This window comes from Lampetra planeri, chromosome 2, assembly GCF_965212315.1.
Source record: "Lampetra planeri chromosome 2, kcLamPlan1.2.h2, whole genome shotgun sequence".
Lineage (NCBI taxonomy): Eukaryota > Metazoa > Chordata > Hyperoartia > Petromyzontiformes > Petromyzontidae > Lampetra > Lampetra planeri.
Window position 1 is genome coordinate 20,295,777 of NC_136108.1, and position 223,773 is coordinate 20,519,549.

At 45.5% G+C, this 223,773-nt stretch overlaps 3 protein-coding genes and 1 long non-coding RNA gene across 9 annotated transcripts; 2 read left to right on the plus strand and 2 right to left on the minus strand.

Moving 5' to 3' along the window:
• Positions 1-14,792: 14,792 nt before the first annotated feature.
• SLX9 (SLX9 ribosome biogenesis factor) lies at positions 14,793-23,582 on the minus strand. Its single transcript, XM_078609892.1, has 6 exons — positions 23,357-23,582; positions 22,280-22,400; positions 19,570-19,632; positions 18,151-18,307; positions 16,898-16,957; positions 14,793-15,914 (listed from the first exon to the last, which is right to left on the minus strand). The coding sequence occupies exons 1-6, from the start codon at positions 23,444-23,446 to the stop codon at positions 15,782-15,784; spliced, it is 624 nt and encodes a 207-aa protein (XP_078466018.1). The 5' UTR covers positions 23,447-23,582; the 3' UTR covers positions 14,793-15,781.
• A 9,101-nt stretch (positions 23,583-32,683) lies between these two features.
• LOC144729564 (integrin beta-1-B-like) lies at positions 32,684-67,398 on the plus strand. Of its 2 annotated transcripts, none has more exons than XM_078609915.1 (16): positions 32,684-32,719; positions 33,669-33,730; positions 34,292-34,383; positions 35,979-36,183; positions 37,274-37,444; positions 38,964-39,205; positions 40,282-40,440; positions 49,544-49,639; positions 50,923-51,012; positions 52,591-52,725; positions 54,624-54,820; positions 55,386-55,624; positions 56,267-56,486; positions 58,449-58,654; positions 60,885-61,051; positions 66,648-67,398. In XM_078609915.1, exons 2-16 carry the CDS (start codon positions 33,673-33,675, stop codon positions 66,711-66,713), a joined length of 2,343 nt encoding a protein of 780 aa, XP_078466041.1. In that variant the 5' UTR covers positions 32,684-32,719; positions 33,669-33,672; the 3' UTR covers positions 66,714-67,398. The 2 variants fall into 2 exon arrangements, with proteins under 2 accessions (XP_078466041.1, XP_078466031.1); XM_078609905.1 differs by lacking the exon at positions 32,684-32,719 and adding an exon at positions 32,726-32,864.
• Positions 67,399-94,131: 26,733 nt separating this feature from the next.
• LOC144729575 (la-related protein 4-like) lies at positions 94,132-186,664 on the minus strand. 5 transcript variants are annotated; one of them, XM_078609958.1, is made up of 17 exons: positions 186,409-186,664; positions 128,729-128,816; positions 123,617-123,718; positions 120,738-120,828; positions 115,608-115,744; positions 113,509-113,612; positions 110,800-110,910; positions 109,362-109,415; positions 107,501-107,719; positions 106,058-106,164; positions 105,534-105,572; positions 103,504-103,737; positions 102,161-102,206; positions 100,815-101,042; positions 99,389-99,501; positions 97,673-97,826; positions 94,132-96,462 (listed from the first exon to the last, which is right to left on the minus strand). In XM_078609958.1, exons 1-17 carry the CDS (start codon positions 186,424-186,426, stop codon positions 96,151-96,153), a joined length of 2,157 nt encoding a protein of 718 aa, XP_078466084.1. In that variant the 5' UTR covers positions 186,427-186,664; the 3' UTR covers positions 94,132-96,150. The 5 variants fall into 5 exon arrangements, with proteins under 5 accessions (XP_078466084.1, XP_078466076.1, XP_078466068.1 ...); XM_078609950.1 differs by having other exon boundaries at positions 120,738-120,831; XM_078609942.1 differs by having other exon boundaries at positions 128,654-128,816.
• Positions 185,310-208,800, plus strand: LOC144729598 (uncharacterized). Its single transcript, XR_013587731.1, has 3 exons — positions 185,310-185,856; positions 206,937-207,052; positions 208,203-208,800. It is a non-coding gene; the product is annotated as an uncharacterized LOC144729598 (long non-coding RNA).
• Positions 208,801-223,773: the final 14,973 nt, after the last annotated feature.

Here is a 223,773-nt window from a genome sequence, read left to right on the forward strand (position 1 = left end):
TAAAGGAGAGCCCATTTCTGCTCCTTCCTTTTGTTCATAAAAATCACCTTTCCACAATAATTAAGTGTTCTTTAGACAGTGTTCAGCGGGTCGTGGGATATATTTGGCTAAACCTGTGTTTTATACCAGAGTCTTGACTTAAAGCTTTCGTGACTGCAGGAATTCATATTCTTTGGGTCTTTCGGTAAAGTCACGTAGATAAGTTCAAAGAAAATAACAAAAAACTATAACGCTTCGATCGCAACACAAGCGGTCATCATCAGGAAAAGGGGGTAATCCTCTAAAGGCAAACTGTTTATAAAGGTTTGAAATAGGCGTAACCCAAGTGTCATCAGCATGGGCGGGGCAGCTAATGTTAATGTAAGTGATGGTACTCATAGATAGGCCTCGGCAAGGTAAGGTAAATTACCTTTTTACCGGGTAAAAGGGTAAAGGTAAAGGGTAAAGATTTCAACATGCCAAGGGGTAAGGTAAAGGGTAGGGTAGAGGTAGCTCAGAAGAATTACCCGGTAGGGTAAAGGTAGCGCGAATAATTACCCGGTAAATACAGTACCTTGTTTTCCGCTAAAAGCTCCGTGGCGCAGTCCGTGGCCTCCATTTAAAATTGCGATAATTGATGTCGGACCAGATGGAGATGGTCCACGTTCTTGAAGTAGAGGTACTAGAGGACGAGGTCAAGGATGCCAGCAACAGCATTTTTAGGGTTGCTGTCAAACAGCAATCGAAAGGGGCAGCGGCATGCGTTCCCGTGGGAGCACACGCACGATTGGATGGAGGGTGATCCCCATGTACAGCAAGGGAAGTGGCAGTGCGTGCACTGCCGCAAGTGGTTTACCTCCTACACAAACGTGTTGGGGTGGAAAGCCCACCTCAAGAAGCACAACGTGCTCGCCCCAGGCAGCGAGGTCGGGACGTCGGCGTCGGCAAGCTGCCTATTACAACAAACGCTGAGCCGGCCAGCAATCCCAGATCGCCTCCTGGTAAAGTTTGAGAACGTGGTGGTTGATTTTGTTATCCAAGGTGAAATCTCTTTGCGAGCCGCTGGCAGCGACAAGTTCAAGACCTTGGTCCACATATTGACGCAGGGATATAAGGGCCTGTCGACCCGCACTATTGTTGATGAGATCGCCATCGACCAAGATGACTGGGACAAGGAGGTTATGGAAGACGGTGTCGTCGACCGCCTCAATGCCTAATTCGAGAGTATTCTATATGAATAAAGTGCTCTACCTCGCATTTACCGTTATAACCCTTTTTCATGTGTTGTACCCCAGTAATTTCCCTGTAATGGGATAATTTGTATGGGATGAGGGTAAAAGGCAGGGTAAAGGTAGGCTCGTTGCTTTTTACCTTTTACCTTACCTGCTAAAGGGTAAAAGGTAGGGTAGACCGATTGCATTGTGGTAAGGTAAAAGGTAGGGTAAAGGTAGTCCTGTTTTTTTTACTGTTTAACTTTTACCTTACCTTGCCGAGGGCTACTCATAGAGGGCAACCACGGTGCTGGTGGTGGGTTTCCACCAATTAAAGGGCTGCCAAGTAATCATTGCACCTCGCTTTACACACTCACACTGTTGACGGTGGAGGTTGCTGCTAGAGGTGATGGTACTCGTAGAGGGCCACGACGGCACTGGTAGTGGGCTTCCACCAATAAAGAACTTCTGCTAGTGGTGATGGCAGTAGTGAGCATTGATAGTCCTGGTGGTGGGCTTCCATCAATTAAAGGGCTGCCAGGTCTAAAATGGAAACATTATAGCTAGTTATGACTTAAACTGTTTGATAACGTCCTTACAGTGATTGCTGAGTTTGTACTCATCTTCTCGGTTGCATGTGATCAGGCAATTTGGATTTCCCCTCTCCCTGAGAAAACCCAATTGAGCGTCCATAGAAGGTACGTTTTCCCTCCCATACATGAGATAAAATGGCAAAAATCCCGTAGAAGAATGGGGGGCCATCCTGTACGCAGATAATACATTTGGAACATGCAAATCCCAATCCGTTTGCGTGCGTCAACCGCATGAAAGAGCATTAATCGCTCCACCATCCCATCCGTCTGGGGATGGTATGACGACGTTCTAATTTTCTTAGTGCTCAAAGCATCGCAGACCTCGCGCAGCAGCTTCGACGAGAAATTCCGCCCCTGGTCAGTAAGCAACTACTCAGGGGCCCCCTTGTTCATTACGAATCCATACAAAAACGCCTCAGCAATCAAAGCCGCCTGCTGATCAGGCAGCGGCCAAGCCATAGGCCATCGTGAGAAATACTTAATGCCCACCAAGAGAAATTTATTCCATCTTTGAGTGGCCAGGAAGGGCCCAAGGATATCGAGCGCCACCAACTCGTTAATCCGTGAAACCGAAATGGATTGCAGCGGAGGCTGAGATTTAGTCAGTGGCGTTTTTTTACGCGCACACTCCGTACACCATTGGATCAAGTGGTACACATCGCTCGACATACCCGGCCAATAATAATCACGCTGGCTGGCGGTGTGACGATGATGGCGATGGAGCCTATGCAGGAGATCTTCCACGTGGCCGGACGACGGAGAGAGATGTCGGTGAACAGCGACACAGCCAGGACCCAGGACCCACCCGAGCCCTGAGCTCCGGGTCCACTCCCCTCTATATCCCCCCAGGCGTGGCTAAGCCCCACCTCTGTCCACGTCCTCTTGTGGAACCTTCGAGCAGGTTCCCGGAGCATCTCGGCTGTCCCCACCTGTTATCTTTGCTCAGATACGCCTCCTTCCCTGATTCGCTGTTGCCTCTGTGGCTGTACCCATGAAACCCTTCCCAGGCCAGCAGGTGTCACTCTGTCATGTCAGCAGGTGTAACCCTGTCATTACACGAGTAACCACTTGGCATGTTCTGTTTACGTAACAGACCTTACTAATTGGCTGTTTCCGGTGGTGGCGGGTTAAACGACACATTTATATTTACGCGATCTAACCCAAAAAAACTATATTACTTATGATATTGTTAAACAAACGTGCTTATCATGCATAACTGCTGTAGTTATTTATCCTCTGGAATATACAGTATAGATTCGTTATTCCCTCAATATTACACCAAAGATGCAAGTGCATAGCCCATTCCACAATAATTTTGAGAACGCTGATCCTTGTGGACTGCTTTAATGTCACGTGTACATAATTAACAAAGATATGACATTTTATATAATTACAAATGAGAACACGTGTGCGTTATACAGCATATTACGACATTTTGCGGGTGCCGGTTAAATGATCAGTGGTAAGCTGCTTTAGTAATGAATTGGAAGTGCACACCAGAAAGAAGCATTCATGAAAACCTTTGGTAATTTCCGCTGGCTTGCACATATGCACGTCCAATTTATAGACTGTCCAGTCGTGTGATGTATGTGTTTTGCATAGCACGTGGTTAAATTTAATATAACGATACGAAAGGCTCGCTACGACACGGTGTGATAAACATGCACCACCAAGTGTTTTTTAAACACCATATACTACAATACGGTTTGAATTTATGTGGTGGTAAAATGCAAATTAGGTGAAAGAAAAACAAAATTTCTAGAATATGTAGACACGCAAACATCCTTTCCAAATAATAATTATCCCCATCAGTATGGGAGTTGCTGCCCATCTCAGAGTGGGGGCACGAAGTTTTAGGATTTTTGGAATATTATGGCCTGGGGGGAAGTATGTGGAATTAAACGTGACATATCAAATTAATTAAAAACTCAACGCGTTCGTCAATACAACTGTGGCCTTAAAGAAAGTAATGTTTTGGGTCAATGGCCTTTCTTCTTTCTGGCACGTGTCATGATCCGACCATATCCGTTCAGTGCTCGCTTCCAATCGCCGAACGAATACATTTTAATGTTGCACTCATTACACACAAAGTGCTTGCCACAAAAAAACCACAACACCTTGCTGATCTCGTCAAGGCGCATAAACCATCATGCGAACTCTGGTTATCCTCGCAGCGGTTTTTGGCTAGCCATCAAACAAAGACTGTTACTACATTGCATGCTTTCAATAATGCGCTTCTGCGGCCGTCTGGAACGCTCTTCCTTCCGATATTAGTAATCCATTGGAGCTATGCACTTTTAAATTTAGATTGAAAACTAATTTCTTTAGAAGTGCTTTTGTGTTTACTTTGTTATCCTTCCCCTGCACCTCCGATTATCATCGTGGGCTATATACAGTGCGAAATAAGTTCAACATACATGCTTTAATATGGTATTCACCTCATTATTATAGCGTAAGACTGTTTCACACACGTATCCTGGAGTAGTTTGCAATGGGGGGGTGATGATAACTATATGATCTCCAAATTGATTAATTTGCGGGTAATATTTAAATTTTAGACCATGACGTTATTTGACATCATGGGATCTTAAATGACCACCCTGAAGCAAATGGCTTTCATCTTTGATAAAATATTGACAAATATGAGTTATCTGGCAATAAAAGAGTCCGGTAGACATTTCCGTGTGGCAGCTGTCTTGTAACTCTGCACGTATATCACGAGCACAATGATGAAATCACAATAATTCACCTATACAATACTCACACGATCCCCAGTGACACTCAAGAAAAACTTTTACAGCTGCCACAGGCTACCTTGGCCTGCAGTGTTGAATCATTCGCCTTCCAGACACGTTGTAAAATTAGAGATCCAATTGTGAAAATGCTCTAATTCATTCCCACAACAGTACATTGATTTGTGTTAATAATTCAGGTTCCATTTTGGCCCTTATATGACATACACTATTTAAAACTTGTGTAAAGCTATAACCGTATCAAGTAATGAAACCTACAATATGAATATCGTTATAAATAATTCACACCAGCGGGGATGTGACCAAATTATCAAAGGACAAATGTTGACAAAATTATGGAAGTATTAAATATCATTACAATTTTTGTAATAAAAGGGTAGTGATCAATCATAACTCGAATATTGAGACTTTGACCCCAAGTGAACTCATCATCCGTGACTGGAAAGACTATCGGCCACCATGATGTCCAGGGCTGCTGCGTCCAGACGCAGGAAGGCGGCTTGGGCTAGGGCCATTATATTAATAGAGCATGTTTTGTTTGCATGTTCACCACAAGTACGTGTGGTTAATGCAGACATAATTACTTGCAAAACGTTTCTATTTAGTGTTTGAACACCTTACCACCTGTTTCATTGCCAGAAAGGTTAAAACCTATTCTTATTCTTTTTATACCAAAGTGAATTTGTAGTTTCGCACCTACGTTGATTCCTGCCGCTGGTGTCATGAAATTTGTATTAAAAAATTCGCCCGTTTTCAATGAGAAAACGGGCGAATTTATGTCTTTTCATTCACATAAAGTCAGAAAAAAACAACATATGAATCAAAATTTACATGTATTTCCACTAAAGTAATTCAAAAATGACTACAAAATATTTAGAAATGAGTAGTTTTTCGAGATTTACGATGATACTGTAAATCACTTTCACGAATCAGCCCCCAAATGTAGTCTCCCATCATGTTCTTGTCATACTGTCCTTGGTAGCGGCGTTTAAAATCCAGTATATCCTGGTGGAACCACTCGCCTTGCTCCTCCAAGTCCCCATGTTCTCCTTGAATTTATCAAAATGAGTATCAAGGATATGGACTTTGAGGTATATCCTACAGCCCATTGTGCCGTAGTTCTTCACCAGAGTCTCAAACAGCTCCACATAGTTTTCGACCTTGTGATTGCCCAGGAAGCCACGAACCACTGCTATAAAGCTGTTCCAAGCCGCTTTCTCCTTACTAGTGAGCTTCTTGAGGAATTAATTGCACTCTGGTTACAGGCGATTCCGATTGCCTCGAAAAGACTGGTCACATTGTGGCAGATCTTGATGGGTGAAGCTGCAAAAAGATTGGTGACGCTTGCTCTGATCTGCGACTTGCACTTTCATCCAACAAGTTCCACTGCTTGAGCCTAGACGTCAAAAGCTCGGCATTGGACGAAGATCTCTGATCAAGTCGTTGAGGTCTTTTTGGTTTGGGTAGTATGGGTTTCTCTCCTCAGCTCCATCTCTGAAATTGTCATCTGAATCTAGGTCTTCCTCGCCCTCTGACTTGCTGCTCTCTTCAAAAGACGGCTGCTCTCTCGCCAGAGGAGTGGGTACGTGGAGCTCATGGCAGTGTGGCACCAGGGCGATGGATGAAGGAAGATCCGGATAAGTGATAGCAGGTGCATTCTTGCCAGTCCAACATTTGGAAGGGTTCACCATGCAGAAGTAGCAGTTGCTTGAGTGGTCAGTGGGTTCCCACCAAATTCTCTGTACCATCCTACAAAATATCATTGCCCTGGTCACAAAAACAAAGTTTGTGGGGAATAATAGCCATTTTCTGTACTTTTGAGGCATAAGCAATTAGTAAGTAATACTACTCAGGAACAAAACATTTTTCTCACGCAGTGTTATACATTTGTAGTGGATTCTATTGAGGCACACACTTGCACTTGGAGGCAACACGTTTTAGTAATTAACACAACAGGTACTCTACGTCAATGGGATAACTACATAGGGTGGTGACCACCGCTCCTAACTAGCTAACACTCGCAGGGATCTATATAGTTCGACCAGGACAGATAACAGGCTGCCTGAAGATCGGAGACCGAGGATCGTAGGTGGCGGCTTCATTCCCAGGGTGAACAGCCCAGATCTCTCTTGGGACTTGGCTTATATCCACTCCGGCATGGCCGGCTCTGCCCTTGGCCACGCCCCCCTCCAGATCCTTCGGGAGGGTCCGAGTTCCACATCACGTGACCCGACCTCAGTGACGCCTGAACCCTGCCCTCCAGTGAGTCATGCCGTGCCATGCTCACACCGGTGCCATAGAGAGGCCACGCATACAGTACCCGTCATCGCTCGGTACTGTCGCTACACAGTAGTGACACCATTTATGTCAATACAAATTGCATTCATCACAACCTGTTAACCAGGTAATGCATGCGTGAGGATGTTCACTTGTGATTTTAGCTCAATTCTCACATTTGAATACAACACAACAGGTGCAGTCATGAGCTCAAATATCTGCATTCTACCCTTCAACGAATCACAAGTCTACTGACGGAAATTAGATTGATGTTGAATTGGTTTAAGTAAAACACGAATCATAAAACAAAGATAAAGGGTGAGTAAAAAGCTGCATATGTTAAGACCTCAATTTTATGGAAAGCATAAACCTATATGGCTGTCTTTGCGTGTTTTTGTGACTAAAAAGCCTATAGCCCAACAAAAGAAGAATATCCAGCAGTTTATAAAATACAGAGTTATATAATGTACTTCACGTAACGCTCTATGGAGGACACCAGAGTCGTATAAACGCGAATACTCCAGTGAAAGAGTATCTGTCAACATGACAAAAATATGCGCTGGGTTACAAACTATCAGCAAAACACGCCGAGATAGAAAAGCAGGTGACTGCAAAGCTATATAGGAAATGCATCAACAATGTCTGTCCTGTCGGCATGATTGTACGTAAGTTATGTTCTTGTCAGTCACTGATAGGCTGCACCACGTGCCATTTGTTCCCTTGTAAACCAACTTCGTAGTTGTAAACCGTTCACCTTTATATTCATATCGCATCACGACTACAGAACTGTTCTACTACCCTTCTACAATGTAAGTCGGCTGTTACAAAGGAAAGTGCTTCACACACAGTGACCGACTGACAGCATCCTGCAAATCAAAGCTAAGCTGCTTATATCAAACCGCATTAGGCCAATGAAGACCGCAGTCACATTGTGGATTATACTTGTTTTTCTGCTATCATGTTGCTAACAAAGCATCTGGTACTCCTCAGTCAATTGTGAGGTGCCAAGGTGATGACGATGATGTCACAGCCAATGCTTAAAGTCTATGGGGGGGGGGGGGGAAACATTCCACTGCGGAAAACACTGCCAACTAAAAAAGCATTCGAACAGTCATTGACAAACACCGCCAAAGACATCAACAGAAACATGCAGTATTGTTCAAAGTCATAAAAAACACGTTTAAAATATTACAACTTGCCAAACACAATAACCCTCGAAATATTTTTTGGAGAAATTTTTTTTAAAACGAAAAGCTAACAATGCAGAAACCTACTCAAAGCAAATCACACGCTTAAACATATTACAATATTACCAAACATAATAACCCTCAAAATATGTTTGGAGAAATTATTTTAAACATAAACCTAACAATGCAGAAACCTACTCAAAGCAAATCAGCGTAACCTGTTCAAATGGACATAATCTTACAGCCCTGTTCTCCAAGTGAAGCTCTTAACTTATCTCTTCTTGGCAAGGAATCAGGTCACACAAAGTAATCCCAGAACACGCCATATGGGGTCTCTTATCAAATCATTTCAGGCACCTTTTTTGGTCATCCCAATGTGATGGTATCACACCGCTGCATCCAATGAACACACCACTGCATCCAACAATCTGCCATCTTCTTTCCTAGAATCAGAAATCGTGTTTAAAGTGAGGTGAACATGTATAGTATATTGAAGGCGCCAAATATGTAACTGTTCATCCACTTGATTTGTAAAATATCACATTCACTCTTCTCTGCCTTCAGGGCTCAAATCATGTTTTCTGTTAACACTCTAAACTCTAAAGTACACAGGTGAACACATGCCTGCCTGTAATATCACACCGCAAGCAAGGGCAGTGCAGGATACAAAAGCATCACTCCCAACTCTTGCCCTGTACCACGTGTCCAATTATGTTGTGTGCAAGCGCCACACCATAAGCGGATATCCTCAAAAGCTGCCACGTATCCTTCTCACACGTGTCCACAGCGGAAACGACACCACTGTCTTTCTGAGCCTCCACAACTCACTGCAGCAACCTGGCACGCAACAACCTGGAGTTAACATAACACTCACTTAAAAACTGCCAAATGACGACAAATCACAAATACAATTGGTTACTAGACTAAATGTGGCACCGGTGAAATTCAAGCACTAAAGGGTGATGAAAATGGATCAAAGGGAGCTTGTTAAACGCTGCGTTGTTTCGCTATGTTGCCTAACTATATATACTACTAATATAGTGTATCTGAAAAACTGCAAAGGAGCCCAAACTTAACACATGTTCAAATATCTGCCGTCTTTTTGTTTTTACTAAATACAGCATTGCAGATTAGTGAATTCATCATCTTCAAAAGACCTTCTGAAATCCTCAGTGCCAAGGGTTTTTTTTCTCTCTCAAACTTCTGAAGTTCCGATTATCCGAAAAACATGCTAAACCCATAACTGGCATTTCTGTCACATGCGAATGAAACTGCTGGGCTTTCGTGTCCAGAAAGGCAGCGGCGATTCGTGAGCGTTGCCACCATCTACTGGCCTTCCTGTGTTGCTGCAGAAGTCAACGGCACACTCGTTTTGTACACAGTCCTCGTAGGAGGGTCATCTCAATGAAGTTACTACAATAACGCATCACTCACCCTCTGTAGACCTTTGAATTTTTTTGGTCTCAGGGACGGCCAGTCCATACAGGCGAACTAGCGCGCCAAGTGAAGTGGGGGGGACGTCCAAATTCAAGGAGAAAAATACAAATTAAAAAAATACAAAATAACGAAAATGTCATTATTGCAATTCCTGTGTGCGTACGGAGGGAATATTAATTATAATTAATTTATCAACATTTCTGAGAATGTATTGGTTGGACGGACGGACGGACAAACCGAATAATTATACCTCTGATGAAAAAAAATACGCTGAAAAAACATTTAACGGAAAATAGGGGCAAAATGTTACCCACTTTACCAAAAAACCTCAGCCCAGATATACACTTGGGGTGGGGGCGCTGATTGCATGGTTTGTCTTGGGCGCCAGCTGCTGGCGCTGCTTGTTCTATACGTCAGACGATTATAAACAGATTGCATGAAAGGTCTACTTGCACTTATCTATGCGTATACCAGTTATCGGCTCACACAATACTATACGCGTGTACTGCAATGGGACAGTGCTTTAAGCATTTTTTTAAATGTACATTTACAAAAATATGTTTTGTTCACACACACACAAGCACTTATAAAATGACTTGGTTAAGACGTTCCTGATGAAGATGTAGACCATACTCTTTGGTTCTTTCGGTAAAGTCACGTAGATAGAAAATTAATAGATCACGACGTTTCGATCTATTAATTTTCTACCTACGTGACTTTACCGAAAGAACCAAAGAGTATGGATTCCTGCAGTCACGAAAGCTTCAAATCAAGATGTAGACCAACACATGTACAGCAATACCACGTAAATCGTAAGGTTTATCTACAAATGCGTAACCTTAAACGTTAACATCATGAGTTTCAAGCGCTTTATAATCGTTCAATTTATGTCGTTGTAAGACGACACGAGAAATTTATAATCACGTGTGAAAGAGCACGTGGTTATGCAGGCAGTAGCTCATCAAACTTAAAAAAAGCATGCATGTAGATGTTTTTGCTGATAGAAAATTACCACATAAGCCACTTTGTTGCGCTATTATTTGTGGCCAGGTCGCTTCTGGGCAATACCTGGTAAGATACATTAAAGTTTCGTTTTATTTGCATATTTTCTAAAAGTGATATTTACCTTTCCAATACTTTTTGTAGTATTTGTTGTTACGTTCTGACCCTCCCCTACTGTAATCTGTTATAAAGAGCTTCATAGCTCATCACATTCCTCCAGTATATAAATACATATTCTGATTCTGAAACTCTACCAAGGGCCCCCAATAATCTGCATGGTTCCCCTTGGCTATTCGAGATTCATCCCCAAGGCTACTTACTCGACATTCGACTCACACACCAGCCAGTCATTCATTTTACACGGTAGGTTATAAACAACAGGGGGGAAACTCCAAACAACACGTGGTCCTTGAAGCAACACAAAACATGAACCAATAAAACACAAAAGGGTTGTGTACGCGTGTATTGAACTGCGCAATACTGCTACGAATGTCATCAAAGTACGGATTTAAAGTCAAAGCTGAAAGTATATACGGTACTAAAGTATATACTATATGTTGTCAAAATTAATGTGATAACATTATTAACCCAAAAAAACCTATTATGGAGTACTGGTAACTTCAAACATTTAAAATGAAAACTCAAAGCAGGTTCTTGTCACAACACTGTATTGGAATGGAATTATAACAAACAGTGGAATCACCTTATAGACTTGGCTCAGCAAAAAAATCTGGCATATCCTGGAATGAGCGAAATTCATCTTCGTATGGTGAAGAATGACTTCCATACTGCAAGTGAATAAATTAACTACCTCTGCACTGTGAAAAAGAGAAATCGGCTTCGCCAGCCAGAACCACGTCTGACTCCATTGGACGAGTTTGAGTGAGTGTGTGTGTAATCTAGAGAAGCTGGCACCAGCCTGGCGTAACTAAAAGATTTATGCAGACTTCAGCAGAGCAGCTTCCATAACAATGTGGGTGTTTTGTCTCGAGCTTCCAGTCTGGGAATTTAACTCCAACAGTATATAATAGATGGAAATGTGCAAGCGTGTGATCTTGAGCATATGAAAGAGAAAAGACAGCAATGGTGAGTATAATATTTCTTCTGGGTGCCACAAGTAATGCGTTAAAACTGTGAGCATATGGAAGATATCAGGAAAGTGACACTTTAGCTGGGTTCACATCTCCAGGTCAGTGCAAATGTTTCACTTTGGCCCATTGGGAGTCAGAAATGTAGTCTTACTTACTTAAGTGCGAAAAGGCTGCCATTTGCCCTTTAAATATTCTTAGAAAACAATCACGCAAAACGCAAGACGCTTAAAAAAAAGAGGCCTGCACTGCGCTGTGGTGCGATGCGAATTTTTTGTTTGCCATTTGCAAGAAATCCAGTGCTTGGAAAACATACGTGAGACAGGATAACAAACATCTCTACGGATAGGTCAAGTAGGTCAGCAAATTATATGCTGACTACAGCAAAGATCTGTGATCCAACGATCCGTGAATTCCTGTCGTTGGCCAGCTTTACTTGAAAAAAAAACCCATAAAAAAACACGGACATTTTACATACGTTTGATTCACTTGTGAGAAATATAATTATTTGAAATGGTGAATATTCTCCTGATGGAAAAGACCTCTATCCGCAGGCGTCAAAACATTTAAATGCAACAATTGTAAACTCCCCAGGCAGAATAAAACACGCAGCGTTGTCTTACAGAATGAAATATCATAGGATCTGGCCTGGCGTGCAATGGCATAATCACAATTGCAGGTGAGGAATAGAGTATTACCTCCAGTCGTACATATGACAGTAATGTTCCCCTAATGGGCATCAGGATCGATGTTGTTTAAACTTTACTGGCAATCCCAGGCTCAGCCTGGATCTGGTCGTGATATTCATCTCCGGCTGTGACCCTGATAAGCCAATTTGTAAACACGGTTAAGCTCCTCCTGTGCATTCACAGGATAATTTATTTTTACAAGTAATGTCTGTAAAGATGTAGCCTAGTACCCAATACCATTTCAGTCCAGTTTCTGTGGATGTCCAGTATTTGCACTAGTACAAAAACTGAATAGTTAAGATAATTAACAAAGATTAACCGTTTGTTTTTAATGAGACGTGCCATTGTGGAGGGCACGCAATTTCGCAATGACCGTCACACGTGTATACACAGTAATCTGGCTTTCTGATGTACAGCACGTGACTTTTGTGTATGTTGACATCCCATAATCACTTTACTGTAGTTGCTGTATTCTTACAACTCATTCTGTACAAATACGAGTTACAGAATGTCCAATGGTTGTCTGCAAAACGCTGTTGGTGTCGGTGTCAAGGAGAGTAAACCCTCTTCTATCCGCGACGGTTACGTTCTTAAAAACGCTCGCTAATGGAGAATTCGCGAATGCAGAAACCTTGTCGCAATGGGAAAAACGGGGTTACAGTCCTGTATGAGTGAACATGGTGGTGGTGGAGGGGTGGTAAATGTTGAATAACAATGACTACAATAAATAAAGCATAAAGCGCAATTCTTTTTTTTTTGTTTAACTTTGAAGATGATGATTTGATGAGATAGGTGGTGGTGAAAATGCATGACTCCTTACGAGATGCAGGTGTTTGATAACGCAGCTATCATTTTAGAACTCTGGGCAGCGTTATTTTAAGACTTCGCAGTCGACTCGTATATACCAAAATGTCGGCCGAGCGCAGACACACTCTCACCACTATCTAGCCGGTAGACGGATACATTTCCGACGTGAATACGGCATCATGTCCAACTTCTGTGAGCTTCTCCAGTTCCTTAAGAAGCCCCCAGCACGTGGAGTGATGACAGGTCAGACTTCGTGCCGAACAAAACGCGCTACAATCCGAACGCACACGCCAGAGCCGTACAGGAACAACCGCGCACACCTTTGCAGTCGGTGTGAAAATTGTCGTTCCAAATGGGGAAAAAAACGCCAAAAATGTGTCCTCATTATTAAAGGCAATTGTTTCAGACACTGCGAGGTTGTTATGATGCTGCAATGGGAAGACTGTTTTCACAGCTTGGTGCTTTATCAACAAAAATGGGCGCAGTGTCTATATCCTGGATCGTGCTGCCGAAGCAAACGTTATCCGAGGCAAATGTTTTGCACCGTTCTAAATCCCACTCGATACATCTTCATTTTTAAATCCAACGTCACTTCGAACTTGAAACGCACATTCACCACGCGGCGCTCAGAAGCGCCGGGGAACCAGATAAGCCGGAAGGCGACAACCGGGGCAGCGTGCTGGAGCTACCAACACCTTTCCGAGCTCTGTGGTCCTCTACGTAATCATGTTTCTGGCCAATTAACGAGTGTTTATACTGGTAGGAACCTCCTGGTTACACCAGCCCACAGGGGATTATTGTGTCCGTCCGTCGTGCAGGGAGGGGCTGGGTGGGGAGGGAGGGGCTTGGTGGGGAAGGGAGGGTGGGGAGGGGCTGGGTGGGGAGGGTGGGGCTGGGTGGGGAGGGGCTTGGTAGGGAGGGTGGGGAAGGGCTGGGTGGGGAGGGGCTGGGTGGGGAGGGTGGGGGGTGGGGCTGGGTGGGGAGGGGCTGGTCACCCCGTGGTGCCCTTATAAAACTCAACGTTTAATCTACTCACGCCGGCTTGTGCCCGCCCTCAGTCGGCCATATTTGCGGAATACACCACGCCGCCGTTGACCCTGGCCATTGACCGAGCAACCCAACGTTCCTACCAGCTCCCTCCGCAGGAATGTGTTACGCGTGGGAGGAAACCGGGGCGCCCGGAGATAATTCACGCATGTGAGGGGGCAACACTCTATCCCATACAAAAAAAAACTTCTTTCACATCGTACGTAGCTAACCGTGCTAATCAGAGGTGGGGGGGGAGAACAAAACACAAAATGCATTAGCGCTTTCAATCTAGATTTAGAACTGCATAGCTCCATTGGCTTCCTAATATCGGAATGACATTCCAGACGGCCGCAGCAGCGCATATGAAAGCGCGCGATGCAGTGACCGTCTTTGTCCGATGGCTAGCTAAAATGTTCTGCGAGGATGAACGGAGTTCACGTGATGGTGGATGCTCCTTGACGAGATCAGAAAGGCATTTGCTGTACTGCCTTCTCCTGGCGAGCCAGGGTATGGCACCTCGAAACCCACGAGGGGGGGGGGGGTCTGATAAAACAGGTGATCCACCAACCCTTGCCTCCGGTTTTGGATTACAGGCGTGCGCCGCCGCCACCACCCAACGGAAGATGCAGCAGACCTCTTCAGTTAAAAAAGAAAAACTAGGCGGGCCATTGATCTACTTGGAAATTGCACTTGCCTCGCCAATTACAGCTAATGCACCATCACGAAAATATTGAGCCTCATCAGCATGCAAGCACATTTCATTTTAACGCGTGGGTTGGGTACATTACCTTAACAATCGTGTACATTATATAATGAGTAACACGTCTCCTATGTAGTGGCGCAAATTGTACAATACATTTCATAAAATAAAACAAATGTAGCATACAATGCAATGAGCAACGTTGATTCCAACACATTGATGTTGCCAGATAACCGAAGGCATAAAAACGTAATCTAGTATTACTCCAAGTTTAGTCTCATCAGATGACAACATGAAACACTTTGACTAATTTTAATTTGAAGTAAAATCGAAATAAAAAGGGAAATACCTCCTCCTGGCTGTACAATCCAACTACACCGACCTTCTGTTATGGTCCAGACACGAGTCCTTCCTTTTCGCCTATCTGTAACTCTATTTCCACTGCGTTGCAGCTCTAGAGTGCCTTTATTATTCATAGGCCAAAATGTTATCCTTCTTTGCTTGAATCCCCCGATGGATTTGTGAGCAACCTTGGGCCATGCAACCAGGCAAGATGGCAGGGTAAGGGAGTCGAGAAAGCATCGGGCCTCATGGCCTGGAATGTAGTGACATAAGGCGGGTTGAAATTTACGATAATGGCTCGGTAATGTGCAACTATGTTGCCAAAGAGAAGTGTTTCAGCATGGGCTGTTGCACCACAATGGAAGCAACGTTGTATGCAAAAATGAGGTGGTTAACATTCCAGCTTGACAAACAGAGAGCGTTTGACATTTGCGTATCAGTATTTAATAACAATTGTCACTTCAGCTGTACACAACAACAGATGTCCAAAGATACAATCACCTTCTGAAATAGACATTAAGTTCTACAGCTGCATTATTTGGAGAGCCATTGCCAAACAAAGAATGGACTGGGCCATCCTCCACGGCTACGTTTACATTAACTCCACAGCAAGTACGATTTATTTTGGAAGCAGAGGTTTGCAAATCGTCAAGCTGCGTTAAAATGTAACGGGCGTTCACACACGCATCAGGACTGCTGCATGTGCTCCAGATCTTCTTGCTTCATCTTGTTCCGCAGGTGTTCACTAATTGCTGCTAAAGGATCAGCCTTAAAAGCTGGGTGACTCAGCACCTGGGCATGGCGTGACAGTTCATCTTCCCTGGTGGAATCACAAAAAGTAGAAGGGAAAGGTAAACGGCAAGACTCGAAACAATGATACACAACTGCTGGTGGCCAAAAAGAAAATTGTGACCGTTGTATAATCACAGGAAGTCTAACGAGCACGCTTGAACCGGACTTGACCCAAGATAGCCACCCCTATAACATGGCATCTACCCATGAAGTAACAGTCTTATAATAATAGTGCTTGTAGTGGCATGAATCAGTTACAGTATTAACTACTATAATGAGCCAAGAATGTCTGTGTGTCCCGCACGTGACGTCACTCCACGTCGGCCAGCCCCCCTCATTAATAATCATGAACAGGTGATGTCCTCCACATGGACCCCCCCTCATTAATAATCATGAGCGGGTGACGTGACTCCACATGTAGCACCCCCCCCCCCCCCATTAATAATAATGAAGAGGTAACGTCTTCCAAATGAACACCCCCATTCATAATAATTAGCGGTGACGTCACTCAATATGGGGGGCTGAGGGGCCTCCTCCCCCCTCCTCAGCGTCAACTTACAACCCTCACTACCGGCAGAACCCTCACGTCACGTAACGCTATTGAGACATAAGTAAAAAAGGATGTCCTGATGAACAAGGCATTATAATCTTTAAATTAAATAAGTCTGTCACCGTGCCCTTACAAATTTCACACGCATTAATGCAATTAATATATCACGTCGCGGTCTGCTTTTCGCTTGCAAGTTTTAGAATGACTGAAATACACCCGTCCTTGGACGGGCAAAAGGCTAGTATTTAAGACTTTCCCTCAAAACTACAATATTTTATGGAGTCCTCTTGGCCATATTTCTTCCATATCAAATGGTAGATAAAGGAGATAGTATTGTTTGGGAGCTTATTTTAATAAATTTGAGTGCCGTTGCAGAATTACACTGAGTAATGATTTCCACTGCTGTGGATTATTTATATGTTTAGGCTTTAACTTAGGCAGTGTGGTGTTAGCATACTTACAACATCTTCTTTCGCTTGCTTTTTGTTATCTTGCTTGGATTACTTCTTTGGAGTGTGTCACTAGCAATGGCGGGAAAAAATTAAGAGTTACTATCACAATCAGAATCTTCGGAAATTTATATCAGCCAAATACTCTAAACGCAGGTTTCTAAATGTGGAGGGGAAACCGGAGGAATCTGAAGAAAAATCCACACGACCACGGGACGAACATGCAAACTCTAAATAAACAGGTGTCAGGGTCGGGATTGAACCCACAACCTCCTGTATACCAGGCGAGATAGTTAACATCTAGCCACTGTGGCGCCCAATAATGAACAAAAAAAAGTTAAACTTGTATCGTGCCATGCAGGGTCCGCTCCCCCGCACAGAGAGAGGACGACTCATGGGCGCAGGGAACCACAGAGGATCTGGGCAGGCTGAGAGCTGGTGCCAAATCTCCCCCCACCCATCGCCCCCCCCCCCCACCAAGTTCGACAATGCAGGTTCCACTGAACCGGAATGCTAAAATTTGTATTTTTGTAAGTCGTGGAAATAAATATTTAAAATTATATCCTGAAAATATTAACTTTTTAATAAAACCTTTTTAATCGCTTTTTAATAAAACTGCACACAATTGACAAACCATGTCTATTCGAAGACTATCAATGATATTTGTACAAATTATGCAGTTATTAGTTACAACTGAAAGAATAACCATTGTACATTGTGGCAAATCTCACAAACACACGAACAAAATATATCATTTACAGCCCCTTTGTCAGCCCACAGCAGGATAAAGGCCTCCCTATACCGTGTTGGCTGTGCGGGCTGTTTGACCATACTTCCCCACATTGGACAATCAGGGTTGGTGAAGAGGGGGCAGAGATTGGAAGAATCAGTTCGGATATCACGTGCCACAGATGTTAGCTGTGGACAGGAATAGGTCGCTGGGTTCATAGGGCAGTGCAGCAGCAACAACTATGCCACCGTTTTTTTTCGTCAAACCATACTATTTACATTACTTGAAATAGCTGTTCATTTGTTACAATGATTCACAAACAATATGAACGAAAAGCTTTCTTTGAAAAAATTTGTTTACAACTATAGTAGTATTATATATTTTTTTTATCCAATACCATCCATCTATATTTAGCCATTTTTCCTTTTGTAATATCAGGCAACTCTTCCATAGATCGGTTATGTGCAAAACATGGCTGAAGTGCAAAATAAAGTGAAGTATATACTAACAAATCACCAATTCCCCAACACCATACCTTGTGCATTTGCTTGTATTTTGTGCAATGGTGGCACTCAGCTGGTCAAGTTCTGGCAGGGCATTTGCCAGTGTGTGCATGTCTCCCACCACGGCCGTTTTGCTGCGCTTAATCCTCTCAAGCTGCTTCTGCCGGGCAATTTTTATCGCCTCAATTTCTGAATGCAAACGATGGGAGGGGATGGGAGGGATGGGAGGGGATGGGAGAGATGGGAGAGCATGTGAATGGGTTGACACCAAAAAAAACCTTCAGCTACATAAATTGCATAAATGTAAGACAATTAGCTATTGCTACCTGGGACATGAATATACGTTCTAAAATGTGGACTGAAATTATGACCATTATCATTCATAACAATTACATGATAACGGAGTGATCCAAAGTAATTTTAAGTAACGCATTTACCATATTAGTTATACAATGACCTGCAATACTTGCACCGCAAAGCCTTATTACAGACAAGAGAGATATAAAGATGGGGTTAAATTAAGCTGCTTTAAAAAGCAGGTACACACATGTAATACATTTAAAATATCTATTTACGGATAAAAGCAATTTTCAAAACCAGTGGATCACAGGAAGCAGGTCCAACAGTGCAATTGACCAGTTACAACTGTGGCCATTTCAAACAAACTGATTAACGGATGACTGGGTCTTGAAAATAACTATAATTCACAGCTAAGAGAGGCATCTCACTGCATGTCTATTTTGGCATAAGCTGTGTTTTTTTGGAAGCCCATACACCCATCAAAAACTTGAAACAATTTTGGTAGATTGATTCGAAATACTGTAGGCCGCAGTTGAGTGACGATGGCTGTGTGTGCAAGTATGTATGTATGTATGCGGTGTCAAGATTGGCCTCTGTGGAGGAGCCATGTGAAGGACGCTGCTGGACAGTTGGAGGCAGCCCCGCTTCAACAACAACGGACAGCAGAGTGACGCTCACAACAACGAGCGGAGCGCCAGGTGGCTAAAATCCAGCAAGTTGGCAAAGTAGGGGGCCACAGCTGATGCATCTGCCAGTCAGCCAATGCATGGCACCTGGGTCTGTCCCGTGACCTCCTGTCAGCGAGCCTTCGACACTTCACGTGGCCTCAAGGTGCACCTGGCCTGGCACAGGCGCCTTGGTGACGTCACCGCCGCTTAGTGGCGAGTGGTGGGTGTTTTTGTTGTGCGTATGTTGACCTTCTTTCACAGCATATGTGGCCAATCGTGCTATAATCGGAGGTGCAAGGGGGCAACCAGAGACAGAGCATCTCAATGAAGGCTATCTGACCATCGCAAAATACAATCTTCGTGAACTCCCTTATCAAGAGAATATTCGCCTCCCTGTGATACTGTTACACAATTTTAACGAAGCCTTCCTTTCCGTCACCGTTGACTGAAGGAGCAATGAACAAAAATGCAACATGATCTTACTTTCTAAAAATCTATCATGTCTCATTTTCCTCTTGTCCTTCTTGGAAATCTGAAGCTTTTCACCTGAAACAGATGACATCATATAACGAAGCACAAAGGTCAACTGCTTACGTAATTTAATACAATCATCATATGCACAATTACACAAACCCCCCAAAACACATGTGCGCGTTTTATATAGTATATCCAGATTAATTTGAAATGTCTTACACGGAATTACATATGTTATGTGACATATATTATAAGCACTTAACAAAAAACCCTCCAAAGTCACACTTTTATTAGATTTTTTTAATGTTTGAAATATAAATCCCGTAGTAATACAGTAATAAGAAATCTCCACAGTGACATGTCATTTAAATCTGATTTTATGAATAGGTTATTAAAATTCATTGATTCGATTAAGTTGTGCAACATTTCACTTCATCCTAATTTCTGCTGTTGAACTCAATTTAAAGTGTTCACACAGTCTTCCCATACATGAGTGTCGCAAGTATATTGTCACAATTTTACAGCACTTTTCAAGGTGACAAATACGCTCAACCACGTATTAAAAACGCTAATAAACATAAAATAACAAATCATCAAAGTTGTGAAGATTAACTTGAAGCCAACATCTCGGGAAAGTGCCACTCTCTCCATGCAATTTCACAAATACAATACTAAACTGATCACAGCTATGTTTTAGGTTAACTGAATGAGTTTGCCTTATTTCTCCACACGACTGGCAGGTAGGATACCAACATTGAAACATTACACGTGGTGCATTGCTTTCCCAAGCAATGTAACATCAAGGTCTATAAAATGACAATTAAGCGATAAAAAAACATTAACCATAACATGCTATCAACAATGCAAGAACATTGTCATGAATATGCATGCAATGGCACACATCAGCATGGGAAAGCTTACTCCAGGTTTAGCTATATGTCTTATCTTTATCTGGACTACAATGATAATTTGTATCGTGCATGGTGTGCGACTAATATATTGCAAGTTAAATGTGGACTATGTATCATGACAACTCTGCAGAGGTGTGCAAATATAAATGTGATGGGTCTACTCTCTGTTTGGTTCTGAAACAGATTACATCTGATTTATGCAACAAAAAGGAATTGGATTGGAAGATTGCATCAATCCTGCATGGACCAAAATGTGACCCAAAAAACACGAGGTCATGTCCTGAACATCAGATCATATTTGTTTCATTTTCGAGCTGGTACAATATAAAATAGTTGCAGGAGATGCAATTTGATTCACTAATTATTTTAAAATTGTGGTGTAACGCTCAAATGTTTGCACTTTTGAGATCTAGTAAACTGTATTATGAATGTACATACTTATGTACTGTACAGGAAATCCTCCAGTGGGTCGAGCTAGCAATCACAAAAAACTGCATTGTCCAATGGTGTCAAGGTGGCCTTCACACCAATTTCAAAATGACTTTGCACTCCTCTCCCCAGTTGCAAGTGCTAAGTGAAAGCTGTTCCACAGTCAGCACCGAAGACGACCCTGACACTCCAATTGCACGTTTCTCTGGACGTATGCCGAGCAATGACAACCCGCTAATGAAAATACACTTCGAGTCAGAGGTCATCGTGCCTTTAGAAGTAGGAGCACTCCTACAGACACGTAATTGTCACCCAATTATGGTTTGCTATGGCTTAAACACACAACCGTTGCTGTTTAAGTAGGCATTACGTGTCAAAATCCGATGCAAAATTATTGTTTACACTGCATACCATTGTGGGTATATGCTTTATATATTATTTGGGTACAGCGGAGGTGCACTAGTTCGCAGGCCCAAATTCAATTTCCAGCCACTGTTAACATCAGTGGAGAGTGATATCTGAACTGGCACTGGGCACCCCGCCCTCGCTACCAAACCGCAACTCACTCGTGACGTGAAATACCGTGTGGTCAAACAACACCCATGACCAACGGTTTGGGGAGGCCTTCATCCAGCAGTGCACTGATGATGCCTGATATTAACCATATAATCTCTACACAGCTAGCACCACGTGGCCACGGGGCATTATGGCCTTGTAAAGCTCACAATTTAAAGTTTACTATGGTAGTTCCTTGTCACGGGGTCAAATCAGGTCATCATCCCTCGAGGATCAACAAAACAAGCAACACTTTATGGGGTGTGCAATCGTTTGATAAATGAACAGGAGCAATGTGCAATTGTGATCACTAGATCAGAACCACCAAGGTGGAGCACTGACCCAAACTCATTTGCGTGTTAACAATCTTGTATTTGACTTTCTATAATATATACTGTATACTGGACTGAATAAGGGTTTCCTCCCACGCCATTGAAAAATCAACCCCGAGCAAAAAGTCCCACGAATTGTCACACAATGACCAAATGTGGAACAGGGCATGCCAGCCACGTGACCATAAACCCATTTATTTGGTCACTAGACCACCACTAAATGTCAGAATGTTATTTATACTGGAGGAATCCCATGAGCTATTAAGCTCTTTTTAACAGAGGTCCAGTAATGTAAAATGGCAGAGGGCTGCAACTCATAAATGTGATACGGTAAGATATCAACCCATATATTAAGACTTTACCGTAATTCAAGTCGGTAAAAGATCAAATAAGAGTTGGAAAATGAGAAGATGCCATTTTGCTTAACTTAGGTCTTGCAAACATCGTTGAGAACATCGCTAACAGAACAATAAGGCAACTGCGGTCACGGACCCGTTCTGCTGGAGACAACGCTCTTGCTGTCATCTTTGGTATCTTGCTGCTTGCTGCCATCATCTGTGTCAGTCACCGAGAAGAGCGAGCTAATCTGGGCCAGCACCGACACAGGCGTCAGCTGAACACACGGGAACACAGTAGCATTGTATTATTATTGAACTTCTTTCGCACCGTACGTCGCCATCCGTGCTAATCGGATGTATTAAAGACACACACGCACACTGTTCAAGTATTGTCTTGTCCATAAGATGTTTTTGGGGGGGGCGATTAGATTGCGTAAATATAAATGTTGTCGTTAAACCCGCCACCACCCGACACAGCCAATTAGTAAGGTTTGTCACGTAAACGGAGCATGTTAATGCATTCACTTTATCGCCCCTGGACGGATGATGGGTTGAATTTAGGCCACTCGCGATCACCTCGCGAGTCTCGCGCTCCGATGTTTAAACCATTGACAAGAGAGTACTCTACAGTGATAGATTTCAGAGCGCATTTATCAACAAATGTACTTTCTCGTCGACACCGCCCTCCCCCTCCTTCAGGACGTGGAGAAAATATAGCGTCATAGGTCATCGGATTCTCCAGGGTAAGTACAGATTCTGATTCGAGAACCCGCACTGGGAGCAGCGTTCGTTACGTCTGGCCAAATAACTCCCACATGACCAAGATGTGGGAAGATGTATTTTGTTGACATACATTTCCACGCGATAAGCCACTTCGTTGAGCTATGATTTGTGGCCAAGTCGCTTCTGATAATTAAGAAAATATAGCTCAGTGGGCTTTACCTGGCAAGACGAAAATAAATGTTTGTTTAGATTTGTTTTTACCTTTCCCCCATCGTGTTGTTGCATTGATTGTTGCTGTAACGTTCTGAACCCACCTCTACAGGGCATCTGCGGATTCCCCCAGCATAAACAAAGACTCCGATTCTGGAAGGGCCACCCCCTCCAGCAGTGGATTATCTCAAGGGCTGTTACATAGGCCCACGCTATAAGGGGGAGATTGTTGGTGGTGGTAGTAACAGCAACATCATGGTTACTTGCGCGATGGCGGTGCGTGTCGTGGCTGCTGTACCGATGAGTCTTCGTCACCGCCGCCGCCACCACCGCCATCCTTTCCGGCCGCCCGGTGGAACTTCTGCCGCGCCCTTTTCACTTTGCCCATCGCCGCAGACGAGTGTCGACAGCCGCCGCCACTCGCCGTTCACCGCCGGGGGATCCTTGACGAGCTCCGAAACTCACGAAGCACGCCCGGCCTCGCGAAACACGTGGCGCGCATGGGGCCCCGGAACGCGCATAGTAAGGGGCGGGGAGTGGTTCCGGTGCCATGTCAGAGGTTTTTTTGTTTGTAAATTAATCTCCTCCAGTCTAATCAATCGGAATCTTTTTACTGGTAGGAACCTTGTTACACCACCCCACAGGGGATTATTATGATTTATTATTTTATTTCTATTATTTTATTTCTATAATTTTTTCTTTACGTGACTTTACCGAAAAAAACCTAAGTATGATTATTATCTTCTTGGTTCTTTCGGTAAAGTCACGTAAAATAAAATAATTATCACGACGTATCGGCCACAACGCAAGCAGCCGTCTTCAGGCGAAGAATTTCTTCGCCTGAAGACGGCTGCTTGCCTGAAGACGGCTGCTTGCGTTGTGGCCGAAACGTCGTGAGAATTATTTTATTTTATTATGTTTTATTTTTATTATTTTATTACTTCCCTTCTACGTGACTTTACCGAAAGAACCAAGAAGATGAATCCCTGCAGTCACGAAAGCTTTAAATCGAAATATGATTATTATGTCCATCCGTCCGTCGTGCAGGGAGGGGAGGGGCTGGGTGGGGAGGGTGGGACTGGGCGAGGAGGGGAGGGTGGGGAGGGGCTGGGTGGTGGGCTATACTCAACGTTTAACCTACTCACGCCGGCTTGTGCCCGCCCTCACAGTCGGCCATATTTGCGGAATACACCACGCCGCCGTTGACCCTGGCCATTGACTGAGCAACCGAACGTTCCTACCAGCTCCCTCCGCAGGAATGTGTTTTGTACTTTGAGAAATCCGATGAGCTATGAAGCTCGTTACAGCAAACAAACGATACAAAACGCAATAGGAGTGCAAAGTATAGGACGGGTAAACACATCACTTAAACAGGATATGCTGATAAAAACTAAACTATATTTTATCTTACCACGTCAAAATATTTATTTATAGTGGAGAAATCCGATGAGCTATTAAGCTCTTTTTCACGAATGTTCAGTAGGGGAGGGTCAGTACGTAACAAACAATTCAAAAAAGTATAGGAAAGGTAAACACATCACTTAAAAAAATATACAAATAAAACTAAACTTATATCTTACCAATTAAAGCCCATTGAGTTATTAACTTCTTTTTCAGAAACAACCTGGCCACACATGATAGTGCAACAAAGTGGCTCATGTGGAAATCTATAGCAGCAAAATACTAGAAATACATGAGGTTTATTTACATGTTTAGGTTGTATTCATAGAAGACTTCTCAACAGTCGGTGGGTGGTGACTGGACGCTACCGCTGCAAATTGTTTAGACCAGAAGGAGGCAGTGACTGTACCGGTCGGGTCATTAGTTACAATCCATTCATAGATACCCCACAATTCTGTTTGTGCTCGTCATGGCAATATGGTTCACGAGCTAAATGTCAATGTCGAGGTCTGCTGGCCACGAGGAGACGGCTTCGGGAGATATTTCGTGTGGTTTTTCCATTTATCCTCCTCCGTTGAAGCACCGACTACATAGGTGTTCTATCTGGTCCATAGTCTTGGTTTTATGGCCATATTTGCACTGCTGTGGCCTCGCTTTACCTGATTTTTAAAAAATACCACTTGTTGGGAAGTCAACGGTTGTGATCTGACCCCTAGAATGGGAAAGTTAAATTTTGACCACTGACTAAGGGTGCTCAACATAATCTCAGAATCTGTATTCATTCTGGAGTAATCCTAGGATGAATCCACTCTGTTGTTTGTTTAGAGCCGGTTAATGGAAAAAAAATTCTACAACTGGCCAATGGCTTTGAACACAAGACCTAGATACGACTCCTGCTAGGGTTATATCGTTGGCTGTCATCAGCATTGACATTCAACGACACACACACCAAAAGGTGTTTGAGCCTATTCTATCACACACACACGCAAGGCAAATATGAGATCAGCAGCATGCCTGGCCATGTTCATCTCGGATATGCTGATCTTGAAAAATGTATACGGTAGAGAGGTACACACATGTCTAAAGACGACTGTGTAAGAGCCATAAGACAGAAAGTGAATGTATTATTTATGTGTATACATTTGATGTACATCTGTCACATTTGTTGAAGATTGGGCATACTTGACTTGGAATATTACAACTTTGTTTAGTATCCCCCTTGGTTAAACGCTCCGTTGGTTGAACCCATGACGTCACTTCCGGTCTGGCAGTATAAAATGTAAGCCAGGAGTAAAACTCGATGGAGTGAGTGAACAGTCTTTGACCGTGTGATAACGTGATAAAGTAAAAGACGACACAACGTTGGAAATATTTTGTGCTCCTAAGAAATAAAGAAACTGTTTTTTTTTTATTTAAGACACGTCAAACACGCGTCAGACTTATTGCTCCATTTAAGTTAAGGCGTAGCTTATTTGGGGCCGTCCATAAATTACGTCATGCACCTGGGGGGGAGGGGGGTCAGACATTTGTGACGATGTGTGACAAGGGGGGGAGGGGGGGTTGAGAAATGTGACGTCACATCAAAATGCGAAACTTTAAATAAACAACACGTTCTACCTAATTAGAATTGTGAAAAAAAAGATAAATTTTCATTATCAACTTTTTGATTATTTTAATTTATTAAGCTCACTATTTATAGTATAGATTATATTATGTTAAACATTAAAACCGGAAGTCAAACTACGTCAGTATTTTTATAGAAAATAATACCTCGTCAGGAAGAGGAAGTGCAAATACAATTTTAATGCAGTCGTTATATTTAAAACGCTTCATAGTTTCGAATAAGAATTTTTAAAGCGTAAGTACTATTATTCCTGTCATATCAATCGACAGAATTTTAAATCACATTTTATTAAATATACATTTATAATTTCAGTATTACATTTTTATTATGTTAGGATAACATTTATAATAATATAGAGAGAAAAGTTTTTGGGTACAAAGATCTCAAACAGCCATTTTTGAGCATGGAGGGATAATTAATAATGGAGTACCTACTAAATATATGTAATGAACCCAGAAAATGGCGTCATGCTTCTTTTTGCCATTGTACTGCTATGAACCATGAGTGACTGAATTTAACCATTTATGATCTTTTAATTTTAACTATGGAGTCCCCATATGTCTTTACAATCAGTAGAAGTGGGCTCTACCTTCGTCTTTGGCTGAAGCGCAGTTCATCTCTTGAAGGGCAGCGTCATATGTCAACGGTCCCTGTGAAACTCATTAGAGCACCATGCCAAACATATCGACGGTTTGTTTTGGTAGGCAACAATAAGGCACTTTGAAGAGTTGACGTCCATGCTAGGACCGAACGATGTGTGCTTTGTGAGTCAAGACGACAAAGCTCATGTTACAATAGGGTTGACCGTTGCTAACAAGCAAAGTCCATTGCGGATGCACGTCAAGTACAGAGTCTGTCTACCTGACCATGACTGGGTTGTGGCCGCAGGACACAAGCTAATTCCTTCGGTCTATGCCGTAATCCAAATTCAGTCTCATGGTCTAGGAAACCGAGAAGCTGTTGGTCATACTGGAAGGAAACCTCCTGGTTACACCAGCCCACAGGGGATTATTGTGTCCGTCCATCCGTCGTGCATCCAAAAATGGGACGGGTGGGGCTGGGTGGAGAGGGGAGGGTGGAGAGGGGCTGGGTGGGGAGGGGAGGGTGGGGAGGGGCTGGGTGGGGAGGGTGGGGCTGGGTAGGGTTGGGAGGGGTGGGGCTGGGTGGGGAGGGGCTGGTCACCCCGTGGTGCCCTTATAAAACTCAACGTTTAACCTACTCACGCCGGCTTGTGCCCGCCCTCACAGTCGGCCATATTTGCGGAATACACCACGCCGCCTTTGACCCTGGCCATTGACCGAGCAACCCAGCGTTCCTACCAGCTCCCTCCCCAAGAATGTGTTTTGGGACCGACCTACATAGCAATCAGATCTGGAAAACACTCGTCATCAACATCATTCAGCCATGGATTTGATTTCGAAAAATTGCTCACTCTCGAGCAGTTTTACGTCATTACAAGGAGTGGTCTTGATCGATTGGTCAAACCAATTTTAGTGTCGACAGTTGATGGTGGCCCGGACGAGAACCCGAGATACCAAAAAGTGAGGTTGCAGTCCACCACTTTCTCAAGCACGATTTCGACACTTTATTCCTCGCTACCAACGCTCCAGGAAGAAACGCATTTAATAGGGTCGAGAGAAAAGTGGCGCCACTCAGTAAGGAACTTACTGGATTGATATTACCACATGACCACTACGGTAGTCATTTGAACGAAAGAGGTATTAACATCGACGCTGATTTAGAGAAGAAGAATTTTAAGTTTACAGGAAACAGTCTCGCCGAAATTTGATCACAGTTGATTGTCGATAATTTTCCGACAGTGGCTGAATACATCGAGCCAACAGTCTGAGCTCCAGGATCTGAAACCTCTTGTCCAGAGATCAGAAATGGTACAACATCTACGTACGAACAAGCCAATACTTGACACCGATTGTAAAATACACTGACAACAAGTGCTGTTTGAAACCAAGAAGTTCCTATTTTAGTGTGGTAACAGAGATTTTTTCCTATCCTTTAAAAGTTGTTCAAACAAGCAAAGGTCTTAAAATTCCAGAACGGACACCAGACGGGGCATCTCATAGATTCCCATCTCTGTTTGCAGCACAAAGTTTGAAAGTGGATGACATCCTTTCTCGCTCTTCAAATCCTCATCGGTCGATTCCATATGACTTGTACTGTCCGTCAATACAATCCGTGCTTAGTGATAGGATTTGCAAGAAATGTCACACATACTTTGCCTTGTTAGTCATGCTGCGCAGCCACTCTGTAACACACAAGCAGGAATCAATTATTATTCTGCCCAGACGCATCAGGCCACAGAGAGTTGCTGCACGTCGGCAACGTGAACTAATGGTTGTAATCGCGAACGAAGAAAATGGAGAGAGCGCAGATTGGATAGACGAAGAAGAGCTTGATCTGAATGGAATATCCATTCCACAGGATGAAGAGATCTATGCTCTCCCTATTTATTCCATGAAGGAGCATTTTGCTGCTCCATGGGAGAATGGAGAAGCATACATTTGGTACATTTTTTAAATGATTGTTATTAAACATTTTGATTCTAGTGATTCTACCAGGGCTTTTCATTCTGTGGAATGAATATGTGATTGTTATAATTGTACTCTCCATTTTGCTTCGTTCTACTACAAAGTTTCAAGTATTTTTTTATAGTTATAATTACTTTTAATATTTGATCATTATAAGATAATTTCAATATAATATTCTGAACATCTGCAGTTTTAGTTAGACGATGAATATTTTTAAGTACATTTTATGCTAAATTTCAGCTTTCCAACGCCTCCTTTTTAATAAATGTTTTCTCCTACAACATCAGAGTACAGCGCCACATTAAATACGCACTACAATGACAATAGTTTAAAGTGATTTGAAACATGTTTTATTTTCAAAATGGAAATATGGTTTTGGGGGCGGGGCAGAGCTTTGTGACGTCATATTTGAAGTGGGTCTGACTTTTTGTGACGCCCTGTGACGAGGGGGGAAAGGGGTGGTCAAAAATCGGCCAAAATTGCGTGACGTCATTTATGGACGGCCCCTTTTTGGTACAAGAAAGCTGCGCCTACAGACTGTACTCTTGGTACAATTTGGAATACAGGAATACTCTTCTTATTCGTGGCCTATTACTCGTGACTCCAGCCGTATGGTCCACGAAAACTCCTGTATGGTAATCCACAGCCCTATGTTTCCTATTCGTGGATTTTCACTCCACAGATAACAAGAGTAAAATCACGATATTGCTCCCCGAGATATCACCACGGATATGAGTTCTGTGACCTATGAAGTGTATGGACAGAATAGTGCCAAGGTGTCTGCTCGTGACTCCAGCCGTATGGTCCACGAAAACTCCTGTATGGTAATCCACAGCCCTATTTTTCCTATTCGTGGATTTTCACTCCACAGATAACAAGAGTAAAATCACGATATTGCTCCCCGAGATATCACCACGGATATGAGTTATGTGACCTATGAAGTGTATGGACAGAATAGTGCCAAGGTGTCTGCAGTCGATGACATATTGGCCCACCACATTTTGTAATAATAAAGACCAAAGTAAATGCAATTATTTGTCATTGCGCCCTTATTAATTTTAACTTAATTTTTTACCTACGTGACTTTACCGAAATAACTAAGAGTATGAATCCTTGCAGTCACGAAAGCTTCAAATCTAGAATGAAATATAAAATATTGTACGACTGAATGTGCATGTTGCTGTATTACGTCTTGCTCCATGCTGTTCCCACCAGTGGCTGGCGCTCGTGAGTCATTGTTTTATTTAATGTTTACTGCAATACACGTATTCTTGTGGAACTCTCATACCGGTCAACCCATACGGTTTACCTACATTCTTGTACAGGGAAATTGAGTTTTCAGGTGCATACGGCATACAGCCGTTTCAATAGGGCTTTGTAGGAAGGGCACGGGATGGCCAGTAAGGTCTGAATTGGTCTGTAATAAGGTCGGCGCTGATAAGGGGTTAACAGGTATGAAGTCGTCAAAGAACAGATATTTAAATAGAATAGCAACAGGGAACATTACACACACATACTACCACAATTTCGAAAATAGGAACTACTGTATGTGTTAAGTGACACACTGACAAAATATTTGTAAACGTTTACAGGACAGACACATGATCTCATCTTTAATTGATATATTGCCCTGAATAAGGCGCTGAACAATTTTACAGGAAAAGGGTGTTATCAGATGAGACGAGTTAATGGTCGTACACGAACATGATGATGCGTGATATATAAATGATGACGAGAGTGACGATGAGTGGTTGATGATGAGTAATGATTAATGGGTAGGGAAGGTGGGTAGAGGAGCACGGTGCAATATAAACCAATGTTTTAATCTCCATACTCAAATATGCTCAACTGCCATAAATGCAGCTTTGGTTCCCCGTATTGAGTGCGTTGTGATCTGACCAACAATAGAATGAATACTCTTTGGTTCTACCTACGTGACTTTACCGAAAGAACCAAGAGTATGGATTCCTGCAGTCACGAAAGCTTCAAATCAATATAATGCATGCCTTTGCTTCAAATGCACATTGCGACGAATATTTTCCAAAATTACACGTAATTTAAGTTGAGAGACAGTTTCTTTATATTTCAAAACAAATAAAACAGTTATATTATAAACTTTGCAGATTTATACAAATGGAAAAATATATTATGGCTGTTTCTCCAATTATGCTTAGGTCAACTAAGCATTATTTTTCTCACGCTCAAGAGGAAATAAAATTTACATATTTGACCAAATGGCAGTTCCTGGAAGCAAACAAAATCACATTTGAAATGTAATTTCTGAAAACAAGCAGAAATGCTTACAAGTGATTTATTTACGTTTTTTTCTAAGGCGCAGCAGACCCAACAAACTAGCAAATGTAACAATTGTTGACTATTATACGTTGAGCCTCACATTGTCGGATGCAGGATGTATCGTCATGGAAATGAATTTTGTTATAAAATGTCCCATATGCACAGGTTTCAAGAGTGAGAATTGTATGTACAGTATACTAATACGTGTGTAGTGACATAGATCGGTCACTTAGCAGCATAGCGCTTGTTGCTGGCAGAGAAGGGGATGTGCAGTTACAACAGCCCTGACTGACAGCAGGTCACGTGGTAGACCAGAGAGAGGGATGTAGGGGAAAGGTTACAGAAGGGGCACGTGAGGGAAGCCCGGGAACCCGCTAGTAGGTTCTAGAAAGGGGGCGTGGCCGGGGCAAAGCGAGGCCATGCTGGGAGGATAAAAGGGCCCAGGCAGGAGCTCGGGGCTGTTGTTTGGAGTGGGATCCCATCGTGATGCTGGAGTCTTTGTCACCATCTACGTCTTAACCATCTTGGCGTCGTCAGTCTGGTAGTCTGCCAGCTGTCCTGACTGGGAGCTGTAGTTAATAAGTGTGAACTGTTAAGGCTGTTAATAAACAGAGTGCTTCCTACTCTTAGTGTCTCTTAGTCAGTCACTACACATGTACAAATTCCCTGCCGTTTGTTGATGATGTTCAACACAAGCCATGATCTGTGTATGAGCCCCGTATTATAGTCCTGATGGTATCACACTATATATATAACAAATTATGGATGGTAATCCTGGGCGGATTCCTGTCTGCCTGGATGCCATGCACGCAACTGCAGGCTGGCCGTGAAGGATTGCCAGTCACGTCCAAAGGACACGCGGGTTGTGATTCCGATTAAAAACAACAAAGTTACTCATGACAGAAGTTTCAAACAACGCATATGAAATGTGTTAATAAAAACATACCCTCTGTGCATACATAAAAAAACCCATCAGCGTTTCCTGAAGAAGTGCATTGTGGTCCTCTTGACTTCGTTCACCGTCAAAATAAATGCGAGCAAATTTGACCGATAACAGCAGCAGTGATGCAGAGATCGACAACCCTGGACGGGTTTCATACCCATTGCGGCTTATCAGCACAGAGTTGCTCACTGCTGCCACATCTGCCATTGGGGACTAGAGACAGATTGTGAAGTTCCTACATCCACACCATGAGGCTCATTCGCTTGGCTAATGCCAACAACAATCATATCTGTAAAGGAGGGATGGAGATGTGGGCGGTAGAGATATCAATAAGTTGTGTGTTCACAGTTAAAAGTATTAAATTAGTAAAAAGCACGACAGTATATGCTTTAAAATCAGTGTTGTGATTGTATCGGGCTGTGGGTGTAATGCAGAGGGAATTTACCATGGTGATTTTTTGGCCAAACAAGCCACTGCTTTAAAAAAAAGTGGCCTTTACTCGGGAAAGCATCACCAAATCTCGAGATGTATTTTTTCCCCCAAGCGTACCACATTGAAACGCTTGGCAAATTCCCTTTTGAGGAATGATTTTAATTTAATCGTAACGTCGGATAAATACGTTTTAAGTTAGAGTGCAAACCAATAAACAAACACTGCAAAATATGTCCACCATATTTCTGCCGTGCCCAAACACCGCACTTTCCTGTTGATAATGCATAGTATACCGCAATTTCTGTAGTGACGCAGACTTCCCGTTGCATGCTTTTTTTTGTTACAAAGTTGTTGCTCAGAAATTTCTTCCGCAATCCTGTGGTGCCTCATCGTGCCTCCGAGTCGTTCTGCCTCTTGCGAGTAAGCGGACACTTGTGGTGGTGTGTTACAAGTTGCCATTTTTCAAATCATCGTTCCTGCCAACCACTTGATTTTGTGTTGGCTGTGCCTCATACGGTAGTTCGTCGCAACGTTCAGAAACTTACGGCAAGGCGTTTAACCAAAGGTAGGTGTACCGAATTAACTTAATTAAGATTGTTTAAAACGCAGCAGTAAATGCATCTTTCGGAAATAGACATTTGGAGTGTTGTATTGCAATAATATTTCTCCTTTACATATTGTATAACTTGTTCACATTTTTTTGCCTTAAGAAATAAGCAATGTACATATTTTTGTTCCTTTAAATTGAAACTCTTAACTTCCTCTTATTTCAAATACGTATTGCAATATACTTTACAAATCCATTGTGATTAAAGCAGGAATAAGCTATGTACTCTGCACAACATATACAATTTACACACACTACTGAATTCGCATGCAAATCAAACATTCACTTTGAATTACGTTTGGCATGTTTCATATTATGGCTGTTGAAATGCACCTCCGATGAGCACGCTTGGGCTACGTACGGTGCGAAAAAAAAGTTCGACATACAATAACAGTTTAATAGAGTACATGTTCACACCTTTGTGAATTCCTAATTGGATGATGGTCTCCCTGCCAAGTACCGCCATTTATTATGGAACTAGTGTCGTGGCAAAACAGATGTATGTGGAACTTCTTTCGCACCGTCCGTAGCCAACCGTGCTAATCGGAGGTGCAGGGAAAGGACAGAATCAGAATTTGTATTTGTCCTGGAGAAATCCGATGAGCTAGTAAGAATTTTTTTTCTCACATATGTCCATATTGAACACATACGATGTTTGAACTAATTGTTTCAAGCATAACCTAATCCCTTACACCCATTTAAAAAAACACGTTTCAATTTCTTATGTATGTTTTTTTTATTTTTCACTTGGTTGACGACCAGGAGGATGTGGCTGCGGGTAGCTTGGGTGGCAGTACTGTGTCTGGCCAGTTCTGCAGATGCAAGTAAGTGGCACTTAAATTGTAAAACCAACGTTATATACTCCTGTACAATACGGTGCTTATTGTGTATTTGCGAGCCGTTTATATGTGGTTCTTCCTCTTTCGTATGGCTGCTGATGTAGACGCAGAGCAACAATAACAATTTCACATTCAGGTGGTCAAGCCAGATAATAACCGGAGTGATTCGCTGTGATGGTCTCCTTCGTATTTGTGGATCGGGCATTGCGTCGTTATATTTTGTACAGTCTGTTCTGTATGACCACAGTCACGCAATGGCGAGTTTTTATTTAGTTTCCTTTGATCCATCATGAATCCGCATCTGCCATGGTGTATGTCGATGTGGTTTGTACATATATGTGGAACGAAAGTGCAATGCTTGTAAGCACCAAAATACTATGTGAACTATTTACACAACCGCATATTCTGGAGGCTGCTATAGTGTGGGCGGATTATATTTAGAATTATTATAAATGTGACGTGCAATAATATTATGATTTACTTAATTTACACAATTGGATTATTTGTATTATTTACTGTTCTTGTTTGAATCACATGTGTGTGCAGATGTACCGGCAGGAAAATGTGTTCCCAAAAATGTGGTCACATGTAGTGATTGTCTCGCCAGTGGTGGATATTGTGCCTGGTGCAAGACACTGGTATGCATAACTCACAGAAACACTAATCCCATTCACTATTAACTGGTAACGGCACAAATATACAGTCGGCTGACGTTTTTTGAAAATGGCCCTTGTATTGAGAATAGAGACAGAGGGCAGAGGGATTGACTGACTTGTAACTGTAGTTCACATTTTTAAGAGCGTTGAATATGAACAGCTTTGAATTTACGTGAGCAGTTTTTTATTCGCGGACAGTGATTGCTGAACAAACTGTGAAATATATCGATACGTACATTTGTAGTGACGTATATTGCATCACCAAGTCACATGGCTGTTTGTCCATTGATCAGCGGCGGGCTGGTCCGTGTGGAGCATTGGGAGTGGTGCCCCACCTGAACGTTTTCTTTAAAAAAATATGCTTGTAAATTAAAAAGTATGTTTTCATATATATGAACAATTTAAAACCATGTTTAATTTTTAGCAAAGGAAGTGGTGAATAGAACGGGATGCTCAGTTTGTCTACTCCAATGAGTTGCTTATTTCCACAACCCCCACTGAGTGCCACATGTAAAATAAATATATATTACTGCATGAAAAAGGGGCACAGATAATTCCATCCCAGACCAATAAGGGGCCATCCATTGAGTAGGTACGCAAAAATCTGTCAAAAACTTAACCCCTCCCCCCCCCTCCCTGTACGCACGCGTACTTTTTACACCCCCACCCCCCACCTGCGTACGTACGCTTGACGCACCCCCGCCTCCGAATCCTATAAAACGGCCGATATTTAATCGACGCAGAAACGATCAAGGATTAATAATATTAACGTGTTTAAGCAAACAGATAGTCCACCGCTGGACTATCTAACTCACTTGAAGGCCAATGTAGACAAATCATTATCGAGGCTTCACCCCCTCCACCCATTTCCTATGCGTACGTACATTGTGAGTAGACCCCCCATACGCAAGCGTACGCATTTGGGTCAACCCCCCTCTCCCCTCCATGCGTACGTACTAAATGGAAGGCCCCTAAGAATCTGCCCATCCATTGTTAATTTCATACGGATAACCCCATGCAAATGGCCTCCTCCAATCCTCAACCCCCTCCTGCAGCTGAGGTGCCGGAACCACCACCCACTCACCAAAACATTTACCAAAAGCCACTGCCACTGACCTATCTCACTTAAATCTGGGTCCAATTTATGGTCACGAACAACATCAGACGCATGGAGTTCTCACCCGGTCAAACGCATAAATGTTTTATTTGCGGTATATGCACCCATCCTGGTTGTTTTCCTCGGTCACCTCAGCCTTAAACTAGTACGCAGTGCTGTGTATGAACATCAGCGCTGTGAGACTAAGAAAACCAAGTGCTGTAGCCACGTGGTTGCTAGCCTGTGTGCCGTGCCGACCTTAATCCTGTCTTAAAAGCATCAACATCATATTCCCCTAAGGTCTTTAAAGTTACACAAATTATATTTACGTAGCGAATACTGTATACCACTTCTAACCCTCCATGTTTCACAATATTTAGTAGAATAATTCCACCTTAATGTGGCCTAAAACCTTTTAGGGTACTACATAACTGTAAACTCTTATGGATATTGTATATTTATATTTTTTCGTTTTGGACAGAATTTTACTCGTGATGGCGAGCTGGATTCTGTGCGCTGTGCATCAGTGGAAGCTCTGAAGGCCCGGGGCTGTGAGGCGAATGATATCACGAACCCCAAGGGATCGTTTTCTGTATTACAAAATGAACCTCTCACAAGCACTGGTATGGAATCCAAGACGGTGGTGCAGCTGTCCCCACAGAAGGTGCACGTAAAGCTGAGACCAGGTGAGACATCAAAGCCTTGCCATAACAACCACCACAAAGGGAATCTCACTCGCACTCACAAAATAACCTTCCCATCTGCAACCCACGGAGTATTTTCTACTTTAATGCCAATCATCTCATGAGCCTCTCACAGTAAACGTGCACTGCTGACCCAACGTTCCACGTTTACTGCAGTCTTTACCTTCAACGGGTAGGAGTCTGGTGCTTCCTACGTTCACACACGAATGGCCGCTGATAACATTCGTGAAAATGATGTTAAAACTCTAGAAGAATCGTTGCAATGAAATTGTAACAAGCGTGACATTTGAAATACTCTCTGCCGTGGTGTGACTAAACCATCGAGGCAGTCATCATCGGCGCTCGTCACTTGCAAAACTGCAGCAAAATCCTGGTGGTACCCCTAACATTATAATGGTAATGAATTTTGATAAGTGGATAAACTCAGTAACCACAAACCACTCACCCGCCTTCATTGATATTATCTTCCACGATGTCCGCTATTTATTGAAAATATCACTCTTTGCCCATCTAAAATGTTCGATTATAATCTATTGTACTGTACGGTATATCTACAGCAGTCACCATGAAAAGTACCCGAGCCTTTGTGTGGACGAGAAAAAGTGAACCGGAAATTGAGTTCGTGTCCCAACTTGAGGGCCCTTTCTCCGTGGAGTTCTGTATTCTCTCCCCTTGTCCAGCATGGGTTCCCTCTGGATTCTCTAGTTCCCACCCCCCCCCCCCCCCCTCATAGCCAAACAAAAAAAACACATACCCTTACAATGTAACTGGTATTGGCCAAACATCCCAATGCTGAAAAATAACCTGCGAATTACTCAATTGGGATTGCACACGGCATCAGCAACATGAACCCCAACTGAGATAACTTGGCAGGACCCTCCTATGACTGGACATCAGCGAAAAATAGCTTTATAGCTCATCGGATTCCTCCAAGGAAAAATAAAGATTCTGAGAGGTGTTCGCTAAAAAAAAGAGTCTTGAGACACAGTGAGTCTCTCCTGAGTTAACAAGTGTAACAACAATAATAATCCGTATTCATGCAGAGGGTCACGACTTGCTGTTCCTTGCGCAGGCATTCCCACGAAGTTTGATATTAAGTTCAAACGTGCAGAAGGATATCCCATTGATCTGTACTACCTCATGGACCTGTCGTACTCCATGAATGACGATCTCGAGAACGTGAAGAAGCTGGGGAGTCAACTGCTGCAGTCTTTGGGGAAAATTACGAAAGGCGTCAAAATAGGTACGTGTGTGTATGTGTGCACTGTGAGTTTAACTTCTTTCGCGCCATACGTAACCATACCGTGCTAATCGGAGGTGCAGGATACAAAAATTAGGTGCATCGCGCACCCCCACACTTTACCATGTGGTGTGCGAGTTGTAGGGTTAATGTTGAGTTGAATATATATTTTTTACAAAACGCTTTCAACTGTATGTTTGCAAGAATGTTTTCGTCAAAAGTCGATCGGAAAACTAAATCGCATTTTAATTTACAAGCCTTTTGCCTACGTTAACAAATTCACAAAGGTTTGTATTGAATAAGGACACGTGTGTTTATTTATTCACTGCATGAATTGATTTACTGAGTAACACAGTGGAAAATAGTCTAATAATATAGTAATTACTTTTAAAAATCTAAAAGGCTTTTGTACATTGATAATACAGGGAAACTCCATTGTTATCGTCTCTCTTTAGCGTTTTCCAACTTCTGTTATCTGTTTTAGCTCCAAAAATATCACCATGACCACAATGTAAAATTTCCCTGGAAGAGCTCTACCCCAAATATATTGCTACACATATAAATAATTCCATCTCCATCACATACTATATATATTTTAAATACAGTACCTGTTCCATCTCTTTTCTATGCTCGGGATGTTTTCCAAACATTAGTGTTTGTTGCGACATGAATCGTGACCTGTAGCGATGTACTGAATCCTTGCATTGCCTCCACTTCTCTCTCTCTCTCTGACACTCCATGTACCTCCCTGCTGTGTCCCCTCTTCTCTCTCTCTCTGACACTCCATGTACCTCGCTGCTGTGACCCCTCTTCTCTCTCTCTGCTACTCCATGTACCTCCCTGCTGTGTCCCCTCTTCTCTCTCTGCTACTCCATGTATCTGTGCCCACCTCTCACTCCACATATGTCCAGTGGTCTGTGTGTGCCGCTCCCATTTCAATCATTGTCCCCACACTGTCCTTGTGTCCACTTTTTCACCACGTCGTCCCACACGCGGTAATGGCACGGACACCATCTGAAGTGGGCTATAAACGCTCTCTAATGAGATCCGATGAAATTTCTCATTCCTACGTAAACATTACTCTTAATACTCCACTGCTCCCCAAGGTCGATGTTCTGAGTTATTGTAAGTTCCAAAGCTCCAAGGGCAATAGTGACGTTACATCTTTTATTGCACCTACTCATACATCACGGACCTCAATATTTTAAAAGGTACAGAGAGCAGTCACTTTGGACTAATATTACAATTTTCAGAGATTCGCTTATTTTTGTTTCCACAAGGATTATGTCTAGTGTTCTGGTCACTCTTTGTGTCACTTAAAAAAAAGATTTCCAATAATGCTTCACACCAAGCAATAAAATGTCACACTTGCTCTGACTAAATTGACCTGCATTTTCTAGTGTCTCTAGCAGCCAAGAGCCATATAGTCCAATAAAATGTTGTACACATTTACATATGTTTTCCTGTTTACAATGTTTAAATGAATAACCAATTGCATGTGGTTTGCGATCTTCACACCCAGGATTTGGAGCATTTGTGGATAAAACGGTGCTGCCATATGTCAGCACCAGCCCTGAGCATTTGGAGCACCCGTGTACGGAGAAGAATGTACGCTGCAGTCGGCCATTTGCCTACAAGCATGTGCTGACTCTTACTGACAAATCTGACATTTTTGAAAAAAAGGTCGGAGACCAGATCATCTCTGGTAATCTGGACACGCCAGAGGGAGGATTTGATGCAATGCTCCAGGCAGCTGTGTGTGGGGTAAGAGAGTGCAATGATGGGGAGCAATTGGGAATAGCCTTTCGTGAAACTCAACTGCAAGCCACATTTCACTGGCTTTAATAAAACAAATATTGTGTTTTAATTGTGTAAAACAACAATTAAACAACAATACAACATTGGTCTTGAATCCATACAGTTACATTTAAAATCATGGCTGCTTTTTGGTTACAACTCGGTAGAAAGTATTCCAACTTGATTTGGCGCTTTTGTGACTGCAGGAATTACCCTTTGGTTCTTTCGGTAAAGTCACGTAGAAAGAGAAAATAATAATAAAGTGAATAATGAATGTATTATTCTCTCTTTCTACGTGACTTTACCGAAATAACCAAAAAGAAAGTATTCCATCATTCTATAAAATTTTGGGCTCAAGGAAATTTATTCCAAAGTCTAATCTCACATTTTTAGTTATCATAGCCAACAGCTATCAAATACGATGGCTATTGGCTGGAACTTGTGCCCAGTTTTCATCACAATGAGAGTCTTTGCCATTTTCTTTTTCAAAATTACATTATTTGTACTTTATTGCAATCGCAAATTATTGTTCTTTTCCTTGTAGATTATATTCACATATCTTGAGTAAATACCCTTTTTGATTCAGAAAATATGTATGGACATTCTAGCACTTTCCTAAAGTGATAATGTTCAAACGAATCATGCATGCCGTTTGAAGTTAATTCTTATCTTTGGGGTCAAATTTAGATTTACACCAAAGAATTGACATTCTAAATGCAGCATATGGCAACAAATATTTGTTTTCAGATGAGGGATTTGTTACATCAATGAATCAAAAGCAAAGCTTAATATTGTATATTTGAACAATTGACCAGGATCTTTTTGCCAAATTTAATTCATTTTAAAATACTTAAATGTACAATTGGCCTAAATTAATCAGTGTGTTGTGTTGGTCGTTTAACGTGTAACACATAACTTGAGAGAGATTAGACGTTTGTGTGAGATGTAAAATTGTAAATAGTTAACATGAGAATATCCCTGGACGTCTCCAAATGCAGCGAGACCCAATCAAATGTTGCTAATCCACTCTTGATGATTCACAGGACAAAATCGGATGGAGAAACAACACAAGACTGCTGGTGTTCACGTCGGATGCTGGATTCCACTTTGCTGGAGATGGCAAACTGGCTGGGATTGTCACTCCCAATGATGGCAATTGCCATCTGGATCCCGATGGAGAATATAAAGACAATATCCATTACGTGAGTAGAACAGATGAAGACAATTGGTGGCTACAGAAGGAAGGAATCTAGCCTGGGTCATTCACATGATCTCATTCATGTCATCAATTTGGGGTCGGCAGTGGTAACCCTTGTGCCTCACAGCAAAAAGGACCTGGATTCGATTACCGACTCGGTTGGCTCTCTGTGTGGAGTCTGCATGCTAACTCTTCCTGCTCTGCATGGGTTCCTCATGGTTCTCCGGTTTCCTCCTATAGCAAAAATAAACACTCAGTGTAACTGGTATTGGCCAAACATCCCAATACTGAAAAATTGCCTGCACATTACTCAATTGGAATTACACAGCAGCAACAGCAATATCGCCCCTGACTGTAAACACTCGGCAGGACCCTCTTGAAGAAGAGTTGAGACTCAGTATAGCATTCCTGGGTAATTCACGCACCACCGCTTCATCTGCCCAAGGATAAAGATCCCCCCCCCATATTCTCAACATACTGTAGGGGCAAGTGCTGTTAGTGAGCACCTATGAAGGCCGGCACAGCACACGCCGAGGTGGGTGGCCAGCACCACGCCCGGGGGCCGCCTTTGTCTTCCTCGTGGTGATGTTTACACATCGCATCAGGTACTCATTTGAGGCTGAGTCGACCTAGGGAAGGCCCGGGACCGATTCAGATAATCGTCACCGGTGTTGGCCGTGAATGGGAATCGAACTCGGGTGGCCGGGTTCGTAGCGCAGCGTGTTCACCGGTGCGCCACCGCTCCACCTGCCCACACACCCCGCCACACACCAGAGGGTAAGTGCCCGACATCACTGCTGAGTCGTCGATGCACATACGGCCCACTTACCTGGGTACTCGTTTGTGTTGGGGGGGGGGGCATCTGTGCCATGCCAACCTACCACACGGTACTTATCTCTTTTCCCAACATTGTACAGCACACTCATAACAATGTCTGAATTGTGAGCGAGCGCTACATAATAATGTATACTAATAAAACACAAGACATACATCAATAACACCGCCTTAAAATAAAAAAATATATAAAATACGACGTCATACTGTACGTGTTGCCTATTATATATATTTTGCCTTTAAAGGAAATGTTATTGGCGAATGTGTTGAGTGTTTATTATTTGTACTTATGCGTCACTACCAACGCAGCATTATTACCGAATGATTTGTTTAATACAGAAAAATCTGTGCTCTTTCGTTCAAAAAACCCCAGCCCAGCCCTATATTAGAATGGTAGTGAAACATTAACTTCTAGATCGGGTGTAGATTCACTTCACCCTCCTTTCACGAACAAATACAATGAGTATCTCACTCAGTTGAAAGACAACTCAGTGTTCTAAGTATCTCGGCCTCGCCGTGCGCTGCGTTGCACCGCTAGTCGAGTAGATAACCATGTGTTCAATAAACCCTCGGAGCCAGGATGACCGTCCAACTCCGATCGTCATTTATTGATTGTAACAGGTAAAACTGGTGAGAAAACACAGATACAGCATCTGTTATAATTCGGAAACACCCACACAATGAACACCACAGCATCAGAACATTGTCTCAGATAACAATAGATCCTGGAAGGACCAGGCCCCCACATTACCCCTGAACAACTAGACAAAGGCACAAGCTGGTGCGTTGCATACAGGCACATAGTGTATTCATCCCACTGCACCCCAAATGTACAGCATTACACTTAACACTAAACTGTGGATGAGATACTTCGTCATCACTCTCAGGATCGCAACATAGGCACAAGTCTGACTCGACCTACTAAATCACAAGTAACATCCACAATAAGGAAAGTCACAGGCTTCGTTACTAACTAGGCCTCGTATTTACTACAACAACTTAACGGCACCATAAAGGCATTTACATTGCTATAACGGTCATTCCAACATTACAACAGCATTTCCAATATTATAGGAATATAAACAACTTACAGATAATGCTTCTTAAACTCCCACAATGGACAAGTGCGGCTGTGGTCTCACTGAGATGCGATGCGTGCCGCCATCTTGACTTATCTGTGTAATGGCTGACGCCCGCGTGGTACAGTGGAAATCTAACATCGTCACTTCCTGGTCACGTGACCAACATTAGCCTCAAAAAACAGGAACTTCCTGTGAACGTACGCTCCCCATCTGCCGTGAGGCAAGACACTCCCCGTCTGGTATCTAGGAGATACCACCATTTATTTCCTATCTCATAAACAAGTGTATAACAACTTCAACGGGTCGACTTATTTGTCCATATCTTTGCGAGAGAGAAGTAGTACTATCTCGACTATGGGCCTGATGAAAGTTCTTGCGACTCCTTGCTTCGCAATCATAACCTCGACCTTTCGAACTTTTCCATCAGCACTTGGAATCGACTTGAGGATGCGGCCCATTGGCCACTCATTCCGTTTGGCTTGGTTGTCCTTCAGTAGGACGAGGTCGCCTGCTTGGATGTCTGGTCTATTAGACTGCCACTTGTTGCGCACTTGGAGTGTCGTAAGGTACTCGTTTTTCCAGCGACGCCAGAACGTGTTCGCGAAGCTCTGCACTTGTCTCCATTGACGTCTGTAGAGGTCTGCAGTGCTGGCCTCCTCGGTAGGTGCTGTGAGCACATCTGTCTTCTGGGTAAGAAGTGTAGCAGGAGTCAAGATGAATGGTGACTCCGGGTCGGTTGAGACGGGGATCAGGGGTCTTGAGTTAATTATGGCTGAGACCTCGGCCATGAGAGTGGTCAAGACCTCGTGAGAGAGCCGTGTGGACCCGACATCACATAGCATGGAGTCGAGAATGCGTCGAGCAATCCCGATCATGCGTTCCCAAGCTCCACCCATGTGCGAAGAGTGGGGAGGATTGAAGATCCATGTGCAGCCTTGGTCACTAAGGTATTTCCTGACATAATAATCTTCGACATTCTCCGTATTGATCTTAAGCTCTTTACATGCTCCTATGAAATTGGTTCCACAATCAGAACGGAGTTGCTTGGCTGGCCCTCTGATGGCGAAGAACCTCCGGAGTGCATTTATAAAGCTCGAAGAGTCCATGGACTCGATGACTTCGATGTGCACTGCTCGTGTACTCATACAGGTGAACAGCACTGCCCAACGTTTGCTGTTCGCGAGCCCTCCTCTGGTGCGGCGGGAGATGACTGTCCACGGTCCGAACACGTCAATCCCTACAGAGGTGAAGGGAGGTTCCACACTGAGTCGATTGGCTGGGAGGTCTGCCATTTTCTGTTCTTCCTGTTTTCCACGTAGCTTGCGACACCGGATACACTTGTGGATTGTGCTGGCGATGCACCTCTTTGCTCCAACGATCCACAGCCCTGCAGATCGGATTGCTCCTTCTGTGAAGTGCCGACCTTGGTGCTTGACCTTCTCGTGGTAGTGGCGCACGAGTAAGATTGCGATGTGGCTCTGGCTTGGGATTATGAGAGGGTTTCGTTCATTCTCATCTAATTTTGCATTCCCTAGCCGACCACCGATCCTGAGCAAGTCGTCTTTGTCCATCCTGGGGTTTAGCTTCCTGAGGGTGCTGACCCTAGGAAGGTCTTCTCCCTTGTTGGACTCGGGCTCTAAGAGTCCAAAGGTCTCCTTGGTAGTACATGGGCCAACGTCACGTCGTAACAGGAACGCTGGACCCGTCAGCCAGATGGTTTGATTCAGCAGAGATGCAGGGACGGACCTAGTTGCGAGATCTGCTGGATTCTGGTCAGTTGGAACGTAATTCCATTGCTCCGGCTGCGTCGATCTCCTGATGCGCTCCACCCGGTTGCTGATGTAGGTGTAGAACCTTCTGGTTTGGTTGTTTATGTAGCCTAGTACGACCTTACTGTCCGTGTAGAACTTGACCGCGTCCAGTTTAACGTCAAATTCGTCTAAGATCAGTTCCGCCACCTCTGTAGCAAGAATGGCTCCACACAGCTCGAGCCTTGAGATGGTATGTTCCGGTTGTGGGGCCTTGCCGTGGAACTCCTTCCAGAATTCCCACTCGGATGATAGCTCCGAGTCGAGGAACGGAGAGGCCACGGTCACAGCGACCACCGCCACGACCACCAGCAGAGCGACGAGCAGCGGCTTCACCTTAGTCTTCTTCCCGTCAGTCAGGACTGGCTTGGAGAAACGTGGAGGAACAAACTCCAACGAAGATGGTGGATGCACAAGCGAAGTCATGGTGGTTTCTTCGTAAGTCTGCACGGTACAGCCTTGACTTCTCTCGCCGAGTTCCTCTTTCAGCGTGAAGTGGTTGGGGCACGGTTTGAAGAGCGACGTGCGTCCATTCGTGAGCACACTCGTTCTGAATGTGCTAATGTGGTTTGGTTTGTGTATTCCCTTCAGACAAACGTCACCTACGATGACCCATCCTAGGTCGAGTCTCTGGGCATAGGGAGCGTCGTGAGGTCCATTGGTCCATTGCGTTGGTTACGAACCTTGTGGACTCTCAGCATGTCCCTGCCGAGCAGAAGTAAAATCTGTGCCGCGTGATCCAATGGCGGGATGAACTCTGCTATGGGTTTCAGGTGTGGGTGGTGATGTGCAACTTCGGGCGTGGGAATCTCACTCCTGTCGTCCGGTATCTCGTTGCACTCTGTCACCGTAGGAAGGGCTAGCTTCATGGTGCTATCTATGGTTTCCACCATGAGGCCGCTCGCTCTTCTTCCCGCTGTCTCCATCAGTCCTGAGCATGTTCTGAGCGTGTATGGAAAGAAATTCCCACCTACACTTAGCTGATCAAAGAACTCTGACCTTGCCAAAAACCTGTTGCTCTGGTCGTCCATTATGGCGTACATCCTTACTGCCCTTTCAGGATGTCCTTTGGGATAGACTCGGGCGAGGCATATCTTTGAGCAAGATCTTCCTTTGAAGCCTTCTCCACAGACTTCTGTGCATTTGGTTGTGATTGACGAAGTGAGTGCGGTGGTCTCGCCTTGCTCCCCGCCGTGCTCTGCTTCGGGATCGGAAGCCTTAGTGCTACTGGGTTTCGAGTAAAATGTGTGCAGAGCAGTTGCGTGTTTGTCGCTGCCACATTCCTCGCACTTGATATCTGCCTTGCAATTCCTTGCAAGGTGGTTAGTAGAAGCACAGCATTTGAAGCACACTCCAAATTCTTTCAGCATGTTCTTCCGCTCTTCCAATGGCTTCTTCCTGAACTCACGGCATTTCTGGAGGGAGTGAGGTTTATCATGCAATGGGCATTGCTTCTCTGGATCCTCTATCTTTTTCTTTGTGGTGGTTGCCTGGACGGAGTTTGTGAATGTCGCAGGAGAGACCTCAGTCTTGTGTACGGAAATTGGCACTCTCGCTGTTCCTCGTTTCGCCGTTGTCCTTTCCATTTTTGGGAGATCTGGACTGGAAATCCCCGTGGTGCCAAACATGAAACTCGGGTCATTTCTAGTCTTAGCCAGGTTGCGGATAAACTTTGAGAAAAAAGAGAATGGGGGGAATGCAACCTGATGCTCTGACTTGTATCTTGAACCCGCTGTTCTCCATTTTTCCTGCACGTCAAATGGCAATTTCTCTACGATGGGGTTCACGCCATGGTAGGTATTCAAGAAAATGAGACCTGGTAAGTAGGGATCAGCCTGGGCTGATTCAAGCTCCATCAAAAGATCTCCAAGCTCCCGTAACCTTTTATTGTCTCGACCAGAGATTTTTGGAAAGTTCTGCAACTTCTTGAAGAGAGCCTTCTCAATGGTTTCTGGGCTACCATAGCACTCCTCGAGCCTCTCCCACACCGCATGCAGGCTTGAGGCGGGGTCGTCAATGTTTTGCTGACCGGATCCTCTTTGCGTACTCTGCAGATTCATTTCCTAACCATTTCACCAACAGGTTGAGTTCTTCACTTGCAGAGATGTCTGCATTTCGGATTGCATTCCTGAAGGTAGATCTCCAGGCTCGATAGTTCTCAGAGTGGTCATCAAACTTAACGAGTCCTGTGTTGATTAGTTCGCGGTGAGCCAGGTACCTAGCAAAGTCTCCTAGTCCTGCTGATCCAGGGTGTGTCCATACTGGCGCTTGTTAGGCGGCATTATTGGCTGTATTGCCTAGCATGCCGTCATTTGCAATGGCGTTGGACTGTGGGCCCAAAGGGTTTCGATCACGTTGGTTGGATCCCCTTAGGTGCTGTCTGGAATGTGGGTCTGACTTGGTGCATCCACGTCTGACCCCACGTGCGCGACGCTGAGTTGGCGACTAACTGCCAGGGCAGGATATGCATTTCCACCATTCCTGTAGACAGCATTCATGTTCATTCGGTGTGGAGATGGCGATGCCTGAATGTCCACCCTTTGTTCAGTATGGTTTGGTGGAGGAGCATTGATGCATTGTTCAGACCAGTCCAAAATATTTTTTCTGGTGAGTTGATCACGGTCCTTGACAGGTATCTGAGTGCCAAACTCACTCCAATTCTCGTCCTTATCCAGGTTGGCTGCTGCCTCGAGCACCTCTGCCTGGGCCATTGCAGCAGCTGCTTCCCTTTTGAGTTGTAGGGTGCTTAACTTAGCATCCAGCTCAATGTTCTTCCGCGTGGCGGTAGCCACTAATATACTCTCTTGCTCTCGTGCGGCAGCAGTTGCTAATATACTTTCTTGCTCTGCTTTCCTCCGTGCGGCAGCAGTTGCTAATATACTTTCTTGCTCTGCAAGCTCTGCTTTCCTCCGTGCGGCAGCAGTTGCTATGCTTGCTTCTTCTTGTATGTGGGCCTTTTCAATTAGCATGGCTTCCTCTTCAGCCATGTAGGCAATACGGGCGTTTGCTGCTTCTGCTGCTGCGCGTGCCTGAGCTGCTGCCATACTAGTAGATGATGTCTTTGAGTGTGCTGAGGCTTTAGATTTTGTGGTGGACCTGGATGAGACAGAGTGCTGAGATCGTGTCTCTCTTAAGCCCTCCACACGGTCCATTGCATCTTGTATCACTGCCTGCACATTATCATCGAGCAGTTCGAGGAAGTGCTCTTGTCTGCGCACTCCCTCAATGCCCTCATCTGTTTTCACCTTCATCAGGAGCGAGATGTATTTATTTGCCAGGAGCTTGTAGCTTGAGCTGCTCACATTCACTCGCAGGATGGCCCGCTGAATTGAGGCCACTGTGTCTGAGGCATTTGAAGCTTCAGATGAATCTGCTTCAACCCGGTTCCATGCCCGTTGTATCCTGGCATCAAGGTCCTGTTTCTCAGCCTCATAGCTTTCCAAGGCCCGTTGCGTCAACCTGACCTCCCTCTGGGGCCTTGAACTCCCTTGGTCCTCTTGAGGCAGGATGGGAGATCCTGGATTGCTTGGTTCACCTTCTTCAGCATCTCTCCCTGCTGAACTGTGGCTTTCCATGCTGCGATGCTTGCAGCACGATTTTAATGTAGACTCGTTGCAGAGCTCCTTGCTTGTTGCAGGCTGACTGCAGGGCTGGCTGCAGAGCTGGCTGCAGAGTTGACTGCAGGGCTGGCTGCAGAGCTGGCTGCAGGGCTGGCTGCAGGGCTGGCTGCAGAGCTGGCTGCAGAGCTGACTGCAGAGCTGGCTGCAGGGCTGGCTGCAGAGCTGGTTGCAGGGCTGGCTGCAGAGCTGGCTGCAGGGCTGGCTGCAGAGCTGCCTGCAGAGCTGACTGCAGAGCTGGCTGCAGAGCTGGCTGCAGGGCTGGCTGCAGAGCTGGCTGCAGGGCTGGCTGCAGAGCTGGCTGCAGAGCTGGCTGCAGAGCTGACTGCAGAGCTGGCTGCAGGGCTGTGCAGAGCTGGCTGCAGAGCTGGCTGCAGGACTTCTTGGGAGCTTTAAGAAGAGTATCTTTTTACTATCTCGACCTCGCCGTGCGCTGCGTTGCACCGCTAGTCGAGTAGATAACCATGTGTTCAATAAACCCTCGGAGCCAGGATGACCGTCCAACTCCGATCGTCATTTATTGATTGTAACAGGTAAAACTGGTGAGAAAACACAGATACAGCATCTGTTATAATTCGGAAACACCCACACAATGAACACCACAGCATCAGAACATTGTCTCAGATAACAATAGATCCTGGAAGGACCAGGCCCCCACATTACCCCTGAACAACTAGACAAAGGCACAAGCTGGTGCGTTGCATACAGGCACATAGTGTATTCATCCCACTGCACCCCAAATGTACAGCATTACACTTAACACTAAACTGTGGATAAGATACTTCGTCATCACTCTCAGGATCGCAACATAGGCACAAGTCTGACTCGACCTACTAAATCACAAGTAACATCCACAATAAGGAAAGTCACAGGCTTCGTTACTAACTAGGCCTCGTATTTACTACAACAACTTAACGGCACCATAAAGGCATTTACATTGCTATAACGGTCATTCCAACATTACAACAGCATTTCCAATATTATAGGAATATAAACAACTTACAGATAATGCTTCTTAAGCTCCCACAATGGACAAGTGCGGCTGTGGTCTCACTGAGATGCGATGCGTGCCGCCATCTTGACTTATCTGTGTAATGGCTGACGCCCGCGTGGTACAGTGGAAATCTAACATCGTCACTTCCTGGTCACGTGACCAACATTAGCATAAAAAAACAGGAACTTCCTGTGAACGTACGCTCCCCATCTGCCGTGAGGCAAGACACTAAGGCTGCCAATAGTTGCACTCACACGCGCATTTAAGCAGAGGGACACTTTGACCTGACCGCTGATTCAACGAAAGCGTTCTCCTGCTTTCAATAGACACACAATCACACACCAAATCTATCACTATGCCATATACTGTATAGAATCATAATGTGCTGTATTTCGGATAAAGGCATATGTGGATTCTGATTAAAAGCTTTCGTGACTACACTGATTCATATTCTTGGTTCTTTCGGTAAAGTCACGTAGAAGAGAAAAAATCAAATGATAAAAATATTTAACAATCAAATTCTCACGACGTTTCGACTGCAACACAAGCAATCATCATCATTCGAAACATCGTGAGAATTTAATTGTTTTATATTTTTATTATTTTATTATTTCCCTTATACGTGACTTTACCGAAAGAACCAAGAATATATATGTGGATTCCTTAAATCTACATTTTTTAGAATGTGTGCAGATATATATTGTCATACGATGTGCAAACATTTAACTCAAAATAAGACACGTAATGCCCTGTTTGTGTTTTCCCTGTGCAGGATTATCCCTCCATTGGGCAGCTGGCTCAGAAATTATCAGAGAATAATATTCAGCCGATCTTTGCCGTAACAAAAAGTGTGGTGAACATCTATCGGGTGAGTGGACTCACAAATTTGAGTTTTACATTTGGAATCTAGTGTTGCATTTCTTCCGTCTTGTTAAATCACTAATCTGTCAATAGCCATCTCCGTATTACGTTCTTGTGAGTTATACCTAATTGCATACAGCCAATAGCATCTCAAATCTATAATATGTTTTGGATATTCTTAGATCATTATATCATCCCTGGTTTGGTGCGATCATAGATCACTGTGCATTGCTCTAATGTGTGCTATCTCGTCCAGCAAATAAATCTCCCTAATTCAGTTGACTTATATTAATGTCGTGTGATGTCTTGTAGATTTTTCTCTGATGAATGTGCACCTCCCTTTGTAAAGGATGAAAAAAAAACTTGCTTCAAATCCATTCACTCGTGTGTAGTATTCATCTTTGTAGTAAATCTCAATTAAAAACAGCGGATCTGAGATCGCCAAACAAGAAAAGTTTCACCACTGCCTGTCAGACCCACAACAATTCACAAAGCAGCTTATATTTTTCACACATCTCTCCTGGATTATACCTAAACATACAGCATTTGAGATTAATCGGTTCAGCGATCGGATGGTATGTGTGTATGTTGAACTTATTTTTCACCGCACGTAGCTAACCATGCTTATCAGAGGTGCGGGGGAAGGACAAGAAATCTAAACACAATAAGCAGTTTTAAAGAAATTAGTTTTAAATTTAGATTTAAATGCGCAATGCTCCAGTGGCTTCCTAATATCTAAAGGAAGAGCGTTCCAGATGGCCGCAGAAGCGCATCTGAAAGCTCGCGATGCAGTGGCCATCTTTGTTTGATGGTTAGCCAAAAGCTGCTGTGAGGATGACCGGAGTTTGCGTGATAGTGACCACTATGCATGTCAGTTGGGCGTAGGTGGCTCCGGGGTTGAGCTACGTGATGGACAGCAGAAGGCAGTGCAGCAAAATCCGATGTTGTACTGTACTTCGATGCTCCTGTGTCTATGCTCCTGGCCTTCACCAACCCTCACTAACCAGAGTAGTAAATTATGGTCAAATAACACCCATGACTTTCGTGGCGAGGGGTGCCCTCATCTAGTAGTGGATTGAGAAACGTTACGTACATGTATATTCACTTCCATGAAACAAATTTTGTAGGTTACTTTTACATTTTATAAAATCATTGGAAAAATGTAACATTTAATGCAGGAAAATAGTCCACAAGTCCACACAGCTTCATCAACATAAAAACAAAGCCCTTCCACTTTTAAATGTCAATTTAAATGCAAACTGCGTGTATAAAGACATGTGTGCTCTGCAGGAACTCAGCCAACTCATTCCCAAGTCAGCTGTCGGGGAGCTCTCCGGAGATTCAAGTAATGTTATACAGCTCATCACTTCGGCTTACAACGTATGGTTTGCTACAATTACACTTTACAATGTACCGAAACGTTGAATACATTTGGCACGTATATATTCCAATCACGTATGACCTTCAACCTCCAGCTGTGATACATCTCATACATCTGCCACTTACTTGACCCATTCGCTGCTGAGACCTTATCCATGCATAACATCACCTCTTGCCTTGACAACTGCAATTATTTTCTCTGTGGAATCTCCAAATCCCTCTTCTACAAGCAATCCAGAACGCCGCTGCAAGACTTCTCACCAGCATTCACAAACCCGGCATCACCCCAATGGAAAAATCTATCCGCTGTCTCCGAACACAATCCCTCACCATAGTAATAGGTTTTTACCCTTTCAACTGGTACAAAAACTGACACCTTTATACAAGGCATCATGTTTGCAATAACCACAACACAAGCAGTCCAAATGCAAACAAAAAGAAACAACTCTGATGATGATAATGATATGCACTGTCATTGAAGTTGATTGGTCCACACCCGAGACAGCTTTTCTTAGAGCCTAGTCTCCATTGGTGTTGGACCAGATGACGCCAAAAGGCGTACAACTCAAAGACAGCGCACTATCAGAGTATTGAGAGCTCGGGGTAAGCATTTACACGATGAGACCTCCTTTACCAGTGGCAAAATATAGTAATAGGTTTTTACCTTTTCAACTGGTACAAAAACTGACACCTTTATACAAGGTGTCAGTTTTGACATCTGGTCCAACACCAATGGAGACTAGGCTCTGAGAAAAGCTGGCTCGGGTGTGGACCAATCAACTTCAATGACAGTGCATATCATTATCATCATCAGAGTTGTTTCTTTTTGTTTGCATTTTGACTGCTTGTGTTGTGATTATTGCAAACAGAATGCCTTGTATAAAGGTGCCAGTGTTTGTACCAGTTGAAAGGGTAAAAACCTATTACTATATTTTGCCACTGGTAAAGGAGATGTCTCATAGTGAATCCCTCACCATCTTCAAGATCCTCCGTGGAGTCATCCCTGCCGACCTCTTCCCTCTCAAATCACTCGACTACTCTACATGCTATTCACTCTGGCGATTGAGCCTTCTTTCGAAGCCTTCGGTCAACCTTCGCTCAATGGGAGTTTGCTCCTTCTGTGTTGCTGTTCCCACAGCCTGCAGTTTCTTCCTCATGGCTATCCTCGACCATGTTTAATTTTAGGCCCAAGGCTTTATCATCTCCTCGGCCTACGACATGTTTACGAGGGCATACATCTCACGTTGTGTTCCGTGGCTTGCCGTGCTAATTTGCACGGTTGGCTACGTACGGTGTGAAAGAAGTTCAAAATACATACGTACTTATGTCGAGTGTCTTGAGCCGCTGCAGCTGCGTGTAAATGCTCTCCAAACTTGCTGTGTAAGAATATATTAAGAAAAACTCTCAAGGACAAAATAATGATTATGTTTAAAAAAAAATGGTATGTCCCATGCTTTCATTATATTTCTGTGAAATTCACCTATTTGATATACAATACTGTACAACAAAATTGCCCCAGTTAAAATTACACCATCTGCCTGGTGTGGCTTATAACGAGAACATTTCACTTCCCAACAGAACCTGTCCTCCAAGATCATCTTAGAGCCATCCAGAGTGCCAGAAGGAGTGAGTGTGTCCTTTGTGTCGCACTGCAATAACAAGGAAAAGGAAACACAGAAAGGAGAGTGTTCAGAAGTCAAGATTGGAACAGAGGTACAAGTTGACACCGTCACTCAACACATTCAACACATTGCTACTTCTGTCTCAGACCTGCTCATTTTCCAGCACCTCCGATTAGCACGGTTGGCTATGTACGGTGCGAAAGAAGTTCAACATACGTGCACACATTTTTGTGTTATACGCAACGTTACTTTTTTATTTTATTTTTTGCATACTTTTAATATCCAGTGTTAAGCTTAGGCAGGAACAAAGTGACTTACTATTGTTTGTTTTCACATGGTTATTATCTTTAGATGTCTTAATCCCCCTGTGGAAAAACAGGTTTGTAGTTCGTGCCTTCTCGTGTCCCAGATAATCACAGCAATAGATACTGCAGAGGATGGGGTGCCAATGAAATTTGCATACAAAATAACTTTGTCAAAGTGAGTATGGGCCAGTGTTCATTTTTTCTGAAATTTTGAGCCAAGCAATGGTGGTAGTTTCATAATTCTACTGTGGGGTGAAACTAGCCACTGGACAGCCACTGTTAATAAACCCTGATGTGAATATGGATAGTGTCCACTGCTGGACCATCAACTGACAAAGGGTTGTTAGTTCAAATCTGGAATGACCACCGCTGCAAGAACATAGGATATATGGGCACCAGAGAAACAGGAACGGGCGACACGGTGGCAAGGTCTTAACTGCCTCGCCTGGTATACAGGAGGTCGTGGGTTCGATCCCGACCCTGATGAAGCCTGTATATTTGGGGTTTGCATGTTCACCCCGTGGTCGCATGGATTTTTCTCAGGGTCCTCTAATCTTTCCCTCCACATTTAGGAACGTGTACTTAGAGTATTTGGCTGCTATGCATTACCATATGATAAACCCATAGGTTGAGCTATCATTTGTGGTCAGGTCACTTCTGAAAACGAACTATATATTCAGTGGGCCTTACCTGGTAAAATAAAAATAGTTTCGTTTATATCTGTAATAATCCTTCTTGAGACGGCTTCGGAATCAGTCCTTTTTATTTCCACTGCCACAAATACACTTTACTCACACACTCTCCGTTGCTGGCAGACAACGGAGAGAGGGCAGACTTCACACCAAGTCCCCACCGCGCACGTGGCACCCAGAGCCCCCGTACGCGCGTGACCCTGCTCTTGTCGATCCCAAGTCTGCTCTCGATCATTCCCTCTCTCTCTCTCTTAATCCCTTCGTCACGTGGTACCCCCCAGCCAATCCTCCATGGACAGCCTTGACCGTTCTCGATGGTTCCCTGTCAATCCCGGGACCACGCCTCTGATCCGGCTCCCCATTAGCTGGGGCCCCGAATGGCCAGGCCAATCACCCCTGCTGATATGCCGTGATCACGCCGGGGCCATGCTCCCTGTCTCAACCCTTATTGGCTACAAAGCAGGACCGGCAAGCCAATCCCCACGTGAACCCTCTATGGCTGTTATTACATATCAATCAAATCAATCTTTGTTTACGTGCCAATATCTCCCTCAATAAAGTAGGCATTAGTGCACATTACAACAGAACTGGAATTGTACAGGCGTAGTGTACTAATTCAGAGACATTAGTAGGAGGCGTTATCCCTCTTGTTTATTCCAGCTCTCACAGCCATAGGGGATAACTCTATACCGGGTCGGGATAGCCAACATGCTTCAAGACCCACAGCTTGAAGAAGTGAAGACCACGATGACAGCAGCATGACGAGTTCCATTGCCGATGGCAGCAGCCCTGAGTGAGTCTGAGCTTGCCTTTTATTCTCACAGGCCCCGCCCTCGGCCACGCACCCTTCTGAATCCCCCAGAAGGCTCTGGGCTTGGCCCACAGGTCCAACTGGTAGAACGGGCTGCTACTCCTAATTCCATTTTCTACAATTTGCATCGGTGTGCTTCATCACATCACACTTGGTATGTCGTTTTGTATTTTTTTTCCAGATCCTTTTCACCGTCGCTGTGGAAGCAAAAGAGTGTCCAAAGGATACAGAGGTGGAGTTTGAGATACGCTCATTGGGCTTTCAAGAGAAGCTGAGCGTGAAGCTGAGCTTTGAATGCCAATGTAACTGCAATGATTCGACCAAAAATGCACCGTATTGCTCCAACGGCAACGGAAATTTGGAGTGTGGTGTTTGCAGGTGAGATTGTAAAGGTTCTGAACATGATTTAACACTTCCTCCAAAATACAGTGGAGCTACCCTTATCACCCTCCTGTCTGTAACTCGTTCAGCTTTGGGCCTCAGCTGTGTTATTCGTGATTTGTTTTCATCTTTGAAAAGAGTTACCCAGAAGTGATCATGTCAAGTCCTTAATATACCCTAAGAACCACGGGGCCAGTGGATAAATGGAGTCTGGACGATTGGCAAACACCAAGAACCAACTACGATGGGAGGCTGCAATGCTTCTGTGATACGCTGGATTAGGAGGGGACATCTGTGTAAAAGAGCTTCATGGCTCATCTGATTTCTCCAGGATAAATATAGATTCTGATTCTCGTTAGGGGCAACCTATTTTGTATCTTAGTGTCATGTAGTTGTTTATTTTTCTTAGGATATATATATAAAGCTTAAGCTGAGGTCTAATATCCCTCTTTATATAAATAGACAGTTCTTGCCAATGTGTAAATGACTAATTTCGGAGAAAAGAGTTGCACAATGGAAAGTTTTGTAGTGCCTAACCACGTATTTTGTGTGTCATGAGCAGTTGCCATCAGGACCGAATTGGCCGTTTGTGTGATTGCCGAGCGAAGGGCGGCGACACAATAGCTCTGGAGGCTCAGTGCCGGCCTGACAACAGCTCGCAGTTGTGCAGTGGACAAGGAGACTGCGTCTGTGGCAAATGTGTCTGCAACGTGCGTGAAGATCCTCAGGAGAAGGTGGACGGAAAGTACTGCCACTGCAACAACTTCAACTGTGAGCGTTATGACAATAAGCTCTGTGGAGGTGAGATGTCGTGGCACTAGTATCTTCTATCACTCTAACCCACACCCACCCCTCTCCAGCCTCAATTAAATGGTGCAACAGAAGTTCAACATACATACAAATTGCCAGTTGGCACGGTGGAGGGCACAGGTGATGCATATTTAAATCACCTCAGTCAGTCCAACCCATTGGGCACAGCTGAATTGGATACTTACTCGTGTTCTGTTGGGATTTATTTGTGGGTCTCCTGCACATTAATTGAATAAAAACATGAAATTGGGTATTTCCAAAACAAGGCAATACCTTTCAATTGAGACCACAAATATATGTTTGCTGTGGAGCTTATCAATGTAGAGACATTATATACATATATAAACTAATTTGTGTGTTTTATAGATATTATTAAAGAACTATCGGACACTATAAAAACACTTGCATGGAATTATGCAAAGCAGTACAAATACGTGCGATAATTTCGTTTGAACAAAAACACCTCAGAAACTTTGGTCAAAATCCTCCTCCATTTCCTCGTTTCCCTTTTTTCTGCTTTGCCTTTGACCGACTCATTCGTGCACACGTCACTTTAACCTTTCTGTAGCCGCGTGCACTTTTTGTCACGCAAGACGCCGTTGAAGTGCATTGATGCACTAATTCCTTTTTCAGGAAACGGCGAATGCGTCTGCGGAAAGTGCCAGTGCTTCCCGGGCTTTCATGGCAATCGATGTGAATGCCCTCTGGCCACTGACGGTTGCATGTACAACAATCGTACGTGCAATGGCCAGGGAGTGTGCAAATGCAACAAATGCCAGTGCACGAATTCGTCGTACAGCGGCTCAACGTGTGAAGTCTGCCTCACCTGCACTGAACAATGCGAACAGCACAAGTAATGTATTTGTATTTGCAAAACACCATATCAATGGCTAAACATCTATTTGGTAAATACAAAGACAATAATAATATACTGTAATTATTATTACAGTGGAACCTCGGTATACGTCGTTAATTCGTTCCAGAAGGTAGAACTTATACCGAAAATGACGTATACCAAACGAATTTTTCCCATAAGAAATAAAGGGAAAGGAAATAATCCGTTCCAGAGGAAAGGAAATTATATTTTATATGGCATATTATACATTACTGGGGTTGTATAAAATAATTTAGACACTAATTACTAAAATGCATACAGAAGCCACGTGACCGCGCTGCTGCCAGCTGCGCTGGTCACGTGGCGTGCCTCAACCCCGCACGTCGCGCGTGCCTCGACCCGGGGCTCCACCCTCCATGGGGGCAGCCCCCCACGCCCCCCGCCCCTCTTCCCCACGCCCCCCGCCCCTCTCCCCCACGCCACCCCGCCCCTCTCGCTTTGTTTCAGTCGTGAAGGAGGCATACGCGGTGACTCATCCCGACCCACAAGTTCTAGCAAACACGTCGTATCCCAAGCAAGACGTCGTATCCCAAGACATTTTTTCTCTCGAAAAAACACGACGTATACCAAATTTGACTTATTCCAAAGCGGTTGTATACCGAGGTTCCACTGTATTTGCGCTTTATGAATAATGGATAGTCCACGTAATCGTGCTTGGTGTGTTTTCACATTTAAATACCAGAATCACAAATTAACTTATGCAAGTTCAAAAATCGGTTGCATGTGAATAATACACCAAACTTCAGAAATTGTTAAAGTATCACTTTCCTGAAATTCATCCGGCTTTTTTACTATCGAGCAAATGGCTTCTGCCATAGAAATAGCAAAATGTGTATTTTTTTCATGGTTGCTTCTTCTCTTAATGTTGAAAAACATATTTATCCATTTTATCAAAAAGATATTCAGTGGTTTGCTGTGATTTAAACTTTTTTTGAAGAATGTATGTATGTTGAACTTCTTTCGCACTACACATAGCTAACCATGCAAATTGGAGGTGTGGGGAAAGGGCAAATCCTAAGTGCATGCTACGTCTCCTGGCTCAGCAGTACAGTGAGCAACCCACAATCAGAAGGTTGCGAGTTCACATCCTGGTTGGGGTATGAGGGGGGGGGGGGGTGATTGACTCAGCCCATCAGCCCTCTGTGGTTGATCAAATTATTTCCATTTTGTGAAGTAGAGTGGTTGTACTACAGATGGACTTGTCCCCCGCCACAGAAATGTGGAATTTCTACCACTGGTTCAGGGCTGTGAACAGATGACCCTCAACACCTCATTGCCTCATTTGAGCAGAAAATCGCTGTGAATTGACTTGTACAGTGGTCTCTCGGTTTACGATGCCATCGATTAACTATATTTTGATTAGTGACCCGCCTACCATAGGGTCTCATTGTTTCGATTAACGAGACATTTTCGATGAACGATATGTTTACGATATCATGCGGACCGCCAATTTCGGCCAATCGGAGCGCTCCTCTAAGTAGACTCGGCAGACCTCAGCCAATCAGCAACGCCCTTTTATTTAAAATAGCGTTTTGGGAGGAACTGGCTGCTAGCTTTTTAATGTTTGATGTGCGTTGCTTATGGAAACAGCTGTCTTGAATACTTAGTGTTTTTGTGACTTTCAAATTAGATAGGATCAATAACAATGGCCCCTAAAATGAACGTGAAGAAAGACAAGAAAACAATTAGTGTGCAAATATTAGAAACTATTTTTTAGGGTAAAACATTTCACTTCCGATCGTCTTAGAACAAATTAAGCTTTTAACATGTATTTCCTATATTCAATTAATGATGGTTTTCGTGGAACCAATTTATATCGTGAACCCAGGGACCGCTGTATTTGGGAATGTATTTTCTTTTGGAAGAGTACTGACGAGTGTCCTGTAACCCAGCTCGTGAACTGTTGGACGTTGTCTGTAGGGAGTGCGCACAGTGCTTGGGATTCAAAGATGGAATGAAGAAAGATTCGTGCGACATCATGTGCCCGCATACCCATGACATGGTGCCGAACTTTGAGGTCCATGACAAGCAGTGCGTGGTTAAAGTCAACGCTGAATGTAATATGGTGTACCGCTACAGCGACGCCTCCCAGGGGAAATTACATTTCACCATTAAAGATAAACTCGGTAAGGCCTCGATTCAAACACACGCCGATTTATAATTCCACTTTGTCGCTCACAATTCTGCTTCAGCTGCCACACGTGTGTAACGTTTTTCATTCCGTTCTCCAAACCCTATTGATGCCCATGCCCTCTCATCTATAAAGCCATTGAGATCCACTGCATTGAAGTTCCCATTGAGACCTTCTGAATTGGGAGTGTTATCCTCCATACAGTTTTCCTCACAACTGTTGCCTAAAGCGGGAAAGAGGAAGCACAATGTTGCAACTGAGCTTCTCTGTAACAGAACTGAATTATAATGCTCTACGGTATGTTTTTTCGTACAGTATTCACAGTATGGTCGGATTGATAGGCTAAACACTGATACATTAACACATTAGAATAATCACTTGACATTCATACGTGAACTATTGTTTAATAATTCGTACAACTGATCGACTTTTACTTGTTGAATGTAAAATGTCAGTTGATAGGTTGTTGAGGCAGTTTCTGTCAGTTTGAGGAAGTTGACAATTTGAGTTTATGTTCTTTAAGCAGATGAGAACTCAAGAGACCAGAATAATCTCATTTGCAAGAGTGACCTAGGTCGCCAAATTCACAAAATAACAACTGTGTTCTAGGAGATATAGAAAAATGTATAGTACAGAACATGAATCAATGTTAAATAATACATTCCCTGCCAAGTCGCCTCAGATTATTATTTATTGGACCGATCATAGCACAATTATAAATAAAGTTGCAGAAACATGAAACATATATGTTGAACTTCTTTCACACCGTACATAGCCCACCATGATAATATTGGGTTATTATTGTACTTATATATAATAGACAAGGAATGTACGTCAAATGCAAGTGAAGTAATCATAATCTACGTTTATATACATTATACTGTTTTAAAATAAAAATGAAATCTTAATATATATGAAAGGAAAATTTGTGAATATGTGTGTCTATTCGAAATGTTTAGCATACTTCCCGACATGCAACAAACTTTAAATGTGGCATGTGGGTAGCTTCCAGACTGTACACAATGCAAAAAGTATAAAAATAGACTTTTGTATTTTGGGGGGGGTGGGGGGGCGCAATAATGGATATATTTTGCACGGCAAGTGAACGGTGACGTCACATCTGTGATGTCACTCGCATGCGGCAGCGTCACGCAGTGTGCCTGCTGACGTCACGCACCCCCCCCCAACCCTGCGCGTAGGCCGTGTATACCGCACAAATGCGCGGTATAGCTGTCTCGATTTTCTAAGTCAACGCGACTATTTTGAGCTCGCTCTTAAATATGAAGCAGAAAATGCATCTGTTTGTGTGCAGCAGCAAAAACACGCGAACGCTGACCTCTTACGTCATGAAATTTGCACAGCTGATGCTGTCTGGAATTTCTAAGGGTACGCGACTATTTTCAGCTAGCCACGTCATTCCCTTGCCGAGTTGCCTAAATCGACCTTACGTATAAGTGGGTTAAGGTTGAATTTCCTTGAGTGAAAAACATTTGATGTAGTTAAATTGATTTGTTTCGGCTTTTTTCTTTCTTTCAAGCATCAACATTTTTTCAGGGTTTTTCGGTGAAATATAAGGGAATATGAAATTAATCCTAGACCGGAATCCAAGTCCCGGGCGAAGCCGGGTAGTAAAGCTAGTGCTATATAAAAAGTTAATGAAGCTATAGTATTGAATATTAGTGCATGAAGAAATCCAAGCAACTCAAGTATTTTATACATTTGTTACGATAAAATAAAGCAGATATAAAGTTTTGAGTGTTGGCAAATTCTTATCTCATTGGCACTTGTATAATCTACTGTATTATAGGTCAGAATAGAAAAGTTTATGAGCATATGCAAATTCCTCAAAAGGCATGGCTAATAGGCACCATTGCATTGTAATGAATTCAGATTTTCACGGTGGGTGGAAATGTAATGTCAAAATGATAACATTTTACACATCATGTATAATAACCTACAATTAAGTAATGTTCAACCATAGTGCAGGAGTAAATAGTACAGTCCCCTTGTGGTATTGTGCTAATTTTAACGTATTTAATAGCTTATTTACGTGTTTATTTAAGGTGATTTATAAAAACAAAAGATAGGGTTTGGCAAGCCAATATCATTATCCGCGAAATATGCCATTTCACAAGCATCTCTGGAACGCGCCTCTCGCGAGTAACGAGGGAAGGGCGCGTGTACCACGTGGCCTGCCTTGCACATTTCGTTACCTTTGTTTCCAGAGTGCCGAGTACCTCCGAATGTGGCTGCCATTGTGGGGGGCAGCGTGGGTGGAATCCTCATCATTGGCATCGTCCTCCTGCTCCTGTGGAAGTCTTACATCACCTGGAAGGACAAAAAAGATTTTGCAAGATTTGAGAAGGAACGCCATAACGCCAAATGGAATGATGTGAGTGCCAAACTGTTTTTTCTCTCTTTCAAACGTAATTTGTTGGGGGGGTTTCGCAGAATTGTTTTTATATATAAAGTAACAAAAAAGGTCCCATAAATGGGATGGGGAGGCGAAATTTACTGTTTTAATTATTAGGTCATGTCAATAAGAAAAGAGTGTGAATATTTCATGTTATATTTTTGTGAATGACTCATATGTTCATAAAACAAAGTTGGGTTGATTACTAATACCATTAAAGCAATATACCAACAGTAGCAGAGAAGTAAGTTTTTTCACAAATAAAAGCCGATTACACTTATCACAATAAGTATTCAGCTCAAAGATAATCGTGAATTTTCCACATTCCTATGGCGAGTCCATTCGTTGGACACCAACTATCATCTTTATACAAAGTGGTACTTGTTTTATATACCTCGGCAGGACAGCAGACTGAGTCAATCTCTGAGATTCAAACATCACAAAATCTTCCAATTGCTCTCACAACACTGCCGCTTGGCCACCCATTTCGATCACTCATCTGAATGTGTATTGTACAAGGCCATTTCAAATGGAATAGAGTCTGGATCCTCGCTACCCCACGCGACAGCATAAACATTATGTGACACACCATTGTTTTTATCGTGAGTTACTTAGAATTGTGTGTCACCATCTCTACGCTTTTGTTCCACAGCGAAATTGGAACAAAAGCTTAAAAAGCCTGCTTGTCAATACTGAGTTTTAGTAATAAATCGACTCAATCCGATGCAGAAAACAAAGTTGTGCTTCATAAAGTTTTTGGGTTAGATCGCGTTATTTATAAATGTGTCGTAACCCTCCACCTCCCGACACGGCCAATGAGTAAAAAAGTGTCACGCTGACAAAAGGCAAATAGTTCACTGCTTTAGCCCACCGGTGTGTTGAAGAGTGAATCCACAACATTTACAATTTTTGATTACGACGTTTCTCTGGTGATTACATCCAGCATCATTGGGCAATTTGTCAGGTCGCGAAAGCCTACGTGTTAAACAAAGTTGTGCCTTTATACATTTTATTAAAGAACAACAGGCCATTGGTCAAATACTTGCATGCATTTGCAGGTTAGACATATCCTATTAGCTGTTAAGAAAATCAAATTGAGCTTGGGCAGTAACTGGGGCGGGGGTGAGGGCAAACCGAAGGAAGGAACACACCTGTCCCCACACACAGATGGAGCTATGGAATCAGTGCATGTACAGACGCTAGATGGATTGTTGCACCGCGTGACTGCGAGAGGTGGCAGTGGCTTGCGGAGGCCTTCATCCAGCAGTGGATCGATCATGGCTTCGCGATGATACAAACCAAACCTTTAGCCGAGAGGAACAAATATGCACACGTACTAACTTAAGGTAAATACTGAACACACCTCTGTTCTACACGGACGTGTCAGCTGAATAAAACTGACGTGTGTTGGGTATTTCCACTCTGAGAATCCGAATTTTTTCATTGATTTAGACTGGAGGAATCCGATGAGCTATGAAGCTCTTTTTCACACATGTCCAGAATACTACTTGGATATCTGACCCGCCCCTACTTGGACATCTGTGAACAAGAGATTCATAGCTCATCGCATTTCTCCAGGATGCTCATCGCATTCCTCCAGGATGAATACAAAAATTCTGATCCTGGTTCGTAATTACTTATCAACTGATGAGAATAATTTCTGTGCTGCTGCATGAGGCAATTTCCACTCCATGGGGGCGGGGGAGGGGCATGGTGGTTATTTGACCATATTTGACCGTTCTGGTCAGTGTGGTTTGATGAAGGCAGGAAATGTGCACGTGGGAGCAGAGTAGACTGCAATTTTTCTGTGCCATCACGTCGCCCCGCTGCAGCCTGTTTTGTGCGCGACCCGGGCTCAATTCCGCACATTACGGGTGGTGATTTCGGTCAGCGAGTTCAACTATTCGGCATTCGTAATTTAACAAAGGAGTTATCAAGTTGTGCTTTTTTTGCTTTTACTCTTCAACACTCAAATGTCATAAGGGAGCCACATTAATCTCACACAGGAAGAACAGAGCAGTCGACTAATGAGTGTTAACCATATGGGCGGATTAGCTGAATTAAATTGCATTTGTAGACTCTGCTTCCTCAAAACCCATGGTACCAGTGACATTTAAGACATTGATATGAAAAGTAGAACAGGCTGCCTTAGGCACGTTAAACATATAACACACACTGTATGTGAAAAAAAATGAATTGACCATGGAAATTTCCATTGGTTGCCTATTTGCAAATACTGTATCTACAGTACATATGTCTACATAAAAACTATAGCTGAAAAATCCTAAATGTGCTTGACTATGTAGAGAGAAAAAAATTCGCAGTTTTGTAAGAAACAACACATTCAATAAAAAAAAATACTTGAAAAGAAAGCACACGCAGACGATTGCCTGCGCTTCTCGGGCATTTCGGAGCATAACCCCTCAACTCACGCCACAAATGGGGCATTGACAGCATGAAGGGTGAAGATGGGATGCTTTCTAAGCAAAACGAATCCTTCTAACTTAAAGCTCCTTTTTGGGGTGGTTGTTAATGCCCGAGGCTCAATTACTACCTTGAGACGCCACCGTAGAATGCCCTTGCCCATCGAGACCCATTGTGTGGCAGTAACCAAAGCGATTCGTCAACTTGCAACCAACGCCGCTAAATGGCTACAGAACCTGAACATCGGTTTATGATTTACACCCACTCTGAGAATGCTCCAATTACATTTTGGTGCGTACATATTTTTTCCCCTGCGCCTGTATTCTTTCACTAAGAATGAGTCTCGCAGCCGCGTGAACTTTTCGATGCCACCAATGGAGATGAGCACCACCCATCTCCTTATTTTGTTTTTATTCCTATTATCGCCGTAAAATACACTAACTTGACCGTTGATTTAAATCATAAACATTCACCCTTTCGCCGCCCAGTGGTGGTTGTTGTTGCTCTGGAGACCGGGAGAGATCGATGATCGATGTCGATGATCGATCGATGTCCGGCCACCGAGCTGAATGCTGCCATCTTCAACTCCAGTGGTGGTCACTGTAACCCATGAGCCATGTTTGCGGCACAATTAGGTGCACACGTAATGGTGAAAAACCGGCCAAGTCCACATTGATAGACTGACAGACTAATTTGACTCTTTTTACACGCTTTTGTTATTTAACTCACTCCGTCTGTTGTCGTATCCTCAATTTGGACCCACATCCCTATGTGCTATCGACTGCAAACTTGGTATACTTATGTCATACTGATAACAAGACTATATTTTATCATAAAAAAAACATTTTAAAACATTTAACACGCTTTTATTTAACTCACTCTGTATGTTGTCGTATCCTCAAATCTTGTTACTCAATTTCAACCATCTTCCCAATGTCGTATCGACTGCAAATTTGGTATAGCTATGTCATGCTGATGACAATACTATATTCTATCATTGAAAATTAAAAATATATATTTTTAAACGATCTTTTTTTACGGGTCTTATTGTCCACGCTCAACTCACGTTGCCTGTAAATCACTACGGTCCCTTACGCTGTGGCAAGCTGCGGGGCCACTTCCTGGAGTCGTGGAGTTCTGCCATTACTAGTACGGTACATTTCATTAAAGCGTGTTTTGTTAAAAGTGTTTTTTAATATTTTACTTTATTGACTCACAGGCTATTTTGGCTGGCATGGGTTATATCTGCGCCAAATGGGTTCCTGGCCACAGGCTAGCTTAACCATAGCATGAGTCATGCTCCATAAACTCAACCCTGTGTTTTTAGTGTGAGTACACTGTTTTTTTCAAGCTGCCCCATGGACCACATGTCTCGTGAACCTTCCTTCCAGAGGTCAACATTGTCGCCATTGGTATCAACCAACAAGAAGGCAAACTCCTTCATAAACTATAGCTGTGGGCTGAGGCATATGGTAACTGGTCATGTGGACTACACGTTTGCAATATCCACGTCTCACCTGCTTGGGAGACCACCTATGAAGTGACAACATAGATACTTATTTTTATATGTTCGCCGTTCACCGAGTTCAGTTAAACAGCATCAGGATAAATAATAGGTACATAGCCGCCAATGTTTTCTTTTCAATTAAAATGAAAAGAACTCCATTTGGACCTGGTATACGAACAGAGACTGAAAATATATCATCACATTGCGGTTAACATTACAATTAACACAGCCTTGGAACATCATGGACGTAATATTGACTGACCCATCATCATATTGTAGCAAAACAAGGTAACAATGTCTTCACATCATGGGACCTCCTTTTCAAGTACCAAAATATACTAATAGGGGTTTTCCCCTTTTTTCTGGCAACAAAACTGACACCTTTTGCAAGGAATCATGTTTACATTAACCACAATACTTGCAGTCAAATGCAAACAAAAAACAATACTCTGATAATTTATGCATTGTCCTTGAAACTGATTGGTCCACACCAGAGACAGCTTACTTTAGAGCCCAGTCTCATATGGTGTTCGACCAGATGATGCCAAAAGGCGCACAGTTCTAAGACAACGCACTATCAGAGTAATGAGAGCTCGGGGTGAGCAGCTACATCATGGGACCTCCTTTGCCAGTACCAAAATATACTAATAGGGTTTTTCCCCTTTTTTCTGGCAACAAAACTGACACCTTTTGCAAGGAATCATGTTTACATTAACCACAATACTTACAATGCATAAATTATCAGAGTATTGTTTTTTGTCTGCATTTGACTGCAAGTATTGTGGTTAATGTAAACATGATTCCTTGCAAAAGGTGTCAGTTTTGTTGCCAGAAAAAAGGGGGAAATCCCTATTAATGTCTTAACATATTTGTCCCTCCACGTAGAATGGAAAAGTATTACACAACCCATCAGCCACACGGCCTTCTTGGAGCACAGGAACTGCTTCTGGGAGTGCATTGTCTGCTTTTTTATATTCTCCGCAATGACACAGCTAATTATTGAGATTTATATAACATTGTAAGTGGCCTTGGACAGGACACTTGACTGAGATGGATAATGGTTAACGGACAAGATTGCTTTTGGAGTCGCAGTCCATAGGATTCTCATCTGTGACGACGACCACTGTGGAGGTGTAGTGATGAGATTGGCTCACACGTGGGAGCGAAATGGATAGCGGCATCACGGAACCATGGGAAGTGGTGATGGCGTGGAGAGGCCTTCATGCAGCAGTAGATGGAACACAATTGTGGATAACAATAAATTACAGTGTAACGCCACTGTGGTGGTGCTGGGGGAGATTTCGAGTATCTGTGATGCCACGCAAAATTACTGATTTTATCCAAGTGGAAAAGTGTGAATAAACACAAATGCTGTAATTTTAATGCATTTACTGCCAATTCTGGGTCACTCTTATCTGTGCAAAGGCTCAGATAATTTGGATACATTTGCTGCTACTGTACTTTTCCTGCAAACAGCTATCGTCATCATCACCACCGTGGTCACTGTCACTCCCATCATCATTAGCATCGATCATTATTTAGAAGTGCTGCACGTTACGGCACACTCTCATAATTTTCGAACGAATGCATCCCACTGGAATGCGCCCTTTAACGCGCGTCGCGTTTCTCTTGTTGTTCGCGCAGGGTGTCAATCCCATCTACAAGAGTGCCACTACGACAGTGGTCAATCCCAGGTTTGCCAAGAACTGATGGAGGGGTGCTGCGTGCATCTGTGCCACAGTCAACTTTGTTTCACCATGTGCAGAATTGTTCCTCAGTATCTTATTGCACGGAACTCGTTTTTTTGTAACGCAATCTTCAAAAAAATGTTCTGTGAAATGTAATACATTTTTATATTTGCTTGTAATTGATTTAAGGATATGTTTCATTGCTTCCGAAAAACGTTTGCTTTTCAATACAGTGTTATGTTTTAGCTTGATTAATTGATTGTAATCGATTTGCTGAGACTGTAAGAATTAATAACAATAATATTAACCAGGTAAGACACACAAGAGAATGTATATATGCCACCAATGCTGTCATTAACGTTAAGCGATCAACATACATTTTGGAGAAACAGTGGGACTCTAGAAATCTGCACTGCAAAAATTATGCGAATCCTTTAAATCGCAGTGCCCCCTATATTATACGAATGTTCATAGGCTTTTTTTAGTTTTTAGCTGAATGGCTTCCTACCTCAGAACCCTGTCCAAGAGGAAGTATATCACCAGTCAATCAAAAATGTTGTAGGAAGTGGGGAGAATTTCAATCTAGGAATATGATCTGGACCTTTTACTCATACTATATCTGGGAATGTCCTACTCAGAAGTATTTCTGTGAAGACTTGACCATCTCATGATAATAATTATAATAACAATGAAAAAGAATACAAAAATAACAATAAAAATGCTACTCCCTATTACGAACTCGTCCATGAACAAAAGTTCTAGGAGAAATCTGGACAACTCAAGTGCACTCAAGGATTCTAGATTTGAAGCTTTCGTGACTGCAAGGATTCATATTCTAAGGTTTTCGGTAAAGTCACCTACGTGACTTTACCGAAAACCTTAGAATATGCACTCAAGGAGTTTTGTGTTGGCTCTTCACGGAAATAAATTCATTTTGAAGTTGTGATAAGGAAGCATGCAGGGATTCGTAAAGCAGTTCTGATAACTTGTGGTAATTGCGGAACAACGTTCTTCTCTCTATGAAACGTTTTATAATAGATTACTGTGCCACTTTACCCGGTGCTCTTATGCAAATGTAGAAATCATGGAGAATGTTTTGATATGTAATGCACACGAATATAGCATGGATGTATTTTGGCGAAAGCCCGGACCATTTTACATTTGTATTTTCATTGCTTGACTTGAATTTTAACATATGCTATGTGCGAATACAGTACATATTTTGATGTATGTTACACATGTTAGTATTCAGATGTATTGCTTTTAATGTTTCTACTTTTGCATTGGATAATTTGCTGAAATAAAGTTGTATTAAGAAATCGCATGTGTTGTTGGGTTGTTTTACAATAAAGTGTATAGTGAATAAATGCAACCGTATAACTACGTGAAAACAACCTGTTTGGTTGTATTCTTGACAACAAAGCAAAGTTTAAATTCTGATCAAGAAATTTTTTTTAAAGTTAACTCCATTATTTGCATTGAAAAAAAACAATCTGCACATTAGGGTTACAACTGGGCACACAGCACCTGAACATCGGTGCAGTGCAACGCATCATTGGGCAACAGGGTGGAGCAGTGGTAACACTCATGCCTCACAGCAAGTAGTGCTTGGGTATGATTCAACTAATGTGCCTTTCTATGTAGAGTTTGTATGTATATGTGTTGAACTTCTTTTGCAGCATCCGTAATCAACCGCGCTAATCGGAGGTGCGGGAGGACAACTAAACACAAAAAGCAGTTCTAAGAAATGAGTTTTCAATCTAAATTTAAAAGTGCACAGCTCTAGTAGCTTCCTAATATCGGAAGAACATTTTAGATGGCCGCAGAAGCGCACGATGCAGTGACCGTCTTTGTTCAATGACTATCCAAAAGCCGCTGCTGCCAGGATGACCGGAGTTCGTGTGATGGTTTATGCTCATTTACGAGATCAGCAAGGTATTGTGGTTAATATGTGGCAAGCACTTTGTGTGTAATGAGTGCGACCTTATAATGTATTTGTTCAGTAACCGGAAGCCAATGCAGCTCGGCGTACACTGGACGGACATGGTCAGGTATTGCAGTACCAGTCACGACACGTGCCAAAGAGTTTTGTGCACGCTGCAGCTTGGTAATGTTTTTGCCAGACATCCCGTAGAGATGTAGTGAGTTGCAATAATCGAGCCTTGTTAATACAATGCTACTGTGTTGGCTATGCCGAGTGTGTAGTAGAACCCCGATATGAAAATTGCAGGACCTTACTATGTTTTGCACGTGGTGATTAAACGACATTCTGGTAAAGATGAGTATAAAACTGAATCCTGGAGTCTGACCACCACACTTGATCCTCCCACACATCTTTTAACCCGAGCCTGAGTGACAACCAGCAGAACCTCCGATTTTTTTGGATTAAGCAACATTTCGGTTCGTGCAAACCACCCGTGCACCACTCGTGTGCAATCTTCGAGGTTGCCGAGGCTCTCCATACCTAGCTTTGACTTCACTGTGGTGTACAATTGTGTATCGTCATCATATTGATGGAACTTGATGTCATGCGATGAGATGACATCGGCGATCGGATAGACGTATGCTGAAGATAGGAAGGGCACGAGTACAGATACCTGTGGTACGCCAACTAGGCACGGCAAGGGCAAAGACTTTATCTCCCAGCTTGACGAGCTGTGATTGACCATTTAGGTATGATTCAATCCACCCCAGTACCATATCCGATACACTAAAACTTTACCTTAGCTGCCCAATGAGTATCTCATGATCGATGGTGTCATAGGCAGCTGAGAGATTGAGGCCAACCAATGCTGCGGCACACTGGTCATCCGTGATCTTGTAGAGGTCGTCAGTGTTCTTTAGTAAAGTCATCTCGGTGCTGTGCCACTTCCAGGATGCCGACTGCAATGGGTTGAATCTGCCCGTCACAGCGACGTGGAGATGTAACCAATACAGACAAAGGCGCTCTATGGCCTTAGAAATCGTTCTCAGGTTTGAGATCGGGCGATAGTCAGCGGGGTCACTATGGCTCAAGCCAACTTCTTTTTTATGCCATTTTGAACCAGTCTGGGAAACAGGAGCACAAGAACGTCCAAACATGATTTGAGAATTGACGTGTGGATGTAATCAAGCGGTGATGTCTTATTTTACAGCCATGCGATGAACATCGACACCTCTGCCACCAACATTGGTGTCAGGGTCTGGAGTTTTGCATTGATTTCAGGTTGATCAAACTGAGATGGCAGACCGGGAGAATGCATTGCCTTCAAGTTAGAAACTGCCATCTCGATCATCACTATTTTATTAGCGAAGGATGTCGCAAGTACAGTACTGTACCAGGGGCGGTTTCTTCATTAGGGCGATTGGGCGACGCACCACCAATGTCATTCAACCACAGAGTCACGCTAGCCGTCACTGTGCCTCTGGATATAGTCCAATCTGCGTCATGCTACGTTCTGTGGAGTACCGCCTCTTTTTGGGCGATTTCCCTCCAGCTGAGAATCGCCCCGAGTGGTCCCATAGACTTACATTCAAAGATGTTTTTTTTCGAACGGGGGCGCTGCAATGCATTCTCTATGGCTTCCGGGAGGGCTCGCCCTAACGTGCTTACGTCATCATACGTGCTTACGTCATCATACGTGCTTACGTCATCATACGTAAGCACGTTTCATCCAACAATATAATTTGTCGCCACCTAGTGGAATCTTTAATAAAAGAAACTTGAGTGGTTTGTTTTAATAGTGAGTATAGAAACAAACAAGATGTATTGTAAGAGTCACTTTATTTTTCATTAATATTAAAGAAGTGAAGTTGCCTTTACATGCTTTAGCTGTTAATTTATCCATTGCATGGGTGGACCTTATCCTTATCAATCATCCAGACATTTGCCCCCCCTGAAAGATTTTGCAGGAGCCGCCACTGTACTGTACACAGACCGGGTTGACTCGGTGATGTGGAGTACATCAGATGCTTCATGACGCACCACAGAGCATGGGGGTTACAAGCCGACTCATTGACACGTAGGGCATAGAATGATCTGTGAGACTCAATAATGAGTCAGTTGGCAGATCTGCAGGCGGCTCTGAGTCACTTTCCAAACTAATTTTCTTCCAAAGACGGTCTCGCCTCCTCCACGTCTACTTCGCAGCGATCGCCTCCGGTGGCAGCCAGTTACTACATGCTTTGCCCGCTCTAATTAAGCTGCAAATGAATCGACCGTCGATGTAGGATTTAGACATGCCGATAATGACCAGATCTTCTGACGGAAAGTATCGTGGTCTAGTAGTTTTCAGTCTCTTCATGATATCGTTGGAACGGGTGGGCGAATAATCGGCAATGCGACTTTGCACGTCACGAGACTGTGATCTGAAATGCTCACGTAACGTGAGTCACAGTTACGGCATTGGTGGAAGTGAAGATGTGATCCAGTATATTTCCCGAACGACAGATCGCACTGCTGACGTGCTGGGTTAAATTGTGACTGTCGATAATGTCGGTGAAATCACTGTTGATTTTACCACAAGAACCAGTCGGTTCGGTACAGTTCAGTTCACCACGGATGATGCAGCGAGAGCCAAATGACCCACAGTGTAGCAGATCGGATATCTCAGAAAAAAATTCCAACAGCGGTGAAGACAGAGGTCGAATAGATGACAGCGTTCGTAAGCTCCCCACCCCCGCTCACCACCCCTGGCATGTCGTTCGTTATCTTCATAAACAGCAGCTCGAATGATAGTGATTGCTTACGAGTCGCTCAGGACTTTCACGCAGATGACTTCACAGTGAATCAGTGCGATCCCACCACCATGCCGACTGCCGATGTTCTCACTCTGCTCTGCAATGGGTTTCCTCTGGGTTCCTCCCATGATCTAAAGCATAAAATGTAATCGACATCCCCATGCTGACATAGAACCTGCAAATTACTCATTCGGGATTACACATGGCAGCACCATCGTTTATTAACTGCAAAAACTCAGCAGGACCCTCGTGAAAAAAAGTCTTGAGACTCACTGAACAATTGTAAACTAAATAAATAACCACTACATATCTTACTTCCTACTGCCATCACGATGTGGGGTTTCCTACAGGGCAGTGTTCATACATACGTGTCAAGTAGAATTCACTACATAACTATACATTAATTTACATGGACTAATTGGACTAGCATTACCTGTGCACTTGTGTGTGATATAATTGAATTGCAAGTGATGTGGATCCCTTGCTATTCATCTCCCAATGACACTCGCATGCATACTGTCACCAAACATCGACACCAATGACATATCAACAACAGTTCACAACATTCACAACAACATATCAATAACACCAACGATTTGACAATACATGACAATAAGCTTATTGTTCATATCAACAATGTGCTGCTTAGCCCACAAACATCTTCAATAGATGACGAACACACTACTGCTGGGCCAATGTCACTGCCCCCAACTAGAACCAGAATTGCCAGAATTATACTGGGATATAGCGAGGCGAGGAGAACATTACGGCAACCTTTTCAAGCAAGTGAGAAAAGATGAGGGCACATGAAGAGGTGTGGGTTTGTTAAGTCTCTGCGGAAATAAAGCATTACAAAATATGAGAATAGGCTTTCCCCTTTTTTCTGGCAACAAAACAGGTGTTAAGATGTTATAACACCAAACTGAATCATTTTACAAGGAATCATGTCTGCATTAACCACAATACTTGTGTTTAGAATGCAAACAAAAAAGTGCTCTGATAATATATGCATTGTCTTTGAAACTGATTGGTCCACACCAGAGACAGCTTTCTTTTGAGCCTAGTCTCAAAACGGTGTTAGACCAGAGGATTCCAAAAGGCGTACGGTTTTTGTTTGCATTCTGACCACAAGTGTTGTGGTTAATGCAGACATGATTCCTTGAAAAAGGTTTAAGTTTAGTGTTTTAACATCTTAACACCTGTTTTGTTGCCAGAAAAAAGGGGAAAACCTATTCTCATATTTTGGTACTGGCAAAGGAGGTCCCATGATGTACATTAAAAAAATACTTCAGAGAATAGTTTCACCCCAACAAGCCATGAAGGTGTAGGAGACCACATATCCAACTTCAAAATGGAGCAAAACACTTCAACCATAGCAATGGGAGACTGCAATGCAAAGGTCACCAAGAGGAGCAGACGAGAGATATGGTGAGCACATTTAGCATCTAAAAGAAGAATGCTAATTTCTAGTTTATTTTGTTTAACCAGGCGATCACTTAAGAGGCCAGGATAGTGTAATTTGCAAGTGACATTTAGGTCATAGAAATTACTAAAGTAAAGCAAATAAATAAATCACAGCAACGAAGCAAAGAGAGAAGGAAATTAAGAAATCCGAGAACGCCTACTCGAGTTCACAAACCAGCAATCACATGGAGAGATTTTTAAAAAAAAAGGAGTCTAAAAAATGAACGTAGATGAGCCTCGGTGGAAAAATTAAACAAATTTTACTTTAATCACACGGATGAACTACAAAATGTTCTTCTTGTCACACGCTCACACGCATCTCTTTTACAAGGATCACTGGGAGCTCAACACTGTCATGGAACATTTTGAGGCCAACCAGCCTGTTCTACCCCACTGCAGATATGGGTGTGTGTTTTCAAAGGATCTTCCTGATATGACGGTGTTGAGTTTGGTCACGTGACCAGGAAGTTACGAGTTAAGGGTCTTTAAGTCACGAGGCCAGGCAGGGGTGTCAGCCATTACACAGAGTACAAAATGGAGGCACAATTAGCATCTCAGTGAAGATGGGTGCATCTGTTCATTGCGGCACTTTAACAAGCATTGTCTGTAAGTTCGCGTATGTTCTTATAATACTGGGAATACTGTTATGTTCGGATTTTCGTTATAATGCTGTTACATTGTTACAATGAATATGAGGCCTAGTTAACAACGAAGCCTGCCACTTGCATTATTGTCAAAGTTATTTGTAGTTGGATAGGTCGAGCCAGACTTGTGCTCATGTAACTTTAACGTGATCTTGAGAGCAAGGATAAAGAAGTATCTCATCCACAGTTCAGTGTTATGTGCAGCGCTGTACATTTAGGCTGCAGTATGGTGATTACACAAAGTGACCTTATTAAACACAGCTTATTCTCTTGTTGAATAACTAGTTAGTGCTAATGGAGATGCCTGGTCCATCCAGGACCTATTATATAATTATTGAGATTCATGTTATCTAAGACAATGTTATGATACTGCAATGTTCATTCATTGTATTGATATTGCAAGTATTAACAGATGCTGTATTTTGTGCTGTGTTTTTTCATAAGTTTTACCTCGTTCTATTCATTCAATACGTTGGAGTCGGATGTTCACCCTGGCTCTGAAGATTTATTGAATGCGAGGTTAACTACTCGGATAGTGGTGCAATGCAGCGCACAGCGAGGCCGAGACACAGCCATTACAGAAGAGTATTCCGTTTTGCACATTGTAACATTCAATATATAACAATGCAATGCTGTTGTTTTGTCCCTTTCTGTAATAGCTTGAGATGTAGTGGAGAGGGTAAACTTTAATGTTCAAAACAACGTAGCAACAGCGCGCACACAGTTCATTAACGCCCTGCCTGCCATTGGCCAAACCACTGAAAGGCTCAACACTGATGCGTCTGTGGGCCAAACCACTGAAAGGCTCAACACTGATGCGTCTGTGAGCCACAGTTGGCATATCTTGCACATTTACAGGGTGTCCCATAAGTCTGCAATCATAGGGCAAAGTAACTAATTAACGTGTTTTTTTGTTTGTTTCTGCAGGCCCCAAAGATGTATCTTGTGTAAGGAAGAACAAGTCCAGATAATTGAGCACTTTCTGTGAATAAAAGCGTTATTGTTGCTTGTTTTTGTATTCTTTTTTCCCATGATTCCAGACTTATGGGACACCCTGTTTTATATAAAAGTTAGTAGTTTGGTGTGTGTGCGCGTGTGTACTGGCAGTCTATAATGTAGACTGCAGTCTAAAATGTAGACTGCCAGTACACTCACCAAGATTAATAACCAGGCTAAAGTCCACATTAGAAATTGCCAGTACACTCACTCCAATTAAGAACCAAGCTCCAGTCTACATTAGTGTGTTTTTGTTTGTTTTTGAATTCCTGCAGTCACGAAAGTTTTAAGTCAAAAGGCACAGAAGAGGTCTGCTTATTACACCGTTTCAATTGGGAGTCCAGCGATTGATTCGATATTCTCTCCATTGTATCATCATGGACTGCATCTACCGTGTTGTGGGAAAGGGTGGATAAGGATGCTCAATGTTGATACATCGGTGCATTTGTATCTCACCTTATTGCTGACCAATTCAGACCTTCTTGGTCACGCCGTGCCCCTTATAAATCTCAGCGTTTTTCCTACAAAGTCCCATCATCGCAAGGGAGAAACACAAACAAATAGACAAAACATGTTTCTACTCAATTTCCCTGGACAAGATTACGGGTATAGACCGTATGGGTTGACAGGTATCTATATATATAAAATCGCAAATCTGTCTGTCTGTGTGTGTGTCTGTGTGTCGCCGGACCATACGCTAAATACGTTAAAAATATGCGCACGCATTTGTCGTATAAACTCGATATACCCAGCGTTGCCCGGGGGGAAAATACATTTAAAATCTTATGAAAACTTTCAAACATTACATACCAATGAAAAAACAACTGTGTAATTACATTTAAACCCGACGCGCCAAGAATCGATTCTCTGAATCGCGCAAAGGAATCGAAGGTTGTAGATTCCTTTACATTCGGACGATTCCCGTTTACTATAAGTTGGTTAAAGTCGATATAAACTGCTACGAACGGGAAATATCCGGCGTTGACCGGGGCAAAAATATAATGGTGAGGGCGGTTGTGAGTGGCGATTGTGAGTGGTGATTAGTGAGTGGTGAGGGGAGGTTGAGTGGTGAGGGTGAGTGGTGAGGGTGAGTGTTGAGGGTGAGTGGTGAGTGGTGATTGGTGAGGGTGTGATTGGTGAGGATGAGTGGTGAGGGAGAGTGGTGAGGGTGAATTGTGAGGGTGAGTGGTGAGTGGTGAGGGTGAGTGTTGAGGGTGAGTGGTGATTGGTGAGGGTGTGATTGGTGAGGATGAGTGGTGAGGGAGAGTAGTGAGGGAGAGTGGTGAGGGTGAATGGTGAGGGTGAGTGGTGAGTGTTGAGGGTGAGTGGTGAGCGCGTGTATGTGTACCTATGGACGGGGGGCGCGTGTGTGGGGCGAGCGGTAGTGTAGTGGTTAGTGCGCTGCGCTATGAACTCGGCGACCCGAGTTCGATTCCCACTTACTACCACCACCTGTGACGATCATTTGAACCGGTCCTGGGCCTCCCCTAGGTCGACTCAGCCTCAAACGAGTAACCGTGGTGTGAACATCGCCACTGGGGAGACAAAGACGGCCGGGCGTCGAGAATCCAAGTCCCGGGCAAAGCCGGGTAGTAAAGCTAGTGGGTATGTAACAACATTACACATCACATGTGTACTATATCTGAGCTGTATGTAGTAGATAGTGTGATGTGTAATGTTTTGAACCTCATCACTTGGGTCCGAGTAACGCCCCCCGCTCAGCTAGTTTAATAATAAATCTCAACACAGAAAAACTGTTATTTCCACCCCCTTCGTGTTTTCTGTGGTAAAATGTGCTTTCGCGGGTCTTATCAGCAAGTCACAGCTCTCATTCAGTTTGACCCACGCGTGTAGGAAATGGTGATTGCTGGACACATCTGATATGTTAGGCATACTCCTAGCCGACTGTCCGGGACAGTGATGCCTTTAACGTACACAACTCAAGTGCCCTATTAGACACGTTTTATCCAAAACAATGTCATATCCCCCAATCACGTGTGGACGGTCATTATGGTACAGAGTTATCCAAACAGGTATTGTCGGATAAACTCAACACAAACTTAGAAGCTCCAACACACTCGGCAACAACACTGCCTTACAAAAATAAATTTCAATCTAATCGGCGACGTTTTGGGCAATGGCCCTTTTGCATAGCTCATAAACCAACACAAATGTACGTTACTTTGCAAGATATATCGTGAAAAGTAGCAAATACTTTTTACGGGTGAAAAAAATACAACAGCATAAGCGTGTTGCTGCAGGGTCAACAATAAGCTGCGATATTAAGCCTACTTTCCAAAATATAATTAAAATGTATTACGAATAACAAAAGGCTGCAGGATTAACAGAACCATTAGCAAAGGGCCGTCTACTTCCCAGAATATTAACGTTAACCCTATGTGCAGTATGCACGTGCACCTGTAGACGGCGTTTGGAGTGGAACCATTATTATTTCTATGATTTTTTATAATGCACATTATTTATTTATTTATTCCCTACGTGACTTTACCGAAAAAACCTAAGAGTATGAAAGGGGGTTTCCTTCGTGTTTTTCAAATTGACAAAAAAATACCAATATATCGTCGTATATTTCAGCCTTTTTGTGTGTGTAAAATACATGTAAAAGAAAGCATTGATGATTCAGTGCTTTCGCAGGGATCAACATTGATATCAACGCATCGATGTATCCAAACCAAAACATTGATGTTACCGAGGTTATACTGGTAGGAACGAAGTGGACCAGACCACCAATAGATTATATCGTCCGACCGTTTGTCCGTCCGTCCGTCCGCGTCCGTTTGTCCGTCCGTCCGTCCGTCCGCGTCCGTTTGTCCGTCCGTCCGTCCGCGTCCGTTTGTCCGTCCGTCCGTCCAACAAGATGGCCGCCCGCTCCCCCTGCGCGTGTGTGTGTGTGTGCGTGTGTGTTTGCGTGCGTGCGTGTGTGTGCGTGTGTGCGTGTCCGGCCCACTCGAGCGGCGTGATGAATGGGCGCTATTGGGCTTCGGATCGTTATTCACGGCGAACTGGAAGCGTAGCAACACAACTTCATTACGTGTGCGTGTGCGTGCGTGCATGTATGTGTGTGTGCGTGCGGTGTGTGTGTGTGTGCGTGTGTACGTTTATGCGCGTGTGTGCGCGTGTGTGTGCGGTCGATATCCCTGTACCGGTATTAGTATTATTCCTACCAGCCCACCCCGCAGGGTCCTGTTCAATGTGTCTTGCCCATCCCTCCAAGAGGACTTACATTTGTCAACTCATATACAGGTAGTCCCCGACTTACGATAGAGATGCGTTACGACGACCCCATCGTAAGTCGATAATATAATAAGTCGAAAATGGCCTAGCCTACCCAGGAGTCTTAAAGAATGGTGATAATTTAGCAAAACAGAGCAATGTACAGTACCGTACTGTATCAACTATATACTGCATCTATTAATTACAATACATGCTTTTTTCACTAAAATTGGGCTTTGAAACAGAAAAAAATACACGCGCTAACACCGTGACAACTTAACTCCGTCGGTAAAAAATTCAAATTAATAAAAGTGAAATAAAAATCACGACGTTTCGGAGGCAACACAAGCTTCCGTCTTCGGGTGGAACTGTCGTGCTGTGACGGTTCCACCTGAAGACGGAAGCTTGTGTTTCCTCCGAAACGTCGTGATTTTTATTTTATTTTTATTTTACTTTTATTAATTTTATTTTTTTACCAACGTGACTTTACCGAAAAAACCTAAGAATATGAATCCTTGCAGTCACGAAAGCTTCAAATCTAGAATTAACTCCGTCGACCGCTGATGAGAGTGAGAGGCATCACCACACAAGGCGTGAGATGCGTACAGTACATCCCGGCAGCGTCCCAACGTACATCATCGTACCTCGTATGCTGCTGCGTTTGCCTGCCGCGCGAAATGTTAAATATTTTACAATTTGTCATATCGATATCGCCATCGTAAGATCGAAATATCGTAAGTCGGACCATCGTAAGTCGGGGACTACCTGTATACTGTTGTAAACAGCCATCTTGGTAACCAGAAGCCAGAGACAACAAGAGCCAGTTCAATCTAATTAAGCTGCACAGTAATTCTATCAAATCTATTTGACATTTCTGGAAGACCTTTTGACATATCCGATCTTGCACTTTGTTTGGAAAGGTTCCCAGACTTGGTAACGGGATGCGTGACAAAAACGAATGCTTGAGCAAAACTTCCCCCTTTGCTAAATCACTTCCCCTTAAATTACAGTGCACGCAAATGTGCGTGGGAGTGCAGCGTGTCGTGAATGATGGTGTCCACAATGAGGGCACTGGGTGGGCCCTGCACCACCACATGTCAGCTAGGCTAAGCCAAGTTCACTCTCCTCCACTGCTACCGTGGCCCCCCACACAACAAGTTTATTGCTGCACTTCCTCTCAACCCGACACTTTCCGAGGTGCTGGACCTGCAGCTTAGCCTGACCTGAGGCACATTTTGGGATTCAGCGTCTCCCATTCTATCTCTAATTTGCATTTTATTCTATTTTGTATATACGTTTCGGTAGCTTGTTAAGTTGCATTTCTGGTTGCAGGCTGCCACGGATTTCATCATCTACTCATGGGACAAGCAACAACAAGCTGCCGTTCATCACTGTGGTTGTGACATCACCCAAAGTGCTTGTGGCAGGCTAGGTGTACTTTGAGGTCATGTAAAGTTTGTTAGGAGGTCACAGGACAAACCCATGTGTTATGGATTTATTGAGATGACTGGCAGTTGCACCACCTGTGCTGTCTAATATCCCAACTCGCTGCGTTTTAGCCGCTAGGTTCTCTGCTCATTGTTGTGAGATTAGCTTCCCCGTCCTGTTATTGGAGGTCAATTGCTTCCACATTCCCAGTAGCATCCTTCATGAGCCTCCTCCACGGAGATTTCACCGCTTTACCAGACCACAGTGGGATTAGAAACCAGAATGGACAAACTCGCAGGAGATCTAGCAAATATCCATCGCCGTGAAAACGCAATGTTTTCTCACTTCAAATGAAATTGACAAAATGGAGGTAATAATTATAAGCTAGAGGCTAAAATGCAGGCCGACCAAGTTACATTTTAGGGGCTACCTGGTTAAATTCTAGGAGCTTCCTTTCTGCGCTTTCATTTCCCAACGATGCTAGTATCTTCATCGCAGCATGCTACTTTTACACATCTTAAACCGACCCAAATCAGACTTGTGGCATTGGCTTTGAATCAGGATGTTTCAAAACGATGGACCCATTTCAAAGCAGTATATTTCACGATGGCAACATGTTACAATTACACAAAAAGTTACAAACGGTTAAATGAGTTATCAAGTTTTACTAACCATTTGTAATATCGTTGAGGACTCTTGGACGCCGGGGTTGAGGCACACGTATTTATTCCGCAACAGTTGTCACAACCGCAGACATACAACACTGGAGGGGGTATCGGCCCCCTCACCCGGCTAGCTGGGAATACACTGCTAGCTATCTCTGACCTACCTCCTAGTCCTCCACTAACGGGCTAGGGGAGGCTGTCTGGCCCGACACTGGTAAGTTGGGCTACGGTACCCGGAGTCCCAGAGCACTAGCTCTGGTTCTCGGGACCACGCCGCTGGCTCGGTCCTGCGCGGCCCTGACAAGGGCGGCGACCCAGGGGAGTCCAGGGCTCTAGCTAGACGATCTTCGGTCTTCACTGGTTTAGCTTTAACATTGTTCCCCGAGCTCTCCGGCTCATCCCCTTTTATACCAAAACCCCCCGCTGAGGGGTGGGGCCAGCCCCCCAGGCTGCCCTGTGCGGACGTCGTTGAGAGCACCTCCCCGTGCACTCACGAAGCCCCGCCCACTGTGTTTGTTTCCCGTGTGATCCTATGTATACAGCCCCTCCGTAACACCCCTACATCACGCCCCCCTGTACAGCTCGCAGCCGTCCCGGCTGCACCAAACGACAATAAAAGTTTATTTACCCCTCGACCCCGCGTGTGCCTCGCAATTTTTTCAACAATAACGCGAACGAGAACAACAACAAGAACCAGAAAAGCAAGAAGGGAAAATAACCCGACGCACCCCACCCCCGAATAAATACGAATTCCGTAAAACCAACGTATATACAATTTGCAGGGAACCCCAGCACACACACAACACACAGTGAACACAACATACGTACAATCCAATGTGCCCGGAACACACCACCGACGCCACACACAGTGAACATTACATGTGAAAAATATTTTTTTTTCTTTTTGTGCATCACAAGAGTCTGCGCATTCTTGCGCGCGTCCTCGCAGCAGGCCCGTCACACGGGGCAACCCCGGATGGCGGGCCGTCGGGTGGCAACTGTCCATTTCCAAGTGAGTCTCCTCTCGATGTCGCGAGACCCTCGGCATCCCCCGTAGGGGTTGTCGGGCGTGAGCCCGTCATTCCTGGTGCACCTGGGGGCGGGACAGCCGGCAACACGTCAGGCGAGAGCAGCGGAGACGGACCCTTTGAGTCGGTCGACCCCCCACATGTTTGGCCACGCGTGTGTGGAGTGGGACTTCGCACCGCAACGAAGGGTTTCAATCTGGAGGGGTGCACAAACCACCGGCGCTTCCCCCATTTGATGCGTACGCACTGAGGCCGCAAAACCTCAACCACCTCGACAGGGCCCCGCCACGGCCGCACCAGTTTAGAGGAGGTCGCTAGTGGTACCTGGGGACAGTGCAGCCATGCCTTGTCCCCCGGCTTCCACTGTAGCACGTGTGCGCGACCCAGTCTGAGCCGCTCATTAGCTTTCTGACGTAGGTCGGAATTTTGCATGGCAGCATCCCGTGCCTCTGTTAATTTCGCAAGATTAAATTTAACATGGTCGGCCAATTTAGTTTGACCCTGCGGCGCGGGGATCTGCAGCTGGGCCCGAACAGGTGGGTCAGGTTCGCGGCCATACATGAGGAAGAAGGGGGGAAATCCCGTTGCCGCATGGGGGGCCAATCTGTATGCTGCCAGGACCCCTTGAATTTGCAGGTCCCAATCGATCTGTGAGTCCGAAACCTGCTGTGACAACATGGACGTGATGGTTCGGTGCAGACGCTCGACCATCCCGTCAGTTTGCGGGTGATAGGGAGAGGTACGAATTTTTTTCGTGCCCAGGAGCTCACAGACTTGTTGGAGCAGTTTGCCGGAAAAAATTTTGCCCTGGTCGGTCAGCAGCCGCTCGGGAGCACCTTTGTCCAGGACGTATCCCTGGACAAAGGCCTCCACGATGGCTGCTGCCGACTGGTTGGCCAGGGGCCAGGCCATAGGCCAGCGCGTAAAGTACTCCACCCCGGTCAACAAATATCTATTGCCCCTGGGGGTGGCGGGGAATGGGCCCAGAATATCCAGCGCGACAAGTTCGTTGACTCTGGAGACTCTGATAGACTGCAAAGGCGGGTTAGACTCCCGTGCTGGTGGTTTCCGTTGCGCACACCGAGGGCATGACCCCAACAGATCTGCGACATCCCTTGTCATGCCCGGCCAAAAAAAATCAAGCTGGAGCAAGGCGAGGGTCTTTTGGGTCCCCAGGTGGAGGAGGCGCTCATGAGCGGCCCACACCACCTTACCCCGTAACCCAGAAGGGACCACCAGCCGGTGTCGATGGGATTTCCCGTCCCAATGCATCAGCAGACCCGTGACCATTTCCCATGCGTCGGCATCACCCCTCCCCCGCCCAGCATCCCCGACGCGACGACGCAACGCGAGGAGGGAGGTATCCTCCATCTGTAGGCGCCCCCATTCAGTGACAGGCAACCCCAACAGGGAATCTGATCCCTGTTGTGCGATCGAATTCGTCATTGACGCTGCGTCGTCTGCGGCCGCCAAGACCGGAACAAATATTTCACCCGGATGCCTGCAACGACCCGACCCCAGGAGGCATGCGTATTCGGGGGTGGTTGGCATGCGCGACAGAGCGTCCGCATTGGTGTGGCGGACGCCCTTACGGTACGTGGTTTCAAAATCAAAGTCCTGGAGAACCTCCAACCATCGAGACAATTGTCCCGATGGTTGTTGAACTCGCAGGGCGTACTGTAGTGCCGCATGATCTGTACGGACGGTGAAACGCTGACCGTACAGATATGGGCGGTACTGTTGGATAAAATAGACAATTGCCAACAGTTCCCGACGGGTGACACAATATCTTTGCTCCGCTGGAGACAACACCCGACTACTGTACGTGACTACCCGTTCCACGCCGTCAACCACCTGGGAAAGCACGCCCCCAATACCTGTGTTGCTCGCATCGGTGTCGAGCACAAAGGGTTTAGAAAAATCGGGGTAAACCAAGTGAGGAGCTTTAACCAGAGCGTCCCGAAGGGAGCGGAAAGCAGCCTCCTCCTCCTGTCCCCAATGAAAGCGGACCCCCTTTGACGTCAAAGCGTGTAGGGGCTTTGCAATTGTCGCAAAATCCGCGACAAAGCGTCGGTAATACGACGCGAATCCAATGAAACTCCTGACCTCTCCCACAGAGGTGGGAGTCGGCCAGGAGCTCACGCACTGCGTTTTGGCGGGATCGGTAGCAATACCTGAGCGTCCAACGATGTGTCCCAAATAACGCACAGATTCGCGTAACAGATGACATTTTTGGGGTTAAAATTTCAAATTAGCAGCCTGCATTTTGAGGAAAACCGCCCGCAACCTCTGGAGATGCTCGTCAAATGTTCTGCTAAAGACGATAACGTCATCCAAATAAATTAAGCATGAGTCCCATTGCAATCCAGCCAAAACCAATTCCATCAATCGCTGGAAAGTCGCCGGTGCCGAGTGGAGTCCCATCGGCAACCGGTTGAATTGGAAGAGACCCTGCGGTGTACGGAATGCAGTTTTAGGCTTAGAATCATCGTCCAGAGGAAGCTGCCAGAATCCCGAAAGCAAATCCAATGTGGAGAAGAATCGCGCTCCCGCCAAGGCGTCCAGCGATTCGTCAATCCGTGGGAGCGGGTATGCGTCGGCAACAGAAATTTTGTTGAGGCGGCGAAAATCGACGCAAAACCACAACGAGCCATCCTGTTTCTTAACCAGGACGATCGGCGCTCCCCACGGGCTGGTAGAGGGAGAAATGATGTCGGCGGCTAACATGTCACCAACAGCTGATTTGACATGGTCCTTTTCGGCGGGACTTAACCGAAAAGGATTTTGGCGTATTGGCGCGCTGTCACCTGTATCAATATGGTGACGCAGCAGATGGGTACAGCCCAAATCGAATTTGTTCTGACTGAAAACGTCGGATAATTCACGCAGCAGTGTCCTAAGGTTTTGACGCTCTAAATCCGACAGGTCCGTCGATCCCGCACAAAGCGCCTCGAGCCACCCTTCATCGGTGTCCGAATGTGGATGCGGCAGAGGGACAGTGCCTACGTGATTCGCGACAGGTTCCTCACAGGGCACCGGCGTTGCGTGAGCAAGCACGGTCCCTTGAGGAACCACCACTGTCTGCGACCCCACATTGAGGACCGCGATGAAAGGGTCCCCGTCCCCTTTTACGATGGTCTGGGCCGGAATCAAATGAGGTCCGCTAACCCCGGCCCTAGATGGCCCCTGCAGAATTCCCTGGTCCCCAATGCCTTTAGCGAAGGGCCGACGAAGTTTGAGAGGCACCAACATTTGTGCCCCCGGCGGTACGCGAACCGTTTTAACGACGAACGCCGGTACCGTCGCGAACGCCGTCCGAGCCGCAGTAGGGGATGGCAGAAACGCCATGCGTCGTCCCGACGGGAGCTCAATGCAGCCCTGGTCTATTAAAATACGAATCGGCATTTTGCCCAAGAAGTCCGTCCCCAGCAGGCACGGAACCGCCAGCGAGGAGGAAACAAAAATCGGGCCGGACAATTTGATATCACCGATACAAATTTGTGCTCGAATCTGTCCAATGATGCCAAGTGAGCCCCCGTTAGCAGCATAGAATGGGACGTTAACCGGCAGTAAAGGACGGCTCTGGACAGGGAGAATATTGTAAATCAGTTCCGAAATGATGGTCGCCGATGCTCCTGTATCGACCAGGATGCGCACCTCAACCCCGTCAATGTGCCCCACCACGGCTGATGACCCCGACGATGCAGCCACAACGCGATGGGCCAACACGGACCACTGCCTGGGTTCGATCTGAGTCCTCATAGTGGTGCGTGTTGGCGCGACGGTGCGCAATGTCGGCCCCCCGTTCGTTGCGGTGTGCGAGTGTGTGACGGGTGTGTGCGTGGGCCAAACATGAGGGGTGCCGCGACTCGCCGGGTTATGTTGATGGAGCTTGGGAGGAGGGCCGGCGTCCTGTCGAGGCGTTGTCCCGCGCTGCCGAGGAGAGCGGCACCCCGAGGCGACATGGCCCCGGATGCCGCAGTTGTAACAGCGCGGCAGCGCAGGCGGCGATGACGGATGGTCGGAGTGGCTCGATCCATCCCGGCCCGCCCGTACTCCCACCCTCTGCTGCAGTCGATGGTCGATGGCGCAAACTTCCTCCACCGGGAGGGTGGCTGCAGCCACCGTACGCCCGGCCGCTGCCCTGCTGGCCTTCCGTCGCTGCGACAGCAGGTTGGCGTGAAGGAGCCGCGCAGCCTGGAGGGAACCCATTTCTGTGTCCTCCTGTGCAACGACGGCGATGTCCAGGTCGTCCTGCAGGAGGATCTTTTCCGTTACCATCGCGTCCACGCCTTCGTCGTCCATTCGTGGGAAGGCCGTCTTCGCCAGCGCCAGGAGACTCGTACGGTACGCCAGGGGCGACTCCTTTGCACCCCGCTGGCGATCATAAAAGAGCTGCCTGCATTCTGACGATGGTCCGTAGACCGCAGCCAGCAACTGCAGCGCCATCTGTAGCGTGGAGCGTTTGTCCTTCGGCGCCGATGTAAGAGCGGAGAGGGCGTCGCTGTTGAGGAGCGCCGGCAGCGCGCAGAGAGCCTCGGCATCCGACCACTGCGCCATTTCCTGGTGCGCGAAGAAGCGCCGCTGGAAGCCGCCCCAGTCGCCCTCCTCGCCCACAAACTCTTTGAGTGGAGGTAGCCGTTGGTGCAGCGCAGCGGCCGCCGTGGAAGCTCGCACTCCGCTGTCCCCGTTACTCGGCTGGGCTTCGGCGCGAACGACAGATGGTATCGCCGGTCGCACCAGTGGTGACGCTCTGTCCGCTGGTGATGACGCGGCAGCCCCTGTGAGGCCGATGTCGGACCCGAGGTTCAGGCCGGCCACGCCCTCAGCAGCTGCTGCGGCGATGGCGGGAGATTCAAAGTTGGGCTCCGTTCAAATGGCGGGAAGGCGCACCGGTCGTCGGCTGTCCTCGCCCCGTGGCGGTCCACCAGCCCCCAGCCGTGTGATGTGTTCGAGCGTGGCGGCAGCAGCGTACAGCAGCTCCACCAGTCTGGCGTGAGCCAGCCTCAGACCTTCTGTTGACGGCTCCCCTTCATCCCGATGCTGTGGTAAGGATGCGTCCGGCCCCGGCTGCTCGATGCCTTCTTCAGCCGTCTCGGGCTCCACAATTTCAGCGGTGTCCTCCGCCTCCGGTACCCCGGCTCGAGCTGTCCGGCGCGTGTCCATGTTCGTGGTCGTTCACTTCTGTCACCAGATGTAATATCGTTGAGGACTCTTGGACGCCGGGGTTGAGGCACACGTATTTATTCCGCAACAGTTGTCACAACCGCAGACATACAACACTGGAGGGGGTATCGGTCCCCTCACCCGGCTAGCTGGGAATACACTGCTAGCTATCTCTGACCTACCTCCTAGTCCTCCACTAACGGGCTAGGGGAGGCTGTCTGGCCCGACACTGGTAAGTTGGGCTACGGTACCCGGAGTCCCAGAGCACTAGCTCTGGTTCTCGGGACCACGCCGCTGGCTCGGTCCTGCGCGGCCCTGACAAGGGCAGCGACCCAGGGGAGTCCAGGGCTCTAGCTAGACGATCTTCGGTCTTCACTGGTTTAGCTTTAACATTGTTCCCCGAGCTCTCCGGCTCATCCCCTTTTATACCAAAACCCCCCGCTGAGGGGTGGGGCCAGCCCCCCAGGCTGCCCTGTGCGGACGTCGTTGAGAGCACCTCCCCGTGCACTCACGAAGCCCACTGTGTTTGTTTCCCGTGTGATCCTATGTATACAGCCCCTCCGTAACACCCCTACACATTTTATAAATGCTCTATGTGCCCTCCACCTGCTGTACGGACAACATCGAGACGATAGTTGAATTCGTTCCAAACGCTTTCCTTTGTCACCTGCACGAAGAGCCTGTAACATTTGCAACCGGTATGGCCTCATGATTAGACGTCGCCTTGACACACGCCAGACAGTCGTATGCGGGATCGCAAGTTTTCCGCTGGCACGACGAGTGGACTTGCGCGGGAAATGCAGAAAACTCTCTTGAATTCTCACGTTTTCCTCTGAGGTGCGTGGTCGCCCTGTGCTCTTCCCCTTACATAAACAGCCTGTTTTCTCAAATTGTCGGTACCAACGAAGAATGCTCTTTGACATTGGCGGATCAATGCCAAAATGCCGTTGAAACGAACGCTGCACCGCAATTACGGATTCAGTCTTGCTGAACTGCAGAACGCAAAACGCCTTGTGTTGCGGGGTCGCCATCTTGCGAATGACTGAGGCTAGGGGCTGTTTGTGCGCTGGGAGAGGCATCTAGTGGTAATCATTTGAAACTCTATGCCCTGCCCTTTCAAGTGGTAAGTTTCATTCATGGGCGGTTCCTGGTTGCAGAGATATAGCGATTTCAAATCGGGTCCATTTTTTTGAAACACCCTGTAAAATTATCTCAGTGTCTCCTTTGCAAACACAGTAACCAACTATTTAGTTTGGCTCTCATTCCACATTGCTAATACATTTGTGTTTTCTTTCTATGTACGTTGAATTTGAACTTCTTTCGCATTGTACGCAGCCATCCGTGCTAATTGAAGGTGATATACACTTGGTTATCTCTTCTTATAAAGTGATGATAGCACTGCAAGTTCATTTGAATATACACCCTAATCCCGAAAATATAGTAATTTTATATTCATATATAAATACTTGAGAAGTATTGAAAATGGAATTGAATTACATTCATTATGAACTCCAATATTGTTACTTAATGCAAACTAAAATAAAATGCTTAACATTCTTGAAACATCAAATTTCAAACGTTATACAGTTCAACTGGGTACGTAGTGTGGCTGATTTAGTGAACATATTGCTTCTTATACATATGTAGAATAGTACTTATTGACACCAAGGACGATTGTAGAACCAGACCGAGACGAGGATTCTTACACACTCTGTCCACTGTACTCTCACTGCTGGTTTACACTCTCTGCACTCGACGCTTACACCCGTTAAGGCGCACGTCAGAACTCTGTCTTTCACGCGGCCATCCCTTCATTATCCACGCCCCGGTATGGCTCCCCTTTGTCGACCCACTCGTCCGCCCCGGGCGGAGGATCACCAAATACCGCCCGGCGTCGAGGTGAAACCTCTACATCTCGAACCCTCTTCGGCGGCGGCTAGGACGTCGTCCACGCAGGCTTTCGTTCCTCTCTCTCTCCCTCCCAACAACGGCGACCTCAGTCTTCCAATGGCGACCCAGAGCTCACGCACACTCCTGCTTATATATCCCTCCTCATTCTGAGACCGCACGTGCCCCCACTTAAGCTGCCGTCTCCATGGCGCCCCTCGTACTAGCTAATCCTTATCCTCACGCCCATCTCCCCGGCACCAACCCTGTGTTCCCACGCGCACACCTGTTCGCCCCCAATTGCCCCCACTCACAGAGAGACTTGCACAAGGTTGCATGATGCATGCCCTTGCACGACCTCTACACCAACTCACACGTACCAGAGCTCGTCCCTCACAGTACTCCTCGACACATATTTGATCAGGGTATATGGCTTCTCATCTACCCATCTCAATGTTTAGTTGCATTTTTTACACAAACGTTTTTAATATTATTGGGTCTTTCGGTAAAGTCACGTAGATAGGTTCAAAGAAAATAACAAAAAAATAACAAAAACTACGACGTTTCGGTCGCAACACAAGCAATCGTCATCAGGAGAAAATATCGGGAAAGCTGCTGAGACAGGATGTTTTAAAGGTTTGAAATGGGTGTAGCCCAAGGGTCATAAGCAAAGTGGGCGGGGCTAGTGATGTTAAAGTGAGACATTTGCATGTAAGTGTAAATCAGAGAGCTACCTCCACGACGATGAAGCTGCGGAGGTGGCCATTGTATTGTGAGAGATTAGCAGAGGTGGGACAAAGTCATTGTTATGCAAGTCCAAGTCGAGTCGCAAGTCATCAAATTCATGACTCGAGTCTGACTCGAGTCCAAGTCACATGACTCGAGTCCACATCTCATAGGTGGGACAAAGTCATTGTTATGCAAGTCCAAGTCGAGTCGCAAGTCATCAAATTCATGACTCGAGTCTGACTCGAGTCCAAGTCACATGACTCGAGTCCACACCTCTGGAGATTAGCATGTCAATGTAAGATCGCAGTGCCACCGCCACATCGAGGAAAACGAGCAACGGTGGCTGTGTTAGTGTGAGACATTTAACCTGTTAATGTAAAGACATTTAACCTGTTAATGTAAAACCAGAGAGTCGAAAATAACTACTAACAATGGAAGGTAAGATGGAAACATCACATTTCAAACCTTTAAAACATCCTGCCTCAGCAGCTTTCCTGCTATTTTTTCTCCTGATGACGATTGCTTGTGTTGCGATCGAAACGTCGTAGTTTTTTGTTATTTTTTGTTATTTTCTTTGAACCTATCGAGGTGACTTTACCGAAAAACCTAAGAATATGAATTCCTGCAGTCATGAAAGCTTTAAGTCAACGCTTTTAATTTACCACAACCTATCTCATAACCTCAACTTTTTGCTAAATAACTACGATATACAGAATACATTACAGCTTAAATGGCAACTTGAAACTTACTTGACCAACACCGCATACTCTGCCCATCTTTAAAATCTTTATGGTTTTCTTTTTGTAACATGGAAGAAAATACCGTGCAGTATTTTGTGAGTTTATTCATCTATCAAATGTATACAACCCTAGCAAGCACGTCTGCTAAGTATTAGACAGGCAATCTCTTGCAATCGGAGATGGTGCTTTCCCAGATAGTGCTGCGGTGGGCTACGTTCGGTCCGAACGAAGTTCAACGGACATACATACTTTTGAGCATTATGCATACGGACTAACATTGCTCAACAATGTCTGCCAATTGTATTACGGTGAAATACTGTTACAAAATACGTGAGTGGGCCCTGTGCATTTCCTTTTGAATGAAAATTCTTAAATATGAAATGACAAATGTAAGAAAAAACGTGCAATGTAAAAAAAAGTATATTCTAGGGGTTTTCCATTGCTTAATAAGGCTTTCCCCACTCCAATGAGGATCGTGGGGATAGTTAACCACACTTGTCAGTGCGTGTTGTTGAATGCAGGGAGCATAGATGTGGAATCGTTAAGTTCCGTACAGTAATCCCTAGTGTCGCGCGGTAGATGGGTTCGTGTAAAGTGATGCGTTAAGCGAGGAATGACCATTCACAGAATCACATTTGCATCATAAAATCGGCCTGCATTAACCCCCAGCGCGACACGTACTCTGTCGTTCAGTGCACTGTATCATTCCGCTCAGCCGCACAGCTCAAGAAAGTAGTTCGTCGTCGAACGCTCAGAATGCGCGTTATCACGCTGCTCGTTCCGCGTTATAACGGGACGCGTTCCGCAAGAAAAGTGTGCCCTAATAGAAGAACCGCGCTGTAGTGAAAAACACGTTGCAATTAAAACGCGTTCAGCCAGGACTTACCGTACAGCACACCAATGGAGTTAGCTCTACTGCCCCAAAGATGCCCATAGCATGGCACGGCTATGCACTCGCCCATTACATCCGAAAATAAACAATTAAATTTGCATGCTATCAATACACTGAAGCAAATAAATATATTCGCTGGTGTTTTATATCACTGCACCTTTGAAATTATTGTTAAATGAAAGGAATGCGAGGAACATGTGAATTGGATATCTGTGAAAACTACTGAAAATCAGTGAAAAAGAGCTTTATAGCTCATCGGATTCCTCCAGTATGAATACTGATTCAAATTGTTCATTCTACTGTATCCCGCTTTTTTTTGTTCACGCAGTTGGGTATATTCATCCTTCTTATTTGTGATTTGCCCTCTCGGGAATTAATTCCCCCCAACGAATGCGGGAGCTGTCACCTATTAATGAATAGTCTGCTTCTTTAATTGCTGTCTCTCTTAAGCTGATGCTATACGAGTAGCTTGGTTTGAAGAATGTCGAACTTTTTGCGCACCGTACGTAACCATCCGTGCTAATCAGAGGTTCGCCCTGTGCCTAGTCACCTGGCGCCCCCTCGTGGCATAAACGACCGTGCAGACAAATTGCGACTTCTGTGACTTCAACACCGATAGACCAACGGGGGCCGTCGCACATAATCGAATAAAGGTCATCATCGATTATCCGGCTGCTTCCAATATTATCCGGCGGTCCCGGGCCGATCCGGCGAAACCGGCAAAACCGCTCCAAAGGCTGTACACCAGTCCGACCATCGGCTATGCTCGATTTCAGTGTCAAATGTTATTTACGGTACATTATACACTACATACAATTTAAAAATTAAAAATACTGCACGTGTTTATATACATCACCCCAGATTGGAGTGGTAAGTACGGTACAGTAAATAGGTCACTTTTTAAAAGTAGGATGTTTATTTTGTGTCTATTTGTATGTTTATTAATATAAATTTCATAGAATAAACACATTTAAAACACAAAAATAACACCTAATCACATGTCATACAAGAATGCCCCAAAGTAATCTATCTTAAACAATTATCTAGTGATTATCCAGCGTTTCTTTTAAATCCGGCGCCCCCCTCTCCCCCAAATAATCGATGATCGACGAACTCAAAGCCGGGTCTAAAAGTGCCAACCCAATCTTGATTTGGAGCTTTCGTGGCTGGAGGAATCCATACTCTTTGATTCTTTCGGTAAAGTCACGTAGGTAGAAAAAAATAATAGATCACGACGTTTCGATCGTAACACAAGCAAGGCCTGAGGACAATTGCTTGCGTTGCGATTGAAACGTCGTGATCTATTATTTTTTCTACCTACGTGACTTTACCGAAAGAAGCAAGGAGTATAGTGCCAAACCATATTTGGTGTTTTGGTAGCAGGAATGTTGGACATGCCGTTATTGCTGCACACACACCATTTCCACCATGAAACGTATCGTGCCTCGGGGGATGTTGGGTCTTCTTCCGTTATGCCTTTTTTTGTTTGAGACCGGGAGATCGATGATCCATATTTGGTCGCCGCGTTGATGGCATTCGTCGTCATTTCTCACTTAACAGAGTTGGACCGCGTGAAGGCCGCTGCCGTATTCCACTCCTTCCGCACGGCTGCTGATGTAGATGCAGAGCAACAACTACGATGTCACATTGAGGTGGTCAAGCGAGACAACAGTGTCAGCGGCAGCGGAGTCAGAGTGCATCGCTGTGATGATGTCTCCTTCGTATTTGTGGATCGGGCATTGCGACGTGAAACGTTGTACGGTCTGCTCTGGATTACCAGTCACGCAATGGCGAGTTTTTTTTCCTTTTGTCCATCAGGTATCCGCATCTGCCATGGTTTGTGTGGATGTGGTTTGTACATGTGGAACGAAAATGCTATGATTGTAAGCACAAATACTACGTGAACTGTTTACACAACCGAATATTCTGGAGGTTGCTAAAGTGTGGGCGGACTATATTTAGAATTATGATGTGATGTGAAATAGTTGACCTTATTTACACAATTGTATTATTTGTATGATTTACTTTTCTTGTTTGAATCACACGTGTGCAGATGTACCGGCGGGAAAATGTGTCCCCAAGAATGTGGTCACATGTAGTGATTGTCTCGCCAGTGGTGGATATTGTGCCTGGTGCAAGACACTGGTATGCATAACTCACAGCAACACTAATCCCATTCACAAACACATTCCTGCGGAGGGAGCTGGGAGGAACGTTGGGTTGCTCGGTCAATGGCCAGGGTCAACGGCGGCGTGGTGTATTCCGCAAATATGCCCGACTGTGAGGGCGGGCACAAGCCGGCGTGAGTAGGTTAAAAGTTGAGTTTTATAAGGGCACCACGGGATGACCACCCAGCCCCTCCCCACCCAGCCCCTCCCCACCCAGCCCTTCCCCACCCAGCCCCTCCCTGCACGACGGACACAATAATCCCCTGTGGGCTGGTGTAACCAGGAGGTTCCTACCAGTATTAACTCTGCCTCGTAACGGCACAAATATAGTCGGCTGAGGTTTTGTTGAAAATGGTCCTTGTATTGAGAATAGAGACAGAGGGCAGAGGGATTGACTGACTTGTAACTGGAGTTAACCACTTTTAAGAGAGTTGAATATGAACAGTTTTGAATTTATGCGAGCAGTTTTCTATTCGCGGAGTGATTATCGAACAAACCATTTAGTCAGAAATACATATACATTTATTAAAAGTGAATTATCCATACACCATGTGACATGCTCCCACTAATTTCCTCAAAATACCCTCCACAATGTTATTCATTGTTTGCGCACTTGGATTAAATTACAAAGTGTCCCAGTTTGTCCGGTGAGTTAGGTTTTAATTGTTGGATGTTCTAACCATGACCGTATGGAACTAAGCGAGGGTACTGGTAGTTAGGCTTGTTAAGTGTCTCTAAAATTCTTGATAAATGAATAAATCCAAACGGGTACCGATTTCCCACACATTTATAAATGTCTAGAACGATAAATATTTTGTGGTTGCCTTTTCAACTGAGAAACAAAATGAGCTGCCGTGCTGTAGCTGTTGGCACAATGGTCCTGCAATGCAGAGGTCGACAGTTCAATCTCCTGGCACGGCAGGTAAACCGTTGGTGCAAGTTTCTGAAATCCCACCGGGGCCTCAGTTCACCCAGCAACGTTACATGGGTACACCAGCCAAGTCTATGATCGTTGGCTGGTCACGCAAAGGACAGGCCAAATGGCCTCGACAGGAGCTGTCAACAGCTCCCTTGACATACTCTTTGGTTCTTTCGGTAAAGTCACGAAGGTAGAAAAAATAGTAGATCACGAAGTTTCGATCGCAATGTAAGCAACCGCCTGAGGACGACTGCTTGCGTTGCGATTGAAACGTCGTGATATTGTTTTTTTACCTACGTGACGTGACTTTACCGAAAGAACCAAAGAGTATGGATTCCTGCAGTCACGAAAGCTTCAAATCAAGCTCCCTTGAGTTGAGATTCCCTCCATCAGCTGTGGCGTGAGCAAGCAATGTTACGTGGACGCTGCGGTGGCGAGATGTTAACTACCTCGCCTGATATACAGGAGGTCGTGGGTTCAATCCCAACCCTGACGCCTGTATATTTTTGGAGTTTGCAGTGCCTCTCTCCCCGTGGTCGCGTGGATTTTTCTCCAGGTCCTCCGGGTTTACCCCTCCATATTTAGAGACATACGTTTAAGAGGACTTGGCTGCGATACATTTCCACGTGATAAGCAAACTGTGTTAACCTATCATTTGTGGGCAGGTCACTTCTGAAAAAGAGCTGCCTGGTAAAATAAAATAAAAAATTGTTGAGTTTAGTTCATCGTTTTTTCGGAACAAAACAGAAACAAACATCCCCTTTCTTTTAAAGTGTTTAATCACAATACATTCAGTAAAACCAGCATCGTATGACAACTCAAATGAATAAGCACAACGGCATTGCAAATTAACTTCCGATAATCCATACATTTTCAACGTGTGCATTAAGAATAGTTGGATTATAACTAGTGTTGACTTAATATTATCTTTTCATATCAGCATGCCAGCCACCAATTTTGAAATATGTAGGCACAGGTGTGGGAGACAACAAATGACAAAATTGTTGACAACTGTAAAAGGTGTGAACAATGCATAATGGCAGAACGCTATATTAGCTCTCTCAAACTAAAAACATGACCGTACATTCGTAAATTATGTTTTAAACACTTACAATTTTAAAGTTAATTGTACCCTTACATTCTTTCAAGAGGTCGTTGTGTCTGCATTAAAGGCAGTGCCAACTTGTGGAATCGTCAGCAGATGAAGTTGTTAACTACACAGCATGGCTTTGCTTTATGTAAACAAGGTAACATTGACATGAAAACATAATAACTGTAGGTTAAATTGTCCAAACGCAATGACGGATTTAGCACCGGGATCATGCGATCGTAGAGCAAGATGAAATGATGATTTTTAATCAACATGGCTGTTAGTGCAACGTTAATCGCTGAGCAAAATAGCTCGGCAACACCGACCTGTAACCCTATTCTATTCCAAGCACTTGCATTAAAAGCTATTACAGAACAGCAAACTCAACGGTAAACAACTGGTTGCGATTAATCATTACGATAAAATCATTCAGTGACGTTTGCATGTGATTTAAAGTGAAAATTATTAGAGAATAGCGGCGGCGAAAAACGTCGATTTATTAACTAACAATAATTTCACTCGGAAGGAAATAAAAACACTGGCATCAGCAGGAACCTCAGCGCATGAAACGGCGAAACAGCAGTGCACCACACCCAGGCTATCTTACATTTTGGATATCTCTCAAGAAAGGAGCTCACAATATATTATGTTTATCGTATGAAACTAACAAAAAGGAAACTTCCAGTTTAATTCTAAAACTGAACAAATGTTTATATGATATCTTCATTGCATTTACCTTGTTAAAGCTACGGGCTAAAGTAAGATTCAATCACCAAAAAAATCAAGCAAACGTAACCTAAAACCAAAAATCCCACTTATCTACACAAATAATCATTGTTACAGCAACTTATTACTCTTTAAATATAGTGTGGATTAAACCTAGCAATATAAATATATAAAATGATATGATTTTTTTTGTATTTTTTACATTGCATATTTTTTTTCTCACCCAAGGCATTAAAGCTTGCACTTTAAAATATTTAAAGGGACAGCGCTACACTAAATATTTTTTGCTCCAAACAAATATTTACATATTCTGCTAAATATGCACAAGCTCAAAGCACAGGTGTTGGTTTTTTTTCGTATCAATATTTATGTGAATAATATACTGCTTACCTCTAGGTCACAGAAACTATGGTTATCTAACTGGTACTTCCTTGTAAACATTTGCCAACGTACGATCACAACTCGCGCTGAGACAGCGCCAATCTGAAAAGCCACCTCTCCTCTGGGAACACCTATGAACGACATTGTTTTTGGAATAACTGAGGCTTGTTTATATTAAGATGACTTTATAATGACCTACAGAGCTTTGGTAATTATTTCATAGCTGAACACTTTTATTTCTCATAGCAGTACCATTATGAGCAATTTCAGGAAATAACATAATACGTTATGCATTGCCATTCCTATCACTAGAACCATGAAAAGATTTTACTCCAAAATCTACAAATAATATCACGCAACAACCTTCCCTTCTTGGAAATTAAAGCAGTTGTATCTTAGGTACATTCTCCTGCATTTCATTACAACCATCAAGTACAGTACTATGGTTGAATTATGGAGATATTCTCGTACTGTTATTCTCCGTAGCCCTGCTAACGATAGCAAAACAACCTAGACCACAAGCGACATTAACCCCTCGAACCGCCTCGACTCAGTTCGCCTCTCGGCTGCAGTGTGCTGCCCGTCAGGCTGTATCTCTGTGTGCGGCCCTGCCTGCTTCTCTCACGTGCTGGCGGCTCACTTTAGAGCCTGCCTCCCCGCAGACCTGCGGCGGTGTCGGCGGCAGACACGCTCCCGCGGGGGCCTCGCTCGGCCTGGCGGCACATCCCGAACGAGCGTGGCCATCGCCGGTCTTTGCCGAGGCCCCGCTGCCCTCGGCCGTCCCCGCCTCTGCCGGCGGCTCCTCTTCGCCGGGCTGCAGAAGAGGATCTACGAGCGGTGCCGGGAACTCCTTGGAGACGCGCTGGCAGACCTGAGCGTAGCTCAGCCTCTTCAGCTGTACGGACAAACCACACACACACAAAACAGACTTCCTATCATTTCTAATACTCGTTGAAAGCACCATTTTGTACGAATTGGTGATATTTCTACAGACTAGCCCTGATCACAGAAATGTGTAATTTGCATCACTGCCTCGGAACATCCCGCTGAGATTAGCACCGCCAAAAGCTCTTTTTGAGCAGGAAGGAAAACTTATTTGTAATATACTTTGTATGTTTGTATGTATGTATGTATGTTGAACTTCTTTCGCACCATACATAGCCAACCGTGCTAATCTGAGGTTCGAAATCGGAGGTACTTTGATGATAGCAAGAAGCCACGTGTTGGCTTGCCACACAGGTGGCTCAGAGGGACGAGACCTTTGACAGTTCTTTGCATTAACGCCTTTTAAATGCTCGATTTGTCGTCGGGATAATATCTGTGAGTAAAACCAAGTTATGTATTGTAGCAAGTCGATTGTCTTAGCTTCGTCACATAATTGCATACGCATTTATAAATGAATATTAATATAGATATTCCAGCTCTGTTGCCTAAATATTGATTGATTGCCATGGACAAAACGATCTCTGATGAGAGGCTCATAGAAGTGACCGAAGGAGTAGATTTGTGGTGTCATCTTCGAGAGAATATTCTTTGACAAATTCCTTTTGTGAGTTATATGGAGCATTCCTCCATCACGTCACATGACCATCAGCACAATTCCGATTAACATAAGATATAATGCAACAAAAAAAACACATCTAAATTGCTCCAGTACCTTGATGGGTGATCCATTTGTAGGCTATTCCTGTGTTATTTCCCAAGGCTAACCTTCATAAGCAATCACCCCAATGGGCTATTGTCTATCTGTAACATAAATGATCAATTGCTGAATATATCTTAAAGTAAATACATGGTTAAGCAGTGTAATATAATTAACCGCATAATGAGTTCATTCGTTGGCGCTCTGTTTTACACGTTCCATGTTTAAACAACAAAAGATTGTCCCGATGCACAGCTAAGTTACGACGTCGAATTAACAACGCCGTTCTGGAAACAGCACGGTCTCAGAAATTGCACCAGAATCAGAATATTTATACTGGAGAAATCCGATGAGCTATAAAGTTATTTTTCACAGATGTCCAGCACCCAACAACAATAGAAACAAATTAGACTGCTGCCTTCTACATAACGTACCGATGAGAATTAATCTCAGCGTGATGTACCTGCGTGTCTGTGCTGCCGGGTTGTGGCTCTGCAGGTGGATTGGCCTTGGCTGTAGTTGTGCAGTCCTTCTCCTGCTCATTCGCTGTCAATGGAACCTCCACAGCAGCTGGCTGAGGGCTGCCGGGTTTGCTTCTCTCAAGGCTGGACTGTGGGCTACAGTGATAAACAGGACACAAAGACAAAGATCTCCCGTATAGCCTGAACAAACTGTTAGGGAAAGTGCTGTTTGCGAGCATCTATGAAGGCCAGCATGGCACATGCAGGGGTGGGTGGCCAGCACCACGCCCGGCCACCTTTGTCTCCCTCGTGGCGATGTTTACACACCGCGCCAGGTACTCACTTGAGGCCAAGTCGACCTAGGGGAGGCCCAGGACCGGTTACGATAATCATCACTGGTGTTGACCGTGAGTGGGAATCAAACCCGGGTTGCCAGGTTCGTAGCACAGCGCGCTAACCGCTACACCACCGCTCCCCACACACAGGACACACACATTCCACAGGAGCAACCCATCACACATGTCCTGGAAGGTGAAATCAAAGATGTGATTGGACCTCACAATTGGAGCTCAAATGCAAATGACTAAAGTGAGATATGTCGATTGTCATGTTGTTCGGAATGTAAAACCTTACAGTCACAAATTGAATAAATGGTGACATCCACGCACTGTGTATTTTTGAGTGACACCCCTTTTTTAAAAGAATGGCCTTTGATACAAGAAATTATGAGTCTAAAGAGTATTTTGATGAGGGTCTTGCCAGGCATGTTTCATCTATTCCTTAATAGTTATTTTCCCATACAGAAGAAAACTGCACCATAACATTATTTTTTACATCTACGTGACTTTACCAAAAGAACCAAAGAATAACATTAACCCGCTTTAAACAACCATGGACAGATCAGCAGCATGCCACACTGCCACATACTGGCCACCTCAGGTACTGCAGGTCAGGTGCTTGGACACGTGATGATCTCGGAATGAACGACCTATCCCAACTGAGCTTTAGTGCCATTCACCTCCGTCAGTGTATTTGACACGGGGCATGGAATACCCGTCTCTCCTCGGTGTGATGAATTGTCAGAATTGAGGTCACAATTACATTCACATTGAGAATCATCTCTTGTCATTACGGTGCATGCAGAACGTATAATATTGATGGCGAGATTTCCAAGGACATGCAGTTTCCACGAATCAAACGGGGCCAATACATGGATTGATTCCTACATGGGAAACTCGTCGCAAGTACATGTTAAGATATTGTATCGATCCACTGCTAAATAAGGGCATCCTCACACTGTTCGGGTCATCGAGGTTATTTTATGATACTTCACCACGCTGATCAGTGTGGGTCGGTGAAGGTTGGTAGCATAGATGTGGGAGCATATAGGTGCAGTATAACAACGGAATTTTACTACACTTGCCGCTGCTGCCTACAACGTAGAACCACAGCAGCCTATGACACATGTTTTGTGCACGGTGGTGACCCATATAAGCATTGTCCAGGCTCACCTTGCTTATATTCTGAGATCATAAGGGATCTGAGCATTCTGGGTAGCTTGGTCAAATGCTTGATGTATGCAGCATGACATTAATAACAATTATATGTAATCTAAACATTTACAAACCGTTACCAGCTTACTAGATACCGAATAATTATCAGACGTCAACATTATTTGAAAACTAATGGTGCTCTATGCCCCAACTCTCTCAGCTCACCTGGCACTGCATGCGGATGGCAAGCTGGGTCTGGGCACGGGGATCTGTGCTGTTTGGGTTTTGCATGGGGAGGAGGGTGGGGGCGACACGCCTGGAACCTCTTCACCTTTGGTCTGTGCAAAACAATAAGAAAATACGTCACTTGATGACAAATGTCGTCTAAGCCGTACATGCAGACGCCTGCAAGCGACACGAGCAGTTTGCGTACGTGGTATATCTTTTTGTAAACGAACATTCCCCATGAATGTGAAGCCACTGCTACAAGAACAACAACAAAAACCTGCCATGCGTAACAATCTAAGTGTGTGTGTGTTGCACACAATATCAGAGCATTCCACCAACCATGGCTCTAAAACCAAATTACTGGGGTCAGCCACTACGCTCAGCAGACTATTGACGTCAGCATGCAACGCAAGAAAGTCGCCTCGCTGTTGAAACCAAGAAATGTTCTTTCAAATGACGGGCCAATGCCAACTGGTAGACAGAGATTTAATGAGCAATAACTACAATGCACGTTGCTTACATAAGATGAGCTTCACAGTCGTTATTCACAGCCAAAGGTAGTTAAAACGTCCCGTAATAAAGCAGGTAAATGTTATAACAGTTGCTGTAGGTTTTCCGCAATGGATTGATAATGAATGGCATGCAATCCCCACTCTCTCTCTCTCTTCACATTGTCCAAACACGCACTGTTGTGCACTCTGTACCACATCTGCAACTTGCAAATGGCAGATGTAAATGAGGGAGTGGTGGTACAAGCTATTCTGCATGAAGTTCGTAAATGTAGTCACTGGTTAAGTAAAGATCAACAACTATTACGTAAAATAACACTGTCATTACCTTTTGTTTCCATTCAAACGGCCACTGGATCACACACATTCAGATGTGCTTCTGCGGCTGTCTGGAACGCTCTTCCAATATTAAGAAGCCACTGGCGCTATGAACGTTTAAATCTAGATTGAAAACTTATTTCTATAGAACTGTTCTTGTGTTTAGTTTGTTGTCCTTCACCTGCACCTCCAATTAGCACGGTTGGCTGTGTAGGGTGCGAAAGAAGTTCAACATACATACAATGTTTTTCTGACACTTATATAGTTAAATGCAGGAGTGCATTGATCCATGAGAGAAAATGAAGTGAATTACAACAATTACACTTAAAGCAATGCAGGTTGAACCATAACTATTCTTACGGCTTCGCGTTAACACCCGGCCGCAAGCGAGTGCTCGTCCAGTGGCCCGTCAATTGTGAGCGTGGGGCCTCACTTGGCCGTGGAGACTGATTCAAAAAGGGGCAAACTCTCCCGAACCCGGGTTGCAGCGGTGGGTGGCAGCGGGGGGGGGGGGGCGGGTGGCGACGCGCCCGGAAAACGAGACCATGGCGAGCGATGAGACGGCGAAAACTCAGGGAGGACGCGCAGCCCTTTACCGTGGCCGGCTGCGGCTTCCCCGCGGGGACGGCAGGCTGGGAGGAGGAGCCGCCTCCCTCCGCCTTTGGCTTGGCGGTGGCAGCGGCGGTGGCGGCGGCGCCGGCGCTCGTCGCGGCGTGTGGCTTGTCGGGAGTGGCGGGCAGCAGCGGGGGGAAGCTGGAGGCGGCCAGCTCGAAGCGCGACATCGCCGGGCTCGCCGGCTCGCTCGTCTGAAGCTGCTGTCCGCCCTTGGTGTTCAGACAAACAGGCCACGGCAAAGAAAGACAAAGCCTCAACAGATTGTTGAGGCAAGTGTCCGCTAGCGAGTAGCACCTATGAAGGCCGGCACGGCACACGAGGGGGTGGGTGGCCAACACCACGCCTGGCCGCCTTTGTCTCCCCAGTGGCGATGTTTACACATGCCACCAGGTACTCATTTGAGGCTGTGTTTACCTAGGGGAGGCCCAGGACAGGTTTAAGCAATTGTTACTGGTGTTGGTGATGGATAACCACGACACTGCCGCTCCCCACAGACCACCATCAACACACACACCGTAGCACAATTATACTCATGTCAGAAGTAAATGAATATTCACACTTACAATATTCAGCATCTGCAACAAGAACCAAAACAAATGTAGAGGCGATTAAGTAAGAGGTTTCAATTAGCACTGGGGTGGAGCGATGTATTGATTTGTGGATTTATGTCGATGGTTGAGCTCACAGTTGTGCGTGTAAGAATCAATGTGTTTCGATTTGTGTACATGGTAAGTAATGCGTTCACAGCAAACTGCAGCCACATGAGGCTCTATAGCATTCACCGTAACGTGAATATAAATAAATAAAATATCCATTAAATAGCTGGGAGGAATTATTCCATCCCATAAATTAGAGAATAACATTCTATTTCATATCAAGACAATTGATATTTTTCCACGTTGAATTAAATATTGGGCAGTGATCATCTCAAATGGCGGGCCAAAGCAAGAATTTACAATTCCAAACTTTGATAACTGTGGCCAGTCTCTCCATTGCACGGTCACTGTTGGGGGGTGACGGGCTGGCGATGTTATTCCAAAGCTTCGCAACATTTGGTAGGAGCTGTAAGGGAGGGGGGGGTTGTGGCAGCTCATAAGAAGTGTGGGTAAACTGTTTCCACAACAGTGGCCAACCTAGCCTGGAGTAGCTCTCATAAAGAGGCTCTCTGTGTGATGAGTGCTGAGGTTGCATCTCTGGGTGGCAGCACTGCCAGCAACACACATACTGGAGGCTCTGGGCACTACGAATTAAAAATGTTGCGAGCAACTGTGAACACATTCCAGTGGGTAAAATGTTAAATGTTACGATTAAAAACACATTCACTCACAACTGGACGATCGTCATTTCGTCTTCTCCCCCTGTAGCTGGTGCGTCTGCAGAGATATAACAGCAAATCACAACCAATGGCAATATTTCTTACACCGTACGTAGTGCTGGAATAAAGGCCTTAAAATTGACAACTCCAGCCAGACGTTAAGGCATGTGAGCCACCTCCCGTACAGGCGCTGAGATGAATATTCAATTAACATCTTTGAAATGTGCCTCATGTTCACAACCCAGCCTTTAAAAGCTTGCCAAGGGACCAGAGTCGTTCAGGAGAATGTTTAATGCGCGCAAGTCACAATCCATCTCTCGAGAGGAACACGAACACACCGAATATATAAAACGATATTTTGTTGCTATACAGCATACCAGGCATTAGCCAGCACTCAAAATCACCGTAGTCGTTGCTATTATCTCATGACGCTCTTAAATTATGTGGGGGTCACACCAGTACGTGTAATAGTAACTAATATGGCCATAGTTTTACAGTCTTTATGTGAAGCCCTAACTCTGCTTAACATAACCACCAAATAAGCATCTCTGACACACATTCAGCTGCCAGAACAGAAACTCTGTCAGCGTGGACAGATCTTTATCCAACAGTGAATAGTTCATGGCAGATGATGATGGTATTAACAGAAACAATGTCAAATGTTATCATGCAATAGAGTAACGCAAATGTCGGAAATGGCTCCAACTTACAATGAAAGTTTAACCCGAGACACGTTAATGAACACCCCGACGCTGGACGTGCAACGTCCACAAGGCAACTGCAACTCGGATGATTCCTCTGGCACTATTCCGGGGCATTAGATGGACCCAGCCAAAAGGAGACGATCCCCTATTAAGAATTCAATGTCACTTATCTGATGCAACCTTGTATATCCTACCCAAGCATTAAACAGATCTGACCCCGCTAAGCCTCTAAGACCTGATGAGATCAGGCCAGCAGTGTTAATGCACTGTCGTCACTAACACGTACTATAAGTTTGAAGAAAGAGGGATCACGACACCGCAATGTCAGACGTATGTATGCGTGTTGAACTTCTTTCATAAAAACATGACGGAATTTCAAACGGGCAAAAAAATACGATAAATGCAAGGCTTTGAACACTTGCGCTTACCAAAAAACAAAGATCCCCCGCCCCCCGCCCCCCCGGTATAGCCTCAGCAGACTGCTGGGGCAAGTGCTGTTAGCGTGCAACCACTCGCGTGCGCTGCCAAGTGTGAACACACCGCTTGTGCAAAGCCACACGGTAGCGGCAGGGCTTTGTTTTGTGTCACCGCGAAAAATGCCCTTGAGCGGGCACAGTCGTGCGCTTGTTGCTCAACGGGTGTTGTAATCACCTTCCCCTCCCTGTGGGCGCGAAGGCTTCCTCAGCAGCAGCAGCAGCGGTGGCAGTGGCGGCGGGGTGCTCCCCCCAAGCGGGGTGCGAGTCTCTCCGTCCGCGCCAGGTCCTCCCCGAGCCAGCCGCCACCTCGGTGCGGGCCGACGCCTCTCCCCGCTCGCTCGACGAAGGGGCCTCGGCCTCGATAGCGAAGCCGCCGGAAGGCACGGCGTTCGCGTTCTTGCCGTTTTGCCTGCGACAAAGCGGAGAACGAGCGGGAAAATCGTACGTGACCGTAACATTACGGACGGGGGGAGGGGGCAATAATTCCTGCGGCAATCGTAATCAATTCGTAATTATTCCATCCCGGACGATTTTTTTTTCAAGCAATGACGATTCTTATGCTGTATAGGCGATTCCCGTGTTAAAATCTCCATTCGTTGGGGATGGGATTCTAGCAGGGATTCTGCCATGGAAGGTTCAAACATCCTGGCTGCGGGTAAGGACCATGCCGAAGCTGGCCTTAACGAGACTAACGAGACCATCAATGTGCTGTATGACCACCTGCTTTGCTTGAATGCTACAATAATTGCAGCCTCTGTTTTATAAAGCACCTTTCATATTGAAGTATCTCAAAGCGCTATACATGGAAATACAAACTACACTCACAAGTATAGATACAATCATGGAGAAATAGAAAGCTGATAATAAGTATATCAATGACTACACTCGAAATTCCAATAATATGAAGAACTATGATAACATCGAAGGATAATAATTGCATAGTAATCCAATCGGACAACAAATATGATTTTCAAATCTTAAGTTACGCGGAAAGCCTGCAGTACAAACTGTAGAGTTTTAAGCCGCGATTGAAAAAAGTGAGACTCAAAATCCCCAACGGACCAAGGGGAGGGGATTCAACAATTGCGAAGGCTGGCTGCAAAACGCTCCGTCTCCCATACAATTCATCACAGCCTTCTCTTTGGAACGATAAGTAGACCAGGATCAGCAGATCTGAGAATTGGGAGTGGAACCCAGTCGATTCCAAGCACTAGGCATCAGCCTTATGTTTTAATGGCATTTCTGGCCAATACCACCCGACTGAAATCAACTCAAATACCAGCCGGCCGATTCCACCCAGATTCACCATTTGAACGTATCGCATAGGCGTCTGCTATTACACCTTTCAATGCCATGCTGGGACACTGCACAGCCCAATCCCCTACCCCACCCTTGACTCTACGAGGCTGCTGATCCCACGATCCATTGAGGAATCGTATTTGATTACAAGAATCAAACTGAGTTGCGCTGCTGAGAATAAAGAGAATCGCCCAGCTGTAATCTACATCGGTGCGTAATATGTGTTTTGCTGTACTTTTATTTCTATACAAAATCGCACTGTGCGCTGGTGAACGTGACTTACGTTTGTCGACAACACTTGACGAAAACACCAACACAACCCAGTAGTAGCATTCTTTAATGGGCCACACCGTGCAGACGCGACTCTTGAGAATTCAAAGTGTTGTCGAGTGAGTGGTTTGCCTCGTTTAGATAAATTAAACAGGAATAAATTGATCCAAAAGAGCCCCATTGGGTCACTGCCTTAGACGTCGTATTATTAGGGTGATTTTCTTCCGAGAAGAAATCTTTATACGGACGAGGGGGGGGGGTTCGGGTGTGAGAAGAATAGGGCTAGGAGGAGAATAGGGCTACAGTGCAATCTGAGTGAAAAATGTATCGTGGGACAGACGAATCATAGGCAGAGAGAGAAGAGCATGACCTGGACGATGATTTCGATTATGATCATGTCATCATCACCATAGTCAACAAGGCACCGAGCATGGGCTAGAAGATGGGGTGTGTAACTATCTCAGAGGGAGGGAGTTCCAGACTGTGGGCAGCAGAAGAGAAGAAGCGAATGCCTCACACCTCATCTTCCAAATGCACAACATCTTTAATAACATCGGTAAACCTAAACCGGCATTTTTCAAATTATTAATTACACAATTTGGTATCTTAACACAGAGTCGGGAAGTGAAATATTACCTGTAAGTTTGGGGCGTCTTTCTGTGCGATTGGCCCATTCTGCAACAACAACCAAAACATCAATCGAAAGCATTGAAATAATATTTAAAATTAGATAACATCTGTCGGGAAACATCAGAGAAGTGGAAATTATCGATGCTTCTGAAGTTGTCCTTTGGGTAATGAATTCAAAATAAAATAAAAATCAATACAAGTGAAAAAAATGTGAAACGCCTTGCTCTGAATTGTTAAATTAAATATTTTTCAAGCTGTGTTACAACTTAAATAAGGGATAAATTCAAAGCATTTTCACGACATTATGCAGGTCTTGTTTTCTACATTTCTAATGCCAATTCTGTTTGACTATAAACATGCCATGTCAGTTTACAAACAAGATTTTAATATACATATTTAAAGCAATGGCTTTATATTCTAAAATTTCTCTCAAATGAGTCAAGATTTTTTGTTTGTTTTCCAGCAAAAGTCCAAAGGCACTGATGTGATGTGGTTCATAACGCGAATGCACATTGTTGTCTGTCAATTACCTGCTTCTCCAAAAGTGCTGTCTTGTTCCATTCGGTAAAAGTGCACTGGTTTTGAACGTCCCCGGGTATGTGTATCCATTCATATAACCCATGCTGGAGTAAGGTGCCTGAAAAAGGCAATGAATACCATGACAATCATCAAAATATTCGGAGTAACCACGGGGGTCACATTGCCTCCCTGCTCACGCGAGCATGGGCCCATCTCTCTCGTAGTGGCCCAAAGCCAGTGGTGGAAATTACACAATGCTAGGGAAAGGGTCAGTCTCCAGAAAACAACCAAGTTCCGTTTGGCACGCTCGAGCTAGGAGACCACCTCTTAGCACCGGCAAAGCCCCGGACTGGACAAATACAAGCGATCTGGCCTTGGGCGATTGGAGTGGAGCCTGGATCAATGGGATGGAGAGAGTGTGCACAATATGCATTATGTGACACAGGTTTGAGAGAGGAAGCGACTATGGGGCAATGCTCATATCCACTGTAGGCCCTGAGCACAACGAGCAATAGTATACTCCCCGATGCAGACAGCATGAACTGGTTCTGACTGCCCCCTATGTCACCAACCTGCACTGACCAGCATGGTGAAGTATGGTCAAATAACCTACATGACTGACACGGTATGGGGAGGCCTTCATCCAGCATTGGATTGAGGAGGGGCAGAGAATGATTATTATTGTTGCTTGTTATAAAATATCTGTCTTTCTGCGAGACCAGAATCACTGGCCACAGCTATGGGTCGATAACCTACTTAACACAACAGAAGCCCGGTTGATGCACTCGCGTTTTTCAATGAACTCGTTAAAGTTTTAATTGGTCTATTTCCTTCTCTGGAATCAATGGATGTATTTATAGCGTTTCTCATGTCACCGTGAGCCTCCTTTCCTGAAAAAGCTCCCAGCACATGAATCGAAACGTCAGACATAGTTCCAAACAACCCTGCAGCACAACCAAAGAACACATCGGTGAGAGATTTGTCTTTGAATCTATCTTTGATCCTTTAGGTCAGGGCTCGGCAACCTGCGGCTTCGGAGCTGCATGCGGGTGGCTCTTTAAGGAACTGCAGTGTGGCTCTTAAAATTCTAGAAAAAATGGCTCTTCTTGTTTTTTTGGTTTCAGACCCCTGACCAAGGAAGTCCAGTTTACCATGGGCAGGGGTCATTAAGGACTCTTTCGTGATGTTATTTATGAAGGATCAAGAGCTCGTATTCACATGCATTGCGTCTCTTGCATTTTTTTTTACCGAATTGGGAAAAAATGTCTCTTGTTGTTGTTTTGGTTGCCGACCCCTGCTTTGAGTGGTCCGCAAGTGGTAATAGTAATAATAACAGATAAAGCAAAACATCCACTAACTTCACGCGTGGCACCGCTGCCAAACAGGTGGCTGGGAGGTCCAAGTCTCGCTCGCACGTGAGGGCCACAGCAGTGCCGAGGAGAGCAGGGACTCACCAGAGACGCATCCACGTAGGGTTGGGCCGTGGTCCATCCCGCGGCTGGGACCCCGTAGAGGGAGTACTGCGGCTGAGTGCCCTGGGGGCTGTACACGGGCTGCACGAACAGCGGCACCACAAACTGGGGCGCCGGCTGAAGGCTGCCGCTCCCCATCAGCGGGTAGCCTTTCTTCGGCGGTGCCGACGCAAGCGCCACGGGCCTCGCCTTGATGCGGACCTGGACGGCCGTGAGTGGGTAACATTGCCCCGTGTTAGGTAAGGGTATAAGTGGAGCCCTGCGATTACTCGCCTGTGCCACTGCCGGTAGCACGTTCTTTCCTTCCCCCCCATCCCATGCCTCTCATGTTTGAAACGGTTCTATTAGTTTTCTTTATTGAGAAGCATTTCTCGGCAGCAGGGCATGTGGGAAAGTTTACCCCCAGTGTGTGGATAGAGCCCACTTAATTTTGTACTCAGAGGTAGTTCTGTGAGAGTATGAAAAATAAGAATAGGTATTACCCTTTCTGGCAATAAAACAGGTGTTAAGATGTTCAAACACCAAACTAAAACCTTATACAAGGAATCAAGTCTGCATTAACCACAATACTTGTGGTCAGAATGCAAACAAAAAACGTACTCTGATAATATATGCATTGTCTTTGAAACTGATTGTTCCACACCAGAGACAGCTTTCTTTTCAGCCTCATCTCAAAACGGTGTTAGACCAGAGGGCGCCAAAAGGCATTTTGGTACTGGCAAAGGAGGTCCCATGATGTCAGTGTTAAGATGTTCAAACACCAAACTGAAACCTTTTATTTGCTTGTTTGTTTGCATGTTCACCATACATACGTGTGGTCAATGCAGACTTTATTCCTTGCAAAAGTCATCTTTGGTGTCTGAGCATCTTAACACCTGTTTTATTGCCAGAAAGGGTAACCCCTATTCTTCTTATTCATACTTTTGTAGGGGTATCAGGGGAAGGATTCCCACCAATAGGAGGGGGAGTGGGACGGTGACAGGAGAAGGGGGAGGAGCAAGTGAGGAGATATAAGGGAGAGAACGGGCGGGAAGAGGGGTTGGTTGGCGGGATCGAGATTGGGACGGCTGGGGACAGCTGTGGATGGGAGAAAAGGAATAAAAGACGAACCCCCTTCAACCTTGTGTCGGCTCTCCTTTACACTTTGATATTGGCAAAAAGGAGGTCCCATGATGTAGTTCTGTCACAGCTGCTTCTGCGGGCCATTCTCCAGCACATGCAGTATGCACCGCCATGTGAGAGTTCTGAATGGGCTCTGTCACATGACATGACGCTGACAGTGCAATTAGAATAAATTACAAACGCAATGTTTTGCTGGAAATTCTTGGGGGCCTTTAGAAAACATGAAAAGTCTTGACATAGATGTCCCACAAGATTGACATAATCCGCATATCAAAGTTTTTCCACTGATTTGCATGGGTTATTTTCTGAATACTCCAATCTCGTACAATGCGATAAATATTAATTTCGGGAAACTGGCCTAACTTCCTATGACAGGACTTCCTACGCAAGTATTGCACCTCCGCTAAGCACGGTCGGCTGTACATTCTCAGTAAAGCTTTCCAAGATAAAGGACACGACAGTACAGTGTTATAAGATTGTCAATGATAATAGAAGGTGAATCCCAATATCGACCATCAATTGGAGATTGCCATGTGGTCGTAATTGACAAGGAGAGTTTATGTCCCGGCTGTCTGGATTTCACGACCACAATGATGCCCCCGTATTAATATTGTCCATTTCCATTGACCCTGATGTACGTAATTTTATACATCGTTTTGCTGAGAAAAATCCTCGACCAAAATTGCCGATCGGCGCTGTGTGGCGCACAACGCGAACTCACCAAGAGGGGCTTGCCTTGAAATGTCTTCACCTCTTCTCGGAGGAATTTAAACGCCTGCAATATATCAAACCAGGCTCAACAAAATATACATTTTACTTCCCTTTTTTCACAGCCACGTTTGTGGCCCCAGCTGAGACTAACACTTTGCTACACCAGAGAACCAGATGTGATCTCAAGATGACCACTACGATTAAAACACAGAATGGATGTAATTTTGGCCTGTTGCTATGACACACAAAATGCACTATATTAGCCACCTATGCTACAGCGCTACCTCCATTGCAAAAAATATCCATCATAGAAGGTTTTTTCGTTTAGATCGCGTAAATATCAATGTAAGAGTAAACCCATAAAATTTACAATTACAACCCACAACATTTACAATTGTTGTGAGTTTTTTACTCTCCAACACACTGGTGTGCCGAATTAGTAACTAATTGGCAGGCTTGGTTTACGTGACAAACCTTACTGATTGGCTGTGTCGGGTGGTGGGCAGATTTAATGATAACATTTATATTTATGCGATCTAACTAAAAAAACCCTCTATTATGGATAATATTGGTCGCGAAAGTCTACTACATGTTAAAATTGCAAAAAGTTACGTTTGAAAAACAAACAAACTTCTGCTCCGCATCGCCGATTCCATTTGCAGGGGTTAGGTTATTGTGTGCCAATGTCACCACCTACATTTCAAACAAATTACGAAAACTAATGACGCTTAATTAACTGTACCATTACCCAAGGTCAAACTGGGTTCTCGCCAGGTCCTAAAACGGAGTAGGCATTGCACAAAACATGCAGAACTTCGCGATGCAATACATAGATCGGCTCACGAGCCGTCGATAACCCCGTAAAGTCCGTCGGGGAAAGACAACAAGGGGCTGCTGTGGGACTCAACGTGGTTCAGAGAAAGCCGGGACAAAATATCCCCGTGCTTCATCGGGGTTAGCCGAAATCCTTTTGGTGTACCTTCATGTGTATATATACACATATATATGTAGCTGTCAACAAACGGTAAAGGTACAGCCCTGCAATTGCTTGCTCACGCCAATGCGCTCTTGAGGCCACTCGGCCCACTCGCCCACGGTCGGTGGCCAGACGACTTTTTGGAAGAGGTGCAGAGTACCCACACTTGACCCCACCACGTGTGACCTGTTGATCGGCCAGCTCCGGTGTACCCATTTATACCCATTCTTACCTCCGATTAGCACGGTTGGCTACGTACGGTGCGGAAGAAGTTCAACGTACATACACAAACTACTGGCTGGACAGAGGCGAGGGAATTAAAACAAAACTTGCCCCATTGCATTAACTGCCGCGCCAGGGAGATGGAGTCGAACCGGCGACCTCTGGAGTTGAGGTCAGGTGTGCGAGCCATAACACCATTGCAGCGCCCCACATATAGACACAGGCGCCTCTATGTGCGACATGACCTCACCTGCTGGGCGTCCTCGTCCGAGTCGAAGGTCACGTACCAGTTGCTGTTGTGAGCAAACTCACAGCTGCTCAGCTTAGGGCAGTTCTCACTGCTGAATATCGCTTCGACCTCCTGCACGGACACACAGACACACAGACACACACAATATCAATGTCGATGCTATCTTTATCTCCTTCACAATGCAAACAGTGCAATGCACCGGGGTCACACGCAGCACAAAGCAGTATTTATAGCAACACTCATTGGCCACTTAGCACGTACTTGCTGGTAGTACGTGACCCAACAGTCTAACTTGCCTCAACAGGGTGGGGGGGGGGGATCTCTGTCTTTTTATAGCAACGGTGTTTCAATCTGATATGTATTAGATGCAGAGTTCATCATGTTCACGTAAAGTGGCGCGCGGTTCATTTAGACATTGAATGTATGCTCGAAAACATCAATTTTAAACGTGAACATTTTGACCCCCTGTTATACAGGGTGCCGTGGTAGCGAGATGTTAACTACCTCGCCTGGTATGCGGGAGGTCGTGGGTTCGATCCCAACCCTGACGCCTGCTGTATATTTGGAGTTTGCGTATCGCTCCCCGTCGTCTCTTGGATTTTTCTCCGGGTCCTCCAGTTGTTCCCTCCACATTTAGAATCAACATGCATTTAGAGCATTTGGCTGCCATACATTTCCACGTGATAACCCACATTGTTGAGCTATCAGTTGTGGCCAGATCGCTTCTGAAAAACAGCTACGTAACTCAGTGGGGGCCTTAGCTGGTAAAATAAAACATAGTTTAGTTTAGATTCTACATATCAATACTTTAAAATGTACATGGAAGGATTTGAATTGAGCACTGACCCCATCACTGTTATGCTTCATGAGATGAACATGGACTGCGATGCCGATTCGAAGACTCTAAATCCCCCGCTACACTGCGGCAAACTGGCGAACGCAGAGCAATGGTGCAACGCAACGCCAATTAATTTATGAGCCATCACAAAAAGAATGTGGAATCCGTTTGAATTGAAACGCTATCGTATGAGTAATTAGATTTGGCCACGCTTTGTTAAGTATTCAATCTTTAGGTCACTCCCACAGGAATGCACAGTCCCATTATCGATCCACTGCTAGATGAAGGCCTTCCCCACGCTGTGTCGCTCATGGGGGTTTTGACCGTACGTCACAGCGTGCGGGTCGAGGCTAATATGCACAAATTAAAAGCGTTCTTGTGTATTCATTCTAGATTTGTGTAGTCACATTGCTAAGCTGCTTCTCATCATCGAGGTCAGATCCTTTAAAGCGCCCCCAATCTGCCGTCGTCATCATTTATTGTGTAATTTTCATCCAGTCCCACTTTCAATAACCGCCCACAGTAGACTCTTGATGTGTCTGCCAGTTCTTCTTCTTGGTTCTTTCGGTAAAGTCGCGTAGAAGGGAAATAATAATATAGTAAAAATAAAACATAATAAAGTACAATTCTCACGACGTTTCGGCCACAACGCAAGCAGCCGTCCTCAGGTGAAGAACAGGTCTGTCGGAAAGACAGCGTCTGAATGAGCACCACCAAGCTTGGCAGCGTATATTTAAGCTGGGTTGGAGGGGTACCGCCAGCAGATATATTACATTACTAATACAGAGATCAATGAAATGTTCTTTATAAAACGAATAAAACACTTGCATTTATTTATTGAGCATGGCTTTCTAGTATCGTCTGCTATATGTAGTTACAAATCAGTCCTAAAAATTCATTGCGACACTTTTTAATTATCCACTATGGCCCACATTTGGGGTGGCAGAGTGGCAACGCTCATGCCTCACAGCAAGTAGGCCCTGGGTTCGATTACAGATTCAGGAATCTTTTCTGTGTGGAGCTTGTACGTTCTCTCCCCCTGTTATGCACGGGTTTCCCACCCAGGCTCTCCGGTTTCCTCCCATAGCTAAAAAAAAACACTTTGGCCAAGCATCCCAACTCTGGAACTCGACCTGCGAATTACTCAACCGGGATTGGATGGAGAGATATCGCCCCCTTCTGTGAAAATGTGGCAGGAACCCTCCTGAAGAAGAGTGTTGCGACTCATGTGAGTGAGGCTTTCCTGGCTAAATAACAATCGCTGAAACACATAATCTTGAAGGTTTGCCCCATTGCTGGTAATGGGAGGCCAGATGACAATGAACATTCATCAACATGTGTGTGTGAATAGACTCTTTAGGCAAGTGCTGTTAGCGAGTAGCACCTACAAAAGGCGGCACAGCACACGAGGGGGTGGGTGGCCAGCACCATGCCCAACCACCTTTGTCTCCCTAGTGGCAATGTTTACACACCGCACCAGGTAATCATTTGAGGCTGAGTCGACCTAGGGGAGGCCCAGAACCAGCTGACATATTCATCACTGGTCTTGGTCATGAGCGGGAATCGAACTCGGGTCGCCGGGTTTGTAGCGCAGTGCGCTAAACGCTACACTACCGCTCCCCTTCATTGGTAGGGCAAAAACAAAGATCCCCCATATATTATAAACAGATTGTCGATTGTCAGGACAAATGCTGTTTGCAAGCAGCACCTATGAAGGCCGGCACGGCACACGAGGGAGTGGGTGGCCAGCACCACGCATGGTCGCTTTTGTCTCCGCAGTGGCGATGTTTACACACCGCAAAAGAGTATTTATTTGAAGCCGAATCGACATAACACGCATGCGCACACCACACAAACACACACTCGTGTACCTCGACAGGAGTGCTCTCGGGAATCTCTCGCAGGATGACGACGGAGCGCGCGTGGTTGGGCCTCACCTTCTCCCCCTTCTCATCGACGTGAACAATCGCTGAGGCTGCAGCAGGACAATGACATCGCAGCCTCTTGTTAGGGACACACGTCGAACACATTTCAAACCGCAGGCCTCAACTTCACCCTCACCATGTATGTATGTGTGATGAACTTCTTTCGCACCGTACGTAGCCAACCGTGCTAAATGGGTCACTGTGCGAGTCCATGGGTCACTGTGTGAGTCCATGGGTCTCTGTGAGTCTATTTATGTATATGTGTTTAACTATTTTCGGACTTCAAGTAGGTAACCGTGCTATTCGGAGGTGCAGGGGGGGAAGGACAACAGACTACACAACAAAAAGCAGTTCTAAACAAATTCATTTTCAATTCAGATTTAAAAGTGCATAGCTCCAGTGGCTTCCTAATAAACCGTGACACGAATGACCGCCGAGCAAACTTGTACTCTGCGTGTATGCAATCAGTCGTTCATTCATTACAGTCGCCCTTGCTAGTCCTGTACGTTGACAGTCTGTTTTGTCAAAACACTGCAGGATGAGGGTCTCCACCACGCCTTGGGAACCGTGGGAGTTGTTCAACCATATTTCACCACGCTGGCCATGGCAGGTTGGTGAATCGGAATACAATGGATTTCGCTGCACTGCCCTCTACTGTCCGCAGTGCCCATTACACGTGTATTTTTTACATGGTGGTTGCCCAACCAGGCCCTATGCAGGCCCAACGTCCACCAGGGAGACGGAGCGATGAAATCTGCTCGCGTGCAGGTACTAGGTGGATTGTTCCATCGCATGGGCCGCGTACTGAGTGTGCGGTCCTGCGCACACTCTGCGCGCTTGCCACAAATTAACCACAATACCTTGCTGATCTTGTGAAGGAGCATAAACCATCACGCGAACTCCGGTCATCATCGCAGAAGCTTTTGGCTAACGATCGAATAAAGACGATCACTTCATCACACGCTTTCAGATGCCCTTCTGCGGCCATCTGGAACGCTCTTCCTTTGGATATTAGGAAGCCATTGGAGCTAAGCACTTTTAAATCATCTAGATTGAAAACAAACTTCTTAAGAACTATTTTTAGTGTTTAGTTTGATGTCCTTCCCCCGCACCTCCAATCAGCACAGTTGGCTGTGTACAGTGCGAAGGAAGTTCAACATGAATACATAGACACATTACAAGGTGTGATAATTCTACTCGTAATTCCCAAAAGCAATTACAGAGTGGCTGTAGAAGCAGACCTGATGACTCTGTGCTAATTGGAACATTGGCGAGTCAATTGACCTCTATGCTACCCAGCCACGCTATCCAGCGAGCATACCTCGTGATTTAGTATCATGCCAGCATTAGTAATGGAATTATGTAAAATCTGAAGTTGTTAACCTCAGTTAACCCAAACCCTCACATATCCACTTAAACCCATTGATGATGCAATTTACATCCATTCCATTTGCACGCAATCCATTATGTGCGTGTCTATACATATATATTACTATTGTGCTAGCCTTATCACTAGGCCAAACCTACAGACTCGATCTAACATAATCAAGTTTATATTTATAGCACCCCTTCACTCAAGGCGCTTAACATACCTTACAAAGCGGTGAAAGAATGGAATGATTTCAATGGCACGGGCATGCTACAAGGATTGAGGAATGAGTGACAGTGGCAGAGGGGCACTCAAGGATCACGAAAGATTAGGGGAGGGATGGGAAGGTGTGAATGGGGCGAGGGGGGGCAATGGAGAAGAGGTGAGGCTTTAAGAGAGCAACGGACAGAGGTTAAGGAGGGGAGACTGCGTAATTTACAAGGTTTAGGCCACATGGGGTGGTGGTGGGGTGGTGGTGGGGTGGTGGTTGGGTGCTGGTGGGGTGGTGGTGGGGTGCTGGTGGGGTGCTGGTGGGGTGGTAGTTCGATGGTGGTTAGACAGTGGTGGTGGGGTCTCACCACAGACATTTGGCCGGATCGTCACGCGGCCTAAACATAAGCGTGAAGCCGTGACCTCCCGTTTGACAAATACCGGTGGCAGGAAACAGTGAACGTACATCTGAGGACCTCGACGATGAGGTCCATGTCGGTGGTCAGCCGTTTGACCTGGTTGAAATTGGCGATGGTCCATATGGGCACGTAGTGCTCGCCGTCCATCTGGGCTACCAGGTACAAGTCCTTGGCCAGGTTCTCCCTGAAATGCAAAGCGAGTTGTGGGTCACAATCAAGGCCTTGGGAGACGCACAATCAGCTACCCCACGTGTGCCTCGTTCACATTGGTAGCATCTGCTGTCCATACAAAGTACCGTACTGTATTGTGAAAATAAAACGGTATAGGAACTCAAACACTGGGAAACAGGTTAGAAACATGCATTCACCCGGCACGTTGCGAGCACAGCTACGAATGGTATATGCATTTGTTTACTGAAGGTAAGGGATGCTGCCACAGTTAAGTTTGATCTGCCAGCGTGGCAGTTGAACCAAATGGGCAAGATAATTAAATCCCTCCCCCCCACCTCTGTCCACCCAGCAGTATAAATGGATCGGCAGGTCACATGTGGTGGGGTAAAGTGTGAGTACTCCCTTTAGGCATAGCCCTTTTACCAACAGTGGGTGCCGCGGTGGTAGAGATGTTAACTCTCACGCTTGGTATGCAGGTTGTGAGTTCGATCCCCAACCGTGACGCCTACATAGTTTGCATGTTTTCTCTCCCCGTGGTTGTGTGCATTTTGCTTCGGATCCTCTGGTTTTTCCTTCCACATTTAGAAACATGCATTTATAGTATTTAGCTCCTATAAATTTCCACGTGATAAGCCACTTCGTTGAGCTATCACTTGTGGCGCGGTCACTTCTGAACAAGAACTATACACCTCAGTTGGCCTTTAGCTGGTAAAATAAAAAAATATTTTTATAGTTTAGTATTCGGCTGCTATAAATGTCCACGTGATAAGCCATTGAGCTATAATTTGTGGTTGGGTCGCTTCTGAAAAAGGGCTAAATAGCTCAGTGGGCCTCACCTGCTAAAATAAAAAGTTTAATTTTGTTGCATAAGCAAGCAATTGCAGGGCAGCACCTTCGCCCTTTAAAAACATATTTTTGTTTATGCATATTACTGGAAGCCAAAGGGTCAAGGTCTTCTTTATCTGTGCAAGATTTTTCAAGCCAACATTCTGGAAAATGGTCAGTGTTCTCTCACTGGCACAGAGGCAATAAGGGTGAGGTAAAGGGCATTCGTTGGTATTTGTGAAGGTCAAATTCCCACTGCATACTGCCCGATATTTCAGTGCCAAAAACATCACGCTTTTAGCTCAAGTCTAAATTAGATGGAGAAGCATACTTTTGGGAGTGGCTGGGATGAAGACATACCAACCCTCTTTCATGGGATTTCTTTTTAATCTTTGACGCAAGAGGAATTATTGAAAATAATTAGTTTCATTGTCAAAATCCAGATACGTCAAGGCATCCTATCACAAGACTTGACATGGAATAATAACCACGTGAATAACTTACGGAGACAAATTATGTACACATAAGAACGCAGCCAACATCTTCCGAGTCCTGTCTTCAAATGTCACGTCCGATGGAGCATCTTAACATACTGTGGCAGTTTTTCACCGTATCGCATATCAGGTAAAGATATATTGGTGTAATAAAACGGAATACGATTTGGCTTTCCACAGCATCACAACACACAGAGTATCTATCGCCTTGTCATGATTCAGTGCCGTGTCAATGCGCAATGAAGGCGAGGTGGGAAACAAGCAGATATATAAGCAGGCCACTCGCTTCATCAAAGAAGACGTATTTCATTCACTCTCTCCCATACGCAACTATAAAACGTGGCTGTCACGGATGACACGGCCTTTCTCAAAGTCAACCTAAATGTCACCGGTTTCTTGCGCCTTTTTGAAGCAGCAGAAACCTATTTTTAGCCTCGTTGCACAGGGCCCCGGCCGCGACGTCACAACGCCAACGCGGCGACGAGGCTGCAAACCGCACCGCGGGCGCGCCGATCGGCCGACCGAACGTCGCCGTCTCCACGTGGCCGCCCCACCAGCAGCTGCTCTCTCAAACAATCTGACAGGAAGACGTGAAGACCAACGTTCACACTTGGCGGTAAAATCTGGCGCTTTTCTCCAAAGAAAACCACAGAAAAACGCCAGGGTGTATCTTGGCCCTCGAATTAGCATCGGGCGATGCTCATCTTTGTTGGTGGCCGAGAGCCGCTTTTATAAGTTTCACATTCGTATGGCAGAGGACAGTCTCTCCAAAAAGGACAATAACCATTAATATGTTTGTCACAAAGAGGCACAGATATTAACTGGCTGCAGACAGATGATGCGTCGAGTCAACTTCCAGCCAAGGTTAGAGATCGAAACCTTCCCACTGTGAAGAGAAAACATCTCCGTAACGGCACCACAAGCGTTTTTTATATATATACACAAATACCACCTGAAAATAGTGCCAACATGTAAAACGGGGCCCATGGGTTGATAAAACGTTAGCTGACATAGGGCAGGGGAATTTACTGGGGAAGAGATTGTGAAACATCAACCGGTCGTCGGAAAGAGGGGTCCTTCACACAGCTCCAGACCGTATCGTTGGCTACCGCTTGTCTCGGTCTTACAGCCCTCGACTGTTCAGGCAATGTATTAACAAATAAAATAAACTATTCCAACGGGAAATCAAAAGATTGACCCACACACGCCCGATGCAAATATCCAGGAGGCAAGCGATGAATGGCACTTCTATGCCAAACTAGGGGTGTGTGCGGTATTATTTACATCGCTCCCAGAATAAACTGAACCCTCTTCACTCTCCTGCGAACACCAGAGGCATTTCCCCTGAATCCTAAGCATGCCAAAAGCGGCCACCATGGTGAGTTCCCTGCGCTGGGGTAGTGTACTCTAATCAACGCACAACGCTGTCTCTTCGTTGAGAAACCTATTGGGTGTAGGGGGTGTGGGGAAGCATGTCTGCTAAACTCACTGCATGAAATGTGATGCGCACAAACGTGTTTCTGTACCAACCCCACGAAGTCTGAAGTTGAAATGGCAATGGTTAAACCCAGCATGACATGTCACCAATTTATATGCAGTAGCCTGGAGTATTTATGACCCAATTTAAATTTACACGTCCGATACAGTGGCTAGGCAAATATTAATGTAAACAATTCATTGGGCCATGCGGGGTACAGTTTACTAGCGCAACCGGTTTAAAGGTCATGATAATGTAATTACCAGAGGTGGGACAAAGTCATTGTTATGCAAGTCCAAGTCGAGTCGCAAGTCATCAAATTCATGACTCGAGTCTGACTCGAGTCCAAGTCACATGACTCGAGTCCACATCTCATAGGTGGGACAAAGTCATTGTTATGCAAGTCCAAGTCGAGTCGCAAGTCATCAAATTCATGACTCGAGTCTGACTCGAGTCCAAGTCACATGACTCGAGTCCACACCTCTGGTAATTACTACCTAAAATTACCATATCGGACCACACCCTCCTCCACCAACATCATCACACCTTATGGACGTTGCTATATATACACGCACACACATATGTTCCCTTTATAATGCAGCGTAAGTAAAAAAAAGTGGAGTTTTTAACGTTACAGCGCTTGGCTCACGACTATAAGGCTCTGCATTCAAATCCCACGCGGGAGTCAACGCTCGCTGATATCCTGCCCGGGTTTGATAACAAGGAAACCTTTTTTTACGGAAGTGAACAGTGGATAGATTGACCCCGTCGTGGCAATGTGGAATTTCCACCACTTGGCCCAGGGCCTCCAATGGCAATGCAGTGCTATGCCATTGCTTGGTGCAGCAGGGAAACGTTCGGATTTGTTTTTTGACTTTCACTGCAGTGCGAGCATAACCCCCACCCATCACTTCCAGCACGAGTCGAGATTCCTTTGCCCAGACATGGCCAGGAGGCTCAGGTGTCGGAATGCTGAGCTGGCACCATTGGAGGCCCTGGGTTCAAATCCAGGCAAGCCACCTGTGATTAAACTGGGCTCTCAAGTGTAGCGAACTGACGTATCTTGGTCACGAATCACTCTTGTAGTTTGTTCAGTTATTGGTACTAGTTCACGAGTTTACATTTTTATGGATTCACAAAACCCAATGAGTGTGTTCTTTGCCGGACATTTTTAACTTTACGTTTTTCGAGTGTCTATTGTAGACAACAAAACAACGTACGCAAACCAAGTGAAACGGTCGCTTGTTTTTCTCGCACAAGCTGATATATTATGATGTGGTCAGTGTTTTAACACTACCTGTGGAAGTAACGCTACCTGATAGCACAGAAATATTGAACAAGGGGCATTGTTTCCCTGCGTGTGTGTGTTTGACGAGAAGTAACCGCTGACCCCCCAGGAGAGACTATTCTGGTGCAGAATTCCCGAGATTACTGCAGGCGTAGGTTTTTGCGGTTGTGCACTCCAAATCTCCGATGTGTTTACGGGTTGTACGACATTTCTGCCATTTGCTGGGACCTTCTTCATGAATTTAATACAATTCGCTTTGCTCTTTTTAATGTGAAGAACATTGTACCTTCTTGCCAAGTTGCAAGGGGCGCCAGAGTGGCGAGATGTTCACTACCTCGCCTGGTATCCAGGTGCTCGTGGGTTCGATCCCGACCTTGACGCCTGCTGTATATTTGGAGTTTGTATGTTCTCCCGTGGTCGCATGGATTTTTCTCTGGGTCTTCGGGTTTTTCCATCCTCATTCAAAAACGTGCGTTTAGAGTATTTGGCTGCTATAGATTTCCACCATTTCATTCAAGCCATTTCATTGACCTATAATTTGTGTCCTGGTCGCTTCTCAAATCGAGCTATATAGCTCAGTGGGCCTTACTTGGTAAGTATATTGAAGTTCTTTCATACCGTACGTAGCCAACCGTGCTAATCAGAGGTAAAATGACAAAAAACTGTTTAAGTATCGGCGACAGAGAGGTGAGTAATATTTCCGTGTAGGTTTTCAGAGCTATGCCGTACGGCTCTAGCAGCAGCCGGATAGAAACTTCGGATGTCAGCCGAACACAATTGCTGACCCACCCGTACTGGACATCAGTGAACAAGAGCTCATGGGATTACTCCGGTCTGAATACAGATTCTGACTGTAAAGATTCTGAAATTGTGCGTTACAACTGGACAGCACAAGGAAGAGTTTACCGGCCTACACGCGTACCTGGAGAAGTAATACTCCAGCTGTTTCCGCAGAGCCTCCCGGAGCTCCTCCCCACACAGCACGGGCAGAGACTCCGCTTGCTCTCCTTGTCCTGCTGGTCACACAGAGAGTTTGCACGCGCAAGGTTAAGCAGTCGCAACGCCATTCCACAGCAGTGACAACAGAAACAACGTGTTCTCACCAACACCCAAGGTAATTTTCAGCCAATGAAAATGAGTAAACTCTCTACACACGTTCCGCAGCTCAAGATGATTGCTCAAACCCAGTGGACAGGCGACACCGACGTTCAAGAATCACGTGATCTCGTGATTTTCAGCCAATGAAAACTACCACGAACTAGGAGAGATGGGTGCAAGTGGAAACGGGTTAGATATGTATGTGTCAATTGACACCCTTCAATAAGAGATGTTCCACCTCAAGCAATTATTTAGGAAAAATATAATTAATAAGTAAATAAAAGATATTTAGAATGTGCAACATGTAATGACATCGTTACACAAAACACCCACAATACCCTGCAAGTCACGTAAAATGTATGGTTAGCAACCTGACCATTAAACATCATAGGATATAATTTGGCATTATAGCTACACGACGATTTAACCCAAAATAAACGAGTCATGAATCATAATATTGCTCGTTAAAGACTGCGTATAATATTTCCCGAGAAAATTGAAATATAAACATGTAAGAACCTTACAATTGTATTTAGATACTTCATAAATCAATTAATCAATAAAAATGCGATTACATTATACTTTGCCAAATAGGTTCTTGTTATGAATACGTGGTATTGAAGCAAGGATGATGTATGATTGTGTTTACTGGAATTTAGTATGCAGCAAATATCATTCACAAAAACGAGCCAATAAGGTGAAAGTCAACATAAAAGTGGCTCACGCAAAAATCCTCCTCTCAGTAACAGTCTTATCTGCAATTGACAGACCCATGAAATGCCATTGTCTGTGACCATTTTTTGATCACTAAAAAGTCTGATGGTATTTTCTCGTCAGATTTAATCCGCGTAAACAAAAGTGCTTTGTCCTGCGTGCGATGTTCTCTGTTCTCAGCAGCATTGTGGCTTTCATAAGTGCAGTATTGCTGACACGGTCAACGTACGTTTCACGTCGCTTGGCAATGGCGTGCGTTGTGCGGCGCGTTAACAATCTGACAAACTGGCAGTACATGCATTCACGTGACACGTTACCGAAGGCCATGGAGATACAAGAATGGGAGTTAGAATCTATAAAATCCATGACGATTTCAATTTCCATCACGGTGACAGCTCCCGCATTCGGAAATTAATTCCCAAGAGGGCAAATCACAAATAAGGTGGACGAATATACCCAACTGCATGAACAAAAAAACGGGGCTATTTTATACCTACGTGACTTTCCCGAAAGAACCAAAGAGTATGGATTCCTGCAGTCACGAAAGCTTCAAATCAAGATTAAAAGGGGCTCAGTCGAGTGAACAGAATCAGTATTCATACTGGAGGAATCCGATGAGCTATAAAGCTCTTTTTCACAGATGCCCAGTAAACATTTGGTCATTGGACGCACAATGAGAGTGCCGGTTACAATAGGTACGATAAGAGGTAAAATTGAAATGGACAATTTGACATTTCTGGAGGGCAAACATCACTCTGTCTCCAACCTTCGGAACTGTGAACATACAGAAATATGAAAAATTACCTCGCGGAAATGTTTTATTCGTTTAATATTTTTTTTTACTTTTCTGTTTACCCTATAACAAAAAAACTCAACACATCCACCAATAAGACCGTGGCCTTGAAAGCAAACGTAACAGTCAACATCCCCTACCTCTGCGTGCTCTGAAAAAGGTCCATTTCCTTGAAAAGTCGCCTATTATATACTTTTCCTCTGAAGGTCACGGCGTTATTGATACACTTGTTGAGTCTATAATAGAGGTTTTTGGGTTAGATCGCATACATATAAACGTGTCGTTAAACCCGCCACCACCTGACAGCCAATTAGCAAGGTTTGTCGTGTAAACAAAACATGGCAATTCATTCGAGTGTAGTGACTGAGAATGTCACTGTGTGGTGCCGGGCCTGCGAGGCCACGGCGGGATCTCTACTGTTGTGTGTACACCCCGGACACGGGGTGTAGTACCAGCCCTAGTGGGGGCTTGGGTGAGCGCTGGTTCAGCGCGGTGGCACCACGCACAGCATGCTGTGCGGGCTCCCGTTGAGAGAGCGAGAGAGTGTCAGCCAGCTAGGGTTACGTTGGGGGCATGATACTCTGGCTGACCTGGGGACATGTGACCGGATGATACTGGAGAGGGGCCACTGGTGGAGGGGGCCAATGGGTGGTCACATGATCCGAGAAGAACTCTCGAGAGCCTTCAGGCAAGGGCGAGAGAGATCGAGAAGGTGGGCGGGGCGAGAAGTGGAGCCAGCCCCAGCCCGGCCCGATATAAGGGGGGCCCTGTAAGGGGCTCGGGGTTCTTACTGTCGGAGAGGCAGGAGACCCACGTCAAGCTTGAAGAAGCCTCCAGCCACGCGGTCCGGGACCCAGCTTGTGGTCCGGACCGTGATAGTGGAACCGTGTCTAGTTCCGCCGTAGCGTGGTTAGTTGGGTGGTCACCACCCGACGGTGTGTTGTGTCAATAGCCTCGAGTATGTTGTGTTAATAGCCTGGAGTATGTTGTGCAAATAGTTTAATAAAACGTGTTGCTTCCTAAGACAACCTTGGACTCACTACACTAGCACAGCACACCGGTGTGTTGGAGAGTAAACCGATAACATTGTTGAGTCTGTCTGTGATTTGTGCTTGTAACATGACTGCCAACGCAGCATCTCCGTGTAATTTGGTTAGACCTTAACAGTGCTGTTGAGGCGTGACCTATGAGCTTACCATCTCTGGCAACGTGCATGTGCGATTTAAATGAATCAGCCAGGGGTGAATCCACAGCACACTGCATGGCATCCTTCACTTGGCCATTGGCACTGCTGCTGCCTGCAGGACGCACAGACGCACAGCTCAGGACAACAGCACAAGAACATCACAAGAAATACACCTCTCTGAAAATCCCGTCGCGCGCTTACAGACACGCTTCCGCGGCCGTCTGGACCGCTCTTCCTTCCGACATTAGGAAGCCACTGGAGCTAGGCACGTTTAAATTATCTAGATTGCCAAACTCATTTCTTTACAACTGCTTTTTGTGTTTAGTTTGTTGTCCTTCCCCCGTACCTCCGATTAGCATGATTGGCTACGTACGATGCAAAAGAAGTGCAACGTACATACATAAATAAAACTACCATTGGGGTAAACAGGGCCATAGAGTGGGGGGGAGGCAGCAGTCCTCCCCCATGCCTCAGCTCTAAGCGGGCCTCAAACAAGGCAATGGGGGTCTCTAGGGATAAGAACCTGGTGTCTGTGGGGCAAATATAACTTGTCTTCAGTACACAGCAGACAAGTCCTGGCGTCTAAGTGGCATATATAACTGGTATTGAGTATCCCAGCATTAATTAGACAATTGTGACAATGCTGTAAAATACTAAACAGTTTTACAAACAATCTTAGCCAGTCCTGCGTTATAAATAAGACAGACTGACTATACTACTCTAAAAAATGGCTAACAAAGGGTGCTGCACTGGAAAATGCCTTTCCCCTTCTTTAATGGAAAACCGTAAAAAAAGGACTAATGGGAGATTCTCATCTCTTCATTTGTAAAAGAACATTTGCTTAACATTTCTTTCAAAACACTATGGGAACCTCATTTGCCAGTAAAAATATGATAATTGGTTCTTTACCCTTCTATCTGGCAACAAAACTGACACCTTTTTACAAGGAGTCATGTTTGCATAGACCGCAATACCTGCAGTCATAATACAAACAAAAGAACATAACTCTGATAATGTGCACTGTCCTTGAAGTTGATTGGTCCACACCCGAGACAGCTTTCCTTAGAGCCTAGTCTCATATGGGTTGGACCAGATGACGCCAAAAGGCGCACAACTCAAGGACAATGCACCATCAGAGTATGAGAGCTCGGGGCAAGCATCTACACTATGGGAACCTCATTTGCCAGTAAAAATATGATAATTGGTTCTTTACCCTTCTATCTGGCAACAAAACTGACACCTTTTTACAAGGAGTCATGTTTGCATAGACCGCAATACCTGCAGTCATAATACAAACAAAAGAACATAACTCTGATAATGTGCACTGTCCTTGAAGTTGATTGGTCCACACCCGAGACAGCTTTCCTTAGAGCCTAGTCTCATATGGGTTGGACCAGATGACGCCAAAAGGCGCACAACTCAAGGACAATGCACCATCAGAGTATGAGAGCTCGGGGCAAGCATCTACACTATGGGAACCTCATTTGCCAGTAAAAATATGATAATTGGTTCTTTACCCTTCTATCTGGCAACAAAACTGACACCTTTTTACAAGGAGTCATGTTTGCATAGACCGCAATACCTGCAGTCATAATACAAACAAAAGAACATAACTCTGATAATGTGCACTGTCCTTGAAGTTGATTGGTCCACACCCGAGACAGCTTTCCTTAGAGCCTAGTCTCATATGGGTTGGACCAGATGACGCCAAAAGGCGCACAACTCAAGGACAATGCACCATCAGAGTATGAGAGCTCGGGGCAAGCATCTACACTATGGGAACCTCATTTGCCAGTAAAAATATGATAATTGGTTCTTTACCCTTCTATCTGGCAACAAAACTGACACCTTTTTACAAGGAGTCATGTTTGCATAGACCGCAATACCTGCAGTCATAATACAAACAAAAGAACATAACTCTGATAATGTGCACTGTCCTTGAAGTTGATTGGTCCACACCCGAGACAGCTTTCCTTAGAGCCTAGTCTCATATGGGTTGGACCAGATGACGCCAAAAGGCGCACAACTCAAGGACAATGCACCATCAGAGTATGAGAGCTCGGGGCAAGCATCTACACTATGGGAACCTCATTTGCCAGTAAAAATATGATAATTGGTTCTTTACCCTTCTATCTGGCAACAAAACTGACACCTTTTTACAAGGAGTCATGTTTGCATAGACCGCAATACCTGCAGTCATAATACAAACAAAAGAACATAACTCTGATAATGTGCACTGTCCTTGAAGTTGATTGGTCCACACCCGAGACAGCTTTCCTTAGAGCCTAGTCTCATATGGGTTGGACCAGATGACGCCAAAAGGCGCACAACTCAAGGACAATGCACCATCAGAGTATGAGAGCTCGGGGCAAGCATCTAGAGTTGTGCGCCTTTTGGCGTCATCTGGTCCAACCCATATGAGACTAGGCTCTAAGGAAAGCTGTCTCGGGTGTGGACCAATCAACTTCAAGGACAGTGCACATTATCAGAGTTATGTTCTTTTGTTTGTATTATGACTGCAGGTATTGCGGTCTATGCAAACATGACTCCTTGTAAAAAGGTGTCAGTTTTGTTGCCAGATAGAAGGGTAAAGAACCAATTATCATATTTTTACTGGCAAATGAGGTTCCCATAGTGTAGATGCTTGCCCCGAGCTCTCATACTCTGATGGTGCATTGTCCTTGAGTTGTGCGCCTTTTGGCGTCATCTGGTCCAACCCATATGAGACTAGGCTCTAAGGAAAGCTGTCTCGGGTGTGGACCAATCAACTTCAAGGACAGTGCACATTATCAGAGTTATGTTCTTTTGTTTGTATTATGACTGCAGGTATTGCGGTCTATGCAAACATGACTCCTTGTAAAAAGGTGTCAGTTTTGTTGCCAGATAGAAGGGTAAAGAACCAATTATCATATTTTTACTGGCAAATGAGGTTCCCATAGTGTAGATGCTTGCCCCGAGCTCTCATACTCTGATGGTGCATTGTCCTTGAGTTGTGCGCCTTTTGGCGTCATCTGGTCCAACCCATATGAGACTAGGCTCTAAGGAAAGCTGTCTCGGGTGTGGACCAATCAACTTCAAGGACAGTGCACATTATCAGAGTTATGTTCTTTTGTTTGTATTATGACTGCAGGTATTGCGGTCTATGCAAACATGACTCCTTGTAAAAAGGTGTCAGTTTTGTTGCCAGATAGAAGGGTAAAGAACCAATTATCATATTTTTACTGGCAAATGAGGTTCCCATAGTGTAGATGCTTGCCCCGAGCTCTCATACTCTGATGGTGCATTGTCCTTGAGTTGTGCGCCTTTTGGCGTCATCTGGTCCAACCCATATGAGACTAGGCTCTAAGGAAAGCTGTCTCGGGTGTGGACCAATCAACTTCAAGGACAGTGCACATTATCAGAGTTATGTTCTTTTGTTTGTATTATGACTGCAGGTATTGCGGTCTATGCAAACATGACTCCTTGTAAAAAGGTGTCAGTTTTGTTGCCAGATAGAAGGGTAAAGAACCAATTATCATTTCTTTCAAAAGTTTCAATCATAGAAAACGGCAGATAATGTTTAATGTGATATTCCACGCTTTAGGGGGTACACTAATGTGAAATGTATATTCAGAAGCTCAATGTATTCACTATAAAAATACAAAAAAAGACCCCAAGAACTTTGTAATTAAAGGTCTTTTACGAAATTCTATAATTTACACATTCAGACATCTTAAATTATTAATGGCTCCTTACATCTTGGCAGGACGATACTGTACAGTAAATCCCCGTTTACCGCGCATTCACACCACGCGTTTTAACTTCAACACGTTTTTTCTTTTGCTTTATTGCTGAACATACACCGTACCCGCTATAACGCGAGTGTAGCGCGTGACGGAATACTTACGATAACGCGAGTTTAGAGCATGACGGACAACTCGCTAAAACTTGAGTGTAGTGCGTGAAGGACTACTCACTATAGCGTGCGTGTAGTGCGTGACGGACTACTCACTATAACGTGAGTCTGGAGCGTGACTGAGCGGCATGGGTGTTGGGAGCGTTGTTCGGTGATGCTGAATCTGAGATAAAGATTCTGATTCCGATGCGCGCTGTGATACACGCCATGTCTTCCCCATCCTCACTGTGTGTTCCTGCATCTTTGTGTGTGTCGCGTCATTTTGCTTTCCTCGTCTTTTTCACTCGCCATAGCTCTCCCCTCACACACTTCATATTTAAATCAATGACCGTCACACATAGCATATTTATAGAAATACTATATAAACACAACACATTTTAAACTAGACATGTAAAACAGTATACTGCACCGTAAAAAATAAAAACAATAATAAAATTACGGGCTGGAATAGCACTTCCACCTTCACTGTTATCCCTTATGGGAAAATAACTCCCGCTTAGAGCGAATTTGCTTCACACGGCAATTTTCAGGAACGGAACCCCCGCGTTAAGCGAGGAATTGCTGTACAGTATTCCCTCGTTATTTACAAACTTGCTATCCGGATTTTGGCTATCCGCAAATCGCGTCTGGAACTCCACACGACTACTGCATCGAGAGAAAGATAGAAGGAAAGTGATGAGAGGTAAAGTGATGAGAGAGAACGTGATGAGAGATAAAGTGATGAGAGATAAAGTGATGAGAGGTAAAGTGATAAGAGATAAAGTGATGAGAGATAAAGTGATGAGAGGTAAAGTGATGAGAGATAAAGTGATGAGAGAGAACGTGATGGGAGGTAAAGTGATGAGAGATACAGTGATGAGAGATACAGTGATGAGAGATACAGTGATGAGAGGTAAATTTCTAAGAGGTAAAGTGATGAGATAAAGTGAGAGATAAAGGGATAAGAGAAATTATGAAAATAGAGCAATGTCAGACCACGTGAAGCGTTACGATCATTTTCATGTATTTAATAATTTTTTACGTATTTATTCAAGGCAAATCATAGGCCAACATCACTATCCGCGGGATTTTCTCTCCACGAGCATCTCTGCAACGTATTCCTCGCGAATAACGAGGGAAGCGTGCGCCGCGAATCATCTGATGCCCGCTCACCACCGTCCAGCCCGTTAACGGGGCTCTTTGAACTTTGATCGTTGGGTGCGTCCAGGCCATTGGCGGAGGGCTCACTTCCAGCTGTAGCTGGGCCAGCTGCTCCCGCTGGAGGGCTCTGCCAAGCCTTAGCACATGGGTTCAGGCCCGAAGGCAGGCAGCCATCCTGCAGAGATAAACAAACGAAGCACGATATAAAAAAAACAAATTCAACGCCAGCACTCAAAACCCACGTGACTGTGTCCGCATCGGTTTAGACCGTGCAACCACAAATGCGTTATTGCATAGTCTACACGGAGGGCGTGTGTCAGGGTAGGCAAATTCTGGTGCGACCGTGAACGTCGTGGCAGGAAAAGGACATTCCAGTTCCCTTCAACAGTGACATTTCTGTTGTCATGTTTTTACAAAGTCTTTTTTCATCCCCATCAAAGTGAAAGAAACGGGAACAATCACGGCTTAAAATAAAAACAAGGCAAATTACCAGCACTGTTTTTTTACTCATTTGAATATTTTAAAAATAGATTTATTTTTTAATGAACAGGGATATGATTGAACTGTAAACGCTTAAAAATGTAGGCATACGCATGAGACATTAATAACACATCGCACATTTCCACCACAATCACGTACACGGTGTCAAATACGGACGGCACAGACGTGACACGCGCACGCCGTGAAGTGACATCGGCTGTGGCATGATTACCACGGTTGGCTAAGTACGGTGCAATAGAAGTCCAACATACATACCTACACATAGCAGGAAACCCGATGCAAGATTACAAGCAACATAGGATGGCAGTGAGGCGAGGTATAAGTGAACAAAACGTTGCTTTTCCTTTAAATATGTATCTTCTAACTGGCGGTACTTCCGATGATAAACACTGTAATGTGTTTTTTCTGATATAATCACTGCGTTCCAACATGACCATTACGGATACAGGTTTCCGTCAAAGTTACGAGGGGACACCATTCTACTCATGAAATGCAAAAGTATCCCAATGGCCATGCGAACTCTCTCGTCGTACACTTCTGATTCGCCGATTAACAAACCTGCAGTGCACGTCCACAGGGCAAGAGGTAGGTAAAGAAAAAAGGCACTTTCCTTCACGAAAAATGGGGAAATGCGTGATACTGGTTTTTGTTTCATTTCTTTAGCACTGCTTTTTGTGTTGAGTTCATTGTCCTTCCCTTGAGCCGCACGGTTGGCTACGTACGGTGCAAAAGTTCAACGTACGTCAGCGCGTACACTTTGCGCATGTGGGGCTGGTAAAGAAGGAGGGCCGCTCTGGGTTTGGACCAAGGCTCGAGTCAATCCGATGCGATCGGATTGAGGTCAAACTGTACTCATTAAAATGCTGTCCTTGGAAGTTGAACGGCTGCAGTTGGTCAAGTTGCTGAATGCTATTCTGAGTCGTATTCTCGCATCGGGCACCAAGCCGGTACCCAGTAACTAAACTTGCTTCTCGTTTGTGTTCATATTTACATTCTCAGCCTCGTCGCCCCTGGAGTGCACAAAACAATCTCGCGATCCTCATCCACCAGATATCCGTTGCTGACTGAAGGATCTTGCCACCTCCATTGTTTGCAAGCATTACACAAAAATGACAATGCAACATTTGGCTATTTAGTTTTTATGAGCAAATCTCTGCTCTAAAAAAGGTTTTTTGTTTTTAATACGGCCCTGAATATTTGACAAAAGCCATGGCGATCAAAACTTTTCACAAGCACTGAGAACAGCTATCGGGTAACGTGTGAGAGGTGGTGATTTTACAACGGTTTCAGCAGTACTTTATTTGTCAAATCTGAGGGCTCAGATTTGAGGTTTCCGCAGCTGTTTGTCGATTGATGGTCATGATGTCAGTGGCACACGGGAGATCAGAAACCTCGGTGTTCAGTTTGACCAGTCATTATACTTTGAGGAACATATTTAAGGTGGTTAACATGTCCTTTTTCCACCTATGAAATATTGCCAGAATGCCGACTTGGAGAGACTGGTCCATGCTTTTGTATTATCCAGACGACTGCAACACCTCACTGGTTGGGATACCGAGCAAAGTATTGGGCAGACTCCAGCTTTTAAAGAATGCAGCTGCGAGAGTGCTTACACCATGTACATCATTCCGTGAGGACATTACACCAGTTATCTAATCTCTTCATTGGCTACCAGTTAAATTCCGAGTGGATTTTAAGATACCGCTGTTAACCTATAAGGCTTTAAATGGGCTCATCCCACCTTACTTGCAGGAACTAATACATTTATATATTCCATGAATGTCCTTCTGATCTCCAACTGGTCAACACTCCCAGGTCTAGGTTGCACTCTTTTGGTGATCGGCTTTTGTTAGCGTGGCACCCAAGCTATGGAACGCCTTGCCACTTGAAATCAGGCAATCAAAGTCGGTAAATATATTTAAGTCTTGATTTGAAGCTTTTGTGACTGCAAGGATTCATACTCTTAGTTTTTTCGGTAAAGTCACGTAGGTTAAAAGTTTTTTAATAAATGATTTGCATGAATTTTAATTTCATTTTTTTACCTACGTGACTTTACCGAAAAAACTAAGAGTATATTTAAGTCTGCTTTTAAAACCCATCTCTTCAAAGTGGCCTTCCTCCTCTTCGGTTTGGTCAGTTGGGCCCTGGTTCTGTTTTTGTTTCCTGTTTTATCATGCATTGCGCACTGGGATCCCAGGATGGGATGTGCATTATACATTTGAATTGTTATTATTTGATAAAAAAAGTTACATTTCAACTTTATTCAGGCAACGACTGCGTGGAAGACTTCGCCATCAGAGTTGTGCAAGTCGCCCTCCTACAACCCGGCGTCCGGAGCCCACAAAGGGCCACGCAGCGAATTAGCAGTGGGATTATAAGGAGATGGTGAATGTCCCCAGTGAGTACCGATGTAATGCTCGCAGATTGCGACACTGTACAAACCGCCCACGTAGCCTAGGTGGCTTATGTAGCAGCAGTAAATATAAAGCAGCAGCCCACGCAGCAGCACAAGCAGCAGCAGACCGTAAGGCAGTGGCACATTTTATAACGACAGAGGCAGCTAGAGTCCAGTTCGTTAAGCCTTGTCCGGCATCAAATTCACGTGATATTCCTCAGATGGAGAGCTAATGTCTGACCTGGATATATAGACCCTGAAAGTGATCCAGATGTGATTACTGTACATTAGAGAAGTAATCTTAGGATTTTCGCATACAGCATGTGTCCTGGCCCCAAACCTTATTACTGTAGGTTGTAATGTGTATTGCTGACAACTGCCTTCTTAATTGTTATGGGTATCAGTCAAGTTGATGAGATTTCACCAAGCTGCAGCTGTATACATGTCTTCCATGCTTTTAAGATATGAACCAACAAGATCCCTCAGATCCCCTGGTACTGGTCTTTTAGTCGTCCCAAAGGCCAGGACCAAAACCTACAGAGAAGCGGCTTTTAGTGTTTACGGTCCTCGCCTGTGGGACAGCCTGCCAGGGCATCTGAGGGCTTCAGAATCATTAAGCACTTTTAAAATGAATCTAAAAACTAACTTTTTTTAACTTGCTTAATTACGATTTCCTTAATGTGTTATTTCTATTATGTCTTTGCTATAAATTTGTCACGTGATTTTATTTGGCCTACAATTTCACTTTTATTGTTCGTGCCTGTAAAGCACTATGTATTTGCACGAATAATGCTATAGAAATAGAGTTTGATTGATTGATTGAACTGTGGACAACGTGAAACAATACATGGATTGACACGGCAAGTCACACCCAAATAAATTACGGGGGCAGTTTCCCAACCTTTTCGATAATCTACCGACAGCAGCAGCAGCGCCGTTTCTCCGTCTCGTGACCCGACTCGGGATAAAATTGCTGAAAAAAATGAGGGGAGAGAAAATAATTCACCCTCCACTGCCCTTGAAGTGCCAATTGAACGTAACTCGCGAGTCATCGGCGCCCCCTCCGGCAGACCCGCAATGACAATACGCTCTTCAACAGTCGCGCCATCACAAAACGCCTAGCCGCACGGGGCTTTCACGGGCACGTGTTTAAGTCTGCAGCATAGCCCTGCGTCGCCACGTACCAACGCGACCCTTCGCACTGCGGCGCACAGAGTCTGGATGGCGGCAAGTGACCGAGTCCATGGAGCACCCCCCCCAATCCCCGCTGCGCGGACTCGGATCGAGGCCAATCGGCGCGATCCTGCGACCGGCGAGGCCAACTCCACATTCCTGTGAGCTCGTCCAGACAGCACATTCTTGAGCCGGCATAACAGAAGTGCATCCCGCAGGGAGCAGCCTGCAATAGAATGAGAAATCCCCAAAAATAAGAAGCTCGTACTTTTAATTTTGAGTTTGAATTCGCGTTGCATTGACTTTTTTTTTGCAGTGGCCAACTTGCAAAATATGATGTCGACCTATGAACACTGTACAGAGGGATACACTGGTATAATTCCCATTCAGACATCACCAACTGATATTATTTCCACATGTTATCATAAATACCGAAGTAAAAAAATATTTAAGTTGCCGAAAACGAAAATTGTTCTACATGGTGCAAGTTGCGTTTTATTTACACCAATCCGACGGGGGGGTGGGGGTAATGTATTTTAAAGCCCCAGGTTTTTAACAACTCCTGTACGGTATTCCTATATTTATCCACAAATCTCACCCCGAGACTTAAGACTCTTCCTCGAGAGGATCTTTCAAGTGTGAGATAATTGGCCAGCAGCTCCCTATCAAGTGTGCGAGGAAACTGGAGCAAGCCAGAAAAGCGCGGGGGGGGGGGCCTGTGGATTACTCACAAAAGTGCCTCGCGTATCTTTATTTAGTCACCACTGGATAAGCCCATCAGATTGGGAGTCTTAGCACATGGAAGATATTTGCATGATCCAACAACCTTGCCTGCAAAAAACCACGCCAGACCAAATGTACGTTCCACTAATAATTAAATTAATTTAAGTATTTGTGAGATCTGAATTGAAGTATCGATTTAAATGTTAAGATCGAGCTTCCTACCGATATCCCACGCCGAAAGCTTTTTCGAAGGCGGTGTACAGTAACGTCGTGATTGGTTGCCGAAAACATGTGTCCTTCTAGCCGCTGGGTAGCCGCTGAGGCTTGTACGAGCGTTCGCCATGAATAATTCAGACCTCAGAGGAAAGCAATAAAACCCAAGCGGACAGTTCCACGGGCCTTTAAAGGGTGCGTCCAAAATGTCACCTCGTCCGGTTGCGCTCATCACACGAGGACGGTCAGCACAAGCACAGGCTGCGTTCGCATGATGGGCGACATCCAACAAGTTACGTAACCTTCTTTTCACTCGACAGCGGTCGATCCTCCAAAATCGAAGGTGAACGATTAAAAAGGGGCAGATGTTAATATTGCACGATTCCCTAAAAAAAAACCACATGCAACTGATGGTGTTTCAACACCGAAAACAATTTAAGGGCCATGTCCAAACGTGTCATGTGCGACTTTTCCAAATAAAATAAAAACATGATCGACAAGATGGGCAGAGCTGTCAAAAATCCAAATCCTGGTCGATATTCGGAAGCCACTGGAGCTATGCACGTTAAATCCAGATTGAAAAAACATTTATTGAGAGCTTATTGTGTTTAGTTTGTCCTTTCCCCGCACCTCCGATTAGCACAGTTGGCTACGTATGGTGCGAGAGAAGTTACATTGACATGAATATGAATCCCTGCAGTCACGGAAGCTTTAAGTCAAGATTTAAATTTACATACTTACATTTACATACATACAAGTCAACCCGTCATCATCCCACTCAAGTCAACAACAACAAAACCTCTGCTTGTGTTCTCAGGTTGTACTGGGTATTGCCTGGCATGACGTCCGAAGTTTCGCTCCGCTTGCTGAAAGAGGCTCCCAGCACGTGGAGCGAAACGTCGGACGTCGGGCCAAAAGCCACGCAGTACGACGGGAAAACGCATCTGGTAGCCATGGTGATAACACAGGGACCACTCCGTTCGCATTCAATGGCAGTTGTGGCCACAACAAGTGACATTCCTCACCGTAAGAAAGTGATGTTTATTTTTCTTATACGCATTTTCTATCGTCATTAAAGAAACCCAGAATACCCTTCACTCGTGCTCTATACCGGGCTCTTGTTTATTAACTACTATGTTTTTAAAGAACCCAAACATTTCAAAGGGAGGGGAAAAACAGCAGGTAGCGTGTAACAAGTTAGGGCGTAATGCCACCCTCATAATTAGGGAACGAACGAGGGGCGTCCGGGCTCGCTGCCCTACCGCGGTGGGGGTAACGATCTGGGAGCGGTGAATTTAACGGGGAGGGGAAGCAAGCGGGAGAAAGGGAAGGCGGTGGAAATAATGTAACCAAACACAACCAGAAATATAATAACATAAACACCATTTCCAAGTTTGGCATTGTTTGTTTGCTCCCTGGCGCAACTTATTACCACGTGTTAACGAAGGTGGCGTAGTATCCAGAGTCCATCACTTCTCCCCGTCCCCCATTCTACCGGCTGTTCATGCCGGAGTTCGGCAAGAACGAGGACCATGTGCCCTCGTACTCCCTCGCCTTCCCTTTTAACTTGTGACTCAGATATTCCATTCCTGCCAGAGAGAGGAGAGTTATATGCCAAAGTCTTTCTAGTTTGGCCAGGGTGGTTTTCCTTGCCACAATATAGGAGGTCTGAAGCCGAGCGAGCTGGTGCTTTGACGCTCCTTTTGGTTTTTAAGCACCACAGAGTCAAACTAAACAAAAAACTTAAACGATTTTTGTGTTACCTGGTAAGGTCCACTGAGCTATGTAGCTCTTTTACTGGTAGGAACCACCTGGTTCCTCCAGCCCACAGGGGATTATTGTGTCCGTCCGTCGTGCATCCAAAAATGGGAGGGGTCGGGTTGGGTGGGGAGGGGCTGGGTGGGGCTGGGTGGGGGTGGGAGGGGTGGGAGGGGCTGGGTGGGGCTGGGTGGGGTGGGGCTGGGTGGGAGGGGCTGGTCACCCCGTGGTACCCTTATAAAACTCAACGTTTAACCTACTCACGCCAGCTTGTGCCCGCCCTCACAGTCGGGCATATTTGCGGAATACACCATTAACCCTGGCCATTGACCGAGCAACCCAACGTTCCTACCAGCTCCCTCCGCAGGAATGTGTTTCAGAAGCGACCTGGCCACAAATGATAGCTCAACAAAGTGGCTTATCGTGTGGAAATGAATAGCAGCCAAATACTCTAAATGCATGCTTCTGAATGTGGAGGGGAAAACCGGAGGACCCATAAAAAAAATCCACGCGACCATGGGGAGAACATGCAAACTCCAAATATATAAGCGTCAGAGTCAGGGTTAAACCCACAACCTCCTGTATACCAGGCGAGGGAGTTAACATCTTGCCACCATGGCAACCACAAAGTGGCATTTCAAAACATACGAAGATCACGAGCCAACATTAACGTGGGGCCTCAACAAGAACCATTCGCAACGTCTTCCTCTTCAGTTAAAAGATTAACAAGAAGTCATTCCTGTTGTATATCTTTCCGTGTAATTCACAGTTTCTCTACAGAAAATGTTTCCATTGCTCGGGAATCATACGCGACGTACTTCCCCAGCATTAATGGGCCTCGCAAAACATGGCGTTGTGACAACAGCAACTGTAAAACGTTGCAAGAGTGGCCCGAACACAAACCTAACACCAACATTCACAAAGAAGAGCCACTGTGTGTGTGACGATGACGATGATGACGACGTTGCACACAGCGCACCTGGCCTGTCTCTCTCTGTGCGTGAGTGTCCCTCTCGGTGTGTTTCTCTCTATCTCCTGCCCTCGATGTGGTGTTGTCCCTCGTTTGTTCCCCTCGTTTTCTAACGAGCTGGATGTCGCACTAGCACTGCCACCGTTGCGTTGGTTCGTTTACATTGACATGCTCATCTTTCACGACGCAATGACCACCTCCCCAGCTCTCGACCCCCCCCCCCCCATCTCGGTACCCATCTTTGGATTTCCACCCTCTTGCCCGATGCGGCAACCCCCCCACCCCTCCCGGTTCTATATATAAGGACTTGTTTCAGCAGCCTGTTTCTCTCTCCCACCTGAAGACGATTGCTTGTGGCGATCGAAACGTCGTGATCCATTATTTTGTCTACCTACGTGACTTTACCGAAAGAAACAAAGAGTATGGATTCCTGCAGTCACGAAAGCTTCAAATCAATAGTAAATCACTCTATTTTTGTGACCGCTGTTTAAACTACTCAAAACGCCTTGTGCAAAGGCGATCTATAAATATAAAATAAGAAAACCAGCAGGGAGATTAGGATCGACGAATAAAATAAGTTTTACTGCATGGGCTACTTTCTTTTCCCCGTAAAAAAATGTATTTTACCAGGCAAAGCCCACTCAGCGATAAGGTCTTTTTCAGATGTGACCTGGCCACACGTGATAATGGCTCATCGCAGCAGCTGATATCATCATCATCATCACACGTGGGAAATTATAGTAGCAGCCATATAATAAAAAAATATGTTTCTGAATGTGAATAAAATAAAACCAGCGGGCCCAGAGAAAAATACACGCGACTACGGCGAGAAAGAAAACGCGGACTGCAAATGTACAACAGGCATCGTCAGGGTACGGGATCGAACCACGACCTCCTGCGAACCAGACGAGGGAGACAACACCTCGCTGTCCTACACATCTACGTTTAAATATCATCATAAGCCATGTTCTATCCACTGCTGGATGAAGAACTCACGATGCCAAACACCACCCATCACGGCCCCGCGATGCCGGGACCCAATTAGTTCCCCAGCGCGAGCTGATTTCATCTCCCGTGGCGGTCGTTTTCTTGGGCGTGTAAAATTCAGTCCCTCCAGAAAAACGCGATTATGCGATCGCAAGATTTCACGCAAAATCAGCCAAAGTCCGCATATTTATGCGGGGGGCGCGTTTTTTCAAATACGCCACACTTTCGCCGCATAAATTGCAGATTTCCGCGTGCAAAATATGCGGGCTTGCATGATTTCATAATCCCCGCATTTTCGTTGCAAAAAGTCACATATATCTTAGCAGAAAGTTGAAAAATGTTGCGTTGACTTCACACAAGCGCAGCCATTTCCCCTGTTGCCATGGGAACGTTATGAAGTGACGTCACTCATTACGCGACATCATTGAAAAGCTGCAAACCCCGCGATGCCAATGAAACCATGATGAAGCCCGCAAATCTTTCTCATTTGCCAACAAACATAAGCGCAAAAGACCGCGCAAAGCAGTTCCCCAGTGTGTTACATGACAGTGGGGGCAAATTATTTTGCATAGCTACCTCTGTAAAACAGGAAGCACACATTTTATTTTTTAATATTTTATTTATTCATTTTTACAGAAGTTGTAGCATATTCATTTTGTAAAGCTACAGAACTTGTTCGACTCAATGTTTTGTAAGTTTGAGCCATCTGTTTGTTCAGGTCTGAAATAAAACAAGATGAGAACTTAAATATTCCCAGCACTTTCTGTGATGTAGTATGCTTGCTTATCATAGGAAGTAATAAGAAATGACTCTTTACATTAAAGTAGTAGCCTAGTGAATAGGGTGTTGGGGGAATCACTTTTTTTCTCTTTTTCATCAAACCGCAGTTTTTGCAAGTTCCCGCAATTTTTGCAAGTTCCCGCAATTTTTGCAAGTTCCCGCAATTTAATCGCATAAAATTGCATAAATATCCCGCATATTCCATCGCATTTTTTAAGAAAACGTGCCGCATAATCAACGATTTTTGCCCGCAACAATCACCAAAAAACTCCGCGTTTTTCTGGAGGGACTGAAAATTATTCGGATGCCATTCCATGACCAGTCTCATCCATCGGCCATCATCCCTCGAAGTCGAGATTGGTCTCTGATCTGCACCTCCGACTAGCACGGTTGGCTACGTAAAGTGTAAAAGAAGTTCAACATACACATGATCTATGTATTCCTCTTTCTGTCTCTCAATGTGATTCTAAGCGTGGGGCTCTCAATACTTCTTCGGTTTTCATTCAATCTTCTTTGTTAGTGTCCATGTTTTTAATCCATTGTGCCATTGCAGATGAGATACACTGACTAAAACCTTCTTCTATAGGCACATTGCTCTGTTGCTTTTCATTATGACATTTGAATTTTACAAAAGCACTCCAAACCCATTCTTGCTTTGCCGCTATTTCCTCATTTGAATCTGCCTGCAAATAATCGCCCTGGACAATAATAATAATTATATCAGATTATTCCCGAATTCTACAATGGCATCGCTGCACGTGCTACGAACCTACACATCACAACAAGCTGCGTCAGGGCTACTGATGAAAGTGCAACCCTTGCGCATTGCTCCTTCAGTGGGGGAAACCCCACTGTGCATCGCATCTGCAGATGTACAAGAACACACGAAGCCCTCCCCGCTTTAGCTCGCCCGTCTAACCGCTCCCATCAAGTGGCCGTGCGCCGTCTGCTCTGGGGGCCACTGCAGCTCACACCAAACATGGACAACTCCCTGCCGCACCGCGGTCCCACTGAAGGTCAGACGGGAGCTGTCGCTAGGCTGCCCCAGTGTAATTTATTTAGTGCCCTCTCACTTGGCAGATTACATTTCCATTTAAAATACCGCGGCCCTCACATGGACACGAGAGCCATGGTGATCGGAAAACGGTCTGCTGTGATGCTTCGGCAAGTGGCTGTTGCCAGTCTTGAGTAAGACAATCAAATGCTTTCATTTCACGGGGCGGATTGTTTTTTTTCGTGTCAGAATGCCTCCCCCCGCCAATAAACATTTCAACCTTGTGAAGAGAGGCGCAGACATTTTGTTCATCGGAAGGCTTTTAACATTCAAACAACCCTGCCGATGATGCGACCGCTGTCCTTGGGTGGACCTCTCTGTGACTTGTACGTGGCTGCCAAAAATCTCGCATGATAAATCTGCATTTTAGAAGTACTGAGCCCGCATTAATCCATGTCTGTGACCCAATGCGCCCGATCGAGTTCGATCTCGCAACATTCGTGCTGGTATCGTGGTTGGATAGCAAATCGCCTCGCATGCATAACAGATGCCATAAGCTGTGGGGGCTATGTGGTGGGCAGCAGTGAAGCTCTATAATTGTACTGCACTTCTGTGCTCACATATCGATGCTTTCTCACCTTCAATAACCCGCACTGTCAAGACATGGTTAAGTATGGTCAAATCGACTACGGGACAACCATCCGGTAGTGGACTGATGGATTGGGGGATTGGGCTGTATATTTATGTGTATGTAGGTGGCTCACATCGCCAAAGGCACCAGTATAATTATACATTATGACATCATTCCAAATTGATTTGGTCTATGACACATATTGCAATTCTGTCTCTGGCATTTATTTGTTTATTTCCCCCCCCCCTCCACCACAACACGGGACAAGAGATCTACTGCATGTAAAAATAAAATGCTTCGCTTAATAAGCCCTTCGATATTTTGTAACCAATGGAATAGGTCCTGTTATTGTACACCAACAATAACTCACATTCACATGAAAAGCGTAAAAACATGTAGCTACGAGTGTAAACTACGGCATCCCAATCATTTTTACAGTCGTCATATCTCTTATTGAAAATTCGTCGTTGTGATTTGGTGGAAGACGGAATAGATGTTGTACAAGAAAAACTAAATCACCCGCACACAGTAAGAGCTGCCTGTTTGGTTTATAATCATATAATTGCATTGTGGGTCACACCCATTATATGCAATGACTTTGCCAAATGACCTGTCTGTACCATATGACATTCAGCAGTGTGTACATCTCAATAGAAACCAATAGAACTTTGGCTGGTCTAACAGTATCACAAACCCGAGGGATATTTCGGTAATCTTTTTACAGCTCTTAATAAGAATCGGCAATCCATGGATTACCAGATGAATCACAGATCGGCCCAACCCCACAGATAGCATCAGCTACGGATGAGAGAAGTTTCACTGTCTGGACAACTGCCCAACGTACAGAACGTACTTTTTAAATATCATCAGCCCTGGTCCGTCCACTGCTGGATGAAGGCCTCCCCCCCCCCCCATGCCATCGCCACCCTTCACGGTGCCGTGACGACACAATCCATCGAGGCACGTGTGGAGGTGGGGTCACCAGAGATAAGAGAGAATGTGTGTCTTTGAGGAGTTCCCCTTTGAACTCGCTAGGCAACACTCATGCTGTGTTTATCTTCAGTGCAAGGTGCCCATACTTCCTGTTGATTATGCCAGTGCTACTTCACAAAGACAAAGACCCCCCCCCTTATAGCCTCAATAGACTGTTGGGGCAAGTGCTGCTTGCGAGCACCACCTATGAAGGCCGGCACGGCACACAATGGGATGGGCGGACAGCACCGCGTCCTACTGCCTCTGTCTCCCCAGTGGCGATGTTTACACAACCACACCAGGTACTCATTTGAGGCTGAGTCGACCTAGGGGACGCCCAGAACCGGTTCAGATAATCCTTGCCGTTGTTGGCCGTGAGCGGGAATCGAACTCAGGTCACCGGGTTCATAGCGCAGCGTGCTGACCGCTGTGCTATGGCACACACACACACACCTTGGCATCATGAAAGCAGTCCCTGCATTAAATGAAATGAGAATAGACGCCGGTAATGTTGCCATTTGGGACCATGGGGTCCTTGTAATGACCCAAATTAACACGGCGCATGGATAATCTCACGTGACCCAAGCAGAACTCCTCTCATCTGTAAATTATCTTATCTGTAAGACTCTGCTACCCCATCAATGCTGCTTTCTCGATTGAAAACTCATCTTTTTTTAACTGCTTTTTGTGTTTAACTTGTTGTCCTTCCCCTGCACCTCGGATTAGCACGGTTGGCTACGCACTGTGCGAAAGAAGTTCATTATTATACATACATCGCAAATGGGAATATTTCTACAATTATTTGATTTAAATGCAATACATGCTTTTCTTCTAAACTTACCACACGTGCCCTTTAAGCCTTATTATTTTACGGGTGCATTTATAACTTGTTTCACATATTAATGACATGACAGACATAGACAAGAAGCTTTGCACGACATCCATCAAATTACATGATAACCAAGAGCCCTCAACTGACACAAGGCTCAATGATGAACAAACATCACAAATCCTGCACTCTTTGTGCAGTCAGCGGGACGGGTGCTGCAGAATGTTCTAAATAGGCAACAGATTTCCCATATTGTTCTCATGAACCGCGCTTTGCCGTTACATAACATCACGGCTGGCCTCTGCCAACAACAAATATCTCTCGTAGCATTTCACTCCACGTAACACATGCTCGTCCTGAAATCTCACACGACACTTTGGGTCAGTGACATCTGCTTATCAGCTCGTTGTTTTTCACAGTTTAACTACCTTGCAGAACCTGTTATACAAATCCGCAGTGCCTCAGCATCTGGTTGTGCCCGAGGGTGCCAACCAACGCCCAGTCACCCAAACGCCTTGCCTCCAGAAGGCGATGTCACTGTGCCAAGTCTATGTGTTCAGATGTGGGGTGTTGAAATGTGCTCAGTAGAGGCGCGCCACTCTTACAACTCATAGCCTGGAATCACACATTCAGAATCCAATATGACAGATCGTGGTATTGCGAGTGGGGCTCTGCTAAGCCTGGCCTGGCGTTCAGGCGCGAAGGAAGGGCCCCACCGGGCGTGGCTGGCCTGGTCGAATCTCCACTGAAATATATGGACAATGCCTCGAGCATGAAATTGGCTTGCTGATTCTGGTTCTCAGGCAAGAAGGGAGGGCCCCATGGGACCTGGGCCATCCTCGTGGAATTGCCATTGATTTGAATGTTGATTGTACTTGGGTGGTTCCTCAGCTGTCAGTGACTGCCCAATCATTTGAATGGCGATGCAGGAATTCCCGTGGAAATGGTGATTCTACTGAATGATTCCAGGGCTCTCAAACAAGCATCGTTCATTGCAATTGAAGATTGCTGCTTCTACATTCAGAATGCCTCTTAGAATTAAATTTCAAGTGAATGGGGAGTTTTTTTAAATTTGAGAATCCCTCAGAGGATCCTTAGGGATTCCGGTACGAATCATCCATGGCAGAAGTGGCTTTAAGATAAAATCCCTACAGGAATCACCCTGGACTAATTTGCTGGTGTATGCTTTGTGCTCAATCGCTCACGGACACGCATGCTCTGCTCCCGCATCACCAAGCGGGAGAAAAGTGATGTCTAACGTATGTATCTTGAACTTCTTTTGCACCGTACATAGCCAACCGTGCTAATCGGAGTTGCGTGGGAAGGATAACAAACAGTGGATTGTGTCATCTCGACCAGAGAGAGGGTGAAAAGCTCTGGATTGCAAACGCTCCATCTCTTTCTTTCCTCGTCTGCCGCTCCGCTCTCCAACACTGAGCCTTGTGCTTTAGAAAGCGTTAGTCACTAACCCTGAATGCACAGATTATTTTCACTTACACCGCAGCTCGTTTTTAATCCCATAATAGCTGCAAGGTGTAATTACCAAATGGGTGGTACAAGTAACAGGAATGATCCTAAACAGCCAACACATCCTGGCCAAAATGTAGCCTCATCGGTTACACTTCCACTATGCTTGATATGACCACACGCCTGCCTCTCCAGCGTATGCATCGCATTTGCCAAACAACTCATTACGCTTAATCACACAGAAATGCCTCACCGAGTGTCAGCACTCTGATTCAGGAGGGTTCCTGCCAGGTTGTGGCAGTCGTGGGCAGATGTTGTTGTTGATGCTGCGTCTAATCCCAATGAAGTAATTTCCAGGTAATATTTCAGCATCGGGAATGTTTTGGCCAATACCGGTTACACTTCAGTGTTGTTTTTTCTTGCTACGGGAGGAAACTGTCGAACCCGGAGAAAACCCATGCAGAGCAGGGGGAGAGAAGATACAAACTCCACACATGAGAGGCATCCAAGTCAGGAATCAAACCCAGGGCCATCTGGCTGTGAGGCACAAGCGGTACCACCGTGCCACCCCGCCGTCTTTTGTAACAGATACGTAACGTCAGTGCCGGATTAAGCGAGTGCGGGGCCTGTAGCATATGTTAGAAAGGGGCCCTAAATAAATAAATAAACACATACATATTAAAACACGTAAATGTTTTACTTGCATAGTAAATTATTTGTATTTTTTCATTTGCTATACAGCCAGATAATACGACAAATCGCTAAACTTAAACACCCAGTCGTTCATAAAAGTTGAAGGCAGTATAGTACTATAGTCATAGAACAAGTGCAGAATCACTGAACCGGAATTGATAGCTTGAAAGCATTTAGCGTGGGGACCTTGAAAGTGCGGGGCCCGTAGGATATGTAGCTACTTTTGCTACTAGGATATAATCCGGCACTGCGTAACGTACAATGTGAAATCCCTCGGCGTGTGTTCTGAACTGCAACCACCACCGGCTAGGCGTTGCGGTTGACGGTCTTCGACTCTCTGGGCCAAATGGCCTCACCTGGTTTGAACCATCACGTGTTGTCATGCATGAATATTAAATACACGCGGATGGCTGGGTGTGGTCGTGCGCGCACACGCACGAGCACCTGAATTCCGGGAGGGGAGGTGAGATCATGCGTGTGAGAGACACCCGCCTATAGAGGAGGGGGCAGCGAGACGTTCCGTGGATGCAGCACAGTAAAGTAGCCTTCTGCAGCCAAGTAGCACAGCAAGTAGGTTGCAGCAAAGTGTCTCGTTTAAGTATCATCCCCTGATTTGTGCAAAACTTCTCTGGACACTTTCAATGCCACCCACCCTGATAAATATTCAAAGCCCATCGCAACTTGATACTCAATGAGGTTGCCTACAGGGTGGTGCAATTAATTAACCCCCACATTCTTTTTTCCTTTTTTTATAGTCATTTTTTATAAACCTTACTTTTTAAAATATTACGTTTTAGATCATTAAATAGGGGGGGGGGGGTCACAAGACATCTGGACCACCATGCAGCTAGACATTATCACCGCACGAACCATTATGCAAGCGGAGGAGCGGTGGCTCATTGGTCAGCACACTACACTGCTGTGACCTGAGTTTGATTTGTTGATCAATTACCAGCCATGGCTAACATCCGTAGCGGAGCGATATCCGGAAGCTGTCCGGCACGGGCACGCCTTCGCATCCCAGTAGAGTGACAAAAAGGGCTTCAGATAATTACACTGACGATGACTATTGCTCCAAGCAACGACTCAGGCCTCCTATCCATGTGTGACCCACCAACCCAGCCTCCAGCTTGGGCGTGCAAGGTGTGGGCCAGCATGGCCACCAAATACCGTGTTGTACATTGCAATGTAGAGACGTATTATAGTGCACTGTACATCAATATTGGTTTACCTGTTTATGAGTTCATGACAATAAACACAAACGTTTACGAACAAGCAAACCAACGCATGCACCACCACAACAAGATTCGCCAATAAGTGGCAGTGACGTCATCACGGCGCTTGTGCCAGGCTAGGTGCACTGTAAGGCCACGTGAAGTATCGAACGCCCGCTGGCAGCTCACGGGACAGACCCAGGTGCCATGGGTTGATTGACTGAGATGACTGGCCGATGCACCACCTGTGCCCCCTACTATGCCAACGTGCATGCACACAGACACACACACAGATTCATACCATTCACATCGCTGCTCCGTTCAATGCAAGACTCACTCACAACTGTAAATCAATCACAAGGAAGAAAAAATTAAAGTGCACGTAAAAAAACAACTTTTTTCTAAAGCAATAAAAACCTTGCGTAAAAAAGAGGTATCTTGATAAGCCTTTACTAGGCGAACCCCTCTGTTAAATAAAGTGGTGGTAAACATTGGCTTCTTGTTTTGATGACATGCATTTCCTGATAACTCCCACAGCTTGCCACAGGTCAAAAACCAGTGTTCCAAAGTTACATCGTTTAATGTTTAATGAATGTACTTTTAGCCTGGCAGATTGTTGAATGAAGATTCAATCAAGGCACATGCCAGACCTCTGTGTAGTATTCAAGTTCTGGAATTCCTACTGCAGTACTGTGATTGTCCTTTTTTTACAAGTTTTTACTGAAAAAACACAACTACGGTGTTGAATGATAAGAGATCACCCCTTTAAATTCACTGCTTTTACACACAGTGAGGTGTAAACCAAATGGGTGGGACAGTCTGAAGAAATGTCGTAGTTCATAATGCAATGAGATATCAAAGCCACGTTTGATACAGGCTATACAAATGAGACATTTTAATTGTAGAGGTTTCTAATCTTGTTGAAACTTACAAATGCCAATCGGAATGCCGTGACACATAGGTTTGACAACAATGTCAAGGACAACGGCCTGCAGTTCCAATATGGCTACCATATTTTATATTGGAAAGGTATGCAGACATAATAAACTTCCTGTACTTCTCTTTTCGAAGGTAAACTAAAAAAATATATCCTGCACTATGTTTTACATATAGATTGTTTCTATACAATTACTACTTGCCTTTTTTCTCTCATGAATAACGTTTGTTGTCATAGTCTGAACAGTCGCTGTCTAGACATCCTGTGTACTCTGGGTACACATTTTGGGGTGCAGCAGCAAAGCACGGTGTATGGTTAGAACATCGCTTATTCCTACCCTGTTATTGATTAATGTGGAAATTAACAGATCAATTCCAACCGGCTAGATTACCTTAATTATGCATAACTCTGTTAATAAAAACAGGAGCGATATCATTTGCATCAAGTTGCAGTGTTTACGAATAATCGCTGCATGTCACGCTGTGTTGATCGTGGAAGTAGTTTAACCGTACTCCACCACGCTGGGCAGTGTGGATTGGTGAAAGGTTCGGGCCTCGGGGCACAGGATCAGTTCAGAAACCACTCGCCACTAATGCTCACCATGGCTGGGAATCAAACTCAGATCTCCGGACTCGCAGCACAGTTTCGCTAACCACTGTGCCACGGCTTCCTCAACACGGCCCAATGGTTAGTCTCGACTGTTATTCTCGTACATGTTATTATGAACGGAAATAAAACATATATTCGTGAAAAAGTAATATAAAAAAAAATTCTTCCAGAAGAAAAAATGCGCTCAACTAAGGAGAAAGAGCCCCTAAATGGTGCCGAGACTGTTTAATTGTGTGTGCGTGATGGCTGAGATTATAAACAGCAGCAGCAATTAGACACCCGCCGAATTCACATATATGCTGTGTTCATCTCAAGCTTATAAAAGACAGGCATCCTCTATCAGCATTAGATGCAAGGTTTACCGAAACGGTTATGTTGCCAATGTCATGCCAGGCTTGGCTTAAGACTGTCCCGCCGCACTGGGAGCGGTATTTAGTAATCTGGACGTTTTCCCTTTTGTGTTGAAATATTCATCAGGCCACTCGTTTAGAAACACAGAACCGTCACTTCACTGTGCAGATAACGGGAGACAAGGATGAGTCAGCAGACAAGCTTATCGCTCTCACGGTCAGCCAATACTGTTCACGTGCAGAGTTCTCCATTGAAACACTGCGTGTACGACAGCTACATTAACAGCGAATCTAAATTGCTGAACTCATATTTAAAAAAAAGTTATTTCACGGAAAAAAGTATTGTATTTTTTTTATTCAGCGCCCTTCAAGCCGAGGCGTCTCAAAGCGCTTTACACGCCAAAAGCAACTTACATCACATCTCGTATCAAACATTTTAAAGCGCACCCCCAGTGGCAGCTGTCCCGGTATAGCACAAGGCGACTCGGTACATGGCCTGCAATTGCACATGATTCTCCCAATGGGGGAAGATGATCGCCATGTATAACCCCAATTGAGTAATTCGAAGGACATTTCTAATTAATCACATTTGGAATGTGACACTGGCACACAACGGTCTACTCACTTCGTATGACATCAGGGGATCTTTCAACATCCACTACGAAGCAGACAGCTCACAGCATTTCATGGTTAATATACCCCGAGCAGTATTAACCAGGGCTTCCTGCCGTACTCGAACCGCGGACCTCTGCAACAAGTGGTGACCGTGTTCCACGCTGGGCCCCGTCACCGCCGGGGCATGTTTACAATTTGCAAAAAACTCGCCACCATTTGAACTTTGGCTACAATTTTTTTTTTGGCATGACCCGAAATCCCCATGTGTACCTCCTCCCCAACGCTTCACTCATTGCAGCAATCGTGGCGGCCAATCGGGAGACGGCGCTTCAGTCCCTCCTGACACACGGCTCTCGTTACAGTGCGTGACCACACGGCAGGGTGGAGATCCACCTGCTGGCAATGCGCAGCCATTGGGTCACATGACTCATGGTTGTGACTCTTAACCCTGCAGACTGCAAAGGGGCCTAGGCTCTCTTGTCATTGCCACAGAAAACATGAACTGTCACAGGATACAGCCTGCCAGGGAACAGTCTATCGATCTATGACATTATTGCAGACGGTGACACGGCCCAGTGGTGGTAGCGCGTGCCCCATTTGTTGCAGAGGTCTGCGGTTCAATACTGGCCAGGCAAGGCCAGCCCGATTGTTACCGCTGGCACATTAATCAAAGATACCCTGACGTCAATCGAAAGGGGTAGGTCAGTGTGTGCCAGTTTCACGGTCAAAATATGCAACATTCTAAACATTACTCAATTGGGAGTAAGGCCGTACGAAGCAACATCACCCCACCCTGACCGTTAAGCTACTGCAGGCCTATGTCTGTGAAACATCGCGTCTTCGAGATGATAACCTTGCGCCATAAGTGTGGCATGAATAAAACTGAACCACTAAAACTAAACTATTTTTTATTCTACCCGGTAAGGCCTACTCAGCTATACAGTATAGTTATTTTCCTGAAGCGACCGGGCCACAAGTGATAGTTCAACGAATTTATCGTGTAGAAATGTATAGCAGCCAAGTACTCTAAAACGCTTGCTGCTTCTAAATGTTGAGGGGAAAACCGGAGGACCGAGAGAAACATCCACACGACCATAGGGAGACAGACATGCAAACTCCAAATATACAGCAGGTGTCAGGGTTGGGATCGAAGCCACAACCTCCTGTATACCAGGCGAGGCAGTTAACATCTCGCCACTGTGGTACCCCAAAATTTCCCAAAATGTTACTCATAAATACTGTATGTCGAATCAAATTGCCAGCACATTTGGGGTGAGTGCCACGTGGGCACAGATTTGGAGGAGGGCAGACAGCACATGGCTGGAGATCAAATCACTGGACTACAGCGGACAAAAACTAAACATTTACATTCGTAAATTAAGGAATTGTGCTCTTAAATAATTCACATATATTTTCCAATCGTTTCCATTAACAATGAGTTAAACATTTCAAACATTGCTTCGGATAAACAATTTGTTAAATTTGTGATTTTCGAAATTATCGAATTGAAAACATGAGCCATAATTTGATTTGCAGCACCTACTAGTGTAGTTTGTGCGTCAGGGTGAGATGGATGGCAACGGCCTGGGAAGGCCTTCATCCAGCAGCAGATAGACAATGGCGATTGATGATGACCTCTGAACAAATGTACGTTTTCCCGAGGACGAAATCCCAAAGCAAAGCAGATTGTACACACTGCCACCCAAGTTGCTCTGCTTGGATGGGGTTACGCTGTTGTGACATGTGCGGCATGTTGCAACGCGTGACACTGCCCGTGTTGTCTGCACCAAGACATCTCGTTCGTATCTCCTCCGCGTCCACCAGACACACATTGTGGAGGTCTCAAAAGGAATGTAGTGAGCGGCAGGGTTGAGCAGTGGAAACGCTTGTGCCTCACAATGAGAAGTGCGTGGGTTCGATTCCCGATTAGGCAGCCTTTTCTGTGTGGAGTTTGTATGTTCTCCCCCTGTTCTGCATGGTGTCCCTCCAGGTTCTCTCGTCTCCTCCCATAACTAAAACAAAAACGCACAATGTAACTGGTACGGGCCAAACATCCCAAGTGCTGTAAAATTATTAGCAAATTACTCAATTGGCATTGTACTGAGCAGTAACACTGCTCCCTACCGCGAAAACTTGGCAGGACGCACCTCAAGAAGATTTTAGACTTCAATGGGTAAACAAGAAAAATCACCATCATCACCACCACCGCGTAAAATTGTAAAACTTTTTGCAGCCTCTCAAAATATGAATACCCCTGTGACCGGTCTTTTAACGAGCAAGTTGAGCGTAGCCATCGTCAGGTTGAAATTTACAAACTGCTGAGACCCCTAAAGTGGACACACAAACCGTCAGTGGGAGTGGGGAGCAGTGAGGAGAATGAGGAACTGGGACAGTAATGCACACAGCTCAATTCCCAGTCCAACCCATTTGTGGTGAAGTATATTCTGCGGAGATATGAGGAAAAAAAACGTGCACATTAAATCTACGACACAGAATTGGCAAGATTATATTTTTTTAAAAAGACTTTCAAGTTAATTTCCAATTGCATGTTAAAACAAAAAAATTATATAACGAGGGGAGAACAATAACAATGACGCGGGTTTAAAGAACAGCTGTAAAAGTTGGACTCAAAGCCACGTACAACACGTTCACCCAACAACAGTGACAACAACTGGGACCCACGTGAGGTTAAAGCATTCCCGGGGTAAGTTTCTTGAAGGTGCTCCGAGGTGACAACGGTGACACAGAAAGGTGGACAAGAGCAGGTCGGAGCGGGTACATCAAGTGTTCGTCACGAGAAATCAGATAAATGAAACTATTTTACCAGGTAAGGCCCCACTGAGCTACGTAGCTGTTTCAGAAGCGACCTGGCTATTACAAATGATAGCTCAACGAAGTGGCTTATCATCACGTGGAAATGTATAGCAGCCAAATACTCTAAGCACGTGATGTTCATTCTAAATGTGGAGGGGAAAAACCGGAGGACCCAGATAAAAAGCCAAGTGACCACGGGGAGAACACGCAAACTCCAAATATACAGGCGTCAGTAGTTGGGATCGAACCCACGGCCTCCTGCATACTCGGCGATGTAGATAACTTCTCATCAGACTGACAGCTGCACGAAAAAATATGGACAGGTTTTAGTAAACACTTTCTTTCCCTGTATAGCCTTCACAGACTGTTGGGGCAAGTGCCGTTAGAGAGTAGCACCTATGAAGGCCGGCGCAGTACACGTGGGGCTGGGTGGCTAGCACCACGCCCGGCCGCCTTTGTCTCCCCAGTGGCGATGTTTACACACCACACCAGGTACTTATTTGAGGCCGAGTCGACCTAGAGGAGGAGGCCCAGGACCGGTTGAGATAATCGTCACTGGTGTTGGCCGTGAGCGGGAATTTAACTCGGGTCGCCAGGTTCGTAGCGCAGCACGCTAACCGCTTCACTGCCGCTCCCACCAATTACCTCATGCACAGGCAAAACTGTGTGCGTGCTCTTAGCCACCGAAATATTTGGCAAAAAATTAACGCACCTCGGCACAGAAGTTTATGAATTCTGGCTTCCTCTCTGGTTATTCCACAACAAATACCTGCTTATTCAGTCCTGCTCTTTTGGCTGCCGCTCTTACTTTCTGTGTCCCTTGGGGCACATTCAGCAGGAATACTTTTAATTTAATTTGGGAACAAAGAATTTGTTTCTGACTCTCCCCACGTCTACCTTTCCAAATGGTGTTTTTTCATCCGTTCTAGCAACATTCATTAACTACCAGACATGCACAAAAGCTGTACTTGCAGACCCAACATCTTTGTCACTCATTTCATCTTCATTAAATTGTATCATATTCTTGGTTCTTTCGGTAAAGTCACGTAGAAGGGAAATAATAAAATAATAAAAATAAAACATAATCAGAAAAAATTCTCACGACGTTTCGGCCACAACGCAAGTAGTCGTCCTCAGGTGAAGAACAGGGCTGTCGGAAAGACAGCGTCCTAATGAACACTGCAATGCTTGGCAGCGTATTTTTAAGCTGGGTCGGAGGAGGAGAGAGCCTTGACAAAGGAGGTTACATATACAAAGGAGTTTGTCAAGGCTCTCTCCTCCTCCGACCCAGCTCAAAAATACGCTGCCAAGCTTAGCAGTGTTCAATAGGACGCTGTCTTTCCGACAGCCCTGTTCTTCACCTGAGGACGGCTGCTTGCGTTGTGGCCGAAACGTCGTGAGAATTTTTTCTTATTATGCTTTATTTTTATTATTTTATTATTTCCCTTCTACGTGACGTCACCGAAAGAACCAAGAATATGAATCAATGCAGTCACAAAAGCTTTAAATCAAAATTTTAATTGTATTAAGCAAGATCAACAACCAATACTGTTTTTTCTTACATTATGTATATTGACCTGATATTCCACTCTCTCTTCACCGGCTTTCCCTCTGCTTAACACTGCAATACCTCTTGCCAATAAATGACGTTGAAAAATATGACATTACTAGTTTGTACAAGTCTGTAATTATTTGTTAGTAATAGCATAATTCCCAAGTTAACTGGTTAGTTTCCTCAACCCAGTCAATTTTTAATCCCTCCCTCTTGCTTATATTTCGTCTCAAGCTCCTTGCAAGATAAATGTAACTCTCCCCTTCTTATATCACCCCCACCCCCCCCCCCCCCAGGAATGTTAAAATGTCCCCATAAGACTCCTCGCAAAACTTGTAAAAATCTAAGCATGCAGGACTGTACTTAACTTCAGCCTTAAAACTCCACTTACAACTTATTTCCTACATTTGTTTTCCATTCACAAACAACGATTACAGAACATCTCTGTCCTCAAAGCGCTCTAGTCCCTTCTCAACTAGTCTCCCATATCACCATGTTTCTTTCAGCATTCAAACAATAATCATTCAAACTTATAATGCGCATTCCATCCAAAATCATAGAGGCACGTAAATAACCTTCATTTCCCCGTCCATAAATTTATTCCCCTCCGTTTATCTTAAAACGGTAATCTCATCTATTCCTGTTTGTTTCTAAAGGACTGCATTATTACAATTCACCACTGCTCTTGCTGGCGTCTCTCTCCCCCTGCGCTTTGTAAATTGTTACCTCTACATGCCTGATTCAATACTTTATTCAAATACATTTTACATCGTCAGGAATTGCCTTTCCGAGTTCAGCACAGGTTTCTGGTAGGAGCACCAGCAGCAGCGGTAAGCATAGACATATCTTCCTTTAACCACACGTGGCAACATCAAAGCACCCGGCACGGGCCAATTTTCAGCCACTCACGATCAATGCCGTCTATATTTATTTGAAAACGTAAGTGATGCAATGAGAGGCATTATGAAATCAGCATATTGCCTCTGACAAGATAGCGTCCATATTCCATGTCGTCCTTCCGTCACTATCAGGACGACACCTTAATGTGCAGGCACCGCACTTAGTCGATCGCGAGCAAGAAGTCCGCTTAGTTTAGTTTCGCCTAGGGACCCCCGTTTCACTCATCCAGAAACCCCCCTTTTTCTGATATCAAAATCTTCTCGTCAAGTTTTGTTTTCTTCTTCTGTAAAACCAAGTTGTTTATGCTGTCCTTCCATGGAATACATCTCCGCCCTTCCTGTCCCTCCAACTTCACCAACCAGCCCGAACCCGGCATGGTGAAGTATGGTCAAATATCCACCATGGCTGACATGGCATGGGGAGGCCTTTATCCGGCAATGGAATCACGAAGAGCAGTGATATAATATATATAGTTGTAGAATACGATGGACATATAACGTGTATTTTCTACAACCACAATTACAAAACATCAGAGAAAACATTTATTATTTCAAAACGTAAAATTATTAAATGAGCAACAAGTCTCCCACTTCATAATCTACACAATTAGCAGTTAAATAAGCTGTTCCTTACACATTCACCAATAGCGCTGTCCTAAAAAGACAATATATATAAATAACAGGCAACGTTTCAGGCAATGAAAATACTTCATGACAGAAAGATGTGACTTGTGCCATGCAGAAGGGACATTGCTTAAAACGTTGCCTATTATATATCGTTTCCTTTCAAGGGCAGTGTTAATGATGAACGTGTTGAATTGAAAATTATATATTATTTGTGCTTATGCACCCCACTGCCAAAGCAATATTATGAAACACTGTTTTATTTGAATCCTTCAAATCAAATGTTTTTTTTTATCATGTTGAACTTAGCAAACATTGCCTACGAGTTTCATTCATCGCTGGTAAACTCAAATGCAATCATACAACTCCAAACCCCTTGTGGCTGTGATTACGTGCAAACAGATGGAATTACAATGACAAAAGGGACCAAATGTAAGTTGTATCAATTCACAATTTGACTCCACCGACTGTGAATGCGTTTGAATTGGTGAGACCGGTGTGTGTAGCCGCCTTGAATTCTCTTCCCCCCCCACCAAACTTCATGCAGCTGAGACTGCTGCTGCCCTCGTTCAAGTCCAGACCTTAAGACTGCATTCGTTTTCACGTTTAGAGCCCAAATGTTGTTAATTTTAATCTCTCTCTCTATCCTCTGCGAAGCGTCTGGAGATGTGACTGGGTTTAGACACTGCTATATAAATTGTGTTGGAAGACTGCGGTGCATGTGTAGAGGAGTAGAGGAGAGTGGTGGCGTCGCGTGCGCTGTCCGGTGCTGTGACATCACGGGACGTGGGGTCGCACGCGCCGGGCAGTGCACGTGACGTCTCGCCTCAGAGGGTATTTAAGGGAGACCCCGTGACGTAAGCGGGGTCACTGGAGGAACGGGGATAGTGGAAGGAGTGAAGAGGAAACCCTTATAGTGATACCTGTTAATAAACCCTGGCGGAAGCCCCTAACTCACCTCCGTCTCCGAGTACCTCCGTCTACAACAGCAACAACTACTTAACAACTGGTGTCAGAAGTTTACACCGTCGCCAACATGTCAAAAGCGGGCGCACGGCGTAAGAACCCACCGGCACATGACTTGGAGGGTGCCGAAGGCGGAGAGGAGGCTCCAGCAGTGACCCCGGAGCCCGGGACCCCGGTGACGGTCCCCATGGAAACGAGCGGGCCGGAGCGGGAGGATTCGGCTGCGGGGAGTGCCAGCTCACCGCCGCCGCCAGAGACGGAAAGCGTCCCCGCAGCTCTGCTGCACCAGCTCCTGCAGGCGGTGGGGCAGCTGACCGTCAGGTTGGCCGAGGTGGAGGCACGGACGCAGCCAACCGCCCCGCACTCGAGACGGGAGCAACTGTCAACTGCCAACGTTGAAAGCGCCGCCGTTTTCCCAGCGACCGCTCCACCGGAAATGGCCGTCATGTTGGCTGCGACGCAATCCGCGGCGGCCATGTTGGCTCGGGAGACGTATGCGGCCGCTACTACGGCTGCGACGCGGCGGCCGGCGGACATGGCTGCCATGGCGACCGCGACGCCGCGTCTCTCCACCGACGCGGCCGGGGTTTCTCGGCACGCCGCTCCTGCGGGACCAGCCGCCGGCGACGACGCGGCCCTACATCAAGCTGCGCCCGCCGGGGGGGCCCCGGGTAAGTACGCGCGTGCCGTCCTCGCCGGGCCGCCGGGGTGGGCAGCGGCGGCTGCCGCTGCCCCGTACATCGCCGTGCCGCCGGAATGGGCCGCGGGTGCTGCCATGGCGACCGCGACGCCGCGTCTCTACACTGACGCGGCCGGGGTGTCTCGGCACGCCGCTCCTGCGGGACCAGCCGCCGGCGACGACGCGGCTCTACATCAAGCTGCGCCCGCCGGGGGGGCCCCGGGTAAGTACGCGCGTGCCGTCCTCGCCGGGCCGCCGGGGTGGGCAGCGGCAGCTGCCGCTGCCCCGTACATCGCCGTGCCGCCGGAATGGGCCGCGGGTGCTGCCGCGGCTCCACCTGTCGCTGCGCTCACGGGGCCGGCCACCGGCGATGCCGCGGCTCTGCACCTCGCCGTGCCTGCGTCCCTTGTCATGGATGACGCCGCGGCTCCGTGTTATACCGCCGCGTCTTCGGCGTGGCCCATGGAGGCTGCAACGCCGTGGTGCCTCGCCGCGTCGCGAGAGGTTGCGGCGGCTGCGGCCGCTGTCCCGCACCTCGCTGCGCCGGCGGGGTGGGCCGCGGGGGCCGCCGCAGCTCCGTGTTATACCGCCGCGTCTTCGGCGTGGCCCGGGGAGGCCGCAACTCCGTGGTGCCTCGCTGCGTCGCGAGAGGTTGCCGCGGCTACGGCCGCTGTCCCGCACCTCGCTGCGCCGGCGGGGTGGGCCGCGGGGGCCGCTGCAGGCCCGATTTATACCGCCGCGTCTTCGGCAACGCCGTGGTCCCTCGCCGCGTCGCGGGACGACGCCGTGGCTTCGTACGCCGCCGCTGACAGGTGGGTCGCGAAAGCGCAGGTGCCTTCACACCTCGCTGCATCTATGGCGTGGCCCATGGGGGCCGCAACTCAGCCGCACTTCGCTGCGTCTACGGCGTGGCCCATGGGGGCCGCAACTCAGCCGCACTTTGCTGCGTCTACGGCGTGGCCCATGGGGGCCGCAACTCAGCCACAATTCGCTGCGCCTACGGCGTGGCCCATGGGAGCCGCAGCACCACCGCACCTTTCCGCGTCTTCGGCGTGGCCCGCGGGAGCCGCAATGCTGCCACCGCCGCACCACGTCGCGTCCGCCGGGTGGCCCGCAGGTGCCGCTTGGCTTCCACACCTCGCGGCGCCGCGCGGCCAATGGCAGCGCCGGTTACCCGACGTTGCGCCGTTTGTCGCGCAAGGGGGCGACTGGTCGGCCTTCCAGGACCGGTTCGACGCGGCATACATGTCGGTCGGCTGGTCCATGGAGGAGGCCTTGCCGGCGCTTCCGACCTGCTTGGACGAAAGGGCTCTGCAGGCCTTCAAGTCCATCCATCCGGCCAATCGGGCTACACTCCCGGCGGCCTATATCCAAATGGCCAACGTTTTTGAGCCGCCGTCCACCGCGCAGCTAAAGTTTTCATTGCGGCGGCGGGAGGAGGGGGAACTGCCGCTGGCCTTCCGCTGCTCGCTCCTGGCCCTGGCACAGGCTGCATACCCTGACCTGTACGGCAGGGCACTTGATTCTATGGCCTTGGGGAAGCTGCTTGACCTGGCAAGGGAGCTAGGAATTGCTCTGTCAATCAACAATGATCGGCAGATCACATCCTTGGCGGTCGCCGAAAACATTCAGGCGCACCTCTCCCTCCGCCAACGGCCTCAGATGGCGGCGTGTGCGGGGGTCCCGGCGCCGGACGGGGGGGTCACCTCTCAGGGGGTGGACACCCTCGCGGCCCTGGCGGTGCCCGATCGTCGAGGAAGGGGGGCGGGTGGTCGCCGTCCGGAGCAGCGGGGGCGGCCGGGACCTTCCCGTCCACAGGAGGCGGACACGGTGGCCTGCTTCCGCTGTGGTCAGCGGGGCCACATTGAGCGGGGCTGCCGGAATGCCCCGGGGGCCTTTGGAAAAGGGACTCCACCTTCTCCTAGACCCTCCTTGGCATCGGGTCCGGGGCCCCAGGCGAGTCGCGACGCATCATCTGCGCGGCCGCTCCCTTCACCTCATGCATCTAGCGGGGCTAGGACCCATCGTCATGGGGTTGTCCTCGAAGGGTCGGGTGCACCATCGTCATCACCCCCTCAATGGCCCAGACAGACCCGCCACTGGGATGCACTTGCGCATAGGATGGTGGCGGCAGCTGCCGGCTCCTCAGCGGTGGCAGGATATGTGCAAGGGGTGCACGTTCGCCTCCTGGTGGATACGGGGGCATCGGCCACCATTATTTCGGAGGACATTTTTGGGCTGCTACCCCGCAGCGTGGGTCCGTTAAGGCCGGTTCGCGGGGCTTGTGTCGCCGCGAACGGCGGCAGTTTGGGCATCTTGGGCCACGTTGTAGCGTCGGTTCGGGTTGACGAGATTGAGTTGGCCGGGCCGATTTTGGTCTCCAGGACCTTGGCAGTGCCATGCCTCTTGGGGACCGACTTTTTGTCTAGGATGCCCATCCGAATTCTCGTTGACCAGGGCTGTGTGGAAATGCCGTCAGGGAGGCGGCTGAAATTCCTACAATCGCCTACCGTCCTGTCTCCCTTGGTCGCCGGTGTACGGGCCTTGAATAAAGTGCCGGTGACCGTACCACCGGCGTCACAAATCCTGATACCCCTTAGGTTGCGCAAACCGCTCGAAATGGGCTCCACGGAGACGGGTATCCTCCTGTCCCCGTCAAGCTACTTTTCAAGGACGAAGGGGTTGGTGGGCGCCTTGACAGCCGTGTCGGGGGGCCAGGACCTTTTTTTGCAGGTCCTCAATTCGGGACCCTTGCCGGTCGTAGTCCCGGCCGGCGCCGTTTTGGCACACGCGACCCCGGCTCCTCCACCCGAGAGCGCTGCCCCGGATGGAGGGGTCGTGGCGGGCGTGATGCGCACGGGGGACCCCGACGCATCATGGATTGCCACGTTGTGCGACGAGAATGCCTCGTTGTCCTCCGGGGAACGTCGGCAACTCCGCGACCTCATCGAGCGGTTCACCGATGTATTCAGCCAAAGTAAGTTTGATCTGGGTCGCACTACTCTTTTGGACCACCACATAGACACGGGCGACGCGGCCCCTATTCGACTTAATTCCCACCGCTTTAGCCCAGCGGAAAAAGATCATGTCCGCTCGGCTGTCGAGGAAATGTTGGCGGCGGACATCATCTCCCCATCTACTAGCCCTTGGGGTGCCCCCATTGTGCTAGTCAAGAAACGGGACGGGAGTCTCCGGTTCTGCGTCGATTTTCGTAGATTGAACAAGATCTCGGTGGCTGATGCATATCCATTGCCTCGCATGGATGATTCCCTGGACGCCCTCTCGGGCGCGCGGTTCTTTTCGACTTTAGATTTGCTCTCCGGCTTCTGGCAATTGCCACTGGATGAGGCCTCTAGACCCAAAACAGCGTTCCGCACACCCCAGGGGTTGTTCGAGTTCAATCGGCTTCCTATGGGTCTCCATTCGGCCCCGGCCACCTTCCAGCGTCTCATGGAGATGGTCTTGGCGGGGCTGCAGTGGGAGTCTTGTCTAATCTACTTGGATGACGTTATTGTTTTTGGCCGTACGTTTGGCGAGCACTTGCAACGCCTTGAGGCGGTGTTCGTCAAAGTGCGTGCTGCTGGCTTGAAATTCAAACCCCAGAAATGCCACTTGCTACAACCATCGGTGAGGTATTTGGGACACATTGTTAGCACGTCAGGTGTCGCCACGGACCCGGATAAAACGGCTTGTGTCCGGACGTGGCCGACTCCCACATCTGTCGCGGAGGTGCGTAGCTTCGTTGGCTTCGCATCGTACTATCGCCGGTTTGTCCGCGATTTTGCGACCATTGCGAAGCCACTGCACGCCCTTTCCGCCAAAGGCCAAAGGTTTCACTGGGGCGCGGAGGAGGAGGCGGCTTTTGCGGCGCTTCGCACGGCCTTGGCGGATGCGCCGCCCTTGGGGTACCCGGATTTTACGAAACCCTTCCTGCTCGATACCGATGCCAGCGACACGGGAATTGGGGCTGTCCTGGCCCAGGTGGTCGACGGGGTTGAGAGGGTGGTAGCCTATGGCAGTCGCGTTCTGTCCTCGACGGAACAGCGATATTGTGTGACCCGGAGGGAACTTTTGGCCATAGTTTATTTTGTTCAGTTGTATAGACCATATTTGTACGGTAGGCTGTTTACGGTCCGAACCGACCACGCGGCCCTGCAATATTCGCTGAAGATTAGTCAGCCCTCGAGTCAGCTGTCTCGCTGGCTCGAAGTGCTCCAGGATTACCCCTTTGATGTAATCCACAGGAAGGGGACACAGCATGGAAATGCGGACGGTTTATCCCGATTGCCGGCAGGCGGTGGGTGTGCTTGCGCCCTGGGCTCTAGCCGTTGCAAGGCCCCAGGGGACGCCGCGGCCCAGTTGGTCGCGTCGGCCGAGGCGGACACCCCTCCAGGTGCGGCGTCGCCCGCGGATTTCGGCCTTGGACTTCCCCGGGAGGTATGGTCCGGCTTGCAGATGGAGGATTCCTCTCTGCTGAAGCTACGGCGCCGTGTCGGACATAAGGCCCGGAGCTCAGCTTCGTCGGCTGCCCCGGAGATCGCCGTGCATGACGGACTACTCATGCGTTGGGATGCCCAATTGGAACGCTATTGTGTGGTTGTGCCCACTAGCCTGCGTGGTAAATTAACCCGAGCCATTCACGAGAAGCTTATGCACCTTGGCTACCACAAGACCTTATTGACCCTTAAGCGGGACTATTACTGGCCGGGTGTTGAAGGTGACGTGGCACTGATTTTAAAGGGTTGCCACGACTGCGCGCGGAGGAAGGCCCCAGTTGTCCGGGACCGGGCCCCGCTGCAGTCCATCCGGGTTTCTCGCGTTAATGAGCTCGTGGCGCTCGACATTTTGGGGCCATTCCCTGCATCCCAACGGGGCCACAAATACCTCTTGGTGGGCGTTGAGTACCTCACACGTTGGCCCATGGCATGGCCTTTGGTCGATCAGTTGGCCTCTTCTATCACCGAGGCCTTCGTCCAGGGGTACGTGTTTGACAAGGGCGCGCCGGAACAATTGTTGACTGACCAGGGGCGGAATTTCTCGTCTAGGTTGCTCAAGGAGGTGTGTGACCTCCTTGGCACCAAGAAAATCCGCACCTCGCCCTACCACCCCCAGTCAGACGGGATGGTAGAGCGCTTGAACCGCACCCTTACGTCCATGCTGTGCCACCAGGTGAACACGTCCCAGTCAGACTGGGACCTGTTCGTCCCGGGGGTCTTGGCGGCGTATCGGTTGGCCCCTCATGCCTCCACGGGATTTTCGCCTTTTTATTTGATGTACGGTAGGGAACCGGAGCCCCCGGTGCACGTCCAGATGGACGTTGGCTCCTCCAAGAAGGGGTCGGCGGTGCCGACCCCTTTGAAGGTCGCGCTTGACCGGCTGCGCGAGGCGCGACAGGCCGCTGCCGAGAATTCCGCAAGCCGGCAGGCGGCTAATGAGCGGCTGCCCAAACACCAGGCAGCTGGCCTCCCGTGGATAGCGGGTCAAAAAGCGTGGCTGCATTGTCCCCAGGTCCCCGTTGGCACATCGGCCAAATTGCATCGCCCTTGGCAGGGCCCTGTGGAGGTTGTGGAGGTCCGCCGGCCGCAATGCGTCCGGATTCGGTTCGGTCGCCGGCAGTGGATAGTGCACCCGTCCCGGCTCAAACGTTATGTTCCATCTACCCTGGGGGATCCACCCCCAATTCCGGAGCGGCCGGCTGATGATGTGTCCGGCGTGCCTGTCCGGCCGGGTCTCGCTGACGGAGGTGACGTCCGACCTGTGTGTGTGCCCCCAGGCCCCTCCCGAGTGAGGCCGACAGAGACCCCCCGGTCACCGGAGGCCACGGCGGTGGGCCTGTTGCCCGCTGACGGGCCACCTGCATGGGAGACGGACATCATACGGGGGAGCGGGCCAGCAGCGCATACCCGCTCGAGGGGGATGCGGCTCCGGTGACGGCCCTGATGGCCGTTCAGCGGGCCCAGCCCCTGGCGCCCGTTCGGCGCTATCCGGCGGATGAGGCCTTCGGGGTCTATTTGTCTTGTTTTTTGTTGTTGCTGTTCTGCTTGAGGGGCCGTGCTGCCCTAAGGTTTAGTTTCTAGCATACCTTCAGGAACTCGTGAATATTCGGTCTTCGGTCCGGTGTGGGGCCCCGCTTGCGGGGTGCTTGCAGCCGGGTCGGCTGTTTTTTTTCACGGGGGGGGGTGATGTAGAGGAGTAGAGGAGAGTGGTGGCGTCGCGTGCGCTGTCCGGTGCTGTGACATCACGGGACGTGGGGTCGCACGCGCCGGGCAGTGCACGTGACGTCTCGCCTCAGAGGGTATTTAAGGGAGACCCCGTGACGTAAGCGGGGTCACTGGAGGAACGGGGATAGTGGAAGGAGTGAAGAGGAAACCCTTATAGTGATACCTGTTAATAAACCCTGGCGGAAGCCCCTAACTCACCTCCGTCTCCGAGTACCTCCGTCTACAACAGCAACAACTACTTAACACATGCATACAGCTTGAAACCAATAAATCACCTGTTTGGTGACCACACGGATGTTGTGGTTCTGTCTGCAAATTAGTATTCTTGCAAGGACATTTAAAAATACGCATTCTCAAACAAAACGACCCAGTGTGTTAATACTGTACGATTACAACTCAATCCAATACGATGCATTAATCCGCAGGATTAGCCCAGAACTCTGTAAGTTCTGTCCGTAGCACAGTGATCCCTTCAAGACAGTACATTGTTGTGTACAGTGCACATGTGTACCTAGTATTTGGTGGGGGTTTTTTACCGGATAACTTCAAACATTTGCAGCGAAACTGATGCAAAGTTGTCACCCGTCCATCCCGAACCCAGTGCAGATTGTCACATGACGGACACGTGTTGCTTATGACACATCTTGGAAAAAAGCGGTGTTTTCACCGTATGATGTAGTCACTCAACAGCAAGAATGTGCCAGAGTTTGCAGAAGCAAAAGGTCCCAGCTTGGAAAGGGCTGACGGAGGAGCGGGGGATCTTGGTAGACAGGGCCTGGCTGGCCATGAATTTCCCGCAATGCGATTCACAGTAGATCTTGTTAGTCAAGAGTTGAACGACAATGTGTGTCGTACGCCCTCCTCCACCCGATACAGCCAACGAAATAAAGATGCCACGCGATCAAACACGCCAATCTTTTCGATAGCTGCGGCACTACGGTGTGTCGGGGAGAAATGAACATGCCTGTCCACCCTTACCAAGTTTTAAATATACCTAGAAGCTTCAAGGCACAGATAATGCATTGAATTCGCGATGTGGCTATGTGGGTGTAGAGTCGTTTGGTTTCCACCACCTGTGATTACCAAAGGAAAACTGACATCCAGGTAAAAACTAACGACAGTAGTCCCTCCGTTGACAGTGACATCGGTTAACGGTTTTTCAGTTAACGTTTCGCCTCCTATAGGACCCCATGGTTTCAAAGAACGTTAACATTCTGACTAACGGTAGTGTTTATGTTATGCACGCGGGCGTCAATTTCGGTCAGCCCTCAGCCAATCAGCGACCCCCATTTATGAGCGTTTAGACCTGGACTTTGTTTACATTGCGTTTTCTGTTTTGGCAGTGGAAATATCTCTTGCAGACTCAGCAATTTTTACTTATTTTTCTACTTACATGTGAACTAACAGTGATTTAAATGGCCCCTCGAGTGAATTCGCAAAAAGGAAAAGATAAGTAGGAAAGTAATTCGCCTTAAAACGAAGCAGCAAATTATTGATGAACATGGAAAAGGGGTTAAAAACTATTTCTTCAGAAAGAGCCCCAGATTGGACATATTGAGCGAGCACTTTTGAACCTCCAGAGGTTCCTATGGAAGGACACTCTCCTTCCAAAAATGCATTTTCTCCGACCTCAACTTCTCCATCGGCCCCCATTAAGCCAGCCATCTTCTTAGCCTTAGGTAATACAGTTTTATGCTCTATTTATTCATTATTTAACTATGCTTCTATTCGTATCAATCCTTTAACATGTTCTCATGTTGATTTATTAATATTGAGTGTTTAAATGTTATACGCTATGTTTTTAGGGTTAAAAAGGTCAACTTCCGATCATCTTGGAACGAATTAATGCTTTTAACGTGTAATTTCGATATTCGATTTAGTTATTTTGGTTAAAAGTAGTTTTCATGGAACGGATTAAAACACTTAGCCAAGGGACTACTGTACTATTTTTATAATACCAAGTAAGGTCCACTGAGCGATACAGCTATTTTCCAGAAGCGACCTGGCCACAAATGATAACTCAACGAAGTGGCTTATCACGTGGAAATGTATAGCAGCCAAATTACTCTAAACGCATATTGATCCTAAATGTGGAGGGGAAAAACTATCCTGGAGAAAAATCCACTCGACGACAGGAAGAACAAATATACAGGCACCAGGATGGGATCGAACCCACGACCTCCTGCATACCAGCAGAGGTAGTTAACATCTCGCCACCACAGCGCCTCAGGCAACATCCAGCCTGTGCATGGCATAATAACACGTAGGCCGATTGCGTAATGAACCCAGCTCATTCCCGGCGGCAGCAGCCAGTATGTATGTGTGTTGAACTTCGTTGGCACGGTACGGAGCCAACTGCGCTAATCGGAGGTTTGGGGGGGGGGAGGACAACCAACTAAACACAAAAATCAGTTCCAAAGAAATTAATATTCAATCTAGATTTGAAAGTGCACAGCTCCAGTGGATTTCCAATATCGCAAGGAAAAGCGTTCCAGACGGCCGCAGAAGAGCATCTGAAAGCTCACGACGTGGTGAAGACTGACATCGCCAGCGTGAGTGACGAGTGACATCGCCAGCGTGAGCGACCGCTTCGCCAGTCTGCAACGACCAGCGTAGTTACACGGTTCGGTCAAACAGCCCGCATGACAAACGCGGCGAGGGGAGGTCTTCATAAAGGGCTGTAAATTATCATAAATGTGATAGTTTTATTGTCCTCGATGTTGCTATACCATGAAAATCGAGTCCAGGGCAAAGGGCTGCTAAGAACCTGGTTTGCAGCGCTACATGCAGCTATATGGCAATAAACAATTTTTAGACGCCCTCGCCATCCTGCCATGCCTTGGGGCCCCGTCTTCCCGAGTGAGCCAGGTGCTGTCTGTGCCATAGCGACACTCATTCAAACACGCGGGCATAAGCTCAATGCACGCACGCTTGCTCACCTCTCCAACACAATGGCCACTCCACTTACAATGATAACATTCGGTCGAGCCCAAAGACACCACGCGCGCCACTCCACGCAAATAACACGGCCACAACTCGCGAGCCAGGAGATGTTTTTTTTAAATGCCCGCCCGGTTTCCAACAGCCCCCCGTTGAGCACGGACGTGCAGGTGGAAATAGATTTGATCTCAGTTTGGCGTCTCGAGTCGTCGATATAGCAGATGACGCGCGACTAGTTAATACTTGCACGAGTGCGGGCCAGAGGCATGTGCTGTGATGCTCTGTGTACCTGTGCAGCTCACACAAACCGGCAACGTCAGAATGCAGCTTTCGCACACGTTTTGTTGGCTGAACCTTACATGCATTTGCATCCATAAATATCTATGCATATACAGTGGAACCTCGGTATACGTCGTAATTCGTTCCAGAAGGTAGGACTTATACCGAAAATGACGTATACCAAACGAATTTTTCTTCCTCCTGTGGGGTCGCCTCGATTCCGTCATTTACAAAACTCGACAGAGAGAATGTATGCGTCGTGCATCTATGTCAATGGAAGTCAGTTTGAACATTTGTTAAAATAAATGAAATCATGCAATGTGATCTGTTGAAATATAATAACCCTACACGTCCTGGCTTTTGGGCCACCCTGTAAATATAAACATCAACAGCTGAAATTAACGATGCTGCAAGAACAGACACATCGGAATGCCTTGCTTCTATTGATACTACTTGCTGCAGAAGATGATGATGATGAAATAATTTCACCCCACGAGGGTCCAGTATTTGATTGTTTAGCCAAAACCATTATAACAAATCGCACGTAGATGAAACCAAGCATAAAAAGGAGGTAACACTCAAAGATGTATGTTGAACTTCTTTCGCACCGTACGTAGCCAACCGTGCTAATCGGAGGTGCGGGGGAAGGACAACAAACGACTGCACAACAAAAATGAGTTATAAGGAAACGAGTTTTCAATCTAGATGATTTAAAAGTGGCTTCCTAATATCGGAAGAGCTTTCCAAACGGCCGAAGAAACGCGATTAAAAGTGTGCGTGATGCGGAGACGGGACACACATGGGTTCGTGTACTCACGTGCGGAACTGCCATTTCGTCGCTATGATGTTTTCGTTTCACGAGTTTACATAATCCCGCCGGACCAGATTAGCACGATCGGCTACGTACGGTGCGAAAGAAGTTCAGCGTACGTACGAATGCACATCCACCGACCATCGCTCGCTGCTCTCTCTGGCAGCTCGCTCGCTCACTCGCTCTGCGTGCAGTCCCCCCCCCCATCCCTTGCTATGCCGCGCGTGATTCGTTTGCCATGTGGTGGGCGGATGCGAATTGGACCGCCGTCAGAACGGCTTGAAGGGATGCGGAGGATGGCCGTGCAATGGGGAGATGGACCGCTTGAGAGAGATGAGTCGTGGTATCGCGGGACCGTGAGCGATAGTGACGGCGCAGTGGCGAGTCCAAAGCTGGTGATGGTCAGGAAAATTAACGTGATGATGAAAGGTGAAAGCAGATATGAAAACGACAATAATGATGAGTTTGTTGTTTTTGCCACTGCCGTCATCTCTCGTCACCTGACACAGCACGCTACGACTACGACACCGCACGTCTTCCGTATTTTCCTATCATCCACAACATTTTCCTGCATAAGGGGAGTTGTGCTGTCGTCTGCGCTAATAAGTTTACAGAAGTGTGGTGTGGTGGACAGCCATGGAATGTGCCATTCTACAAACGTTCCCTTGAAAAAGACATTTAAATTCCAATGGGCTCTCACCTGAATATTGAAAAGTTTACTTATCTATGAGAAACACAAATGCCACACACCACTCCAGGTCCCTCACGGACTCCATTAGTGATACGCACAACACAGACCTTCACCGCGATGTGAGTAGCACGCTAAATCATACTCTGAGCACAAATGCAATTCTTTCACTTCTCCACTCAGGATCCATTCTTTAAGGAGGGAAACGCAACGAAGGCGCTCAACTCCCCTTACCGATGGTTCCTGTCATACCTGAATCGTCCCATTATCCATGGAACGCCCGCATCCTCAGCGACGAGGAAGGGTGCAAATGGATAACGGAAAAACTTTCCCCGTGTTTGTTTCTAGATCTCTTCTTCCTGGCGTGCTCTCCTCCGCTCGAGAGTCCAAGGCTTTCCGTCTTGGGGACTCGACTCAACCATGGCTCACAGTGAGAGGGTTAACCGCCCCTTCTCCTCCTCTGTCTGCGTCGCTTGGAATTACCTGCCTCCAGCCCAGGTGTGCTACTATTACTACGAGTTTTATTTTACCAGGTAAGGCCCACTGAGCTGTATCGCTCTTTTTCAGAAGCGACCTGGCCATCACAAATGAGAGCTCGACGAAGTGGCTTGTCACGCGGAAATGTATGGCAGCAAACAATGCTCTCAACGCGTAATGTTGATTCTAAATTTGGAGCGAGAAAACCACGCGACCACGGGGAGAGAAACACGCAAACTCCAAATATACAACAGGAGTCAGGGTAGGGATCGAACCCACTCCCTCTTCCATACCAGGCGAGGCAGATAACATCTCGCCACCGCGGCACCCTCGACTCCCTGTCCCTCTACTCAAGCACAGGGTTAAGACGTTTCCTCTTCACGACCGCCCATCTCGTAACATACACACGCTTACTCCTCGTTCCCCACGATGAACAGGTCTTACACGGCATGGAGATGGAGTTGCATTTGAACCCCATGCAACAACCATTGTTGTCCCCCACCACCCCGCACCTCCGATTAGCACGATTGGCTACATGCTACATACGGTGGGCAAGAAGACCAACATACATACATACATGCGATCCAAAGTTAGCATGCAATAAGGGCTACAGATCAAACGTAATTACATTAGACATTGTTATTCTATCAGTAGGAATAACAATACACCACTTGGGGCAGTTTAGCATTACCTTAAATAAATATACAGTACATTGGTTTCTTGTCAAGTAATCGCCAGTTTAATTCGAGTAAGCCGAAACTTCAATATGTATCCAGCCGTCACGATTCCGAAGCTAACAAGCTTGACAACTGTGCGCAGCCATTCGCAGCGCGCCTGCACGTGAGCGTGCATGGGGATCGGCGGCGCAGTGGTTAGCGCACTAAGCGACGAGCACCAACGACGCAAGTTCGATTCTGTGGCCTCCCCCAGGTCGATTCAGCCTCAAATGAGTCACTGGGAAGAACAACGGAGGCCAGCTGTAGTGCTGGCCACCTACCCCTCATGTCCCTTGCCAGCCTTCAATAGGACCAATTTTAATGTGCAATTTTATTGAGGGACTGTGCATTTTCTTGGTGTGGTCTGGGACTGTTCTTGGTGTTGTTTTTCTGCATTTGCCCAAGCTTGGAAATTGGTGTACTCATGCCGTTTGGACTGATATACTTAATCTATTTTACATATTCAGTTGTATTGATTTGCTAACCTTTACTATACTTTGCACTACAATAGTATTTTTGTTGCATTGATTGTTGTTGTAACTTTCTGACCCGCCCCAACTGGATATCTGTGAAAAAGAGCTTCACAGCTCATAAGATTTCTCCAGGATATATAAAGATTCTCATTCTGATAAGTGCTCGCTAATAGCACTTGTCCCAAACGGTATTTCAAGGCTATACGGGGCATCTTTGTCTTTGTGTCAAATAGCTCGCAAATGGCTTGGGCTGTCATTTGACTCCTGCTGGGCAAAGGCAGCCCCCTCTGTCTGTGGTGATCCCGCTGCAAGTGGCTGGCCCATGAGCCAATCACGCTCCAGGGCTACGGCAGTTTCTACTCTGTGGGGGGGTGGGCAGAGTTAAAGGTCTGCCTCGTTTCTCCCACTGCTGCCATCAGCCACCACAACTTATATCGATCACCAAGGTTATAAACAACACTGCGTCTTGTCGCGTGAACGCTCACCACCGTTACCTTACGAGCAGCTTCTTTCGTACGGCCTATTTTGAGCATTTCTAAGAGATGCCGTTTGAACCGAATTAGTCATTCAATTTACACAACAGGCGACGTTTCGGGCAATGGCCTTTCTTCATGGCACAAAGCACATCTTTCTCCTTTATAAAGTATGTCCACTGCCCAAAACATTTCCTATTTATTGATACAGTAAACCCTCGTTAATTCGACACATATGGGGCTCTGGCCTTGCTGAATTATCAAATATTACGAATTATGTACAATGGGACTCGCTAGTGCATCCTGCCCCAATATAATTTGTTTCCCAACTCTTCACACACCATACGCATTGACACACCTGCATCCCTTCCATCCAAAACATTGGATTTGTCTCGCAGACTAAGGGATTTATACTTCACTCCCATTCTATTACTTCTTGATGTACGGTAGGTGGACATTTCTGCGGGGGTTGGCTTGCACAGAGTGCATAAACAAGGCAAAGTCCAAAGCGATGACGGGTCTGCACCGACGCTCACCACGTTCGCCGCCACCAGACCGAGTCGTTGTTTTGGTCGTGGCGTGCGGCGTCACTCCACGTGCATGCCGAAATTGGACCATTCGGTATGGCAATTCGGCTCATGGTGAATTACTAATATACTGTGTATATGCCGAAAGCGCAGCCGTGCCAAATTATCCCCAATTACGAATGATCAAATACCGAAATAACGAGGTTTTACTGTATATATATGTCTTTTTAGGGCAGCGTTTATTGGCGAATGCATTGCATTTCTGGCCATTAGCACGGTCGGCTACGTACGGTAGCCAACCGTGCTAATGGCCACCATTGTTGCTGCTATACATTTCCGCGTGATGGTGCAAAAGCAGTTCAACATACATACATTATTATATACCTTTCCTTTTAAAGCCACGGCGTTATTGACAAATGTGTTTTTTCTTTGAGTCATTCAATTGTTTTTTTATGAGTTGGGGGGGGGGTAGCCCTTCCCCTACCCACCACCCACCACCTTTCACGTGTATATTGGGGAGCAGTGGCAATTTAGGTGGTCCGTGGTTTGGTGTCCGCAGCTGCTGTTGCACACAGGGGACAGAGAGAGAGTGAGAGTCTGTGATTTTACATTTGTGTGTCAGGTGTCCACATCTCCCGTGGTGTGGATCTTGGAAAACATAATCATAAAACTATTTTTATTTTACCAGGTAAAGCCCACTGAGCTATGTAGCTCTTTTTCAGAAGCGACCTGGCCACAAATGATAGCTCAACGAAGTGGCTTATATACTCTTAACGCATGTTTCTAAATGTGGAGGGGAAAACCGGAGGACCCGGAGAAAAATCTATGCGACCATGGGAAGATCATTGCAAGCTCCAAATATACACCAGGCGTCACGGTCGGGATCGAATCCACAACCTCCTGTATAGCAGGCGAAAGAGTTAACGTGTCGCCACCGTGGCACTGAGCAATTCTCTTCCAACGTCTAACAACTCAAAACACTCTTGCCTAATATCAATAACATTTAAGTGTACAACATTTTCATTAAAATTATGTTTAAATAAGTCACGGACAATTACACACAAGTGCTTGTGCGTAATAATTCCACAACGACTTTCATAGCTGATTCAGCTTTAAAATGTAAACATGCATGCAATGTATGCTTAAACTCCTATTACCCGAATTCCTATTATCCGATACGGCTATTATTTAGACTCGCAAACTGACTTTCACAACATCCGGAGGAGCTGAAGAAAAATCCACACGTCCACGGGAAGAGAGATACGCAAACTCCAAATATGCAGGCGTCAGGGTCGGGATCGAACCCACGATCTGCTGTATACCAGGAAAGGTAGTTAAAATCTCACCGCCGCGTTAATCACGCAGCAACAGCATGCCGATCCCATCAGCATCACCACCCCTCCTCCCCGCTTCATCCACACACGCACGGCCGCCATACACTCAGGGTCACACGCTTCAAACGGCACCGACTGCCCTATCTGTATCACTCTATCTGTGTATCTCCCTCCCGGTCTTCCCCCTGCCAGCTCATCCGCCTCTCCCACAACCCATGCCTCCACCCACGGGTGCAAGTAAAGGATGGGGAAGTGAACAGCTTGATCCAGACCACCCCCATTCCCCCCGAGAGACCGACCACTTAGCCACAGCACTTCACCGGACACTCGTATTCACGCTTTTCACTTGTCACGGCATGTGTAGTGGGTCCAACTGAGTCAAAGACGTTGTTCCTTTTAGAGGCAACACTTTTATTTGTAACACGTAACACAAGGGGTAACCACCCCTTTACCAGACTACAGCGAGTAACTGCTACGAAGGGTCGATCCCTCACTCGGGTCTTCCCGACCACGTGGTTGCCTCGTAGGATGGAGAGCTTTAGCTTGAGATGTAGAGCTTCCCGCTTGTAGATGTTGAGCTTCTAGCTTGTAGAATACAGCGACCCCGGTCCGAGAAGGACCCGCCTTATATCCCCATAAGGTCGGGGCTGCTCCGCCATCGGCCCCGCCCGCCTGCTTGAAAATTCTTGTTCCCTCTCGAGCCTTCTCAAGAGCTCTCTCCAGACACGTGATCACTCCCTAGTCCCCCCACCTGGGGCCCCGTGTGGACATTCCGGATCACGTGTCTAGGGGGTCAACCAGAGTGCCACGGCCCGGGGCAACCCTGCCCCTGGGCTGATACTCACCCCCTCCCCCTCGTGGGAGCCCCCACCACACGCTGTGCGTGGTGCCCGCACTATGCCAGTGCTCGCCAAGCCCCGCTAGAGCTGGTGTTACACAGCCACCCACACGGGGCTGTCCACGATGTAGGAACATCGAACGGCACGACCCTTCCGGGCCGGCACCATACAGTGACATCCGCAATGTCACTACACATGCGCAAACTGTGCCTGTCCGTGCAATTGTCAGATCACAAGGGCATAAATAACACTTTTCGCCAAGTTACCGATGACAACTCCTAGGTGTTTAGGGATTGCTGCTGCATTACGATGACGCTACTCGACTGTTGGGCAATAATGTCAATAAATTACCGTACGTTACACTTGCCGTGTTTTATACGTAGAGTGTAACAAGATGGTGCTTATTAAACAGTCCACTGCGCTATGAACCTAAGTTCGATTCCTGGCCACGGAGAATGTCAGTGGTGATCTGATCCTAAAACTAAACTATTTATGAAACTATTTTTATTTTACCAAGTAAAGCGCACTGAGCTATATAGCTCAAATGATAGCTCAACGAAGTGGCTTATCATGTGGACATTTATAGCAGCCAAATACTCTAAACGCGTGATGTTGAGGGAAAAACCCAGAGGACACGGAGAAAAATTCAGGCAACCACGGGGAGAACATGCAAAATACAAATATATAGGCGTCAGGGTCGGGATCCAACCCACGATCTCCTATATACCAGGCAAGGTAGTTAACATCTCGCCCGTTCATCGACCTGCGCTAACCAGATCAAACAATCCCCATGACCACAATGGCATGGGATGCCTTCATCCAACAGTGTAATGACTGGACCAATAAGTTATTACTTTTAACAATTATTAAACGGACATTCCAAAATAGTGAGAAGAATATCCCTCATTCCACTGATTAACATCACGCTCTCTATTCGAACTACAAGCCATCACCCAGACACCAATTCGCTCTGCTATGCTTATGCTAACTAGTGTCATGTTCTGTCCTAACAGAGGACAGATACAGTCAACTAAGCCGGTCCCCTACTCAAACAAGCACAGGGCAGTGCTCATCTTCAGTGGTGGGTCTGAGCTAAATGGTAATTCCACATTCCTATGGCACGAGATCATCAGATCGACAATCGCCGATAACCTCCAAAAACAAATTGGTATGTACTTTAGGGACCCCAAAGGGAGGACTTGTGCCGACTCAACCCAAGACAGGATATTGAACTTCCTACCCTTCCACCAGTGAGCGGAATTGCCCTAACCACGGAATGCCCCTCACCACAGCATGATCAGGCAGTGGTTGTAGATGCTTGAGCATCAATAAACTACTCGTGTGCAACCTCAGCAGGAGTTCTTTGCGAAATGGGAAATATCAGGGAGTGTTTAAAATAAGTCACCTTGAGAATCAATTTTGCTGCGGATATTTGTGATCGTCGTCAGCCATCATCTATCCACTGCTAGATGAAGGCCTCTCCTCAGGTCATAATTTACATGAATTGAGGATGTAAATGTATCATCAATGACACTGTAAATACTAATTAAATTGCGCAAAATTACCCACATCTTAGAACAGATGCAAATATAATTATAACAGTGGATAATCAAATTAGCAGCGAATTGGGTCATGGATAACTGCTGCTCTACTGTAGTATACATTGCTTTAAACAACTTTAGCTATATAGTACTGTACAGTGTCATTATACATTTCCACTTCAGTGCTGTATTCATGAAATGGCTTGCCAGCCTGAATGCACGGTTAAACATTCACAGCAAAGTCAGAATCATAATCTTTATTTAGACTGGAGGAATCCGATGATCTATGAGGCGCTTTATCAGTTATGTCCAGTAAGTAAAAGTTCAGTTTGACAAGGTAAAATAACATAAGACGCCAATGTAAGAAGCAACACGGTAAACCCTCTTCATAAAGGCAGGGTATAAACAATGCACGAAGAGCGGCAATGATGTCAAGACAAATCTCAACGCGTACCATAGTATTTGAAAATGTGTCAAGTTATTTGAACGAGTGAATTCTAGCACACGCCTGTAATCCAGCACTTTGAAGGGGGGTTAGTGGCCAGGGCAAATATTATTACTGTACGGTCCTGCACTCGCATATGGGGGAAATGCTTCCTTGGTGTCGTGGTTAGCACAACTGGACTTGCGATTCTCGTCACGGTTCGATTCCATCTCCTGATGAGGCAACTGAAACAATGGGGCAACTTTCTTCAATGCCCCGCCTCTGTCCGCCCAGCAGTTATAAATCGGTAGGTCACAGTCAGTCGACTGGCAGGTGGCATAAGGTAAGGTAAAGTGTGGGTACTCCCACCGCCCTCAAAGAGGTCTGGCCAGTGTGGAAGAGTAGGCCAAACCACCTGCTAGGGAGGCTCTCTAGAGCTCCCTCCAGTGGAGACCCTTCCACCAGCAGTGGCATGAGCAAGGTATTTCAGTGCTGCGCCTTTACAATGTGCAGTACTTGAGTAGAACACCCAACTAGGCATGGTTCTAGACGGCCAGTAGACTGCAGTGCAGAAAGCACGTGACACACCTATCCGAACGTTTCCTTTCGGGTGGATTCTCCAAGCATGTACTAAATAAGTATTTTATTTTCCGGGCACTCTTGTTTCATCCACAAACAACATCAATAAAAAAAAACTCAACCCAAATCCTCCAAACAATACCCGTCAGAAAGTGAGTCTTTATAGCCTGGTGGGGAAAGAGCAATAACATAATGTTACGCGTTTCGGTATTGTGGGCCACCTCCATGAGGCATCACTGAGGGCTATGATGCAAGAGTACGGTAACATATGCACACAATGTATATTTAATAGGCCTACACGACCAAGCAGCTTGTTCCCTTAATTTATGGATTAGAAGATGAAAAAAACCGAATGGAGAAGAAATGCCTCTTATCAATTTCGCACATAATTGGAAGATACTACAGTATTCAGGCATAATATAATCTGCGGATCGATTCTCATCATCCGTCATATAAATTGCAAAGCACACAGTTCAATCGATGTTAAATATATTTTAGGCCTATTAATCTACAAAATGTTTCATCCCCCTTCGATTCCACCAATGGGAGCACATTCATGAAACGTATACGCACACTTTCCTCTGGCATCAGACGCAAGCATGTGTAGGGGTGTTAGAGAGAGAGCCCGTTATGCATGGCAGCTTATGGCAAACAAACACAGTGGGCGGGGCTACGTGAGTGCACGGGGAGGTGCTCTCTACGACGTCCGCGCCAGGCACCCCGGGGGGGCTGATTCGGAGTTATGATCCCCCGGGGCCCCACCCCTCAGCGGGGGGTTGGGTATAAAAGGGGATGTATCGGAGGGCTAGGGAGTCTTGTTAAGCTAACCAGTGAAGACTTAAGACGTCTTAGCTAGAGCCCTGGACTCCCCTGGTTCGCCGTCCTTATCAGGGCCGAACAGGACCGAGCCAGCGGCGTGGTCCCGAGATCCAGAGCCGGTGCTCTTGTCAGCGCTGGTCTGGGACTCAGGGTACCGGGCCCGACTTACCAGTGTCGGGCCAGATAGCCTCCCCTAGCCCGTTAGAGGAGGACTAGGAGGCAGGCTAGAAAGTAGCTAGCGCGTGTATCCCCAGCTAGCCGGGTGAGGGGGCCGACACCCCCTCTAGAGTTGTATGCCACAACCGTGCTGTGTGTAATAAACCCGTGTGCCTCCAACTCCGGCGTCCAAGAGTCGTGAACTCTACTACACATGCAAAGTCTGCTTTGATAATCACCACTGGCGCAAAGGTTAGCGAGCAAATATGAACATTGACCCCCCCATCTCCGCCACTTCAAAACGATGGCACTCTCATCCGGCCCAAAAAGGGGAAGATCAAATAAGCTGCCACCGTATCAGCGTCGGTTACTTGTCTAACTTAACGGTGCAATTACTAATGTACGGCTGGCGCACAATACAAACGTTGCAAACAGGAATAAATCATGGTGCAACCTCTCTTCATTTTTTTGTTTTCATAAAGGGCAACAGTTGGTTTGGGGGTTAATATCGGGGGAAATGCAATTTTGCAACAACGACAAAAAACATTAAACAAGAATGGTATCTTTGTACCTTATTACCAAACAACAAACAGAGGGTTGTGATTAGTCCGGCAGCTTATGTGAAGGGAGGTGGGTTTACGTCTGTAATTCTGGTGTCACTCCACAGGCGCTCAAAACAACGCTCATGCAAAAAGCAACAGACATACTTTTGTGCGTACATAACTGCACGCGTCTTTTTAGCGGAATGTGCTCATGCTATGGACTGAAGCCATTTGCTACACAGGCTGAAAGGTCAACTCCGAGCTATGCCATCGTGAATGTAACCTACTCACTCATGGCTTCCCCCTCCCCCCAATCTGCATGCATTTTTCATTCACAACTTATTTTTGGCTTTCAGGCCAAGTAATGATCTGGAAACATTTTGACGTGTCAACCTCCGCCGTCCGACACAACCAAACAAGTGAAAGCATCACGTGCACGTGCGTTTGAATATGCCAATTATGAGTGTCGTTTCAACTCACTGGTAAGCTGAACAATGTCGTGACAACCGAAACGTAGCGATTTAGAGATGCCTTTCCACTGGAAACTGCGTCAACAACCTTCAGGTAAGTGAGAGAACATGCCGTCAGGGTGGTGAGATGACCATAATTTGGCTAGACCATTGCGCGGCCTCCTAACCCAACAATCAGGGTGCCGTGGTGGCGAGATGTTAACTACCTCACCTTGGAGTTTGAAAGTTCTCCCCATGGTCGGGTGGATTTTTCTCCGGATCCTCCGGTTTGTCCCTCCACATTTAGAATCAACATGTGTTTAGAGTATTTGGCTGCTATAAATTTGCACATAAGCCACTTCGGGGGGCTAACATTTGTGCCCAGATCGCTTCTGAAAAAGAGTTATATAGCTCAGGGAGGCCTTGCTTGGTAAAATAAAAAGGTTTTATAGTTTAGTTCATCAATTCTGAATAATAACATTGGCTGGGAAAACCGCAGGCGTTAACACGGTGCATTTCATTAATTCCTTTCAAACGAATCCCATTGTTAATTTCCACCAGTGAAAGTGACTGGAGAAGAGGCACTGAAGAGATGCACACAGGAAGAGAAAATGAGTAGCCAACCCCATGCAATAATGGGACTTCTGGCATAGAAGATCTTCCATACATTTTGGCCAAACCTTGCTCCAATAAAATTCAACAGATAACCCTAAAGAACATTCGCGCTCCTGAAATGTGTCCTTCGACAAAGACTAAGGTAGGCATGGATAATTCTGCTTACGCACGGTGATAGAGACTTGTGATTAAAGCCATGTAGTTACAGCACAGCATTCAAATCTGCTACTGGCTGATGCTTTTGAGTTTCAAGGATGCAAACTGTACAAGCCGTAAACCACATGACTGGCTTCATTCGGCTTTCAGAACCAAGCTGGCTATTTATGAACCAAAACTAAACGCCAGTCTGGCAATTGAAATCATTTCGGCACAAAATAGGCTTGAAAAATAAAAAGCGCTTTAAAATTGCAACCATTTAGGAAGGCTGAACACTTCTCGTAACACTACTTCGGATTGGAGCTGTTCTGCTATAATGCTATAGGTACAACATACAGTGTATACAAATACAAAGATCCCCTATGTAGCCTTTAACAGACTTTTGGAGCAAGTGCATTTAGAGAGCACCTATTAAGGCTAGCACGGGACACGACAGGGTGGGTGGCCAACACCATGCCTGGCCGTCTTTGTCTCCCCACGTGCTGATGTTTCCACACCACACCAGGTACTCATTTAAGGTGAAGTCAACCTAGGGGAGGCCAAGGACCGGTTCAAATAACCGCCACTTTTATTGGTAGTGAGCGTGAATCGAACTCTGGTGACCGGGTAATGCTAACCACTGTGCCACCGCTCCCCACAATACACAATGCAGAGTAATGTATTGTAGAGTACATATGCGGTTCACATTTTCATACTTTCTGTAAACTCATAAGGAATAATACACATCAAAGGTGATTTCGAGACACAAAAATGTACAATTGCGACCACTCAATCAGTACTCCCATCATGGCTTGCATGTCACGTGACATTGCCACACTGCATGTGTAATGTAGACCTTATTTTTTAGACCACAAACTCTGCTTGTTGCCATACGATGTATGTAAATTGTTGCAATCGGATGTATGTATGTTGAACTGCTTTCGCACCATACATAGCCAACCATGCCAATTGCCGATGATTGTGCTGATCGTGATGTTGGACAGCAGTACTGTATAAGCATGAGACAACCCAAAACAGAGGACTGGTTTCATCCTTGCAATTTATTTGCACCATCTCCTTTGTATTATTTATCATATACGTCATGCATTGCCCTTCTTGTATTAGCCCATAATGTTGGCTCTGTAAGCTTAATTGCAACATTAACATACTGTATTATGGATATGATTCACACAAATCTTGCGTCTCAACACATTTAAATCAATAATTTCTTTACGTTCCCAATGATGAGGCACGTAACGATTCACCCTCCCTCCCCTGCGCTGTTGATAAAGTGCCACTATTGGATTCTAGCACACACTGCCATCTCGTGTGTACTGCATCTTTGTATTGTACATTCCGTGCATTACGTCTCGTTCATTCTAAAGTACTGGCCTGCAGGTCGGTGCATGAGCGAACAGTTTGCATATAATTCACATCGTTCGCGAAGCCTCGAGCATCGGAATTCATTTCGATTGACGAACGGATGGATCGGTGCATGCCCAATGGTTAGCGGTGAGAACAACAGCTGAGGCTGATAACAGCGACGGCAGCGTGAGCGGCCGCTCTTCTGCTCTGCGCGTCGTCGATGACTTCGATGGCGAGGACGGTCACTGCCTTCGCCACGCCCGGTCGCCACTCCCAGGAGGACGGGCACGCGCACACAGTGCCCGCCAACAGTACGGATTATACAAGAACGACAGGCGAAACCTATAACAACGACGACGGCGGCGTGAGTCTGCCGCTGTTCTGCTCTCCGCGGCATCGATGACTTTGATGGCACGGAGAGCCGCTGTGTTCGCCACGCCCGGTCGCCACTCCCTGGAGGACGTGCGCGCACACAGTCTCCGCCACAGTCGCCTGTAGCAGCACACGGCTCTACACTAAAAACGAAACTCTGAACAATTTTTATTTCACATGTTAAGGCCCAATGAGCTGGATATCTTTTTTTCGGAAGCGACCTGGCTGTGACAAATGATTCAATGCGGGATATAATTGTTTTTTACACCTTTTTAAAAGAAATTTAAGTTGAGAGCTTTCTTTCATTGTTAATAAAAAGATGACAATCCATGTGAGGGCTAGAACTGGGGTGTTGGGCTGGGCCCCGAAGCACAACATTTTTATTTGGCCCAACCCAAGTTCATTCTCTTAAGAATCTAAAACTAAACTATTTGAATGTTCCCAGGTAAGGCCCACTCAGCTACATAGCTATTTTTAAGAAGGCATCTGGTTGTCACAAATGATAGCTGAACGAAGTGGGCTTATCATCATATGGACATTTACAGCAGCCAAATACTCTAAATGCACGTTGATTCTAAATGTGGATGGAAAACCCAGAAGATCCGGAGAAAAATCCACGCGACCACGGGGAGAACATGCAAACTCCAAATATACCGGTGTCAGGGTTGGAATCGAACCCACGACCTCCTGCATACAGCGGAGGGAGTTAATATTTCACCACCATGGTGCCCTAATGTGTTTTATCCGTGTCACAATCAATGGCAAAAAAACGTGCACGGACAGCAGTAAAATCTTCCACTTTAATTTTTTTTTGTTTTAGTGGCTAGAGTTGCTCATAAAAAGTCATATGATCTGCAATAATCAAGTTTTGTTGTTGTTGTGGAGAACATAAGGACGATTCTCCTCATTAACCAATTCACTCATGTGTGACAGGACCCTAAGACTGCCATGGATATTGCTGGAAGAAAAAAAGCTCATCTGTTACAACGTTGATGCAAACGTTGATGGACCGCCCAATTGAGGTTTCTTTCATCGATGGAAGGGAGTTGTGCACAGTTATTGCAGATAACAGGTTACGAATAATACGAGTGTTTATTGCTGGTAATTAGACAAGGCCACCTCCGCTTAAAAAGCCGACAGGAGTTTTACTGTATAGGCTTGCGTGGGAACGTAATTATGCAAAGAAAAAGATGCTTTACCCTTTCCGGCAAGAATACCGATGTTAAGATGTTCAAACACCAAATAGACACCCATCACAGGGCATCAAGTCCGCATTAACCACACATGCGTGTGGTAAAACGTGCACGTCTATTCTTTTTCTTTTCATCATCTTGAGACTGGAAATAATAGTCCCATAAAAACAACATCATTGCTCGTGTTGATATAATACTACCTTGTTGACATACGTGTGGGTGTCATTCACCAGCAGCAGCGTGAATTACGATGCATGAATTGCAATGTTTTATTCTAGTTCGTATCTAGTTTGGCAGCATTTCCAAAAATTAACTGTACTTTGCCGTATCCTGGACCTAGTATTTCAGCCGAGCCTCCCTTGAAACGAGACATTTCTCACTTAGGCTCCGTCCCGTCTGTGTGCGAAGATTGCGAATCAATGACCAAAATGATACCCGTTCACGTATAGCACAGAAGCTCATTCTGCAGCGCCTGCCACTCTGTACACAGCACTGCTCACAACACGTTAACTATATAGACCCATTAAGCTCTTTAGCTATTTTTTCAGAAGTCACCTGGCTATCTTAATTGATAGCCCCCCAAAGTGGTTTATCATGTGGAAATTTACAGCAGCCAAACACTTTTAACGCGTGATGTTGATTCTAAATGTGTAGGCAAAAAAAAGGGAGGTCCCTGAGAAAAATCCACGCAGCCACGAGGAGAACATGCAAGCTCCAAACACACAGGCGTCAGGGTCGGGATTCAAACCCCGACATCCTACATACCAGGCGAGATGTTAATGTAATAAAAGTGTGACATCACGTAAAAATGTACACGGACTTATTTTATGTTGCATGACTACTGTGGTCTTAATATGATACTGTTTTCACAAAGTATAGGATTCTCTATTGATCCAGTGTAAATAAAATAAAACCCATAAAAGTGGAAAACAAACTTTGAAAACCAAAACCAATGGTAATAAATCAGTCTTCTCAGCGCTCTGATTTATTGATGTCGGATTTACAAGCTACATATATGTTGCATACAGTATTAATATATATACGGTGTCATGCTAACATTCATTTGCCTTGCAGCAATTCAGCCCAGAACAGTCTCTGGCAGCTCAGCAATGGCACACTGCCTTGGCAGGCACGAATATAGATACACACACACACCAAACGACAAAGATCCCCCCCCCCCAATTAGCTGCACAGGCTCTAAAATGCTGAGAGTGACTCCCCATTAAATATGAAATGGAACACAAGGGGAGGTGTGGGCAGGCATTGTCTCCCCATCACTGAGTTTGGTCATGCACCAGGGTACTGTACTCGTTTTAAGATGAGTTAATCTCGGGCAGGCCCAGGAGCCAGTTCAGGTTCCAATCGGCACTGCTGTTGTGCATGAGCAGGAATGAAACCTGGGTGGATGGAATTGCAACAAAGTGGCCCAATTGACTGTGCCACTCACTGCTCCACACGCACACTTACAGCATGCACATTTAGCCGTGTGCTATTAAGGCAACAAAGACAACGATCCCTGTATAACCTATAGCAGCCTGTTGGGGCAAATGCTGTTCGCGAGCACCTAAGAAGGCCGGGTCGGTGCGCTAGGGGGTGGATGGCCAGCACCACACCCGACTGCCTTTATCTCCCCAAGCAAAAATTTGAAGGAAGAGACCCAAGACCAGTTCGGATAATTATGACTGGTGTTGGCCATGAGCAGGAATTGAACTCGTGTCACCGGGTTGGTAGCGCAGCACGCTAACCGTTTATCCACCGCTCCCCGCAAGGGGAAATGGTGGCTCATTCACATGCAGCATGGCGTTACGTGATGATTCGAAATGAGAATGTTAATTTTATTTTAATACAATCATCAATAACAATGTCACCGGCCAACTCTTTTCACACACTTGTAAAACGAACCGTGCCTTATAATTCCGAAAATTAGTCAAAGATATTTTCATATTTTGTGAATTTAATTAAGGCTTTTCTAAACTCGCAATCGATTACAACCTATGCTCAAAACGTAAGTCTTCACGAGATGCATGCAACCACATATGCATTCGAAAACAAGCTTGGCAAAGGGTTGGCAAACGTGGAACTGTGGTGGATTGCAATGCAAATTTGGAAGCCGTGATTTAACACAAAAGCCTAAATTCAGGCGTGGAGATACGTGTTCGCTAAATCTGCTATAGTATGGAATATAGGTATTCCCGCAAACAGATCCCCTGCAGCAAAAGCAAGTGATAAAATCACTATCGATTCCAAGTTCTGGGGAGAAGCATGCTTGCAAAGACGGTGCCTCTTGCGAAGAACAGATGCTTGTAAGAGTCGTAAATGGTCATGCATAACTGAAAAGGAGCCTGACATGAAAATTTACATATCTTTATCTTTTTATACATGTAGTTTTGTGTTTTCTAATTTTTAAAAGTCAGTGTTCCCATGCCTAAATGAGCATAGGCCAATGCTTATCTTTTGGGGGCCCAAATGCAGTTGAAGCAAACGCCACATTTCAATGTCCAGGGTCAGTCTCCCCATTACGAACGCTACATTAACTGCAAGGTATGGGTTTGTGTGTTTTTATGCAAGTGCTGTGTACTTGCACATACAACGATGTGTAGATAAATCATTGTTCATCGTGTATACCCGTAAGGTTTAGTTTTACACACAAGAGGTAACACGAGCCCATTCGCACCTTAAAACGATGGGCACAGGACACCCCGTGGCACTTGAGCGGAAAATTATCAGATTGTAAACATTCAATTTAAAAGAACAACAAAAACACAACTTTACTGTTTATAGTACACTGTGAAACAACACCTCATGCCGCACTATAAATTTCGACCAATGGAATATAATGTGATTGCCAAGCACGCTGGCAAAACACCAAAATCACTAGGTGTCTATGAGCTGTTTTCATGGTGACAAATGTGTGCCTTTTTTTGTTGCCAAACTGCAGAGTGCATATATTGATAAGGCCCTTGGGGCAGAAGGCAAGGTGTGCAATTTCACACAAGTGAGCTAATCGCTCGAACCAAAACTCCACCGACATAAAAGAGCCTCGAATAAGTGAAGCTGCAGCTCTCAAGAATGGCAGTAAAAAGCGTGTTAAAAGCAATTTATGGCATCGCAAGTGTTGTGGCACTTTGTGCAAGTCGACTCATGCAGTGGTGGGCTACCTGCGGTCTTGCAGGCCCACCTGCCCGCCCTCTGGAGCCACTCACGGTGGCCTGGTCTAAGTGTGTCAGGGTTACAAGGTCGCCCCCTCATTATACGCTCAAAGTGCTTGCCACAAATGTGAACCACAATACCTTGCCGATCTCGTCAAGGAGCATCAACCATCGCGTAAACTCCGGTCATCCTCGCAGCGGCGGCTTTTGGCTAACCGGCACACGAAGACGGGTCACTGCATCGTGCGCTTTCAGACGCGCTTCTGGAACGCTCTTCCTTCTGATATTAGGAAACCGCTAGAGCTATGCACTTTTAAATCTAAATTGAAAACTAATTTCTGTAGAACTGCTTTCTGTGTTTCGTATATTATCCTTCCCCCCGCACCTCCATGAGCACGGTTGGCAGTGTACGGTATGAAAGAAGTTCAACATATGTACATACATATGCATGGGGTCGTGGTTAATGCACTAGCACGATTTCAAGCTTGCGGCCCACTCAGGTGAAAGAGGGCTGCTCATGTGGCCCACTGACTTGTCCAGGTTGCCCATCACTGTTCTAAGGCGTCGCCTAAGGCTGCTGGTAGCGTAGGCTTCCGTAACAAAACACTTGAGCTTTACGTCATGTTTACATTTATACGGAAAGTAATAGAGTGATGGACTGCCCAACATATACGATTCAGATATTAAACTATCAATTTACAGCATTTCATTACGTTTAACCCTGAGTAAAAAAAATTGAAACTGGGCAGCAGACGGTCATGATTTAGTTTGTTTACACTAAGCTGCGTTATTGATGGAAGGGAACAGTAGCAAGTTGGCAAACGGCTCAACACACTAAATAACTGCTTAGACAGCACATCTTGATAACTATCAGACCCTTATCAGCCGTCAACTTTGCACAAACCAATCAGCTCAGTAGCTCAGAGCTCGTCCGTGAAATAAATGACACATCTCAGCCAGCTGTGTAAAATGACGAGAAAGCCAATAGAAAATTATTTTACACGCGGGCAGGAAACCAATTTGAAATGGTGGTAGGTAGTCCGTGTTGGAGTTTAACAAAGTGTAACAGCTAATAGTGCGGATGCCTGGCCACTTTCCAGCGGAACATTGGACCCAGAGCCAAGGGTGGCACATGCCTATCAGCAAAAACCTACAACCGCAGATGGCCTTCTGTGACTTGGAGAGGCCATGAGAATATTTATTTGTACTGGAGGAATCCGATGAGCTATAAAGCTCTTCTTCACAGATGTCCAGTAGGAGCACGAGGTCAGAACGTTGCAACAACAAACAATACAAAATCGCGATAGGAGTTCAAAGTATAGGAAAGGTAAACAAATCATTTAAACAAATATATACAAATATAACTAAACTATGTTTTAACTTAGCAGGCAAAGCCCACAGAGGTATTAACTTATTTTTGAGAAGCGACATGGCCACTACAATTGATAGCTCAACAAAGTGGCTTATCATGTGGGGCAGAGGCACATTTCATAATCGGGAAGCCCGTTGAGCAACTTTTAACTTGCACTGCAGCTTCTAAACCTGGCGGCGAGATAAGAACAATCGTGGCTGGAGGATGCATCGGTAGCCCGAGCTGGCTGCATCCGACGCTGACGCATTTTCGAGTAACCTGAACTCGACCGGGTCACCTTCACCGATGGTCGAATCCACAATCGTGTTTCTGCGCGTATCTCTGCAGTGGTTTGTACTAATGAGTGTTCTGCGCAGAGTACTGGAGTCTGCCATAGGAATGTGGAATTTATACCAATAACTCAGGTCTACCCATGGAGTTGAGGGGCCCGATCCGTGCTGATTTGAAGGCGGTGATGGAGTGATTGCTCAGAGCATTAAATCAACTTGAGGGTATAAAGCAAGCTCTTTAACGTGAATGTGACATTTCATTGAGGGGCTGCGTGTTACCTTGGTGTGATGTGGGACTGTTTTGTCATAGTTTTTTTGCTGCCTTGCCAAAGCTTAATTAATCGGACCCATATAAGTAATGTATTCATAATTTATTGATATGTAGTGATTTTGCTTATTACCATTTTATTTATTTTGCACTCCAATCCGATTTTTGCTGTTGTATTGTTTGTTGCTGTAACTTGCTGACCCAGTGCCCATACTGCCCCATCTGTGGAAAGAGCTTCACAGCTCATCGGGTTCCTCTAAACAAAGAGTCCGATCTCCTGCGTTGCAGCTCCGCGCAGACAGGCTGGAATTAAAGAGTGACATTTGCCGCAGCAATCAGCGTGCGGGTATTGTATTTGATGCAGGTCGTGTTGTGTAACACTGGACACTTGAGACCGTGGGTAATTAATAGACGCAACCGGCAGCTATATCAGGAAGCATAAAGGGGGCAGGGGCAGGCAACACAAACATAGGTGGCTGTAATTGCGGATGACATCAGACGCGACGATTTTTTTTTTCTCTGACGCTTGCTAATAAATGTCACGATTTGAATTCAACTTCCAAAAAAACAGCCATCCGGTCACCACCCCCCGTGCAAATTGGAACCTCGACAATGTTTAGAAAGCCCCCAAAAAAATCCCTGAAAAAAAAAACAAATAGACTGCAGCCTTAAACAGTTTCGAACACATGCCCAGAAAACCCTGCTAATCCCAGCAAACGCTGAACAAGGTATTTATGCCGGGTCATTATTCCGTGGCTTAAGCCCAGATCCGCCCATACCAATCCCGACCATTCAACCCCAAGAGCTGCAGATGCGTATCAGCTGATCAGGCTCAGACAAGCGTGCATCATCAGCACGCCCGCACATACATAATGCACACACACACGCACACTCACATTAACACACAGTGACTGCGGTACATACATCCGCACACACATTATGCACACACGCCCAGTAACTGCAATACCCGCAAATACATAATAGACAAAGATCGACTACCCCCGCAAGTGCTGTTAGCGAGTAGCACCCATGAAAGCCCGCACGGTACACAAGGCGGGTGGGTGAACACCAGCACCACGCCCGGCCGCCTTTGTCTCCCCAGTGGTGAAGTTTAAACACCGCACCAGTTACTCCTTTGAGTCGACCTTTGGGGAGGAACCCAGGACCGGTCCAAATAATCGTGAGCGAACTCGCGTGGCCGGGGGTTCGTTGCGTGGCGCTAACCGCTGCGCCACCGCTCCCCGCCTACATAATGCGCACACCACGCAACTAACCCCCCACCCACCCACCAGTAACTGCGACACACACACAGTGACTGCGGTGTATAGACACTGGGGTATTGCAGTATTCCCTCGCTTCATACATAATGCACACAGAGTGCGTGTGACTGCAGCAGTAGACACATGCAGACACCGGGGGAACACACACACACACTCGCACACACACACACTGCAGTACACGCACATACACATACAGCACAATTGTGCTTGCAGTACCCAGACTGCAGCACACAGGTGACATGCACAGCCCCGCACATTGACGACACCATCTACGGGCACGGCAGCACACAGGCACGCACGTATACATAGTCACTGTAACGCACACGCATACACGACATGGTGAGCGACACGCACTGGGTGAGCGACACACATGTTGAACAACTCACGCACACGGTGAGAAACTCACTCATATATACACGCAGTGATCATCTCACACACACACAGAGAAACACACTCACACACGCAGTGATCAACTCACACACACCACACGCATGACGATGAGCAACGCCTTACAGGGACGGACGGCCACAGCCCCACTGGGTCGCACCCCGCCCAGGGCTGAAGGTCAGCACCGAGCACCGAGTGAACTCCGACCACCACCAACACCAACCACCACCACCAACTACCACCAACCACCACCACCAGCAGCATTCGCAAAGTCCACACATGCCCACAGTTCATTTGCAACACAACGTGAGACACGCAGACACACGCAAAGACACACACCACATACACACTCCACACACACACACGCAGAGACACACTCCACACACACACGCAGATACACACGGAGAGACACACTCCACATACACGCAGAGACACACCACACACACCACACACGCAAAGACATACGGAGAGACACACTCCACATACACGCAGAGACACACTCCACAGAGACACACACCACACACGCAGAGACACACTCCACACACACAGAGACACACACACCACACACAGACACACACACCACACACACACGCACACACCACACACGCACACACAGAGACACAGATATTCACCACACGCACACACAGAGACACAGACACTCACCACACACACCACACACAGACACACAGAGACACACTCCACACCGACGCGGATCAACCGCCCTCTCACCTCCGCTTGCAGGCGCATGTCTTGTGCGAGGCGTGCCGTGCCGAGAGAGTTGAGCGCCGGCGGCTTGCGGGTGAGATAGCGAGACGGACAAGACGGAGGAGAGAGGGAGAGACGAGAGAGGGGTTGAGGGGGAGGTTGGCATGGAGGAGGGGAGAGAGAGAGGGGGGGGGAGTCTGAGAGGAGGCTGCGAGCGAGAGGAGCGAGAGAGGCCGCACCGCGACAGCTCCCCACACGCACCACGCGCGAGCCGGCCACTGACGGACCACGCCCCCTCGCGGGTCATGCCCCGCCCATAGAGCCGGACGCCCCGCCCACAATTATGGCAGCACCGCCCATAGAGACGGACGCCCCGCCCACAATGAGAGGGAACCCCGCCCACAACGCATGAACCACGCCCATCGAGACGGACTCACAGGGACACTTCGGCCTTCAAGGCATATGAGGTCAGGTTTAGGGCATTTGAGGTCATAACTCTACCCTAGGGTTGTTAAAACGATAACCGGTGAAACGGTAACCGTTTTCAAAATCCGTTTCCAGTGAAATGTTAGTAATGAATTATTAAAAATGAATGCATTACTAGAGTTGGCCTAATTTCTCAGTTCAAAGGTCAAGATACAACCCATCAATGGCTTGCTTCCTCAAACCACTGCAGGTGGTCGGGCCTCCACTAGAGGGAGCTCTAGATGGGTTTTGGTCTACTCTTCCACACTCTCCAGATATGTTGGAAGGTGGAGGAGGTACCCACGCTTGCATGGGACCTAGCGATTGACTGTGGTGGCACCTATGCTTGGCGAACATAGGCGCGGTTGTAGATTTAAGAAACGTGCCCCATTGTTTCAACTGCCGCGCCAGGAGATGGAATCGCTGACCGTTCTACCGCAACAGCTCCAACAGCCCATTTCCTCTCGGACGTTTGACAATTGATATTATGGGAATGTGTAATTTCCCACAAACACTGAAGGCTGCCAATGTAATTGATGGGATTACTAACTTGGGTCATTATGACACAAATACACTGCATCGCGCGCTTTCTGATGCCCTCCTGTGGCCGTCTGGAACGCTCTTCCTTCCGATATTAGGAAGCCATTGGAGCTATGCACTTTTAAATCATCTAGATGAAAGCTCATTTCTGTAGAAATGCTTTTTGTGTTTTGTTTGTTGTCCTTCCCCCACACCTCGATTCGCACAGCTACCTACATACGGTGCGAAAGAAGTTCAACATCCAAACAATGCCTACTCATGTAACTCTGAGATTACAGTACAGTCGTGTATCGTTGTGCACAATTAACTCAACTGATCTACATCGACTGTGCCTGCTAAAATGTAGTGCTTATGTGTGCGTTATCAGGAGAAGCAACCATCTGAGATTGGTAATTGTTGCTGCTTTTGAACAAGTGGCCTGCTTTTAATGGGACATTCCATTCAACTTTCATTTTACAGATCAAATCACGTGGTTTGTCCTTTAACTTTCAATGTTTTGAATATTTTACCGTGTTTTACGTGATATTTACTCTCCACTTTTTTACAGGTGGGCTGGCTCTATGTACATTTGGGGGTGGGAGCTTTGGAATTTTGGGTTGTACTTGTTATATTAGCACCTTTTAATATTGTAACTCTTCTATACTGGAAAACAAACATCGCGTTGATGTCTTCGGGAGGAAACTACATGGGGCTAATTTAGGCTGCAGAAAGAAAAACAATATCAGTCATCTTCCTGCATAAAGTTTGAAAAAAACGGTGTCAATACATCCCACCAAATTCCATGGCATCAGAAACAACATTAACAGTTGTCAGATGTTTGTCTACAAATCACAAAATAATAAAAAAAACGATGAGATCAACAACTCACCGCAATGTGAATAAGATGCTTTCACCAATGGGTTTTCTGCACAGGCTCCGTGCTGCAGGCAAGTCATTCCATGGGTGGGATGACAGTGCCGTGTGTAAAAAATTGCCACGCCCTTCAACACAATTCTCTGAGATGCCAATGTGGGGTTGCACGGATGTCGAAAGGCACATATCGACGTGGGTGTAAAGGCCACACACCTGATTGTCAAATAAATCGCAGTACAAAATAAGATTAATGTGCGTGGTACTGGCCTGAAATCACAATTACAGTGCAGTACTGTACACCTTGACAAAAAAGATGAGAAAGTCATGTCTTTTGCAGAACATACATAGATTTGTATTTATTTATGAATGTAAGGCACTCATTTCAAGAGTTTGAATTTATGAGGGTTGCCCCCGGCCCCCTCCTCCCATTAGAAGTATTTAAATCCCTCTGGTTTGTGCCAACTACTGTGTTTATGTAAGACCCATTATCTAAGTTCTAAAGGGCCGATAAGATGAGTACCCCTTTCTGAATGTGCAATTTCCATAACTGGTTTTGGGCCACCAAGGACGAGCAGTAACCAATTATCATTTGAGCGCATGCATGTTGTTATCAGTATTAATTTGTTAAAACTACACGTCCAATATCAATTTCACGGACAACATATGAACCTAATATGTACCGTACTTGCATTGTGTATGACATCTTTAGACATCTGACACAAGGACAGTTAACTTAGCTTATGCACCCAATTCAAGTAACTTTCTTTTTAAATGTGATATATAATTCACATTTTGCCTCGTTCGTGTCCAAGCAACGCTATGATGGATCGGTTCATGCGTTGCACATACTCTGAAAGACATGTGATGCAGGAGTGTCAAATGCCACCACTTCTATATCAACATGCAGACATTCACACTATTTCTAAAGGATGTGTTGACTTACAGTACATGTTTGCATTGAAATATCAAATCCTATTGTATGTTTAAGCCTTTGGATATACATAAAAGTCACGTATATTGATACTGTTGGTAGTCCGCTGCTGCCGTGTCTGTTATGGGTGTTTGTGACCATACTTCACCAGACTGGTCAATACGAGATATTACACTAATAATGTTCACCGTGGCCATGATCAAACTCAGTTGTCTGGATTAATGGCTCATTGCGTGTCACTGCTCCCCCAATTTTATTTACGGTACTAGTAAAACTTTAATTTTTTAAAATCAAATACACCAAGACATCAAGGAATTCGGCAGATTGGACTCTAATGTGACCTCAAACTATTTCGCGTGAAAGTTGCACGAGGAGAACGTTTGGCGAGTTATATGCCATTACAGAATACGCCAATGCAGTGCCGTACAGTCTGACCTGCAATGCAGATCTGAAATGGGCATGCAAGTGCAATCGATCTAAATTTAACCACTGCCTTTTAAGACACGGTTAAGCCTGAGGGCTCAGCAGCTCATCCCCGACATGCTTGACTAGTCGTTGCTCAAAGCCTCATATCCATGTAGACCTCTGATTTTTTTTCTTCTCAATTCACGGGGGTGGATTTAAGCCGGCAGTCCACCTCTTATTGGAAGCATCATAAAGCATCACTATTGTCACACATGCCCTCTAACTTTATGAAAATTACGCAAAAGTTTGGCGCCTTTTTTGTCTTACTGCTCATTGAATTTCTCTGTAGGCTGGACCGGTATTCAATGTGAATGAACTCCAAACCGGTTGTTTAATAATTATTAATTTACGTTTTAACGATCTAGGCTATCTACATAATCACAACTCTTACAGTATATTTAAAACTATACATTATTGAACTATTTTTATTTTACCACGTAAGGCCGACTGAGCTATATAGCTCTTTTTCAGAAGCGACCTGGCGACAAATGATAGCTCAACCAAGTAGCCAATCATGTGGAGGAAATGGATAGCAGCCAAATTCTCGAAAGGCAAGTTGATTCTAAATGTAGAGGGGAAAACCGGAGAAAAACTCCACACGACCACAGGGGGGACACGGGGAGAACACGGAAACCCCAAATATACAGGCGTCAAGAGTCGGGATCGAACCCACAAACTCCTGCATACCAGGCGAGGGAGTTAACATATCGGCATCGCATCGCTCCGTTATGGGTCAGGCTTGGTTGCAGCTCCATTCGGAAGGAGTGGGCGAGGGCAAAGCTCTTTGTGTGGGGGGTCACTATGACAGTACTTCATTGCTCGAGATGTTTACTACCTCACCTGGTATACAGGAGGTCGTGGGTTCGATCCCGACTCTGACACCTGTATATTTGGAGTTTGCATGTTCTCCCCGTGGTCGCGTGAATTTTTCTCCGGGTCCTCCGGTTTTCCCTCCACATTTAGAATCAACATGCGTTTAGAGTATTTGGCTGCTGTAAATTCACACATAAGCCTCTTAAGTGGGGCTTACCTGGTAAGATAAAAAAACAGTAGTTTCGTTTTTGTAAAAGTGAATTTGGGTTGGGCCAAGTTAAAATGTTGTGGTTCAGGGCCCACCCCAGCACCATCGTGCTTGCCCTAATATGGATTATCATCTGTTCATTACCAATTAAATACAATTCCCAACTTCAACAGTTTATATCGTTGCTAAAGATTTTCATATCCCGTAATTAATTTGCATGGCCTATATGGTCTTCAAACATTCAGATTCCATCATTCCTCGGTCCAGTATTGCACTTTTCCCCTATTCCAGCCTTCTCAAATTATAAAGATATAAGAAAAGCTGCTTTACACCACAGTATATGACTTAGACAACACTTAAACAGGTAGTTCAGAGACAGTAACACAGCTTATCTCTAGAACTATTTATTGCCGGTATCAAGCTGATGAAAACGAAATAGGCAGTACCCTTTCCAGCAAGCGTACATGTGTTAGGATGTTAGATCCATGTCTGCTCGACCCGAACTATTAATGCTTTGATATTTGTATAATGGGTAAATAATCGACGGAGAACTTCTTGTGAGGCAACACAATATTTATTAACACTCTATCTTACAGGGTCCCGAACACAAAGGGGTAGCGGCCCCTTCACCCGATACCTGGGGAGGTATGGCTTCCGGACTACACGTGCCCTAACACTGAGAACCTGTAAATTCCCCATCCTCCGACTGGGGGCCCTAGAGGAGGCTATGCTGACCCGACCATGCCAGGGTCTTCGGGTCCTGATCACTGGCCTCACTCAGCTCCGGCCCTTAGAAGGACGACGGAGCTTGGGGTCCAGCAGGGTCCTAACTTCAACCAAGGTCTTCAGTCGTCGGCTTGGAGATGACTGAGCCGGACCCTTGAGAGGTCCGGCTTATATACTGGTTCGTGGCTTGCTCTGCCCTAGCCACGCCTCCCTTCCAGAACTTTCTGGAAGGTGACATCATCCCCCGGTCCCCCCTCCCGGGGTCCGGGGAATGTGTCCCAGGATCTGTTTCCCAGGGATTGTTGTTGGCCCCTTTGGGCCACTGTCATTAACAGTGGCGTGATAGCGCTTCGGCCCCCTGTTGACGAGAAGGGGGAGCTACCCGCTAACAGGATGGGGCCTGCCGATTAATGCCTCTACATTGTCTTTGTGCTACTCTTTGTTTGTTTCGGTAAAGTCGCGTAATTAAAAAAATTAATAAAAAATAAATGAAAAAACAACTGAATTAAATCACGACGTTTCGGAGGCAACACAAGCTTCCGTCTTCAGGTGGAACCGTCACAGCAACCTGAATACGAAAGCTTGTGTTGCCTCCGAAACGTCGTGATTGAATTCAGTTGTTTTTTCATTATTTTTTATTTTATTTTTTAACTACGTGACTTTACCGAAAAAACCAAAGAGTATGAATCCTTGCAGTCACGAAAACTTCAAATCTAGAATGTCTTTGTGCTGTTTGCTTTTTGGCGTTCTCTGATCTATAACGCTCGTGATACAAAGCCATAAAGGAGGCTGCCTCTAGTGTAGGCCAATCCGTTCCCAAAGACAATGCATATATTATCAAAGCATGTTTGTTTGCATGTTTTACCACGAGGAAGTGTGGCCAATGCATGTGTCTAGTTGGTGTTTGAACATCTTAACACCTGTATTCTTATAGGGAACGGAAAAAAAACTATAAATGCTCATAATTACACAACTTACAATGCTACTCTTGAGCAATACGATTATGACTCATGGCGTTAGGCATGTCAAGAAACGTTGCCTTCATACCATCGAATACAGTATTGTATTGTACTCAGACACGAGCTGTCAGGGTCACACCCATACGTCCTATCCTTGCTGCCATTAGCAGTAACACTTAAACTCAACACCATCCATCATGCCATATTTCAGCCCTGTTGCCATAATACGGTTATTGAAATACCACTGTCTACCTGGGGAAGGCCAGAAACAAACTCTAGTTTAAGCATTGCAAGCAATCAATGTGGGGAATCATTACTCTGGGAATCTTCAGTCAGATAATGGACTTAAGGTGGTCAATGGACCTTAAGGCGATGAGAAACGTGGACAATTCTATGGTGAGTGTCTTCAGTAATCGTCACCAGCTGAGCAACTTGGGTAACCTGGGTGCGGCAATGGCATAGCATAACTGATAACAAACACACCCCAATCGGTATCCATATTACTCATGCACTTTGAAGTGGCTTAGGGGCCGTCCATAAATTACGTCACGCACCTAGGGGGGGGGGGGGGGTCAGACATTTGTGACGATGTGTGACGAGGGGGGGGATTTGAGAAATGTGACGTCACATCAAAATGCGCAACTTTAAATGAATATAGACAACACGTTCTACTTAATTAAATAGACGTTTTAATAAATGTTTTCTCCTACAACATCAGAGTACAGCGCCACATTAAATATGCACTACTATGACAATAGTTTAAAGCGATTTGAAGCATGTTTTATTTGGGGGGGGGTGCAGAGCTTTGTGACGTCATATTTGCGGGGGGGGGGTCTGACTTTTTGTGACGCCGTGTGACGACGAGGGGGGGGTGGGGGTCAAAAATCGTCAAAAATCGCATGACGTCATTTATGGACGGCCCCTTATTACTCATACATCTTAAAATAGTTGACAAGAAAAAAACCCAATACAATATGAATATTGTTTACCTGTTAATCAATCAAATTTGTTTTTCATTATACACTTATTATACACTCATAGCCACTTTTTATGAATAGGACACAACATCGGACAGTCAAGTGACCTGCCTTGTGACCCGATAGCAAATACTGCATTCATCCGTGTGTTACTCACTAGGGGAAGCAACAATCAGATTTGTCCACATTTGGGTGACTAAATTCACAATAACTACAGTATAGCACTGTGCTATATTGCCAGTGATACTTTGACCCAAAATTGTCACAGTGTATCATGAACTTTAAAGGGGTCAGGTTTGCAACAACTGTGGGTTCTAGCTTTGAGATCAGTACATTAAGTCGATTGTTAGATTACAGATATTAATTAACTACTTTTTTGGGAGGCCCATTATTCATGCAACTTTTGTAAATGTGGCTGACCCGAACACGTCCTGCCTCGCGAAGGCGGGAAACCCCCGAGTCACGCCCAGCCTGGTGATGTCACAACGCCCCCATCCACCACCTCATGAAACAGCGGCACACGTGGGAACAGACGTGAGACTTTTTCTTTCCCCAATTATTTTCGTGATATCTGATTCGTCGAGTGATTATAATTTGACGAATAATCGAACCGATAATCAGTCAAGTAATATATTACTTAAATATTGGAATAGCCCAGCTGTAATCTAGCACAAGTAAGAGTAAGCACATGCTGCCCATGTAGATGAAGAGTGCATGTCGCACAACTTAAGTGGTCAAGTAAAATTGTTAATTCCATCCTTGATTTTTGCCCCTAAATTCCATTAAGCAAATACATGACCTTGTTTAAAAAGTTAACCATGTCTACAAAGTGTACAAACAATAAGTAATATTTAAAAATACTTTTAAAAAACACGCTTTAATGAAATGTACCGTACGAGTAATGGAAGAACTCCACGACTCTAGGAAGTGGCCCCAAGGCTTGCCATAACGTAAGTGACCATGGTGATTTACAGCCAACGTCAGTTGAGCGTGGACAATTAGAGCCAAGGCAAAACATAACATATAAAAAAGATTGTTTAAAAATATGTTTTTTATTTTAATGATAGAATATAGTATCGTCATCAGTATGACATAAGTATACGAAGTTTGCAGTCGATACCACATTGCTAAGTGGGTTAAAATTGAGTTCCAAGATTTGAGGATACGACAACGACAACAACAGAGTGAGTTAAATTAAAGCGTGTAAAAAAATATCGCATAATAATTATTGAAGGTAAAGAAGAGCACAAGTAGAACATGTACTACACCCTATACACTACACGAGGTTAAGCAGGAAACACCGTAAATAACAATGGTAAATGGTAATGTACCTGTGTATGTTGAACTTCTTTCGCACCGTACGTAGACAACCGGGATATACACTCCATTCGCCAAGTGGTCAAACACACTTTGCATTGCGCACGTATACGCATGGGAAATTAAAAGTGTTTTACTTGCAATTATATTCACAGGCAGCTGTTATGGATTACAGTAATGGATTATTGGGCCACTAGATAAGGCATGTTCCTCTGCAGCCACGAGTGGAACGTGTTTATGGTATGACCTCCGATAAGCACGGTTGGCTACGTACGGTGCGAAAGAAGTTCAACATACATCAGCTACATATTTGCTGCCACTACAGACCGTCCATGACTATGATGGTCTACTATGTAGAGTATTATGCTTTGAAATACATTTTTGTCAAATGGTGCAAAGTTAACACTGCGAAATATTTGAACTTCCAATTTCAGTTACGCGCATTAGATATTTTAAAACAGTCTTTTGGAATGAAAATGTATAGGGGGGTGGGGGGGCGACTGCACGTGACACTTCACAGGATACACGGTGAGAAATGGGTCGCCTTCTCGCGTTGCCCAGCATGACGCTGCACTAAGCGTAAGCACAACACGAGCTCGTGCTTGAGAAATTCAAGACTCGCACAACCCCCGACGGCTACTCATACTGACTCTCCACGCAGAATAAATCCCACAACTAAGACGACGGCCCTAGCTAAGCATCAGACGTAAAGGAGGCACGGCTCTGTGTGTCTACGCGTAATAGTGCAGAACGACAACATGAGCATTTCACTCATGGAAATGAACCCTGGGTTTGATTTTTTTCACCACGAGATGCTTTGTTTTGTTCGCCATTGAACATCAGCCCTATCGTTGATCTCATGCTTAAACATTGTCTAGAGAAGTTTAGTGTTTCTAAAATGGGAGGTCATGCTCCCTGAAAGGTAATCCGGCTCAAGAAAGATAATCCGGTGGTCCCCTAAACTCTGTCCCTGTGTCCTCGTCTCTCCCACCTCGTGTCTCTCGCGTCAAATCTGTCTCTCTCGCATCTCTTTATCTCTCATCTTTCTCCCCATGTGTCATTCTTTTCACGTGTCTCTCAGTCTCTACTCATATTATCCTCTTGTATCTCTCCTCGTGTCCCCTTGTATGCATTTCCTCTTGTCTCTCACTCTCTTGCCTCGCTGTTCGAGGCTCTGCCCAGATCAGGAGCAGACTCCAGGATATTGTCATCCGTCTTAAAATCATTGCATACGGAATGCATGATTTTTTACATCTTGTCATACTTGGCAACGTTTTGGAAACAACAACAACAACAAGAGTTAGGTCGGCACATGTCCAGGCAAAGAATGACTCGTACAATATAGCACTTACGGAATATTTGAAAGCCAAATGTAGTTCGACACAGTATACAAAAAATATTTACGGAAATAATGAATAAAAACAACGATTCGAATACAAAACAAGAACTAAAAGATGAGATGGGCTACAAAAACTTTTTTTCTATTTTCCAGCCCAATTATTCCATTATTATAACTGCAGTCAACCATCGTACAAGGGGCCCTAGAATGTCTATTCATATTCAAGTACGATGCAATTATTCCACAAAAATGTCACAAAAAAATCTACAAAATTAACGTGTGCATTTTTTTCACATCATTATTTTAAAAAGTACGATTAGCTCTGCAAATACGTTGTTGGGGTCAGAGGGGTTCAAAAACAGCAGCTTGCCGTTTAAATCACGAGAGTCGGCAAGTGCTGTATCTATTGTTTTGATCTATTGTTTTTATAAATACAAACAAACGACGACGATTTTTACATTTGATGAAAGCCAAACTGTTCCCATACAGACAAATGAGGCAGTGCTTATTGCCAGAAATTCCACATTCCCATGGCAGAGGCCAGTCTCACCAAAGTGTGACCATAGTTGACCTTCTGGAGGAGAGGTGGGCTGAGTTTACTTCAGCCAGGGATTGTAACTCTCACTACGGTGGCGAGCTGTTAATTACCTCGCCTGGTATGCAGGAGGTCATGGGTTCGATGCCGACCCCGACGCCTGCTGTATATTTTGAGTTTGCATGTCTCTCTCCCCTCTGAATCCTCTGGGTTTTCCCTCCACATGTAGAAACATGCGTTTTAGACACTGCTAAAAATTTTCACATGGTAAGCCACGTCGTTGAGCTATCATTTATGGCCAGGTCGCTTCTGAAAAAATATCTATAAAGCTTAGTGGACTTTATCTGATAAAATATATATATATTTTTTTATGCTTTTGTGTTATTAATTGAACGCTCTGCGACAGCGCCATCTGGCGGAATAGACCATGGATACAGGAATACGTGTGTAGTGACGCACTAGGAGTACGAGGCAGTCTATAATAAAATCAGCCTTCACAGCTCACAAGAGGTAACTACAGCTCTCAGTCAGGACAGCTGGCAGACTGCCTGACTGACGATGCCGAGAAGGTGAAGACGGCGACGAAGACTCCAGCAGCACGACGACGGGATCCCACTCCAAGCGACAGCCCCGAGCTAAGACTCGGGGTCCTCTTTTATCCTCCCAGCGTGGCCTCGCTCCGCCCCGGCCACGCCCCCTTTCTATAACCTACACGCGGGTTTCCGGGCTTACCTCACGTGCCCCCCCCCCATCACCTTTCCCCGATATCCCTCTCTCTCTGACTTATCACGTGACCTGCTGACAGACAGGGCTGCTGACAGACAGGGCAACTGCCGATCCCCTTCTCTACCTGAAACCAGTGGCGGCTCCTGCAAAATCTCTCAGGGGGGGCAAATGTCTGGATGATTGATAAGGATAAGGTCCACCCATGCAATGGATAAATTAACAGCTTAAGCATATGAAGGCAACTTCACTTCTTTAATATTAATGAAAAAAAATGTGACTCTTACAATACATCTTGTTTGTTTCTATACTCACTATTAAAACAAACCACTCAAGTTTCTTTTATTAAAGATTCCACTAGGTGACGACAAATTATATTGTTGGATGAAACGTGCTTACGTATTATGACGTAAGCACGTATGATGACGTAAGCACGTTAGGGCGAGCCCTCCCGGAAGCCATAGAGAATGCATTGCAGCGCCCCCGTTCGAAAAAAATCATCTTTGAATGTAAGTCTATGGGACCACTCGGGGCGATTCTCAGCTGGAGGGAAATCGCCCAAAAAGAGGCGGTACTCCACAGAACGTAGCATGACGCTGATTGGACTATATCCAGAGGCACAGTGACGGCTAGCGTGACTCTGTGGTTGAATGACATTGGTGGTGCGTCGCCCAATCGCCCTAATGAAGAAACCGCCCCTGCCTGAAACCCATGCTATGATACGTAGTGACCCGTTCCATTTCACTACACGTGGAAGCATCGTAGGTTATTCTCACAGTGCATGGCAATAGTCGTGGTACATTCATGTTATTGTATTTATGCCTTTAGTAAGTCCACATTCAATGAGTCCAATGAGGCAAGTTCGTGGTGCCATCACAGTACAGAACAATGGGGCCAGTACAGGAACGTTGGAAATGTGATACCGTATTTGTATGTGGCGAGATGTTAACTCCCTCGCCTGGTATACAGGAGGTCGTGGGTTTATTTTGCTTGGAAGTAGGTTTTAATTTGCTGGGTAATAGCTGTCCTTATATAGAATTAATGTACAGTGTTATGAAGTGCAATTAGCATGAATGTATGTTGAAATTCTTTCGCACCGTACGTAGCAAACTGTGCTAATCGGCAGTGTGGGGAAGGACAACAAAGTAAACACAAAAAGGTGTTCTAAAGAAATGAGTTTTCAATCTGGATTTCAAAATGCATAGCTCCAGTGGCTTCCTAATATCGAAAGGAAGAGCGTTCCAGACGGCCACAGAAGCGCATCTGAAAGCGCGCAATGCGGTGACCATCTTTGTTCGATAGCTAGCCAAGAGCCGCTGCGAGGATGACCGGAGTTTGCGTGATGGTTTATGGTATTGTGGTTCAAACCACTATATATACGAACACAATATGAAACGGAAGTATTATTAACTGTTCTTATTGTACGGCCAACGCATAGCGCGTGACATTGGCCTGATTTGATCTGGGTATTCAGGCAGTCTAATTGCCGTGAAAGCACGTGGCCAATCCATATGGAATACAGTTCCTTGGTGATTCTGTTCAATACTCAGACTACTGCGACAATAAAACAAATTGACTGCCCCACTTGCATGTGTAATTTGAATATCATCTACACTTTGTGCTCACTCTTTGTAGATATGTAAAGATTTTAAACACGGGAATTGCCTGCGGAACATTCACAATTCCAGCAGGAAATCATTGCAGGATGAAATTGTAGGAATCTCATAGATCTCTGTGGTAATCGCACAAATAACCATAGCACTGGTCAATAAAAAAAAAAATTCTGGCCTGGACTTTTGCAGCTGTTTTAGACTAATTTCAGGGTAGGTGCTAATTCCAAATCTGATCTGAGATTTGCTCTATCACATTTCATTGTTATGCTATCGGCATACCCCATTTTCATTCATTTTACCCGAAATTAACTCTGTCACTTATGATTGCAAGTTGTTGCGAGTCAGTGACTGCTTTAGTGTTAAAATATGGTGCTGTATTTTTAGGATAGTGTGTTTATAATATCATTTTATGTAGATATCCACATTTATTTAATATTTTTCTTCTGCAGTTTTTATTGAAAATGCAATATTTGATATCTCAAAAACCTGATGTGATAGACAAAAAGCACCCCAAAATTATCTTACAACCGTTGGAATACCTTATGCCAGAAAAAGTGTGTTGACCAGTGTAGTACAACCATGTGCAGTTGTGGCGCACGCCAATGATCAAGTACTGGAGGCAGCAGCGAGGGTTGTTGAATCATCGCACAAATGTTGTGAAAGTCCCTTCTCGTGAGGGTTGAGGAGGTGGCCGTTCCCTGGCTTTGCCAGAAGGCGGTAAAGCAAATTTGGACTCCACCTGTTCCATCTGCATGGAATAGCGTGTAAGCCGCTCACACGTGTGGATTTTCTCTCATTAAATGGCAGAGAATATCTTTATAAGTAGAGCACTGCAGAGTTTCGGGGCATGACTGCCTTTCCTCTTAGAGAGTAAACGAATACTGGTCCATGAAGTTATCTGCAAGGTCACCTTGTAAGTTTGTCTAAACACCAATCGTACCTAGTTTTAGTGACGTAAGTGCATACAATACCCAATCAATGAGTAACAATCAAAGATGAACAGAATATCGATAAACCAATGTACACTCAATGTCATGCAGTCATAGATTTTTACATAAATGTTAAAAGGATTGCATTCATAACTCATACCTGTTAAAAAATGCAGTAAACAAGGCTGCATGAAGATGGTAAATATGTACTGTAATCCCAAATGTAGACAGAATGTCTTATATGTGCCACCAAATCTTGGACACCATAGCAATTTAGCTGAAGCTTCCATAGTTGTTTATACAAATATTTATTTAAAAAAATTGACATACAAAGCAATGATTATTTATACATTTCTGTGTTTAAATTGGCAAGCCACAAGTAAAAGTTGTGCATTCGAAATGCTTAGTATGCTCACACCACCAAGATGTAGTGATTATCCTACGGAGAGACTCGTTCCTACGTGAGACATGTGGAACCCCCACAAATTGTTTAGCACTGCCAATGGAAAGGGCGGCACGGGTGGCAAGATGTTAACTGCCTCGCATGGTACGGAGGAGGTCGTGGGTTCGATCCCAACCCTGACGCCTGTGTATTAGGAGTTTTCGTATTTCTCTCCCCGTGAATTTTTCTCCAGGTCATTCTGGGTTTTCCCTCCACACTTAGAAACATGCGGTTTAGAGTCCAGTATTTGGCTGGTATGAATTTTCATAAAAGCCACTTCGTTGAGCTATCCTTCATGGTCAGGTCGCTTCTGAAAAATAAATATATAGCTCAGTGAGCCTTACCTGGTCAAAAAAATATAGTTTAGAGTGCTGCCCAATGACACTTTTTCATTTGTATGGCCGATGTAGATTGCAGAGCAACAACTACAATTTCACATCCACGTTGTCAAGCCAGACAACGGCGTCAGGAGCAAGCAGAGTGGTATCATCGCTGTGATCATGTCTCCATCGTATTTGTGGATCGGCCATTGCGTCGTTATTTGTTGTGCGGTGTCTGTTCTGGATGACAACAGTCGCACGCTGGAGAGTTTTTATTTTTATTTTCCCATTGTGCATCATCAGGTATCTGCATCTGCCATGGTTTGTGGAGTGGATGCGGTTCAGGGTGGTCCATGAGCTTCATGGAAGATCAAAACCAGGGATCTTCTTCATTGGGTCTTTAACAGCAAGATGTTTGTTTGCGAGTTCATTTGAACTCCATTCAGCCATAGTGAAAACACTTTGGCACGATGACTTGTGTTAAACATTTTAAAAGTATTACCGCATGTTATCAAGGCAAGCACATTCCTTAAATATCCCCGCCTCTGTCCACGCAGCTGGTCAGCAGATTGCGTGGACATCTTGGAAGAGCAGGGAGTGTGAGCACTCCCTGCTCTTCCAAGACGTCTGGGCAGCGTGAAAAAGTAGGCCAAATACTGTCGAGTAATGGCCCTTCGACCAGCAATGCTGGGTGCAATTGCAGGTCTGCACCTTTTTAAAAGTATGCGATGATGATGATGTACATTCCCATATGGTTTAACTTCCTCGTGAGTCACGTGACCATACAGTAAATTTTACTCGTGACATGAAATAGATTTTGTTGCTTCGAGCAGCGATTTTTGTTGTTATCAAAGTGGATTTTACATTGTTTCAATGTCCAGAACAAGTGTTGCCGATCCACTCAATGCGCAACTCGGGTCAACAGGTGGCAGCATCGACCAAAGTGTCTCTGCCGGTGTGGCGACGATTTCGAAAGGACCGCGATAAATTTATCCGGTCAACGAACACAAAACAACAACCACAACCGAACACAAAACGAACATAAAACAACAACAACCGCCATTCGCCACTAAGTGGCGGTGGCGTCACCACGGCGCTTGTGCCAGGCTAGGTGCACGTTGAGGCCACGTGAAGTGTCGAACGCTCAAGCTGGCATGGGGTAACGGGACAAACCCAGCAGGTGCCATGGGTCGACTGACTGAGATGACTGACCGATGCACCACCTGTGGGGCCGTCCATAAATGACGTCACGCACCTAGGGGGGGGGGTCAGACATTTGTGACGATATGTGACGATGGGGGGGGGGCGGGTTTGAGAAATGTGATGTCACATCAAAATGCGCAACTTTAAATAAACATAGACAACACGTTTTACTTAATTAAATAGACTTTTTAATAAATGTTTTCTCCTACAATATCAGAGTGCAGTGCCACATTAAATACGCACTACAACGACAATAGTTTAAAGCGATTTGAAACATGTTTTATATTTTTTTTGGGGGCAGAACTTTGTGACGTCATATTTGAGGGGGGGATCTGACTTTTTGTGACGCCGTGTGACGAGGGGGGGGGGGTCACAAAACGAGCGCACACACACAACGCACACAACACAACACCTGCCGAGCCGCGTTCTGAGTCACTTTAAAGAGGTGTGCCATCACTTGAGCGCGCTGCGGCTTTCCACTGCCAGGTGACTGATGCGCATGGAATTCAGCCCACGTGGCTCGAGGCGCTTTTCCCTTCTCCTCCCCCCACCCCAACAAACGGTCTCCTCCAAGAGCTCGGATTGGTGCCAATTCCATCATTATCAACGTTGGAACGATCTAGGGGGCACTTCAACTGTCCATCATACAAGTTTTTTGGAGCGTGTGTGTGTGTTAGATCTCGTAAATATAAATGTGCCATTTAAACCCCGCCACCGAGACACATTTATATTTATACTCTTAGGTTTTTTTCGGTAAAGTCACGTAGGTAAAAAATAAAATTAAAATTAATAAAAGTAATAATAGAAATAAAGTAAATCTAGCTGTGACGGTCCCACCTGATGACGGAGACTTGTGTTGCCTCCGAAACGTCGTGATTTATTATTTTATTTTATTTCTATTATTACTTTTATTAATTTTAATTGTATTTTTTACTTACGTGACTTTACCGAAAAAACATAAGAGTATGAATCCTTGCAGTCACAAAAGCTTCAAATCTGGAATAAATACATTTATATTTAACGGACACTTTTATATTTATTTTTACGTGAAAAAACGTTATTGTTATTTTTTATTATGGATAATATTGTTCGCGAAAGCCTACGCGTTAAACAGTACCGTATTGAAAATACGTGTCACCCCATACGGTTTACCCCCTATTCTTGTACAGGGAAATTTAGTTTTCAGGTCCATACGGCGTACAGCCGTTTCACTACGGGCAAAATGTGTTTGTCTATTTGTTTGTGTTTTTCCGTTGTGATGGGACTTTGTAGGATGAACGTTGAGATTTATAAGGGGTACAGGATGACTAACAAGGTCTGAATTGGTCTGTAACAAGGTAGGGCACTGATAAGGGGTTGACAGGTATGGTACTGTATTTTGTGAAACGGTGAACTGACCATCTTCCTTCACACTAGACATCCATCCTTCCTCCTGCATCTCCGATTAACACGGTTGGCTACGTACGGTGCGAAAGAATGTCAACACACACACGTCAATACCAACCAATCGCGAAAACCAATTGATCTCAAATACTGTTATGTTTAGTCATAATCCAGGAAAGATTGTGTGCAAAAATATAATCTGCTTTGTGAATTGTTGTGGGTCTGACAAAAAGTGGCGGACCTTTTGTAGTTCGGCGATCGAAAATCCTCTGTTTGTAATTGAGACTGACGATAAAGATGAATACTACACACGAGTGAATGGATTTTAAACAAGTTTTATTTATTCACCATTTACAATGAGAGGTGCACATTCAACAGATAAAATATACAAGCCATCACGTGACATTAATGCCAACTGAATTATGTACATACAGCCATGTAGACTCATCACAGGCCCTCTGTCTTGCCGTGTTCAATAAGTAACCAAGCATTCGTCTGCGGAACATTGTTCAAATTACTGGATCGTGAGCGGTGTTGCAACAGTTGAGTCGGAATGTGATGGGGGCACGGATGGGGGCCTCGAATGAGGTCCTGCAGCGTTGGGCTCCATGAGAAGAGAGTGGGAGCTCAGGAATGATGATAATGCCAAGTAGTTGTCTGCACACTCTGCCAGGGTAATGTCAGAGTTCAGGAGGTGTACGTCAAACCGGAGTCTCACTGTCGACCCTGCGTCAAGGCCGGATGTGAGAGTGGGGAAAGATTCCGGGAATTTTGTATATGTATGTTGAACTTATTTTGCACTGTACGTAGCCAACCGTGCTAGTGGCGATGCAGAACTGGGTGTCATCGTCGTACAATGGTTGACATGAACTAATTTTACTAAGTGGGACGAGATATTCTGAGAAGAGCTGGAGACCAAAGATGGAACATTGTGACTTATGTTGAACTTCTTTCGCACCTTTACGTAGCCAACCGTGTTAATCGGAGGTGCATGACAACGTAGCACGTGGGTTTCCGAATGGAACACAGTCCTTGTTAGAAGGATCAGCTTGAGACGCAAGAGTGGAACCAGGAGAGAAATGTGCGCAAGATGCCCCACGTGGTTATAGCCGTGCCCAAGGAGGATGGAGTTAGTCTGCGTTGTCAAAAGCAGGTTGTTGTGTTTAGTTTGTTGTCCTTCCCCCGCTCATCCGAGTAGCACGGTTGGTTACGTACGGTGCGAAAGAAGTTCAACATACATACAAGCAGCGCTAGGAGTGAGAGTGGTCCATGGAATGGCGTGAGAATAACGTAATTTAGTACGCGTAGGGGAGCGCATGGGTGCAATGGGGAGCAGATGCACGTGTGTACGTACACTACTGCTTGATATATGATGGCGTGTCGGTGAAAAGAGATGGTGAATAATGTCACTGGAATATTTACGACAATATTTCTTTAAGATATGGTTTTTTTTCTCCCAGAAGACGTGTGTCAATCTCACCCTAAAAGGGACTGCCCTGCTGACAGGCGACTGTCTCATCACTTAGAAGAGTGACTTGCTTTCATGCCACACAGTGCCGGATTATCATCGTAGCGAAAGCAGCATGTGCTACGGGCCCCGCACTCTCAAGGGCCCCGCGCTAAATGCTTTCAAGCTATCAATTCCGGTTCAGTGATTCTGCACTTGCTCTGTTACTATAGTACTATACCGCCTTCAACTTTTATGAACGACTGGGTGTTTACGGTTAGCGATTGCTCATATTATCTGGCAGTATAGCAAATGAAAAAATACAATTAATTTACTATGCAAATACAAATTTTGAGTTTTAATATTTACGTGATTTTCTTTTATGTATTGCCCCTTTATAACATATGCTACAGGCCCCACACTATCTTAATTCGGCACTGATGCCACATCATTCAGATATTGTATGCTTTGCTTAGGTCTTTACTGAAATGTTAACAGACCAGTGCAGCTTTATATAGGGTCAACATACAGCTCGGGTCAAAGCAGCAACGCTGTCACCTCCAAAGTGTCCTTATTTCTACTCCCGAATAGGAGGCGAGGCCGAGCGCATTCCATTCCGAGGTGACCCAAACAATTTGAGCTTTGATTCAAAAATGTCCAACGATCTTGTACCTCGGAGTCTGCGGCGCGAGCGAGTCGTTTTTTTTATTTATAAAAAGGGCATCGATTCCCAGGCGACCGTTCCCTCACCTTGAGATGTGAAAATACAGTTGGGCCACTGTTTCGGGTGTCCTTCAAGATTGATGATGGTCGGGTCCACGGAGGGGAAAAGCTGGCGATAAATTCTGCAGTGGGGACGGGGGGGGGTTGGATGGGCGCCTTCTTTTGGAAAGTAATATTGCCTCGAGGCTTGAGCCCAGAGGATTCGCAATGGGTGTGTGGTCTATAAACTAGACCAAACATGTTTACGGCTTCTTGTTTTTTTTACTGCTGAAACACTCTAAAAAAACCTCTACTATAGGCTTCAACTTTCAAAACACCATATTAAAAATAGATGTATATTTTAATCATAATTTGATTAAAATAAAAATAGTCACTGTACATTTAAAACAAACACTGTAACCTGTTTTTGTTAGTCGGTAAAAACTTGACAATGCAGTTGGGCAATTTCAAAATCGACTTTGTGAGTGCTCTGGACGAAAGTTAAATTGTCCTCGTATCGGTTTTTGACCTCTTCGTATGCATTTTAAAGAATCAATTTGACATCATTTGCAAATTTTTTCTTCATACTGCCAGCTTAAAGTAGATCTGCACAATGACAATTTCCACCCTTTCATCTGCCTCCGCTAGTCTCTGTGATTGCATTGGATCTCAGTGCTCCCAGCGGCTAGACTAAAGGGCCCATTCACTTGCCATCAGATGTGTATTTTGACGCAAACACACATCACTTAAAGCTGTTTTGGCTTTGTCGTGTGTAAAGAATTCAGTGGCTTTCAGGGCAGGTTAAAAATGCATTGTGTTCAAGGGAAACTTTAAATAATTTCTCAACCAGTGTCACAGAACTTTAAGAACTAAAGAGTGGTCGTCCATCGAAAAGGCATTCTTTGTGTGAATTTGGAATTTCCACTGATGGATTAGGGCTGCCAGTGGAGATTAGTAGTGTATTGCTATAATGCTCATTCGAGCATGAAGACACTTTGACTTTGAGCGTTTAATATCTCTCCGAGGGAGATACTTATATATTCAGTCGGGAATCTTATATACACCACATATCTATCTCCTGATCACCTTCCTTCCGACATTATCGACGTAAAATTGATTTCAAATGGAAGCTCCTGTCTTTGATAGGCCAACTGATCATGCAAGCGTGTACATGAGCAGCGCAATACAGGACGAACGATACCAAACATTAGTTCAAGACAATCACAAAATACATCCCATTAAAACCAGAGGACTATATTTAAGGGCTGTGTGTCACTGAAAGTTGTCTGTAACAAACCGCACCACGTTTTGGGTTGTCAACAAAACTGCTAAATAAGAACAACGTATTGCTGCATCTCTTAAGAGGTAGAAACGTTGCAAGCCATCTTTGTGTGGTTGCATTGTTCCAAAGGGTAAAACAAACAGTTAATGTGCAGCCTTGCAATGACTTGCTCAGGCGAATGCTAATGGAAGGGCTTCCACTCGAGGGAGCTCAAGAGAGACTCTAGAGCAGTGTTCTTCACTAATTTTCAGAGCGGGGGCCACTTTCGCCGATAAGACATCATCAGTGTGAGGGCCACCACATATTTGAAACCATTGGGGTTTGACAGTAGCACGATGACGATGATGATGGGGGGTGTTTTCACTCGTTGTGTATTGTCAGGGACCGCACTAAAGGCCACCAGGGGCAGCCAGTGTCCCGCGGGCCTTGGAATGAAGAACACTGCTCCAAAGAGTATTTGGCCTACTCTTCCATCCTGGCCAGACGTCTAGGATAAGGTGAGAGAGTACCCACACTTTACCCCACCACACGCGACCTGCCGGTCGACCGCCAGGCGAGCTCGTTTACAGAATCAGTCTTAAATATTTAGACTGCAGGGGGAATCCGATGAGCCATGAAGCTCTTTTTTCACAGATGCCCAGTATGGGCGGGTCAGCAATGCTGGGTGAACAGAGGCGGAGGGATTCAAATAAACTTGGCCCCACTGTTTCAACTGCCGTGCCGGGAAATCGAACGGGCGACCTTTCGGATGTGACAACGTGTGGACCACTCACGACACAACGGCAGTGTAAATTACAGTGCAGCTTAAATCAGTTGAACGCCCTTTAACCTGTAGACAAGTTTTTACATAGTTTTTTTTAGACAGGTAAAACAAGATCAACTGGCTTTTGTGAAAGTTGTTATTTAAAATATGAATTGAAACAATCAACAATTGTGTTCTTTTGTGTAAGATTTCGCAATACAGGAGTTTGTATTATTATTATTGTGACGTGGAGCTGTCTGGTAATAACTCATGGGGGATAACCCAGGGCTCTGGCAGGAACTGAGCTGTTGATGCTGTCAGTGATGACTGAGCAACGCTGACCACCAAGCCCCACAGATAGCATCTGAAGGATAATGTCAGCGTGAACCTGTGAACCTGTTGAATCGAAACGAATGACTTCACTTTGTTCATACAACAGTGCATCGTGGTGATACATAATTCTTAACTAGCATTTTACATCTTTCTCTCTGAATGAATGCATAATGCGCTGTCACATCTCTGGTATCCCAGCTAACTTATAAAGTACAACTTTGGATGTATATACGCATAAGGAAATATTCATTAAAATACTGTAATAGTGTTACAGTATTCCATAATACAGCAAGGTGTCTCAGCGGTAGAGCGATTGGCACGCAGTCAGAAGTGTATCAGTTCAATCCCTCGCTGGGTGTTGACTCAGCCCATCATCCCTCCAGGGTCGATAAACTTAATATCACTTTGTGGGGAAATCAACAGCGGAGTGAGTGTACTATGGATGGACTCTTGTCCCTGCCATAAGAATATGGAATTTCTGCCACTTGACCAGCGATGTGAAGGGGACGATCAGCAACGCCTCAATGATCATTTTAGCAGGAAATCACTTCTGACTTTGTTTCTTTTTTCAGGAACCTTGCAAGTCGAAGTGCCTCCTTTGCTTAGTCGCGGGCGTGTGGTGGTAAACATCTCCATGGTCGTATGGAGAGACTGGTCCCCACCACAGAAATGTGGACCGTCCACAAATGTGCTGGCTCAGAATGAGCACTGAATAAGAGCACCCACCCACATAGCTTGTTGTGGTGTGAGGACACACTTTGACTTAGACATGCGTTTACACGGTTTGTGCAACCATGGAAGACAAATGCTAAAAATGTATAGAAACAGGATTCTCACTCCACATGTATGCTAAACTAAAATTAAACTATGTATATATTTTTTTATTTTACTAGGTCAGGCCCCCAGCGGCCTGGCTACAATGATAGCTCAACGAAGTGGCTTATGACGTGGACATTTATAGCAGCCAAATACAGTACTCTAAACGCACGTTGATTCTAAATGTGGAGGAAAAAAACCGGAGGACCCAGAGAAAAATCCACGTGACCGCGGGGAGAACGTGAAAACCGCAATGATGTATGCGTCAGGGTTGGCGTCGACCCCACAACCTCCTGTATACCAGGCGAGGTAGTTAACATCTCTGTCACAGCAATAAAGCCCTATGTAAATCTCTTTTCGGAATGCCTCCCCATGCCTTGTCGGTCGTGTGGGTTGTTTGACCGTACGTCAAGCATGCACTACAGTATTTATGAATGACACTGCCTGCATTTATGTACAGTTTATGAAAAAAAACAATATCTTACGGCTTAATCGTCTGTAATTGGTGGTCTCTGCCTCGCTAACAGTCGCGAAAACTGCCCTTGGGTGCCTGTTCCAACCAATAAGACGACGTCAACAGATCACGGTCACAACAGCGACATCGCAAGTGTAATTAGCAGCCTGTGCAGTGCTTCACTCAACGTGTGTCTAGTACGTATGAATGACAGTGGGTTTCAGCAGATGCGACTCTCTCGTGAAATCATGGTGCTTCTGCGCAACCGAACAATGTGCTTGTCAGGAGAAGAAAACCATGGACCATCTCGCCGAGGTGCCCTGCAGCACCCACAATGCACTCCCCATAAGATTTGGCAATGCCAACACCAGCAGCGGTGGCCTGTGCAGAATATTGGGAAAAGACCCACATAGGAAGAAGAGGAAGTCAGCATTACTGACTATCGGGCTCTCCCGACGGCAAACAAACGCATTTCAAAATCATCCCCACGGCGCTAGCTTTGTTATCAACATCCCACGGAACACGCAGTGCATCCCAAATTGTTGTGCCTGTCATTTTACGTGACCGCAAACGCGTGCGTGCCCGTAGCCCGTCGCTGGGGTGACGGAGCGGGACAGTTCGGTAGGGGGAACGTGTGTACGTGAATTTGTTTAAAGGAGTCTGCTGGTGGCATTTTGTTTGATGTCTTTGCTCAGTTTTGCAAACTTTGTAATTTATTTTGCGCCGCTCCGTAGCCAAAGGCTAGGGAGCAGGACATATGGACGTCGTCCTGACATTTCGTGTGACTGCACTGCTCATCCATTGACGTGATTACATTCATCATATATCAAAGTCACGTGACACACATAACGTAATTAAACAGGGTTGTCCTTCAACGCGTTGCATTACTGGGCTGTGACGGGTAAAATTAAATGGCTCACTCGAGCAAGTGCGTTAGCCTTTCCCTTGGCGGTTCAGCCAAATGGCTCCTGCCCATTATTCAACCCATCTATGGACAACAACTGTTCCACCACTGGTAAGATCCGCATTATCCATATTTTCACGCATCTCCATCGTGTCATCTATCTGACAAGGTGGCGACGAGATCAAGACATCTGTTCACGTTCATCCAAAGAAATACCCACAAAGGATACATTGAGATGCGTTAGAACTCCTTTCTTCTGCGGCAATGCGGTGGGAACGGGCATCACTGATCCCTATTACACTGGCCGACAATTTTCTTAGACGTCGTCTGCTTCAGAGATGAAATGTGCTGTTTATTGTGGATTTTAACGTGCCGAATTAAAATATGACAATTAAAACAACTGATTGGCTACTGTTCCCAATATATTGGAGTTTTTACATTTTACGTCTATGTATATTGTGTAGATAGTAGAGTTTTACTCGTAAATTGTAAACCTATGGTCTTTGCACGTGTTTATGGTTGCTTTACATGATAACATGTCACCTGTTCATTTAACACTTTGAAAATCATGTAATTATCGGCGACGTCATCCAACGAATTGACTCCACTTGTCCGTTTAAAAAAAAACCAAATGCGGAAAAATATGGTGAACTTCGCTGATTGGCGCCTCGTATCCCAATTTGTTATTCGTTGGCGACACTGCAGTGGTTCACGAGCACGAATGACAAAACATTTTTCAAAAAATTCGTCACAAGGCAAGGTGCAGTTCAGGAAATGTTAACCACTGAACTGTAGTTTACAATAAGCCCTGTCTTTTCTTCACCTGGTTTCCAACCTGGTCACGACGTTTGTACGTAATAGTTATTCCTGATTATAAAGTAAGACGTGAGAGGACACATTCAATACTTGACTTAAAGCTTTCGTGACTGCAGGAATTCATATTCTTTGGGTCTTTCGGTAAAGTCACGTAGATGGTCTCTCTTTCCTCCTGATGACGATCGCTTGTGTTGTGATCGAAACGTCGTTGTTTTTTGTTATTTTCTTTGAACCTATCGACGTGACTTTACCGAAAGACCCAGAGAATATACATTCAATGCTCTACGATAATATTGTTCATGCGTACAGCACATTCCACATACAGTAGGAATTACAATTATTCTACTGGATGGATATCCAACTGTCCGCAAAGTGTATTATTCAAGGGTAACATTAAATAGACGAATGCCAAATAAGTGATATTAAAAATTACACTCCAGGTGCAAATCCATGTTTGTACCCCGAAGCCGCATTATTACTCCTGCACAGACGTTGTCAATGTATGATGTCGTCAGGCTAACCGGACTCTAAATATATAATTTTTCTGGATTTTTATTTTAACGTGATGTGTGTGCCATACAATGCGTGTACTGTATAGAAAAAGGGTGTTTCCATTTTATCCAAAAAGCAATATACCTTGGGGTAATGCAGTCGCTGTACGATGTTGCAGGCACAGATGCTCAGTAATTGGCTTCTCAGACTGTGATGCCGTTGTGACCTATGTACCAGTTACTATGGCTATCATAAACCTTGCCACGGCAATGTTTTAAGTGGGGAAAAACAGTTTGCTGCAAGTAACAATACCTTTCAATCAAAGCCAATGTTTTTTTAATGGTTGAGTTTTAAAACCAGGCTTGCTCGCAAATTGATTATATAATGGCGACAACCACATGCATAGCCATGTTTCACTCTGGAGTCTGTCCACGGTGTGGGGAGCGATGGTGTTTTGCGGTTGATGCGCTGCGCTACGAAGCCGGCGACCCGAATTCGATTCCTGCACACGGCCAACACCAGTGACGATTATCTGAACCGGTCCTGGGCCGTTCCCTAGGTCGACTCAGCCTCAAATGAGTGCGGTAGCTGGTGCGGTGTGTTAACATCGCCACGCAGGAGACAAAGGCGGCCGGGCGAGGTGCTGGCCAACCACCTCCTTTATGTGCCGTTGCCGGCCTTCATAGGTGCTCGCTAACAGACCTTGCCCCTTAAGTCAGTTAAGGCTATACGGGGGATCTTTGTCTCTCCATGGTGTGACTGCTATACATGTGTAAACTCAGCTGTCTCACACTTGAAATGTGACATTTCATATTTCTATTGTGCGTGCCAGTCTCTCCACAGGAAAGCTGTTGGGTGTTTCCATCCCACAGAATGGCTCTCACTCGTGCTGTCGAGCATGGAGGAATGATAAGCTCAGTCTGGCCTAACCCTAACAACCCTAACCCTCAACACTTACAAAATCACAATGGTGAAATTGAGTGCTCTCACAGAGTCGCCTTGCCGCAGGAACGCGGAGTCCTTCGTTTGAAAACGTGACACTAAATCGCGACTTTGCACCCTCAACGTGCGGCACAGCGAACACTGTTCAGCGGGTAGGCAGGATGCACTTCCCCTTGATGCCGACGAATACTCCCATCTCCGGGCATACCTCTACTAGAGTGGCAGAAGTTTTGTTTTTCATGTTCACGGAGAGTACCTGTCGTGCCTTGGGATTATTTTATCGACGAGTCTTGTACAAACGTGTCATTTATCTACTCTTGAAACAATATTTCCAAGAGCGTTTGGCTCCGTATGAAAGGCAATGAAAATGTGTATCCGGAGTATAGATTATAATCAACGTGGACATCTGTGAAAAAAAGAGCTTTGGAGCGCATCGGATTCCTCCAGTCTAAATAAATGCTCCGATTCTGAAATGTTATTTGGGTTAAAGTATCACCTGCTTTCCTCGAGCACTGTTTACTTCATGACAGTATACAAATACTGTGCTGCGTTTATTCACTGACCTCACTGGTTGCACGCAGATAAAATGAGGGTAGAACTCCAACAATTAGCGGTGATATGGGATGAGCGTCTCACTGACCGTGCAATCCGCGGCACACCGTGAAATTACACCAAGAGATTAGCACTGGAAAATTGCGGATTCTAGGAGGGAGAGAGAGGCACGAATCTCACCACTCCAGTAGTCTGTGGGAAACAAAAAAACAGCCTGCAGATTATTATAGGAGTTTCACCTTTTTAATTCTGAAACACATTTGGAGCAAATTTACCGCACCTCTGATTAGCACGATTAGCTATGTACGTTGCGAAAGGAGTTCAACAAACAAACATACGACCAAATGCGCCTGTGGTTAAGAATTTTCGCATTTCTGAGAATTATCATCCAAAGCGAACTACATCGCCCGATCAAGAGACCACGTCGTCAAAGCCTGCATAACCCGAACCCAATATTTTGTTTGAAATATTTTTTATTCACATGTTATTTCTGTATCTCTGTCTCTACATCTCCGTGTGTCTATGAATGCCCATTAGTCTATCTGCACCTTTCTGTGTCTCAGAGACAGAGACGTGTTTGAAGTGCTTAAAAAATGTCACCACGCTATGAATGTGTTTTTTTTTAGTGCGGCAGGCTTCTTTCTTTGAAGTCTGTCACGCTTAAAAAATGTTTCCCATTGTGGTGTCTCGCGAATTTTAGGAGTAATTAACTGCCATACGTAATCTGCGAACTTCCGCAGATGCTGTGAGTTTTAACTGCCCTCTAAGAAAAGTCCCTAAATCTTAATATTCTCCAAACCATGGAGCCACTGAGAGTAATTTGCTGCTCCAAAAATGATTGACGTCCACTCACATAAAACATTGACAAGTATATGTATTTATTTATCTTGCATAACCGGTGCTCTAACTGTATGACAGTCACGTGTAAAAGCATTCTCTGAATAAATACAATTGAAGGATTGATTTTTGAATGTCACAGTATCGTGTATTTCGTGTATCTACCATGTTTAAATTGAGTTGACTGGATATTCTTGCAAAATACAAACATGATATTACAGTGGACAGGAACATGTAACAATGCTTGTGCACATTGTAATTATATCAAATGGGTCCAGCAAAAACAACCCCTACCTCCTCGTTGGTGCTGGACTGTAACGCTGTGGTGAGCAGTGACATGCGGGGGAGGGCCAATTTATATTGGCCATTCCCCTCATGGCGTTTGTAACCACCACAGCGGCCAAATGGGGATTCTGGATGGGTGCGAGGGGCTGGTAACCCCCTCCACCTTCAATTAATTACCACAAAACCACGTCTAAAATAGTTAATTAAGCTTGTGTCGGAGGCCCCAGGAGAACAGGCATTGATGATGTCTCCTGGCCAAATCCCATTTGGCGGAGCCAGGAGACTGAATCTTTACCCTCGGGGCTCCTCCAGAACAACAAAAAACCACTGACAGTGGCCACGTGGAATGTTCGAACGCTCCCTGCGGAGGAGAGGCTGCCACTCCTCTGTCGGAAGCTGGACCGGTGCTGCCTGGATCTTTGTGGTATTCAGTAGGTCCGGTGGACCGGCTTTGGCTCGTGCCACCATGAGGGGTGGACAGTCCTCGACCCGGGGCAGGAGACTGCCAAACAACAGGGAGTGGCTCTTTTTCTGAACAAAAGAATGAAGGGGGCGTAGGAGCATTGCAGTGAGGTGTGGGAAGCTGTAAGCCCCAGGCTGCTTTGGGCTCGCCTTCCCATCAACCAGAAGCAAGGAGTGGTGGTCGTGGTTACTTATGCCCCCACCGAAGACGAACATCTGTGGAGGGATGCAGGTAAGGCCGATGAGTCAGATTACTTCTATGACCTCTTGTCATATGTGCTAGCTAAAGTGGCCCCTCGGGATAGAGTCATTTTGTTGGGCGACTTCAATGCCCGAGTTGGTCATGATGCTGGCACCTGGTCTGGAGTGATTGGAAGGCATGGGTCAGATCAGCTCAATAACAACGATAAGAGGTTGCTAGATTTTTGTGCAGCCCATGGGCTTGTAATTACCAACACACTGTTCCGGCATTGGCCCATCCACACAACATCATGGATACATGCCGGGTTTAAGCAAGAACATATGCTGGACTACATAGTGACGAAACAGCGGATGCGGGCCCATGTCCTTGACACCAGGACCTACCGTGGATCTGATCTGCCCACTGACCATCGACTTGTCATCTGTAAGATGCACCTGCCATTCTTCCACTCTGGTGCTGGGTGTATACCCTTGACCACATTCAAACCCAAGGTAGCCTGGTCTCAGCTAGCTGATGAAAATTGCAAGCGAGAATTTAATCATCACTTGCAGCTGGGGTTGGCATCGTCCGTCACTCCTCCAGATGTCGAGGGGAAATGGGCGAGGTTTAGGACTGTGGCTCATGCTGCTGCAATGGCTGCTTTGGGTACATGGTCCAGACCTCCCCAGAGACCCTGGCTGACGGCGGAGGTGTTCAGGCTAGCTGAGAAAAGCGACAGGCCCACCATCATCTTCTACAGCATCCCACGTCAGAGAGTGAGGAGGCTTACCGCAGCTTACGCTCGGAGGTTTGGAGAGCCGTGTGGCGGATTGCTGAGAAGATGGAGTCTGCCTCAATGGCCTGCGATCACAAATCGCTATTTAACTCCATCAAAAAAGTAACCTGCAGCGCCACACCTATTACAATCATTAGCGGAAAGAATGGTGATCCAATCTACGACCCCCAACACAGGTTTGCAGATTTGTTGAGCATTTTTGTGAAGTCCTGGGGGAGCGAAAATCCCTCGTGGGACAAAGTGGGGATGACCCTGCTGAGGCTGCGGTGTCTCAAATATTGGAAGAAGAAATCCCCCCCTGTGAGTGGCTAGCTGAGGTGCCATCTGTTGAGTAAGTATATTCTTGGATCTTTCGGTAAAGTCACGTAGATAGAAAAAAGGAATAAATGTAAAATAATAAAAGCAAAAAACCCACAACGTTTTGATCGCAACACAAGCGGTCTTCATGAGGCGTAGAGAAAAGAGGTGGCAAGCTTCTAAATGCAACTGCTATTAAGGGCGTTCAAAGTGAAACAGCATGGGCAAGGCAGCCAGCGCAAATGTAGGAGGCAATGGGAGGAGGGAGGGGGCAGAGACAGGTGGAGAGAGGACTGCGCGCTCGCCTTCAGCTCTACCTCTCCTCCCCCTATCTCTACCCCCCCCTCTCTCTCCCCCTATCTCTACCCCCCCGTCTCTCCCCCTATCTCTACCCCCCCTCTCTCTCCCCCCTATCTCTACCCTCTTCCTCCCCCCCAGTGTCTAACACACTTGGACTGCACCCTCTCCTTCAGCTCCTTTCTCACCCCCAAATTTTTCCTTTTTTTTCTATCTACGTGACTTTACCAAAAGAACCAAGAATATAAATTCCTGCAGTCACGGTAACTTTTAAATCTTGAAGAAGTACTAAAGGCGATCCAGAGTCTCAAGGATGCCCTGGTGGTCCCCCTCTTTAAGAAGGGAGACCGCACAGACTGTGACAACTACAGGGGCATCTCACTCATCAGTGTGCCGGGAAAGGTCCTGGCAAGGATTATTCAACATCGCCTTGCTAGGCACGCTGAGGAAAGGCTTGTGGGAGCCCCAATGCGGTTTCAGCAAAGGGTGGTCCTGCACAGATTCCATATTTTCTGTCCGTCTGCTACAGCAGAGGTGTAGGAAACTCCAACAAAATCTACATCTCTGCTTTATTGACCTGGTCAATAACTATGATACTATCAGTAGGCCTGGGCTCTGGGTTATTCTTCGTGCTTTCGGAGTCCCTGACCCTCTGCTCACGATCATTAAGGACCTTCATGATGGTAAGCAGGCACAGGTGGTGCATCTGCCAGTCATCTCAATCAGTCGACCCGTGGTACCTGGGTCTGCCCCGTGACCTCCTACCAGTGGGTGTAGCTCGGCACAAGCGGCGTGGTGACGTCAACGCCACTTAGTGGCAAATGGCGGTTGTTGTTGTTGTATATCAAATGTAATAATCTAGGTTCAGCTCTACTGTATATTTGTAGGTCATCTCTCAGGGGCTCAATGTCAAACAATGACATTGCTTTAGTGAAAGCTGACAGTAAATATTATTGCAGGGCAGTATTTTTGTACTTTTATTTTACAATGTTATATCCATCTGAATGTTTGCGTATGTTTTTCTGTTATATTTGAAATTTTTACTTAACAAAAAATACTCACGAGTAAAAGACATTCTGTAAAAACGGACTCGACAGTCAACGTGCAGTGAAACCCATTATGGGACTTCACTTGTAAATCATATCATCAGTTTTACCCACGTGAAATATGCCTTGCAGTGATACAAGTTATCGTTGAGATTGGCAATTCCTTCACAAGTTCACGTACACAAAACATTTCCCGCCCTGTAAATGCACACTAGGCCATCCTCTCCCAGGCCCAATCGTGTTGCGTGGTGTGGCTTATAACGGTTTGTCAATCTCTTCTCACTACTCTATCCTATTCCGTGTCATATGCATCGCGACCTTTGCTCCCACTCAGTTGAGTAGGACACCGATTTGTTTCTTTCTATTCTACCAAGCAGTGTGTCGTGTCTTGCTTAAGCACTCTCACTTGTCCTGTATCATACTTACTGATTATTATATGGGCCTTAATACTTTAATAGTATCGTCGGAAGAGACTATTCCTCAGCAAGCAATATGAACATATGCTAAGCTCTAGGCTGCAATTTTAGAGACAAGAAAATTTAGATTAACAAATCACGTGACATTGTTTCCAGAGTACATCGTGACGTATTGTATCTTGAACAGTGTGCTGTCATAGTGGTCGTAATTAAATTAACAATGCAGCGCTTACGGGCTAAGCTTGCCTCGCTTAGATACATTTCAATATCATGGAATCTAAATTTCAAAAATATTGAAAATCATATCAAACTCAACAAACCCTATTAATTTCAATTTCAAGTTCAGTTCGTTGAACCTGGTGAGAACTTCAAGAGACCAGGATGGGTCACTTGCAAGTATGACCTGGGTCACCAAAGTGACGGAAGCAGAACAAATAAAACAAAAGTACACCGATGAAGCATACGGCAACCAGAGCAACTACAATAACAACAAACACAACTGTGTTGTCACGTGTAAGAATAAACATACCTCGTGTAAATTTAGACCCACATTTGATATCGTACTGAATTTCGTGTGCATTGCAGTTTTGGGGTGACTAACAGACTGCGCGATATCGCAGGGTTAACGTTTTCTTGTCAGACGAGGAAGGACGTGAGCCATCGTGTGAGTCGCAGCTTCCTTCCTCAGTGTGGCAATTTCCACAACGAGGAGACGTTGTCCATCGAGGACACCTCCACGGGTCTGCGGCTCAAAATATTTTTTTTTTCGAACTGGTGCTGCTTTGCAAACCGTGTCGGCTCTGATGCCTCTGAGCCACACTGCGTCAATGCAAATGGAAATTTGGAAGATATCTGAAACAACACAAAACGTGACTCACATATGTATTAAAATTGAAAACTTAATTTCTTCATAACTGCTTGTTGTGTTTAGTGTGTTGTCCTTCCCCCGCACCTCCTATTAGCACATTTGGCTACGTACGGCACGAAAGAAGTTCAACATACTGTACGTACGGACATACAGGTCGCCTGGTTCGTAGCATATTGCGCGACCCACTGAATCTCGAATCTAACCATGAACGAGTTACAATCACAGATCACTGAAATGCTTCAATGTGTAATTATCCAAATAAAAGCCATTACAGTGTAGAATTGAATTCTAGAAAGGCCCATCACAATTCAAGGTTATACGTTGTTAACCAGGTGGTGAGAACTCAAGAAACCAGGATGAGTTTCATTTGCAAGAGTGACCTGGGGGATTCGGCTGCCAGTAGGGGCGACCATGTTGGCATTTTTATCAGCACATTTTCGTGGAAGATTACATTAGACAGCGTCTCTACGATTCGATAATACCACTGTACAGTACAGTATTGTCATTTACAACCCTTTGTCAATACAATGTTGGATGAAGGCCTCCCCAAGCCTTTCTAAGAAAGGCTGTAAATTATTATGATCAATACAACAAAGATACTCTGTGAAATATAAGGAGACTGCATTACCATGCAGTTATTTCTTTCTTACATTGCTGAAGGGCAACATCGTTTCTAACTCTAGAACGTGGTGCTAAGCCACTCCTGTAGAACTAAGATTTATCTCATGATCGATAACAAACACAATTTACAACGTGTGCATATTTCATGGATTTGACGCATTGCTCGATCGAAAACCGAGGCGCAGAAATTAAAAACCTTAACTCAATATGGGGATACGAGAAACATGTGCAACGTATGACGTGTGTGAAGCCACCACTTTTATACAAAACACCTCCTTGACGCGTAGACTTTGACTTTTTGGGGGAGGGGGTTACCACCAGACTGCCAATTAGTAACAAAAAATAAACCTTTATTATGAAAACTTCCTTTTATTCGAGGCCCTATCAACCGCGACAGTTGAATGGTCTGCAAAAACGCGTGTTTTCCATAGCCCTACCTCTTACAAATATTCGCAGTAATGCACGATTGTTGAACCTGCGGATGGATGAGCAGTAGAATCGCAAAGTAATCTCGTGGATAAGAGGACCCCACGATATATTGCCATCCCCCATAACCACGAACGAGAGGACTTCTGTAATTATTTATATCAACACAGAATCGCAATGATCCAAGAGGCACAGCTGCGATTGCTAGAAGGGCATTCCAAGTCACCAATCTCCACCACGCGACTGCCAGCTCATTCATGTTGTGTAATTGCCATAGCAAGCGAGAACAATCACAAACTAAAGAGACATCTTACCTTACAAACGCGGTATTTAAAATATATTTATATAAAATGTGGGATATGCAACAGGCAGCAATCACGCGCGAAACATTCCACTTTCCTCCGCCACTGTCTGAAATGTAATATTCAAGACCAAAACACTTTTCTAGGAATTCTGTCTGGCTCGGTACCAAATTTGGGCTCAAGTGTGCCCATGGCATTTCAGCGGTACTGCAATGTGTGAGATGACACAAACAGTTACTCTTTACCACAGTTTGACTTTTAATGTGTTTTTTTGGGGAAACTTGAGTTCAACCGTTGTGGGAAGCTTTTTAAAAAAAAGTATAAAATATCTTAGAAATTGGAACAACAGAGCATTCATTTCTCAGTAAAGGTAAGCCGAGAGAATTCTCATGTTAAGTCTTCCGGTATTTGTGTAATGCATTATGATGATAGGGTAGTTAAAATCTGGTACCGATCAGCTGAAAATGGTATCCGATTAAACGTGTGTTAAATATGAGCTGCAGGGAATGTGATTTAATTGGAGCTGGGATGGTTCGTTGATTTTAGAAATTGCGGCCACCCCTAACATCCTGCCTCCTGAAGGCGGGAAACCTCCACGAGCCATGCTCAGCGTGATGTGGCTGATGACATCACCAAGCCCTGCGCGTAACCTCCCGTCCAGCGGCACACATGGGAACAGAGGTGAGACTTTTTTTTCTCCACATCTCATTCAGTCAAGCGATGATGGGTAGATTAATCGATTACCGCTATATAATCTGATCATCCAGATATAATTTGAACAAAGGACGATCTTGTTCCATCAGACAAGCGTTGTGCCCCCTGGCAATTGGTTATTAATAATATAATCGTGATAAGCTGTCGACAGGTTATGTTTGCGTATCACGATGGTACAATGAAAATGTAATCTGTTTACCACACTCTACATTACAAAATGTACAGTGTCCCCCCCCCCCCCCCCCAGTCGAATGAGCTCTCCTCACTTTTTGTGGCCGAAAGCGGTGGAAATTTCACATTCTTGTGGCAGTGACATGCCTAAACATACAGGGCGTATATTTTAAAAGTACAAAGCAAGCGTGTTGAACGAAAAAGAAACGTTACTTGGGTATGCTTTTAAAAGACACACCCTCGATTACAACCGTACGGTTGAATTCCCACAAAGTAGACGTCATTGTATCATCCTCAGAGGGAAATTGTGCTGCGTTGAACTGAAATTGTAATTTGAACGCAAGAATTAATGCGAGTGCTCTATCAATGCCCCCCCACCACCCAATATTATGTTAACTAGCAACCAAAATAGGCCGTTGAAGCTGTTTGAAAGACTAACAAGAAGGGTGAATGACGGCAATAAGTCGCATCGGACTGTTGCACGTGACGCTTGCTTGCAGTGCCGGATTAAGCTCGTGCGGGGCCTGTAGCATATGTTAGAAAGGGGCCCTAAATAAAAAAAAACCACGTAAATATTTAAACACACACATATTTTACTTGCATAGTAAAGTTATTGTATTTTTTCATTTGCTATACAGCCAGATAATACGACAAATCTTTAACCTTAAACATCCAGTCGTTCATAAAAGTCGAAGGCAGTATAGTACTATAGTAATAAAGCAAGTGCAGAATCACTGAACCGGAATTGATTGCTTGAAAGCATTTAGCGCGGGGCCCTTGAAAGTGCGGGGGCCCGCAGCTACTACATATGTAGCTACTTTTGCTACTCGGATAATCCGGCACTGCTTGCTTCTGCGGTAAGAGCCGCCTCGGAAATCCCATTCGGGGCACAGGAAGGCGGAGCTGAGAGCAGCCACGGAGTCGCGACCGTGGCCTTGGGCCAAGACAGGTGAGGAGCAGCTCCCCCGCAAGCGGGGGGCGCCACGATGGCTCGGAGATGTCAACTGCCTCGCCTGGTGTGACAGGAGGTTCGTGGGTTACGATCCCGACCCTGACGCCTGCTGCTGTATATTTTGGAGTTTGCATGTCTCTGTCTCCCTCCCTTATTATTTATGATGATGAGATAGGCTGCTGAGTGTTAGGCACCTGGCGTAAGGTAATGTACCTGTTACTGGCTTTTACGGAAATACGATCGATCGCAGAATGTGAGGAATTACGCATTGGGTCCCTGGATACTTTTTTTAAATATATATATTGTTATGTTTGTCGTAGTTTCACCAAACAATGCCAGCCTTTGCTCAACACAAAAGGCAAATTCGACGTGATTGGCAGAAATACATTTGCGACTATATTCTTGGTTCTTTCGGTAAAGTCACGTAGATGGTCTTTTGTTATTTAAATTGTATTATTTAAAATGTAAAAAAAATATTTATTATTTATATTTTTTATCTACGTGTCTTTACCGAAATAACCAAGAATATTAATTCCTGCAGTCACGATAGTTTAAAGTCACATTTGCGACTGATTGTCAGCGGGAATCTGACGAGTCGGCAACGGACATTCGTGACTTGGCTGTTTTTCTGCCAATATCAGTGGGAACTGCTTCTATACTAATACGTGAATCAGACGCAACATCCTCTCACACATTTGTCACATAGCATATTGTCACGTAGCATGCATGGGCAGGTTTACAGCATATTCCTGAGGAAACCCTTCATGCCGAACATTATCCGCCGTGTGGAGAGTCACTGACCTCACAGACACCTATAAACCAAACACAACAACAAAAATCTGTTTTGAAATTGCCTCTGATGACATGGATTGTAAATATGGACATTGGCAAAGAACATGGAACAAAAAAAACTGAATAGGAAACAAAGACACCCAAGTCAGGAAATAGGAACACGCAGAACATCCAAATGAAAAGACATCGAGTCATTTTGATTGTTGACAAAAGTGGCCTTGGGCTGGACACGCCACTAGATGAGACAATGGGCAATTTACATTAGGGAACATGCCTGAGAGGATGACCATTCCAGAGATGGATTTATGAAATCAGCTCACTGGTTGGGGCAAGGTGGATTATGGCATCAAAAAAATGTGGCGGCGAAGGAGATGGTGGGGATAACGACTGGTATGTAGGTCATCAAAGACGCTGGTTTCTTGGAGGGTTGTGTGTGTGTCCTCATTCTGTTCGCGGCGATCGAACATCGATCACCGATCTCCCAGACTCCAGAACGACAACACAATACCGTGGTGGGGGGGGGGGCGATGACATTGGAGGACTTTAATCCAACAGTGAACTGAGCATGGCTGTTGGTGATACTTCATTGATGGAGTGGCTTGTGCTCTATCTCATAATGATTCGCAGTTTGGGGTGCGGGGTTATTTTACCACAAGATGGCCCACAAATTCCTCTTCCGTGCTTTGGCCAATGTCTTCCCAGAATGCATTCTCGAAAGAGGCCTCGTGATTTGGAACTTAAGCAAAAACCAATTCGAATTAAATAGGTGGTGGAATAATGGAGAGAGGGGTGCAATTGCCAGGCAATAACTTGCAACTTCCACGGCAGTGCGCAAGAGTATGGATTCCTGCAGTCACGAAAGCTTCAAATCATGTGCCAGTGTCACGTGGTGTCACGATACACGCCATTGCGAGCGACAGCACTTACGTTTGAAAAGCACAAACCACCAAGAGCTGTCATCGCGAGCACCAAAGTGATGACGTTTGTGTTTTTCTTCGTGCAAATGAATAATGTGATGAGCGCGATGTGACCACTTCGATCTGACACCGCAGTGGACATTTTACCCGCAGCAGCGAGTATTTTCTTTTTAAGATAATTAAAGAAAATTATGCCCTTGGAGTTGCGTAAGACGAACACTTCTTATTTCGCTTATTTGGCTGATAAGCCACTTTGTTGAGCAATCATTTGTGGCCAGGTCGCTTAAAAAAAGGAACCTAATAGCTCCGTGGGCTTTACCTGCTAAAATATACCAAAACAATTGTTTCGTTTTATTTGTATATATTTGTTCGTGATTTGCTTACATTTCCTAAACGTTGCACTCCCATCGTGTTTTTCTTCGACGTATTGCTTGTTGCTGCAACGTTCTGACCCCCGTGCCCCCGGCTGGACGTCTGCGAGAAAGAGCTTCGTAGCTCATCGGATTCCTCCTGCGGTATAAATAAATCACGATTCAGACATGATCGCAGACGATTCGGCTTTCAGCAGTTGTTACCCCTCCGGGAAGCGCGACAATCTCCATCAGCCGGGCCGGATGCCAACTTCGAAGGGGCTTCGCTACTCCCCATTATGCCGAGAAATTGCGAGTCGCTTCTTAGGCTACAGGGCTCGGCATCTCGCACAGCGGCTTGCACGTAGAACTGCATTAACCATGCGATTAGAATGGACTTCCAGCCCCCCTCCCTCCCTCCCTCCCCCAATTTCAGC

Bases quoted from the DNA above. Each gene is read 5' to 3' on its own strand.
- LOC144729564 (XM_078609915.1), top strand. From the start codon at position 33,673: ATGTGGCTGCGGGTAGCTTGGGTGGCAGTACTGTGTCTGGCCAGTTCT. The intron at 37,445-38,963 runs GTACGTGTGTGT...CTTCACACCCAG, and splicing joins TACGAAAGGCGTCAAAATAG to GATTTGGAGCATTTGTGGAT. The intron at 56,487-58,448 runs GTAATGTATTTG...CGTTGTCTGTAG, and splicing joins GAACAATGCGAACAGCACAA to GGAGTGCGCACAGTGCTTGG.
- LOC144729575 (XM_078609925.1), bottom strand. The intron at 113,613-115,607 runs GTACGTTCACTG...GTCCTGCTGCAG, and splicing joins CATCGTCGAGGTCCTCAGAT to CCTCAGCGATTGTTCACGTC. The intron at 109,416-110,799 runs GTGAGGTCATGT...GATATATTGCAG, and splicing joins CGGACGAGGACGCCCAGCAG to GCGTTTAAATTCCTCCGAGA.
- SLX9 (XM_078609892.1), bottom strand. From the start codon at position 23,446: ATGGGCAAAGTGAAAAGGGCGCGGCAGAAGTTCCACCGGGCGGCCGGA. The intron at 22,401-23,356 runs GTACAGCAGCCA...CCGTGTGTTCAG, and splicing joins GCGGTGACGAAGACTCATCG to CTGACGCCTGTGTCGGTGCT. The intron at 16,958-18,150 runs GTATGGTGTTGG...CGCCATTGCTAG, and splicing joins AATACAAGCAAATGCACAAG to TGACACACTCCAAAGAAGTA.